The 288,358-nt window shown below is 40.5% G+C and overlaps 1 protein-coding gene and 1 long non-coding RNA gene across 3 annotated transcripts; one reads left to right on the plus strand and one right to left on the minus strand.

The window, feature by feature from the left end:
• Positions 1–26,479: 26,479 nt before the first annotated feature.
• On the minus strand, positions 26,480–209,042 carry plppr5 (phospholipid phosphatase related 5). 2 transcript variants are annotated; one of them, XM_062977987.1, is made up of 8 exons: positions 208,676–209,042; positions 207,715–207,789; positions 160,442–160,630; positions 89,378–89,510; positions 86,214–86,464; positions 45,593–45,769; positions 43,933–44,052; positions 26,480–31,849 (listed from the first exon to the last, which is right to left on the minus strand). In XM_062977987.1, the coding sequence occupies exons 2-8, from the start codon at positions 207,781–207,783 to the stop codon at positions 31,817–31,819; spliced, it is 972 nt and encodes a 323-aa protein (XP_062834057.1). In that variant the 5' UTR covers positions 207,784–207,789; positions 208,676–209,042; the 3' UTR covers positions 26,480–31,816. The 2 variants fall into 2 exon arrangements, with proteins under 2 accessions (XP_062834057.1, XP_008107435.1); XM_008109228.3 differs by lacking the exons at positions 207,715–207,789; positions 208,676–209,042 and having other exon boundaries at positions 160,442–161,350.
• LOC134298312 (uncharacterized) lies at positions 65,946–73,058 on the plus strand. Its single transcript, XR_010005324.1, has 2 exons — positions 65,946–66,502; positions 67,356–73,058. It is a non-coding gene; the product is annotated as an uncharacterized LOC134298312 (long non-coding RNA).
• Positions 209,043–288,358: the final 79,316 nt, after the last annotated feature.

Raw genomic sequence — 288,358 nt, forward strand, 5'->3', positions numbered from 1 at the left:
AAGACAGATAACCCAGCATTTACAGATTAGAAGAGATAATGTGAAACAGAGACAAATCCGCTGTTCCCAGAGACTGAAAGATAAACAAAGGGAACCCAGTTGTGAGAAAGAGTGATATCATGGGCAAGAGGGAGTCTTCTTACAGAATTGGAGTCAATATTCAGTGGAGAGATCAATGTTGTATTTTCATATGTCAACTTGCCTGTCTTGAGAGCTCCGAGTTAGGAGTTCTGTTCTGTTTCCCTGTTTAAGTTCCATGCCTCCTGTTTGGATTACAAATCTTGTTTCAAGTTTCAAGTCAAGTTCAAGTATCAAGCTTGGGATTATGGTCATATTCATGCCTTCAAGTTTTTGGATAAATTTTAGTTTAAGTGCAACAAACCTCGGATTACAGTTTCTTGCTTTTGCCTTAAGTTATTTTCGGAATTCCTGTTCAGAGTTGGACATTGCTTTTATTAAACTTCTGGAAATATTACTCATGGATATATTTTAAAACTGTTTTTATATTATATATTATTTTCTTCATAAACTTACTATTACTGTTCATATGTGTGGTGTTTGGGTGAAAAAGGGATCAAGTAGGCAGCTGGGCTGCAACACCAACAGTAGATGCTGATGGCATTAGTCCAACATATGCATATTTTGAAAATGCAATCCCTAGGAATTAAGTGGAGTACACTAAACCAAAATAACTGGTGCAACTTGCCAGGTCCTGAAACAAACACTCCAGAAAGTGGCTGAAGCATTTGCTTTTGGTGCTTTGATTAGATATTGCCATGCCTCTTACTGGACCTGTATTCCCCCACCCTTTGGCTTAACTAGGGCTTTACCTCTTCTTTCCTTGAGCAAAGAAAGAACAAGCATTTAGTGTTCAGTTTATACTGTCCACATTTCAATTATTTTCATTCTCTGGAAAAAAAATGAAAATGTTGTTTTTATTGCAAATAAAAGTACTGAAATCATTTAATAAAGGTTAATTCCATATAGAACTAGGATTTGACACAGTGGCTTACTTTGTTTTCATGAACCAGGAATATCAAGATTATTTGTGGTTAGTCCCCACAATATCTATCTGAATGTGCTCATACATGCCCTTTGCTTCCTCTTTGACAATATTATGCTTTTTCTCCCACCTTTGAGGGAAAAAAAAACAAGAGTTTGATGTTATATCAGTGTTTGCATACTACAGCTTGAGGATATCACAAATTGGCCCATTAATCAGGACTGTATATCAAGTCAAAGATGTCAAGCTTCTATACTTTTCCATATAGATTAGGCTACAATACCCATTACTAGAAAGCATAACCTTTAGATGATTTGATTGAGGATAAGTGTCATAATACAACCCATTTGTGTCATACCAGATTTTGGTTCCCTGACATGAACTTTAGCTGTCTTGATTCCAGTATGATAGAAAACTGCACAGTATGAGAAGAGAACCAATGAAAGGAAATATTACATAATCCTAGGATTCAACAGAGTTTGGAATGGTTAGATTTTGTGTCGTGGTAGGTTTTTCTAGTTTGTAGGATAAAAACATGTCTTATAAGCATCTTCATTTTATCCCAGCTTAAGCCACACTATCTTCAGGATTCTTTGTGCACATATCTTGTCAAATTCCTAATTTACAACACAATTATGAGAAGAAATAATGCTGCAAGAAACTTCACAAATACATTTTTAAAAGGGAAAAATCCTCAATCTATAAATTATTCATTTCAAATTAGATGCACTCAGTTCTATTAAAAAGTTCCTCAATTGTATTACTGCTGATACAGAACTTCATTTCATCTCCCCAATACAAAGAGTTTATTTGTTCTATTAATAAGCAAGATTGCCACAGGGATTTTGGCAGCAATAATATATTGTCTCTGTTTTCCTCTATACGTTCCCCCTGCACTTACCATATAACAGTGCATTTATTTCCAAGGCAAAACACTCCAATTGCCCATCACTTGAAGTAACAGGTGAGCATCATAATGAAGCAATATTTTAAGACTGACACATTTGTTGAACAAAGCACATTTGTCAAAAGGCAAAGCAACACTCTGGATAGAGAAGAGCTAGGAAAAGAACAGCAATGGGAATGATAAAGAACCTCCGAAAGTGACTCATCCCAACTGGAATAAAGCCATTGGATCAACTGTTTGATCAGTCAAGATGAGTAACACTATTAATATAATTAATTAATGGGGTTACTTTAGCTGGGATTAGCAATAGTAATCAGCTGGAAGACTTGCTTTATTAGAGAGCCATATTTGACCAAGTTCCAGATTTAAGCTACAAAAGAAAACATGTCACTTAGCGATAACTATTTATAGGGAGGTCCATTCTGCCAGCTATTGGAGCATTGCCAGGAAGAGGGGCATGTGGACAAAAAATGATATAGCCAATGTATAATGTATAAGAACATGTATGTATACATACAACAAATAATGCAACTGGACAGCAGGGCAATACCAGAAACATAACATGGGATGACAGATTAAGACATTTGACACACCCAGTACAATTATTAGAGTAAAATAAGATGATGAAGTAACATTGCTGGAAAATACATTTGGTTAAGAACTTTGTTGGAGTTACATTGCTGGAAAACATGAAGCTGGAAGTTGTTGCCAAGGATGAGTTCAGAACCCGGCATGGACCAACCTGCATGCTGATTGATGAGCCTGATGGTTGGATGCAAATGGAATGATGAAGAAGGGGGAAGTGACTGCCTGGCATAGTGGCCTGGGGAGCCAACCCATCACTGAGGGGAGGGGGAAGCAGTAACTGGAAATGGAAGTAATCAAAGATGCTTCCACCCCTCAAAGAGCTTAATGCTCTGAATCCTGGATTGAGGACCAAACTGTGACAAAAGTACAGCCTGGCCTGTCCTGTCCTGGTCTGCAGTGCCTACCACCAATCTAATGTAGCTGAAGCCAAGCCTGTTAGCTTATATTCTCTGTTTCACCACATCTCTGGTTCACCACATCTCCACTGTATTCTGCCACAAGCTGATGGACTACATTGCATTGCTATCCTCCATTTCAATAGTAGGGCCTTCTTTGGCGCCCCATGCACAACCAAGATGGGTCACATATTAGACTCTACCATGTAACTTGGTGCATTGCCTTACAGATGCCTCTGGGCAGTCACAGTAACTGTCTAACCCTAACTGTTGCCCTGAAATCAGCCAGAGTGATGGGACACCAAGGAAGGGAAGAGAGGAGGAAACCTCTCCTCATCTCCCACCTCCCTTCCCAGCACTCCCTGTTGCCCCAGAAAATATCAAGGCAAGCTATATGATATTTTCTGGCCAGAGATATATTGTGGCCTGAGATAGCGGTGATATGGGATGCAAAGGAGGGAGGGAAAGTTAAGTTGACTGCTCAGAGGTGCCCATATGACAGTGTTGTAAGTTACATGGTAGAAACTTCCATGACATGGCGAGGACAGGACTATCATCTCTTTTCCATGGGTCACCTGAGCCTTAGGAACATGGAGTAGCAGTAAGGATTGTTGTGGCCAATTTTGTTTGGGAACTGGCAAAACTGGCCCTATGTCAGGGAAAGCATGGATTCTGGAATAGAACCTGGACTTTGTCCCAACTTTCAGAAATGTGGGACAAGACCGCATTATAGTGGCCTTGTCCTGCATTACCATGGCTCAGCCCCATGCAGTGTTTGGCTGCCATGGGCCGATCCTAACCCACACTGTCTTAAGTGGTCAATAGGGCTATGTGATCAATGGAAAAATGTTTCAAAACACATTAAAAAATTAGGGGGCATCGGTGTTTTTTTCTAAAGTGCTTCTAAAGTATGTTCATGAAAATTTCATTACTATAATGAGAGTAACAAAATTTTGTTACTTTTCTGAGTAATTGCACAAGTGGGAAAACTTCAAGGGCTCCTTTCTTCCTTACGTTTACCACTATTGGGGTGAAACTACATTGGGAGAACGTATTTATCACTGTTAGCCCTTCAAGTTGCAGAATGTTTCACTTATTCATGGATTTTCAGGGAATTTTCAAAGTTTTTATAAACAACTTTAAATAAACTACTGGCGCTAGCTCCTTGAATTTTCTATACAATGACACAAGATAACAGGGTATCATTCCCCCAGCTTTTAGAAATCTTCATACATCTACTGATTTTAGGGAAGTTTTGACAGAAACGTTTTTTAAAAAGCCACAACAGATATCACATTGAATGTTTCTCATATTAACCAATGGAACTTTCATTTAGGGATTTCTTCCCAGCCCAGCACAGAGATTTACTTACTAGAAGTATCAGTCAGTCCTACTCTCTTTGAAGAATCACAGTTTATTGGAACTTTAGTTGACTGCTGCTATGGAGGGACAAATCTCTCCCCTATCCTGATTGGGGCTTTCTGATGCTGAGCAGAATTCTAGGAAATGTAGTTTAGGGCCTGGCCTTTTGAATCCTCTGACATAGGGCTCCTCATCTTCCCAAACTACATTTCCCAGAATTTTGTGTTTTTTCAGTCTTTTCCCCCAGAGAACTGTGCTTTCTCCCTGCTGCTTCCTTCTTTTAATGGCGAGACATCATTAATTTAAAGAGGAATGACAGCATTTTTTATTTGTTTTACTTGTTTGTGCTAAAAATGAACCTGCTTTGGGAAGCATCTTAGGTTTACAAATTTCAAATGAAAAAGTATTGGGTAAGTTTCAATTCTTAAGTTTTTGGTGCAGGCCATGCTCATGTGTCGGAAAGTTCAAATGTAATGAATTTAATCAGACTTACGAGGACTAACAATTATTTTACACAACCTTAGTGGTCAGTGTAGTTGGGGTCATTACTCTACTTTTGATATAGATGTCCCTGAGCTGAATTCTTTTTCTTCCCTTTTCTTGTTGTGCAGTGTCATGATATTACATATTTCCCTTTACAATATTGATTCATCATTGCAGGGGAAAAGAAAAGTTCTCATGCTGTTATACTATAGTGAGATAAGTGATATTTCACATTATAGAGAGGGAGGGAAGAATTCATCTTAGTGTGCTGCTTCCAATGACAGACTCACGTCATTTATACTTTTGAATAATTTTTTCTCATGTTAGTCATGATTTAATTTCCATTTATTCTACGGAGTGAATTCAAACAAATTACTGTAAGAATGAGTCTGGATCCAACCTTAAGTATATAAAAAACGATTTGGAACAAAAGCATCCCTGATTTTTCTTCATTTTCTTTGCTGATGAACTAGATTTTGCAGCTGCCTGTGTAGTAAACAGCTGCAAGAAGAATATGCTCCTCGTCTAACACAGACACTTGTTCAGAAAGAACTCTAAACTTCTGCAAGAAACTTACACTTTCAGTTATTATATAAAGGCCCATTTAATATGTAATGCATAACACCTTTTATTTCCCATGAGCTACAGGAAGTCTTTCATAGTGAACAGAAAATTTTTACTTTAACAGTCACATTCCTGCCAGAGAGCCAAAAGGCATACATTGTTAATGCATAGCCCTACAATATCTCCTTAAAGGGGATACAATACAAAAAAATCAAGGTCATACTTTCCTGAATTCTATTATTTTGAAATTGATCATTGCTGCGAATTCTATTGTCCCCTGATTTCATGAAAGGGGAATTAACATAACTAATCTTGCTTGTTTCAAGGAGCAAGACAAGCACCAAGTACAAGAAAAGTATTTCAGATTTGGTACACTGATCTTCCTGAGGATCATACTGGAATTCCAGAACACCATCCCATGTGCTGAAAGTTTAAAACTGTTGCCTCTCAGTATTGTGGGATTCATTTTTGTCTCTACTATGTTTTATAAAATAATAATTGAATGAAACTTAAAGGAACCCTTCAGCCACTTGTTCTAGGCCAGTGGTTCTCAACCTGGGGTCCCTAGATCTCTTTGACCTACAACTCTCAGAAATCCCAGCCAGTTTACCAGTTTTTAGGATTTCTGGGAGTTGAAGACCAAAAACATCTGGGACCCCATGTTGGGAACCACTGTTCTAAGTGTTTATAGGTATAGATAATATCTTCATACAAAATGGTAGACTTGTAGGCTTAACTTGACACGGAAAGAATTGTAGCAATTATTGCACTCCTTATGATAAAAACAAGAAACTTACAGGGATTGAGCAGTCTGCAGTACTAAGTAATTAGGAGTTAACATTTTCTTGAACAGAGGGCTAGTCTAGATGGTCCACAAACCTCAAATTTGACCAGAGCATCCTGAGCATCCACATGATGCACAGGAACTTCCAGTCTCTTAACAAAGAATAAAAATGGTTAATGCATTTATGTAAAATCAGGGAATGTGTTGGAGTTTTTCTTAAGCAGTTCTGCACTTCCCGGGGGGTAACAGTAAGTAGGACCAGTAAGACCAGAAAATATAGTCACAGAAAACAGAATAGTCAGCATTTAATATTGTTGGGAGTACCATAAATGTACATTATGAAACAACAAATGAATATATACAGCAATCTTTCTGTTGGAAATTTCATTGCAATGAGATCTTGATTGGTGGAAACCAAAATCATGATTATCACTTACAGATGAACTAGTGTGAACAGATGGCTTGAGTTCCCAGTAGCAATGTACAGCAGCCTTCAGATCGCAGTTGGACCCCAGGCTAGCCCTTTGGAACATGACCTGCATCTGCTTGGAACAATCCTCAGGTCAATCTAGAATGGTGGATCACAACCTTTGGGCCTCCAGGTGTTTTGGACTTCAGCTCCCACAGTTCCTAACAGCTGGTAAGCTGGGAGTTGAAGTCCAAAACATCTGGAGAACCACTGATCTAGAACTATCATGGCAACATAAAAACTATTGTAAGTTTTCTTCCTTTTGTCAGAATAGGTCAAAATTGGCAAGTCTGGGAGCCCAATAGCAGAGGATTATATGCATCAAATTGTAAACACATAATTTTAGAAGTGTAGTGCTATTCATTTTGGCTTTTTTTAAAAAAAAAATTAAAAATGTAATTTTAAGAAAGTGTGCATGTGTATATGTTGGCAGAACTGAAAGAAATCAACAGATAACAGTGCATCTTTTAAGGGTGTTTAACACCACTCTCAATTTTCCATTTCATTAATCAATGATCCAGAACTACATGAAGCTGTCTCATAGGGTGAATGGTGAACTGTAAGTTGCAGCATCTCTGCAAAGAGCCTGCCTCACCTGAACTGACTTAAACCACCTGGGCTGCTAATTGAATCTTTGTGAACAGGAAGAAATGTAAAGGTTTCCTATCACAGCAAGACCTTGCTTTAGCAGACACCATATCAACATTATTGTATTCCAGTTTTGCGGTTCAGCTCACCTTTCTGGTTTTCTCTTGGCTCTGACCTTGGCTCCTTCCACACAGATGAATAAAACCCCACATTATCTGCTTTGAACTGGGATATATGGCAGTGTGGACTCTGATATTCCAGTAAGATATTGTGGGTTATCCTGCCTTGATATTCTGGGTTATATGGCTGTGTGGAAGAGCCCCTTGACTGCTTTTTGTTTCTAATTCCTGGTGGGGTATTGACTCCTGACTTGCTTCAAACTGCCTTTGACAGCTTTAACATTAGTGTACTCTGAGCTGTGTAAACATACATTATGCTGTCCAAACTTTCCTCTAGCTTACACAGCACAATGGCTAATGTAGGGAAATTCCTCCTACAAATTAATACATTCATTTCATAGTATAGACTCTTTCTGAGAAAAAAAAAATTCAGAGGAAAATGAAATAGTAAAATATATCCCCTGCAGCATCATAAATGTGAAAATAAAACTCTTGAGAACTGGAACAATGTATTCAGCTCTACAACTTGCTTCAATATGCTAATCTCTGGAATATAAATCCTGGGAGAAAAGGTTTTAAACCCCAGATGCCTTCCCATGGAACTCACAGTATAGTAAATGACAAGTGTGGGTTGAATTCTGAACTCAGAGATCAAAAGACTCCATAATTCCATCAAGAATTGCAGTTTGAATCTTTATGACGAGATTCAACAGCAGCAACCATTAGAAGGTTTAATAAGCTCTGCAGAGGCTCTGGCATCTGCCAAGAGAGCTCATTCTGAAATTGTCAACAGCGCTCTTCGAAGTTCAGAGAACTTGTCACTTTTGAAACCCATTTCCTCCAGCACATCTGTGCAAGTCTGTTCTTGGAAATAATCTCACCACTGAAAATTCAACAATTATGACAGGGCTCCTTTCTGAATTTGGAAATGCACATGCATGCCTGAAATTTAGCTGTTATCAGAAGAATCTGCCTCACATTGAGTTAGATTTTCAGTCCAACTAGTTTTGGATCAGAATGCAGAATAAGTTGCATTTTAGGACAACTCCTCAACTTCCCAGTTATCATGTGATCATATTCTTGGAGTTGTAGTTTTAAAGTGGACCATTTCTGAATCCTCTCAATAGTGACTGACAGTGGCTTCCTGGCATTTTAGGCAGGACTCATTTCACCTTAATGATGGAAATGAAATCTGTGCAATTTGCATTTTTCAAAAGGACTACCAATGGAACTAAACACATTTTGCCTCAGAAGTTTATGCATCTGTGATGCTTATAATGCATTTTGGAAGAAAAAATTACAAAACTCATGCATGCATTTTTAAAATGTGTGCAACTAGGAATGTTTTCACCTGAAGAATGTAGACATATGTGGTTTACTCAATGTAGTAGCAGCCTATTAATGCTTAGACTACAGGCCACTTGGCCGACAGGAAGTTCTGGCATGGGCTGGTCCATGAAGTCACAAAGAGTCGGAAGTGACTGAACGAATAAACAACAACATAGGCCACTTACATACAAAGTACATAACTATAATAAAAACTTACAAAATAGTATAAATAGCATATAAATCTAGAATGCTTTTAAAATATGATTTAAACACATTGAATATAAATGATAATGATGTCATTAGAGAAGACCATCCTCTAAACAAACCACTTCAATATCAGTGATAAATCTTGCCTGAATGTTCAATCTGCATGGGCAAATAAACCACCCACTCCTCCCAAAAACCCAACAACCTTGGAAGTTGTTGATCCAATATGAGGCAGCAGGTAGAAACTCTTTTCTGGAATGGTATTAGAATGTAGGAAAGACAGAATGCATCCCAAAAATTTGGTTTTTGGTTCATAATCTAAAGAACAAAATAAAAAACATCCTGAAGCAAATCCTGTTTCTAGAGCCCCATAAACATAAAAAGGTTAGAATAATATCTGCCATCAATCACATTTGTAGCTATAGTTTGAAAACTATGAAAGCCTGCCTAAGTTATGGAAATGTTCTTGACCAAGTAAATAGCCCTTTGATTGTCAAATTGATAGAGCCTAACCATTTTTAAAAAGGAGTTATTTATAGACTGCTATTCAGATGAATGCTACAACCAAAAATGTATTCACAAAACTTCTCCCCCACTGACATTTTCATTCTGATTTAATAAGACAGTCAACACTACAGTGAGAAGAAAAAAGGAGGAAGATACCAATAGTGAAAGAAAGAATAACAAAGAACAAATACAACCCCAATTGAGATAGTTACCACGCTACCCTTTCCCTCTTGAATTCAGGGTGGAAAAATTCTCAAAGATTCAGCTGAAGCCAATTGTGATAGCTTGACTCCAGAATAATTGTTCACGATAATTAAAATGTAACAAAGCATACAGAAAACATACATTAATGGTGGTATGCAAAAACAAATAAATATTAAGTTAAGATCAAGGTGCTACAATGGCACTATGTGGATGCATTCCTGGTGATAGGACAATGACATGTAGCATCCCTGAGAGCAGATAGTTCAAGAAGTACAATGGGAAAAGAGATCCCACTAAATTTGCCACCTGAGTTGATTGCCTGTAATTTCAGAAACCTTGTGAGCTCCTTTTGCTAATTTTTTATAGGTATGGGTGCTCTGGAATAGCCGAAGTGCAAGACCATCTAGATTGGATTTTGACCCTCCCTTCAGTACAGCCTGTTTCTTCATGTTATCAGCACCTGGCCTGTCTTTTTCCACTCATAGAATCATAGAATAACCCAATCCATTTTAATGCCTTAGGTGGCTGTTTTTTCTCCCACCCCTCTCCAACTAATTCAATTTCTTTCTCTCTCATTTTTCAAAATTATCAAATATATTAGCAAAATGGGAAGCAGTATAGATTTTAGCCAAGTCTACAGAAAGTGGCCTACAAATATGCAAGTAGTATCTTGCATTATTAATAGTGTTTGCATTCAGAGACTCTTTCACTAGGGATCTCTTTCCTGATGTTGTTGCATTCCCCCCGCCAATGCTATAGAATAATTGAGGCTATTCTTTCCCTCATGCTGATTTTAATTATTAACATTTCCTTCCATTAATTTAATATGTATAATACTAACTGCTGCACGATCTTTTTCCCAGCCATTGTTTCCTGACCCTTATTCTCTTTTGTTTACCTTGGTAACATATTCACCCCTGAGTGGTGATAACACAACTACTTGTACACTATTTGGCTAGTCTGGATAGAACCTTAGGACCTCATCAGATGGACTAAAAGTTCTGTTTCCATGCATTGCATAGAGTTCAATGAAGGCCATTTTATGGTGAAAGGGCACTTTTGATGGGACACATTGAAATGGAGCCCTAAAGCAAGGGAAAATTGGGGAAAAACAGGTAGAAGATGCGAAAAGGATGGACTGGCCATCCCAGAACATGGGGAAAGACGGTAGAGAATGAATATTTTCCCCCACCCATCTGATGAGGTCCTTCGTCGTGCTTGAGGCAGACCAACTCAGATTTATTGGGACAAGTTAGTTATGATTGAATTAAGTTTTACTTCTCTGCCTGTCCAAGCTGATAGAAACCACAAATTAGGAGAAATGTGTTATGTATACTTCCATGATATTTAACAATGCTAAACAGAAAGAGGTTTTTATTCCCATTTGAAGACCTTCAAAGATATTATGTCAAACAGCTAAATCTCATCACAGAAAAGCAGATTGGAAACCATGTAATTGTTATTGCCAGCATAAATGTATTTTTTAAAAAACACTTGTAATCAGCATTCATTGTACTCCATTTAATCAAAAGCTTGCAAGCCTTGTTTTTAGCCCCAAGGTGAAGGATTTTTAGATCTTGTCTTTACAAAAAGAGATTATTATTTCCTGCCCAAGAATGAAGGAACAGGGGGAAAAAAGGAATGATGCCGATAAATTACTACCCATTCTCATTCACTGAATATTTTATAAACTTGAAATATCAGAAGAAAGTTTGACACTGGTTCTTCTTGACTGATGACTATTACAAAAAGCTAATATTACATTCTGGCTTGCCATATACTTTTTTTTTTTAATCTTAGTTGGAATTCTCTGTTAGGGACTTAGGGCCCTTCCACACAGTCATATCACCTAGAATATCAAGGCAGATAATCCACAATATCTGCTTTGAACTGGGTTATCTGAGTCTGCTAGTTCAAAGCAGATAATGTGGGTTTTTATACAGCTGTGTGGAAGGGGTCTTAGCAACATGACCACAGTAGCTATGTAGTTGTGTAATGACTCCCAATCAGATCTCTCCAATCCCCAGTTACCAAGCAATGGCCACTACAATCAATGAAAATGTATTCCCCTGTTTACTGGAAAGCAGCTGCCTGATGTTCCCACAACTTCCCATGAGTAATCTTTATTGCAACGGGCAGAAACAAGTCACTTGCATAAAGGGAGTCGGGTCACACAGCTACCTCCCAATTGACAAGGGAACCAATTGCCCATCAATTACAGAAGGTAAGAACAATAAAAATGCTAACAGGTCACAACAAAAAGGCAGAACTACTTAATATCTATTTCACTTCAGTTTTCTCTCCAAAAGAGAACTGTGCACTTCTAAGTAGCAGGCAAGGGATCTGGACTGCAAATCAGGACTGATAGGGACCTAGTCAGGAATCACCCAAATAACCTAAATGAGTTCAAATCTGCACGGCCAGATGAACTGTATCCCAGGGCCTTTCACACAGCCCTATAACCCAAAATATCAAGGTAGAAAATCCCACAATATCTGCTTTGAACTTATCTGAGTCCACACTCAGATAATGTGGGATAATGCCTTGATATTCTGGAATATAGGGCTGTGTGGATGGGCCTCCAGAGTACTGAAGGAGTTTGCTGATGTACTTTCTCAACAGTTTGCCATTATTTCAAAGAAATCTTGGAGAGTAGGTGAGGTGTCACAGAAAAGCAAACATTGTGTGTCCCTTCAAAAAGGACAAAAAAGAATATTCAGGAAATTACAGTCCAGTCAACCTAACCCCAGTACAAGGAGAAATATTAGAATAGATTATACTGGAGTCTTTCTGTCTGCAAGCCTTTTTATGACAATGCATGATCAGTAGGAGCCAGCTTAGGCTTGTCAATATATCCTGTCAAATAAAGCATTTTAAACATAAGTTTAGTAGATGGTGGAAATTCTGTGAATGTCAAATATTGGGATTATAGCAAAAGCATTTGCCTGAGTCCTCCATAATATTTTGATTAGCAAACTGATTAAATGTGGAATAAATAGGAACATTGTCAGATGGAGCCGTAATTGGTTTGAGAACTGCTCTGATAGTTGTCATCAATGACTGTGCTTCAGAATGAAAGGAGGTCTCAAGTCAAGTGCCTCAGAGTTCTGTCCTAGGGCCGTACTCTTCAGCATTTTCATCACTGTCCTAGATGGAGAGAACACTTATCAAGTTTGCAAATGGCACAAGACTGAGGTGTGTGAATATGGCTAACACATTGGAAGATTGGAGTAGTATTTAAAAAGGACATAGATGAACTAGAAGTTTGGGCAGAAACTAATAAAATGAAATTCAATAAAGACAAATAAAAAATTCTACATTTAGACCACAAAATGGGGATGATTTAGCTGGAGATCCTGCATTGAGCAGGGTTTGTGTGTGATGACCCATGAGGTCCCTTCCCCCTCTGTGATTCATGCTCCTAAGTGTGGCTTGGGGAATGTTATGGTCCCTATATATATACAGGGGACCACAGTGATGCAGCGTGTTAAACCATTGAGCTGCTGAACATGCTGACCAATGGCTGGCGGTTCAAATTTGCGGAGCGTGGTGAGCTCCTGTCATAAGCCCCAGCTTCTGACAACCTAGCAGTTTGAAAAAAATGCAAATGTGAATAGATCAGTAGGTACCGCTTCGGTGGAAAGGTAACAGAACTCCATGCAGTCATGTCAGCCACATGACCTAGGAGGTGTCTATGCACAACACTGGCTCTTTGGCTTAGAAATGGAGATGAACACCACCTCCAGAGTCAGACTCAACTAGACTTAGTGTCAAGGGGAAACCTTTACCCATATAGTCCCCAAAGCAGCAAATATAGAGGTATTTCAAATATGAATCAGATTAACTCTGGACATTCCAGCCAATGACTTAAATGTATTTTGTCTTCCAGTGGATACTTCAGAGACATATTGTGGCCTGTTGTACGATAAAATATTTGATGTTTCTATGATAACAATAGCATAATATTTCGTGTATCTCAGTTATAGATATCTGTGTTCCAAATATATTGCTATCACTTCCATCAGACGTACACTGAATAGCTGATGATGAGGGACAGGCCTGTAGCAAGGGGGGGGGTCACCCCCCCCCGATATTTTTCAGGTTAAAAAAAAAACCTGGATTACTTATGAATTTTAACTGATTAACCAAATCCCCATGCTAAGTCTATGAGACGCAAAAAATTAAAAGTCCCTCCAGGCACTATCTCAAGCAGATATTGATAGGCATGTAGCCGGGGAGGGGGGGGGGGGTAAGCGGTTCAACCCCCCCTGAAATTTGCAGGCCCCCCCCAAAATTTATTTCTGGGTACAGCCCTGACGATGGTGCCTGTAGTCTAACAACAGCATAAAGACATTCATTGCACACATCTTTTATCAAGTGCTTGCATGAACAAAAGTATCAGAATGGCATGACATTAGAACAAGCCTATGAGGAAAAAGATAACTGAAATCAGAAATCAACAGGTTGACATTTACATAAATTTATACATTATTGAATGGTTATAGAATCATGGATACAAAGTCTTGTTTGGAGGCTCTTTTGCTGAATAAACTATGCTCTGTTCCAAATAGTTGGTATTTTATTCCATATGATCTTCTTTTAAAAGCAGGAACAATCTGAGCTTTTATAGATCACACATTTTTAGGCTTTACTGCTTGCAGGTGTACAGAACACATTTGAACACAATTTTCATCCCAATGGATACTGAGGGAGAGAGATTATTTCAGAGCACAATTTCTGAAGCGAGTAGGAACAATGAAAGTTTCATAAAAGAATAAGATTGTTAGTCAGGGCCAACCATAGATATTTTGCAGCCTAATGAGAGCAGTAATTGTGCTTTCCTCATGACAAAATAGCCAAGGCCTACTAAATGATTCAGGTATATATGGCAGAAAATTCCACCGCTCCCCTTTCCTATGAACAAAAAGAACAACAAAGAGAAGAACTTTTCTCTGCTCTTTCATAAGAAACTAAATGTGCCAAGAGTAGCCTTCACCTTACTATGGCCTTACATGATAGAACTGCCCTTATTATGCGAAAATTTCAGCACTCAGAGAAGTCCCTTTTTTGTACAATACCTCCTAGATATACTGCCATTGGCTGAAAGATTCTGGGATAAATGAACTTTTTCCAAGCTCTGAATAAAACAATAAGAGATTTCTGGGCAGAGAAATGTGGTGTTATAGTAATTTCTCATTAGTACTCTGCAATGTGGGGAGCATTCATGGCACAAGAACACCAGGGTAAATTTGTCCCTGGATTAAGGTAAAACAGGGGGATTGCCCATGAACATCTGTAATTCTTATCACCTTCATCATGAGAAAATGCAAAGGAATTGAGAAAGGACTCAGGGAACCTGAAGGACACTAAAACCATGAGATTATAATAATGAAGAATTCTTCCAATTAAAGCTATTTTTTGTAAATAATTTTTATTGCAAGGTTTGTAAGCAACAATGTTACATTTTCTTAACAACTAGTTATCATTTTTGATATAGTAAAAATAGATAAACAACAAAGGGAGAAAAAAGGGGGAGGAGGGAAAGGTTGGGTCAGGCGGGTAGCAAGAAAGGAAGGGAATGAAATGGAAGGAGAGAGAAAGACAAAAAAGAAAGAAACAAAAAAAGAAAACAAAAAACAAAAAGGTGTAAACACAGTTGCTATAATTTCCTACTACTTCCAGAGCCCATACCATGGCACTTTTTATTTTATCCCTTTATTTTATCCTCTGTAATTGCATAAATACCTATACATTCACCCTAGGCTTCTCAATATTCCAATTTTATTTACATATTTATTTTTTCTTTTTGTAGATAATCTATTAGTGGTTTCCAATCCGTTTTATTATTTGTTGAACTATCCTGGGCCAGTTTTGTGTAAGGAGGTCCATGTTCATAATGTCCAATACTTTAGAAATCCATTTTTCGGTACTGGGAATTTCTTCAGTTTTCCATCTCTGTGCCAATATACGGTAATTCTAGCTGCTGTCATAAGATATAATATAATTTTATCAGTGTTTTTGTCTACAATTAAAGCTATTAACTATGTAATGGAATGGAGTTTATCAAGGATAAAACATACCATAAGAAACAAAAGACATTTCTGAAGCTGATGAGACTAACTGGATCCAGATGGTGATGGTAGATCTGTTGAGACTCTGGATTTAACTGTATGATTGATTGATTGATTGATTGAAGACTGATAGAGTTTTTCCAGCATTTTCTACATGAGCTGCTGATTTATTCATTTATTATGTATTCCGCCCTTCTCATCCCAAAGGGGGCTCAGGGCGGATCACAACACACACACATACATGGCAAGCATTCTATGCTGTTAGACATACAGGACAGACAAACAGATAGAGCTATATTGGCATTTTTTCCAACTTCAGTGCTTGGAGGTACCTCCCCGCTTAAACGGTACCTAATTTCTCTACTCACAGCTCAGCTGTTTTCGAACTGCTTAGGTGGATAGTCAGCTGGGCTGATGGTCAGGTGCTCACTTTGACTCAGGCTTCGAACTTCCAACCTTATGATTGGCAATGATCTATTGCTGCTGGTGGTTAATCAGCTGTGCTAGAGCCCAGCCTTATAGATCCCCTTATTTGGAGTCTAAAAAATTACAAATGTGATGCAAATACTGGGGGCTCATCTGCACTGACACCTAAATCTGGGGACTGAAGCATTGCAGCTCCAAATTGTGCATGTACTTTAATATTCTTTTTCTGAACTGTGGGAGTAGCAGGAGCAGAGTCCAGACCATGCAGTCTGGCTGAAGCTGTTCATGCCACTCCCAATTGTAGGACCAATGTTTTAGAGAAGTTCTAAAGTCTTTCTTGACTTCTGCTAATATGGAGTAAAATTGTTTTTTTTTAAATTGACAGGAAGACCCTGAATGTCATGTGGACATCCAAGAGCAACTTCTGGCCCTATTTGACCCAAGTAGACATGCTCTCAGACATTATGTGAGACAGGATTTTAGAGAAGATCTGAATGATAGAATCATAGAATAGTAGAGTTGGAAGAGACCTCATGGGCCATCCAGTCCAACCTCCTGCCAAGAAGCAGGAAATCGCATTCAAAGCACCCCCGACAGATGGCCATCCAGCCTCTGCTTAAAAGCCTCCAAGGAAGGAGCCTCCACCACAGTCGGGGGAGAGAGTTCCACTGCCGAACAGCCCTCACTGTGAGGAAGTTCTTCCTGATGTTCAGGTGGAATCTCCTTTCCTGTAGCTTGAAGCCATTGTTCCGCGTCCTGGTCTGCAGGGCAGCAGAAATCAAGCTTACTCCCTCCTCCCTATGACTTCCCCTCATGTATTTGTACATGGCTATCATGTCTCCTCTCAGCCTTCTCTTCTGCAGGCTAAACATGCCCAGTTCTTTAAGCCGCTCCTCATAGGGCTTGTTCTCCAGACCTTTGATCATTTTAGTTGCCTCCTCTGGACATATTCCAGCTTGTCAACATCTCCCTTCAACTGTGGTGCCCAGAATTGGACACAGTATTCCAGGTGTGGTCTGACCAAGGCAGAATAGAGGGGGAGCATGACTTCCCTGGATCTAGACGCTATACCCCTATTGATGCAGGCCAAAATCCCGTTGGCTTTTTTAGCAGCCGTGTCACATTGTTGGCTCATGTTTAACTTGTTGTCCACAAGGACTCCAAGATCTTTTTCACACGTACTGCTGTCCAGCCAGGCGTCCCCCATTCTGTATCTTTGCATTCCATTTTTTCTGCCGAAGTGAAGTATCTTGCATTTGAGATAAATCGTCAATATTAAAAACGTGAAGACAGAATTGTTGGAGGCTGAAATACAAGGGTTTGGGGAAGAAAGAGGAGTTGATTAATAGAGGAATCTGTACAGAAGAACAACCCCAAGTTGATCAATTGGAAAGATTCATTTGTAAATCCAAGAAGAACCATGAAGATGGTTTTGGATTTCAAAATAGGCATCACAGAGCAAAGAGAGAGGAAGGAGAGGCTCATCTCAAGATGATGTGCATGGAATCTAGTCATATGAAAAGTATATCCAAGAGAATGTAATGGAAGGATTAGCCTGTAAAATAGAGGACTGAAGCATATTGACTCAAGATAATTATCTTTGAAAGGGGGATTGGAAGGGGTTGGCTATAGCATTAAAGTGGGAAAAAGGGCGACTGAGAAGACTGCGGGGTGGGAGGTGTGCAAGGCTATGGAGAAATGTAAGAATTAAATTTGAAATGAAATGGAAGGAATAAAGTTTGACTGAAGCCAGTTTATGACACTTGATCACAGGATTTATGACACTGGAAAATTGGATGTAGATACGACTTTTAAAATGATTTTATAAAGTGGAATAGGATTGAAATATTGGAGTTAAGCAATGAATACAGAATTGTTTTATAACATGTAATAGATTTACAAGATTAGTATTATGTAACCATATTAGTAAGATGATGTTAGTATTAAGGACATGAACACTGAATATTATTTAAGGCAATGTAAGAGAAGCTAATGATTTAAATTGCTTGTCAGGTCCATAAAATTAATGAGTGATACTTTAATTTTAGATATGTTAAGTTTGGAAAAGGGGAGATGTTTTTGCTTGTTGAAAGGTAATGAGAGATAAGGGATAAAAATAAGAGAATTGTCGGATTTTTAGAAAGGAGATTGAAATAATTATAGTGTTATATAACTACTGTTAGTAAGAATGGGAATCGTTCTTTAGCTAATTCTTTAATCATTAATCTTTATTTTTATTCTGTCTCCTCTCTTTTCTTTTCTTTGTTTTTCTTTGTTTCCCCCCTTTTCTTTATACAGTATATACTTGTTGACATTTAGCATATTTAGAAACTTTTAAGACATTTGTAAAAACAAGAGATAGAATAGGCAAATTGATAGTTGAACAAGGATTTCAACTTGGGTATTCCCCACTCTGATCACAGCCTTCCAATCATTATATCACATTCACTTTTCTTTTCTTGGCTCACACCCACATCACCAATACATAATATTTAATGCAATTTAGTGTTACTCCTATTTGTTGTTGTTGCTGTCATAGTTGTAGTTGTGTTTTTTCAAGTTATTGTCAACTTAGGCCATTGGTGTCCACATGAGTTTACTATTGCCTTTTCTTGGGACTGAGTGGGTGTTCCTTGTCCTAGGTCTTTCAATGGGCTTCCACAATTATGTGGCATTTGAACCCCGATCTCAGGAAGTTCTAGTTCAACATTCAAACCCCTATATCACCTTGATCTGAAAATCTAGTTTTGTCTTTTAGCACCTATATAAAACCCATTAGGTGGTCTTAAGCAGTGGTTCTCAACCTGTGGGTCCCCAGATGTTTTAGCCTTCAACTCCCAGAAATCCTAACAGCTGGCAAACTGGCTGGGATTTCTGGGAGTTGTAGGCCAAAACACCTGAGCCCCACAGGTTGAGAACCACTGGTCTTGAGCATGCAGCAATTTGATGTACCATCTCTACCAGCTGTTATGAAAATAAAACCAGGATCATCTAATATGGTATCTTGACCTCCTTAGGTAAAGGAGGGATATACATAAAATGACTGATCACCAGTAATCTGATAAGCAAACAGTGCCAGTCATGAAGATCCATTTCAACAAGCACAAGGCCCATTATCCCCTCTTCTCTCAGGCTACAAAGAAATGTGTATTTGTTGCAGTTTGTTCCATAGGTGTTAACTGACAATATCTGTAAAGATTTGATCAGTGTTATAGATTGTGTCTTGTCATAATTGCATTTAATTAATCTAGAGTCACCACACTGCTGTTTACATTAATTGCTCAGATAGTCATCAGTTTTCTCTTGTTAAGATTCATTCTTTTTTCCTTAATGCATCAAAAGAGATTAGCAAATTGGAGGGAGATCATTTTGTTTTCATCCCCTCCCCCAGGGGAATTAAAATCAACCCTTCCATCTCAAAGATGATTCATGGGATTTGCTTTTTTATTTTTGTTTGACTCAAACTGCATTCTTTGTTCCACTGGGCCTATTTTTAAAACCTTTGGCTCTAGAATCATTAAGTTGTCAGATGATATTATCTGGGTTTAAGAACAGGGCATCTGTCTCTAAGCAAGCAGACAAAACAAGCAATCTCAAAACAGAAATGTCACATTTCCAGTGGAAGTTCTATAGGGATCAGGGCAGTTCCTGACTTGATTCACTGTGAATAGTTTCAAGATGGATTATATTGAGCTTTTCTGAGGAACAGGTATTTATTTACAGTGGTAGCAGAAACATTGCTGAATGCCAGAGGTTTTTGAAAAAAATGTAGCCTTCCTATATAAGTCATCTGAATTTTGAGATCTTTGGGGAAGGCTCTTTTTCAGTCCTATCATCATCACAAGCCCATCTAGTGAGGACACAGGAGAAAGCCTGTTCTAGTGAAATTCACTTCTACAGGAGGCTGGACTGGTATCCTCTCTCTACCTAGATTTTCCTGGGAGGCAATGGTTTTTTCTTTATTCCAATGGGCTCTTAATGATTGATTCGTTGCAGGGATCTTTTTATGGGATGTGTGTGCCATTGTTTTTTTAATTAATATTTTGTGAAAGTTCATAGTTGTTAAATGTAGAGATGTTTTGATGTGATGATTGTTAAATTAATTATTTACCTTTTTATCTTCAGGTTTTTGTTTTTAGCCTTCATTAGACATTTTGGTTTCACTGCAAGGGCCTAGTATGGTCCCTTCATATTGCTGATGATTGTGATTTGAAAATATGTTTCATTGTGAAGGAGCCATTCTAGGCCCTTGCAGTGAAGCCAAAACTGCTGGTGAATGTTAAATTAACAATCAGCAATTGCTCAGGCCAAAAATGATGGAAGGAAGGATTACCTTTCTTTCTCTGATTTGGACAAGAGTGTGGCAATGGACTGGCAGGTCCTCTTCTCTGCCTCTTGTCACTTCACTCTGTATCCCAATTCCAGCATTGGCTCATGTAGAAGTTGATCTAGGTTACTAAGGGTGATCCTTGTAAAAATTAAAAAGAATCCAACATATACACGATCTTACACATAAATCTAGACATGGTTTTCATGTGGATACATGAAGAAACAAACTTTCAAATCAAGTTATTTTCAAGCTATTTGTGAAATCAGTCTCCGTGTCTCTAGAATTATGGTTACCTACCTGTAACATAAGTAGAAGACCAAAAACACATGAAACCAGATGGAGTTGACTAGAATTGCTGCTAATAGAGGTCTGAAGAAATGCAAGATTGTAATCCGAGAAACCAGCTTGAAAGCATCTGGATAAGAATCAAGGGAACCGGGACTCAAAAAGACCTTGTCGTGGGTGTCTACTACAGACCTCCGAGTCAGGATGAAGGACTTGATGAAGCTTTCTGTCAACAGCTGACCAAACAGGCACAAAGAAGAGATATAGTAGTCATGGGCGATTTCAATTATCCCGATATCTGCTGGAAAACAAACTCGGCCAAGAGTACAAAGTTCAACAAATTCCTCACTTGCCTTGCAGACAATTTTATGGTCCAGAAGGTAGAAGAGGCAACAAGGGGATCAGCAACTCTTGATCTAATCTTAACAAATGTGGAAGACCTGATCAATACAGTTGAAGTGGTTGGATCCTTAGGGGCAAGTGACCATGTGCTCCTGCAGTTTGCAATACAAAGGAATGCTGAAACTAAGACAAGTCAAACACGCATTCTGGACTTTAAGAGAGCTGACTTCCAAAAAATGAAGGAATTACTGAGCGGCATTCCATGGACGCCAATATTAAACAACAAGGGAGTTAAGGATGGATGGGAGTTTTTCAAAAGTGAAATACTCAAGGCGCAAATGCAAACAGTGCCAACAAAGAAGAAAAATAAGACAAATGCAAAGAAGCCAGAATGGATGTCCAAAGAACTTCTAACTGAGCTAAAGCTCAAAAGTGACATGCACAAGAAGTGGAAAAGGGGAGAAATCACCAAAGAAGAATTCAAACGTATAGCCAACACCTGTAGGGAAAAGGTTCGCAAGGCTAAAGCGCAAAATGAGCTCAGGCTTGCCAGGGACATAAAAAACAACAAAAAAGATTTTTTTGCTTACGTTGGTAGAAAAAGGAAGAAAAAGGAGGCGATAGGGCCACTGCAAGGAGAAGATGGGGTGATGGAGACAGGGGATAGGGAAAAGGCAGAACTGCTCAATGCTTTCTTTGCCTCGGTCTTCTCACAAAAAGAAAGCCATCTTCAACCTCAGCAACCTGGAATGGACGAAGGATTGGGGGAAATCCAACCCCAAATAGGGAAACAAGTTGTCCAGGAACACCTGGCCACTCTAAACGAATTCAAGTCCCCAGGGCCAGATCAGCTACATCCAAGAGTATTGAAGGAACTAACGGAAGTTATTTCAGAACCTCTGGCAATCATCTTCGAGAGTTCTTGGAGAACAGGAGAAGTCCCAGCAGATTGGAGGAGGGTGAATATGGTCCCTATCTTCAAGAATGGAAAAAAGAACGACCCAAACAATTACCGTCCAGTCAGCCTCACATCAATACCAGGCAAGATTCTGGAAAAGATCATTAAGGAAGTGGTCTGCAAACACTTAGAAACAAATGCGGTCATTGCTAATAGTCAACACGGATTTACCAAAAACAAGTCATGCCAGACTAATCTGATCTCTTTTTTCGATAGAGTTACGAGTTGGGTCGATACAGGGAATGCTGTGGATGTAGCGTACCTGGATTTCAGTAAGGCCTTCGACAAAGTCCCCCACGACCTTCTGGCAAACAAACTAGTTAAATGTGGGCTAGACAAAACTACGGTTAGGTGGATCTGTAATTGGCTAAGCGAACGAACCCAAAGGGTGCTCACCAATGCGTCGTCTTCATCATGGAAAGAAGTGACAAGTGGAGTGCCGCAGGGTTCCGTCCTGGGCCCGGTTCTGTTCAACATCTTTATTAACGACTTAGACGAAGGGTTAGAAGGCACGATCATCAAGTTTGCAGACGACACCAAACTGGGAGGGATAGCTAACACTCCAGAAGACAGAAGCAGAATTCAAAACGATCTTGACAGACTAGAGAGATGGGCCGAAACTAACAAAATGAAGTTCAACAGGGACAAATGCAAGATACTTCACTTTGGCAGAAAAAAAATGGAAATCAAAGATACAGAATGGGGGACGCCTGGCTTGACAGCAGTGTGTGCGAAAAAGACCTTGGAGTCCTCGTGGACAACAAGTTAAACATGAGCCTACAATGTGATGCGGCAGCTAAAATAGCCAATGGGATTTTGGCCTGCATCAATAGGGGAATAGCGTCTAGATCCAGGGAAGTCATGCTCCCCCTCTATTCTGCCTTGGTCAGACCACACCTGGAATACTGTGTCCAATTTTGGGCACCGCAGATGAAGGGAGATGTTGACAAGCTGGAAAGCATCCAGAGGAGGGCGACTAAAATGATTAAGGGTCTGGAGAACAAGCCCTATGAGGAGAGGCTTAAAGAGCTGGGCATGTTTAGCCTGCAGAAGAGAAGGCTGAGAGGAGACATGATAACCATGTACAAATATGTGAGGGGAAGTCATAGGGAGGAGGGAGCAAGCTTGTTTTCTGCTGCCCTGCAGACTAGGACACGGAACAATGGCTTCAAACTACAGGAAAGGAGATTCCACCTGAACATCAGGAAGAACTTCCTCACTGTGAGAGCTGTTCGACAGTGGAACTCTCTCCCCCAGACTGTGGTGGAGGCTCCTTCTTTGGAAGCTTTTAAGCAGAGGCTGGATGGCCATCTGTCGGGGGTGCTTTGAATGCGATTTCCTGCTTCTTAGCGGGGGGTTGGACTAGATGGCCCATGAGGTCTCTTCCAACTCTACTATTCTATGATTCTATGATTAGAAGTCTGGGAACTCCCTCAAACTGTACCAGCAGAAAAAGGGCTCTGCAGGATCAACACTTCTCCTTATCTTGGACTTCAGAAAAACAGTAGGGGAAACATGGAGAAGAAACATGAAACACAAGATAGCTATCTAGGAGCCAATGAAAAATAAGACATGCATCATCCCCAAAAGGGTCAAATTTATACAAAATATTTATAGAATGGTTTATATGCATAGACGTGTATTCAGAAATTATTACTGTAATTTAAACAGAAATGCACTCTCATCTGAGTGAAAAAGACTTGGACCAGATGAGCTGTGGTCCTGTTCAGTTTGCTCTCTGGGTGTTAAATATGGATGGTCAACTTCAAGGCCTTCCCTGGCCCTCTTTACAGTACTTTCTTTTAAAGTAGACTGGGCAGTTCTTCAAAGAGACCCAGGTTTAAATAGAAGACTGACCTTTGACCAACCTTCAAACAGGTTTGTACTCTGAGAACATACAGCTACTCTATTGGGATCATCAGCATTTGAACTGTTACACCCCAACATTTTGGAATCAAATGCTCAGGTCCTTCAGATGATCTTTTGAAAAATGAAGGTACATCATACTGCTTTTTCAGTAGCTGGTAATTCATGCCATTCACATTTTCTGCAAGCTGAATTGCATCACATTCTATTTTTTTTTAACGAATACATGCCAAGAAAGGGGGGGAAAGTGGCAATGATATTTCATCTATAAGTTTATTTTCATGTTAAAGTAACAGTGCTCCCGAATCTTTTCTAAGAGGCTTTGATTTTTATCTTCCTCTTTTTGGTGCCTCTTTCACTATGAAAAAATGCTCATCGTTCACCTTGTTTGACTGTGTACGTATGTTAAGTTAATTCATGGGACACAAAACATTATACTTGCATCTGGTGTAGCATTGAGGTGTGGGAGGGGGTAGGGAGGGAAATAATGCTGTAAATGAATATGCAATATTCCCTAATTGCAGAAGCGTGAAAAATGGAAAAGTAGCCTTGAGCCATTTCAGTGAAGTCCATCAGGATTTTAAAAAAGAAACTACAAAAGACTCGTAATTTCCAGTTGAAAAATAGTGATATTGTCCTCATCTTTTAATATATATTGCTCAAATGAACATTTGTAAATGCCAAAGACGTGTAAGCACAGCTGTTGGCTCTCTATGCTTTCTGCGTTTCATAATTGCAAATATGTCAGAGAATACATATAAGGACATCAGTATTGCTACACATACAGCTGGTATTCCCGTATGCTTTATCACAATTTCCCATTTCAAAGTCAAGAGATGGAGGGGAACATCTCAACTGTAATTGGAGCATCTAACAAATGGTGGATTTCAAATTTTGTTTATAGGCCTCAAGGGTTTCTTAAAAATGTATCCAACAGGTCTTGATGAGAAACCAAAAGCAGTTACTGTTTTCCTAGAATAGATTTGTGGAATACATCTGATATTCCTTTATTAATTCATATTATTTCCAAGAGTGCCAGACCATCCTTTGGAAAAATTATCTAGTAGCATACCATAAAGATAGTAAAACTTTTTGAGTTGAGGGATTGTAGAGTATGTTACACTTATTTATTTGGTAAGGTTGCCATTTGAGTACGGATCTAGACACTTTCCATTGTTTTTGAATGTATATTTTCTTACTGTATATTGGATTGTTTGTCAAATAATTAATAAAATAATTTCAAAAAAGATAGTAAAACAAAAGTACAATATAACCTACATATACACAAAGACTGGTATTTGTGGTTTTATTTATCCAAGTCCAACACAATATGCCATATCTAGGCATTTCCAAAATGGTTTTATGGTATTCTTGGGCCAGAAGTTCATCATTTCAATAAAGTTCACTATTATCCTTCATTGTGCATGTGAAGTCCAGGGATGTATCCCCTTTGGATATGGGGTTCAGTCCGGAAAAAATAAAGGCACATACAAACTGACAAAACAGCAATCCAGTAAAATAAGGTAAACATTCAGAGTTTAATATCAATCACACAGTAGATTGATATTAAATGGTGGAATAGCTGAGGCAAAGTAAATGTTTTCATGTTGTACTGAAATAATATCAGATTGGTGTCAGTCAGGTTTCTACTGAGGACATTCTATCCAAGGAATTCCATGACTGAAATATTAGATCTATCACCTCAGATGTTCAGGAAAATCTCCATAATTACTTATTATTGGCCATATCATGCAAACCTTATGAAATACAGATCTGGAGGACACCAAATTCCTTTCTCTTGCTCAAGTTTAACATGGAGGCAATATCTGATGAGCTTTGAGTGATCAACTATGTGCAGGAAGGCTTCTATGGTAGAAGCTGTTATTTTAAGAAGCCAGGTCTCAAACTCTCACTCAGTTATAGATAACCATCAGCAGGCCATTGACTGTAGTTTTGCAATATCCCCTTTAAAAATAAATGGAAAATGGAATGTTTTTGATGACATTCCATGGTATAACCTCCACTGCTGAACAGGTCTCACAGTTAGGAAGTTCTTCCTAATGTTCAGGTGAAAACTCCTTTTCTGTCATTTGAAGCCATTGTTCCACGTCCTAGTCTTCAGGGCAGCAGAAAACAAGCTTGCTCCCTCTTCCCTATGACTTCTCCTCACATATTTATACATGGCCATCATGTCTCCTCTCAGCCTTCTCTTCTGCAGGCTAAACATACCCAGCTCTTTAAGCCGCTCCTCATAGGGCTTGTTCTCCAGACCCTTGATCATTTTAGTCACCCTCCTCTGGACGCATTCCAGCTTGTCAACATCTCTCTTAAATTGTGGTGCCCAGAATTGGACACAGTATTCTAGGTGTTGTATGACCAAGGCAGAATAGAAGGGGAAAACTATTGTCTTCATCTATGTATGTATCATAGGTTTATTATGCAAGTCTCATTGCGAAGGCACATCTTTCTGAGGAAAATCTAATTGTTGAGAAACAAATGAACTAATCGCAAGGAACACATGTTTTCTTTCACATTTTATATAGCAATCCACTTTTTCTCCTTTGCCATAATAAGCCATGTATTTGCTTTCCAAACATAAATGCCAGCAAACTTCTATTTAATACAGGTTTGTCTTAATGTATGTGTAACCTGACAAGGGTTTCTCTCGAAGAAAAAGATCTGTAACAAATGCTTGAAAAAGAAATTATTTTATTCTCTTTAAAAATACAGTACACAGCAGCATGTCTCTTCCCCACCCTGTTACTGCTGATTCACAAAGAGATAACATGATCAGTTAAACCCAAATACTAGGCTGTTATAAATCCTGAGAGACAGACTCAGTTACATGCTGTTTTTATGTAAGACAATATGTTGAAAAAGAATAGTCTTTCTTTTAACATAAAAGAGTCTCTTCCTGAATTTATGAATCAGATATAAAACCTGCAGAATTGCTGTACTGCAATAACCAATTGAGGATTTCTCTGAAATCCTCATTGTGAACAATTTCACATAAGGTGGATCCTAAATAGCTAGACCAAGAAACGCAAACATACCACACATGGTGAGCATATGGGATATGCTATGATTTATCAGACATGATTGATTGTTTAACAAATGATAGATGTAACACACATTACACTACCATAGTTAAGGGCTCGATTCTTTCCTTTCCATGAACACTGTGTTCTTTTTAAAATCTATTTTCATTTTTAAACAATACACAATATATTTTAATTTTTGAGTAACATCTGTTGCCCGATTCCAAAGGAGCACAAACAGTGGTGGCTGAGAGTGACCTGCTACTCCAAGTTTTGGTTACCTTTCAAGGCACTCTCCAAGGTGCTGAACCTGTTTTGAAGACTATAGTTGAGAACCATGAACAAGTCCTTTAAAATCAGAAATAAATATTGAATTATTTATTATCATGGGAGTCCCCAACTGCTGTTGGACAAAGGAGGGGACAACTGGAAGTACAGAATTTATATTATCCTGAGAGACAAGAGAAATGATCCCTTTCAGACTCCTGCTAATAAATTATATTCAGACTGCTGAGTCCTTCCCATCCATGGTGTGAAACAGATCCAAAGGTGCATCTAATCCCTGAAAGAACCATTATATAGAAATTGACTTGGGAATCAAGCTGTATGATCAACAAAATTTCAATGCATAACATGGGATTTTTGCTGGACTTTATCCACACTGCAATTAGGCCAATGCCATAAGTGATTGATCATTACAAGAAACATTTTTTCCCACATGTAGGAAGCTAACAAATCATAAATTGTGACTACTATTTTTGGCCACAGACTAATATGTTATCTGCACTGAGATTTTATTTTTCTAAAGGGGAGTAGGAAAGGCAGCCCTACAGCCAATATCTATATTGCATAAAATCTCAAAGGGCCTGTGCCATGTAATTGAGATGACTGTGTAAATTCTGTCTTCTGTTGATTAAGGCAGGATTTAAATCAGGAAACATTTGACCCCCCAACTCTTGAGTTTCCTAGCCAGCATGCACAACATAGGGTATTACAAAGACACTTGTCCAGACTATTTAGGGTCCAAAGACTCCCCTTTGATTTCATGGATTATGCTATTTTGATAACAATAAAAAGTCCATGGCATACTTTAGCTGAAGCAAGACATCATATTCATTGTATTTTTAAAGAACTGGCAAATGGGCATAAACTATAATAGAATGTATTTTATACTTTTCTGTCTTGCTGCAAAACACAGTGAAGTACAGCCCCCCTGGGCAGATCTTGGTCAGCTGATTATCAAACATATGACAATCTTTCTTGGCTTTTACCATCTCTATCTGTACAAAAATTGTAGAAATTGTACTAGTATAAAAAGCTGGCTTGTGCCAAAATCAATGTATTTGTTCAAAGTGATTAATGGAAAGAAAATCCAATCTGACACATCGGGGGGGGGGGGGGGGAGGAATGGCATTAGCTGAGATTATACATTGCCACCAACGATGTGTAATTTTATATATCTGTAACAAAGTAGTAGAGGTCCAATGAAACTATGTGAGTCAATTGTAAAGATGTATGACAGGGCAACAGCCAAAGAGCCCTGGTATGCAATGGATGTCAGTTTGGTTCCAGGTGCAATGCACATCCATCAGTCTTGCAGGTATTGTTGTGCAGCCGCCACTATCACATGGCAAACTTACAGCAGTCCCTTGGTGAACAGCTCAATTCTCTTTCCCTCATACACAAGAGCGCTTATTTTGACATAAGTCTCCAACAGAATGCTAAACGTCATATGAAAATATCTATCTCCAGTTCTGGACTATCATGGCTAATCAGGTCACAGACTGTTGATTTATAGATTTGTTCTAGTCACACAGTGTGAAGAAGTCATTAATTTTTTATCCCTTTGTGATTAGAGGGGGGAAAATATGTACAAAATTGTCCACTATATGTCTTTTCTTACCATTTCTTGTTTATCTTCTTATTCTACCCATATACTTTCCTAGCATATTCAAAATAATTCCTGAGATATAGAATATATAACTGGAAGGATGACAATACTTTGGTTAAGTCTCTTAGCATTTTAAAGATCACTTCTCGTGAGTCCTTTGAAAATTACATGCACCACCACTATCACCACTCTCTTTCTCTAGCACTTCATATTGAAGAAATTTGTGGAGACACGGTTTATATTTTGCCTGCAGCTGCAGTTGACAGATAATGTGATATGGCCTTTATTTACAAACCAAAGTCCCATTTTGAAGAATGGTTTCACTTATCTAGAACAACGATCCTCACACTGTAGGTCAGAGACAACAATACAGGAAGTTTGGCTAGAGAACAAGTTCCATTAGTGGAAGAGTAATGAGCCACGTCACCAAAATTAGAGGTTACAACTGATGATGCCCCCAACCCCAGCAGTGCCCCAACCAAAGCATTTCTGAGGCACTGGAAATTGAGATGCTGGGAAATAAGAAACACAGCAACTCTGGGTTGAAAGGTGCCTTGGGAATACGTAGCTTAGAGACCACTTGAGGTCCTGCAACAACTGCTTGTCTGAAGGAACCCTGAAGTTTGTAGTATGCTGTGGACCATTTCCTTGCATTGTGATCTCCATTGCCTTGGAAACTTTTAGATCAGATGACTGCCAGGCTGAGAAATTAGGTTTTCAGAGATTTTTCAGTTGTTCATTATTCCAAATATGAATCCTCATTAGTTAGGGCATTGTAAGCTTAGTTTACAACATTATGCTGACCAGGACATCAGCCACTATTTCAAATTTTGCATTATCACTTCCATCTGGGTCACAACCTGTCCCTGGCAGTGGCTTCTCCTTTTCTGAGGTAGAGAAAAACGGTGGGAGGATGTCAGGCTGACAGAGAAAGAGAGGTGTCTGGAGGGAAGAGAGGCCACTACCATAGAGTAGTCTTCCATTAGATATAAATACAACACTTTATTCTTACAAATCATAAGCCACCCTCTCACCTAAAGCCACATCCCCATGCTCTGGAAAACTCTGGTATTATAGTAATGCAGAGTCTAGAGGTGTGGAGACATATGGAGCATCTACACTGTAGAATTAATGCAATTCGATACTGCTAACACTGCCATTACTCATGCTATGGAATCACAAGAATTCAAATGTTTACAAGGCCTTTAACTTTTTCTACCAAAGGATATTGTTGCCACATCAAACTACAAATCCTGGGATTCGAAAGAATTAAGTCATGGCAGTTAAAATAGCCGCCTTGAGTCCCCTCCAGGGTGAGAAAGGCGGGGTATAAATGGGGCAAATAAATAAATATCTGCACTCTGATAGCTAGAGCTGTCTCCAGACAGCCCATACTTTCTTGGTATATGGTCTTATCAGATTGCATTTTAGATCCTAGGAGCCCCCAGTGGTGCAATGGGTTCAACCTTGTGCTGGCAGGACTGCTGACCGAAAGCAGTTGGAGGTTCAAATCGGAGAGCAGATGAGCTCCCTCTGTCAGCTCCAGCTTCTCGTGTGGGGAAATGAGAGAAGCCTCCCATAGGATTGTCTTCTGGGCAACGTCCTTGCAGATGGCCAATTTTCTCACAGCAGAAGCAAGCTGCAGTTTCTCAAGTCACTCCTGACACACACACACACAATGAGATCCTTGTTCTCTGCAGCGTAGATCCACTTTTACTCGTGTCACACTACCATGACATTAGATTTAGATACCTCACCATTAAGTTCTCCATAGCTTTACTCCTGATCCTATACCTAACTGCAGTTGTTGCAGAGTGGACACTTTCGCAGCATCCTATACGAGGCACAGTAAACAGAGCAGGGCTATTCTAGTTCACCTGCTGATCAAATGAAACACTATCAAACGAAACCCCAACCCACCACACAACAGGCCAATGGCCAACTTCAGGTGCCTTATTGAGAAACTTTGATAACTAATCCTTTCATTTCCCTGAAGAGCTTTATTTTCCTAAGCTGAAGAAAGATTCTTAATGATAACCATTTCAATGCAAGGAATGGGGACAATGCTAAAAAAAGGAGGGTGGGGGAGAGGGAGGGTGGGAGGGAGAAAAAAAGAGGGAGGTCACTTATGCTGGGAGTCCAGCCCATTCTGAGCACTACTTCCAATACATGAGACAATCCAGGGCCTTAGGGTCATTTTTGGAAATGGGTCTTTGGCTATGCCAGATTAATGTTCAAGTACCATCAATGGACAGCAATCATTTTACTTTTATGTCACAAAGTAGTAGGGGGAACAATTCCACCCTAGATGAATATGCCAGGACTAAGAATAGAGCCATTAACCTTCAATGAGAGAGTGTTAATCATTAAAATAATAGGATATCCCAATGCCTAAGTGTTCTCATTTCTAATCTTAACTACAGGCTACACTGAAGACATCCAAAAACTACAAAATCAACTATTCAATCACATGAAGTCAGGAAAATTTCCAAATAAATAATCTGTTTCAAAATTATGATACAATACTCATTACAGTATAAATTGGCATGTTTTTCTCCAAAAGCAGAAGCACCAGTCTTAAGATATAAATGTGGTATGTGAAATGCATCTAATATGAAGTGCAAACAGCATTTTAATACTGGGTGTCATTTTTTATATAAAAAAGGTGTGTACACTGAAATCTGTTTGAATGGGAACAATTGACATGCTGAATTTTTAAAAAATTCTATAAAGAAAAGTCCAGCATAATTAGATTTAATGGTATACTGTCAGATACTAATATGGCTAAGTAAAAAACAAAACAATAAATATCCCCAGAGAAGGGAAACCATATATTTATGTGACGTGCCCAGGTACACTCCTTCCCAATAATTTCCCCCACCCTGGATCCCTAAATGGTGCAATGCTTTTTGTTGGAAAATACTCTTTGATATTTCAGGCATATTCTTCATAGGCTGCTGTAAATTTTAATGCTGCTAAATCTGGCCCTCAAACCAGATGAAGTTTCTTTCTGGTTTATATTCAAAACATTATCAGTTATTATGAGTGAACTGTGAAAAGAGATGATGTCCAATGGAGCGAATAGACCTCAGTTTCGACATCATGTGACTTCTGCAAAGGCCGTGATGTGGTTCTAAAAAAAAAGGGAAAACACAAAGACGAAAACAGTTAGAAGTCTGTAACTGCAAAAACAATATCTTTCTCTCATTTGATTCCCATTAACAACAACATGCTCGCCATCATGTAGATTGGAGAGGATGCTCCCATACTTTTCCAGAATATTGTTGCATTATAATAGTACGATCATCCATACCTGTAGTAAGTCTCATACACTTTATAAAAGTCTTCATACATTTTAGAGCCTAAATACATTTGCTGGGGTAATGCAAATGTGTGGGAAGGAAAAGGGAGTAGGAAAGGAATGTTTTTGAGATGGACGGAAATAAAGGAAAGGATACTTATCCCTCTCACAGTTACCAGACCTACAGTTGTTTCCCTTATGTCCAGAATGACATCCAGTTTTTGATTAGTCAGAATAGTTTATTGTAACAATCAAACTTGAATTGTTTTCATGGCCGAATCATCAGGAAAGCAAGGGATTAGGTAGCTTTCCATCCTCCAATACCTTGCTTCCCTCTGCCCTCCCCCCACCCCAGGCAATACATTTAGTCAGCCCTATGTGCTATTATATGCATTTCCTGAACATGAAATTCTAAGCAGGTAACTTGGATGCAATTCAGCAAGCATTTTAAGAGCTAACCATCTTCCAAGAACCAAATGCCACAGATTTTCATGGTATATCATACTGTATTTCTCTCCTAATTCTGTTTTAATTCTGCATTTCCTTACTCTTTGAATGAAAAAACATTTTTCAATATTGTAACTTTTTAATGCATTTTGGGATGCTGAATTAAAAAAAATGTTGTATTACACACAGTTCTTTCACAAAATTCATTACTAATTACATTCAGTCACATAAACGTCCAAACTGTACATGGAGCAAATCTGATATTAATTTTGGATTTAGATTACCAAATTCTTATAAAAATCATCTAAAATTAAAAACATGTTTATGACTTGCAGTTTTGCAAGTCTGTGCCACATCATACAGAATGAAAGATCAAAATGTCAAATATGGCAGTACATACAAAAACATTCCAAAAAAAAATAAGTCCTCTATATTGTGCTACTCTTTCTTCTGATTCAAAAGAGGTTTCACCTCTTTTCTTAATGCATATTTCCACAAAAAATGTCAGGGTTAATACAAAATTGAAACCCTCAAATTTCAAAAACACTGTGACTGTCAAATTAGTAGAAGCTCAGAAACAATTGACAAGACAGTGCTCAGTGGTAAACATGTTAACTACTTTCTTAATCTAGAAGAACATAAGATCACTTTCTCAAGGTACTGAACACCTGCAGAAATATAGAATATTTCCCAAATATCTGAATCTCGCTGACATGGTTAAGATAAGGTAGCTGTAACTAATTTATGTCCCATTAATTTAAATGGAGATGTTGCATGATTGACTATTTTTGGTTTGGATCAGGGTGTCTTGGAGTCTTCTAAACTGTGTTGGCAGTATTCATAGAAAGAAAAGGGTGGAGAGCTTTGCCTTTATCTCAAATCATAGAATCAAATATATAAGCAAGTCTATTTGTGTGTACAACTGTATAAACAAAACTGCACAGGGACTGATTGACTGTGAACACAACCCTAGCTGTATAACCACGTGTTTCTGTTCAAGGGATGATGTGCTGTGATTTTCAACACTCTCCATGTATTAAAGTAAGTATGGACCTCATCACATTGCTGATTCACCATTCTCCGTGGTGAATTGGCAGGGCAATCCTGGAGCCCTGCCCAGTTGGCTGCAGCACTTCCCCATCACACATGGGGAAGTACCGTGCTGTAGCCCCGTTGTTCCAAATGGAACACGGGAAGGCTCACTTATTGGCAGCACAGCGTCCTACCACACTGCTGCCCTAGTTGAGCCATGGAGCCCCACTGGAAGTGAGGCTATGTCATGTGATGAGCGGTGTGGGTTAGGCTTGCTCAAATAATTCGATTTCCCCGTTACCCGTTATTAATTCGTTATTTTCGTTTGTTTTGAAGCAATATAGAACCTTGGTTGTCCACACGTCTGGATATCGCGGTTTCGAATCGCGAGAGGCCGTTTTTTCTTATTTCTTCGTTTTTTTCGTTAGGAAAAAAAAGCTTTTGCAAATCACCCAAACTCCTTTCCTTTTGCCCCTCAGCAAAAGGGGCGTCACGGGCTCAGCCAATGGGAGGGGGCGAGGGGGAAGGAGGCCGAGGAGGAGGAAGACGGAGGGGGGAAATGGCCGCCGCCGCCTCAGCTCAGGCCTGGAGAGACAGAGAGGGGCCCGGCGGTGAGGAGGAAGAGGCCCAGGATGCGAGGGGGTGTGGGCCAGGCCCGTCCTCGGCTGCTCCCGGGGAGGGAGGGAGGGAGGACTACGACTCCCAGGGGCCCAGATTCGCACCCTCCCTCCCCCCAATACAGGTCTCCATACCACGCTACATGAACTTGAATGGATACTGTGGTTGTGTTGTCGAAAGCTTTCATGGCCGGGATCACACTGTTGTGGTATGTATTCCGGGCTCTATGGCCATGTGCCAGAAGCATTCTCTCCTGACGTTTCACTCACATCTGTGGCAGACATAGAGGTTTTGACGTCTGTGCGAAGCTAGGCAAGTGGGGTTTATATATCTGTGGAAGGTCCAGGGTGGGAGAAAGAACTCTTGTCTGTGGGAGGCAAGTGTGAATGTTGCAATTGGTCACCTTGATTAGCATTGAATAGCCTTGCAGCTTCAAAGCCTGGCTGCTTCCTACCTGGGGGAATCCTTTGTTGGGAGGTATTAGCTGGCCCTGATTGTTTCTTGTCTGGAATTCCCATTTTCTGGGTGTTTCTGGGAAGGTAATGGCACTCCATGTAGTCATGCCGGCCACATGACCTTGGAGGTGTCTATGGACAACACTGGCTCTTGGGCTTAGAAATGGAGATGAGCACCAACCCCCAGAGTCAGACATGACTGAACTTAACGTCAAGGGATACCTTTACCTTTACCTATACACACACACACACACACACACACACATAAGCAGGGTCTACACAATATATATCACACACACACCAATTTAACAAAGTTTCAGCCACAAAAACAAAGTTTCTGAAGTAGAACAATGACTTTCACAGTAAAGACAACCCAATTTAACAGGAAATAAGACTTTCAAACCAGGAACAGATTTCTGCAATTATTAAAAAATGGTTTATTATAAAAGCTATGAAAATTCTCCAAAAATCAGAGGATAAGGGAAACGTTCCAAATTTTGGTGAGCTATCAGTGTTAAATGTGTTCTACCACTGTACCAAGTTTGAAGAAGATCACTCAAAAAATGAGGGTGGGAGAGTCCTGTAAAGTCCTCTCCCTCTGTGCTGTTTTTGGGAATTGCGCATGCGCGTCCGCCATTAAAGTATTAATTTAGAAAATAACGAATTTTCGTTAATTTCGAAATTTTTTGGGGGCCAAATTCGGAAATACCATCAGAAACGAAAAGCTGCCCCCCTCTAGTTTTGAAACGAGTTTAGAATCAAATTTTTCATGGATCGATCAAGCCTAGTGTGGGGCTCCATCGCTCAATTGAGGCAGCAGTATCCCAGGATGCTAAAATTTGTCAAAAAACTTACAACAGAGATGGAAACCTGTAGCTCTTACGTTCTTAGTCTTTAACTCTCATAATCTCTCAGGACTGGTTATGATTATTACACCTGATGGAAGTGTATATTAAAAAAGGTTTTTTTGCAAGATGTTTCTTTATCATTTCTTCTTCTTCTTTTTCTTATTCTTCTTATTATTATTTCTATACAAATTTTCTCCCAAGTCGGGACTAAAAGCAGCAAGTTTGGGAGAGTATGACTTACCCAAGGTGTCCCAATGTGTTTGCATGGCTGAGCAGGGATTTGCATCCTGGTCTCCAGAGTTGTGCTCCAACATTCAGATCACTATGCTGCTCTTAGCCTTCTTAGCCATTATGAACTATATATGCATATTCCTCAGGGCTTTTAGATACAACGGCTTCCTCAAATGTATTATTTTCACATGCACTGGTATGCAATTTTTACCACCCAGTCAACCTGAGCAATAGTCAGGGATGATGGCAGTGGTAGGCTCAAACATCTAGGGCAACTTCAGTTGGAAATTCTGAGCTATTAAAAAAAAAGTTATTCACATATAACATTGGACACTGATTGACAAGGAATATGAAGGCCAAGGATTGCCCAGACATGTGCTGAATTGTATCCAACTTGCTTCCTTTTGCTGCATCAGTAGCTAAATGCAATTTGCTTGCTGGCCTTCAAGCTCAGCTCCTCTAGTTTTGAACTAGGCTACTGACCCTGAATTGGAAAAGTTTACACTTTCCTCTTTTAACTTTGCTCTTACTGCCCTTTACTTCAGCTTGGCCTAACAATTGCTATGGGTAGCTTATGTATGACTTTGATAATACATATTGCAAATATTCCTCAATTCCCATGAAGATAAGAGCCATTTTGGCCTTCTTTTTAGGCTTATTTCAGAAAATAGTCAACCATACAACCATCCCACATTTTATGATCATGATTCCCAGCAACTACTTCGTACTGGCACCAGTAGAACTTTCTCAACGTTCCAAAGGAATGAAAAACTCTGGGTAGCAAACCCTTAAACTGGGGTAATGCTGAGACAAGGATACAAGTCATCTGTCTTTAAGCTAACAGGAGAGGAAATTTCAGCTAGTTGAATAATAAGCAACACCAAAAATAAGGTGTTTTTATGTTTTAACTTGTTTATACTTTGTTCTTCTTTTGGGCTCAACCCCATGTTAGCCGCCATGAGTCCCTTCGGGGAGATGGTGGCGGGATATAAAATTAAAGTATTATAATTATAAAGTATTATTATTATTATTATTATTATTATTATCTGAAATTTCCTCTCCTATTAAAGGTACAGGTGCCCCCTTCGGTTTTCACTCTCACAATGTGAGAGAAATGTAAGGATTTATGTGTCTTATGCCTGGGTTGCAAAGTGGAAAACCCTTGTTTTGCAAATTTCTTTTATTGCAAATTTCTGCCCATGAAATCTTTATCAGCTGTTTTATATTCTATCATCTAGACACACCAGACAAACCAAAACATCATGCAGAGGGGGAAAGCATATATTCTCAAACTCTAAAATACATGTTTGCTTTGTAGCTTTCAAAGCTCGCAATTAGTTCACCTCAGCATTTCTTTTTGGCTTGGTACAGAGCAACAAATAAGGTTGTTGTTCTCAATGTCACAGTCACTTACTGGGAAGAGAAAGAAAAAACAGCATGCACACTACTACGGTCAAACTAGTCTCTCAGTGGAAGTGATCCAGTGACACAGGTGTAACACAAAGGTTCAAAAGTGAATAAAACAAGTAGCAACACATTCCCATCTGGAAATAATAGGCAGAACCTTAAGTGCAGGTTTATTTTGTTCAATAGAAATAGAATTAAACACCATTATTATGAGCACTTTAAATAAGATTATATTGTAATCATATGCACTGTGAGAAAAATAAGGAATCCTTATTAAATATTTACAGATTGCATGCAAATTATGGATATGAGCTCCTTATTTATGTCTTATATTCTAAATTCCCCCCTGAGAGTATGATATGATCCCGTAGTAGCTTATTAAACCTCTCATCACTGATTGGCACAATTTGAAAATCCTCCTTCCAAATTTCTTCTTCCTTTCCATTTTCTTTTTTCAATTTTCTTCTATTATATGACAAGTCTAGAATACAAACGTATCTTCACAGAAGTCTATTTCTTAAAATGCCCTTTGCCTGCACTGAAGGCTATGACTTCTGCCTTTGAAAGCCACACTTCAACACAGCAGTGTGCGCTTTTTTGCGCACATACGTTTATTGCCTTATATGAAGATGTTCAAAGTGATCCATTCCTGTTATCCAGGAGAAAACTCTAAAGAGACGTGCTTTGAAAGAGCTTGGCTGCAGCGGCTCATCTTGATCAAGAACAATACTTTGATTCTGCAATATTTACAATGGTTATAGTCACAAATTGTGTTAGGCATAGTTTCATGTTTCTTTCATCCAGCCAGCAAAACAAGTCAAACACCTAATGTAAAGGTCATTCCCTTGAATGAAGAAAACCAGAGCAAGTGGGGTTTCTATATCTGTGAAAGGTCCAGGGTGGGAGAAAGAACTCTTTTCTGTTTGAGGCAAATGTGAATGTTGCAATTGGCTACCTTGATTAGCACTGAATGGCCTTTCAACTTCAAGGTCTGGCTGCTTCCTGCCTGGGGAATCCTTTGTTGGGATTTGTTAGCTGGCCCTGATTGATTAATGTATGGAAGTCCTCTCTTTTCTGTGTAGTGTTCTTAATTTACTGTCCTGATTTTTCAACCAGAGAAGTCAGCCAAAGCAGAGCACTTGATGAACCAACCTGGACACAGCATATTATTTGAGAATGCAGGAATGCTGGACCACTCTAACAATAATCATGGCAGACTACACAGAGAAGCCACTGAAATCGACAAACATGTGGACAATTTCAATAGAAAGTAAGAATCCATGAAAATGAACAAAATCTGGCTACCAGTATTAAAGAACTCTAAAATCAGGACAGTAAATAAAGAACAACACTCAGTAGACAAGTGAATTCCAGACATGAAACAATGAGGGCCAGCTAATACCTCCGAAAAAGGATTCCCCCAGGAGTAAGCAGCCAGACCTTGAAGCTGCAAGGCTATTCAATGCTAATCAAGGTGGCCAATTGCAACAGTCACACTTGCCTCCAACAGAAGAGTTCTTTAGCCCACCCTGGACCTTCCACAGATATATAAACCCCACTGGCATAGTTGCCAACAGACTTCACAACCTCTGAGGATGCCTGACATGGAGGTTGTCCAATGATTTCACTTATCCAACATTTTCACTTATCCAACAATTTTATTTTTCAGTGATTGGTTTGGGGTGGGGGGGGAATTCTGTTCGCTTACACTTGAAAATTACCTAGGGCCGGCCCTGTGTATACAAGGGGAGCAATCAGGGTGGAAATCTCCACCTTCTGCAGATCTCTGTCTTTCTGTCCTGCCGAGTCCTGGCTGCTTCCTGTCTGGGGGAATGTTGTGAGGTGTTAGCTGACCCTGACAGTAAATAAAGAACAACACTCAGAAGACAGGGGAATTCCAGAGAGTAAACAACCAGGGCCAGCTAACCTCCCAACAAAGGATTCCCCCAGGCAGGAAGCAGCCAGACTTTGAAGCTGCAATGCTATTCAGTGCTAATCAAAGTGGCTAATGGGTTGCCATTCACACTTGCCTCAAACAGACAAGAGTTCTTTCTCCCACCCTGGACATTCCATAGATATATTAAACTCACTTGCCTAATTTCCAACAGACCTCACAACCTCAGAGGATGCCTGCCATAAATGTGGGTAAAACGTCAGGAGAGAATGCTTTTGGAACATGGCCATACTGCGCAGAAAACTCACAGAAAACCACACTCTGAAATTGTTTTGTCAGTTCCTTCCTTTGTAACACTAGTGACATTGGGGATAAGGGAAAAAAAGAAGGAAAATAATGATATGGATCTGGTGGAAGATGTTCTGAGAAATAACAGAATTCTTCCATGTTGAGAAAAGGAAAGACACAGAACCAAGAATCACAAAAGTCATGCCATTTTTTCTGACATTTTTTCTAATTAAAGGGGCAGCAGTCCCACTACCAATGTTATACTGCTTTTTTTACATATAACTCAAGCTATCTTATTGAAAACTAACCTAGTGCTTGCAGTGCTTAAATCTGTGAAGGCACCTGAATAATTTAGAAACTAGAGGTGCAAATCTTCTCTTAGGTCATCCTCATAAATGAGAATGTTTTCTTTAAAAAAAATCTGCCATGGTGTGAAATAATAAGAATTTTTGTGAATTTAGCATCTTTTTACAGTACTTTCATTTGTCCTTTTTGGTTTGGTGCAATACCCAATGTTTTGCACAAAAAGAATGTGCTAGCATTGTGTTGGGAATTTATTCTTCAGCTTAGAATTGCTGAATAGGGAAATGCTATCGTAGCAGCACCATGAAGAATGCAGTGAGTGGCATGGCCATTGAGCAACAATCATGATGAACACTATAGCACTTTGCCCTTAAGCAATGACAGCTCAAAAAGACAGCAGCAACACTCCCCAAGAGAGCCATAGGATACTGCTAATTCAGAGCAAAGGGTGGTAGAAGGTCATGGGGGCCTGCATCAAGCTAGGAAAATACTCCACTTTCACAATGCTCTGCTGTGTTCAATGCCCCATTTTGTAGTGGGAGTTCCCAGTGTGCAGCAATATGCAATCAGACTACTGTGTCAGATTCTGCATCCACAGATTCAATTATCCAAAGCTTACAAATACCGCCCCCTCTACAAATAAATCCAAGAAGCCAACCATGATTTTACTACACTGTAACAGGACCTCATTTTTTGGCTCAATCCCTCTTTACCCAAAATATTTTTAAAAAGCTGGGGGAGGGGAGTCAGAAAAGCACAGTTTAAATATTCATAGTACCTATTACCTAAATCTTCATAATTAATATTCCAAAGCATTTAAGAAGCCTCCATATATGCAAAAAGATCCCTGCCTCAGCTACTCTGTTTCCCCAAAAATAAGACATCCCCTGAAAATAGGACCTAGTAGAGGTTTTGCTGAATTGCTAAATAGAAGGCCTCCCCCGAAAGTAAGAACTACCAAAGTTTTAGTTTGGAAGCATGCCCGCCAAACAGAACACTAGAGCATGCAGGATTGGTACCATAGATTGTTGTACATGGAAATAATTGTAGTAACAAGAAATTCTTGATAGGATTCAGTTATGCTGCTTTGTGATGACAACTACTGTACAGTATATAATAAATGTTCATTTTTAGTTCAACAATAAATGTGAATTCTTCTTCATGGAAAAATAAGACATCCCCTGAAAATAAGACCTAGAGCATCTTTAGAAGCAAAAAATTAATGTATGACACTGTCTTATTTTCGGGAAAACACAGTATTATGTTGAATGTAACCACATTAAGAGCTCAAGTGGAGAGCTGTCTAAATAGGCAGTTTACTATTTAAATCAGGAAATAAGGCAAATGACTTCTATTTACTTCCTGAATTGAATTCTGCCCTGGACATGAATAAGAGGCAACTAAGAGACTGGCTATTTTGGATTGATTCAAGAAGGACTTTGCAATCAACCAGGAATTCAAAATTCTCCCCGTGGTTCCCTATTTTAAAAACTGAACATTTCAGAGCCAGATATCTGATTAAGCTCAAGCCACCATCCTTAAGAATTGCCTTTACTGAGCTGCAATTCCAAGTAATGCCTACCGCAGTGTTGGATGGTCATAATGTGCCATGGGAAAATAGACTATGTATCTGTGGCCAAAGTCAGGTAGAAGACATTGTGCATTACATGTTAGTTTGTCCATTGTATAGTGCCCCAAGAGAAAGACACCTGGAACCCCTGCTGACTCATGGTAAAGGGAATTGCTTAGCAGAAACTGTGCATTTTCTGCTGAGTGACACAAACAACTATGTAACTCACAAAGTAGCCCTGTTTGCTCTATCTGCAAAAAAGATCAGAAAGAGAGAATTAGATAAAATTGCCATCAACTGCCGAGGAGATTCAAAGGATTAAGTGGACTCACAATATGCATCTATATGTGAACTCTTTCGCAATTTTTTTAAATTACTGTTAAATGGCATTGTTTTAACTCCTTGCGGGAGCACGATTATGGCTTCTGCTCAGTATCATTGGAGTCTATTGCTCCGAGGGTACTATTGTGTGCATGCGTTAATTTTTTTTTTATTTACACAAATGTATGAGATTGACTTCCTACTCTTCCCTTTTAGAAGCAGTCCTAATATATCCTAGGAAGCTCCCCCTTCAGAAATTTGAGGGTTTTAGCCATCATCTTGAACATGTGAAGGCAAATTACATGGATTGTTAGGGGAAATGAAAGATATATAATTTTAACCAATCACAGCTGGTTGGTTAAGCAGATAAAGAAGATGGTTCTGGGCAGATAACCATTCAATTATGAATACAGGAGGGGGTGCCTTTTTAAACATTTAAAAGTGTAAAAGATGAGAAAAACTAAATCTCACTCTCGCATATACTTCTTATGTCCCTATCTCCTTAGCACTTTTCTCCCAGCACATCTTTGCTCTTGATCTTGGAAGCGAATCAGATGTGGAGGCAAGTACCTGAAGTGAAGGAGAACAAGAAAAAGCAGCACTGGTTTCAGATACCCTCATAACTACCCCCTATCTTTTTTGATTATAGGTTGCCCCTATCTTGGTTTGCACCAGGACAAAGCCTTTCCCAGGCAGTCAATATCTTGCTTCATTCTGGCATCTCACCACGAGCTAAAGGCATGGATGTTACTGAAGAAACACGCTCATCAACCAAATGCTTGCTTGAGCAAATGAGATGGTGACCTCTTTATGACAAAGTGTCAGAAAGGCTTACAGACACATCCATTGAGCACTGTGGAGAATGCCAAAAAGAAATCTGTTTGTTCTACTCTGGAACTGAACAGAACACATAAAAGCTTTTACAACTGTCCATGCTCAATTGTAACACCCAATGATGTCAATTAAATCAGTGCTTTTATCCCAAAGAAAACAAAAAAACAAAATCCTTTTTCTTTCCACCCTAGTCTTGTAACTTTGTGGCCTGCAAGTAGCCTCCCATATGCTCTGGCAATCAGTCAAACAGTTCATATATCTATCTATCTATCTATCTATCTATCTATCTATCTATCTATCTATCTATCTATCTTAAAGCCGCAGTGGGTTAAACGGCTGAGTTGTTGAACTTGCTGACTGAAAGGTTGGCAGTTCAAATCCTGAGAGTGGGGTGAGCTTCTGCTGTTAGTCCTAGCTTCTGCCAACCTAGCAGTTCAAAAACATGCAAATGTGAGTAAAACAATAGGTACCGCTCCAGTGGGAAGGTAATGGTGCCCCATGCAGTCATGCCGGCCACATGACCCTGGAGGCATCAACGGACAATGTCGGCTCTTTGGCTTAGAAATGGAGATGAGCACTAACCCTCACAGTCGAACACAACTAGACTTAACATCAGGGGAAAACCTTTACCTTTATCTATCTAGCTATTAAATACAAGCATGCATCCTGATGCAAATCTCCCTTGACACTTCATTGCTAATCTACACTTTACTTGGCTGATGGTATGCATTTTGTGATAAAAGCAGGAAAATCAGAACAGCCACTTGTGTGATGTGACTAGTTCCCTAAGACTGCTGCTGGAGTGACACCTCTTGTGATGCACAAGTAACATGTTTTAAGTACACACCTATACCTGTTCAGCATAACATGCAAACAATGGCTGGAATCTTAAAACTTGAAACTCACAATCTACCCTCCATATCCATGGATATTATATTCATGGATTCGGCCATCTACAACTTCAAAATATTTTTTAAATATCCAAAACGCAGACCTTGATTTTGCCATATGCTATTGCATGTAATGGATCTTGAACAGTACATATGTTGGCAACCCCAGGCAGAGGTGAGGGGTCCTTGAACCAAAACCCAGTGGATACAAAGGATCTACTGTATGTGCAATTCTAGAATGTATGTGTGAATATGCAATTATTTTGTACTCTCCAATTTTTGGCAGGGAATTCTCTAATCTAAAAAGATTTATATCTCCAAAAATATTGCATTTAAAAATGTGTTTCTTCTGGGATTGGGGTGACTTCTTGGGTCAGGCAAATGAACTCAAGTCAGAAGCCTGAGAGCTTTGCTGAGAAACCAGAAGCCTTGGAGCTCAGACCTTCTTCCAATCTTGGGGCTCCAGAACCAGATGGACCACTCTCTGGGTACAGAGGGAGCAATGGATTACTAACAACACTCTCTAAAAACATTCTAGCACTTCCAGAATCACCAGATTCTGGCATAAAGAGATACAGAGAGAAGAAAAACTATTGCCATTTTCCCTAAAAAGGATATGTTGGAGAGCCTTACATGCAAAATCATTCATGTGAGATAAAATTGCTGACAAAATACAAGTACATATTTAAATGAACCTTTTTATTTAAAAATTGACATACAACCATTATATCTCAGATTACACACATACACACACAAACTAGTGCAAAAGGATATTACCTTTTCTAAAGGGCTTTCTACCCGAGGAATGCTGATCATAGGCATTTGAGCCAGATTGTCCATGTGTGAATGTTCATGTTCAGGTTGTCTACCTCTAAAATTATTTACCACACACACAACCTAGAAAAAAGGACAAAAATAGATAATATGAAAAGATTTCATAAAATCAGATATAAATACTTATAATCAAATCACCATGCCAAAATGAATGAGACTGCAAAATTATTCAGGCCAACACAAAACTGTAATGTAATGGAGTTCCCCTCAATCTAATTATAAATTTGGGATGGTTTTCAAATACAGATCAAGATAAGCTGTCAGGTGGAACAGCATTTAAAACACCGCACTATATCTGAATTTCACCAAGCACCAGCACATTTTTATGTGTGCATTCATGACAGTGAACAAAGAAATCAAAAAATACTCTGGACAAGAGATTTTGGAAGCAGGATGAGCTGAATACTGTGACCACCATCATTCATTGGTTTACCTTCTTTAATATTCCAAAAGAATATTTGGACTGGCAATATAATCAAATAGGAGCCCGCAATGGATTAAAATCCTTGTGTCAGCAGGACTGCTGACTGAAAAGTCTGTGGTTCAAATCCAGGGAGTGTGGTAAGCTTCCATTTGTCAGTTCCAGCTTCCTATGCGAGACGCCTCCCACAGGATGGTAACACATCCAGGTGTCTCCTGGGCAACGTCCTTGCAGACGGCCAGTTCTCTTACACCAGAAGTGATTTGTACTTTCTCAAGTCGCTCCTGACACACACAAAAATCAAATAAATTATGCCACAGGCATCCAGTATAGCAGAAGTAGAAATCATGTGGCATTTTAGACACTGTTGTTTTACAAATCCTGTCATCTAAACATGGAATAAGCAGACTTCAAAGTACATTTTTGACTACAACTCTCAGAATTTCCCCAGCCAGAATGAAACATAATGATTAGGAGGATTCAGGAAGTAGTTTTTCTACATTCTGAATATAACAGCATTGTATTTTTCATTGCCTGGTAACATGTACTGGAGAAACACATGGTTCTAGCTAAACAATAGGTTGTAACAAAAACTATCATGCTTAATAATTGTATATAGGTTTGTGCTTCTGAGAAAAAAGAATAATCTAGTGGACCTACAAGTAGGCCTACAGGCAAACATGATGTTTCCTCCATTTACAGTGGCCTGATTAGCCAATCTGTGCTGGAATTTACCAATAATTTAATGATGCGATTAAACAGTTCTTTAATAATTACTGATGATTTGAAATAAGAAATTTTGCATAAACAGCATCCCTGGGAAGTGCAGGTGTTTACCCAGAATTATTTTTTCAAACAGTTTTATCATTCAGTTCTACGCACAAGAGAGAATCAGGTAGCAGTAACTACAAAGATGCATATATGAAACTAGTTCTCCCAAGGGAATCAATGAGCCATTTGTCATAGAAAAAAGGGTGGTCTGTGATGGTGTTCACTGAAATCCATGCTGGGCTTGGATTAGCATATCTTTAGGAAATTCATTTGCTCAGTAATTCGTAAGTATAGCCAAAATATATGCAAATTTTGAGGCAAAGTGCCTCTGATGTAATACATGGTCCACAAGGGACCCCTTTGCAAGCAAACCCAAATGCAACAGAAATAGTCATATGCAAGTGTACTTACCAAAAAGACTGCTATAGAAATGCCAACTACAAATCCCGCTATGACATCCGACCAGTGATTTCGATATTCTGCTACTCTGTTGATACCAGTGAGGAATGCCAAACACATTAAGCTAAAGCAAAGGACTGGTTTTGCCAGTCTTGTTCCTCTGGCTTTTACCGTGTTGGTGATATACATCTAAGATAAAAAACAAAAAACAAAAAACAGCAGGGTATATCATTAAAAATAATATGAATTTTCACATATTTTTAAATATATTTTTTCTTTTATCAAAAGAAATAATAATAATATCTAGAAAATTAACACTTAAACTGTTGTACAAAATCGTCCTTTATCAAGTAGATTCATATACCAGTTTTGAATCTCAGTTCAAAGGTTAAACCTGTGTATAAAATGCAATGTAAATATTAAGACATGATGCTATTGAAAACAAACAAAACTGAAAAACCAGTATCATGTTTGGTGCTGTTTTAATCTGAGAAACAGACAAACACTTTTTTTTAACAAAGAGAAACATATGGCTCATTCACTCTACACAATCCCATTTTAACTGCCATGCAACTGCCTATGGAATCCTGGGCCTTGTTTGGTGAGACACTAAAGTTCTGGGCTGAGAATCCCAAATAATTCATTAAACATAAAAAATGAAGCATTAAACATAATACATAAAGATATGCATGGCCAAGAAACCAGGAATTGGCCTGACCAAAGCATACTATCACATATCCCTATTTTAAGAAAATGTTATCTTCTGCAAACAGTACAAACAAGAAACTTAATCAAGAAACAACTTCCTAAGATCTACAGAAATACTTGCAGGAACACCTCAGCAAGCAAGAGTCCAAAAGTGGCAGGTTAAAACAAGAAACTTAAAAGCTCTGGATACCCTAGGACTGAACTAAAGCTAAAGTGGAATAATAGCACTATAAGTATATAGTATGAATGGGACATTGGGGTACATTTACAATGACCACAATGCAACGAGCACCCAAATCAGCTCTGTGGTGGCCAAACTGTGCACAAAGCTGGTTCACAGTAATATGGATCAAGGCAGGTCAGTGTAGATCCACTGGCATATGTTTTTACCAGTTTCCTTTTCTATCCTGGAATCTTTCTTAATGGATCATTGATGGTAGATAGATGGTTTTCCTGTAGAGCAGTGGTTCTCAACCTGTGGATCCTCAGATGTTTCAGCCTTCTACTCCTAGAAATCCTAACAGCTGGCTGGAATTCTTGGAAGCTGTAGGCCAAAACACCTGGGGACCCACAGGTTGAGAATCACTGCTGTAGAGTAAGAAACTGTCCAACTACAGCAGAAGCAAATATGGTTACCAAGTACCATAGTATAATAAAGCCCATCTAACTACAGCAGCAGGAAACTTGCTTGCTCAACTCTTTTCTCATTTATGCATACACAATACATACCATCAGAGTTTTTTTAATGAATAAATGTAACAACAGCCTGGATAACATCAGAGAAAATAGTAGCAGCGGTTTCCAGGCTCTCGGTCTCACTTTCAGCAATAATGAACAGACAGCCAATGCATCTTTTCATGCATTGGCCCATCCGCTAAGAGAAATTAATATTTATCACCCCCATTATGCGTAGAGAATAAAAAATGAAACCCTTCCACAGTTAATCAAAATGCACCTTTCTGTCTAAATTTCCAAGAAGTGGCAGCCTACCAAGTAATTTTGTTGCAGTCTGGGCTTTGGACCAAACCTGGCACACTTTTACGTGAAAGTGATGGCCTAAGTGTGCAGAACTCTATATTAAGCGGAGACACAGGCCATTCTTCACTGCCCAGTAAAATGTATCTTTGGATAAAAGAATTACAAGGAAATAGCAGATTCTAGTCATTAGGAAAAAGATGCTGACAAACATTCCATGACAGTACTCAAAATCTCGTCTTCTGGACATTGATAGATGAATGAGAATTTTAGAGTTCAAAGTCAAATTTCCTGATAGGTCAACAACAGTACAGTTTTACATATGATCATGACTGTCCTAGGAATTTGGAATGTGATATAATACTTGCCTATAGGAAATGAGGTTTTCCATGTGGGGCTGAAAAGCTTGCAAAACTTTTTTGATGTGAATGGTACAAAAACAAATGTGAATATACAGCATCAGAGATACCTCTATGGCACTATTTCAGACACTTTTAAAAACTACGATCTAACTCCAATCCACTCAAGGCAAGGTTGAGGCAGTATTAAAACTCAGGACTATAATGAACACAGCTCACAATATGCTGCTTAAAATCGCACATATATGTTTGGTTACATCAGGCAACTTTTTGGTACGTAGCATTGCAATCCTATATTTATCTACTGGAAGATGAATTCAATTTAATTTAATTTATTTACTCTTAAGTAAGTGTATGCACACAACTCTACTACTCTTTTCTACCCCACTCCAAAGAAGCTCCCCGAATCTGGCAGCTGTGATGGATTGGATGAGGGCCAACAAGTTGAGGCTTAATCCAGACGAAACAGAGGTCCTCCTGGTCAAGGCTAATCAGGGTATAAGGTGGCAACCTGTGCTCAATGGGGTTACACTCCCAAGGACACAGTTCTGCAGTCTGGAGGTCCTCCTGGACTCAGCGCTGACACTTGAACCCAGATGTCAGCAGTGGCTGGAGGGCCTACACACAGTTCAAGCTCATGCGCCAGCTGTGACCGTATCTCAAAAAGCCTGCCTTGGCCCAGGTGGTCCACGTCTTAGTTACATCTAGAACTGATTACTGTAATGCACTCTACATGGGGCTGCCTTTGAAGATGGCTCAGAAATTGCAATTGGTACAAAGATCAGCAGCCAGATTACTAACTGGAGCCAATTATAGGGCCATACCACGCCCCTACTAAAGCAGCTCCACTGGCAGCCGATAAGTTTCTGGTCCCAAATCAAAGTGCAAGTTATCACCTATAAAGCTCTACACACTTTGGGTCCAGTCTATCTTTGTGACCGCATCTCCCCCTATGAGCTCGCGTGGGCTCTAGGATTTGCCGGGGAGCCCCTCCTCTTAGTACAGTTGGTGGGGACGAGGGAGAGGGCCTTCTCGGTGGTGGCACTCTGGAACACCCTCCCCAGAGAACTTAGGCAAGCCCCTAGACTGCAACACTTTAGGAAAGAATTAAAAACTTGGTTTTTCCAGTAGGCATTTGATAACATTTAGACAGTAATCAGAACTGATTGCCAATCACTTAGCACTTTATATATACATTCTGTGCATTCAGCTGGGCTGCAATATTAATTACATGGTTCTTTTAACTGATTCTTCAGTTAAAAGGAGTTAAGGAGCCCCGGTGGCAAAGTGCGTTAAAGCACTGAGCTGCAGACCGAAAGGTCCCAGGTTCAAGCCCCGGGAGCGGCGTGAGCGGCTGCTGTTAGCTCCAGCTCCTGCCAACCTAGTAGTTCGAAAACATGCCAACGTGAGTAGATTAATAGGTACCGCTCCGGTGGGAAGGTAACGGTGCTCCATGCAGTCATGCCGGCCACATGACCTTGGAGGTGTCTATGGACAACGCCGGCTCTTCAACTTAGAAATGGAGATGAGCACCAACCCCCAGAGTCAGGCATGACTGGACTTAACGTCAGGGGAAACCTTTATCTTTACTTTATCTTAACAGAGGGTTTTTTTAATCCAATTTATATACCTGGTTTATGTTATGTTATAATTTTTATGTTGATATCTTATTTTATGTATTATGTATTTTACGTATGCCATCTTTGTGTGCTATTTTGTAAGCCACCTCAAGTCCCTATGGGAGATGGTGGCGGGGTATAAATAAAGTTTTGTTATTATTTTATTATATACTACAGCAGCATACACGTCTCATCCTGCTTGTGTTTCCAATCCATATGAGCTTTCTTCTCCTTCTCCTCCTTCTCCTTCTCCTCCTCCTTCTTCATTTTCATAGCCAGTGTGGTGTACTGATTCAAATTCCTACAAAGCCATAGAAATTCATTACATGACCTTGCGAAAGTTATACTCTCTCACACTTGGAAGAAGAAAACAACAATCCTCTTCTGAATAAAATTGTCCAAGAAAACCCTAGAATAGAATTATAGAATCATAGAGCTGGAAGAGTCCTCAAGGGCCATCCATTCCAGCTCCCTGCCATGCAGGAACACACAATCAAAGCACCCTTAACAGATGGCCATCCAGCATCTGCTTAAAAAGAAGGAGACTCCATCACACTCCAAGGCAGTATAGCATATCCCACTGCTGAACAGCTCTATTAGGAAGTTCTTCCTAATATTCAGGTGGATTTTTTCCCCTGCAATTTGCATCCATTACTCTGTGTCCTAGTTTCTAGAGCAGCAGAAAAAAAGCTTGCTCCCTCTTCAACATGACATCCTTTCAAATATTTAAACTTGGCTCTCATGTCCCCTTTTAACTTTCTCTTCTCCAAACCAAATATCCCCAAGTTCATAAACCATTCCTTATAGGGCTTGGTTTCCAAATCTTTGATAATTTTGGTTGTCCTTCTCTGAACATGTTCTAGTTTATCATCATCAACAACATTTTATTATGGTCCAAAGACCCTTATTGCTCCATAAGTGTACAAAATATGCAAGGTTAATAAGATTAACAACATCTGACTGATTTAACACACAGTTGGATGAAATTAGCAACAGTTAAGACTGATTAAAATATGGGATTAATACTGATTGAAGCCATACAAGATGGCTATGAACATAGGTAAAAGACTACCTTCTTGAATTGTGGGTTGCCTTTAGTCAGATTCAACTGGGAGGCATATAGTGACAACCTGACAAATGTTATTGGCAGCCACTTCAGAAGATCTAAAATAATTGTGACAGTCCTTAGTAGTATTCACACTTCAGTCTTATAGTAGTTTGATACCACTTCAACTGATATGGCTCTGCCCTTTGGAGTCCCAGAAATTGTAGGTTAATGAGGTATTTTAACTTCTCATGAACTCTTTTTTAAACAAATAGTTATGTTAAAGAGCTCAGCATACAATAATATCCAAAATTCCATAAGATGGAATCAAAGCGTTGTATTGTGAATTCACAATTAAAGGTAAAGTGACATTGTTTACCATGTGGGACAGTTGCCAGCTGATGACTTTAGATTATTTAGTTTTGCAAGGCCTTTTCGTTCTCTCTCTCGAGTACATGAATTGGACAATAATACGTACCCCAATTTCTTTTGAATATTAAAATTCCACTCACTTGTAAAACATTGCACTTTACATAATTTCGCAGGAAAACTATGGGGTTTTTTTAAATAGCAAAAAGCTAAACCTCCTCACCTGCCTGTGAAATAACCTCTTTCATGAATGGCAAAATAACCCAAATAACTGTGCCTATAAGAAACTGAATAAATCAGTGGTTAAAACAAAAGGCGGAGGGGGAGGAGAAGACCACATTTCTAAATTGCACCCTTCTTTCATTCTCCCCTCATTTTGGAAGCAACATGATTTTCTCTTCACAGCTTGCCTTTTATCTGCACTTCTTAAATTGCAGCAGGTTCTTTTTCCTTATTTTTTGCACAAGTCGACATATTAGGATAGAATTCTGATGAGCTAAGAAGGAATCCAACCATCTACCTGTTTTGCTCCCACATAACATTCATCTTGAGGGACTAATAAAACACTCAGTGACTTTGGGGATGAATTCCCTAAGGCTTGCAATTTAAGGTTGGCTCCATACAGTATGTGGCCATGAGGAAGGCTGGGATGCAAAAGTGTTTCCTGAAGCAAACTGGAGAGTGTGAAAATAAGATGTTTGTCCTTAAACTCTTGTACCCTGAAGCCCTGGCTGTACCATTGCTTCCTGATGTTTGTTCTCAGAAGCTTAAGGTTGGCTGTTCATACCTTGTGGTATTCCTGCGGCAAACACTCCTGCCACATAAATTAGTAATTTTAGATTTCAGTGACCCCTTCCAGTCATAGGTTATTGCCAGCAAAACAAAACTAGATAGAACAATCATATTTGGCATATGTATGTAATGCTCACTGTCCAAAGACAAATGGATGTTTCACTGCAGCTCAGAACTGATGTCCACAGCACTCAGTGAGACTCATTCCAAGATAATAGGAGAAAATAGGTAATATGGGATGCGCAGAATTATACTCCCAAAAAATCAAGGTCTAGTCTTTGGGGCAGTTTTGACTGGAGGTAGTTACAGCATTAGGTTACATAATAAATTTTATATCTAAGCATATATTTAGGTCTTCCTGATCCAAGTATTAGTCTACAATGATGTCCTCAGTTGTAACTATTAAAAAACAACCAAACTTATATTAAGGTTGAAACACAGTGGAAGAAAAATGTAACAATAAATGTTCTGACTTGACATAACTGGAATGGAAATTCATGTAATTTGCACAATTAGGACAATTTGCATAATATGCAGATTACTTGTCTGAATCTGAGAAAGTAGAATATGGCACTGCTATAATTGTGTAGTGTGGATACTCCTTTGGATTGCCCACTCATATTTTCTCTGCATATGACGGCCTCTAATTGTTAGTACCAACTAGAACAGATGTATTGAATAGGAAAATACCTAAATTCCACTGAAACTAGTCTGCTTTAGTGGTGATTAACAATTGGATTTCGGCCTGAGAAAGAAGGAAACACCTAACTACTGATCCAGAACATGACTGCTCATTAGCTCATTGGGAAAGGGACCTAGGACCTTATCACATTTGGAAAATTCCCTCTCATAGAACACTTCACCGATGCAGCCAGCATGGAGCCTGCCTGATCTTATGATATGATGCACAGCTTCCTCCAGCAGAGCTCCATGATGAATGTATTGGTGAAGTGTTTGATGGGAATTCTGAACATGGGAAACTACCCGTGTTCAGATTAAAAATCAGGGGGACAGTGTGGGAGCATGCCAGAAAGTTATGCTTTCTTCCATGTGATGGGCAAGCGGGTGATGCAGGCAATGCAGGGTACTGGCTGACAGATTCACCCCGCTGCCCCACGATTTGCTCTGCTTCCCCATGGATCTCCCCACTGTCCCTGCATCAAGGACCTCCATGTGATGAGGTTCCTAATGAAGTGTTATTTGGATATAATATAAAGAAGCTCTGTTTGTGGTGTTCCAGAGTAATGTCACCTGCTAGGATTTTTTTGTGGTGGAACTTGACTATGAAACTTCCTGTTTTAGACATTCCATGGGAGTGATTGCACCTTGCACTCTTGTTTTTCAAAAGCAAATTAAAAAGAACGCTGAGTAGAAAATAGTTTAATATTTAATATCTCCTTTTCCATGCTGCTTCATTTACATTGATTTTATTGTATTCTAAGTAGACAGCTTTAATGTTATCATTTTAAATATTTGTAATCTGGTGGCACATTTTAAATATTTGTAATCTGGTGGCACAGTGTGTTAAAAGCACTGAGCTGCTGAACTTGTGGACCAAAAGGTCCCAGGTTCAAATCCCGGGAGCGGAATGAGCGCCCGCTGCTAGCCCCAGCTCCTGCCAACCTAGCAGTTTTAAAACATGCAAATGTGAGTAGATCAATAGGTACCGCTCCAGCGGGAAGGTAATGGCGCTCCATGCAGTCATGCCGGCCACATGACAGAGTGATTATTGGTTTGATTATGGCTCTGGAGACTAGGGCTCAGATTCCACCTTAACTACAGAAACCCACTGGGTGACCCTGAGAAAGTCATATTGTCTTAGCCTCAGAGCAAGGCAAAAGCAAACTCTCCTATGAACAAATCTTGCCTAGAAAACCTCATGATAGATTTGCTTTAGGGTTGCCATAAGCTGGAAATGATTTGAAGATATACAACAACAACCTGTACTTTTAATTGTGACTTTTGAAGAAGATTACTAGTAGCCCTGGGTTTCTATGAAAAAGGACAGCTACAAATAAAATAACTAATTTAGCAGCAGGAAGCAGTTAACCTGAGAAAGATATCCCACCAGAGGACTTTGGGATGAAAACAATTCCATCAAGAATTTTGTGTCAATGATGCCTGATGATGTTGGCTTTGTTTCCTGCTTGCCTTCCATAAGAAGGAACCTCAAGAAGGGAGACAGCCCTACTCTTGCACCTCAGTTACTTGGATGAGGAGGTTTGGTAGGCCGAATTCATTGGTTAGTGAGTTATCACCATTGCTTTGTTAGTTGCCATATATAACTGTTTAACTATGGTTAATCAGTTATATATGGCAACTTGCATATTGGACTACAACTATGGAGAACAGAGTTCAAATCCCTGCTTGGCCATGAAACATATTGGGTGACATTGGGCAAGTCACACTTTCTTAGGCTGCATCTATATTGGTATTTCATCCAGTGTAGTCCTTGCATTACCCCAGGGCATCCAAACAATGCACCCCAGCTAATGAGTTTTAACTCAGGGTTAACCTTTTAATCCAGTTTGATCCTGGGTTTAAAAAAACAGGAATCTGAACCTTTGCAAGTGCTCTGGCAGTATAGATGTCAATTTTGGATAATTATGTATGGTCCCAAATGGCATCCCCACAGTCATTCTGCACTCCCAGGCTCAGATAGCCTAGGTAGGTGGGCTGGCAGTGTCTTCCAGCCTCTCTGCACCCCATGACATAACAGCACAGATTGCCATTGCTACATGGTCTCTACTTCCTGATACATTAGGAAGTGATGGATTTTTGGAGGAGGGGCTTTCTCCCTTCAAAGATCCAACATGTTCTGAGATAGTCAGCACCAGGAATTACAGAACCTACTGCTATGGCGAGGAGACTTTCCAGTTGTTTGGGAGGAGAAACAGGGAGCACAGAGGCTCAGGAGGTACTGCCTATCCCCATCTCTGCTGAACTCGTATCAGCTCGGCTGGGTCATGTGGTCAGACCCCTGTCATTAAGGTTGCATAAAGCAACCACATATAGACAAAATGCTGCTTGGAACTGGCATTTTTATGCCACTTCAAGTCACATTTTGTGGCTATGTGGAAAGACTCTTAGTGTCAAGCAATGGCAAGCCTCTTTTGAACACATTTTGGCAAGAAAATACCATGTTAGCGTCATTATGGGTTAGAAAGCCTTGAAGACACATAAGTGCAAAATTTTATTTATATATGAATGGTGGGAAAATTACACATGTAGGCATAGTAAGATTCTAAAAGTCATTGCTGCAAGGGGGGGAAGCAGTTTCAGCGCAGCCACCTGGGAATGCAATGATGTATCTATACAATTAATCCTTTTTTCAGAACGTGACCCACCTAAAGATCCCCCACCCACAACAGAGATCGAGCAACAGGTGTATCCTCACAATTTGGGAATGTTATTGAACACTTTGTTCTACTCTGAGAGCAGCATTTAGAAGGATCTGAAGCAAGAAGCTAACTTTTGTGGTCAGATGCTACCAATAAATTCAATCCAAGAAAGATGAACGGTCTGTGCCTCCAGCCATCATTGTGCAAAACAGCCTATTCTCAATTAAACTGCTCTTAGCTTTAACTTAAACCAATTACCTTCCATCTCTGTCACTACACCTCTTCCTAGAGAACACATGAAAAAGATAAATGATTTCTCCAGAGTTCAAAATGGATGTAAGAACAGAACTTTGATCATTTATTTTAAGGCCTCTATTATTTCTAATCTGGTGTAATTTATTGCTAGATTAGAACCTAATTGAATTGCTGTTCCAATAAATCAATCAATGTGCATCAGTTTGGTTGGTGATTACGGTTAAAGGACAACAGAAGTGTCTCTTATTTTGGCTTGTCTTTCTGAAACACATGTGTGTCTGTGTGCACCTTCAAGTCCCTATTGATTTATGGCAACCCCATGCATTTTACAGGGTTTTCTTAGGCAAAGAATGCTCAGAGGAGGCACAGTTGACAGCAAATAACCTCTGCAGGAGCACACTGTGGAAACAGGTTGATGCCTTTAAAAAGTCTTGCTTTTGTGGTCCTTACAGTTCAGGAAAGATTTTGACAAATTGGAAATGATACCTAGAGGACAATGATTCTCAAGGATTTTGAAAGCAAGATCCTTGAGGAAAGAATAAAAAAGACTGAGATTGAGCAGATACTGACAGTTTTCAAATATTTAAAAGGATTCTGAAAGAGATTCATAATATACCCTCTTTGATGAGACAGGTCAAGAAGAAAGGATTTTGATGATAGAGAGGGAGATCATGTATTTGTTTCTTTAAAAAAAAAACCCAAAAAAATTTGTTCAAGTATTTCACCAGCCAGCCATGCCATTATATAATATATTATATTCAAACCCTCCCACTGTTTTTAATTTTGTTCTCATCCAAGAGAAGTCTTCACATTTTGTGCTGACCAAGCTGGCTCAAATGGGTGGCGTTGTTGGTTTCTTGACCACAAGTGTTCCCTTTCTAATTTCTCTGCTCCTGACGAACTCTGTGTGACAAAATGAAAAACATGAGTTGTTCATGCTTGACCAGTCCACAAACTGTCTTGCCAGAGAAAAGATATGCCACGCAGATGGACAGTAAATAACAGGAACTTTTGCTCTTTGGAATGCAGAGCAAGATATTCCACAATCATGTGAACAGTTGCATTTTCTCACACAATATCCTTTTAAGAGAGAATTCAAATAGTCCTTTAGATGTCCATACAAAATGTCTTCTTCCAGCAGTCTTGGAATGAAATCTCTCTTGCTAAGCTCCTTTTCCAAAACTGACCTCCCCCAGAAACTGCGACTATAGCCAAAAATCCCAGGCTCAGTTGGCTCCCTGGGTGTGGCCCAGCCAATCAGCTTGATGCATTGCAATTTTCCTCTGTGGGCACATCTACACTGACATTTATTTTTGGCTCATTCTGGCATGCCTGATGCTGGATCATCCCAGATAAGTGTTCCCATGGGGAATCTGCAAACTGTTGCGGAGAAGAGAGAGAGTCACTACCATCCAGTGGTACTTAATGTGATTAGGTGCTGTTGGGCCAGGGGATGTTGAGCTAGAGATTTGTTTTCTCTTGTTTCTCAGAGTCAGCCGCAAATGTCTGGAATACAGAGGCACCCGCAAGTAATAAAAATATCTGCTTGTCATAATACACAAAGTTCCTCACCTAGGCATTTGCCATCTAACATGTTTTGTTTTGTGATTGATCATAAGAAGGTAAACACCAGTTTAATTTGCAAATATGATGCTGAGACATTTAAGTCTAAGAAAAATCCCAATGCAGGAAGGAAATTGAAGCACTCGCAAGAAATCCATTAATGTCTAGTTTGACCCTCAGCAACCCGCTATAACAATACAGCCACTGCAACTGCTTCATTTTCTATATCTTGATCACCAGTTAGGCATTTAACTATATACAGCAGAGTCTCACTTATCCAAGCCTCACTTATCCAAGCTTCTGGATTATCCAAGCCATTTTTGTAGTCAATGTTTTCAATATATCATGATATTTTGGTGCTAAATTTGTAAATACAGTAATTACAACATAACATTACTATGAATTGAACTACTTTTTCTGTCAAATTTGTTGTATAACATGATCTTTTGGTGCTTAATTTGTAAAATGATAACCTAATTTGATGTTTAATAGGCTTTTCCTTAATCCCTCCTTATTATCCAAGATATTTGCTTATCCAAGCTTCTGCCAGCCCGTTTAGCTTGGATAAGTGAGACTCTACTGTATATATTCAAGGAGAACCCCCGGCGGCGCAGTGTGTTAAAGCGCTGAGCTGCTGAACTAGCAGGTTTGAATCTGGGGAGTGGAGTGAACTTGCTGACCAAACGATCGGTGGGTCATATCTGGGGAGCAGGGTGAGCTACCACTGTTAGACCCAGCTTCTGCCAACCTAGTAGTTTGAAATCATGCAAATGTGAGTAGATCAATAGGTACCGCTCCAGCGGAAAGGTAACGGCACTCCATGCAGTCATGCCGGCCACATGATCTTGGAGGTGTCTGCAGACAACGCCGGCTCTTGGGCTTAGAAATGGAGATGAGCACCAACCCCCAGAGTCAGTCACAACTGGACTTAACCTCAGGAGAAACCTTTACCTTTACTTATATTCAATGAATCAAGTAAACGATTTCCTATTTTCACATCAATTTTATTGAGTTTTTAAAAAGTGAATAGATATTTTTGTATTTATCTAAATGTATGCATTTTCCTGAAATATATTACCTTTTCCAACAATTTCATTTTACTATATATCTTTTGGTTTCCCTAATATTTGTTTATAATTAGAGGGTGCACGGCTTACTATAATGAATTCAGGTATGGAATAAAATGTTGGAAAACTATTTATGACTTCTACGCCTAAAGGTTTTCAAATCTATGTTGCACCATCACATGGTAGTGTTTTGTTAGGAAGAAATTATCTTTCTCTGTTGGACTATAACAGCTGTTATTAAAGTATTGACTTTAGGGTAGTTCTATAAAACTACAGGAACAATGATAAGAATAAAATACTGAATATCTGGGGATGTGGAATAAAGCTTCCACTCTGGAAATGTAACAGTTGTCCTCTCTTGAGAAAACCAGTGAATACGAGAGGGCATGGGCTGATGGAAAGTTATGGAATTGTTTATTTTTTAATTCTCTCTCTCAGAATCACTAAAACCATGGATCTTCTGTTGATACTGAATGGTGAGACATTTGGGATAAACAAAAGAAAGTAATTGTTCAGAACACGGTTGAACTGTGGAATTCACTTCCTTAGAATGTAGACATATTGCAAAAAATTAGTTTAATGGATGAATAGGTTAACAATATCAAACTGCTATATTTTACCTCTCAGATTATAGGCACTTCATTGGGAACGGCAATGAAAGAGAGCTGCATTCTCATACTGGACACTTCCCATAAGTCTCCAAGAAAGATAATTTCATATCTCTGATCCAGCAAGACTGGATCTTTCAGATGGTTCTTTCAGATTTTCTAACCCTGAATGCCCATAATCTCATCTGATTTTAGAAGCAAGGCAAGGCTCATTTAGTGCTTGGAATGAAGATCACATGGAAAAAACTGGGATTTCCTGGTAGGACTATTTAAGAATTCCACTTGGAACTCAAAACATTTCTCCCACTTACAGTTGATAGTATCGAGCTACATGAACCAGCAGTTTCTTTTGGTTCTGCATTGTAAAAACTTCAAAGCTGGGTGATCCACTGCCTTCATTCCAACTCTATAGCTGGGGCACACATAGCTAAAATGTTTTGTGAGTTTTAATAGCTAACTAGAGACCCTTCTGCTTCAGAAATGTTTTTTAAGCAAGCATGATGAAAGGGAGTACTAAACAGCCTCAGTATGACCCTGCATTATTGTCTTATGCTGCCTATTCCACTAAAATAAACTACACAGTAGATAGAAAACTAAATTAGTCAAGGGCCCATTCACACTATATAGTTATAATGTGATATCCCATCTTAACTACTCTGACTGGACCCAATGGAATCCTTGAATCTGTGGTTTGTTGAGGTACTAGAACACTCCTGCTGAGAATTCTAACTCTTCCCCAACTGTAAATCCCAGAATTCTCTAAAATGGAACCATACTAGTTAAAGTGGAATGATAACTGGGTAGTGTGATAGGGTCGAGATCTGGCTATTTGTCCATCTAGCCCTGCATTGCTCACTATGAGAGGCAGTAATTCTCCTGAGTCTTGGACAGAAGCTATGCTACTTGATCATTTGAACATGTTGCAAGTCGCTTCTGGTTGTGAGAGAATCAGCAATCTACAAAGACGTTGCCCAGGGGATGCCCGGATTTGTTATGATCCTGCGGGGAGGCTTCTCTCAGGGAGCCTGTAATCAAAGGACCAAGACATTGAAATCACCCGGCCATATGCTGTTCGACATCAGCCAGCACGCCAATGCCTTAAATCAATAAATAGTTTTCTAAGATCTACAGAGATACTCGCAGGAACACCCCAGTAAGCAAGAGTCCAAAAGTGGCAGGCTAAAACCCAGAACTTCAAGCCATGGCTGATACCGAATGAGAGACTCCCTCCTGGGCACACAGAAGACTTGGCGACTTGGAAGGCACTGAACAGACTGCATTCTGGCACCGCAAGATGCAGAGACAACCTTAAGAAATGGGGCCACAAAGTCAAGTCCACGAGATGTGAGTGTGGAGAAGAGCAAACCACAGACCACCTACTACAATGCATCCTGAGCCCTGCCACATGCACAATGGAGGACCTTCTTGTAGCAACACCAGAGGCACTCCAAGTGGCCAGGTATTAACCAAAGGACATTTAGTATAATGTCATGTTTTTAACTTTATGCTTTTTAAATACTCAGTTTGCTTCTGACATGATAAATAAATATCCCTTTAACACATATTAAGATAGGGATTTTCTGCATATAAAGCATGTAGTCTACCACTGGTCAAGATACCTAAAGATCCCCATCTTTATCACTATATAACTATGGTATCTAAACCAATTAATAATCAACTCCTGATGATTCCAGTAGACTTATACAGTTCTGCTATTTTTGCTCTTGAATCAACATGTAATAAAAGAAGCGGAAGAAACGGAAGGCGAAAGGACAAATATTTGGAAAATGCTGTGATACAGAAATATCTTTCTCAAAAATGCAGTGTTTTCAGCAGAGGTTAAACAAGTTAAAACTGTAATTTTACCAGTCATACTCAAAAATTTTACCAGATAATGAATTGTAGTTCACTGAACTAATCAACATGCGTGCACACACATAAATTAATGTCTGTCTATCTCCAGGATTATAAATATGGAAGTTTGGGGTAATAGCATGAAAGGAGGTTCAAACCTCTGAATGATTGTTGTGTAGGAATTACAAATCAAGGTAATGGGGTTTTACTTGTATCTGTAAATGTTCATGCTGTATTCCAATACTATATTGACTCCTACATAATAGTGTTTTTGTTATTATCCTGTCCTCTAGTATTGTTGCCATTCTAAATCTTCCTGTTTTTTGGACTTGAATTTGATTGTATTGACAGCTGGCAGTGGCAGGAACCACAATGTGGTTTTATAAATCTGAAAGCTTGAAGGGAAATATAGAACACTAGCTGTGCCCAGCCACATGTTGCTGTGGCGTATGGGAATCCTTTGTTGACCAGGTTGAATAGCAGTGAATAGCCTTGCAGCCTCAAAGCCTGGCCGCTTTCTCCCTTGCAGAATCCTTGGTAGGCCAGTTTGAGTAGCAATTAATAGTCTCGGTGTGGCAGGTATGAATGCTGCAATTAGGCACTTTGATTAGCATGTCATGGCCTTGCAGCTTCAGAGCCTGGCTGCTTCCTGCCTGGGGGAATCCTTTGTTGGGAGGTGTTAGCTGGCCCTGATTGTTTCCTTTCTGGAATTCCCAATTTCCCTGCTTTCAGAATGTTTCTCTTTATTTGCCGTCCTGGTTTTAGAGATTCTATTGTTCTGTATTATTCTACCACAGTAATTATTTCATATTATATTTATAACCTTATATGATCTGCTTAGAAGTGGATTATATGAGGCCCCTTCTACACCTGTATAAAATCCACACTGAAGTGGATGATCTGGCAGTGTAGACTCAAGATAATCCAGTTCAAAGCAGATAAGATTATAAATGGGTTATATAGCTGTGTGGAAGGGCCTTGAGTCTACACTGCCATATAATCCAGTTCAAATCTGATAATCTGTATTTTATAGGAAGTGTGGAAGAGGCCTAAGTGAGGCCTAACTCTGCCTGTCCCCTGGGCTGAGCGGGTTGCTAGGAGACCAAGTGGGCGAAGCTTAGCCTTCTAACTGGCAGTCATCGGATAAAAACAATTACTCCTCTCCCTCTAATTTGGACTTTATTTTTCTTTTCTTGTTGTTGTATGAACGTAGAGGCATGGATGAGGGGTTGTGCTGCCAAGTTTAGTGTTTCTGGGATGTGTAGTTTTGTTGTTTTGTCCTAGGCCGAAATTTCATTACCCTTTTATATATATAGATTGAAAAGAATATGAAGTAATATTAATGGTGAAACTCAGTTTCATGATTTCTAGAAAATCTAAACATCATTTCACTTGGTGCAGTGATACATTTCCAAGCAAAATGGTGCAAATGAATCACTGCTCATTTAAATGAATTTTTTTCCTTAAATAAAATTATCTTTCACTCCCCAAATTGTTAGCATTACAGATAGCAAGGCATAAAAAGTCATTCACATCTTATATTTTCTGAGTCCCGATTCCCTTTCTAAATGTTCAGGTCAAGTTTTAAGTTATTGCAATGCTAGAAATTTAAGAACTGAAAGAAAATTTTACTGGCAAGCAGAATTTTCACAATGCCTTTATTTTGCCCTCCTCCATAAGCCAAACTTGTAATTGAAGGTATAGAATCAGTTTTGGTTCACTTAAATAAAACTCAAGCTGCATAGCTAGTAAGGGTGGGGAATCATTTTCCCCATCTTTCATCTATGTTCACCAGCCCTCTTGTAATGTCTCCACAGCAAATCAGGCATTTGTTCTTACATTTGCTTTGAAAGTGCCAGAAATGCACTGAGCGTTGATGTAATAAAATTGACAGAACCCATTGTATTTTTCCCCAGGCACAATTCCAATTATATCAAATTATTTTTCCTCCTTTGATTTCTCTGTTGCACAGCCATAGATATTACCCTTTCCCTCCTGCCAGTAATATACTATCATTACTCTTTGGTCTTCATCCTTTATTCTTTTGTTTCCCTCTGAGAAAGTTAACTTAAAACTCTATTGGATATATGAGTATGGTTTGTGACAAAGGGAGAAAGAAGAATACTACTGAAATTGTATGGGAAACCTTAATATGTAAATCAAAGAGGGGTTTTAAAGTGTAGAAGTGATACTGGTCAAGGTCCAATGAGATACATCTGTAGATATAATTTCTTCTATAAGTGGAAACAAGAGGCAGTGATCACTTCCCATTGTAAACCTGCCCTGGGGTTCTGGAATCCATATCCACCACTTTTTTGTCATTGGAGATTGTAGAATAAGATTTAGGATGTAGGGCATTAACTTAATTCGTTTAAAAGCTCTTGAGTTTGAAAACAAAATGTAAAAATATAATTTAATACAATTTGGACAAGATCCTGCATCTCATTTGTAGCCAGGAATGGCCTAAAGATTCAGCTCCACAAACTCACCTTAAGTTCCTGGATGCTCTACTAAGCAACAAAGGTATGTGGTACAGTTGCTTGGGCCACTTTAATGTGGTTAGGCCAGCCCCTTGCTATTCGAAGCCACCGTGTGATGAGAAGACTGTTAAAGCTTGGGGTTGGAAATGGCTGGCTTCATTATCCTAAGCCCCCACACTCTACCATACTGAAATTTCCATTGCTCAGAGTGGCTCCCTGGAGTTTAAGGTAGGTTTAGGTAAAAGCAAAGGTTTTTCCCTGACATTAAGTCTAGTTGTGTCCAACTTTGAGGGTTGGTGCTCATTTCCATTTCTAAGCCGAAGAGCCGGCATTGTCCGTAGACACCTCCAAGGTCTTGTAGCCGGCATGACTGCATGGAGCACCATTACCTTCCCACAGAAGCAGTACCTATTGTTCTACTCACATTTGCATGTTTTCGAACTGCTAGTTTGGCAGAAGCTGGGGTTAACAGCAGGAGCTCAGCCCACTCCCCAGATACGAACCACCGATCTTTTGGTCAGCAAGTTCAGCAGCTCGGCTGCGCCACCATGGGCTCCATAAGGTAGGTTTAGGAGAACATTTATGATTGTGGCGAGAATGTCACAATCATGAACGTGTAACTCTAGGTTATGAATCCCTGATTTCATTGCAGGATGCCAGCTATTATCTGATATATCAGGCAACATAAGGAAAGAGCCAGTCGTGCTTTGAATATTGCATTAGAACTCTGAGAGACTAGGATTAAAATCCTTGTTCAGTCATAGAAATACACTGGGTGATACTGGACAAGACACATACTCTCAGCTTCTGAGGAAGGTAATAGGCAATCTCCTGTTAATAAATCTTGCCAAGAAAATCCTATGCTATGGTAACCATAAGTCAGAGTCAATTTGATTGCACACAGCAACAGATGGAAGGAAATCCTCAGCTTTTATCATGTCAATGTCTACCTCACCATGTTATTATAGCAACTTCTTCATCCAATAGCATATTAACAAATAAATGCATTCATGTTTTTTTTTCAAAAATGTTTTGAAATGTTTCTGTAAAGTCAGTCAAAAAGGTAATAACATAGTAATTTGTGGTAAGATCCACTAGAGGTCAGAAAAAATCTTCATATATCGGAAGATGATAAGCAACCTAATTTGCTGGAGAGATAATAATGAGAAAAATTAATTTGAAATGTTGATAGGAAGGATAGCTTCATTATGCAGTAGGTCCATGTTAATCAAACTAATTTAAGTAAACAGGAAAAAAATCAAGAAAGAAAAAAATAAAATGAACATTAGATTGAACCAAGTTTCCACTATATTCCCTGCGCAGTGGTCTGAATGTTGGAATACCACTAGGAAATCTAGGGGTCACTCAACTAGGAGGCTGACTGAATGACCAATGGGCCTAATCTACTTTGCCAGACTGTTGCAAGACTAAAACTGTAAGGGAGATTCATGTTCACTCCCTTGAGTTCTATGAAATGGAAATACAGTGGACCATGGATATCCACTGGGGTTTGGTTTCAGGACATCCTGTAGTTACCAAAATCTGTGAATATTTAAGTCCCACTATGTATTTTACAATGGTGTAGCAAAATGGTGCCCCTTATATCAAATGGGGAAAAGTCAAGGTTTGCTTTTTGGATTTTTTTGTTAATGTGGGGATATTTTCAAGCTGTAGATGGTTTAATCCAGGGGTCCCCAAACTAAGGCCCGGGGGCCGGATGCGGCCCTCCAAGGTCATTTACCTGGCCCCCGCCCTCAGTTTTATAATATAATATTTTATATCAGTTTTAATAATGTAATATATTGTATAGACATATAATATTGATAATAATCTTATGTTATACAATATAATACTAATAGTAATACCATATAATAATATTAATTATATGTTATATATTACATATTATATAATAGTATAGTGGTATAGTTCAATATAGTAATATATAATGCTAATATTGTGTTATGCTAATAATATAATATATTGTGTGTACATACAGCTGCTCTGAGTCCCCTTCGGGGTGAGAAGGGTGGGATATAAATGTAGTAAATAAATGCAGTAAATAAATAATTAATTTTAGACTTAGGCTCGGCCAAAGTCTGAAATGACTTGAAGGCACACAACAACTTGATTATCTCATTGGCCAGTAGCAGGCCCACACTTTCCATTGAAATCCTAATAGGTTTATGTTGGTTAAAATTGTTTTCATTTTTAAATATTGTATTGTTCTTTCGTTGTTGTTGTTGTTGCACTACAAATAAGACATGTGCAGTATGCATAGAAATTTGTTTGTATTTTTTTTTCAAATGATAATTCGGCCCCTCAACAGTCTGAAGGATTGTGGACCGGCCCTCTGCTTAAAAAGTTTGGGGACCCCTGGTTTAATCTATAGATGCAGAATTTGTGGGTAGAGTGGGCTGACTGTATATAAATGTAAACCATGAAGCTTACAGAAAACTTTAAAAGTGTCGATTCCTTGATGAATCCAAATACAAAGGCATGTTTGTAATGTGACAACTGACTAGAGGCTTAGCACTATCTAGGAATGTACTTTACATAACTTCATTTCAAAATCTCACTGAGCAGAATTTTTCACCATAATATGAAAATGTAGTATCTTTGTTTACAAAGAGTAAATTTTCATAATCTGATCATTAATTAAACTCAAATATTAATTGCAAACAAAAGAATACAGTATCTCCAAAATATACTCTGATCATGGTCATGCTAAATGTGTAATCAATCCTCAGTATGACATGTGATAATTTGAACTTCTGGAATCATAGACATAGAGTTTGTAGGGGGGCACAAAGACCACGTAGTCCAACACCCTGCTATGCAAGAATATACTTTCTCTTCGACATAACTTCCCTGCAGATACTGTGTTTTAGCATTTTATTGTTAATTTGATGTAATTATCAATAATTAATAATTAATAAATTATTATTTATTATAGAATGTACTGAGAAGGACCCAAGGTGTATTACTGTCATGCCTTAACTCAAATAATATTTTTCGTAGTAGGCAAGTCAAGATGACCACCCTCAGCAGGAAAAATTTGAAAAAGAGATGACACTCCAACAGGCAGTCCTCTTCTGGGACCAGTGGAGACTGAGATCATGTTTGACCCTCAAAAAAGGATCTGTCTCCCCCTCTACAGCAGAAGGAAGAAACAAATGTGAAGGCAGGCAACACTGTGCTATGCTCCCTTAGGAAAGGATAGCACCCAAAGAAGCAAGCTGTGATATAATACAAGGGTTTAGCAAAGCATAGGATTGTCAACTGTAAGTGGAAGAAATGTTTCAAGTTTTAGATAGAATTCTTACCTAGTGCTACCAGGATATTCCAATTATCTCCAGGTGATCTTCCACCCAGCAAAGTCTGATTTGGCAGAAGCTGTACTAATCATCATCAGCTGCATATTTTCCTAGTCAGCACCCGTACTAGCTGCATCAAGTGCTGGAGTCAACAATCCCATTTTAGCCTGTTTTGTTGCTTTGTTTTTTAATCACTTCTCTTTCTTGGACTTTCCTTTTTTCTTTTTACTCTTGATGTGTTTCCCAGACTTCTCTTTGGCTTCTTTTCTGTTGGTCCTAAATGGGTAAGATGTCACTCCATGTGCTGACCTTGGACTTGCTTATTGACAATTCTCTTTACCACCAAACTCACCAAATCCTTGATATTCCCCATGAATTTAAGTACCTTCTTTTCATATCTCTTCTTGTTCTCCTAGAATGAGCTCCATGGACTTTTCAACTCTGTTGGGGCGCTTAGAAGCAAAAAGCAGAACAAGTACATGCCTGGCGCATTACAGCCTTTGTCTTTAAACAGCTACAAGAAATACTGAAGTGGCTCCAGAATTGGATTATCACTCATGACCGGGTGCACAGGTGGGTACATACATCAATCCGTCTCTTTGGAGGTTGGCACTTACACTTCTATTTGGGGCATTGAAGTGTTCTTACATTTAATTAGCTGAGCTGGTGTTAACAACAGAATGTTCATGAACCTTTCTAAACAAACAAAAGATGATATACAGTAGAACAGTGGTGCTTCTGTCGTTGAAAGATGAAGGGGGACCCTGTCACTGCTATAGTATCTCTCATGACCTCGAAATCCTGCTCCAAAATGGTGGGGTAACCTCTCAAAGCAAATGCTCAGTGCTATTGAACACAAGCTAGAGAATCCTGGAACGATATGTTGCATTTAAACTACATTTTCCCTTTTTGTGATGGAAATTAAAGTTTTCAGTATGGTTGGAATTAAAGTATCATAGAAGATCCAGAGATAGTGGTCACTTCACAAAATAGGCTGAAGACCCCAAGAGCAGAGATGTAATTCAAGATCAAAACCCCAAGAGCAGAGATGTAATTCTTGACTAATTTTCATTTTGAACAAAGCAATAAGTAATTTTAGCCATATTGTTCTTGTTGTAGAAAAGTCTCAGAAAGTCAAGCTGTTTTCAAAAACTGTTTGCAATTTGGGACTTATTCTGTCCCACGTTTTCATGAGGTTGTTTTTGGGAGAAAACATATATTTGTACAGAAAACACATGACCCCACAGGATTGCACTATGGCAATTCAATTGCTGTAAAACTGCATTTACAGTAGATACACACCAAGCATTGATCTTTTTCTCTTCTTCTTCTTCTTCTTCTTCTTCTTCTTCTTCTTCTTCTTCTTCTTCTTCTTCTTCTTCCTCCTCCTCTTCCTCTTCTTCTTCTTCTTTTTTTTTTTTTGCAGAAAAAAAGTGTTGGGGAGGATTCCAGAGGAAGACAGTACTGCATGAAATTAAGCACCAATGTACTCTCATGCTATGTCTTCCCTCCAAATTGTTCCCAATCTTTACTGCTTTACAGAAGTTTAGTGGAGTTCCAAAGTCTCAGACCTAGATTGTCATTTAATAATACAAAGTTTTGTAAAGTTAAATTTTTAGCTAAAAACTCCAACCAGCAAGATTATTAGTCATGTTGGCTGAGATCTGTAATCTACCAATCTCTGCTTAAAGCCTCATTTGGCTCTCATCATGAATAAGCCTTCATTCTCACTCTTATTGGGACTATAGTCAATAAGACTGCACCCAAGCACTTCATGAAAATTCAGAACATCTAAAAATCCTTCTAAACAAAACTTGCACTGACATGCAAAAGATGATGTTCTGTACTTATCTTGGTCAGACCACACCTGGAATACTGTGTCCAATTTTGGGCACCGCAGTTGAAGGGAGATGTTGATAAGCTGGAAAGCGTCCAGAGGAGGGCAACTAAAATGATTAAGGGTTTGGAGAACAAGCCCTATGAGGAGCGGCTTAAAGAGCTGGACACGTGTAGCCTGCAGAAGAGAAGGCTGAGAGGAGACATGATAGCCATGTACGTGAGGGGAAGTCATAGGGAGGAGGGAGCAAGCTTGTTTTCTGCTGCCCTGCAGACTAGGACACGGAACAATGGCTTCAAACTACAGGAAAGGAGATTCCACCTGAACATCAGGAAGAACTTCCTCACTGTGAGAGCTGTTCAACAGTGGAACTCTCTCCCCCAGGCTGTGGTGGAGGCTCCTTCTTTGGAGGCTTTTAAGCAGAGGCTGGATGGCCATCTGTCGAGGGTGCTTTGAATGCGATTTCCTGCCTCTTAGCGGGGGGGTTGGACTGGATGGTCCATGAGGTCTCTTCCAACTCTACTATTCTATGATTCTATGATTCTGTGAAACCAAGTCAAGTTATATTTGTTTATTACATGAAATATCAGGTGACAGTTCAGGTGACTGAACTGAACATTAATATGTAAACCACATTATGACTCAAGGTAAGTAAACAATTACTGATGATTAATTATGAATTTTGCTGCATTTTTATATCTCAATATTTACTTGTATGTCCAGGGCTCAAATTACTCATTATCAATTTAATCTTTCATTTAATAACGTAATCGTGAAATGAGTATACCATAGTTTAACGATACGTGCCAGAACTGCAGTGGGCTTCTGGTTCACAGGATTCAAACAATTTGTTTCTCTTTTTAAGCTAACCACGGTTATTCATTATGGAATGGATCCCAACTGAGGAGCTACTGGAATCGACATATATCCCTTTATTCCTGGATAAGATAATTGCCACTGATCTGAATGGGTCTTGATGGAGATTAAGTATTTCCATGTCTAGATAAAACCTTCTATCTCGACCAGGATAGATGATAGTGATAAATGATAACTATAGGGCGGCAAAACAAATTCACATCAAAGTCTAGTTAATGATCTTAGCTAACAACACTGATTAAACTAGTCCCCTCCAGGCATTTTGGACTCCTATCAGCCCCAATGTGTATGTCTAATCATCAGAAAAGAGAGAAGGATATGGAGTCAAGCAGACTTCCCTAAACTGCAGCTAACACTAAACATAATTTTCAGTTGAGTACCTGTGGCTAGCTGTAAATGCAAGCTAAAATAGGATTTGCTTGCAGGCACATGAGAGGACATTCATGCACATAATAAAACTTTCAGCATTGTCTGATGACCAGACCAATGGGTAAAGGAGTTCAGCACTTCAAGGAGAGCCTCACAATTTCTCCAAAATTCCAAGTACATACAATGATCTGGGGGTGTGAGTGTTGAATAGTTATTAAAACCCTCACTTTTCTCATCACACTAGAGCATGGATCCACTTTAAATTCAGTTTCTGCCTCCTGCAGAATTCTAGGGGTTGTAGTTTAGTGAAGACCTGTCTGACTGAGCAGTTCAAAGGCCTCCCTCCAAGCAGCTGGATTTAAAGTGATCCATGCTCTAATATGAAGAGGTTCCAAATGTAGTAGAAAAGTTTTGTAGTCTACATTAGTAAACTGCAAAACTGAGATGTGCATACTCTAGAGCGGTGGTTCTCAACCTGGGGTCCCCAGATGTTTTTGGCCTACAACTACCAGAAATCCCAGCCAGTTTCCCAGCTGTTAGGATTTCTGGGAGTTGAACCCAAAAACATCTGGAGACTCCAGGTTGAGAACCACTGCTCTAGACAGAAGACTAAATAGCCCACAGATCATACCCAGTTCTTTCAACACTAGAAAAGAGGAGAATCCCATAGCCGATCCTTAGGCATCCATCCCTCCAGCTATGCCATTTCTCCACTGTTCAGTAAAAAAAAACATGCCAGTAGGAAAGATGGGCCGAGTTTGTACTGTCAGCTGATCAACAAAGAACAGCTGGCACTCTGCCCTTTTCCCCCCAACCATTCTTTTGTTTCAACCTGTCATTGGAGCACCACTGAAGAGCAATGAAGGATGGATTGTAAGTGCAGGAACATTAAAGCCATTGCTCTCCTAAAGAAAATTGCTGCATCACACTACTCTCATGCTGCTGCTAGATACAGAAATGTAGCAGGCTAGAAAAGGAAGAATGGGCAACTTTGTCCTGCAATTTGCATAGGTTATAAAGGGGGGCTCATATGCCTCTGGCAAGGGAGCACCTACCACAAGAATGTATAGGCACTAGCATTACCATAAATTTAACACCTTTCCTCAGGCAAGAAACTGTGTGTGCACAGATGGTGTGCCATGCCATTTGGAAGAGTAGGGTCTGACAAATAAGAGTGGGAGGAGAGGAAAATACTTGATGCTCCTAATGCTCCTCTTTTGAGACTTGAACTGGATTGATACTATGTGGCCTGATTTTGTACTTGAAAGGCCTTTCAGGCCTTATCAGCAAAACTGATTAATGCTTTTTGTCCTTCTTGACATGCTCTTGTGCCCCCCCCCCCCAAATATCCTCATGTATATCAGCTTGGAAGGAGGATAGGCTCCTCATTAATTTCCCCTAACCACTGCAGGTACATGGACTCAAATTACATCCAACTGAGGCACAGTCCTAATTTTAAAAACAGTGGTTCAGCCCACATCAGAAGAATGTTGTTTTCCTTTTCAATCTTTATATATATACTAGCTTGGAGACCCGGCGGTGCCCGGGTTATTAGAAGAAAGCATTGTTTGTTTTGGGATGTTAGGTAATATCAGTCAAGTTTGGTCCAGATCCGTCATCAGCTGGGTTCAGGGCTCTCTGGATAAGGGTGAACTACAACTCAGATCTGTGGTAAATCACCCCCAAATCAGGCCTATATGCACAGTTGGCCATGTTGGGTCTGTGCGCCATGTTTGGTCCAGATAGGATGTCAGCTGGGTTCAGTGCTTTCTGGATGCAGGTGAACTATAACTCCCAAAATCAAGGTCCATTCCCACTAACCCCTGAAGTATGTTCAATTGGCCGTGTGACTTTTCTGTGCCAAGTTTGGTCCCAGTCCATTGTTGGTGGGGGGTCACAGTATCAGTGAAGGTACTGCAAGTCCCATTATCCGTGGCAAGTTTGATCCAGATCCATTATTGGTTGGTTTAACAGTTTTCTCTGGATGTAGGTAAATCATGTTTACTCTTGTAAATCATGGTGAATTCTCCCCAAACCTCTTGTTCAGTTGCTGACCAATTCCTCTGTGAACTGTATGCTATAGGAAAGGGTTAAGGTATGGGCATGGGTGGGGTCATGCAAATTAAGGAACCCTGGATGTCCATTCTGGAGGAAAAACAGAACATCTAGAATGAAATAGTCCCCGCATGAAAGCCTTCATTGGGCGGGGGGCCGAATGGTGTTTGTGGAGGACACTGGCAGAGTTTGGGCTATATATTCATGGTGCTCACTATAACCTGCATGTCAATGGAGGGAGAGCCATTGGTGTCTCCTGCTCAGTGAGAACTATAGCTGTTTGTGGAGGCGGGAGGCTGTCTGTAAGTGGACACTTCTTCCACATACACACATACACATTTTTCACTTTTATTATGTGTATAGATATATATAGATATTGCTATGTAGAGCATCAGCACAGTTGTAATTTAAGCTTTCCAGAAATGGAGCTGACCTGTGATGATGGTGAAATGTCTTCCGCAGAGTTCACAGAACAGAAGGAAAACCTGTTTTGGCATTATGAGTAAGATGGGAAAAGCACAGACATTTTCAATACAACTTAGCTTAAATGGAAAAAGCAACGAACTTTTTAAAAAATTAGCTACTACCAATAGGATATGTCCATGCATCATTTCTAAACTTAAAGTCCTATTGTCAGGAATACCCATGATGGTATTTCCTCTAAATGGCTCCTATGACACCCCCTCCTCTTGTTTGCATTGAGGCTTTGCCAAAAAGCTATTTATCAACCAGTGAGAGTAGTTGGAAAGCACAAGGAGAGTATGGGGGTGGGTGGGAGGGTGAGCAGAAGAACTGAACCATCTGGGACTGAGGAAGAAGAAAGTGTCATCATTGTATTGATCTGACTGCAGTGTTGATTGCCCTGCAGTGTCCCAGCCTACGAGAGACAAGAGAGAAGGGATTGCAGAAGAGTCTTGCACAACTGGACTCATGGGGCAGAAGAGCGATTACTCAACGCTGGGAGACAATTAGTGTTATGCCTCCTGCTCTTGTCCAGAATCACAACCAGGGCAATATTTCATAGTCAGTGATGCAGCTAATAAGCCAAGGACCTCTGCTCTTTTTGCCAGGGAGTCTAAGCAATAAGCAAAACTGTCAGGGAAGGCAAAGTGGTATACGTGTGTGTCCTATTTCATTTTCCTTTTTGATTAAACTACAGAAGTTTACAAATAGAAAAATTAGCCTTCAACCTTCCTGCCTGTCCTTCATTCACCCATTCCATACCAGCAGTGAGGAGGATTTTTGAGGAGAGCTTGGTAAAGATAATGTTACTCATTATGACATTTAAAAATCAGTACGTTACTTTTAGCAATTTAAAGCCAACAATGTTAAGTGTTAACATTATCACAACATATTGTGGTGGCTTCTCAGCTCCAGGGATTCCTTGAAGAAACTGACCATTTAGATCAATTGCAGTCTGGTTTCAGGCCTGGCCATGTCACGGAGATGGCTTCGCTCGTCGGGGAGGCCCTCCTCTCGCTTTCACCACCTTCGCAATCGCGGTTGGTGGGGACGAGAGAGAGGGCCTTCTCCGTCGTGGCCCCCCGGCTTTGGAACTCGCTCCCTAGGGAGATCAGGCAGGCCCCTACCCTACTCTCCTTCCGGAAGAGCCTAAAAACCTAGCTCTTCCAAAAGGCCTTCGAGGATTAATCATTGTAGGTTGATTTATCTGCCCACTCAACAATAGGATGCCTGGCAATTATTACTTTGCACTTTATTGACTATTTTAGCTATGAATCTACCTCTCCTATGTGAAGTTTTCTGCACTTTGGCCCAGATCTGTGTTTTAGCCTCCTGTTTTTAGCATTTTATGCAGTATGCTGACTTTTATGACTGTTTTACTGATGTTGATGTCTTATTGATGTGGAATTGTTTTACTGTTTTATCGCTGTTATTGTACTTTTATGTCTGGCATGGCCCCATGTAAGCCGCTCCGGGTCCCTCCGGGGAGATGGGGCGGGGTATAAAAATAAAGTTATTATTATATTATTATTATTATTTGATCACCTTGGTCAATAACCTCCAAAGAAAACTAGACAGGAGGAGTGTGTCCCTGTTGGTTCTCTTAGACATCTCAATGGCTTTCGATGCCATCAACCATGGTATCCTTCTGGGGCAGCTTTCCAGAATGGGTCTTGGGGACACAGCTCTGCTGTGGCTCCGCTCCTTCTTGGAGGGTCACACTCAGTTGGTGAAACTGGGAGACACTTGCTCGGGACCCCTGGCATTTGACCTGTGGGGTCCTGCAAGGTTCTATTCTTTCTCCCATGCTTTTCAACATCTACATGAAACTGCTGGGTGAGGTCATCCAGAGTTTTGGAGTTCAGTGCCATCTCTATGCAGATGACACTCAACTCTATCACTCTTCACCTAATTCCAAGAAAGCTCCCCGTGTCTTGGACCAGTGCCTGACTGCTGTGGTGGACTGGATGAGGGCTAACATCTGAAGCTTAATCCAGATAAGACAGAGGTTCTCCTGGTCAGTCGTGGGACCGATCGGGATATAGGGTGGCTGCCTGTGCTTGATTGGGTTACACTCCCCCTGAGGACAGAGGTCTGCAGTCTGGGAGTCCGCCTGGACTCATCGTTGACACTTGATGGCTTGGAGGGCCTTTGCACAGTTAAAACTTGTGCACCAACTGCGACCGTACCTTGAGGTCTGATATGGCCAGGGTGGTCCACGCCTTGGTTATATCTAGACTGGATTATTGAAATGCGCTCTACGTGGGGCTGCCTTTGAAGACGGCCCGGAAACTGCAATTGATGCAAAGATTGGTGGCCAGGCTGCTAACAGGAGCTAGCTACAGGGAGCGTGTAACACCTCTCCTGAAGAAGCTCCACTGGCAGCCGATAACTTACCAGTCCCAATTCAAAATGCAAGTTATAACCTATAAAGCCCTAAATGGCTCGGGTCCTGCTCACTTGCATGACCATATCCTCCCCATGAACCAGCGCAAGCTCTTAGATCCACCGGGGAGGTGGGGACGAGGGAGGGGGCCTTCTTGGCGTGACCCCCCCCCCCCCCGGCTCTGAAACTCTCTCCCTAGGGAGATTAGATTAGCACCTACCCTGGCCACATTCCACAAAAATGTGAAGACTTGGATGTTTCAACATGCTTTCGAACAGTAGGTCCATTTTCAACACCATCCAGTCTCAACTATTTACTGCTCTAACCCTCAGCACTTTACACTATTCCTGAATCTCATTGCCTTGCGTTTTTGCACATGCTTGCCTTCCCTGTAATTTTTTAGTCCTTCTTGACATGCTCTTGTGCCCCCCCCCCATTTAGTCATGATGCTCGTGATGTATTTTATGAATGTTATTTTACTGTTATTGTTTTAATTATATATGCTGTCATCATATTGTTTTATCTATTGATCGGGTTTGGTCTCCATGTGAACTGCTCCGAGTCCACTCAGGAAGATGGAAGCAGGTTATAAATAACGTTTTATTATTATATTGTACACATTTCCCTCTATCCTCTCTTTCAATACACACACACACACACACACACACACACACATACATATAGTCAGCCCGCACATTTGAGGGTTTGACCTTAGTGGATTTTATAAATTTATGGACTGTCAGTACAATTATTTCAGGAGGCTACACAATTTACCAAAAATAACAACAAAACCCATCCACGAAAAAAAACAAGTCCAAATAATAAAGAAACAACATTATTCAAATGCAGTATTGTTGGATTGGATCACCTATCTTAAATTGTGACACAGAAGAGATTAAAATTCAATGTTGCATGTGTCTGTGAGTAAAGAATACTAATACAATCCAGATGTTGATGGCTTTATCCTTCATATTGTGAAAACAATTCTTTAATATGTCACCTTTGAAAAAACCACATTCAACAATCTTCTGTAAGTGGGACAGGATATACAACTTCGACAATTTCCCCGAGGAATGCAAGTTGTGGTATTTTTTTAAAGCAACAGTATAAAATAGTCACAACAGATTTATAAATAGGCCATACAAAAGCTGTTACCAGAAGTCTGCATATCCAGGAGAGAAAGTCAAAGTTACCATAGCAGCAAACACCCACACTAAGCAGTGGCAAGAGAGTGACAGAGAAAGGGAGAGGTTATTGTTAATAAGACAATATGCCAGAATATTTACAATTTAGAGACAATTAACAGGAACACAACTGTGTGAAACATAACCTTTGTTTTCCCTTTCATTTTAGAGAGGCATTTTACACATTCACAGAGGGGGAGGTATTCAAACTACTACCTCACCCATAGTTCAAGAAGGTCAGGAAGGACCACCTGACAATAATTAGCAAGTAAATGGGGACAAGATCTCTTAAGTCCAAGTTCACTACCCTACCTATTAAGGACATACTTTTGACTCATACAGTTCAACACTCTGAAAGGCCATGCCTAGATATCCTTAGAAATGTGAAAGCCTTGGAAAGTGAGGGGAGTCGCAAAATTCAGGAAAAAACATTCCAAAAGGGGGAAAATTGAAATGTCTCTAAAGGTCCTTCCACACAGCTATATAACCCAGAATATAAATGCAGATAACCCTCTACCGGTGTTATTTCTCCCAAGAACTACTACCCAGAGATTTTCCTTTTGGTGTTTTTCTGCTGCTCTCAGCACTAGAACTGGTGGTGTAATGTGACTCTTCTGCTAATATGGCTCTTACTTCCTGAAAAAAAACAAACATAGGATGGATCTACCATATAATGCAGTTTGAAGCCAGCTCGAGGGGAAGGTATCCAAAAATGCAGTCCCAGTGCACACTGCAGCATGCATTGAGCCTGAAACAGCACATGTAAAAAAAAAACTTACCAAAAAGTCCAAAATAAGCCACAAAATTTGCTGAAGCTAATCAGAAAGTATTACATGCAAGGTTCAAAACTAGGAAGGGGAAATGCAGGGTGCTTCTTGCTGAAGCACTTTAAGAAACTCCAAAACAAAGTTGGTCAGAAAATAAACAATTAGTCCCCTGGGAGGAAAATCATTGTACCCCTAGGCTACAGAGGCTAGGCTACCCCTAGGCTACCCCTAGGCTACCTCAAAACCACGCTGGAGCCCCAGACTATAAGCAAAGCAAGTTGTTTATTGAAGAATATAGGTAAGCAATATCAAATCAAAGTCAATTAAAGAAGATTTTAATCCACCAGATACAAGATACTTAAGAGTCTTGAAGCAAGGGTCCAAAAAAATCAAACACAGAAATAACTTCAACAAGGTATTAGTCCAAGAAACAGGAACAAAACTGGAACAGATAACAAGATTTTTGACTGGAAAAAAGAATCCAAACTGCAAAACTTCCAGGAACAATGACTGGATCATCCAAAATTCCCCAAGGGCAAGAACAAAGACTGAAACAAAACTCAAGGCTACATGAATTTGGCATGAAAATCCACAGGAACGTGAAACAGGATTCTATGAGTCCATGAACAAGAACCATGCTCGATGAGCAAAGTTACCATCTCTGAAAATCTCTCTCAGAAGCAGTTCCTCTTAAGGCTGAAATCAAGACCGCTTTCTGTGGGAACTTTGTTCAAAACCTTTTCTCATTAATAGCCTTTTGCTGGGTCTCAAAACCTCCCTTTCTTGTATTTGTTGATATGTAGCTTTCTTTTTGTCAACCTCATTAGACTTATCACAACTTATCCCATTTGGCAAGGGAAAGTTTGACCTTGACTCTCCCAAGGAATGCGGTTCAAGCTGCCTGCTTGAAACCATTGTGTGCCTGTTCCCAGAATCGTCAGGGGCAGCAACCTCCTCTAACTCTGAAAGAAACAGCAGGCTCATCTGGCAGCATGGGAATGCTTGGCTCCAACCCAGAGTCTTCTGACAAGTCAGGTGCAGGTATAATCACAAGCTGAACAGGCCCAACCCAAGGCTCCCCTGACAACTCAGGTGCAGGCTGGGCTACAACAATCACATCATTCTCATGGGGACGCTACTTTTGTTCTCCTTTCCTGTGTCCTGCTATGCTCTAGCACTGATCCTGAACAGACATGGTGATGCACATCAGTGCAACTCAGAGCACTGGGTAAGAAAAAAAAAATTACTTGGTTCGGTTCCAATCTTCTATCAGAGGATATTGTGGCCACCATCCCAGCTGCAAACTGATTCTTTTTAATCCACTTCCTAACTCAGATTTAGTGCCTGTATGGAACTGCCTTGAGTATTCCTCTATGGGTGATTAAGGGCTCATCCAGACTGGTCCATATCTCGGGACCTGTCTTGGTTTTACCGGAGGCATCCAAATGACACCTCCAGTAAAACCAAATTAATTTTCCCAGGATTAATTAAACAACTGGTAAGATCAGAGTCTTACCATGTGTGGACCCTGTGTGGATTGGGCCCGGGGACCACATCACGTGATCCCTGGGCCCAATCCACACAGCCAACTTGGATTTTTAGGCTCCAGGAGTCCGAAAAACTGAAAGGGCACCCACCCCTCCCCCCAAACCCCAAATGTAAACCCTAAAACTTACCAGAAAGTGGCTGCCAGGCACGCAGCCCGCTTGCAAATTCTCATGGTGCACCAAAATGTTTCTTGAGAAGAGGGGGGAAAATCCCTCATCCCACTTCCATCTTCTCACACGCCATTTTGGTGTGCCATAAGAACTTTGCAAGCAGTCCCCAAGATAGCATCTAGCCACCTGGGAGGGAAAATCCGGGCTTTTGGGAGGGGTGGGTGGGACTCCAATGGGGATAAAAAAGGAGTTATTTTAACCCGTTTTCACTCACATTTATCTGCTGTCTGGAAGCAACCTAAGATAGTGTTTGCAGGAGTCAAGCAGGACTGTTAAATAATGGGGTCTTTTAGAGGTCTCTCATTCATATGGTCACCATAAATCCAAGCTGATTTGACAGCACCCGACAACACCTTGATGCTTGTTGTCTTATGAGCTATAATACATTGCAATCCTTTTCCAAATTCAGGCCAGCATGGGGGGTTGCATGTGGCCCATGGAACACATTTTGCTCGCTCACTCCCTAAACCAGTCTAATTTGTCCCCAATATTATCATTACCACCATGATAGCTTCCCATCATTTTTAAGTATAGTACACATACCTTTACTTTGTTGTGTGTCCTGGTCACTCATGAAGCCAAAGAAACACCCACCAGTTAAGTTGACTGGGTCCTTAATACCATGAACTAGGAAGTTCAACAGGCCTTTTCTAAACCATTTCAGCAAGACCTTTGATGTTAGAGAAATTATTTTAGGTATGGAGAAAACTCCAACAGACCCCACAACTATTCCAAGAACTAGTGTGGTGTAGTGGTTTGAGCATTGTCTTATGACTCTGGAGACCAGACTTCAAATCCCATTTCAGCCATAGAAGCCCACTTAGTTACTTTGGGCAAGTCACATTCTCTCGGCCTCATAGGGAGGCAAAGAAAAACCTCCTCTGAACAAATCTTGTTTAAAAAACCAGTGAAAGGTTTGGCATACATTGGGAACAGCTTGAAGGCACACAGCAACAACAGCTACTCTTCCATTTTATTACTTCCAGTTGGCATACATTTGAGAATCTGTGAAAAGGTTTGGGGTATAAAAGGATGTGTCACAATGCCCACTTTGTTACATCTGACTCATTTTTTAAAGAAAAATCTTAATTGCACCTAATATTGGATAAAGGAAAATGTTTCCACTGTAGAATTTTTATTTCAATAAGCCAAACCCAAAGGCTGTTTAATTTGAGAATAATGGTTTGACAAGAGTTCTGTAGACAAATGCTGAGAAAAATAAATGCTGTTGATTCATTCTTCAATCATAGCAAATTTCTTCAGGCTGCAGTGATTCCCATGTGCTTCTTCCATTGCCCATAAAAGGAATGGATGATGACTGTATCATTCAAGACCACTCTATTCTCTTTGTTTGGGGCAATCAAATATCTTCTATCAAAATTAGCACAGGTTCTCATAGCATATGTAGAATGAATTGTTTGGGGGGCAGAGGAAGGAACATTGTTCCCACTGCAGACCTCAAAGGTGAAATTGAGAGGCTACCCTGTTCTTATCAAGAATTCAAATGAGATGGTCATAGAATAAAATATGTAAATAAAATACAGTACATCCATTATATCCATGGGACCACTATCTGTGGTTGAATTTATCCATGTTTGACAAACTATGATATCACTAGGCATTTTCTCATCCTCCAGTGCACCTCTGTGGTATTCTTGGGCCAGAAGTCCTTCATTTCAATAATTTGCTGCTGTTGTTGTTTATTTATACCTTGCTTTTTATTTATACCCTGCCAACTTACCTGTCCAACTGTATCTTCCTTTATGAGCCAACTAGAGCTTTAAGATCTGCTGGAGAGGCCCTGCTCTTGGTCTTCACAAGTGCAACTCGTGGGGACGAGAGACAGGGCCTTCTCAGTGGTGGCCCCTCAGCTGTGGAACTCCCTCCCCAGTGACATCATACTGGCCCCATCCCTCTAGTCTTCAGGAAAAAGTTAAAGACCTGGCTTTGTACACAAGCGTTCAGGGAGTAGGGTATTATGGAATTCAACCTCAAACTAGCACTTTGAATAACGAACATAGGAAAACCAAGAAGTATGGAAATCAAGACCCTGAATTATGTATGCTTTTAACATGTTTTATTGTTTTTTATATGTTTATAAAAATGTTTAACTGTTTATATGTTTCAACTGTTTTGTAATTTAATATGGTATGTTTATTGTTGTGTCTATGATGCGGCATTGAATTTTTGCTTTAGTTTGTAAGCTGCTCTTCCCAGGCTGCTTCTACAGGAAGAATATGATGACCTAGGAATCTCGTCTCCACAATCATTGATTGGATACTATGGCACTTCAGCAAACTGAAGTAAACAGTTAGTAGTGTTGCAAACTTGTCAATCACCATAGCAAATTGCAACTGGAGACATGTCTTTAAATTGTCTTGCAATGCATACAGGAATTCATAACCTTAGCTATTTTTTTCACTGAAAGCACTTTATATGACTGGCTGATTGTTATTCGTTTTATGTCTATAATTACCATAACATTTTATCAATGTGTATTTTAAGGTTGATCGATTTTACTGTGGTATTGTTTCATGTATTGATGATTATGTTTTCCTTTGATATTGATGTGTCTGTATTTATCACACATGGATTGTTACATTATGAGTGCTTTGTAAGCTGCCCTGAGTCCCTTTTGGGAGATGGTGGCAGGATAGAAATAATAATAATAATAATAATAATAATAATAATAATAATAATTATTATTATTATTATTATTAATATTATTATTATTATTATTATTATCTGGGTCCACACAGCAAAATAATTCTCTTAGCATTGCAGCTGTCGCTTCCTCACAACCATAATTAGAAAGCTTGAACTGATCAAACCTTGCTCATATGTAATGAATTCAAAAAGTTGATTGGTTCCAACTGTGTCACCCTACTAACAGAACTATTTCTGTTAGAGTGAAAGAAAAGCGATGCCCTCAGGAACCTTTCAAAGGAAATTTCTGAGGCTGTGAGAGGCAAGAGAGAAGTCCCATTGTTCTTGTGTAGTCCTATTATAGAGTGATGCCAGATTCTTTGTTGTGCGGTTAGCCATTCATTTCAATTAATTTCAATGGGACATTAGGCAATCGTTTTAATTTTGTTTCCTATTCTAAGCTATCAAGGGAAAGGCTATCAATCTGAATATATATGTCAAAAGAAGATTGACACAGCATATAGATAATTGTGGGTATAATTACAAATATAGCTCAAACTCGACATGCCTACACATAGTGACATATATACAGTTGAATGAATATGCTGAAAACAGAATTTCTTTTACCAGCTTTGCATCAATTGTCTTCTAGCTGATTCAGATGTAAGGCTTTCAACCTACAAACCTAAATGAAGTGTACATTGGAATCCTGACAGATGATTATATTGCCCTGATGCCCTGACAGTGCAGAAGACCTACTGATGTCAACTTCAGTGTTGTCAAGTCACCTTTTCACGGCCCTATTTTCACCCATGTGGAAGATTTAGATTATGGCTGGTACTCGACATAAAATCAGGCCAGCAGAAACAAGGCAAAGCTGCATGTAATCAGTTATATGCAGCTTCTCTGTAGAACAGAATAGTCATTAAGGAGGCAGCTGGAGGAAAATTCCCTGTGATGGGATAAAACATGCTCGTGCTTAATTTGAGGACAAATGCAGCCTGACACCAGGCGAATCCCTTACATCTTTCCTTGGAGTGGAGTTCTACAGACACGCACATGTACATACAAAGTAACTTCCATTAGATTCAGTGTGGTTTACTTCTAACAAATCAGGTACAGAATCACAGTCCATTTTTGTCCATGTGAAGGACTAATCTACAAACAAATGTAGATGAGATACTAAGCTATCAAAACATGATTCATGGATTGTTACTGTTCAAACCAACTCGTTTGAACTATAAATTCATGTAATCTCAGAGGACATCTGAAGCAAGTGGTTGAAGGGACCATGAGAGAAGCATGATAGCTCTCTTTGGATGAATCTACAAATGTAACTCTTGGGCAACAAAACAAGTCGTGATGGTATAAACCAGAGGTTTAGATTACAGGTGTCTGCCCCAAGAGTCTTGAAGCTAGTTTAGGGGAAAGTACAATAATTAACACATAATTTTTGTTGTATGGCATGTTATCCCTTAGGCACAGAGAAATGGCTGAAATTTCCATTGATTCTTAAAGTTAAAAGGGCCCCTTCTACACTGCCAAATAAAATCCAAATTATCTGCTTTGAACTGGATTATATGGCAATAAAGACTCATATAATCCAGTTCAAAGCAGAAAATGTGGATGGTCTGTGTTGATAATCTGGATTATATGGCAATGTAGAAGTGGCCTAGCTCTAAACTATTTAAGATGCTTCTTATACATTAAGAGTGACAAACAGAGGGAAAGGGGGCATTGAAGGACCTTACATAAATGCCTTGCACATAATCTCAAATTTTCCCTTTATCTTACTCATTCCTATGCAGATTGAGGTCAGAGAGACATTGATAAAGAGCTCATACTTTCCCAAGAAATTGATCACATTCTCTTTATTTATTTATTTAGTGATTGAGAAATCTTTAAAGTTCACATTTACTTAGTTTTAATTTCCCCAGCCCTCACAATTGTTTCATTCTGTTTTTGCCATTGGTTTGCTATTTTAAAAAAATCTGCATAACATTCATACACTCATTCACATGCATTTATCTAAATAACACTTCTAATATATACCACTTTCCAAATGATTCCCTTTTAAAAATAAAATTAAACAAACATTTCACCCATGTCTAATGACTGGTCTCTGCAACTGTTTCTCTCTCAAGGAATCATTGTGTATCTAACATTCCAAAATTGTATCACATTCTGGCACTGACCTGACTGGAGTAGAGGACTGAATCCAAATAGCACAAATCTGATACCACATGCTTTGCCTGCCATGGCTCTATACTACAGAATAATCAAGTTTCAAGTCTGATTAGCTACTGATACATTTCTAATGTAACCCCTTAAACTGTAATATAAAACCTCTCTTATAAAAAGTATCACTACTGTATGGAATTTTAAAGCCAGGATTCCATAGGATAGAATTATGGGAGCATGAAACTATGGTAATGGTATTATGCATCATGGTCTTTCAGTTTTGTGAGATACCTAGACTGAACATCCCATTAACCAATACAATGCTTCTTATAGTTCATCAAGTAAAAGAGATGTCACTGAAGCATCAGAACATCCTTGGATGAATTGTGCCCCTTTTCCTAGAATGTGTAATCTACAACATATTTAATAATTATCTTGTTGACCCTCAGCCTGTTGAATCTCTTCATTCAAATCTCCTGTTCAAACCCAGCATGAAAACAAAACTTGAAAAAACTACTTCTTTTGACTACAGTTCCTATAATTCCTCCACCCATTATGGCTATCTGATGAAAATGTTCTTCATCTGAATATCTGGCATCCAGCATAAAGGAAGAAAAGAACCAGATGACCTTCAAAATCCTTTCCAAGCCTGTGATCCAAGGTAGCACTTAGTAAGGCTATGCCTGTGCAGGAGGATATGGGAGGGGAACCAATTATAAGAATTCCTTCAAATCTTATAGTCCCCTGAAAAGCCTGTGCTTGGGAATTGATGTTGCTCTTGAAACCAGCATAAGAGAGGATACATTGACAAAGGGTAATGGGTAAGAAGGCTTTCTCCAGGAGCAAGCTTCAGTTGGCTTTCAGTGCCTTCCATAAATGGAACAAATCTTTTTTCTGAGCAAAATGTTGAATCCAGATGTAATCTCCTAATTCTGATCTATCCTTATATAGCGTTGTTGTGAAGATTATTGTAATAATTGAGAGGATTACTGAAACAGTCCTATGAGATGATATAAACTCTCTGATGATGTATAAAATGCTTGGTATTGCTATTACAAAAGGCAAGTAGATAAATCATTTTGTCACAAAAGTTGCAAAATACCTATGTGGATGCTCCAAGGTACTGAAGGGAAAAACCAGACTGCATGCATTCCCATCTACAAGGTGAAGTGCACTGGAATGTCTCATGATGAAGGAAATTCTCTCAGTCAGAACAAATCTGTTACTCTCAGATTTAATAATAATAATAATAATAATAATAATAATAATAATAATAATAATAAAGAACTGGTGGGATCACAAACCTGCAAAAGTAAAGTATTGGAAAATGAGCATGCAAAGATACTGTGGGACTTCCGAATCCAGACTGACAAAGTTCTGGAACACAACACACCAGACATCATAGTTGTGGAAAAGAAAAAGTTTGAATCATTGATGTCGCCATCCCAGGTGACAGTCGCATTGACGAAAAACAACAGGAAAAACTCAGCCGCTATCAGGACCTCAAGATTGAACTTCAAAGACTCTGGCAGAAACCAGTGCAGGTGGTCCCGGTGGTGATCGGCACATTGGGTGCCGTGCCAAAAGATCTCAGCCGGCATTTGGAAACAAGACATTGACAAAATCACGATCTGCCAACTGCAAAAGGCCACCCTACTGGGATCTGCGCGCATCATCCGAAAATACATCACACAGTCCTAGACACCTGGGAAGTGTTCGACTTGAGATTTTGTGATACGAAATCCAGCATATCTATCTTGTTTGCTGTGTCATAATAAAATAATAATAATAATAATAATAATAATAATAATAATAATAATAATAATAACTTTATTTATATTTCTCAGAGGGACTCAGAGCGGATTCCAAACATAAAAGGCAAACATTCAATGCCGAAACACAGCAATAAAACACCCATAATAACGAAAATTAACAACTTAACATATAAAAACAAATTATTTTTTAACAATTAAAATTAAATTAAAAACACAACCTGTTATATTGGACAAATAGCAAAACATCAAAACACTGAACTATTTGCCTTCCCAGTTCCTTGGGGGCAAATAGATTGATCATTGCTCAAGATGTCTATTGAGCTGGTGGGGCAAACAGAGCACGGATACAGATGGTAGCTATTAGGTTGTTTGATTGACTGTATTTTATCTTACAAATCAGCCAATGCTTTGAAATTTGCTGAGGAGTCCCTTCTCCCAGTCCATTTCATAGGAACACTGGAGAAGGCCTTCCCAATGGCTGCCCCTAGGCTCTGAAACTCCTTTTCCAGAGAGGTTAGACTGGAACTGGCCCTACTTTCTTTTTGAAAAAAAAGTATAGACTTTTGTATTTAGGAAAGTGTTTATGACTATATAAGGACAGTCTCAAAAATAATCTTGCTAAGTGCATGCTGGTATATATGTTTGTTTTAATGATCTATGTTTTAGTCTGGTTTCAACCTTTTGATTGTTTAACCTCATTTAGTATTTTGTGAGTTTTCAACAATATGCTTTTTAATTTTCTGTAAGCTGCATTGAGTCCTGTATAAAAAGATGGGATAGAAATAAATATAACATATGAATATAATATTAGTAACAATCAGGCATGTAGCCTGGGGGGTGGTGGCTTGAGGGGCTTCAGCCCCCCCTCCTAAATTCTCAGGGTGGCCCGCAAGAAGGCCTTATATTTATTATTTAAACTGTTATGTTTATTCATATCATGATCTGATCACCATGCTCAATATATCCCAAATGCATGGGGGTATTGGGATAATGATACAAAAGGTTTGCTAGGGTAGATCCTCTCCCACTCATACTCAGCCTCCCACCCGAATCAAAATCCCAGCCCCCCCCCCCTCCCCGAATCAAAATCTTGGCTACGGGCCTGGTAACAATAATAGTAATAGTGATTATGATGACCATGATGATGAATGACGACTGCATGAATCCCTAAAGCCTCATGCTATAGAGACTGAATCCAATAAACAGTCCCAATTTAAACTCTATTTAGACATCTTTCTGCTTACTTCAATATCTTAGTCCCAGCTCTTGGCAATAAAAAATTATGTATCTTAATTTGACATGCACTCCAAGTCAACTGATAGAAGATCAAGGTAAAGAGATTCATCCTCTACTGAATAGGATTATACCTCCCCTAAAGATGCAGCTGTGTAGTTTGGAAGCACTTCTGGACCCAATCCTTAGCTTGGAAGTCCATGTTTCAGCTAGAGCAGAAGTACTTTTGACCAATTAAAATTACAAACTGCACCAGTTTCTAGAAATGTCTGATCTGGACTTGGTAATATGTGTCTTAGATACACCCCATTTGTATTACCGCAATGCATTCCATGCGGGAATGACTTTGAAAACTCTTCAAAAAAGTCCCATAACTATTCATGATTCTAACCGCATCACCTTCCCCAACTTATTTATTTATTTATTTATTTATTTATTTATTTACAGCATTTATATTCTGCCCTTCTCACCCTGAAGGGGACTCAGGGCGGATCACATTACACATATAGGCAAACATTCAATGCCTTGACATAGAACAAAGACAAGACAAATACAGTCTCCGAGCTGGCCTCGAACTCATGACCTCTTGGTCAGAGTGATTGGTCTCAGCTGGCTGCTCACTAGCTTGCGCCACAAACACAAGATGGAAAATTCAATTATGAAACTAATAAATGCAAAACTTTTTTGTGCCAATAAATCAATCACAATGTAACCAACCAGTTCTAATAAACTGGGAAAAAGATAAAAGACCTGTTGCCAGAAATATCACAGAACAAGTTCATCTGATTTACTTACGGCCAGATACGTTGCTGCATATAAACTCAGTGCTGCTTCTTTGGATGGAAATGTTTTTCTGGCTTTCATGATGAGATCTGGATTTCCAGAGCAAGCCTCTGCACCAGTGATGAACTGTGTAAACTGCTGGCATCCAAGAGCAGTGTAGTTGGGTTTGCAAAGTGCAAGGAAATGTGGTGCAAGGTTCCCAGTTACAACTTGTCCAGCATTTACAAAGATATCCGTTGCAAAAAGTCCAAATGCATAAATGCCTAGTGAAAAGAAAAACGAAAGTAACAGTTAATATCTTGCATCAAACATTACACACGTGAGCAATGGCAATTTCTCCATGTGAATTCTATGCTGCCTAGAAAAAACAAGCAATAATGACACCAGCACAGAATACTAGAATTGGTAGAAGTTCTGAATTGTATTGACTAGTTCATGACTCAACCATGAAGAGTTCATGGTGTGAAAATCAGAAGCCTGGAAGTTAATATTTGAGTTAAATGTTGAAGAGGACACTGTTTGTTATCATTTTGTTACATTATTGTTTTACTTTGATGTAAAATGTTTAAAAATCTAAATTTTAAAACATGTAGGGACAGACATCGATAAATCCTCTGCTATCAATTCTGATACAAATGCAGCTGTAATTCAAGGTGCTATCCAAGGTGCTGAATCTATTTAGGAAAAAGTGTTCAACACTTTGCATAAAGCTTTACACTGATTAGCACAATCCACAAAACACTTAATTTGGAATGATATTTCTTGCTTCTTATATCTCATGCTACAATCATCTATATATATAAAAATGTAATGTGTGTTTTATTATGGAGTAAACAACAAAACCACTGAACCCAATCACATCTAATTTGGCCGCAAAAGACATAGCCATCCAATCTATGTTTTTCAATAAAAAGCTAGAAAAATAAAGTCCAAATTAGAGAAAGAGGAAGAACAGTTTTCCCCTTGCTGCCAGTTAGAAGGGTATGCACCACCCACTTCGTCTCCTAGCAACCCACCCAACCACAATGGAGCTCAGAGCTTCTTCACTCAGGCCTCTTCCACACTGCCTATAAAATACAGATTAACTGATTTGAACTGGATTATATGGCAGTGTAGACTCAAGGCCCTTCCACACACCTATATAACCCAGAATGCCAAGGTAGCATAATCCACAGTATCTGCTTTGAACTGGATAATCTTGAGTCCACACTGCCATATAATCCAGTTCCAAGCAGATAATGTAAGATTATAAATATAATATCTAAAATTACTGTGGTATAATAATACAGAACAAAATAATATCTAAAATCAGGACAATAAATAAAGAGCAACACCCTGAAAACGGGAATTCCAGAAAGGAAACAACCAGGGCCAGCTAACACCTCCCATCAAAGGATTCTCCCAGGCAGGAAGCAGCCAGGCTTTGAAGCTGCAAGGCAATCAAAAGCTAATCAAGGTGACTAATTGCAGCATTCATACTTGCTGCACTGAGACTATTTAGTGCTGTTCAACCTGGCCAACCAAGATTTCCCCTAGATAGAAAACCCACAGGTTTTGAAGCCGCAAGGCTACTCTGACCCATTCAACCTGCCCAATGGGTCTATATGCCCCTATATAGAAAGCAGCCAGGCTTTGAAGCAGCAAGGCTATTCAGTGCAATTCAAATTGGCCAAAAAACCATTGCCCCAAAATGCAAGTACCCAGCCTTCCAAGCAGCAAGCCTATTCCATTGTATTCCAGCTCACCAAACAACGATTCACATAAGAAGAAAATGGCCAGGCTTTGAGGCTCCAAGGCTATTCACTGCTATTCCATCTGGTCAACAATTGATTCCCATAAGCCACAGCAATGCATGGCCGGGCACAGCTAGTATTCTTATAAACAATAACCTATAAATATTCTACAATCATATTCCTACAATGACAGTTGTTCTGAATTGAAATAGCCAACAGATCTTGTCTATAACAGCATTTTCCATACTCTGTTACTCAAGTCACAGAAAATAGGAACAGGCACTATTTTTCATCTCAGAACTAAGACAAAGCAATGAGAAACTGAAGTAATGAAATCCCTATTGCAGTTGTTGTCAGCTTGGGTCCCCAGATGTTTTAGACCTACTCCCAGAAATTCCAGCCAGTTTACCAGATTTTAGGATTTCTGGGAGTTGAAGGCAAAAAAAAAAAATCTGGGGACCCCTGGTTGAGAACCACTGCCTTATTGGAATAGCAACAAGAATATGACCAAAATAGAATATTTTTCCACTGAAGTTATTATGAGGACTGTTGTCTGATTTTATTTCTTTTGAGAACAGACAAATCCATGTATTTTTTATCTGCAGTATGATTCACTATCTGTGGTTTTGCTTAACCACACTCCAAAAAATATTGTTGCCTTAAAGTGCTCTCTCTAGGTTCTCCAGTGCTGTTGGTGTGCTTCCAATCCAAGTATAGTCAAAATATAAGGTTTCCTATTATTTGTGGTTTCAGGTATCCATGGGAGGGGGACCTGGAACATATCCTTCTGTATATATACAACAGTATTTATATAAGTATTAGTAGAATGATATTCAACCTACAAGTTACACTCTCTTCCAGGAAACTATATAACATTTCATTCAACTGGAAGGAGAGAAGATGGAAAGAAAAGAAACTTGTGAATGATGCCCTGGTTATGCTGCATAATTGAAAATAGAAATTTAAGGATATAGCTCTGGTATTTTTTTTTTAAAAAAGTTTATATTTTTTTAACATTTCCAAAAATCAGTAGATGAAAGAAATACTCTGAATATTGTGGGAGGGGGCTAACAGTGGTAAATGTATTCTACCATTGTAGCAAATTTCATCCCGATAGCTCTAAAAATGAGGGAGAAAGAAGCCCTGGAAGCTCTTCCCCTTGCTCAATTATTTAATGAAAGAGTAATGAAAAAATTCATTATATCGTTATAGTTACAGGCTGTGTGTGTTTGTGTGTAGTGCTGCTATTATTGGACCCATTTTTGCTTTAATCCTGCTAGTACTCAGTACCTAAGTCCATTATTAGTGAGTGTGATTGAAAATTTTGCCATTATATGGGACCCCAAGGAGACCACAGGAAATTCAATTGAGCAGCATGTTGAGATATGTGATTTACACTGTGTAATGCATAAACATTTGAAAGTTAACACACAATATTCTTACCAAGGAATCTGACAGTCCTGCGCACCAGTGGATTTATATAGCAACAGTCTCCGGTTAATAGTGTTTTTTCTTGATTTTCAAAATCCCGTGTGGCCATCTGTAAGCAAAACACTGCCGTTTCTCCAACAATTATCTTGAAAGGAGAAAGAAGAAGAAGGAAAGGGAATGTCAGATTCCAATAAATACAAGAAAGCCTAATAATAAGGAGACACTTAAGTTTGCTTGTGAGGCAAAGACACCATATGGCTCATTTTAGTTTGTTTGCATAAAAAGGGGGAATACATTTCACAGCATTTTCCCAGAGAAGTCTGAAAGCAAATGTTACACATCATCTTTGAAATGTATACAGTTCTTATTTCCATGACTGGATCCTCTTCTTCAGTTGTTAGAACAATGGGGAGGAATCATACAACAAGAGTGCTACGTTAACACATGATGTTTTATTTGATATCATACTTTGTCGTACAAGGGTGATATCACTTAATGATATCACCCTTGTAGCATCATCAATGTTCTGTGAAATCATAAGGAATCATTCCTGGGATTTGTCAGTAATATTTCAGTTCAGTTATATCATCACAGCACAAGATGTAGCATTCTGTAATAGTTTGGTTTTATTGAAATTCTAAGTGCATCATGATTATAAAGCCTGCATCTGCAATTTTAAGGCACCAGATCACATCTTATCTTAGAAGATAAACAGAGTCAAGACTGATTCATATTTGGATAACAAACCACCAAGGAATACTAGAAACTGTAGATTATATTTCAGAGGAAAGCAATGACAAGTGACTTCTATGTGTTCCATGCTTAAGAAACCTCTGTTAAATTCATGGGATCATCCTAAATTGACAAGTGACTTGAAGTAAATACACAATATGATGTAATTATGAAATTATGGGAAGAATGGTCTTACAGGATTAGATGTAGCCTCTGCTATTCTTAATTGACTTGACTGTCATGTATGGTCAGAGACAGACATACACAGGAAATGATTGCTAAATGGAAAACAAAGCCTTGCTACACTCCTTCCTGGATATCCAAAATTACTCTCTAACACAGCAATGTAGAAGAGATACCTGTTCTTTTTACATATGCATCCACAAGGCTTTAAAATATCAATAGATAAGAAAGTCTAGAGCCCTACTCATAAGTACATGAATATATTCTACTTTACTATGGCAACATCCTGTTGTTCCAAAAGTTTAAAATTTGGTGAACCATTAGAGGTCTCTGTCTGAGAAGTCTAAATGCTACTCCCTAATAATCCTAATTTTCCATGAGATGTTGCCATGGTTGTTGAAGTAGAATAGAGCACTACAACAATGTACCGGTAGTAAAAATGAGCACCTAGTTCAGGAATGTAAGGTTATTAGTGAAGCCTATAGCTGAATTTTGGGTACTGTTCCATTATCCGGGAGGAGACCAACAGGGGGCACTAGAGAAAGAAGGATTGTTGCATTTATAGGGATGGAGGGTGGATTGAAAGAGGAAAACCATTACCCCCTGTTTTCCTTTTGTTCCCCCTCCCCCCATGTCCTTGTCGTGGAAACAACTATCATTTATGATATAAGAAAGGGGGGGAGGGAACGATCAGCAAAAATGGGGGAAATGGTTTTCCTCCTTCAACTCCCCACCCATAAATGGAACAGTCTTTCTTTCTCTAGCTCCCCCTGGTGGCGATAGATAATGGAACAATGTCGAATTTTGTTATTGGTTGGCTAGTGCTCACTCATAGTGTGATCCTATGAGTCTGTCTATCCTACAAAGTTAGAGCAGTTTGATGGCAGTTTAATTGCCATGGATCCACCATATGAAATCCTGGGATATATAATTTGGTGAGATATTTAAAATTCTCAGTTAAAAAACTTTAGTTTACTTACCCAAACTACATGGCTACAACGCTCTGACAGAAAATTATTTGTATCCCCATCAAACTATAAATCTCGGGATTCAGGAATTTTAAAAGGTATCAAATTCACATGAGTATATAGCTTAAAGACACTTGTTTGATAGTATACTGCATGGATGAAAAATATTGGCTAAGATTCTAGATCAGCTACTTGTAGCTGCTGTCCAATAAAGCAGGGCAGGAGTAGGGAGTCAAGCCAAGAGCAAAAGATCAGTGTTGCTTGCATTGGCTGATGCCTAATAAGGCAAAAGCGAGTGATTTTCATCATCCTTATATGTTTTCTATACTATTGGCATGATTGTTAGTACATACTGATCATGAATGTGAATCAGCTACAAACGGGCAACTTTAGCATATGCATTCACCAATTGTGAATTTCAGTTACCTTTCTTTAAAAAAAATCCCCCCACTCCTTGGAATATTTTCACAATGTTGGTACTTAGGGTTTAGGAAGTTTACAATACATGGGTCTAAGGAAATAACATAATACAGAAGTTAATAAAGCATACAGCAGGAATACTTAACACATGGTTATGGATAGGTATTAAAATGAAGAAAATGCACACTAGGGTTATTACTAGAAAATAAAAGTTTTAAAAAACAACAAATTATAGAGATTTATAATGGAAGTTATCCTTGGAGGGAAATTACACTTTGCAGAGTATCACAGATTTATAAGGAACCCCCAGTGGCACAATGCATTAAACCCTTGTGCCAGCAGGACTGCAAAAGGAGTGGGTGAGCTCCCATCTGTCAGCTCCAGCTTCTCACAGGATGGTAAAACATCCAGATGTCCCTGGGCAATGTCCTTGCAGATGGCCAATTATCTTACACCAGAAGAAACTTGCAGTTTCTCAAGTTGCTCCTGACATGAGACAGATTTATATGATACCACAAGCAAATTATACGACACCACAAGCATATGTAGCATTCTGACACTTCTGATTGCACGTACTTTCTGCCATGTGGAATATTTATAGATAGCTTTTTTAAAACTTTTTAGCCATTCCTTTCTGTGACTGAATCTCTCTTACACTTCATTCTTAAATGTACAGCACAAAGACCACAAGAATCAGACATCCTGTTAAAGTGGCCAAATATGTCACATACCTATAAAGCTATCCATTTCAAATGATCCAGCCATGTGAACAGTTGACAAATGATTACATGGATATTTTCTGGGGAAAGAGAATGTCTATGTGATCAACTCTCCCTATATTCCTGAGACTCATTCCTGGATAAGTCACTTTATAGGACAGCATTTGAAGGTCACCTTGTACCTTGTACCAGTAACACACATGTTTCATTTGAGTCTTGGAAATGTGATATTTTCACAACAGAAGAGGAGATACAGTCATTGACTCACACTACAACCAATGATAAGAAACTGTACATGGATTACAGAGTGCAATACACTATGTGGAAGAACACCACAAAGATAAAAAGATTTCTCATGTGTGGACCTTTCAGACCAAAGATTTTAAGCTTGGCAATTTTCAGCTAGGCTAGAAAGAAGGATAAAAGGGAGATCAAAAAGAGGGGGATAATGCAAAATGTCTTGATTGTTGATGTTTCAGCACAAAGTTATAGAAGCCTTGAAGCAAAATACCTTTGAATTCTCAGCAGAACAAACACACTCACCACAGTGCAATGTAAACACACACAATATAGTGATGAGTAATGGAATTTGTCTCCTGTCTACAATGCTTGTTGCTGCAACCTCTCTGCCTACAACCTCTTTATTTAAATATGAATCAAGGAAAGTACATGAATAAAACTGACCTTAACCTTGGATGCAAGTTAATTAGAATGATAATGGTAACAAGAGCTTTGTATACCCATCCCTACAGTTTTTATCAAAGCCAATTTAAGCATTGTTCATTAACTGAAGCCTTAAGTAAAGTCTTGTCAGTATTTCAGGGAAAAACCCTTCATCCCTCACCCACCCCCCAAAAGATGTAGGAAACAACACTGATAAGTATTGTGAAAAACAATATAGACAAGGCAGTGAGGGAAACAAATGAAATGTGGAGGCGTCCATTCTGCAGCTTGAGGAGGACTCAAACTTGGTTCCTACAAGAGAGCAAACAGTGTTTCAGTGAACTCATGGTACCATTGCTTTGGAGAAATGAATCTCCACTGAGTTGTACAGGTGCTGATTTAGGCTTTAAAGGAGTCTTCCATGGTGTTGAATGCTGTTCTCAAAAACAAATTCAGCACATTGGATGGGTCCTATAAAACTGGGAGTGCCCCCTATGAAACCCAACATGGAATCGCCACCCCAAAGCAAGACAGAAAGCAACCACTTATGCCTTCAGCAAGAGTAGACCTTTAAAATGTAATTGGAAACAAATCTGGAAGCCAGTTCAAGTCTTTCAGTACAAGTAAGGTTTATTATCTTTCCCCTGTACTAGTTACCAGCAAAACAGCCTGTTGAAAAGTACATTGTTGTAATCTATATGCTTTAAAACAGTATATAACTTTTCAATATGAGAAAAAAAGAGTCCTGTTCTATCAGAAGAGGCTGACCTGCTTATTTTTTGTATTTTTTGTAAAAATTAGGAAAGTCATTAATGAATGTGGAGGAACACACCCATGTTTCAGGAATTCATAATTTAGCGCAGGTACACAGGACCATAAAGATTATGCAATTTTAGAACTAGACAAAGCAAAACAAAGGGACATATATTATTAATTCATTATAACAAATCTAAAAATCTTGGGAATTACTCAACATGATTTCAAGCACACATTCAAAAGCAGTTTCTATCTTGAAAACAGTCCAATGCACATGACACACTTTACATAAAAGCTTTATAACTGAAGTGTTTGATCAGATCAAGGTCAATCTGAACCAGCATCCCAATTCAACAGCAAAAATACTATAACATATGTATTTCGTATTTCTGACTTCATCTTTGTTCTGTTGCCTTGCCCTCTCTTACCTGGAACAATGGCCTTAACTGAAACGCTGATTCAAACTAAAGGTGACCCACTGATTCAATGAAACTTACATAAGCGTCGATTTATCAGCATGTCAGTTCTAGTAGAGACTAACAATGGGTTATAAGACAACGAGTCTCATTTCTTGCAACCAAGTCTTTCAGTCTTGCAACCCAGTCTTTAAGTTGCCCTGGAACGTCTTGATGCCTTTTTATATTGCAGAGAATATAAAATATATTCTGCAATATAAAAAGGCATCAAGACGTTCCAGGGCAACTTAAAGACTGGGTTGCAAGACTGAAAGACTTGGTTGCAAGAAATGAGACTCGTTGTCTTATAACCCATTGTTAGTCTCTACTAGACTACCAGAGATGAATCAAGAATTGACCCTTTCGTGCAGTGGTTCTCAACCTTCCTAATGATGTGACCCCTTGATACACTTCCTCATATTGTGGTGACCCCCAAGCATAAAATTATTTTTGTTGTTACTTACAATCAAAGAGCATTCTGAACTCCACCAACAATGGAATTGAACCAAACTTGGCACACAAATCTTCCACGACCAATAGAAAATACTGGAAGGATTGATGGACACTGACCTTGAGTTTTGGAGTTGTAGTTCACCTACATCCAGAGAGCACTGTGGATTCAAACAATGATGGATCTGGACCACACTTGGCATGAATACTCAATATGACCAAATGTGAACACTGGTGGAGTACGGGGAAAACAGAGTTGTAGTTCATTAACACTTTGAATACTGGTGGGATTTTGAGGGGACTTACCTCAGGGTAAGGAATAGGTGCAATGGGAGGAGAGAGAAATAATGTATCAAAATGATCAGAAAAACAAATTTCAGCCAAGCACCATCTACATTTCTTGAAAAATAAACCAAATGTTGATTGTTTTTTTACAACAAGTACAGCTTCAGTGTGACTTCTACACACAAATGATGGTCTCATCAAATATCCAGGAATTGGCCTTATATTCTTGTCCTATAATGAATATTTTCTGAAGCTTAAAAGCAAACCCTCAGCTGGCACTGTCATGATCTAGGATTGCCTCCAATAATTGCTATGGGAGCTGCACAGATATAGTGAGGGTATATATTGCTCAATGTAGCTATTCTGCTTTATTTCACATTTTGAAAGACATTTATTTTTAGCAAAGCGATAATTCCTGGTTTGAAGATGGCAAGTAATAGGCAATTCACTAACTAGTTCATAGTGTGTTTTAACTATCGTGCTGATGTTCTCACCCATGGACCGACATTGTGCTATATTTTGAAGTTGTTTGGATGGATTTTGCACATAGTATATTCCATTGAAGGTTCTTATCCAGTAAAGCAGAGGTGGATGACCTTCTTTGCCTCCAGCGGCCACAATACACCTTAAGGGATGTGCTGGGGGGGGGGGGGTGACATGCTTGTGTGTACATTCATGAACCCACATATATTTTCATCCTGCCTTGTTGCACAGATAAAGAAAGAGCAAAACTGCTCTGTATGCAGAAATTACTTGCTGCCTGCCCAGTGGTGTAGTTATGTATGAGGGAAAATGATACAATTGCTTCTCAAAATAGGAATTCTGCATACCTCATGTCTCCAAATTTCTAGCACACGAGACATTTAAAATCCTTCATACCTAGAATTCTTTTATTTATTTGTTGTTTACTTTCCTATGATCAGTTTGCCTGCCTCCTTTTTTTCTTCCTATACTGTTGCCAATATTTTACATTAACTATTTAAACATGTAAACAAGTCAAGTGTCCTGGCCCACCTTTCTCCCCAGCCCACCAAAACACTCATCATTCACATTGCATAAAGGTCTGTTCAGCTGCTGATGGGAAGAAACATCCATCTTTGTCCCATTGGCAAGTGAGAATGCAATGAGGAATTATGAAGGTCTCCTGCTTCTGATTTCCACAGCCTCATATCCGAGCAGGAAGGGGCTGAAAACTTTGTGCTCTTTGTGCCTGGATCAGCAACTGAGCAGATCTTCTTTGCTTGATGTGGCTTCTGGGTGTTAAGGTGGCGGCAGCAGATGCTTACAGTTTTAAGTAAGACTACACAGTATTACTGAATACGGAAAAAGCTATAATTTCTAAATGTTTAACTGAAGTTAAATTACTGTAATGCTAGAAATTTTGAGTTCTGTTAGATGTTTTAAAATGTGCTTTTAGGATGTTTTAAGATGTTTTTTAAAGATGTTTTAAAGATGTTTTAAGATGTTTTTAAATTGTTGATTTTAGCCGGTTCTTGTAAGCCGCCCCGAGCCCTGGGGGAGTGGCGGCATATAAGTTTGAAAAATAAATAAATAAATGTGGACAGTGAAGAAGAATTTCATATGGGGAAGGAGGATTTTTATTTGTAGATGCAATGCCACCAAATTAGACCCACTTATATCTCTTTTCATGCACCTACATACAGGAGTAGTCCTAGCCTCATTACACTAGAGCAGGGATCCCCAAACTTTTTAAACAGAGAGCCAGTTCACGGTCCCTCTGACTGTTGGAAAGCCGGACTATAGTTTTTAAAAAAACTATGAACAAATTCCCATGCACACTGCACATATCTTATTTTGAAGTAAAAAAAAAAAAAAAACGGGAACAAATAAAGTCTCAATGTTAATAATAATCATAATCACAATAAAAATAATAAAGAGAATTGGAAGAGACCCCTTGGACCATTTAGTCCAACCCCCTTCTACCTTTGTGCACCAAAAGCACAAGCAAAGCACCCCTGACAGATGGCCACCCAGACTCAATGTTGTTAATAATAATAATAATAATAATAATAATAATAATAACTTCCCAAGTGTTTACCATCCGAAAATACATCACACAGTCCTAAACGCTTGAGAAGTGTTCGACTTGTGATTTTGTGGTACGAAATCCAGCATATCTAACTTGTTTGCTGTGTCAGACTATGTCGTTGTGTCAATAATAATAATAATAATAATAATAATAATAATAATAATAAATCACACAGGCCTAAATGCTTGGGAAGTGTTCGACTTGTGATTTTGTGATACGAAATCCAGCATATACATCTCATTTGCTGTGTTATACTGTGTCCTTCTGTCAATAATAATAATAATAATAATAATAATAATAATAATAATGAGGGTTGGAAGAGACTCCTTGGGCCATTTAGTCCAACCTTCTTCTGCCTTTGTGCACCAAAAGCACTAGTAAAGCACCCCTTAATAATTAATTATTAATTAAATAATAATTAAAATACTATTATAAACAAGCAAAGTTTTGGAAAGCACGCACCAGGCGAGGGAGGAGGTGGGAAAGGCATGTGGAGGAGGAGGGAGCCGCCACTGTGGGGGCCAGATAAATGGCTTCGATGGGCCGCATGTGGCCCCCGGGCCTTAGTTTGGGGACCCCTGCACTAGAGCATGGGTCCACTTTAAAACCGGTTTCTGCCTCCAGTGGAATTCTGGGATTTGTAGTTTAGTGAGGCCCAGGATCTGTCTGGCTGAGCAGTTTCAAGGCCCCTCCCCTAAACTATGAACCCCAGAATTCTGCAGGAGGCAGAAACTGGATTTAAAGTGGATCCATGCTCTAGTGCAGTGGTTCTCAACCTGTGGGTCCCCAGATGTTTTGGCCTTCAACTCCCAGAAATCTTAACAGCTAGTAAACTGGCTGGAAATTCTGGAAGCTGTAGGCCAAAACACCTGGGGACCCACATGTTGAGAACTCCACTGCTCTAATGCAATGAAATCCTTGGTGTCATCTTCTCAATTTCTGACAGACCACCAAACAGCTGTTTGATGGGGTTTGTGAAGCATGATTCCCCAGAATAGGTACATGGGAATAACTCTCCTTGTATGCCCTGTTTTCTTACATGTTTGTTCTTCTCATTGCCCACTAAAGAGAGTCATTCTAATGCAGCCACTTTCTGCAAAACAGTCAAAGCAGTTGTAACAGTCCAGGGAAACTGGGGAAGGTGGGAATGCGGCAGAAGAAATGCAGATGTTTGTGATAGGATAGATAGCAGGCCTGCATGGGTCATGTATGAACCTGCAGGCCACAATAATCATCCAGGTATTTCCTATAATCAGGCCAGTCCTTCACTCCACCACCTGTTCATTATATAACTTGAAAAAACATCTGTTGGGAACTACTATTCTCAACATTTCTCAGCAACATGGCTTGCATATTAACAAGGAGTTATGGGAGTTACACTGCAATACAAGTATTTTTTTCACACTATGTATTGTATACAGTTGCAATTACAGCTTTTCTATCATAGCACAAAGGATAAAACTCAGCAAACCATACAGGTCATGGGAAGATGTCAGTTACTGTCAAGATAGAATTAATCAGGCTCACTAAAACGGATCAGCATACATCTAAATTGTTACTTCTTATCTTACACCAACATTTTGATGTGTGGAAATACTGTCATGTGTCTCCATGGACATTTCAAGGTCATATACTAGAGATATGCAACTATGGCAGTCCCTGCGGGTCAATTATTTGTCTCTGGAACCCTCTGGGGCCTGTATAGACTGCCAAAGAAACAAAAGCAACCACTCACTAGATAACAAACAAAGATGGTTGCAACTTATTTGGGCATTAAATTAATATTTGGAGAGATTACAACATGCAAGTTACCTCTTCAACCTATTTAAAAGTTTTATGACCAGTTGTATATCTCCTAATATGGTAGCTTATTCTTTTAATTATGCATTGATGAATGCACAGTGGTTTTCTCCATCTATCCAGCAAATCAAGTGCTACATGGAAGGTCCAGACAAATAGTTATGGAGCATCAAGAATAAACAACTGCATGTGCAATGGCTGCATTTGGAAACTCTCCTTATGCAATTAATTTGGTTCTACTTCAATGGTCAAAAAAAGATATAGGCATATGTTCAAGAGAACTGTACAATTCAACCACTGCCTGCCACACTGCCCACTTCTCACATAATGCATTTGCTGATGTTCTCAGGGCAAGATACTTTTTTTTCTGTCCAGCTTTACTAACACTATTTACTGATTGATTTTCTATCTGACCAGCTCTTAGATCTACAGTTCGTTTACCCAGATCCCCCTCTCTTTTTTTATTATTGGATATTATGCTGACTACCTGAAACTCTTCTGATTTTAGTGACAAATGCCATGTTTTGCTAAGAATCAACAATTTCACACATGAGTGCTTCAAGACTGTCACATATACACATCCAGTGACTTGTTAATTTTTAATCTGCCAGTAAGGTTTAGAACTTCATATTCTGTCACCTCCATTTGACTTAGATCTTCAAATAACCTTTCAGTAAAAAGTTATTTTGATGCTGACATCTTAGGCAAACATCTTAGGCAGACTGATGGAAAAAGTTATTTATCCCTGCAATGTTCATGCTCTCCTACAAATGACCCCATACATCTCTGTTGTCTAAATGTCTAGCCACCTTGTAGTTTTTCTCCATCTGAGACGGGGAAAGATATTGTGTTTTGATTTAATGTTTTCCCCAAAATGTTCCTTAGATTCTTTTTTAGTTTTTCTTCTTTGTTGCTGGTCTTTTCAATTTTTCCAACCAGCAAGGGTTAATGCTAATTAAGAGAAGGCTTCTTGTTTTTTCATAACTTCCTTGGCTTTGCTTGTCAACCAAGCTGGCATCATCTTGGATTTTCTCCTTCACCTGTTAATCTGTAGCCTTGTATTCTAGCTAAGAATCTGTTATTGTAGGTTTAATAACTATAAATGTTACAGACCACTACACCTTCCTAATTCTCTCTTATGAAGTTATTGTTGTTTTAAAATATGTGCTTCTTCTTTTTATTTTTTTGGAATAGTTGTCCCTTCTTCTAGGAGTCCTTCCAGACAGAGCCCAAAATGCGGGCCCTGTTGGACTTTTACTTGAGGCATTCAAAAGATGCCTCAGGTAAAAGAGGATTAATTCAGGACAAAACAGGAAACCCCTGCTTTGTCCCAAATAAATTAGATACCCCATTAGACCTGGGCCTTCCTAAAAGGCCAGAGTCTAATGGGGTATGGGTCCTGTGGGGACTGACCCATCCATATTCCCAGGGGTTAGTCTCCACACCCATTTCTCACACATTTTGGGCTCCTGGAGTCCAAGGATGCGATATGGTGCCCCCCTTCCAACCCTCCCCGAAGCTTTAAAATAAAAAAAAGCCTTACCTGGTCACCCTGAAGCTGCCCCTGCAGCCCTCCTGGCACATAAAAATGATATGCCAGGAGGCATGGGACAAATTTGGGAGGAATTGGAATGGCCCCTTCCAGTGCAGTAGTTACAGCATGGGAATGGGACACACCCCCCCCCCCCCGAAAAGCCCAGATTTTTTTCTTTGGATGCAGGGACTTAAATCCATGATGAAGTGGGTTTAAGCCCTGTGTGGAAGCGCCCTAGATCTTTATTATCTTATTCTAGGAACCTCTCCTCTAATGAACAAAAACACTCATATATCATCATGACATTGGAGGTGTCTACAGACAATTCGGGCTCTTCAGCTTAGAAATGGAGATGAGCACCAATCCCCAGAGTCGGACACGACTAGACATAATGTCAGGGGAAAACCTTTACCTTTACTTATCATCATTCTTAAAGCAGGATGAGCCACCCAAACCAAATGTACCCTTTTGCTTTTGGCTGTAGAAAATAGCAATCTGAACCTTTCAAAGTTCTTCATTAAGGTTGGGAAAAAATTACTAATCTCAACTGAGGGCAATAAAAGGTTGAATGATACAGAGTATCATGTATCAAGAACATACATAGTTATGTTCTTCAAAAAAAGGGGGGCTCTAAAGTACACACAGCAATGGTGGTCTCATCTACACTTCCATATAATGAAGTTTTAAACTGTTCTGTGTAGCTTAACTGCAAATAATTCAATTTTGTGGCAGTATAGATGGGGCCCTGAGCGCTGGATGCTTCCATGTGAACAGGGCAGCTAGTTTGTTTCTGGTTTTAGTTCAGTTTTTAAAGGTCACCAAAGGTGAGGCTGAAACTGAACCAAAAGTGAGGCTGAAACTGAACAGATCCATTATTTAATGATACAGTAGCCATCATTTTCCATGGCCCTTGGCCTGTTGATTCCTATCTCTGTTAACACCAGAAGGATGTCCATAGATGTTTTGAAGGCAGCATAGATATCTAGTAGGTAGGAGCATGTTTAAGACTTGCCTGAGGCTAACCAAAGCAGGCTTGGGAGAAGGCAGCGTATCCTTAGCAACTGTCACCACCTCGGAGAAATCCACTTCATATGCTGACAGCTTATTGATTGAAAGAAAAAACTCACCAGCACAAGCCATGGCTCTCTGAGATTTTGTAAATGAGTACTATCATTTTCTGCAAACAAATGGCTGGTGAGGTGAAAGCTCTGACAGGAAGAGCAGTAACAAAACTATCAGCAGCAATTTCTAGTTCATTATGCCGAGCCTTCCCTTGAGGCCATTTTTGTTGTGTTTTCTTGTTCTCATTACTTTTTCTTTGTTTGAATAGACACAGAATGCCCTGCTTAATTCCCTCAAAAACAGTTTTCCCCCCACTGGGAAAAATAACAAGCCATTTTGAGGAAAAAGGAAAACAATTTTCTCGCCTGTGAATTCAACTAGATAGGTAGCTGATGAGAATAAATAATGGGATTAGATCTAGAATGCGACCTATAGAAATAAATAGATGCCATACATAAATGAAATATTGCTTCTGTTATTGTGCTTTTTTAAATTATTGCAATTTCTCTGTTTTACTAAATCTTGTTCAATGGTTTGATTTATTCATATCTTGTAAACTGGACTAAATCTGTTTACATACTGTCTTAGTTTAAAATTATATATGTTGATTTATAATTTTTTGTGTTTGTGATACTGATTGTTAAAAAATTTAGAAGTGTTCACGTCATACATTCAACTCTGGGGCAACTTGCATACACACAAACAAAGATTTTCATCTGTAAACTGGTTGTTTTCACATATAAAAATGCAACACACATACACTGCACCCAGGTGTCTGATCAATATCCTAGTACGGTTACTCAAAGGTGTATGTATTATTTATTTTATTATTTATTTATTTACAGTATTTATATTCCACCCTTCTCACCCCAAAGGGGACTCACATTGCACACATATAAGGCAAACATTCAATGCCTTAACATAGAACAGAGACAGAAACAAACGCAGGTTCTGAGCTGGCCTCGAACTCATGACCTCTTGGTCAGAGTGATTTGTTGCATCTAGCAGCTGGCTGCTCACCAGCCTGCGCCACAGGTGGTTCTGGATTCTTACTTTTCCGTCATCTAGATTTAAGAAGTTTTTTGTATTTGGATACTAATCAGACATGTGACTGGCTAATACTTATAGTAGTTTGAGTGCTGGACCTTGAGAGAAAGGGTTTATCTCTTGTCTCAGTCATAAAAAAACCCACTGGGTCTTCCATATTTAGAGGAAGACAACAGCAAGGTTCCTTTAGAGGAATCCTGCCAAGAAGCTCCTACTGAAAGCTTGATCATTATCTAGAGTAGACTTGAAGGAACATAACAGTAACTATTCTTAAGTGAACGCAGCTAAGGAGATTCTAACAATCATTCAAACACATATGAGTATATCACTGTATGAACACATGTGCATGTGAACATCTCTTTTTGCTCTGAAATGGGCTATATTCTTATTGTTCACCCATTTAAAAAGAAGTCCAATAATTGGATGGAAACTTCTTCCTCCCTGCAGCTCCCATCTTCCTATAGATCAAAGGTTCTCAACCTGTGGGTCCCCAGATGTTTTGGCCTTCAACTCCCAGAAATCCTAACAGCTGGTAAACTGACTGGGATTTCTGGAAGTTGTAGGACAAAACACCTATGGACTCACAGGTTGAGAACCACTGCTATAGAAGCAGTAAAGGGGTAGAGTGGGGGTGTGGTATTTCTGTTGGTTGAGTGGAAGACTTTCAACAAAAATATGAATTCCACAACATATTTCTGTACATAACATAATTAATCCACTTTTCCGACCTTATTAATGCTTGGTTAACGGGCCGGTTTTCTTTATCAAATCTCCTATAACACACACACACACACACACACACACACATATATATATACACATACATACACAGGGTATTTGAAAAAGAACTCCCAATTCACCATTTAAATTAAATAGTGAATAGGGAGTTCTTTTTCAAACACCCTGTAATTCTGGTACATTTTTAAAGATCTCAATATGACTTGCAGATCAGCTAAATTTGCTCCAATATTATTATCACTAGTAATAAAATAACCTGGACTTCCCTTTATGGATGGCTATTAGGAAACAGATAGTAAAAGCTGCTCCCATTACAAACCATTATGCCTTCCTGATAATAATTATGGGGTGGCTAGCTAGTTTCTGTTCTAATCAGCTTTACCTGTCCTGTTGCATTAATATTTTTATTGCTGTAGCATACATTCTTGACAGCTTGTTTCAGACATTTGTTATGTAAAGGGAGATCTATAACCTCCAACTGTCCCAAGTTGGTAGGGACAGTCACAATTAATCCTCTGTTTTCCCAAGTGTTCAACTGCTTTAACACTGTCCCGGTTTTCTTTCCTCCTCCTATTTTTCCCTTCAACTGCAGCTTCCTTCTGTTTTTGTAAACTAAAATCTTGCCTGTGCCATTGCTTTAATACGAAGTGGACTAGAATTTAAACATGGATGTTCAGACTACATCTAGAGTTCTTAAGGTAGGGCAAACCAGGCTAAGTTAGTTTAACTCCATATTAAGCATGGTCAATGAATGCTTCCGAGTTTCACCAAAACTCTGATGAGTGTGGACAAACAGATCAACACCATAGCAAACCAGTCTGCTGTCCACAAGGGCCAACTTCACATTTTCTTTTCATTGCACTCGGTCCCCCTAGTTATCCTTGGCTGTAGAAACCTTTGATGACATTAGCAAAAGCATGCAGAGATAACTAGGAGCTCCAGCTTCAACTGGCTACTATAATGATGGGGATGATAGAACAGGTAAGGGTGGCAATCCTGTGGAGTTGAACCAGTTTCAGTCTGACTGAACTATCTGGACTCTGTGCCCCCCCCCCTAAAGAAAACCCAAAAATAAGTTTACCTTAAGGTTGCCATAAATCAGAAATGACTTGAAAGTATACAACAATGGAAGGTTAGGAAGTACAGGTGTGCCCTCCCTAAACTGCTAGTTCTATGATTCCACAGATTGGGACCACAGCAGTTAAAATGGAGCCATACTGCTATATTTGTTCAGTATAAAAGAAGCCCAAAAGCAGAAGAAAACCTTTCCAGTTGTCATCATGTTCCCAATATCAGCAGTGCATGATAGTTCAGGAAATCACAACTAACCTCAGGAAACATCAGTTGGCCACTTGTTTTTAGTGGCACATACATTTACGGTTATTTCATCTTCCCACTTTTCTTTTCATCTTGAAGAACTACTGAAGCAGAAAGAACACCTCAGAGGAAGATACAGAATTATGTCCTTCTTTGGATGGAGCTTATTCTTCTTGTCACTCTGCATATACGCACAGGAATACATACTTGTAACCATTAACTGGGACAGAATTGTGTCCTATCCTGAGTGGTGTGCATGGTTCCTTCTCTGAGTGTTTTCTCATAAGGACACAAACTCCTGGTTGCTACAGGCTGCTTTTCACTGAACAGCGGGCTCACCTGTTTTTTGTTTGTTTGTTTGTTTGTTTTTGCTATTGCAGTTTTAAATATTTTATTTTGACTTAATTAACTGTCACTTATATTTCAATGCTCTAACTTCTTATTCTGTAAATTATTGATGAAGTTTTGCCTCAACAGGCAATAGAGAAATATTTCAGTAAATAAACAGATCTCCATCTATGTTTATATGCTTTGTCTGCTGTGCAAAAAGGCGGCATAAAACACATTACAATCTTCAAACCACACAGGCATGGGTACATAGTTCTGAGCGCTTGCATCAACAATATTCTCCAAGGACTATGAGGCTCTGTGTTCCCTACACAGACTTGTGAATTTAAAGCCAAGCTGTCGATATCCTTGGGTCGCAGAGCTAATCCTGAAATCTCCTTATAAGCTACAGGTGAATAAGCAATCGATCTGAGAATTCAGTTATGCAACACTTTTAACACTTTTTCAAACAGTTTAACAATCAAAGTCCTATGCAGCTGTTTGCCTGAAATACATAAGGGATACAACTGAGAAATGGGCTAGATGTGCATGAACAACATCCTGAACACCTCTTGGATGCTGTCATAAACCCTCGTAAATTTCTCCCTGTGAACACTAAGGTACTCAAAGCAAGTCCTGGCTTTTAGCTGGTAAGGCACTTGAAAAAAAAAAAACAAGTTGCTGTTTTGACTGCTGCCCTTTGTGACTCTCCCTTCTTCTCCTGCTAGAGGAAATTGCCTTTATCACAGTCTCTCCACTTAATCCTTGTTTTGTGATTGCTGCCAACTTAGGTGCTGCCCTGCTGATCTTCCTAGATGAGCAAACCCATTTTTCAGGTTCGCAAAAAACAACAGTTGTTGACTTCCATGTCAGTAAGGTGATAAATCTAAATTGAGTTTTAATCTGAAATTTAATTGCGGAATCCATTATGCTGAACCCTTTCCCGCAAATATATTAAGTACCCTGGATAATCTTGACAGTTCAGACTATAGCCCAAAGTCAAATCACTGCCTCGCTGTAATGGAAACCAAGAATGACCACTTCATGCAACATACCATTTTCATGGAATTATGAGCCAATGCTACAGTCATTCCCATACTAAAATGGGAACCACCAACTCCCAGTGTCCCAAAGGCAAGACAAGAAATACCTAGTTATATTTGCTTTAAAATCTCAGTGAACTAGAGGCAACTTTTTAATGAATAATTCCCTGTTTACTATATTGTTGACATTTCAGTCAACTCTCTCGAACATTTGAGAGGAAATCTCAGGACGTGTCAGACCAAGCACGGGCTAAAGCCGCTATTAAGGCTTACTCCGTGGCTTTGCGAGCAGCCAGGAAAGCTTTCACGACTGCTCGCATAGCGTCTGCGGCCAATAGGCCAACTGAGCTGTTCCGAGTTGTGGGAGAGTTTCTGCGGCCTCCTGAGGCCCAGGGGCTCCCCGATGACTTGGCAGCCAGGTGCAGCGATTTCGCGCACCATTTTGCAGGCAAAGTTGCTCAGATACGCCGTGACTTGGACTCCAGTTTAATTGTAGTTCCAGCGGAGGTAACCGAGGTACCTGTCTGTTCGATCTTGTGGGATTCTTTCCGGCTTGTTCTTCCTGATGACGTGGAGGGGATTCTTGGGTCTGTGAGGGCGACCACTTGCGCTCTGGATCCTTGTCCCTCTTGGCTGGTTAAGCTGGCCAAAGAGGGGCTGTTGGATTGGTTTGTGGCTATAATTAATGCCTCTTTGTGCCAGGGGTCAGTTCCATCCTGCTTTAAGCAGGCGGTAGTAAAACCGCTACTTAAAAAGTCCTCGTTAGACCCATCCGTATGTAACAACTACAGACCAATTTCCAACCTCCCATTTTTGGGCAAGGTTCTGGAGCGGGTGGTTGCCACGCAGCTCCAGGGGTTCCTCGGTGACACTGATTTTCTGGACCGCTCGCAGTCTGGCTTCAGGCCTGGGCACAGTACCGAGACGGCTTTGGTCGCCTTGGTGGATGACCTCCGCAGGGAACTGGATGGGGGGAGTGTGACCCTGCTGGTTCTCCTGGACATCTCAGCGGCTTTCGATACCATCGACCATGGTATCCTTCTGGGACGGCTGTCTGGGATGGGGCTTGGTGGCACTGTTTTGCAGTGGCTCCGGTCCTTCCTGGAGGGCCGTTCCCAGATGGTGAAGCTGGGGGACACCTGCTCGGACCCCTGGCCTTTGACCTGTGGGGTCCCGCAAGGGTCTATTCTTTCCCCCATGCTTTTCAACATCTACATGAAACCGCTGGGAGAGGTCATCCGGAGTTTTGGAGGGCGTTGCCATCTCTACGCAGATGACACGCAAATCCACTACTCGTTCCCATCTGACTCCAAGGAAGCCCCTCGGATGCTGAACCAGTGCCTGGCCGCTGTGGCGGACTGGATGAGGAGGAACAAGCTGAGGATCAATCCCGACAAGACAGAGGCCCTCCTGGTCAGTCGTTCGTCGGATCGGGGTATTGGGTGGCAACCTGTGCTGGACGGGGTTGCACTCCCCCTGAAATCACAGGTCCGCAGTTTGGGGGTCCTCCTGGATTCAGCGTTGACGCTTGAGGCTCAGGTGTCGGCGGTGGCCGGGAGGGCTTTTGCACAACTCAAACTTGTGCGCCAACTGCGACCATACCTCGTGAAGTCTGACTTGACCACGGTGGTGCACGCCTTAGTTACCTCTAGACTGGACTACTGTAATGCACTCTACGTGGGGCTTCCCTTGAAGACGGCCCGGAAATTACAACTAGTCCAACGCTCGGCGGCCAGATTAATAACGGGAGCGAGTTTCAGGGAGAGATCCACTCCCTTGTTTAAGGAGCTCCACTGGCTGCCGTTCATTTTCCGGTCCCAATTCAAGGTGCAGACCATCATTTATAAAGCCCTAAACGGTTTGGGACCCGCCTACCTTCGTGACCGCATCTCCTACTATAAACCTGCCCGAGCCCTTCGTTCATCTGGGGAGGCCCTTCTGTCTCCACTGCCTTTATCACAGGCCCGCCTTGTGGGAACAAGGGAGAGGGCCTTTTCTGCTGTGGCCCCCCGTTTGTGGAACTCACTGCCCATTGAGATCAGGCTAGCCCCCACTCTTTTAGCCTTTAGGAAAGTTTTAAAAACATGGCTCTTCCGGTGTGCTTTCGGAGAGTAATTGTATATACCTCCTGTGTTTCTCTCCCCAACATGTATTCTGTAGACCCTGTTCCCCATGGTTTTATTCTTATCTCTTCTTACCCCGAGTTTTTAACCTTGTGTCCATGCGGCCCGCCCTTGTTATGTTATGCTACGTTCTGCTTTTTTGTTCTGTATTGTGTAGTGTAATTGTTGCATTGTTTAATTGCATTCTGATATGTTGTTTTTATATTTTGTCTATTGTATTGTCTTGGGCATGGCCCCATGTGAGCCGCCCCGAGTCCCCGTTGGGGAGATGGTGGCGGGGTATAAATAAAGTTTTATTATTATTATTATTTGATATATGCCATAAATTTAAGAGATGTCTTTCAGCAAGCCATTCTTTTTCTTCATCATCACTCACCCATATCCCCATAACACAACAAAGAGATTACAGGCTTTTTAAATAATTGTTTTAACCAGATCATACACTCGGAGTACTTTGAACACTTGAATGCATGTGGTGAGTCAATTTTTTAAAAATAGCAAAAACAAGTGATGTGTTCCAATAGGGTTGGGGTGAAAATGGGACAACTGAAAAACAATAAGTGAGATCAGCATTTATGGCGTTAGAATTGCTGCATTCCACTTTAACTGTCATAGCAACATCCTATGGAATCTTGCATTTTAGGCAGAAGCATTTAGAATTCCCAGCCAGAGGTGTCTTGGACTTCACGAAACTATACATCCCAAACTCCCACTGATGTTGCCAAGGCAGTTAAAGTAGAATGTAGCACTTATAACAGCGTAGGAAGTTAAAATCTTAAGAGATGGAATTAAACAGCTCAATGAAGACCCAGGCTGCTCAACAGACAGAGAATGTTGAAAAAGAAAAGCAAAAAACTTGAAGGGCCTGTTAGGAGTGAAACACTTTGGGATAGATCCCATGAATTTAACATTATAACCAGGACTGGAGACAGCTGTTCTGACATTTGTGATCCCTGTCTTCCGTCATATAGTCCAACAGTGCATTCTATCAAGCTGTCAGTGTTGTCATGACTTCTGCTTCTTGCTTTGTAATGTAATATTCAGGGTGAGCCATACCAAAAATATTTCTGTCATTTGTTTTATTTTTCATAATATTGCTGTACAGGTATTATCTTTTAGTTCTATGGAAGTTTTTTCCTACCATGTCAACCTCTCATATATACTTTTAAAACTAGTAACCTTTATTCCATAGTTAAACTGTTCCAATCTGGTTGAACATATATGAGTATATATGAAATTAATAGTGCTGAAAAGTGAGAAAATTATATTGAGAATGTTAAAATATACCCATTATCCATACCTATACCCATACCATATCCATACATCATAAAAGTGAAAGTATGTATATATGTGGCTGAGGCTCCCATTTCCACAGATAGGCTCCCACTTCTACAAACAACTTGACTCCCACTCATGAGAAGTCACCAAAGGCTCTCCCTCCAGTGACATTGAAGGTTACAGAGAGCACCGTGAACATGTACAAGAGCCGCCAACCCCTGCCAATGTCCTCCACAAACACAATACTGCCCACCACCCAAGTGAATGCTTTCATACGGGGACAATTTCAACCTAGATTTTATGTGTTTCCAACACCACAGACATCTCTTACTTTCTCCATTAGTGTGTAATTTGCATGAACTGCCTCTCCTACAACCCTTTCCTACTCTTTTCTATGACACACAACAAACAGAGTAGAATTGATCAGCAATTGAACATACTAAAGGGGTTTGGGGGACTGGCTCAACATGATGGAAGTTGTATCTCACTCTGCATCAAGACAGAGGACTGTGACCCCCAACAGCAGTGAACCTGGACCAAATTTGGCACACAAAGCCCCCTTGACCAACAAAAAATTGGGGGAATTGACCTTGATTTTTAAGAGTTGTGGTTCACCCACATCCAAAGAGCACTGTGAAACCAAATGATGATAGATCTGGACCGAACTTGGCACGCATACCCAATATGCCCAAATTTGAATACTGATGGGGTTTGGGGGCGCTAAACTTGACATTTGGGAGTTGTAGGTACTTGGATTTATAGTTCACCTGCAATGAAAGAGCATTCTGAACCCCATCAACGATCGACCTGGCCCTAACTTGGCACATAGAACCCCCATAAGCAACAATAAAACACTGGATGGCTTTGGGGAGATTTCACCTTGATTTGTAGGAGTTACAGTTCTCCTACATCTAGAGAACACTGTGAATCCAAACGATGATGGATATGGACCAAACATAGCATGCAAATGTGAATACTGAAGTTTAGGAGGGATTAATCTTGATTTTGGGAATTGCAGGTCACTTACACCCAGAGAAACTGTGACCCTCACTGACAATGGATGTGCATCATACTTGGCACACAGAACCCACATTACCAACTGAACATACTGATGGGGTTTGAGGGGAACTAAATTTCAGGGAGTTGCAGTTCACCTACATCCAGAGAAACTATGACCCCAACTGACAATGAACCTGGACCACAGTTGGCACACAGAACCCCCATGATCAACTCAACCTACTGGAGAGGTTTGAGGGACTGACCGACCATGGTGGGAGTTGTAGTTCACCCAGCAGCAAGAGCACACTGACCCTCACCAATGACACATCTGGAGCAAACTTGTCACACATGCCCAACATAAATTTGAATGGAATTTTTATCATATATCAACAGTGGTGATAGGAGACCATTGTCCATATCAGCTGAGTGACCGCAGGCCAAGTACAGCAAGAACCAACCAAGAAGGATATTGATGTCTCCTCCATATCAACCACATCACTCTACCTCAGGGGTCTCCAAACTTTTTAAACAGGGGGCCAGTTCGCAGTCCCTCAGACCGTTGGAGGGCCAGACTATAGGTTTAAAAAAACTATGAACACTCCACGTATCTTATTTTGAAGTAAAAAAAAGAAAAAGAAAACAGGAACAAATACAGCCTCAATGTTAATAATAAAGAGGGTTGGAAGAGACCCCTTGGGCCATTTAGTCCAACCCCTCTGCTGTTGTGCACCAAAAGCACAAGCAAAGCACCCTGACAGATAGGCACCCAGCCTCAATGTTGTCAATAATAATAATAATAATAATAATAATAATAATAATAATAATAATAATATACATCAGACAGTCCTAAATGCTTGGGAAATATTTGACTTGTGATTTTGTGATACAAAATCCAGCATATACATCTCATTTGCTGTGTCATACTATGTCTTTGTGTCAATAATAATAACAACAACAACAACAACAACAACAACAATAAAGCAGGTTGGAAGAGACCCCTTGGGTCATTTAGTCCTGCCCTCTTCTGCCTTTGTGCACCAAAAGCACTAGCAAAGCACCCCTTAATAATTAATAATTAATTAAATGATAATTAAAATGCCATTATAAACAAGCAAAGTTTTGGAATGAGTGCACCGGGCGAGGGAGGAGGTGGGAAAGGCACACACCTTTCCCTTCTCCCTCGAGCCGCAAGTGCCTTCCTCAGTGGAGGAGGAGGGAGCCGCCGCTGCGGGGGCCGAACAAATGGCTTCGATGGGCCACATGTGGGCCCCGGGCACATAGTTTGGGGACCCCTGCTCTACCTAATAGCTTGGCCATCCTATCACAGTGCTTATGTCTGAACCTCTCCTCTCAAGTATCACTATCTTCTTTTTATATCCATATTCGTTTTACAGGTAATGTAGTTGCATTTTATTTCATCGAATATCAGTGAATTCAGATCCTTCACTGACTTTCCAGATGATGCAACAGTTGCATTTGACATTTCAATACAGTGTTAACATATCAGGCTTCATGCCACCATTTTTGTCACAGAGCTCTTTGTCTTTATTCCCTTTGAACAAGTCTTGGGAATGTTTAAAGAAAAACCACAAGAGAAATAAGTAAAACTTAAAGCTGCAATGATGCACAAAAAATTGCTTTTGTGGCCTTGATTAATAAGAAAATAGCATAGCACACAAAACAAATTAGCACCCATCATACAAAATCCTCTGGAAAAAATATAGCCACAATTGATGTCTCTTTTTGACTCTGATGAAATGTAACCTACCATGGTCTTATTATAACCTCCTCAATTTAGTCTCCTGGAATTATATGATAAATGATAACAAGGCACCTTTGGTGCTACTTTATCCCAGACAAATTTATCTAGAGTGCAAAAAGACAGTGACTCTTTGTTCCTGTTTCCACTTGTAAATTAGTATTTCAGTCATAAAGGGGTTTAATTAGCTGAAGTCAACGCTACTTTGCAAGACTTGTTACCTTTGGAACAATGTCATTGCTTCTTTTAGAGCACACATTCAACATCCTTTTAATTATAAACCATCTCTAGGCATTGCTTTCACTGTGATGTATTTTAAACCATGGTATAACAAACAGATTATAGACTGAGTTGTAAAGCTGTTTGAAGTAATGTCCAACCTTCTAATGTACAGCAGGCCAATCAATTTCACAAACACTGTGCTTTATAACAAAATACTAATTAAGTGAGCATGGAAAGATTAGTAATTAATTTCAAGAGAATACACTAACAATGAACTAATTCTTATGAGAAATGTTTCCCACTGAATTTGGCCTTGTATATTTCTAGGAATTATTATTGCAAATAAATCCTTGCAGATTTCAAAATTTGAAGTGGAAGAAACACACAACCAAAGGATATGATTCAGAAATCCCCACATGTTCAACCAGTGAATTTGTAGACTCCATATCTATCTATCTATCTATCTATCTATCTATCTATCTATCTATCTATCTATCTATCTATCTATCTATTTATTTATGGCTCTTTTATCCCGCTTTTCTCAATCCCAGAGGGGACTCAAGGCAGCTTCACAACATAGGCAATGCCTTTAAAAACATAGTACAATAAAAACAACCGCACTATTAAAACAATTAAAAGCATTTGAATCGGTACAACAAGTTAAATCTCATGATCCATAAATGTGATCAGGGGCCATTCCATAAGTCAATTACACATCTTTCGTATCTATTATTGCACTAGATTTTCGAAGGCTTGGTCAAAGAGCCACATTTTCACTTCTTTGCGGAAGGTCAGGAAGAAGAGAGCTGATCTAAGCTCTCTGGGGAAGGGGATCCATAGCCAAAGGGCCACCACCGAGAAGACTCTGTCTCTCGTCTCCACCAATCGCACCTGCGAAGAAGGCGGAGTCGAGAGCAGGGACTCTCCAGATGATCTTAAACTCCGAGATGGTTCATAGAGGGAGATATTTTTGGACAAGTAAGCTGGGTCAGAACTGTTTAGGGCTTTATAGGCTAAAGCCAACCCTTTGAATTGTGCTCGGTAGCAAATTGGCAGCCAGTGGAGCTGGCACAACAGATGGGTTGTATGCTTCCTGTACGCAGCTCCAATGATCAATCTGGCTGCCACTCACTGGACCAGCTGCAGCTTCCGAACAGTCTTCAAAGGTAAGCACACAGAGCGTGTTGCAGTAATTTATTCAAGATGTAACCAGAGTGTGGACTACCGTGGCCAAGTCAGACTTCTCCAGGTACGAGCAGAACTGGTGCACAAATTTTTATTGTGCAAAAGCTCCCCTGGCCATCTCCAAAACCTAGGGTTCCAGGCTCAGCAATGAGTTCAAGAGAACTCCCAAGCTACGAACCTGCATTTTCAGGGCGAGTGTAACCCCGTCCAACACAGGCTCTAACCCTATGATTTGTTCGGCCTTGCAACTGACCAGGAATATCTCTGTCTTGTTTGGATTCAGTTTCAATTTGTTCACTCTCATCCAGACCGTCACAGTGGCCAAGCAGCCTCCTTAGTAGAAGGTGGAAAGCAGGTGGACCTGAACAGCCTCCTTAGTAGCAGGTGGAAAGGAGTGATAGAGTTTAACGTCATCTGCATACAGATGACATCAAACTCCAGATGATCTCATCCAACGGCTTCATGTAGATGTTAAACAACATGGAAGACATAATGTCCATAATGTCCAGCAAGTATGCAATTCACTTTTGTTGTTTTTTTTCAGTTGCTTTGGACTCTTTGTGACCTCATGGAGGAGCCCAAGCCAGAGCTCCCTGTTGGCCACTGCCATCCCCAGCCAGTCACTTCAAGGACGCAATTCCGACCACTTCCCTAATCTGCAGGAGATGCATCCCTGTATCTGAAACTGTGGATAGTAACACACCTTATATTTTGACTATACCTAGCCTGGAGACATATAATAAAATCACACTAGAAAACCTAGAGAGGTCCAAAAAATACCTCCAGGAAAGATAGTGTTTTTGGAGCATGGGTAAGTGAAACCATGAATATTAAATTAGGTTGTCATATAGTACTTACACATTTTGGGGTTTTTATGTACAGTAGAGTCTCACTTATCAAAGCCTCACTTATCCAAGCCTCTGGATAATCCAAGCCATTTTTGTAGTCAGTGTTTTCAATATATCATGATATTTTGGTGCTAAATTTGTAAATACAGTAATTACAACATAACATTACTGCGTATTGAACTACTTTTTCTGTCAAATTTGTTGTATAACATGAAGTTTTGGTGCTTAATTTGTAAAATCATAACCTAATTTGATGTTTAATAGGCTTTTCCTTGATCAGTCCTTATAATCCAAGATATTCGCTTATCCAAGCTTCTGCCGGCCCGTTTAGCTTGGATAAGTGAGACTCTACTGTATTTCATTTTAAACTGACCTGATTGGCAGCCCTCAGACTAACATACAGTTTGATATGCAATAATTCATCAGATTGAACACTTCTCCAACTTGCACAAAATAGAATACATTTACAAATGTATACTTAGATAATATTTTTTATGAATTGAATCTTGTAAGACAGTATGTTCACAACATATGTGTATGTATTTGTATCTACATTCATATCTGGGATGTCATGTGTTTTCCGAGCTGGATGACTGTGTTCTAGCAGCATTTTCTCTTGGCGTTTTGTTTACATCTGTGGCAGGCATCTTCAGAGGACCTAGATGCCAGCCACAGATGCAGGCGAAAGAAACATCAGGAGAAAATGCTGCTAGAACATGACCATACAGCCCAGAAACCACACAACACCCCAGTGATTCAGGCCATGAAAACCGTCGACAATATATCTTTACATATGACTATGTGGATTCTTTTAAAATCACAGTTTAATGCTGACATGGGGTAGAACACATTTTTACACATGCAAAATTCATTAATTTTAAATTCTGCATTATCTGTATTAATATACCTAAAGAAAAATAATGAAAGGCAACAAAATTTCAAAAATACAGAAATAGGAAGAACGCTGGATTATATTGCAAAACGATATTTATCCAACGATAGTACAGATTTAGGTAGAATACTGATAAAAGCAACGGGCCACGATTTCAACAAAATACTGATTTGAATATAGTGATGACTGTTAGCTTTGGAATCAGTGGAAAATGAATCCAATTCAGACTTTAGTCCAAATATTAAAGGAGCTAACAAAGGTGCCTCAAATACAGTTTAGTACTTTGTGTACCTTTTAAATTCAGACTAAAATTTGGAGCAGATTCACCATCCTGCTAGCAGAGCCTCCAGTGGCACAATGGGCTAAACCCTTGTGCTGGCAGGACTGCTGACTTGAAGGTTGCCAGTTTGAATCCGGGGAGAGCGTGGATAAGCTCCCTCTGTCAACTCCAGCTCCCCATGCGAGGACATGAGAGAAGCCTCTCACAAGGATGGTAAAAACATCAAACATGTAGATGTCCCCTAGGCAATGTCCATGAAAATGACCAATTCTCTCACACCAGAAGTGACTTGCAATTTCTCAAGACACTCCTGACATAAAAAAACAAAACAATATCCTGCTGATTTGGAAGTCATAAATGTCTATGTAAATTCAGATATGGGGGAAATTGTAGTATTTTTAATGATCCACAGAATCACTCCCACTTTCTTCTTTCAGAGATTCATGTCCCCACTATAACCTTTGATTATTCCAAAGGTAAAAAAAACCCTGTAAAACAAGGAAAGTATCAGGACTTGATAGCCTATGACTCGATGTAGTAATTGTTAATCTGGAGTGCTCAAATTAACTCATGGCAGGATTCTGCATAACTATTTACAACTGAAGATGAATTTGAGTAAGCTACGCTAATGCTATAATAATTCCTATATACAAGAAAGGAGATCGAAATGGACATAACAACCACAGGGCTGCTCATTCATTTTAGAAATCTATAATGTGTGTATACTCTCTGTATCTATCTGTAAATAAAAAGATCACTTTGAAGATTCAAATATTTTGGCTCTTACAGAAGCTAATTTCAGAAATTGATCTTCCATTTTCATTCACTGTCTTGTTTCATACAACTTGGTTAGAAATGTTCTACAATCCTCAAAGGCATGATTTAAAAGCTTAGTTAATTTAGAAGTCACAATTGGATTTAGTTCCAAGTCAGTATAAACCTAAAGGAACATCAATGGGCAAACTTGTATTTGATCAGAAATACACCAGGAAAAATGCATAAGAAATAAACTTGAATTGGTTGAGCAACAGAACCCAAAGAGTGCTTACCAATAATTCCTCTTCATCCTGAACAGAAGTGACAAACTGGATGCCACAGAGTTCTGTCCTAAGCCCAATACTATTCAACATCTTTTAACATGTCATAGAGCAGAACAATTTAGCATCAAAATGCTAGTTTATGCCACATTTAGCATCAAAATGCTAGTTTGTGTGTGGGGGGGGGGGGGGGGCTGCCTCATTGGCAGTTGTGCTAATGTGGACTCAGTATCGGCAGGCATGACCAGTGCCACCCTCCTCTCCCTTCCCTTCATTTTGTCCCTAAAAGAAAAGAAAAGCCTGCTTCCTGTTCCTAGAGGCTTCCCTGTAGTTCCATTGTGCTCAGAGGTGACACAATAGAAGGGTGAAGAGGGAAGTCTCCCTCACCTCTTCAAAGCTCCATTGCATCATTATTGAGCCCAATGGGACTCCAGGGAAGGCTCCAGGAACAGTAAGAAGGCTTTCCTTTTCTTTTAGGGAAAAAACATGGGCAGGGAGGGGAGGGTGGTACTGCCATATCACCTCTCCTGGCTACCTGAGCACAAGGAGCATGGGATGGCTGTAAAGACAAACACCTAGGATCGCATATGGTGATCCCAGATGTCATTTTCCATAGACAAAATACCTGAAAATATCAATATCTTCAAGAAAGATCTAGATTTTTACAGATACGTTTTACAATGAGAATTTTTCCAGTCGTAGAACATAAAGGGACTGCGGTACCACAGTGGGTTAAGCCATTAAGCAGCAGAAATTGTTGACTAGAAGGTCGGCTGTTCGAATCCACGGGATGGGGTGAGCTCCCATTGTTAGCCCCAGCTTCTGCCAACCTAGCAGTTCGAAAACATACAAATGTGAGTAGATCAATAGGTACCACTTCAGCAGGAAGGTAACGGTGCTCCAAGCAGTCATGCCAGCCACATGACCTTGGAGGCATCTACGGACAATGCCGGCTCTTCAGCTTAGAAATGGAGATGAGCACCAACCCGCAGAGTCAGACATGACTAGACTTCATGTCAGAGGAAAATCTTTACCTTCTAGAAAAAGCTGAAACTTTTATTAAGTCTTCCATTCCATAAGTAAAGCCTAAGAAAAACAATGCTTACAGACGATGTTTGTCACTGTGAGCAGACTTGCACATCCATCAGCTCCCTTTAAACAGGCAAAATTATCATTACATTCCACAAAACTATATGCCAAGTAGAACAGATGGAAGCTCATTACTTTTCCCTTAGCATTTGCTTACCCATCATTCCACTTCATAAAAATAATACACATGTGGCACATCATTTTCAAGGAACATAGCCTTTTATATTTCACCTATAAAAATATATTTGACTGGGTATGTCAAATGGCCCACTGAAAAATCTCAATTATTGAGTTAGAGATTATAATAAAGATACCCCACAGAGCAAGAATGCTAGGATCTGAAACAGTCTGAATTTCTGGTGAAAGATTTTGCTGTAAATTTTATTACAGCTATCTTGTTTTCTGTTTAAGACAACAGCAGTCACTTGTGAGTATGCCTCTACTTTATAATAAGAGTAATCTATATAAAGGCCATATTACTTATAGATATAAAGCTCTGCTACCTACGCATGTATAAATGAAATTTAAGATCACAGACTTTACTGTTCAGTTTTCAAATATTTATTTCTAATCTCATCAGCCTTAAAGTTTGAATTTAAATATCACACACGATCAGTGTCAAATTTCAGGGTGCCTAGATTTCCTGCTGCTGCTGAAATTCATAAAAATGAAGAAAAAGAAATGATGCCATGAAATTGCTGATGCAATCAATGTTTCAGCATTGACCCATGCATATGTCACCCTAATGTTCTTGGGGCATATTTTTGTCTGAAGTTTTCAAAAAGGATATATGGTACTTGACTTACATGAACAAAACACCATTTGCTGCACAGGAATTAATATTTCTTTGCTGAAATATTATTTTGCACACAGAAAATGATTTTTCTATGCAAAACTATCATGTGTGAATTTTGAGCAGAATAAGTCCAGAATTGCAAATAACCATTGCAAATTATGCAAATTATGATTTTCAAAGACTTTCTTGCAGCAAGAAGAAAAATGCTGAAAATATTCACTACTACCTTGAGGAAGAAAATTAGTAAAGAATTACACTTCCAAGTTTAACCCATCCTTCAGAGGACTTACCAATAGAGGTTGGATATCCCAAATCTGAAAACTGAAAAACCATCTAATACCTAAGCTTTTGCCAGCAGCCACCAGCTTCTACATTCCATCCCTCTCCTCCATCTTCACCTGTCTCTGTCATGAGCATGGAGAGAAGGTGGAAGGAAGGAAGAAAGGAAGATGGGTAGATAGGAGCACATCACCTCTCCTTGTTTATGTGACCAAAACTATGCCCTCCTTTCTTGGCATTGTTGGTGGTGATGTCCACATTATGTCAACACACCAACAGCAGCAGTAGTAGTGAGTGGATTCTCACTTGCCTTGTACCCATGACAACAATGCCCCACCAAAATGACCATAGCAGTAATGGTGGTGGTACAAAACTTGCTTTCCTATCAACTCTTCCTCCTTCACCTTCTCCTTCTCTCCAGCATGAGATATGACACTTCAAGGGCTGGCCCTAGGTAATTTTCAAGTCTAAGCAAGCAGTATTTTTGGCACCCCCTCCCCACCCAAAAACCAATCACTGAAAAATAAAAGGTAGAAGGTAGAGGTGAATAGAACACACACACACACACACACACACACATATATAGCACATATGGTGCCTGCATATGTGTATGTGTGTGTGTATATACATATATCTTATATATACATACAGATACACACAATGTGGAGAATATGTGGCAAGGTAGATAGATAGGTAGGGAGCCACGACAGAAGAACCTTCCCTGTAAGCAAGGCCCAATAATAAGAATAAGAATACTAAATCATCCCAACAAAGAATTCCCCCAGGCAGAAAGCAGCCAAGCTACTGAAAGGCTATTCAATGCTAATCAAGGTGGGCAACTGAAATATTTATACCTGCCTCCAACAGACAAGAGTTCTTACTTTCTCACACCCTGGACTTTCCACTTGATTAGTTTCCAACCTCTAAGGATGCCTGCCATAGATGCAGGTGAAATGTCAGGAAAGAATGCTTTTGGAACATGGCCATACAGCCCAGAAAGCTCACAGCAACCCACTTGTCTTTACCGTATTACACAAATGTAATGTGCACCTCAATTTTGGCATAGTCATTTAGGCAAAAAAGGTGTGGCTGAGATTGATGTAATTGTAGTTTTAGCCTTCTTACTCAGAAGCTTGAATAGGGCTACAGTAACTAGGCTTTGAGGAGCCCTGTTGGCGAAGTGCGTTAAAGCACTGAGCTGGAGACCAAAAGGTCCCAGGTTCAAACCCCGGGAGCGGCGGGAGCGGCTGCTGTTAGCTCCAGCTCCTGCCAACCTAGCAGTTCGAAAACATGCCAATGTGAGTAGATCAATAGGTACCGCTCCGACGGGAAGGTAACGGCACTCCATGCAGTCATGCCGGCCACATGACCTTGGACGTGTCTACGGACAACGCCGACTCTTCGGCTTAGAAATGGAGATGAGCACCAACCCCCAGAGTCAGACATGACTGGACTTAATGTCAGGGGAAACCTTTACCTTAACTAGGCTTTGGCATTTTGGAGAATATACTCAGCATGATAACTATGGTCCTTGCCCTCTGCTGAGCATGAGAATGATGAGCAGGCCTTCTTCTCAATCTCTGACAACTCTGATGGCAAGGCTGGGGTGACTTACTTGAAGTGGGGACAAAGTTAGTAGATGTGGGCGAAACATCAGTATTTTAAAAACTCTAAAATCAGGACAGTAAATAAAGAACACCACTCAGAAAATAGAGGAATTCCAGACAGGAAACAATCAGGGCCAGCTAACACCTTCCAACAAAGCATTACCCCAGGCAGAAAGCAGCCAGACTTTGAAGCTGCAAGGCTATTTAAGGCTAATCAAGGTGCCTCAGACAATTCTTTTTCCCACCCTGAACATTCCACATATATATAAACTTGCCTAGTTTCCAAGAGACCTCACAACCTCTGAGGATGCCTGACATAGATGCAGGCAAAACGTCAGGAGAGAATGCTTCTGGAATATAGCCATAAACTCACCACAGAGGTTGGGAAAATGGCCAATGAATGTCGGTGCAGTAGAAAGGAGATGAGGAAGGAAAGGGGGAGGGAGGGAGAGAGGGAGAAAAGAAGGAGGAAAGAAAGAAACAAGGGACGAAGGAAGGAAGGAAGGAAGGAAGGAAGGAGTGAAGGATGGGAGGGAAAGAGCCAGAAGGGCAGAAAGTGAGAGGAGGGAGAAGGAGGAGGGAGGGAGAAGAGGGAGGGCGCCAGGGGATGCTCAATCAGGGCCAGCTAACACCTCCCAACAGGCTTTGAAGCTGCAAGGCTATTTAATGGTAATCAAGGTGGCCAATTGCAACATTCACACCTGCCTCAGACAAGAGTTCTTTTTCCCACCCTGAATATTCCACAGATATATAAACCCCACTTGCCTTGTTTCCAACAGACCTCGCAAACACTCAGAGTACCTGCCATAGATGCAGGCGAAAGGTCAGGAGAGAATGCTTCTGGAACATGGCCAGACAGCCCATGAGAACCGCCATTTTGATCGAGCCATGCGTGGGCTGCCATGGGGGCGTGGCCTAAGTGCATGGAGGACACGCCCCTCCCAGGAGACCACGCCCCCTGCTTCCGAAGGAGTGCCTTGGAAGACTGCGTTGGAAGTTCAGGGAAGGAGGGGGGAAAAGGCGGGAGGGAGAAGGAGAAAAAAGAGATGAAAGCAGGCAAAGGGGGGGAAGAAAGAGAAGAGAGAAAAAGAAGGATTGGGTTGATGTGGTGAATTGGGAGTTCTTTTTCAAACACCCTGTATAATAGAAGCAAAGAAAGGGGGGAGGAATGGAGGAGGGGGAGGAGGGTAAAGGGGGAAGAGAACACAGGGATGGGTAGATTTAGGGTAAAAGTACTTCCAGTCTTATTCCAATGTCGTTATTTATTTTTCTTCATTTATTAATATGTTTCTCTTGTCTTGTCTTATTTTCTTTCTTAAGTCTTCTCACATTGATAATATAAGTACCTTTATATTCTCTTGTCTTAAATAATTCTTAAAACTTGTCCAGTCTGTACGTTTCTTGGTTTTCTTTGGTGGTGGGTCAGTAATTGAATCAGTCCATATCCATAATTTCCATTATTTTCATAAGCCATTCTTCTGTATTCAGAGTCTCTTTTTGCCACCATTTTCTAGAATATACTATTCTTGCCGCCGTGGTGAAGTAGTTTAGGAGAGTTTCTTTATACGATTCTAATTCTGTGTCCGGTGGGATACTCTACTTGTACTATTTATATGTTTGGAGAGCTAGTTAAGGTATAATTAAGTCAACTACTTATTGTCCAATGAATTCATAAAGGCAAATGAAACCTAAATGGATATTTTGGGCTGTTTGGTATCAATAGAGTCTTTATTCCTCCAACAAGCAACAAGCAAGGGTCTTGGCTAATTTTAACAGAGATCTAGCTTTTAAAATGAATTTTATGGGCCTTAATATTCATTGCACATAAGACTGTGTTCTTAGTGTGTCTCTAGTATTCAGTGTGAATTACAGCACACCTTCACTGTTTTATATCTGCTGACAACCTCTGAGTTTGCCAAAACTGTGCTTCATTTTCATGATGGTGGTAAACCCATGACAGTGCTACACCAATCTAAATTATAGATGGCCCAAAGACAAAAAAAACACCTCCCTATAATTTTTATACATATTCTTCTCATAAAATCTGGCATGAAGTCAGGCTAAAATCCCTTTATGTGGATAAATGGAAGAGGTGTGGAATAATACTCAGTTATTTCAATATCTCTCAGTTTCAGAGTGATTTTTACAGCCCATATATCTCTTTAACACCTCAGCAAAGACTGGATATGAGAAACAGTACTTTACTCAAAATAACTGATGAACGCCATGATGTTGGATATCAACTTGACAGGAATATTGACCTTTCTGATGCCATTTTTTTACTGATTTAAAGACAAATTCAAAATTTATCTATACACTGAATACACAGAAAAAAAAAATCACTGCTTAATTATTTCCATGACTGGGAAAGGAAACATCAGCAGGCCAAACAGCTATTTATTTTAACACATTTTAAAAATCAGAAACAAATTCCCAGTTAGACTGAAAGGTGTCTATTAGGGGTGTGCACAAATCTCACGACCCCCATTTTGATTCTAAAGTGTTTTGGAAAAGTCATAAGGGGTCAGTGTCAAAATTTTTACTGAATTCTAAAAAGGTCTTTAGCTTTTTGTTAAGTTATTCGCCCATTTGAGCCAACGGAGACTCCTCTCTCCCTCAGTTTTAGGGCTATTGGGATGAAACTTGCTACAGCTGTAGCACACATTTACCACTCTAAGCCTCCCTAGTTTCAGAACATCGACTGATTTTGGGAATTTTAAAAAGTTTTTATGAACAACATTACAACATAACCAGGGAATCATTCAGAAATAGTTACACATCCACTAATTTTTAGGGAGCCTTAACCAATGTAAACTTAAGGGGCCATCCAGTCCAACTCCCTTCTGCCAGGCAGGAAAAGCACAGTCAAAGCACCCCCAGCAGATGCCCATCTAGCCTATGAAATAATAACAATAATAATAGTAGTAGTAATTATAATACTAATAATAGGATTTCATAACTGTGCGGTTTTCTGGCATTGTATATTTCTGCCGCTTCTGTGACTGTTCATTTGTATTTTGATTCTGTAGCCCACTTGTTGATGGATGTCCAGAATCAGCAGCATTCACAACAGTCCTTTTTATCATGGGCAACAACCAAGCCAGTATATACTTCGTTTTGGTTTGTTTCTCCATAATGCTAATGGGTTAGGTGCTCTTAGTTCACTCCTCAACTGAGACCTCTCTGGCTTGGTTGGACCTGCCGGTAGTTACACTACCACCAGCACAGCTCTCAGCATCCTTGGAGCAGTTAACCCCCCCCCCCCCCGCCACCACCACCACCACAACAAGGTGGCACAGAATGTATATCTCGTTTGCTGTGTCATACTATGTCTTTGTGTCAATAATAGTAATAATAGGAAACCTATTAGGTCAGTGGTTCCCAAACTTATTTGGCCTACCACCCCCTTTCCAGAAAAAAATATTACTCAGTGCCCCCTGGAAAGGGGGCGTGGTTTAGAGAGGTGGCGTGGTTCCTGCTCAAGAGGGCAGGGCTGAGCCTCTCTCCAATCCAAGATGCAGGGCTGGGAGGGGGAGGTGAGCGGGGCCACAAATGGGAGGCCAGGACTGGGATGGGCGGAGTTACGAGCTCTGAGGCAGGGCTGAGCTTCTATCCCTGTTTTGCAGTGCCTGCCAGGACACAAGTGCCTGATGGGGCTGGACCTCTATACCCCGCCCCCGTGTTCTAACAAGCGCCTCAGGGGAGGTATACAGAGGCTCTTGGGAAGAGGCCCCGCCCCCACCCCTAGCCCTGCCCTTTAGTCTTAAAAGGCCTCTCAGGAGAGGTATAGAGGCTCAGCCCTGTCTCACGCTCTTGGAAGGAGGCCCCACCCCCTTCCCTAGCTCCACCCTCTGTATCCCAACAAGTGCTTCAGGAGAGGTATAGAATTCTCAGCCCTGTCTCGGGCTCTTGGGAAGAAGCCACTCCCACTCCTCTAGCTCCGCCCCCTATGTGTCCTAACAGACGCCTCAGATGCTCAGCCCTGTCTCCAGCACTTGGGAAGAGGCCACGCCCCTCCTCTGGCCCCGCCCCCATGTCCTAATAAGTGCCATCACCGCCCCTCTGGATCGCTCCAGCGCCCACCGGGGGGCGGCAGCACCCACTTTGGCAATCACTGTACTAGGTAAACTTTGGAGTTACTGCCTCTCAACTTTGCCAACCTCACAGGTCCGATTGTTACAAACAAAAGACCCCCCCCCCCATAAAAGAATTGTAGTATAGTCCACTCGTAGCAGCATAACCCAGCAGCAGCAGCCAAAAGGTGACCAAAAGAACAAAAACAAACAGACAAGTCTCACTTCCTCTGGTGCCTTTTTCTTGTAACAAAAATAATACTATTGCAGTATTTACAAAACAAGGTTTCTTCTAACACAAATAAAGTTCATCAGACTTAATTAGGCATAAATGTAATGCCTTATCATCGCCTAATTAATTCAAGGCTTTATCTTCTATCTTCTATCTTCTTTCATTGATGTTTCCAACTACAAACAATCCATACATCACCAGCTTATACTGAACACAGCAACTCCTTCATTCTTTGCTCTTGACTCTTGGTGTCTCTCACCCGCAGGCCCCAACTTCTCTCACATCGCAAGCTCGACTCTTCTTACACAAGGGCCAACAACTCCACAGGCATACCTGCTTATAACAACCTATTGGTTTTGCTGTGTCATTGCACCATTTGAACTCTTTCAGTGCCTGTACATCATTTTTTGTAATTAAAATATCACTGTTAATTTTCAATATCTCTGACAGATTCAATTCCCAACAATCCCCTTTTATCTCAAAATCCCTTTAGAGAAGGAACACAGTTTTTTTCCCCACCAAAACTTTCTAAACCCGATCTACTGACCTATCAATTTCCCACCCGGGGGAGGGGGGGAGGTATTTGACTAGAACACAGTTGAATCCCAACAAACAGCATTATAGAAATACAGCTCTGTCCATTCTCTTGCTTCTACTTCTTCTAATTTCAACAATAACATACCATGATAGTAGTATGTTTCGTTTTCCAATGGTTTATTCACCCTCTTTCTTGGATGTTTGGAGGTGGCAGCAAAGGCCTTTGCTCTCCCACCCTGGGCAGCAGCTTAATTCTGGTCCCCAGGTGGGAGAGCAAAGACCTGGAGTTGCAGTTCATGTGCAAGGAGGAGGAGAAGGAGGAGGAGACACAAGGTGGTAAACAGAGAAAGAGAGAAAGAGAGCAGGAAAGCTGCATCCTATGTTGCCCTCCTCACCTTTCCTCCCTTCTTCCCTCTCGGTCTCTGCCTGTCTCTGGGCTGGTCATGTGCCAGAGGAGCTTCTTCCTTGTCCAGCCATCCAGCCACCTCCTCCTGCCTGCCCACCCCAGGCCTTCCTGGCTAGCCCCTTTGGGGAAAGTGTGTGGCTTCTCCATTGATGCTGGCCCTCCCCATCCTCCTTGGGTATCTTAGGGGGAACCAAATCCATCCCTTCTGGGGGAGAAGTGGCAACTGCAACAGAGACCTAGAGCCACTTACAAGACTTAAATAACTCTTCCAAAAACTCATAGGTGAGTGTTTGGAATCTTAAGTTTTTTGCATTGGCGCTGCTCACAGTTCGAAAATCATGTGTATGTATGGATCTTACGAAATAGATCCGACGTACAATGCAGAAGTGACTTTTTGCACAGCCCTAATGTCTATTCCACTGCCACCACAAATTAGAGATGTACATTCTTGAATAATTTCCCCTCACATGCAAAAAGAAATAATTACTGAATAATTCTAGCAGCTGTGAATACAAACAAATATGTTTGCACAGTATTCCCATATTCAAGTGCCCTGAAGAAATTTCCAGAGATTATTTTCTATACACTGCTTCTTAAACAAAAATGCTACATGGTTTTCTGCTCAGAGAAATTCTCTAGAGTATTTTGGGACTTATAAACACAGTATGACCTCCCTATATCTACAGAGGGTACATTTCCAGATTTCACTTGGACATCGGAAACCATGTACAATAGTGAATCCTATCAAAATGACGGACTCTGGTCCAAAGATACCATAGAGTCACTTTAGAGAACTTAGAAAATACCTAGAGATGAGCTTTTTTTGCCAGATAAGGAGAAATAAAACTGTGAATCCCGATCCTGTGGATTCTGGCATCATACTGTACTGAGAAAAAATTGTACAAAAACCCAGGTGCTCTATTATTCTTTCTGAAGAGGCACCCTAACTTCCAGAAAACCTGCCTCTTCAACCAGTAACTGAATGAAAAAGTTTGTGTCATGCTGAAATAAAAAAATCATTGGTGCTAGAGGCTTTCAGGAGCAGAAAATCATTTTGCTTTCTGCATGATCCCCTTCCAAGGGCACAGGAAGTACAAAACTGCTTTGGCAGCTGCATTTAAGCAATGGAATACATTTCATACTTTTCCTGCCCATACTAAAGGTGAAACCATGTATAATGTTGCACTTAGCATACAGATTTCAACCATGAAACAGCTGGGGTGGGGTCACAAAGAATCAGGATTACAGCAGATGTGGAAGGAAAATTTAATCATTTCCTTCAAATCCCTGAGAAATCTCTTCTGAAATAGATATTTGCATTCAAAGAAAAAACCAGTTTGAAGACATTGCAACTAATCTGTGCCCCCTTCCACACAGCCCTATATCCCAGAATACCAAGGCAGAAAATCCCACATTTTCTGCTTTGAACTGGAATATGTGGCAGTGTGGACTCAGATAACCCAGTTCAAAGCAGATATTGTGGGATGTTCTGCCTTGATATTCTGGGTTATAGGGCTGTGTGGAAGGACCCTAAAATATCAGTTTCAAGAAATGCATTTTCTTTAGAGTTGCAGCAGATCAAAAACCAGTTTTATTCTCCCACTAAATGTGCTGTAATTTAATAATTAGAACCTAGACAAGCCGTCATACTCATTAGCACAGTTTTGCATGACATTTTCCCCACCTCTTCTTAGCACTAGATCATGGCCTCTTGACCACATAGTATTCATTGAAGATCCAGGACAGAGACTGCTATTTTTCCCCCTCGTCTGCATGTCCATCAAGTACACCCAGGGCCCACTCACACTATAGATTCATAGTGTGAATTCATAGTGTAAAGTTTCACTTTAACTACCATGGTCCCATCCTACGAAATCCTGGGGTTTGCTGTTAAGGGAAGGAGATTTAGGCCCCTTCCACACAGCTGTATAAAACCCACATTGAACCAGAATACATGGCAGTGTGGACTCAGATAATCCAGTTCAAAATAGATATTGTGAATTATCTAACTTGATATCCTGAGGATATGAATAAAAATGGCCATGGAGTCACATTCTGACCATCAGAAGTATTTTGTCTATTCCTGTGCTCATCTTTACCTCCAATATTCTGCTCTGGATTCAAAATCAGAATGCAGAGTAGTGGTTTGAGACAGTGTTAAGGACTTTATGCTAAGTATATCTTTAGATGTACATAAGCTCCTTTTACATGTTCAGTAATGTGTGGTGGGCACAATCTCATTGCCTTTTCACATGTTCATTATATGCATGGTAGAATGTTTTCTCAGTCATTTCTAAAAATATACCAATATAATTTAGTTCTGTAGGGGAAAAATTATGCTGATCTGAACATTGCATAATTTTTTTCCTCCTGACAGCTGGCTATACACAGTGATTCACCAAACATATGCAGTGATGGGAGAAACACATTCAGTTCTTGGAACGTAAAATAACTTTTTCAAAATCAAAATAACACTCTTACAATTTTACACTCCATAAAAGCCATCTAAAAATCAAGTTACATTTACAGTATCTTAATTTATTTTAAGTAGACCTGTACTACTTTTATTTTTTAAAAGAGAGAAAACACAAATACTATAAAATAATAATATATTTCAAAAGGGACCGATATAAGAATAAAGTGTCACAATGTAGTAGATATAGGAATGAATACTGTAAAATAATAATATATTTCAAAAGGGACCGATATAAGAATAAAGTGTCACAATGTAGTAGATATAGGAATGAATACTGTAAAATAATAATATATTTCAAAAGGGACCGACATAAGAACAAAGTGTCACAATGTAGTAGATATAGGAATGGTGCCACAAATAGAAAAGAATGGAAAAGTTGATAGCAGTGATGGATTTGAGTGATGTTTGCCTTGTGTGTGTGTACTGCCTTGTCTCATTTAATGTACAAACCAAGTTACAAGGAGCAGTGATAGGAAAAGGGGATTTTCAAATAACTCAAGACAAAGGGGTGATCCATGCCACAAGCAGCAAAACACCTTTAGGTTTCTGTACTTCCAGCTATATTTTACAAAAAAAAAAGCACCAAAGATTAATGTGAACCAGGAATGGAATCTGAGCTACAAACATCAGTCACTACCGCTCCCAGTTTATTGTGAATTAATTCGTCTTCCATACAGGACAAATTGAGTTACAGATAGGAAAGTTTATCCAAGGAATTGATTCCATACCTGAGAAGCAATGGAAATGGCTTACTTCAAATAGTGTTACAAATCTTCACGGCACCACACAAGATAACTTTGGCCTCTAACTTGTTTGAGTGCTGCACTTAGATCCCTCTATCAGACACTTCACTGAGAGGAGATAAACTATTTTTTTTTTTTTTGCTTTAAAATGTACCGAATTTAATTCTTAATTCCCAAGAACCAATAGAATAGTGTGAGCTGATTCCTATTTAGTGTCAGCATGTCTATGACATGTAAGAAAAAGGACAAAAATACAAAGGAACCTTTAGCAAACTCATTTTAAGGTTTAGTTACATATCCAGAAGGAGCCCCCGATGGTGCAGCAGATTAAACTGCTGAGCTGCTGAACTTGCTGATCAAAAGGTCAATTGCTTGAATCCAGGGAGCAGGGTGACCTCCCACTGTTAGCCCCAGCTTCTGCAAACCTAGCAGTTCAAAAACATGCAAATGTGAGTAGATCAATAGGTAACGCTCTAGTGGGAAAGTAACATCACTCCATGCAGTCATGCTAGCCACACAACCTTGGAGGTGTTTATGGACAATGCCGGCTCTTCAGCTTAGAAATGGAGATGAGCACCAACCCCCAGAGTCAGACATGACTAGACTTAACATCAGGGAAAAACCTTTACCTCTTACCTATATATTCAGAAGACGCAGTGGATGTGTTCAAATCCATGTTCAGTCACAAAAACCCACTGAGTGCCTTTGAGACAAGGCAAATTTTCTCATCCTCCTCCCTTCGGAACAAATCTTGTCAAGAAAACTCCATAATATGTTCACTTTATAGTTGTCATAAGTCAGAAATAACTTGAAAGATATATTGTTGTATAACAATATATTCAAAACTCAACAATTTGGTTGTACCTTTACATTCTCAAACAAAAACAAAAAACAAATTCTGAAATTTTTGTAATGGAATACATATTGAAATGCAGACCCATAACACACACTGAGAATACCTAAATCTATTTAGTGATGCTATACAAATCTTTGATATGCTCTGTCTCATTAAGATCTAATTTCACGGAAAACATGCTGCATGCTCTGGCATGAAACCAGAGGGAAGAACCATAACTCAATTGTAGAGAGCATATTGAATGAAAAGATACTGCATATGTTCACGTATAAACCTGGAAATTTTAGTAAAAAAAAATCAGCTAAAAAAAACAGGTAAAAAATATCCGCTTTCAGGTAGATACAAGTACTATTCTTTAACTCTTATAAACATAAGGAACCACCCCTAAGTAGCGTGGCAAAAGGCAAGAGCTTACTCTATCCTCAGAGAATCTAAAAGAAGCACCGATCCCTTCTACTAACTCTGCTATAGTGCCACTTCTGGGTTTGTTTTTTTTTGTTTTGTTTTGGGGGTTTTTTATGCCAGGGAAATAAAAAGTTGGCAACAGTAAGGGCATCTGACTCCAAGGTTGCACTGGCACTTTCTCCTCTCCATTAAATGTCTCTCAACTTATCCATGGGTCATATCAGAATCTATAATTTTGGCTCTGAAACCAGCTCTCAACTTAAACATGTGGTCAACTTTTACACAAGGATCTAAAATGCTAGGTTCAATTTCCAGCATCTCCACATGGTGCTGGAAGCTATGAATACCTTCTCTACAGAATGACTGCCAATCAGTGAGGATAACCTAGAACTAGTTGGAACAGAAATTGAACTCAGTATAAGGCAGCTATCTTCCAGTCCTTTCATCTGTTCTGATAGACACTGTCCCAATTAATACTCTGTTCTTCAATTTTCTTGAGCTGCTTTTAAATATTCCATTCTCTCTTTTCTTCTCTCACTTCCCTCTTTTATCCCTGGTTTACCTCCAGTGCAACAAACCAAGTCTAGAGTGCAAGAGTAGTTGGAACTAAAGTGACTCAGATGTGGGAGGAAAAGAAGATAAATGGGCAGTACCCAATTGCCCTTCCTAATAGGCTCAGGCAAAAGTAAAGCGCTGCATCCTTTTTTGCTTGTGAGTTCTTCCTCAATAATAACTTTTGTCATATCGACCACACTCTGCTGTAGCTTGAATACAAGGGTATGTTTTATCTGCAAAATGTTGGAGGGTATGATCTTCCAGTATTTGAGGCGAGCAGTAAATGTATGTGTCTCACGATAGATTGAAAACTAAGAAAAAACCTGGGTTCTCTAGGATCCTAGAGTATGATCTGTATAAATAACCTTTCTTCCCATTCCACTGATTGAAGCTCTCTTAGATCTAAGAGCTTTCTTTCAACATAGGGACACAACTAGATATGAGCAGAAGGACATTTATTTCAGTTCATGACTGCATAGTAGACATGTGATTTATTGAGCTCCATTCTGCCCCAGGTCTATATTTTTGGAATTATCTGTATTGTTATTTTTCCACTTTTCACTTAGAATCATAGAATCATAGATTTGGAAGAGACCTCATGGGCCATCCCCCCATCCAATCCAACTCTCTGCCAAGAAGCAGGAAAATCGCATTCAAAGCACCCCTGACAGATGGCCATCCAGTTTTTGCTTAAAAGCCTCCAAAAAAAGAGCCTCCACCACAGTCTGGGCAGAGAATTCCACTGCCAAACAGTTCTCACAGTTAGGAAGTTCTTCCTAATGTTCAGATGGAATCTCCTTTCCTGTAATTTGAAGCCATTGTTCTGTGTCCTATTAAATAAATTCCTATCAGCCACTTCACTACTCTTTTAATTATACTTTCAAAAGTTAGTAACTTTTGGTAGGTAGATGAAATAAAAATACAATATAAAGAATCAAAATAGTTTCATGTGTAATTGTTAAAATACATCAAATATATTTTCCAGGAAATGAAATTCTGTATGAGGACAGTGGTAGCATATCTCTATGTAGAGTAGCAGCAGAGCTTTTATGAATAATTGAACCAAATTAAAGTAAGTAAATCATTTCACAAAGATCCCAAAATTCATTATTTCTACTGTTTATAAAACAAAAGTTTTGAATACTTTTGTATTGGACAGCAGTGTAAACCCAGAAACGTATGAATGAAGACACATATTTCATTCTGTGTGAATAACTGCAGCAGTACATCCTGCAGCTCCTCCACGATTACATGATGGCAACAGTCTTGGACAGCAATGGTTCCCAAAGTGACCCATTTAGGATGGAATCAGGTGTCAAACAGGGATGAGATATTACCCCAACCGTATTTTCCATCTACATCGCTATGATACTTCATCTTGTTGATGGGAAACTTCACCAGAGTGGAAATCATCTATCAGACATATAGCAAGCTATTTAACCTCAGAAGACTGAAAGCCAAAACTGAGGTCACAACAGCATCTGTTATAGAACTCCAATATGCAGATGATAACTCAGTCTGTGCACACCTCCAAGCCACTCTAAACACAACAACTCTGTGCTCTGTGAGTGCAGCGTTTCTCTGAATGTAGCAAAGAGTGTTTGAGGATCAGGATATTCGTAGGGATACCAAGGTGCTTGTTTATAAAGCAATTGTCCTCCCAATCCTGCTATGTGCCTGCAAAACATGGACTGTCTATAGATGTCACACTCAATTCCTAGAACGATTTCATCAGCGTTGCCTCCGAAAAATCCTGCAAATCTCTTGGGAAGACAGGCAGACAAATGTCATCATGTTGGAAGAAGCAAAGACCACCAGCATTGAAGCAATGTCCCTACGCCATCAACTCTGCTGAACTGGCCATGTTGGCTAAGTGCCCAATCACCATCTCCCAAAGCACTTGTTTTACTCCCAACTCAAAAACGGGAAACTTAATGTTGGCAGACAGGAAAAGAGATTTAAAGATGGTCATAAAGCCAACCTTAAAAACTGTGGCATAGACATTGAGAACTGGGAAGCCCTGGCCTTTGAACGCTCTAACTGGAAGTCAGCTGTGACCAGCAGTGCTGCAGAATTCAAAGAGGCGTGAATGGAGGGCTTAAGGGAGAAATGTGCGTCAAGCTAACCCTGACTGGGACCATCTTCCACCTGGAAACCAATGTCTTCACTGTGGAAGAACATGCAGATCAAGAATAGGTCTCCACAGTCACCTACATATTCACCACCAAGACACTAAACTTAGAGAGCCATCATCCTCGGGCTACGAGGGATCACCTAAGTAAGTAAGTAAGTACAATATAATTCTAGTAATCCCAATGAAAATGTCTTTCAGTCCTCAGATTTCTTGCATTGCTGTAATTTAAAACATAAGGTAAGTATCTGGAAATAGAGTTTGGGCATCCATAAAAAAGAAACAGGTGACATGATCAAGGGAATGTGAACACAGCAAATTGATGTCTAGGTGTGACTTATATTCTACAGTGCTAGAAACTTGGGGACTAAAGGAAAATGTCAATGGAAGGGCAGAATTCATTAGGGGTATGGTCCTCATTTTGCTCTCTGTCCCATAGCCACAACCTCTATATGTAGATTTGAATGCTGCAAGTGAAAACTATTATGTCTAGATCAACCATAGGTGTCCACATTTAATCAGCTCACCTTAAATTTCAGGTGTTGCATTTCATGGAATCAAAATCAGTCATGACACAAACAATGATACTATCCATACATTTGAAAGATAAGTGTGTCAGTAATCACCTTACAAAATCTGAAATAGTCAGAATCAGACAGTATTTCTATTTACAATATTTAAAATTATATTGCTCCTTGAAGACTATCTGGTTTATTGTGACATAAACTTTCATATGCTCTTGCCTAAAAAAACTCATGCCACAATAAATAATTTAAGCTGAGACTCAGAAGGCTACAAGCAGAAGAAAACATACTGCTTGTGCAGTTCCACAAGTTCATGCACAGTCAAGTGCATTGCTCAGGTCATGAGGGGGGCACAGTTCAATATGAAAAACAATGTCTCTAAGTACAGCTGGACCTTTCTCCCACATAATTCCTGGCTTAAGAGGAACTGGAGTCATGTTATTAAAAAATCAGTTGCAGTTGTTATTTGCTCTCAAGTCAGGTCCAACTTATGGTGACCCTATGAATGAGAGATCCCCGCTCAAATCCTGCAAACTCAGGACTTTGACTTCCTGATTGAGGCTTTTTTCTGTAATGTACAGTCCCAATTTACCAAGCATTATCATATTTTCTAATTAGCCATGTCATCCCATAAGAAGGTCAATGTATGGCAGCCTCAGTTTAGTCATTTTGGCACTTAGAGAGAGTTCAAAGCTTGATTTCCTCTTGGACCTATTTGTTAGTCAATTGGTAGTTTATGATACCTTCAGAGGTTTCCTCTAGCACTCCATTTCAAATAAACAGATTCCCTTCTTGTCAGCTTTCTTCATTGAATAGCTTTCACAACCATGCATAGAAACCTGTCAAAGTGGGTCTCTAAATCCCAACCATGGCACTATTTCACATCTCCCAAAGAAATACATATCAACTAGAGAGGGAAAGAATATGTGTTTGTATTGTTTTGAGGATTGGAAATCAAACCACCCATGAAGATATTTATATCTCTCCACTAGGCAAAATCTGGAAACAGTCCTGGCTGGTGACTTCCATATTCGTGGGATAGTAGATCTCCAATGGGTGTTAGTGTGAACTATAAAAGTGTTGAATGTGTTCTGGAAATAGAGACTTGCACCTTATATAGCAGGCCCCCAGTGGTGCAGTGGGTTAAACCTCTGAGCTGTTGAACTAGCTAATGGAAAGGTTGGCGGTTTGAATCAGGGGAGTGGGCTGAGCACCCGCTGTTAGCCCCTGCTTATGTCAATCTAGCAGTTCAAAAATATACAAATGTGAGTAGATCAATAGGTACCACTCCGGCTGGAAGGTAACAGTGCTCCATGCAGTCATGCTGGCCACATGACCTTGGAGACATCTACGGACAACACCGGCTCTTCGGTTTAGAAATGGAGATGAGCACCAACCGCCAGAGTCAGACATGACTAGAGTTAATATCAGGGGAAAAACCTTTACCTTTACCTATCTTATATAGTTCTTTTAAAGTGTGGTCCAAAACCAGAATAGAGTTACCACCACACTGAAATGGAAGCCACCAGTTGCCAATGCCTATAAGGATGGGGAGCAAAAGTACATATCCCGCATGTTCATCTCTAACTACATCTGTTGAAAACATGGCATGGTGAACTTTGGCCAGTACAGCTATTTTTGAGTGGTATATATATATAAAAGCAACATAATGTTTTATCAGCTTCCCAGGAAGAGGATTCAGATCTATTTACAAATTCCAAAAGCCCTATGCAAAAAGCACAATTCTACATCAACTGTAATAGTATTTACATATAAGCACAGGCCCACAAATCCTCAGCCATGTATGTGTGTGTTAAATAAAAGCCTTTGGTGTTTTAAGTAGTTTTCATTTTTAATGTCAGATTAAAACAATATATTCATGGGATTTGGGAATTTATACATCAATTTAGTTGGATTTTAACAATCTCTTTTAACAAAAAATGCAGCATTTTAAGGATAAAGGGCAGTCAGCTGTTGCAAAGGGCGAGTCCATTTCTCATCCACATTTGCTTTTCAAAACCTTATCTTTGTAGCCCACAGGGTAAAGGATGAGGCAGATATGTTTTGGCCCAGAAACACAATGAAAATCACAAATAGGATAACTCAAGGAGTATATAGACCTGTATATGTCTGCCTGAGAACTAAGGTCTGATGTTAAGTTCCTCCTTTGTCTTCCCCAGTGACCACAATACAGCACAGCCTCCTTGTCTATGGGACCAGGACCCCCAGGTTTATTTATCCACACCAACAAAAATATCCTCTCTAAACAATTTCTAGGTCCTTCAGTCTATTCTATGCTTGGGTCCAGAAGCCAAAGGTAGAATAGAATCGTAGAATCGTAGAGTTGGAAGAGACCTCACGGGCCATCCAGTCCAACCCCCTGCAAGAAGCAGGAAATCTCATTCAAAGCACCCCTGACAGATGGCCATCCAGCCTCTGCTTAAAAGCCTCCAAAGAAGGAGCCTCCACCACAGTCCGGGGTAGAGAGTTCCACTGCCGAACAGCTCTCACAGTGAGGAAGTTCTTCCTGATGTTCAGGTGGAATCTCCTTTCCTGTAGTTTGAAGCCATTGTTCCGCGTCCTAGTCTGCAGGGCAGCAGAAAACAAGCTTGCTCCCTCCTCCCTATGACTTCACCTCACATATTTGTATATGGCTATCATGTCTCCTCTCAGCCTTCTCTTCTGCAGGCTAAGCATACCCAGCTCACTAAGCCGCTCCTCATAGGGTTTGTTCTCCATACCCTTGATCATTTTAGTTACCCTCCTCTGGATGCTTTCCAGCTTGTCAACATCTCCCTTCAACGGCGGTGCCCAGAATTGGACACAGTATTCCTGGTGTGGCCTGACCAAGGCAGAATAGAGGGGTAGCATGACATCCCTTGATCTAGATGCTATGCCCCTATTTATGCAGGCCAGAATCCTGTTGGCTTTTTTCGCTGCCGCATCACATTGTAGGCTCATGTTTAACTTGTTGTCCAGAAGGACTCCAAGATCTTTTTCACACGTACTGCTGTCTAGCCAGGCGTCCCCCATTCTGTATCTTTGCATTCCATTTTTTCTGCCAAAGTGAAAAAATGGAATGCAAAGATACATGTATGCTGGCACTAAATTTCTTAATTTGCGCACAATTTCCTCAATCCATCATAGCAGTGATAGTCAATGTGAAGTATACAATAAAATAAAAAAGGAAGCTGAAAAAACACCAGTTAATAGTTAAATTCCAGAAACATATATGTTCCAAGTTCATTTTCTTGCTACAAGTAGATGATAGAGGAGAGTATAGGGGAAAACAAAAGTGATACAGATGGATTAGCTTTCCCCACAAAGGGTTGAAATAATGATACATCTGCACTGGAGTAACCAACATATTATTTATTTATTTATACCCCACTTTATCTCTCAAAGGGGACTCAGAGTAGCTTGACATAAAAGCATTAATATACTATTTAAAATATACAACTGTACAAACATTAAAACAGAATTAAACACAAACAGCACTAAACTATTCACAGTTTAAATCCATCAATTAAAATCATATTCAAAGTTAAAAACCACAGCACCCCTGACTAGATCTTAAACACCTTCATCTTTAAAAGCCTGTATAAATAAAAAGTTCCAGTCGAGGGGCAGCCACCAAGAAGGCCTGCTGTCTTGTTCCCACCAACCAAGCTTGAGATGGAGGTGGGACCGAGAGAAGGGCCTCTCCTGAAAATCTCAGGGCCCAGGCAGGTTTGTACAAGGAGATGCGGTTGGCCAAATAGCCTGGGCCTGTACCATTTAGGGCAGTGGTTCTCAACCTGTGGATCCCCAGGTGTTTTGGCCTACAACTCCCAAAAATCCCAGCCAGTTTACCAGCTGTTAGGATTTCTGGGAGTTGAAGGCCAAAACATTTGGTGACCCACAGGTTGAGAACCACTGGTCTATGGCTTTAAAGGTCATAGTTCGCACTTTGAATTGTGCCCGGAAACAGAGTGGCTTCTGAGACCCTGAGTTACATTACTCCTTCTTCCCTATTAACTGTACCTAGTCACATACATTTCTCTGAAGTTAGAGGGTTTTTTCATGTCCCCATCTTTTGCTCAAGCTCTAAATAATTGACAGTAACACTTTTAGTCTATCTGAGAGATCAAGAAGTACTCTCTACTCTCTAGATACCCAGCAAAATGATTTTCCTGGTTGTTTTACAGCAGGGTTTCTCAAACTCTGGTCTTCTCAGAGTTTTGGATCAGATCTCAGAATCTCTGATCACTGGACAACAGTTTGGGAATATCTGTTTTACAGAGTTAGGTTGTAGAACAGGGATTCATGTGGCTACAGCTGCTGAGAGCTGAAGTCCAACATCTGGAGACTAATATAGCCCTCTATCTCTTGTGGACAATACCAGGACTACATTGAACAAATACAGAAGAATTTGGATATTCCCTCCTTCTAGAGGAGGAATCAGGAATCTACAACTTCGCACATGTTGCTGGAATACAATCTCCATCAGATCTAACTAGCATGGCCAATCATCAGGAATCATGGCAACCGTAGCCCAACTTCTGGAAGGCCACAGGTTCCTCATCCTTATTGTGATACAGCAGCTTCTTCGCTGAGCTTGGGCAGTCACTCAAGCCAACATTCTTTAGGGCCTACAAAAATGGCCCTTTACAGAGTGTATTAAACAACAGTTTTTTAATATATGCATAATAAGTAGGGTCACCAAATTCCAGAAACACCATATTCATGAAAGTCATTTCATGTTTCAGGGTGAGCAAGAAGAATTGGAGAAGATCTAGCTATAACCCATCCCTAATGTGACACACCATGATGACATAAGTACTGAGATCTATGGGTCAGAGTACGTCTATAATCATTGTGTGTCTGGTATTGAAGGGTTGCCAGGTTCTCCCAGTGAAGCACAGAATGGCCATAGAAGTTAACTTTGGGGTTCTATAGGAAGTCGGTAGGGACATTTTTGCTGTGTGGAGAGGAAAGGAATATCAACCTTCACAATGCCCCAAAAAATCCACATCTGTACACATAAAAGATACCCCTAACTGAACTCCCATCAATATAGGTTATGCAATTAATTTGTGTTGTGAATCAGTTATGACAACCATGGACACTGAATATGTATTTCTCATTTTTACTATAGTCTGATAGCTAGATCCTAGATATCACAAGTAATCTATGCAACCATGACACCAATTTAATACCACCATTAACAAACTATACAGAAGCATATAGGCCAGCAGGGGGAAAATACCTTAAAATGCACTATTTTTTAAAAAAAGATTCTAATTGCCTGTAATTATAATCTATGGTGCTCATTTGGCATAATATTGAACCTATGTACAATTGGTAAAATATGAATCCAATTGAAATCTGATATTATATAGAAACAGCATACTGCACTGTATTAAATGATTAAAATAAAGGGTGATTGACACATGCTAATACTTTACTGCACAACATATCCGTCAGTTTTCAAATGAAGGTACAAACTGTCTTGACTGAAAAGTATTATCAGTGATGTAGTAGAGAAAACTCCATCTGTAATGTTTGCCCTATGATCACTTTTTCCTATATATAAGTTTAGATAACTCTGAAACGTTAAGCATGATCATTTAGATTTACACATGCACCAACATTAAATATGGTTAATTGTTATGGTTGAGCCTTATGGCTCCGATACTGGGAGACGTGGTCGTAAGACTCCTCGGGAGTCAGACTCTCTTGAGGAGCGAGAAAGGAAACGGCTGCGGGACTTATTTGCAGAACCAACTGACGAAGACTCCTTTGAGGGTTTTACCGAAGGAATGGAGGAAGAGATGGTTAGCTCTGAGGAGGATGATATGGAATGGACTCGTGTGAGAGAGGATCTGGGTGCCACTGGCAATGATAGTGTGGCAGGCGACTGGCAGGTTGCAGGATTAGACCCGTGGACAAGCTGGAGGGATGGAACGGGATCCACAGCTGGGGATGCTGTGGGGTGTAGTCAAAGGTGTTTTAGCTCTGATGAGGATGATGATGATGAGGCACCTGGAATTAGGGTAACAGCTGACAGCGATGAGGAGTTGTAACTGGCATAAAATGGGGTTTAGAATCCAGGGCTAATTGCGTTGGGCAAGGTAATCTGGACGAACGCTTGGGCTCTTGTTGGGAACTTCCTGAAGACGGGTGTGATTCGTTTGCTGAATACGTAAGTTACCAAGGACACTGGGCATAGACGGCGGGAGGAACTGTGTGGGCTTTTCCTGTGCAACTTGTGTTTAATCTTAATAGCTTGGACCTCCGTCGTCTTTTTGACGGACACTAATTGCCTACTCTGGACTGACTGACTGACTGACTGACTACGACCTCGGACTATCCTTTCTGTGGCTATCGGTGGAACTGGTGAACTGAAGACATCTGTACCTGGCTTTCGACCTCGGACCGGATTGAGACCCCGCTGACCGCTGCTGCCCTGATTGATGTGTTTGATCCCGGAGTTCGCTCGCTGCTCAGAGGAGTAACATCTTAGTTACTCAATCACAGCTTTTGGGTAGCAGAGAGGAATCTGCTGCCAGTTATTTGTGTTTCTTTGAATCTTGTTTACCAGCTTTTGTTTGTTTAAAGTGCCAGGCTGAATTAAGCATTTTTGGTTTAACCCGGATTAAACTCCAGTTTAATCCGGTTTATCTTTTGAAACGTTTTTTAGTTTCTTTTTCTCTGAAGGCAAGTGTTTGCCTAGCCCTTTGTCTTTTACGGGCGTTTTTGGTTCTGTAACTTTAATAAACTGTGTTGAATCTTATTTTGGTGGCGTTCTGTCTCTGACATTAATTCTAACAGATTCCCTCATGAACTAGGATCTGAAAAACCAGTTCAAACCACAGTTACAAGCAAAACTAGTTCAAAGTCTGACATCTGGAGCAAGATTAACCATGATTTATGTTCTTTTTAAAAAATTCTTTTTGTATCTAGATTTTGAAGACATGATTTGACCCAGTGTTTTAGAGCATGGATTACAAAGGAACCTAGTTACCATTTGTCACTGTGATGGTACATCTGTAGCGCTTTTTCAACCCTATCTATATATATAAAAGAGTGATGGCATCAGGGCAGCGGACAAAACAACAAAAGTACAGGCCCCCCAACCTCAAAATTTGACAACACAACCCATCATCCACACCTCAAGGTTGATACAACAAAAAGAAAAGAAAAATAAAGTCCTAATTAGAGAGAGAGCAATAATTTTTTTATCCAATTGCTGCCAGTTTAGAGGGCTAATCTCTGCCCACTTGGTTGCCTAGCAACCAAGGGACAGCCAGGTTTCAGTTAGGGGACAGGCAGATTTAGGCCTCACTTAGACTTCTTCCACAGATTATCTAATTTGCACTGGATTATATGGCAGTGTAGACTCAAGGCCCTTCCACACAGCTATATAACCCATTTATAATCTTATATTATCTGCTTTGCACTGGATTATCTTGACTCCACACTGCCATATAATCCACTTCAGTGTGCATTTTATACAGCTGTGAAGAAGGGGCCTCAGATAATCCAGTTCTGAGCAGATAATATAAGATTAGAAATATACAGTAGAGTCTCACTTATCCAACGTAAACAGGCTGGCAAGATAAGTGAATATTTTGGATAATAAGAAGGGATTCAGGAAAAGCCAATTAAACATCAAATTAGGTAATCGTTATACAAATTAAGCACCAAAACATCATATTATACAACAAATTTGACAGAAAAAGTTGTTCCATGCGCAGTAATGCTATGTAGTATTTACAGTAGAGTCTCACTTATCCAACACTCGCTTATCCAACGTTCTGGATTATCCAACGCATTTTTGTAGTCAATGCTTTCAATATATCGTGATATTTTGGTGCTAAATTCATAAATACAGTAATTACTACATAGCATTACTGTGTACTGAACTACTTTTTCTGACAAATTTGTTGTCTAACATGATGTTTTGGTGCTTAATTTGTAAAATCATAACTTAATTTGATGTTTAATAGGGTTATCCTTAATTCCTCATTATCCAACATATTCACTTATCCAACGTTCTGCCGGCCCGTTTATGTTGGATAAGTGAGACTCTACTGTACTGTATTTACAAATTTACCACTAAAATATCACTAAAATATGAATTTAAAACACTGACTACAAAAACATTGATTATGAAAAGGCAGACTGCGTTGGATAATCCAGAACATTGTATAAGCGAATGTTGGATAAGTGAGATTCTTCTTTAATATGAAATAATTACTGGGATAGAATAATGCAGAACAATATAATCTCTAAAACCAGGACAGTAAATAAACAGGGGAATTCCACACAGGAAACAATCAGGGCCAGTTAACACCTCCCAACAAAGTATTCCCATCATTAAAGTCTGGCAAATCCTGTTTTCTTAGGGCCACAGACAGTAGAAGCACATAAAATATCGCAAACAACACCACTCTGAAAACAAGTGAATTCCAGACAGGAAACAATCAGGGCCAGCTAACACCTCCCAACAAAGTATTCCCATCATTAAAGTCTGGCAAATCCTGTTTTCTCAGGGCCACAGACAGTAGAAGCACATAAAATATCGCAAACAACACCACTCTGAAAACAAGGGATTTCCAGACAGGAAACAATCAGAGCCAGCTAACACCTCCCAACAAAAAATTCACTCAGGGAGGAAACAGCCAGGCTTTAAAGCTGCAAGGCCATTACATCCTAATCATTTTTCCTAATTGCAGCATTCATACTTGCCTCCAACAAACAAAAAAAACCAATCAGAAATATTGTATATTCACAACCTTTAGGAAATAATATCCCCTGATGGCGCAGCGTGTTAAAGCACTGAGCTGCTGAACTTCTGGACCGAAAGGCCACAGGTTTGAATTGGGGGAGCGGAGAGAGCCCCCACTGTTAGCCCCAGCTTCTGCCAACTCAGAAGTTCGAAAACATGCAAATGTGAGTGCATCAATAGGTACTGCTCCGGCGGGAAGGTAACGCCGCTCCATGTAGTCATCCCACATGACCTTGGAGGAGTCTACGGACAACGCCGGCTCTTCGGCTTAGAAATGGAGATGAGCACCAACCTCCAGAGTCAGACACGACTGGACTTAATCTCTGGGGAAAACCTTTACCCTTGACCTTAACTACCACCAATTCCTCAATACTTTATTTCCCATACCACCAGACTTCGCCACAGCAACGCGTGGCCGGGCACAGCTAGTAGTCTCTAAATGTATTGGACTAGATCCTATACATGTACAACTCTAGAAATTTTAGTCAAAAACCATCCTTTTGAAACACAAGAGTTCATCCCAGAAGAACCTAAAAGAAGCACCAACAACCCCTGCTCTCTGCTGTGGTGACACGTCTTGTCTTTTTGAACATCTAAGGTGGGGAAATGGCAGTGACAGCCAGGGATAGTTGACCCCCTGAGTTGGAATAGGTGCTTTCCCCTCTCCATAGAATGACCAACTTACCCTAAGTCTTACCAAAACCCACAATTTTGGCCCCAAAACCTGCCCTCAGTTTATACATGAGGTGATCTTATACATATGAGCTGCAGTGGCACAATGGGTTAAACCCTTGTGCCAGTTGAACTGCTGACCTGAAGGTTAGGTTGCTGACCTGAAGGTTGCCGGTTTGAATCCATGAGACGGGTGGGCTCCCATCTGTCAGCTCTAGTTTGTGGAGACATGAGAGAAGCCTCTCAGCAGGATGGTAACACATCTGGGAGTCCCCTGGGCAACGTCTCTGTAGATGGCCAATTCTCTCACACCAGAAGTGACTTGCAGTATGTTCTCAAGTCGCTTCTGACACGATAAAAAAAATCTTATACATGAATACATACAGTCCATAGTTCTTTAGCACTGACTCTGCTGGCTGAAGCTGATTACAGCTAAAATTTCAAACATCAGGAAGACAACTGGTAGAACAGACTACTTTGAATCATGATTAACAGAAGGAAAGGAATGGATGGAATAATTCTCTAAATAAAAAAGGAGACGATGCATAGAGTCCAGGGAAAGGTGTGTGATTTAGAAAAATGTGTATAGATAACAGGTTTCAGACATTATATCTCCACTAGGGATGTAAATGTCTAATTGTTTTGTTCTCACAAATGAGGATAAATAGGTTTCACGGGTCCTGCTTTCCCCCCACCCCACTCTAGGAGAAGAAATTGAATATTTCTGAGCAGTTTCTACCTGGTGTGAACACATCCTGAAATGTTTCATGAAATTATTTTGTGCGCAAGTACACAATTTGTTACACAGAAAAATCATGGGCTTTTATGCATAAACCAGTGTTTCAAGGAAAATCTTTCTGTTTTTCCTCTGCAAGATCAGTGATTTCTACACACACACAAATTTTGCACAACAAAAAATGTGGCTATATTTTTGACAAACTTGCTGCTTTTTGTACCAGGTTGTTCTTGTGCAAGATTCTTGTGCAAGACCACTTGGCCATGGTGGTCCATCTAGACTGGATTACTGCACACTCTATGTGGGGCTGCCTTTGAAGATGGCTCGGAAACTGCAACTGGTACAGAGAGCAGCAGCCCCTGGGTTTGGAATGCCCTTCCCAGGGAGATTAGGCAAGTCCCCACACTGTCCACCTTCCGTAAGGACCTGAAGACCTGGATGTTCAAACAAGCTTTTGAGAACGCCTAGCCCCTAGTTGTTCTACACAATTGTTATGCAGTCTTGCACTACATCCCATCATATCCTTGTCCCATGGTTACACCTGCACACTTATCCCATTCCCATACCCATTGTTTACAGCCTGGCCATGGTGGCTACAGTAGTTTGCTGACATTTTAATTGAGTTTTAAGTTGTTGTTTTATATGTCTATTTGTTTTGTTTAATTGCATTTTATTGTGTTTTATTTTATGCTCTGTTTTATGCACTTTTGTGCCGTTGTGTAAGCCGCCTCGATTCCCTTCGAGGAGATGTTGGTGGGATATAAGAATAAAGTTGTTGAGGATAGGAAAGAATACAAGGAAACTTATCAAATTCCTGTTGAAATTCTGCTTAAAAATAATTCCAAATATATGAATACAGGCTTCAGAACACAAAGAACGTGTGGGCAGTCCATCTGAATGGATCCTTCCTTATAAATGGATAAGGAAAAGATTGCTGATTTCAGAGGAAATGCACCCACTCCTTAAGCATCCTTATGTTATTCAATGCTTTTTGAAAGCCACGCCATTGCTATTAACCAACAACATAATGTTCCAATCAGATGCAAACCATCAGTTTTCCCCACTAGCATATGTCCACCTCCAAAACAGTTATAAAAGCACTAAGTAAATGGTCTGCTGGGTGAGACCGAAGGTCACCATTCTGTCACCACAAGGCCATGCCTCTGGAAAGCCTACAAGCAGACTATCAGTGAAACAACAACCTTTGGTTAATCTTCCCAATAAATTGCTGATGCTGAGCATAATATTTAGCCACCAGGACTAGTGATAGCATCATCATCCAAAATGTTGTCTCTAACCCCACCTAAAGTGATTATCAAACAGCTTTCACCTATTCATCCACATCATGGGTGCTCAAGCTTGGGTTATTACATTGTACATTATGTTCACATGGTCTCAAACTGAAGCTAGCATGGGAAGCTTCAGCTTTGCTTCTGAAGGGGGCAACTTACCAGCAGTGGGACACTGTTACTGAAGAAATTGCATTGCTTGCCTGTTTGCTATGGAGGCCAAGATTAAGATGTCCTGTCCATTCCCTCAACCAGAAATCCATAAATAATCCAAGAAACAGCTTTCTTCCTTACTGGGGTCATCTGTACAGGTCCTTTGTGGTGTCACATGCTTATGAGTTCTCCTCTGTTGTCATTTCCAAGTAAGGCATTAAATGTAATGGCATTGTGCCCTCCATCTGTCCCAATTAGCCAAGGACAGTTCTGATTAATCCTCTCCTATCTCAGCTGTCTTTTTCAAAGCCCCAGTTTCTCTCTCTTCCTCCCACTTTCCCTCTTTGTCCTCCTTTTCATGTATTGTTCAAAGTGCTAAAGTACAATCAACACTCCACATTTGCAGGTTTAACTTTTGCCAATTTAATTAATATATTATCTCTAGTAATGTCTAGATTCTCCAGGGAATTGCAAGCGCAAGTTAAATATAGAATCACTCCAGAGGACTGAGAAATTCCTACAGGAGTATTCTATTAGGTTTTAAAAGAGTTTAAATCATCTATTAAGTTTAATTCATGGTTTTTGAATTTTCATACAAGTCCTGTGCCCCCAACCCCCACAACAACTGAAGTGTTTACTATAATTTGCACTCAGTTCACTCAGTGGGAAGTGGGGGTGGGAAGAGGAGTGGAAACCTCTGCTTTTCTGTGCAAAAGCAAACTACTGTCATAGGCAGAAAAAATGGGGGAGGGGGGGTGAAACATTTTTTTTAGTGAATCATGAAGAGTAGTTCCATAACGCAAAATAATATAGAAATCCGGCTCCATCGATAAACATCAGTGGGCACTCAAGACAAATAAACTTCAGTGGACACTCATAGAGATTTGGTTAACCAGTTAAAATTAATAAATAAACCAGGTTTTAACCCTGAAAATGGGGGGGGGGGGTTGAACCAATAACCCCCCCCCCCACCACCACCACCACCACTGGCTACAACTCTGACTATCACATCCCATAGCTTCTGTGTTAACAGCTTTTGCCATAAAGGTGGCACGCCTAAACTTGTACATGCCTATCTATATTTTATAAATGCATTTTATGAATGTTATATGTAAGTTAATTTTTTAACTGATTTATAGTGTATTGTACTGTTTTTATATGTCTGTTTTATTGTAAGCCGCCCTGAGTCCCCTGTTGGGTGAGAAGGGCGGGATATAAATATTGTAATAAATAAAATAAATAAATAATATCTACATTCTGGTGTTGCTTGGCCACACGTTTCATCTTTCAGCTTAGAAAAGTTGGAGAGTATGATGCACCATCATGTGCAGGAGCCCCCAGTGGCGCAATGGGTTAAACTAAAAAGGACGGGGGTTCAAATCCGGGGAGCACAGGGTGAGCTCCCATCCATCAGCTCTAGCTCCCCATGCAAGGACATGAGAGAAACCTCCCATAGGATGGTGAAACATCAAACATCCATGCATCCATTGGGCAATATCTTTGCAGATGGCCAATTCTCTCACGCCAGAAACAACCTGCAGTTTCTCGAGTTGCTCCAAAATTGGCACGTGGTTGTTAGTGCATTAAGTACAGTACTCATGTTGCACAGAATGGAACTAAAAATAGCATTTGATAACTGCAGTTTTTGAAGCCTTTCTCACAGTGAGCAGAAAATTGCTAAAATTACTTGTTGCTTTCGTTGAGAATAAAATTAGCAAGAAATCACAGTCCTACTTCCTTGTGCAGTTCTACCTACCTTGTATTTTATAGATAATACAGTCACTATGTATTGATTTTACGCATGTTTCTAATGTATGTTTTATTATTGTTATGGGTGGTTATGGTTTTAAATCTTTAGTGGTAAGTGGCTTATAAATATTTGTAAATAAATAGAGTAGGAAAAGACAGGACAGGTCTTGAGAGATTGGAAAGTACCATGTAGATGAACAACAGATTTATAGAATACCTTTCCCAACTGGCAACCTGCCCGGTGCCACTTTATTAATGCAGACTATAACTGCATGTTCATTGCCTCAAGAGGAATAACATAGTCATAACGTCTTCTTAAACAATGTTGACAGAATTTGTCACAACAATGCATTTTCATCGTCTCAAGGCACATGATGCAGCAACCTTGATTAAGCTAAGAGCTGTTCGGCTGTGGAATTCTCTGCCCTGGACTGTGGTGGAGGCTCCTTCTTTGGAGGCTTTTAAGCAGAGGCTGGATCTGTCAGGGGTGCTTTGAATGTGATTTCCTGCTTCTTGGCAGAAGGTTGGACTGGATGGCCCATAAGGTCTTTTCCAACTTTATTATTCTATGATTCTATGATTCTAAGCAGATCTGTAGGCAACCACTGCTGGGATGGGAGATAGCCATGGAACCATGCACAGTGTGAGCATCCCATATCCTGAATTCCAAAATCCAAAGTTGTCCATATGGGTGACTGAGATACTAACACTTTTATTTTCTGGCTCAGTCTACACATACTTGGTTTCATGTATAAACTTATTTAAAATATTGCATAAAATTACCTCTAGGCTATGTGTATAAGGTAAATATGACACATAAATGAATTTTGTGTTTACATTTGGATTGTTGGAACCTGCCTCGAGCTGTGAGGAGAAGCAGGTAAGAAACAAAATTACTATTACTATTATTATCCTGGTGGTACAGTGGATTAAACCGCTGAGCTTGCTAACCGAAAGGTTGGCATTTCGAATCCAGGGAGTGGGGTGAGCTCCTGCTGCTTCTGCCAACCTAGCAGTTTGAAAACATGAAAATGTGAGTAAATCAATAGGTACCTCTTAGGCGGCAAGGTAACAGAATTCCATGCAGTCATGCCAGCCACATAACTGTAGAGGTGTCTATGGACAACACCAGCTCTTCAGCTTAGAAATGGGAGATGAGCACCAACTCCCAGAGTCGGACACGACTAGACTTAATGTCAGGGGAAAATCTTTACCTTTACCTTATCCCATATCTAAGACATCTCATTATATATGCAAATACCAGTATTCCAAAATCCCCCCCCCCCAACAAAAAATGCAAAAACACTTTGGATAACAAATATTCAACCTGTATACAAAGCTTGGATTTCTACTATAGTAAGGCAAGATATATGTAGAAAATAAAGGAAGTAGTTTGAATTAGTTAAAAAAAATCATGGTTCCATGTCCTGTTCTTTGAAATTAGCAGCTGTGTGTGCACTTGTTCTTATTGTTCCCTCTAAGATCCTGTAAATAATATGTAGGTGGGATTGCACTATTGCAGCCATGCAGTCTTTCAGAAAGCGTCATTCATTTCCTTCCTTCCAACAAATTTCCCACACAGATAATGATGAGTTCGGGTTCTGTGGCCACTGAGAACATATACTCTTCTTTATATGACTTTTTAGGGATTCCTCTTCCCTTGAGGTTTTTCGTCTTGAGATTTTTTTTTCTATTGATCAAACCTTCTAGTTACCCACAATCTTCAAGGCTGTCAATACTTCCCTCTTTCGGGGACATTGTTGCTCGAGTTTCATACGCAGCTGTAATCACAAATAGAGGGCAGGATGCTGGATGTTTCTATTATTTCTAATGAACCCATACAGATAATACAGGTTGAAACTGTGGCAATGGCACTTTATCTTGTTTCTCTCGATCATTTTTTTCTATCTAAACTGCCTACTATAAAAACAAATATTACTTTTTATCTCTGGGGGACCCTTGGAGTAATAAAAACAACCCCTGGAGCCCACATGCAACCTGCTCCTTTGCCTACACGTTGCCTTAAAAGTTAGGAGAAGCTGAGAGCCACACAGCTTGTCCTTGGGTGCAGCTACACTGTAGAATTAATGCAAGTTGATACCATTTTGTCTGCCAGGGCTCAAGGCTATGGAATCCTGAGAGTTGTCAATTGATGAGGTACTAGTTCTTTTTGGCAGAGAAACCTTGTAAAACTACAACTTCCATGATTCTATAGCCTTGAGCCATGGAAGTTAAAGTGGTGTCAAACTGCATTAATTCTACAGTAAATATACACCCTATATCAGATTACACATTATTTCTGAGAAGTAGGTAACAAATTAGAAGGTGAAATAGTACATTCTAAAAGGACATAACACTAAATGCACTAAAACAATCAATTATATCAGAAAGTACACATAATATCAGTACAAAAAAGGATTCCCTGTCCCTGTGTCAGTCTTTCTATACTTCCATATAAAATCCAGATTATTTGCTTTGAACTGGATTATATGGTAGTGTAGACTCATATAATCCAGTTCAAATCAGATAATGTAGAGTATCTGCTTTGATAATCTGGATTATATGGCAGTGTAGAAGGGGCCTCAGAGTTGTTGTTGTTGTTGTTGTTGTTGTTAGTCTTCAATTTAGTTCTAATTTATTGAGACACTGAAGTGAACCTATGATGAGCAACATTTGTTTAGATGGCAGTTGCCTTTACCTTCTTCCGACGCTGAGAGAGTGTTATTTGCCCAAGGTGAATTTCCACTGACAAGTGGAGATTTGAACCTTGGTCTCCAATACCATAGTCCAATTATTAGTAGCCTTTACAGAAGAGAAGAGTAATTATTAGAGGCTAGGGAGCTGTACTAGCCTACAGGAGATCTTGGAGAGCTGGACCCCTCCACACACATAAAGATACACAAACCCATATGATTCCCCCCCTCCCTACCATCATGCCCATAACAGCAATAAAAAACCTGCAGAGACAACAACTTGGTTCAAATAAAATATATATAAATAAAAAGGGCTCTTGCAGGGTCAAAACAAAGGGCTATTTCAATTCACGAGGTTAATGATACTATCCCATTGTTATTCTTCCAACAACTGACACTGATGAATATCTGCTAGCTATTAGTAGCCTCCTTCTACATTAATTTGTATGAACACTTTTAAAAGTTCTCTCAGTTTGTAAATATCACTGAACATTGGGCTTGCAAAATTTGGATTTTAAATTTCCTAGTTTAACTATGCACTGTGTGATAAAATAGAGTATTCCATCGGTACCTGCTGGGATTTGGTTCTGGATTTCCATTATATAGAATGGCAAACTCCATGGATGTTCCCATTATATACAATGTCATGATAAAATGGTGTCTCTTATATAGGTAAAGGTAAAGGTTTCCCCTGACGTTAAGTCCAGTTGTGTCCGACTCTGGGGGTTGGTGCTCATCTCCATTTCTAAGCCGAAGAGCCGGTGTTGTCCGTAGACACCTCCAAGGTCATGTGGCCGGCATGACTGCATGGCACACCATTACCTTCCTGCCGGAGCGGTACCTATTGATCTACTCACATTTGCATGTTTTCGAACTGCTAGGCTGGCAGAAGCTGGAGCTAACAGAGGGCGCTCACTCTGCTCTGCTGTTTGAACCTGGGACCTTTTGGTCTGCAAGTTCAGCAGCTCAGCACTTTTACACACTGAGCCACTGGAGGCTTATATAGAATAAGAAAAATCAAGGTTCACTTTCCAGATTTTTAACAAATATTTTTAAACTGTGAGTGGTAGAATCTATAGATACAGAATCCATGGATATGGAGGGCCAACTATAATCACCTGCAAATTATTTCAAACAGAGACAAAAAGATTAGGTTGATGTGTACTTTTTAACTGTCAAAAACGAGACCTACTGGGAGTGAAGAAGACACAAAGGAAAAGGTTGTAGGGAGCTCTCAACGGAAATGTGCCATTTCTGTCGCACGGTTCCCATTAAAGGAACACACACACACCAAGGGAGTCAAGCGAGAGTGTACTTCTTTTCACTCTTAAATAGATTCCAAGACATAATAGAGTCACTAAAAATATCTTGACACAACGATGACCTCTGGATATTAAATACTTCATTCAGGAGAGAAAAGGAAAATCTCAGTTGCTTAATCCACTCAGTCTGAACTAGCTCCTAACTGGTTTCTGGGTGTAAGTCAAGGTACACATTTTTCATCCTGAGACAGCATTGCAAGGTTTGAAGCTCAGCTATCTAAGAAACTGCCTTCTCACTCGCATCTTCTCACCAACTTCAAAATTGGCTGAGAGTGTTTTTTTTATGCTGCTGCCAACATACAGAAGTACAAGCAAGGAGGGAGCTTAGAGAGCCATTCTCAGTGGCAGCTCAATAAATGAATGCCTGTGTCCTTTTGTTTTTATTTTCAAGTATAGAATTGCTGAGGTTGAATTTTAAACCAAACTAAGCTTCGTGTTAAAATAGATCTCATGCCATCTCCCTCTCTCGTGCAAATACAGATACAGACAAATAACCCAGTAATCCAATTGTGGCTGATGAATTCAATGACAGTGGAGGTGACGAATTTGCTCCAGGCTTTAGTCATAATTTTAAAGCAGCTATTTAAGGTCCTGAACATCATTTTTAAAGCAGGTCTCATACCTCTCTTAAAGTTCAGAATAAAACCTGGAGTGATTCAGCAGTCCAACCTACAGTTTAGATCAGAAATAAGCTATTGAGATGAGGAGAGGAAATGCAGGGTTAGTTCTAAGTGTTTTTTTGGAGGGACTAGGACAGGGCTTTCCAAACATTTAATGTTGGTGACACACTTCTTAGAAATATGTCATTTTTGGAGCCCCCGATGGTGCAGTGGGTTAAACTGTTGAGCATGCTAACTGAAAGGTTGGCATTTCGAATCCTGGGAGCGATGTGATCTCCCACTGTTAGCCCCAGCTTCTGCCAACCTAGCACTTCAAAAACATGCATATGTGAGTAGATCAATGGATACCGCTCCAGCGGGAAGGTAACAGCGTTCCATACAGTCATGCCAGCCACATGACCTTGGAGGTGTCTATGGACAACACCGGCTTTTGGGCTTAAAAATGCAGGTGAGCACCAACCCCCAGCATTGGACATGACCAGACTTAATGTCAGGGGAAAACCTTTACTTTTACCTTAATTCAGTTTTAGTAGCAAACTGGAAGTTAAACCAACTCCTTATAAGAGATACGGGTGCATACATAAATTGAAATATAATATAATAATAATAAATAATAATAATTTTATTTTTATACCCAGCCCCATCTCCCCGAGGGGACTTGGGGCGGCTTACATGGGGCAAAGCCCAGGCAATTAGCAATATAAAACTCAACAATAAAAACAAATCATAAACAAATAAAATCACATATACCAATAAACAATAAACACACTTTGATAAAAAAAAAACCTGGGTTGGCTCCTTAAAGGGGTAGTGGGCCAGAAAAGTGCAAATAGTTTTGTAAAGTACAGATTAGGAAAGAAGTAGGTACCAGGGACTGTTATCACATTAAAGTGCTGGAGGAGGCATACACCTAAGACTATATACGGCTAAGGAGTAAAAATACTATAAAAATAGAATGGATAAAGAGGGCAATCCCAAACTAAGGAAATCAGTTGCCAAAAGCCTGTTGGTAGAGCCAAGTTTTCAGGCTCTTCTGAAAAATAAGGAGGATAATATCAAAATATATGGGGATGCAACATATCTCACGAAACCTCTTCATTTTCATTTTTAAAATATATGATTTGTAAGATCATAACATACATTTCCAATATTTTTTCATTTATTACATTCAGACAACACATGTATACACTGCAGCCAACACACTAATATGTCATGACACACATTCTGGAAAGCCCTGGACTAGGGCTCCCAGAATCCCCAATCATTACAATCACAATCTCCTTTGAACTGGTCCAAAAAGGTGATTTTTTTTTCCAAGCTGCAGCATTCATGAATAGCTTTAGACAATGTTATGTTTTCTGCTATGGGAATCAGGGCAATGGGAGAGCAGGTGAGGTAGAGTCAGCTGGCTTTAGGAGAAAGGCAGGAATTCTCAATTGCTCTGTACTCCTACTTTCTAATCAAACCTTCTAAGTTTTTAGCTAGTAAATATATAATATTCAGCTGGCACTGAAAGTGAATGCAATGAGACATAGCATGCCAAATTAGGTAATCCATTGTGTCCCTAAGCTCCTTTGAGCAGTTGACCGTATTAATGATAGAAGTTCTACCAGAAATGAACTAATTGTATTCATAACATTCTTCATACTGCACATAGCAATATGTTCTAATATATACCAAGAATAAATAATAAAAGATTCCTCCTGGGGAGCATAAATAAAGGAAGAAAATGTATTTTAATAGCCATCTTTCAACAATATTGCCAAACAGAATTGTGCCATTAATATTTAATATGGCCACAACGCTCCTTCAAAATTCATATGCTTTCTATATTAAGAAATAGCCTACCAGACAATGTGTTTGGGATGCAATGATTTAGTCACGTGGCATGCCTAACAGAAAAGTAGGTCTTTCCCCACATGCATTCTTTCTTCCTTATTGTCTGTTCTCTTTGGGCAGAAGAAGCCACAGCAATAGGAAGAACAGCAGTAGGGCTGAGAAAGTGGAACATCCATTTTAAAAAGTGTCAAAGGGCCAAATATGGAAACATCCAGCTATGGAATAAAGTGGATATTCCAATAATGTGGAGTGCAGTTTAAAAGACACCACTTTCTCTGGCTAAGGCAAAGCTTCTCAAGTGTTCTTAAGTCATTCTCTCCTTTTAAGTGTTTGCTACTCTTCTTGATCACCTGCCATTGGTCCTGTAATATAATCCTCCACTGGCATTAAACCTGAAATAAAATAATAAAGCACTGCCCCCTTCTACAGGCAATATAAAGAAATAGGAATAGTTCTTCAAAATACAACTCACATATATCAAGTGCCAACGGGCAGGGGGAGATCCACCACAGCAGCTTTTTGATATATTGGGAGGGCAGCAATTGAGCATAAACATATAATCCTACATTACCCATCTACAGAAACAAGACATAAGAGAAATGTTTCGTTCTTATTTCAAAGAGAAAACTGAGTCAAATGAGGTTATACAGATTGAGCATCCCTTACCCAGAATTCCAAAATCTGAAAAATTCTAAAATCTGAAATTGCCCATGTGGGTGGCTGAGACAGTGACATCTTTGCTTCCTAAACAAAGAACTTCTTTTCATGCACAAAAGTATTGCATAGAATTACTTTCAGGCTTTGTGTATAAGGTGTAAATGAATGTTGTGCTAAATTCATTTACACCTTAGACTTGGATCTCATTTTAAAGATGGAACCCCCCGGTGGCGCAATGGGTTAAACCCTTGTGCTGGCAGGACTGCTGACCGACAGGTTGATGGTTCAAATCCAGGGAGAGGGTGAGCTCCCTCTGCCAGCTCCAGCTCCCCATGTGGGGGCATGAGAGAAGCTTCCCACAAGGATTGTAAAACATCAAACATCTGGGCATCCCATGGGCAACATCCTTGCAGATGGCCAATTCTCTCACACCGGAAGCAACTTGCAGTTTCTCAAGTCACTCTTGACACGAATTTAAAAAAATTCAATGATGGGCGAACACAGGCATTCCAAACTATTACAAAAATCCAAAACACTTCTGGCCCCAAGCATTATGGAGAAGGTATACTCAACCTGTATAAGGCATATACTATAAAGTCTATAGGTTTGTATATGAGTTCTACAAGTATCATCTACATAAATGAATATAATCCCTGATAAACTTCTCTCTGTGTGTATGTGTGTAAAAGCAACTTGTCCTGCTATAGTTTTGTTAAGACCCAAATGTATTAGAGGAAATCAAATTCAATATGTAAAGTATTTGTTTTCTAATGATATTGTTATTAGGGATGTCCACTGCCTCTTGCTGAATGCCTGTCATTAATTCCATGTCATATTTCTAATGAAGCAAGAAAACCGTAAGTCTGACAGTTAATGACAGGAGCTTTTGGATATTTCTCATTCACAGTCATCATAACTCAGAGCTGACTTGATGTCAAATAACAGCACAAAAAGTTGTAATCTAAATCCAATCCTTTTTTTAAAGTACTAAAATCTTCCATGGTGTTCCTGCAATATTTTTCTCTTCCTCTTCCCCCACCTGTACATCTCAAGTGGAGTTCTAAGCATGCTTTTTCAGAAGTAAATCCCTCAGTGTTCAATGAGGCTTACCCCAACTAAATGTCCACTGTATCATTTCTTCAGGATGGCAAGTGTCAGCAGGAAACATGTTTATGGTCCGATCACACCTTTTTCTTTATATGACGATACAAATTCAAGCCATCTGTGATTTACTAAATGAAAAATCTTGCTATAATGTAAGACTATGCCAGAGGGGTTTGTTTGTTTCCAAGATAGCATATTTATTATTTTTATTTATTAATTTACTATATTTCTTACCTGCCTTTCTCTACCCCAAAGGGGACTCAAGACGGCTTCCATATGGCTACATAAATCTATAAAATATAATATTTTCAAAAAATATTGCCTGAAGCAAGCAATAAACCTTAGGGTCAACGGTTTAACATTTACAAAGTTGGAGGAAAGTATACCTGCCTTCTGTTCTATGATGATGATGATGATGATGATGATAACAACTTAATTTTTGTACCCTGCCTCCATCTCCCCAAAGGGACTCAGGGCGGCCCACATATGGCACAAAGTGCCTAAAACAACACATAAAATAAACACACAGTACAATGCAAAATAAAACCAGTAGTATTAAAACAACAATTTGAACTCAGAACAGTGCCGATGACCTATAGTGTCAACTGTCATAAAAACATGGACAACTGTAAACAAGAAGGGAAAGAGATAGTGCAAGTTGTAGCTAAGGAATAAGGACATGGGATGAAAGTGTTGTGCTGTATATGATTACAGACCATTGGGTTAGACATTTTCAAAGGCTTGTTTAAACATCCAAGGGGCTAAACTGGCTCCATGTTTTTTGTATCACACTGGGTTGCATGCAACATCAGTTGATAATGAAAGAGACTACTAGGTGAATCATACTGATAAAAAAATATGAATTGTATTTTTCAAAATTCAAAATCCCACCCACATTGCCCATATATTTCATTGCCTTAATACTGATGAAGAGAGAGAAAACCCACCAGAAGGGTTAGAAACATAATTCTATGCAGTGTCTTGCCTTCATATGTATGAGTATGTTTTCCTGGCTATACATAATCCAATGCTAATGGTCCCTGTCCCCTTTCTCTCCTCATCTGTTCAATATGGTCAGGGATTATTAAATGATGCTAATGCTTTTGTCAGCTGACACTACAACTTTGCACACTGAGCTGTTGAAAGGCAGATGCTTCCTTCTTTCCGCTCAGAAACAAACCAAACTGCACGGCCACACAGCCTACTGAAACATGTGAGCATAATATAGGCATGGTTTTTTTTCCACCAAAAAAAATCGCAGAAAGACCCTACCAAATGCAGAGGTTTATAGGATTTGCTTTGCATATCATCTCAAGTGTTTATGCCATCCTCCTTGATCAGCAGAAATAAAAAAACGCCTGCTTCATTTTAAACAGCACATATATACAGAAATGCTAGGGTCTGTTATTTTTGCTGGTTAAAATATTTGCATGCGGCTATTATCGGCCATCCGGCTCCTCCACAATGCTGCCCACCAGTCTGTGACTAACACATGCTTTCAGCTCTGATAAATAAATAAAGAATGGAACCATCATGTCGGGCACGGAGCTTTCATAATAATTTTAAAGAAATGCAAAGCATGCTCATTCCCTCACACAGGCAGACGAGGAGCAGTTTCTGGTTATTTAAACAGGGAAAAAATGAGGAGCCTTTCAACCAGCAGCCTTTATACAACAAGCCTTTAGGCTGAAGTAAACGTGGGGAAGCCCACGCCTCCAACTCTCCTCTCCTCCCCATCTTTAATGGGTCCAGCCCATGACCTAATGAATAAATCTGAAATCCGGATGAAAATGAAAGAGAAGGACAGCCTTCGTTTCACACAAAAATATCCAGTGAAGTCGCTAGAAATGGTGGATGTTAATATTGTGAGGAAATAAGGAAGGAAGGGGAAGAGGTGGGTGTTCAAGCAGATATTTCAGGGCTTGTTTTTTTTTAGGTTGGGGGATTCAACACTGGCAGGCAGGGGATTAAATCTGGCTTGCAGAGGGAGAGCAAATTCCTTTGCCTGCCCTTTATCGCTGAAGCATCCTGAAATATGAAGACTAATAAGCAAGAAGCCTGCTTAAAAGCTCCCTCCATGTGTTCAGCACAGCTGACTCTCACATAAGTCTGCACTGACTAGATTGCTGGCATCTTTCATGAGTCCTGGAAAGGCTCCATCTTTCTTAATATTGCTCAGTATGAAGATTTTCTCGATACGTCTTCACCCTAGTATTTCTCAGCGCTGGGTCATTTCATACATATATATCCCTATATAGAAAGGTGAGGTACCAAGAAAGAGAAATACATTTCTGACTGACAACACATGCAGGGGTTCAACTACACAGGAACCTTGGGGGTCCCATTTTACCCCACCAGCCTAATTTTAAGGAGGGCTTGAAACCCCCACTCCCACTTCTAGGGTCCATGTACTAAATATCTCCAAAAATCCATTGTTTCTTTCCTGAATTGATCCAATATTTATTCTCCTTGGCATTTCTCAGCGCTGGGTCATTCCATATAATTCTGACTCCTAACACATGAGGAAGCTCAACCACAGACTCAAAACACACGAGGAAGCTCAGCCTTGGTGGCCCAATTATTGCCCCTCCAGCCTAGTTTTAGGGAAGACTTAAGCCCCCCACTCCCAGTTCTAGGGTTTATACCAGGCATGGACAAACTTGGGCCCTCCAGGTGTGTTAGGAATTGTGGGAGTTGAAGTCCAAAATACTTGGAGGGCTCAAGTTTGCCCATGCCTGGTCTATACTAAGTATTAAAAAAATTGATCATTTATTTCCCCAGTTGGTCAAATACTTTCTCAATATTTCTTTTCCATGAGGGGTCTCAATCATACAGGGACCATTTTTCTCCTTCCAACCTAGTTTTATACCTCGCCTTTCTCCCTTTAGCACTGCCCCCCTCCACTCCCGGTTCTAGGTTCCATGTATCAGGTACCTTTGAAAAAACCGGTCATTTCTTTCCCCATTTGGTGCAATACTTTATCAGTAGTCCTTCTCCTTGAGTATTTCTTGGAGTTGGATCATTCCATACACTTGTGACTGACAACACATGAGAGAACGCAACCACATATGTCTTGGTGGCCCATTTTTTACCTCCAGCCTAGTTTGAAGGAATGCTTAAGCTGCTCACTCCCAGTTCAAGGCTCCATGTACTAAATAACTTTAAAAAAAACCCTTCATTTCTTTACCTAAATGGTCCAGTACTTTCTCCATATTTCTTCTCAGCGTGGGGTCCTTCCATACACTTCTGACTGGCCACATAGGGAGTCTTGGGGGTCCCATTTTGCCCCTTTAATCTAATGTTAATGCAAGCTTGAACCTCACTCCCAGTTCTAGGTTCCACATATCAAATACCTCAAAAAATCCCACTGTTTATTTTCCCAGTTGGTGCAATACTTCTTCAATATTCCTTTTCCTTAGTACTTCTCAGCACTGGGTCCTTTCACACACTTATGGCTGACAACACTGGAGGGGACTCAACAACACTGGTGTTTTGGTGGTCCAAGTTTATCTCTCTGGCCCAGTTTTAGGAAAGGGTTAAACCCCACACGCCCAGTTCTAGGTCCATGTACTAAGTATCGCCAAAATAAATTCCATCATTTCTTTCCTCAGCTGGTTCCACACTTTCTTAACATTCCTTCTCAGTATTTCTCACTGCAGGGTCATTCCATACACTTCTGACTGATAACACCTGAGGAAACTCAACCACAGAGGAGTCTTGAGGCCCTTCCACACAGCCATATAACCCAGAATATCAAGGCAGATAATCCACTATATCTGCTTTGAACTGGGTTATCTGAGTCCACACTGCCATATAATCCAGTTCAATGTGGATTTTATACAGCTGTTGGGGGGGGGGGGGCTTGATGGCCAAGTTTTGCCTTTCCAACCTAGTTTTGGGGAAGGCTTAATTAACCCCCCCCCCCACACACACACACACACACACGAACACACGCTTCCAGTTCTAGGGTCCATGAATTAAGTACCTCCATAAAATCCTTCTTTTTTCCCCTTATTGGTCCAATACTTTCTCAACATTCCTTCTCAGCACTGGGTCATTCCATACAGTTCTGACTGGCCATAAAGGAGAGGGACCCAGCCACAGAGGAGTCTTGGGGGTCCCATTTTGCCCCTCTAGTCTAGTTTTAGGGAAGGATTGACCCCTTCAAATCCCAGTTCTAGATTCCATGTATCAAGTACCTAAAAAAAACAAACCTGTCATTTCTTTTCAATATTCCTTCTCCTTAGTATGGGGTCATTCCAAACACTTGTGACTGTCAACACAGAGGGAACTCAATCATATGGATCTTGGTGGCCCATTTTTCACACCCAGCCAAGTTTGAGGGAAGGCTTAACCTCCACATGCCTAGTTCTAGGGTTCGTGTACTCTTGTATGTTCGAGGAAGGTATGGATGTTTCAATTGGCCACGTTGATTAGCATTGAATAGCCTTTCAATTTCAAGTTCTGACTGTTTACTGCCTGGGAGGAATCCTTTGTTGAGAGGTGTTAGCTGGCCCTCTGTTTTCTGAGTGGTGTAATCTGAGTGTGTGAGAGAAGCCAGTGAAATCTGCAAGCATGTGGACAATTTCAACAGAAAGGAGGAAACCATGAAAATGAACAAAATCTGGCTACCAGTATTAAAAAAACTCCAAAATCAGGACAGTAAATAAAGAACAACACTCAAAAACAGGGAAATTCAAGGCATGAATGAATCAGGGCCAAAAAAAGGATTCTCCCAGGCAGTAAGCAGCCAGACCTTGAAGCTTAAAGGCTATTCAATGTCAATCAAGGTGGCCAATTGAAGCATTCACACTTGCCTCAAAGGAGAGCCCCTGGTAGCTAGCAGGACTGAGGACTTGAAGGTTGGGTTGCTGACCTGATGGTTGCCAATTCGAACCCAACCCGAGGAGAGTGCTGGTGAGCTCCCTCTATCAGCTCCAGCTCCATGCGGGGACATAAGAGAAGCCTCCCACATGGATGGTAAAAACATCAAAACATTCGGGTATCCCCTGGGCAACATCCTTGGAGACAGTCAATTCTCTCACACCAGAAGCAACTTGCAGTTTCTCAAGTTGTTCCTGACATGGGGGGAAAAAAACACCTGTCTCAAACAGACAAGAGTTCTTTCTCCCATCCTGGACACTCCACAGATATATAAACCTCCTTGTCTAGTTTCCAACAGACCTCACAACCTCTGGGGATGCCTGCCATAGATGCAGGTGAAACGTCAGGAGAGAATGCTTCAATATTTTATCTCAGTGCTGGGTCCTACCAACCAGACATGAGTCATGGGCATACTTGGGCCCTCCAGGTGTTTTGGACTTCAACTCCCACAATTGTGGGAGTTGAAGTCCAAAACACCTGGAGGGCCCAAGTATGTCCCTGCCTGCTCTAGTCTAACGTTAGTGAAGGCTTGAGTCCCCCACTTGCAGTGGTTGTAACTTGGTCCATGCTGTTTTGGCCCCAATTGGTCCAGCCCTCCTCCCTCCGGCTTCCATGGCCTCTTCCCTTCAACAAGTTGGACCAACTTGGGAGGCGAGAGGAGCGTCTGCTTTAGGCAGGGAGGCGCCTTTCCGGGGCTCGCTTACCACCAAGACGGGGACGCCGGCGGCGAGCGAGTAGAGCAGGACCGGCGGCACGGCGCTTCTCTCCTCGGGCCCCGGGTAAGGCTTGCGGTAGGCGCTCTCGTAGCAGAAGAAGCCCTGCACGTTGACGGCGAAGGTGTCGGTGTACTCGAAGTAATAGGCCAGCATCACGGTCCCGGCCATGATCACCATCTGGAAGTAAAGCATCCTGGTGAGGAGGAGGAGGAAGAGGAAGAGGAGCGGAGGAAGAAGAGGCAGAAGAGGAGAGGGCACTGGCATGTAGCAGGAGTCCGGCGGCCGCGGCAGCCCCCCGCCTCGGCTGCGCGCTCCGCCCGCTCCCCGGCCGCATCCACGGCGGAAAGAAGGGGCGGTTAGTCCCGGGAGGCAGGAGCCGGATTAGGAGGAGGAAGAGGAGGGGAAGCCGAGGAGGAGACCCGCGAGTCCATGGGTGCGAGGAGAGGCAGGACCACCATCCACCCGTGGAGCAGATCCGCCCTCGTCCCCCGATTCCACGGACAGAGCCTTTCAACGAGCCATCCGCTCTTCCAGTCGCCTCCCGAGGAAGGGGGTTCCTGGGGAGCCCCTTTTGCCCGCTGTTGGAGCACCTCTTGGTCGCCCAGAGAGAAAGGGAGCCCTTCTTCTTCTCCTCGATCGCGGAGGCGACGCAAATGCCGTTTCCAAGGCTGCCGGGGAGCCGAGGGGGTGGGCAGAGCCAGGTGGGTGGGGGCCTCCGAGGAAGCGCTCTCCCTCTTCGCTCTCGCTCTCTAGCCCTCGCCGCTCCGCCCTTGCCTCGCTCTCTCCCCTAGAAGGATTTTTGGGGACTCGCTTAAAACACACACACACACACAGCGGAAGCGTTCACTCCCCCAGGCTCCCCAATCGGAGCCTCCCATGTGTCTTATCTGTGTCTCTCTGAGCCTCCTCCTCCTCCTGATGCTCTTCTGCTGGCAACTGACTGCTTCGCGTCACCAAAGAAACCCAAGGAAAGCCTAGCCAGGTTGAGCATCCTTATCCGAAAGGCTTGGCATGTCCAAAATGCTTGAAATAGTTGACATCTCATGGTACAGATATCTCAGTATCCACAACGCTTGGGATAACTGATATCTCGTAATACAGATATCTCAATATCCAAAATGCCTGGGATAGCTGACATCTTGTCACAGATATCCCAGTATCCACAACGCTTGGGATAGGTGACATTTCATAGTACAGATATCCCAGTATCCACAATGCTTGAGATATCTGACATCTCATGGTACAAATATCCCAGTAGCCACAACGCTTGGAATATCTGACATCTCGTCATACAGATATCGCAATTTATACTACAATTTATTTATTTATTTATTTACAGCATTTATATTCCGCCCTTCTCATCCCGAAGGGGAGTCAGGGTGGATCAAATTACACATATAGGCAAACATTCAATGCCTTTTAACATAGAACAAAGACAAGACAAACATAGGCTCCGAGCGGGCCTCGAACTCATGACCTCCTGGTCAGAGTGATTCATTGCAGCTGGTTGCAGCTGGCTTGCTCTCCAGCCTGCGCCACAGCCCGAGCCCTTGGGATAACTGGTTGCAGCTGGCTTGCTCTCCAGTCTGCGCCACAGCCCGAGCCCTTGGGATAACGCTTGGGATAACTGACATCTCATGGTACAGACATTCCAGTATCCACAAAGCTTGGGATATCCCAGTAGCCACAATTTTTGGGATATTGGGCATCTCATGATACAGATATCCCAGTGTCCGAAATCACAATCGCATTATACAACTAGATAGCCCAATATCTGAAATGCTTGGGAATCATAGAGTCATAGAGTTGGAAGAGACCTCGTGAGCCATCCAGTCCAACCCCCTGCCAAGAAGCAGGAAAATCTCATTCAAAGCACCTCTGACAGATGGCCACCCCGCCTCTCCTTAAAAGCCTCAAAAGAAGGAAATCTCACGAGAATACCAAGTACTTCCATGTTCTGCGGCGAGCAACTCAATGGTCGCCGCCGGCGCCGGCGATAAGTTTGGGGTGGGGTGGGCGTAATTTCGGGGGGGGGGGCGGCCCTAGGTTTGCTTACATACTGAGAAAATCTAGGGCCGCTCCTGCTTCTAACCCTTCATCTAAGTCATTAATAAAGATGTTGAAGAGAACCAGGCCCAGGACAGAACCCTGCGGCACTCCACTCATCACTTATTAATGTATGAGGGATTTCGAATCCTGGGATATCTGTATCATGAGATGTCTCTGAGATGGGACCCAAGCCTAATCACAAACTTCAATGATATTTCCTATGCTTCTTAGACAGGCAGCTGGAAGGGAATTGTATACACAATATTTTTGTGCATGAAACAAAGGTTGTGTAATGTTTCTTTTTAAAACTTTAAGTCGTTTTGGTTGTTTGTTTTTTTTTTTTTAGAGAAAAGGCGAGGTATAAATAATATTAATAATAATAATACATTGAACCATCTGGGAGCCAGGGTATCAACGTGTTAGTGACCCGCATAGAAAAGTTTGGATTTGGAAAAATTTCAGATTTCTGGAGAAGTAATGCTCAACCTATACAAATCCAAGAGCCATGTGCATATATGTGTGTGTGGGTGGGTGGGTGTGTATGTGTTGATTTGTGGTGACCCTATGCATCCCATAGAGTTTTTCAAACAAAAGATACTCAAGGGTGGTCTTAAAATTTCTTCCTCTGAAGTATGGTCTAATAATATGGTACAAAGGAGAAGGGGTGTCCTTTGAATGTAGGTGATCCACCAATGCTCCAAATAAGAAAAGCTGCTACCTGGTTTACATGTCTGTAATGGAATAATAATAATAATAATAATAATAATAATAATAATAATAATAATAATAATAGCCAACTGCAAAAGGCCACCCTACTGGGATCTGCACGCATCATCCAAAAATAAATCACACAGTCCTAGACACTTGGGAAGTGTTCAACTTGTGATTTTGTGATACGAAATTCAGCATATCTATCTTGTTTGCTATGTCAGACTAAAATAATAATAATAATAATAATAATAATAATAATAATAATAATAATAATAAATTGTTTATAACCCACCCTATCTCCCCAGGGGGACTCAGGGCAGTTTCCAACAAAAAATGGCAAAGATTCAATGCCATAATAAACAATAGAAACAATACAAACCAATTTTTTTTTGTGTGTCAGGAGCAACCTGAGTCGCTTCTGGTGTGAGAGAATTGGCCGTCTGCAAGGACGTTACCCAGGGGACGTCCGGATGTTTTGATGTTTTTACCATCCTTGTGGGAGGCTTCTCTCATGTCCCCTGGTGGAGTAGTGAGTTAAAGCCTTGTGACTTGAAGGTTGGGCAGCTGATCTGCAAGCTGCCAGGTTCAAATCCCACCCGGGGAGAGCGCGGATGAGCTCCCTCTATCAGCTCCAGCTCCATGCGGGGACATGAGAGAAACCTCCCACAAGGATGGTAAAACATCAAAACATCCGGGCGTCCCCTAGGCAACGTCCTTGCAGACGACCAATTCTCTCACTCCAGAAGCGACTTGCAGTTTCTCAAGTTGCTCCTGACATGAAAAAAAAAAATACATGTTCTCTCATGTATTTTCGGATGAACAAACCAAATCAAAACAGTAAACAAACACATCAATACAAACTTACAGTAACTAGCCAAAAAAGGTAAATAATTAAATAGATGTAGTAAATCTAAATCAATCACACTTACAGATCTGAATTAATCAATCACATTGTAGATCTTTTTTAAAAAAGGGGGGAGAGATATTTTACAACTTCTTGGGAAATAAGCAGCCCAGGATGGGTATTCCCTGCACGCTGAGGAATCTAGGTGCTTCAGAGCTAAGGAAAGCTACAATTCCTTGAGCCCTTTTGTCAGCATGACCCTTTTCCCGGTTCTGCTTCTGTTGATTTCCTCTGGAAACAGAGAAATGCATATCAGCAGTAACTTGCCTACAAATACATTTACACTTGTTGCTGTTGTGTGCCTTCCAATTGTTTCAAATTCATGGTGACCTTAAGACAAACATATCATAGAGTTTGGAAATGTATGTCCTCACTGAGAAAGGCCATGCAGATCCAGAATAGTAGGGTTGTCCAAATATTCGTTATGTTTCTCGTTTCGTAATTATTTCGGATTGTTCTCGTTTTTTGAAACGAGTATTGAAACGTTTTCCCTGGGCGCAACTGGCAATGTAATTCGAACCATCGTTGGCCCATTCTCTAATTGTTTCTTAAAATTTTCGTTAATTTTTTTCCTTCCAAATTTTTTTTTAATATTTTTTAAAAATTATTTTTTTGTTTCTGCAACCTAACATGAATGGGAGCCTAGCGCAGCCTAACATGGCAGCTCCCTGGCCAATCAGAGTCTTCCACGATGGCTTCCAAAGGTGGGGGCTAGCGTCCTCCGTGTCCACGTGGAGGATCTCTATAAAAATCCCCAACCGCAGCCGACCCAAGCCATTCTGGGTTGGGATACCGAGGAGAGAGGGTGTTTGGCGCGCGCTGGGAAGCTGCTGCTTGCTTGTTTGGGGGGAGAGAGGGCTAACTGGGGGTAGAGTGTTTCTGTTGTTGCTGGTTTGATATTGTGTTTTTTTGGGGGGAAATTGGCTGGGGGCTTGGGGCAGAGTCCTTGCTGTGGCTGGCTTTAGGGAACTTTTTTTTTCCAAAGGACGTCTGCGTCCCTGCTAGTGCTGAGCTTGGGGTGCTTTCCATCTACTCCTGTGGGAGACCTTTTGCCTTTCTGTTTTCTTTTTTTGGAATTTAGCAATCACCACATCAGCCCTTCTTTGCAATCCTGAAAAGGGGGGGGACTTGAAAATAATAGTTTCCAAAGGATGTCTGCATTCCTGCAAGTGCATTGCTTCCCTCCCACTCCATTTGTAATCCCAAGCCCCCGGGCTGAGTGTTATCGCAGCAATCACAAAGACACACATTGTTTTCAAACCTAAAGGGTACATTGGAAGAAATAGTTTCCAAAGGACGTGGGGCACCCGCCAAGGCATTGCTTCCCTCATGCTCCATTTCTATTCCCAAGCCTTGGGCTGAGTTTTATTTCTGCAATCACAAAGTCAGACATTGATTTGATTCAATAGAGGGTCCACAGCAATTTATAGTTTCCAAAGGACGTTGCCAATCCTGTCAAGGCATTGCTTGGCGTGTGCTGCATTTCTAATCCAAAGTTTACACAAGTAGAAGAGGGACTTTTACAGTGATAACAACCCAATTGAACAGGAAATAAGACTTTCAAACCAGGAACAGGTTTCTTCAAATATTGAAAAATAGTGTATTATAAAAAGTTATGAAAATTCGCCAAAAATCATAGGAGACAGGAAACATTCTGCAATTTGTTGAGCAAAGAGTGTGGAATGTGTTCTCCCACTGTACCAAATTTGATGAGAATAGCTCAAGAAATGAGGGTGGGAGACCCCCAGAAAAGTCCCCCCCGGTTTCCTGTTTTTTGGCGATTGCGCATGCGCGTCCGCCATTTTAGAAACATTTTAGAAACATTACGAATTTTCGGAAATATCCGAAAATTTTGGGTGAAAAATTAAGAAATAATTTCTATATCGAAGAGCCGGCACCCCCTACTTTAGAAACGGGAATTGAAACATTTTTTCCATTGATCGGACAAGCCTACAGAATAGGTCTCTACAGTCATTTATTTATTTATTTATTTATTTATTTATTTATTTATTTGCAGTATTGATATTCTGCCCTTTTCACCCCAAAGGGGACTCAGGGTGGATCACAATGTACATATACATGGCAAACATTCAATGCCATTAGACATATGACATACAGACATAGACACAGAGGCAATTTAACATTTTCCAGTTTCCGGCTTCATAAGGGTATGCTCGATTCCAGCCACAGGAGGAGCTGCTCTTCATCATCTACTCTGACACCGAGTCCTTGATGGAGTACTCCCTCATTCTTCTGCATGCTGCTGGGCATTATTAGGGTGTCATAAATTAGTTAAATTAGCCTCCCTGCATAAAGCGGTACCTAAATTTCCTACTCGACAGATGCAACTGTCTTTTGGGTTACTTAGGTCAAGAACGTGCTAGGCTATTCAATGGTTGGGTGCACAATTTGACCCAGGCTCACTTCGAACTCATGACCTCTGGTCAGTAGGAATTTATTGCAGCTGGCTACTAACCAGCTGCGCCACAGCCCGGCCCCACCACCAAGACTCTACCCTTGGAAGATGATCATACTTGGCCACAAGTGATAGCCTATGACATATGCATATGTGTGTGTATGTATGAGATAATATCCTGCCTATTCAAATTGTATGTTTTTATCTAGCATTCCCATTGCATAATATGTATATATTTCAGCTGCATGCAAAATAGCTCTGGCCTTTGACCATAACAAATTTTCCTTTTGTATCATATAAATGCACTATCCAGTTACACATATGTGCATTCATTGCACTTAACAAAGGACACATGAGATGCAAGTTTCCTACACAAGTCACTGCTCTGAAAGGCTGACCCTAACAGGATGTGAATAATAACTGCGTCCTGTTGAAGTTTATTCTTTGCAATACCTGGGATTGTTATTCATGCTGAAAATGGAGGAGCTGCTATATTTCTAGGCTTTACTTTGATCACTTTTCTCTTGCTTTATTCTCATATACAGAAGGATCATTCAAGCTTGCCATACATTTCCAAATGAAACATTTCCAACAGACTGCACTTTTAAGGCAGGTACATATAGGAAGAGGTTCCAAGCTGTTTGGGTTGTAAATGTTACTGCCAGCACCTTGGATTCAGACTCAAAGCATATTGGCAGCCAGAGCAATCCCTTTAAAACCAGTGAAATGTAATAAGCGGGGTAGATTAGTGTTTGGATTGGAAGCCACCAACAGATAGCCGTTGTTATAACTTTTATTTCAAAGGACAAAAGATGCAAAACTACCTCTGAGTATGCCTTGGGTAAGAAAAGCATGTGATATTTGTGGGTCACCATAAGTTGACAGGCAACATGAAGGGTCATACACACACTTGGTATTCCTGTCACTACTCTAGCAACTGCATTTTGTACTAGCTGCAGCGACAAAGTCTTCTTCAAGGGCAACTCACAATGCATTCAAAGAAGTCCTTTTTCAGGGACTGCTGAAGAATTCTGGATTCACTGTGATCTAATCCTTTTCTGATGATCTTCTATGGGAGGCAAAGATTAGCCTAATATTCAGACTGTTACAGCCACTGTAAATGCTCAAGCTGTTTATGTTGGAAATGACAACCTTCTTCAAACCTTCTATAGTAATGTTTATCTACGATCCTGTTGCTTACTATTTCCTGTATGTTCTGATATGCAGCTTTCTTTTACTCTAACCTGGGAAGTTATAAAAGGGGCTGTAAACCACATGCTCTCTCTCCCTCTCTCCCTCTCCCTCCTCTCTCTCCTTCTGACTATGTGACCGGTTGATAGCTGTTTTGTTATAAGAGAGGTGCCCTGGCCGGATGGCATAGAGAATTATCTCAAACATATCTGAAACTGGACTGATAAGTTCTGTACCTGTCTATGCTGAACACATGAAGATTGTGAGTAAACCTTCATGTGTTTTTATCCAAGTCTACTTCATTTTTTTGCCACTTGAGTGCATGATATAAAACAAGTCATTTTATGAGATAATATATATATATATGTGGGCACTGAAAAACACTTCTAAAGCTCTGCTGTGTTTTTATGCTCTGGCAAATCTGTTTTCCTAACAGATCAGAGATAACAGTTTATTCAGTCTAACAACCGAAACCATTGCCTAGCATTAAATCTGGTTGTATACCACAAGAAAAGATTCTACTTTAAAAGGTTTTTAGCCCTTCTCTGAAATGTCAAGCTTTTCTGATCTTCAAAAGGTGTTTTTTCAAAAAGTTAAATTTTCTATTTTCCAAACGTTTAGCTATTATTTGTATCATTTCCCCCAATGTAATTGATATTTTCTACATCTTGCTTGTTTATGCTTGTTTGTTTTGTGTGTTTACTTAGTGCTTCCCCATTTTTAGCTACATTTCAGTATTATTTGGCAGAAAGGCAAGATCAACATATAAATAAAATGAGCTTCGACTTAATCCTCATCTGAATATAAGCCAGTTTTCACTAGGTCCATCTAACCTAGCATTTTTTAAGATGACTACTACAGACCATTCAGGTCTCAAGAGCCTAGATAATTACTACCGTGTTTCCCCGAAAATAAGACAGTGTCATATATTAATTTTTGTTCCCAAAGATGTGCTAGGTCTTATTTTCAGGGGATGTCTTATTTTTTCTTGATTCCTTTCTCGTACTTGACGGCTCCCTCCTCCTCCACCGAGGAAGGCACATGCAGTACGAAGGAGAAGGAGGGAAAGGCACACACCTTTCCCTCCTTCTCCTTTCGTCCCACACGCACCTTCCTTGGCAGCAGCGGCTACCTCTTCCTAGGTCTTACTTTGGGAGATGTCTTATATTTGACAATACAGCAAAACCTCTACTAGGTCTTATTTTCAGGGGATGTCTTATTTTCAGGAAAATGCGGTATCTGTTCTTTGGGGGGGAAACCTTCAGTCTGAGAGATTTTGTTTATTCTTGGGATCAAGGAATAGACAGAAGATGGAAGGACTAGCAAGCCCAGAACTCAGTTACTTTCTCCCCTTGAAACCTAAACAGGGTCAGCCCTAGTTAGAACCTGGATGTCAATGAATACCAGGAATGGTTGGTTATACTGTATTTGAGGAAGGAACGGCAATTCCATCTCTGAGTATTCCCTACCTAATAAAACCCTGTGAAATTCACAGTTTGCCATAAGTCATCAGGCAAAACACACACTGTCATGCAGGGGAAATAAGCTGTAATAAACTGCTTTGAAATCTCTCTAGCTCCCTTCTAGAGAAACAGAGGAAAGGAAGCATTTTACCAGCACTCTCAAAATAACTTCTCAAATGAGAAAAATAAGCCTTGATCTGTGTGGTGTAATGGTTTGACTACAACTCTGAGGACCAAAGTTTGAATCTCTGCTCAGCCATGAAAACCCATTGGGTGATCCTAAGTAAGTCACACTCTTAACCCAGACAATCCTATGATAGAGCTGCCATCAAGCTGGAAAGAATTTAAAGGCACATGACAACAACAGCAATGAACTGATTGCTTATAAATAAGGTGAAGTGGAGCATTAACACTTTTCCTTCACGGCATTTTACCATTGAATTTATTTCACCCTAAATGTATTTTTCTTCAAAATGAGCTTAATTCATCAGTATAATATCCCTTCCCTTTGGAAACAGAGCATCCACAGCAGCTGGCTGGCATTCTTAGTACTGAAACTTTAACAACAACGTATCTGTGCTTCTACATTGAATGGAGCTTTCCACTACAGAGTTGGACTTTAAAGGACATACCCAAATATATTCAGGTCACTTAGGTGAATGTTCAATTTTGCTTAATCACAATATGGAGGAACCAGATGTTGACAAGCAGCTGCTGTGCACCTTGCATAAGTCAAACAGCATGCTGAAGAAGCAATAAAAGTTTTCATGGACAGGGAATGCAAGTAGACAGGTGCTGCAGAACATTTTCAGACATACAACTGTCCTCAGTTCACTTGCATAACCTTATATAAAAATATTGTTTGTGCCCTTGAAGATTTATGGGAACAGCCAATTCACTTCAGACCTGTTTAGCTTGTTTTTGGTATAATTTCAGAAGAAATATTATTGCTCCTTGGAGCCAAATATATTAACAAGGATATCAGGCCAGACCTCCTAACACTGAGATGAAGTAGAGACTGAAAGACTTTAGGAAACCAACATGGCCAATAGGTATGCTGGCTTGAAAACTGTATGAATTGTAGTCCCATAAAATGTAATTTCTCAGAGCTTTGAATTGTGTCAGCCATATGTTCACTGAATATCTCAGTTTTCTGCAGTCGGGTTCAGTATGGATACATACACATATGCACCTTCCACATTTGTAAAAGCCATTTCAAATATTCAGAACCTGAAATTACTTTCCTTGGTGGCGCAGCAGGTTAAACCACTGAGCTGCTGAACTTGCTGACTGAAAGATCAGCAATTCGAATCTTGGGAGCAGGGTGAGCTCCCGCTGTTAGCCCCAGCTTCTACAAAACTAGCAGTTCGAAAACATGAAAATGTGAATAGATCAATTGGTACCGCTACAGCAGGATGGTAATGATGCTCCATGGAAGTCATGCTGGCCACATGAACTTGGAAGTGTCTACGGAGAACGCCAGCTCTTTGGCTTAGAAATGGAGATGAGCACCAACACCCAGACACAACTAGACTTAATGTCAGGAGGAAACCTTTACCTTTACCTATGTCTCTGATATGCCAAATGTTCCTCATGGTAATATATAGAGAATATTATGATCATGAAGATTTCCTTTGTTTACTCATTTCAAGTATGGGCAAGAGGTGGCCCCCCCAAGGCTGTTTTTGTGGCCTTTAGCCTCCATTATTGAAGTGTGGCCTCACAAAATGGTGGAAATCAATATCACACTGCAGGTGCTGCCTTGTATTGATCACAATGAGTGTGGAGAGAGATTTTGTTCCACAGGTCAATTTGTAATAATCAGATTTGTAAAGTAACAAAAAGTAATTGTTTCAGTTACATGTGTGAAGAAGACAAAGAGTTAGGGGAGTTTTGTGTGGTTTCTGGGCTGTATGGCCATGCTCTAGCAGTATTTTCACCTGACATTTTGCCTGAAGATGATCCTCTGAAGATGCCAGCCATAGATGCAGGTTAAACATCAGGAGAAAATGCTGCTAGAATTCTGCCATACAGTCCGGAAACCACACAATACTCCAGTGATTCTAGCCATGAAAGCCTTCAACAATGCAAAGAGTTAAGAGTCTAAGAATTCTAACTGCAACTTTGAGTATTAAATTATAACTAATTGGTTTGTAAGATTGTTTTGCCAAGCTATGGTTCCTCAAGGAAACTTCAGTAGAAAATCTCAAGATATGAGGCAATCTGATAAAAGGTGACTGAGAAAATTAATATATGAAGTAAATCAGTATATGCATCTTTAACGTTTGCCTGTTGCTTCATCCATGAGCCACACATAAATGTGGATTACTTATTTAGTACATTAAGCCAAAGATTAAAAAACACATCACTATAAACATTTTAGTAAATGAAGGCCACAAAGCAGATGGGGTATTTATAGGCAGAAAATCTGCTACAACTATACGATGCAAGGGAATTTTGAATTTTGATCAGATGAAATATAGTTCTGAGGATGATTCAAGACTTGCATTATTATTGTACTCTGGATACTTCCTTTCAATTTTGGTTCTTTTAATAACCCCAACTTCAAATGAAAACGAAAGCTCTATTTTCAGTTGCAGCTGGGCAGGCCAATCATCCAGAATCAAAGATATGAACTTATTTATTTCCCTTTTTAATGGTATTTAGCTGGCAGGCATGTTATGCTGCATCTTCAGTGCCATTTGTGCTGTTTTTAAAGTGAGACGAGAAGTGGCAGCTTTTAGGATCTCTGAAGCTGATCACCGGTTAATTGAGATGTGAAGTGACACTTGCTAAGGTCTAGTAAGGAAGAAATGTCAGCTTACAAGCCTGCATACCCACAAAGACAAAAAAAAAGCACATTTCGTTCCTTTTTATGTTCGAATTTTAAGCTAATTGCTCCTTGGGGGATTTCTTTTCACAGTCATAAAAACTTATGAGACAAAGATTGAGTCCATCAGGATGAATGAGAAAGCAGACATTTTCATCTTGTCAGTTGAATGGTCCTCATCCACTCAGAAATAAAATCTCAAAAAAGATGAGAAGTAATGTATTCCTTGGGTAGAGGAAGCATTTACACATGAGGTAGATGAAGTAGTAAAGGTAAAGGTTTTCCCTTGACATTAAGTCTAGTCGTGACTGACTCTGGGGGTTCATGCTCATCTCATCTATCTAAGCTGAAGAGCCAGCGTTGTTCGTAGACACCTCCAAGGTCATGTGGCTGGCATGACTGCATGGAGTGCAGTTGCCTTCCCACCGAAGAAGTACCTATTGATCTACTCACATTTACATGTTTTCAAACTGCTAGGTTGGCAGGAGTTGGGGCTAACAACAGGAACTCACATCATCCTGCTGATTCAAACCACCGACCTTCCAATCAGCAAGTTCTGCACTTTAGCAGTTTGTCCTGCTTCACCACCATGGCCCCTAAGGAAGCAGGGAGAAAAGCTATGAAGGAGAAACAGGATGTATGAGCCTTCTTAGCCACTGGCCAAACCTATGTGTTAGCACTGAATATTCTAAGAGAGAAGTCCCCTCATGATATTTAAGGACTCGGAGATAATGGTTGCAATAAGGATGGTTGGTGAAAAGAGAAAAATAACTATATGGGCTAACTCCAGTGTCAGCCTTACTTAGACCTGCCCAGATGAATAAGAAGTGTTAGGGTTTTTTAAAATCTGAGATCAGACAATGTATAAATTCTTAAATAAATAATTATATATTTGGAACAACTATGTCATGTTGATTTCAATGGGTTTACACGTATTTAGCCCCATGCCACATGTTTCCTCAGTTTTCTTGCAGTATTACCATCTATTTCTGGGTAGGAAAGATCATTAAGTGAAACCAAAGCAGTGTTCAAGCTGTGGAAGCAGTTTTCCTCCAAAGGCAGCCTGTGGCTTCCATCTCAGGGTGCTTTCACAGCAACTATAGAATTAATGCAGTTTGACACCATTTTAGCATGTTGCTATGGCTAAAAACTACGGCATCATGGGAGTTATAGTTTTACAAGGTCTTTAGCCTTCTCTGCCAAAGATTGCTGGTGCCTCACCAAACTATAACCCCTACGATTCCATAGCATTGAGCCCTGACAACTAAAGTGGCGTCAAACAGCATTAATTCTACAGTGTAGATGCAACCTTAGTTGTATAGTAACGAGTCCCTGGTGGCTGCTGACCAAAAAAGACTGCTGACACAAGGTCGGCAGTTTGAATCCACAGAGCAGGGTGAGCTCTCATCTGTCAACTCCAGCTTCCCATGAGGGGACATGAGAGAAGCTTCTCACAGGATGGTAAAACATCAAACGTCCGGGTGTCCCCTGGGCACCGTCCTTGCAGATGGCCAATTCTCTCACACCAGAAACGACTTGACATGAAAAAATTGTATCGTGAATTCAGCCTAGGTTTTACACAGAGCTATCGAATGTGCTGAACCTGTTGTGCAAACAATATCCAGTGTGGCTAATATATAGTTTGGATGAAAGCTTGGAGAGGAAGCCATTCACATAGAAGCCACCAGTCACCACTGTTCTCAACTGCATTTCTATGCTATTGTTGGGCACCACGGTAGTCAGTGTTTACTGCACCACTTAGGGAAAACTTTCTGCAGGTCTGAGTTTGTTTGTTTGTAACTTCTGTCTTTGGTTTTCTCATCATGATTTTGTGAGAGGGATGCAGGGGGATTAATGGGGAGGGATTTTAGACCCTACCTTCTGTCCTAAAAGAGCTACAGAAGTCTGTATACGTTTGAACATAAGATGAGAAACATGTGATTAGAGAAAACAGAAAAAGGCAAGAACATGCAAGCAGTAAATTAAGGTTGCCATATTAGGTTGCAATTGGTTGTGTAGCACTTGATTAAATGACTAAAGTAATTAATGCTATCAAGGCTCCCAGAGCTACTAAGATGAATAAGTAACAAAGAGCAATGTTGTATATGAGTGCTGAACAGGAAAACATATTTCCTAGAGCACAACTGGTGAACTAGGGAGTTGAAACTGTCACCCCTTTCGGGAAAAAATAGAGGAATGTAAATGTTTCTATTGGAATGAGAAATAATCTTGCATACTGCTTTTGAAGTATGAGAAGAAGAAAAAACTTAGCATCAGTTAAGAAACTATGTTGTTCCTTTGGGAAGATTTTTATTTATTTTTTATCATGTCAGAAGTGATTTGAGAACATATTGCAAGTCGCTTCTGGTATGAGAGAATTGACCGTCTACAGAGATGTTGCTCAGTGGACGCTCAGATGTGTTACCATCCTGCTGGGGGGCTTTTTTCATGTCCCTACACGCTAGAGCTGACAGATGGGAGCTCACCACATCTCGTGGATTTGAACCGGCAACCTTCAGGTCAGCAGTTCAGCTAGCACAAGGGTTTAACCCATTGCTCCACCATAGCTCCTCTTTGGGAAGATGGGATTTTTTTTATAGTTCTTACATAATATAGCTGAGATTTCAAGAATTGGTACCTCATGTAAAAAGTATTTCACATCACAGTCACAATGTTTTGCATGAATTGATGGTGCTGTGTGCACCAGATTGACAAAAAGGTCTGTGGTGCAGGATTGAAAACAAAAAGGTATCTAACTACATATTGTTACTGCTAATCTTATTATTATTTCAACTTCATCCTTTCACATAGATTCTTGGAACATCTGGTCACAGAAAGAGTGTTCTGCTCACAGCTTTCTTCTCATACAATTTTTCCTTCATTGCATGGAAATGCCTTCAATGCACACAGCAAAAACCTTATTTTCAATTTTAGAATTTCCTTATCTTTCCATCTGGGATGATTGTTTCTCGTACTCATTGACTTTGCCCCCTCAAATCCATCTAATTTGCCAAGACCTGATAATATTTGCAAGCCACTGTGAGATGAAATCACATATTTCACTTCCTACAAGTCTCTTTTTAACTCTCAAATAGAAAACCCGACAGCCGTGCAAACTAGGCACCTACAAAGCTTTCTAGCAAGCCAACTCTTCTACTTCCTCACCAAAAATATCCTCCTTTTAGAAAGAATTCTAACTCAACTGTACGTCACATGATTTCCATACAGAAACCTGGATCCTTAGTATCTCCAAGTAAGACAGTAGAAATTCCTGCCTGAATACTTAGTGCAAATGAGACAATACTAGGATAAGTCAACCAACAGTCTAATTTAATATAAGGCAGTTACGTATGTCACTAAGTGGTTGATGTTGATAGTAGGTGGGGAGAATTCTTTTTCTTTTTTATTTATTTGTATTTATTTATTTTGCTCCAGCTTACTTTAAAAAAAATAATTTACCAATCATTTTTGCTTGGGAATAAAAGGAAGTTGACATTTTCATATATGAAATGTGGCAGAACTGACAGATGCATCCATTTAGACTCAAGGCCCAACACATAAACATCTGGGGTTTCATAGGTTAACAACATCTCATCAGGACTGAACTTGTGGATTTGAATCCTTGGGACCATTCACACTACTATTCAACTTCAATTGCCTTGGTTCCATCCTATGAAATGATAGGTAAAGGTAAAGGTTTCCCCTGATGTTAAGTCCAGTCATGTCTGACTCTGGGGGTTGGTGCTTATCTCCATTTCTAAGCCAAAGAGCTGGCGTTGTCCGTAGACACCTCCAAGGTCATGTGGCCGGCATGACTGCATGGAACGCCGTTACCTTACTGCCGGAGCAATACCTATTGATCTACTCACATTGGCATTGGCTAGGTTGGCAGAAGCTGGAGCTAACAGCGGCCGCTCAATCCGCTCCCGGGGTTTGAAGCTCTGTCTGTCAGCTCCAGCTCCCCATGCGGGGACATGAGAGAAGCCTCCCACAAGGATAGTAAAACAGCAAACATCTGGGCATCCCCTGGGCAACATCCTTGCAGTTGGCCAATTCTCTCACACCAGAAGTGACTTGCAGTTTCTCAAGTCGCTCCTGACCTGACCAAAAAAAAAAAAAAACTTGTGGAAGAAGTTTCTTTCATTTTGGTTTTGCCAAAATTCACACACATTGAGAAAAGTTTTGTCCCTTGAAGGGGTTTTAAAAAAACCCAAAAAAACCAAAATAAAACAGAATTGAGGAAAAAGCAAAATTGGCCAATTTTTCCATCCCTGATAGAGGGTGCTAGAGCAAAAAGTTAGCAACCAAAAGCATTAGACCTCCATTTATTTTTGGCCCACCTTTTCCTCTAGTCACTGTTCCACCTGATATAAAATATATAACTTAGAAAATAGAATATTATTACAAGTGCTATCAATTTATTACAAATATGGATGGGTATAACATTGTCAGATTCAGAAATTGGGATTGCATTTGCAATCATAAATTGTATGGCATTCATCAAAGCTTGGCTTGCTTTCTGGCATTGCTAGCTAGATAAGAATCAGATTTACTGTTGGTATAATTAAGAAGAAATGACCCAGTCCCATCAGCTCTGAATAAACGTATAAGTAATTTCCCTTAAATAATGTTTCCCTGGGGACACAAGAACCTGCCTCAGGATAGTTTCTATTATCCTGGGCTGATGAGGCAGCATGCCGGCACATAAGCTGACATTAGCAGATTTTTTTCCCTTATTCGGTTAGAAAAGTATAACAAAAAGGATTTGGACCCATCCTTTGCCCACAGAGGCACTGTATCTGCATTGGCTTTATCTCCTATAAACAGCCTTATTGCTGTTCAAAAGTTCTTAGCATCAACATGATGATAGAGTTAGGACAACAATAGTTTGTCTTAGCTGATAGAGAGCAAAAATGTAACCCCTAGATTTGTCTTTGGTTTTTCCTCCCTCCACCAAGTAGTGAAGAGAACCTTGGCAATCCTTTGCTTCCCTAAATTACATGAAGTGTTGGTATATGATAAGATTCTCCTCTCAGCAGGGCAAGACAATATATGTACATCAAGGACCTCTCTTCAGGCATGTAGATCGACGTCATGTGATGGGATCCAGTGGGCTCTGTGCCTGAAGAGAGGTCCAAGTGTCATAGGACAGGCTATTTTCCCCATCTGATGAAGTCATTAGTGTTTTTCCTACATGGTTCCCTGGGTTAGGTGGGCTTTACTAGCATTTTACTACTTTCTCCTAGGCCAAGTTTTGTTTAGGAGAAAGAAAGTTCCTTCGATCTCTCTATTTAATTAGTTGGTTTTTTTAGGAGTTCCTTTTAAACTTGTGCATCAATTCGTTATGGACAATTGCCTTCGGCTTGTTTGGTTAGTTCAGAAACCCGTAATAGAATGAGCTCCACCACCATTTTTTAACTGGACGCAACAGAACAGTGGCTGTCAAAAATCAGCTGCTTTCAGTTACACGTGGAGTGTGGGGAGGGAGGCAGCCGCCAAAGAGAGGGCTTTAAAAAACTGCCTCCTGTAAGGAGAGAGCGCAATCGCCTGCAGCTCCTGTTTCCTCTAGAGTAGAAACAGTGTTAATGAAGTATTAAACTGGGGGCGGGAGAGGCACACCAGTTCTCCTTTCTGCTCCAGTGCCTCCAAGAAAAGAGCACTTTTAAAAGGAAGCCCAGCGTAGATACCTCCAGACTGATCCCTCTTCCTTTCTTGGGAAATGGGAAGCCTCCTTTAAAAGCCTTGGAAAACCGCCTCCTGCAGGGAAAGAGATAATATACGCATGCACGTCTTGTTTCCTCTAGAGTAAAAACAGTTTTAACAAAGTATTGAATTTGTCTCCTCTACAGACAGAAGGGTAAGGATCACAGAAAGAGTGATATATTAACTTTGATGCTTTTAATCCAGGTCTTAATGAAGGATATAAGGACAAACAATGCTTAAAATGAAAGGAGAGCCTGGGAAGCCCCCCCCCCCCCAATTGTCTCCAATCGGCCAGATAGAAAATTGATCTTTCGGCTTTGAATCATAGAATCAGAGTTGGAAGAGACCTCGTGGGCCATAGAATCCAACCTCCTGCCAAAAAGCAGAAAAATCACATTCAAACCAAGAAGCAGGAAAATTGCATTGATCTGGCTTCCCAGATTGAAAACGGATTTTTGTCCTCCTAAATTCAAGATGTTCCCGAAAAATGGATTGGGACCCCAACCAGAATTTAGGGCACCAGAACGGATCGCAGTTTACCTGGATTGCACAAGTATAGTTCCTCTGGGAAGATGGCTGTTTGATTCCTACTGAGATAACATTGGAAAAATCTGACCAACATTTTTGTGCTTCTTCCCAATATCTCCGTTTGTCTCATTGACTGGTTCTTACCTACTTTTCATACTGCAGGAGTTCCAATTTAGCAAATATTTCTATATCATGGTAATTCTCAGATCTTTGAAGAGTCAAGACACATCCCCCCTGCCCCCACCCCCTTATTTTTTAAAAAAGCATCATGGTTCTATGTGTATGTGTAAATCTTGCATGAATGCTTTGGAGGCCACTATGCATTTCTTTCTTTGGTCACTTTGTGAAGAATGTGTGCCCCAGCATCAACAGCCCCTTAAGTTCCTCACTGTGAAAGAACTTTTCCCTGTTGGAGATTTATGTTCTTTCTGAGTCTTTTGCCATCAGTGCATACACATTAACTTTCAATTCCCAGTACCTCTGTAAAAGCCTCTTGCCCTTTGCCTGAAAATAGATACCAAGGTCTAGCCAATTATGAGAAAAAAATGAAGAAAAATGTCTCAGTCAATGCTAACTGTTTCTAAGGAGACTGGTTTCATTATTTCTGGGAAGATGTGCAAACACCATTTTCCATCACTTCTCACAATGTTTAATGCTACAAGCCTATCGCTCCATACTGATTCCTTCTACTCCACACAGTAGGTATTTGAACTCTTCCACCTTGCCATGCTTTTATAAAGGCTAAGAAGAAGCACAAGGTCCAGAAATTATGCCACCCTTACAATCAGACACCTGATTTAATTTGCTGGAGTATTAAAAATTCCATTTATTTTACAATTCAAAATATTTTACCCATTGTATCTGCAAAGATTTTTGGAAAAAAATACATTCCCCTGCAATCTTACAGAAGTTCCTACAGAAGCAATGAATCATTCGGCTATACAATGTTCTCAAATTTCTAACAAACTGTACACCTCTTCTGCAAGGTTAAATAGTCAGACTGGTTTGGAGAGTGTATGGGTTCTGAGCTCTTTCTCAGAATATGGGAGGACACATAAGATAAAGCATGGCTTTAATACAAATTCATGACAGACAAGACTCCTATTTTGCAATATGTTAGCCACCCCTTCTATCTTTCCCATCTTTATTCAATGTGTTAATCAAAATATTTTGAGGGAACTTATCGTATGCTTTTCTGAAATCCAGATAAATAACATCCACTAGCATTCCTCCCATCTATTAAACTAGTACCTAGATATAGATAATATGACATAGGTACAAATGATACAGATATAGTAGAAGGCCTCTGTCATTCTTTCTTTGTGATAGCTTGATTTTAATATTATTATTATGACTTCATTAGCTGACTCTCCCTAAATTTTTCTTTGTTTTTAAATCAGACTTAAATGGGAGAAGATGCTTTCAAATGGAGGATTTCTGTTTCAGAATCATCATATATTTATTTATTGGAATCAATAGTCAGTAGAAAAAAAGAAAGATGAAATAGAATAAATGAAATATAATGCAATGCTTTAGAATAAAATATAAAATTAAAAATATGTTAAATATATCATGTTTGAACTACAGTGATAAAACAATAATAGCAAAAACAACAGCAACATATGATTTTAATATCTTCAAAAGTGTTAACAGTGTTATCAAAAACCTAGCCAATTGAGCCCATATCAGGGTCTGAATGGTGGCCAGGGGACCACTGGAAAGGTCTTCTGACCACCACTCCAAAATTTCAAGAAAGAAACAGAGCCATTTTTACCAGGCCCTGCTTCACCATTTCATACAGTATGCACAAGTACCACTATCTCTATTGAAACGTGAAACCTAGTTACAAAAATTGTAAATAGTCATCTACAGTGAGTTATGGTATGTCAAGGTTTGCATTGTTATGAATTTCTAACTCATAATAATAATAATAATAATAATAATAATAATAATAATAATAATAATAATAATTTTAAAAAGCCACTATCTCCCATTGCACTCCTCACAATAAACATGGATCAGTCATCAGCCAATCTCCCTATGTCACAATAGACTCATGCCCAACAACACCCTTAAAATCATCAAGCCTTTTGTCTGTATTTCTGAGATCAATCAAGGAATCTTGGCACTCATTGTCTCTAATCTGACACCAGCATAAGGCCCTTATTCCCAGGCATAGATCCATCAAGCACCCATTGTCCCAGTGACCCAACCTGCATTCTATCTCAGTCTTTCTACCCTCAGAGTAGGCAGACACACCAGATAGCAAATGGTTGCCAAGTTAATCAATGACAGTTTATTGAAATTCCTGCCAGATCTCTCCACCAATTAACAACTGAGACAAACAGACCTTTAAACTTCCAGGCAATAAGTAGCCAAGAATGGGAAGCCCCTTTAACCAATGGGACAGTGGATTCTGAAGCTGCATCAATCATAACAGTTTCTCATTAATGTCTGTAAAATGTCTATAAAATATCCAACCTTGTAACCGTGAGGTATGTCAGATTTCGGATCACCTTGACCCCTGGCATCTGTTTTGGCCATCTGCAAATAATGATCTATGTTCCTGCGTTCATCCTTGCATGCCTTCACTGGAAATCAATCAGACAGTGCACACCGGGAGAATCTCGAGATTTCAGACAACAACAGCATCCTATGGTGGCAAGCTTTTGCTGCCACACAAGAACTAGCTAATTTGACTGTAATCTCAAGGAACTGGAGAGTCCAAAGTTAATCAATCAGTTTAAAACACTTTGGATCTCTCTGGTATATTTTGTACAACTGGATTAATAAAGTGGCATCAAAGGTTACAGGAAAAAGAACAATAAAGTAAAACATGCCCCACCGTTTCTACTATCACCGCCTCATAAGGATACAAGTGTTCACAACAAGGTACATTATTATATCTTCCTTTCAACACTACAGAAGGAAGCACATTGATTTTAGACAGGGTAAATGCTTTCCTGTATTTTGGAATAGTTAGATTAATGAGATAATTAGCAAGAAGAAGATAGTTCTGAAATTTGCTTTAACATTAATTCTTCCAGAATGGATTTACCCTTGAGTTTTGGGCTCTTTGCAAGAGATGACTAGGCTAAACTCTTCTTTGTGATCATTATCATAATTTCAGAGAGACAATCTTAGTATCTGAGAGCTGCTGTTTCTCAGACACCACCTCACATTTCTTATTTGTATAGAAGTGCGCAATATCTGCTTGTGTCTTTGCTTCCTTTAGAGAAGCATTCATAACAGATGGGATAGGAATGCAATAACTACAGCACAGTCTCCAAATCTGCAGGACTTGTATCCACAGCTCTTGCAAACGATCGTTACCTTTTTGTGTTGCTGGAGCTTGGGCACCTCAGTGATGCCATGAGCAAAACTGTGAAGGGACACCCAAGACAGGAAGCTCATGGCAGAGAGGTCAGACCAAATACGATCCCTGGGGGGGGGGGGGGGGAATTAAAAGAAAAAGGAAGAGGGGCCGACCAAGAGCAAAATGGATGTATGGAATCCTTGAAGTGACTAGCTTGACCTTGAAGGAGATGGGGGTGGCGACAGCTGACAGGGAGCTCTGGAGTGGGTCCTAAAGAGTCGGAAGCGACTGAATGAATAAACAACAAGTATCCACAGATTAATTTATCCACGTCTGACAAAATACATCTTTGGTAGACATTTTTCTAGGTCCTCCAGCACAACTCCATGGTATTCTTGAGTTAGAATAGCCCCTCATTTCAATAGGGTTTACTATTGTCCATAATTTTACCTTTCCACATGAAACCCACATAGGGATTGTACTGTATTGTCATCACAATGATCTTGTTTCCTTATTATGTTTTTAAATTATAAGCTTATAAATAGCAATCAGCATATACAGTTTCATCTAAACATAGCTTGCAGAATCCTCTACTTCTCACTTACAGTTCTTTTCACTTACAGTTCTTTGGTATATTTTACATCTTTGGAATCCTTATAATTAGAAAATCCACTTGCTCCACTTACCAATCGCCAAAACCTGCTTGTAAGTAGTGACATATATGCTGCCCATAGGGTTACAAGACCAGGACTGTCCCGGTATCAAGCCAAAACATGATACAAGGAATGGCTGTGATGTGACGGAGAGGTGGGCTTTCATGATGTTACTAAGGCAGTCCTTGCACACACACATTTTAAGATAGCACTCTCACTCTGAGATTTCTCTGGAAACTGAAGAAGGGGGGCCAGGCCCTGCAATCCAGGAACCTCAGCATCTCACGCATTTTATATCAGACTAAGGAGGAGGAAAATACATTTTGAATTATTTACCCATCCAACCCACTCCCACTGTTAAATTAAATAAACTATTAAATTAAGTGAAAAGCATAGCACTTGCTGTTTTTCATTATGAATGTTTCGAGGGTACATACTGCATTAACACTAATGTCAACAAGGGCAGTGTCAGAAACCTATGAATTGCTTGGTTTTTCTAATTCTAATATTTAGCCAAAGTTACGTAAATGTAATGCAGTGAGTCCAAGGCCATGATTTTAATTAGATCCACTCCCACCCCCTCTGCCACCATTAGGTAATTATTTTCCATCTTAAAGAAAGAAAAGCTTATTTCACCTTTACCAGCCCACAGAGGTCTCAAAACAATTGCTAAACAACCCATACTGCCAAGCTTTGGAACAAGGGAAAAATCCTTTTATGTAACAACTATTGTTCCTTCAGCTCCCATGGGTTTATGTTTTCAATTCATTGCAATGTTTTTAATTGGAAAAAAATTAAGCAAGTTCATTATCAATTCTCAGGATGGTTTTATGGATAGCTACCAATATAAAACTGCTTCAAACATCATTTCATGCTTCTGAAATTATATGTACTATTTTTTAAAAAAAATCTATAGATATTTCAATTACATTTAAAATAATTTTTCATACATTGTTATCTATATGATTTATTTTAATTTTTATAAAGTGCCTTCTGCTCTGGGCAGAAAAAAAAAGATGGCTCATAAACAATAACAACATCTTTTCCTTCCAAAAATTATATTGCATCAAGGACTTCAAAAATCCACATTCAGTCCTCTGATTTCTCCTTTTCAACTGCAACCCATGTTTGATTCCACTAGCAAATAGCATCGCGATATCCAAAAATTGAAATGTATTATGTTTTATATATACAGTAGAGTCTCACTTATCCAACATAAACGGGCCGGCAGAATGTTGGATAAGCAAATATGTTGGATAATAAGGAGGGATTAAGGAAAAACCTATTAAACATCAAATTAGGTTATGATTTTACAAATTAAGCACCAAGACATCATGTTATACAACAAATTTGACAGAAAAAGTAGTTCAATACACAGTAATGCTATGAAGTAATTACTGTATTTACGAATTTAGCACCAAAATATCACGATGTATTGGAAATATTGACTACAAAAATGCGTTGGATAATCCAGAATGTTGGATAAGCGAGTGTTGGATAAGTGAGACTATACTGTACTATATTTTATATATTATATTATTCTGTGTGTCTTTCTGATTTTTACTTTTGATATTTCTATTTGTTTTCAAATGCCCTCTAATGAAGGCCATTGCATTTTATACAGAGGCCAAAGCACATTAGGCTTGTTCCATGACAACTTCATCATCATCAATCCCGAGCATTTAGAAATTTCCCCCTTTCCCCCAGGAACTTATAACTGTCACCAACACATAAAACCCCTAATTCTGTACAATGCAGCCATGGTAGTTAATGTGGAATCATAGCGCTGTAATTGTGCCAATTCTACCCACAGGAGGTGTGGTTGGACTTTTTTTTTTTACAAGATATGGGGGCTTTAGAGGGATGACAGGGAGTATAGTGGAGAACTGGGAGTATATTTTATCTATGGGAATCATTTTGCTTGCTCCTGCCCTTCATAATACTTACTTCTAGTTGCCATTACAATATTATAGGAAATATTATAGGAAAAGATCTGAAGGTATTTACCAGTATCATTTGTTTCTTGATAAGCAGAAAAAAAATATTGCTGCTGGGGGTTGGGGACAGACACCATGCTTTGCTAATGTATCCTTTTCCTTCCACAGATCTGCTTTAGTTCTCATGATGTTTGAAATGTTTGTTTAAAAAGAGTCATTTTCAGTTTATGTGAGAAGTTTTTTCACAGAATGTCTAAAAGTTTTCCTGGATCAAAATAGTGGTATAATGAACATGCATAGAGATTACTTCTATCTCCAGACAAACAGTTGCACTAGAAAATGCATTAAACAAACACATCTCTTGGTTCTGAAATAAAATAAAATCAAAGATAGGAATAAGGAGAAAACTATTATTCCTAGTGAGAACAGGCGCAGCTGGCTAGTAACCAGCTGCAATAAATCACTACTGACCGAGAGGTCATGAGTTCGAAGCCCGAGTCGGGTTAAGCCCCCGACCATTAAATAGCCTGGCTTGCTGTTGACCTATGCAGCCCCGAAAGACAGTTGCATCTGTCAAGTAGGGAAATGTAGGTACGCTTTATGCGGGAGGCTAATTTAACTAATTTACAACATCATAAAACTGCCAGCAAAACACGAGGAAAGGAATGAGGAAGTACAGTCACTAGTGGACAGTGAAGCAACAGCTCCCCCTGTGGCCGGAATCGTGAAGCTGGAAATAAATGTTAAATGCCTCTGTGTCTGTCTATATATGTTGTTTGTCTGTTGGCATTGAATGTTTGCCATATATGTGTTCATTGTAATCCGCCCTGAGTCCCCTTCAGAGTGAGAAGGGCGGAATATAAATACTGTAAATAAATAAATAAATAAATGTCTATATAGCAAAAGCCTTAGATGATAGAAATTAGCAAAAACCTAGAGGCATTTCATGGACCTTGGGTTATCTGTATCTATGAGAATCTTATGTACATAGGATTAATAAATAACTTTTGTCAACAAAGGAGAATTTGAATGCTTCCAATGGTTTGATTCATAATGCTCATTAATGCTTTAAAGAGTGCGTTCTCTAAATTAACTTCTCCAAATAACTAATGACACACTTGGAAGTTTCTTTCATTCCACCAGTCTGATATTCTGTAAAGTTTAATTAATAAACTAAGCACCTGTATCCATGGAGACCCCCATCCACACACTATAAATTAAAGAATAGGAGACAGCTTTAAAGGAACTAGCCATAGTGCTGAATTGCACCACTCCCAAATACTTCACTTTGGATAGCTTCACTAAAATAAAAGCTGATGCCATGCCACTGGCAAAGAAAACTCATAGTTCCTGCAAGAAATTGATCTTGACATAGCCATGGCAGGCCAAGTGTTAAAGTCAGGCCTCTCTGCTGTTGCTACCCCTGTTGTGTTTTACTTATGAGTTATTGTCATATTAGCATCAAATTTAGTCTTCATTAAGAATAAATGAATTACTGGGAAATCATCTTGCACTGTGTTCACAGTCTTCTAGCAGACATAACATTGAACTCTACGGGTGAAGCCAGACTGTGTTTATAAGAACCAGACAACCTACACTGAAGATAAGTTGTCTGGTTCTTATAAAACTGGCCTGATGCTGCTTTGCGGCTATGATTTCCTACCTGTCAGCATGTTTTCCTGCTTCTCATTCAAACTATGCATTTTTAAAGGAAAGTGTGTCTAAAAGCAGCACAGGTTTCTGCAAAATTGTACCTGAGATCTTGTACTGGAAGATGATATATAAGCTGCACTCGGTCTCCCATTTCTACTGGTGTCTGTTTGATGAGAGCAAGGTGTCGGACAAAAGCATTTGGCTATGTCTGCAAACAGGATCACACAAACAACAACACCATATGAATATAGACAGGTGTTCTCCCATTACCCTCCACTCTCCTACTATCAGTCAGTGGTGTTGGAAGGGCCCAGTGGAAGAAGGTGAGTGCAACATAGGGGAGATGTTGAATTCCTCCCAATTTAGTACCCTCCAAAAATATATTTTCCAGTGCAATGCCACCAACCCAATGCCAGTTTACATTTCAAGACTAGCCAATGAGGTTAAGGGCAAAATGGTGCACCTTAAAATTCTTCAAAATAGCAGAGGTTGCTAAATGAACCTCTTGAGTCATATTTCAAAATTGGCTTTATCCATCATATCTGTGGACACTAGGTTTCTTTAAAGAGGACAGAGCAGGCTGTAACACGCACAACTCTGTCAGGTCAATAGCTTGTTCCATACATCCTTCCTCCTTAGAAGACCACCACAGTCTGCCTACTATTAGAACCAACACTCATTCTTTTCTCTTCATAAAGAAAGTGATGCTGATTTTGCTGCTTCAATAGGGATGCCCATGTCTTACTTTAGAGATGTCAAAGAACAATGCTCTGTTTCAAGGAATCTTCCCTTGGGAATCCAAATCAAAGACAAAAAAAACCCTACGAAGAGTAGGATCACCTCCCCCTCCCCCTCTTCTTCTTGCTATGTACTGTGTTTTTATTTATGGCAGTTATTTTCAAATTTCTATCTATATATGTTACATGTTGGTGATCTGTTTCATGTTATTTTGGGAATTGATTAATGAGTATTATGGTACAATATTCTGGGATTATAACTCCCAGAATTCTGTATCATTGCTTAGCAGTTTAACCAAATATGGAAGGGAACATGATTCCCATTTTGATGTAGCCCAAAGCTTCTTTGTGGTCTTGTAATTAAATCCGGAGATCGCAACAAGCATGGCAAATTGGAATTGGACTGGATGGCCTTTGGGAATCTCCTCCAATTCTAGGTTTCTGTGATTCAGAGATTGGATGGTCACCTGCTGGAAGGGCTTCGACTGGATATTCCTGCATGGCAGAAATGAGGTTGGATTGGCCTTTGGAGTTTCTTCCAGCTATAGGATTCTATGATTCTATGAGACCCCTATGGGAAAAAGAGAAAGGTGGGTATGGGTCCCTCAGGCACATGGTCCACTCTGCAACCTGGACCTTTTAAGTTGAACACATGGACCCCCAGAACACTCCATTGTGGTCCCCCAATTTAGGAGAAAAAAGCAGAGTATATTCTGCCATTCACGCTGCAAACCAAGCATTCCATCACGGCTTAAAAAATGCTGTGCACCCTGAACTATCAAATATTTAGTCAACATTTAATTCTTTATGTAAAAAATAAATAAGCACATTCCTCTCATTAGTAAGCAAACTGGTTTTCATCTTTAATAAATGGTAAAATTGTAAGTTTATCAAAGAACCAGTTTAAAATATATCTCTAAATGCTTGATTTGTATACTTATTTTATATATCTCCCCTGTTTCCCCCAAAATAAGACCTACCCTTAAAATAAGACCTATTATAATTTCTTATAATTTCTGGGGATGCTTGAAATATAAGCTCTATTTCAAAAATAAGCCCTAGATATTGTTTATTTAAAAAGTCAATTTGTAAAAATAATACTGCCCCTGAAAACAAACCCTAATGCATCTTTTGGAGCAAAAATTAATATAAGAATCTGTCTTATTCTGGGGAAAACAGGGTATATACAAAAAATCTCTCCATCAAGGTTGGGTCACAAGAAGGAAAAGGTTTAAGAAGCCCTGATATATCCCATATCATCTCCTGACTATCACATTATTTTCCAAGCACACCGAAGTCTGCTGGCCATCTAAGCAGACTGAGGTGATTCTGTTATAGCTTGGGCAGTTATTCGCAGAATCCACAAGTCAACATTGGCAATGGCCATGATGCTTGAGAAATTCTGGAAGTTATAGTCCAAAAATTTAACTTGTTCGTGTTTTGCCATGTGCTTCAATTAATCGCCTCAACTATCAGACTCCACCAGTTAATAAGAGCGAGGCTGAATGACTCTCGGCAGATGGTGTCACTTTATTTTCTTTCTCCATTTGGAAAAAGGTAGCCTTCTCTTTGAAAAAGTATTATTAGGTCAACTCATTCCTTCAGTCAGCTTCCCCACTCCAGCCTTTACAGATAGCTCTCTGTAAACAATCAGCACTGATATCGTCCTTTGAAATATTTATGGTCGTATTATGTTCACATCAAAGCTTAATTTTTCAGTTCAGTGCCAATACTAACTTGCCATCATTCTTAAACTTAAAGCATTGGGCCAAGTTTGATTAGAGCCTCACATATCCTAACCAGGTTTTGCGCCATCTAACAACAGCTGACAAGAATAGCTGCTGCTATGTACAACTTAAAACATGTAAACGGCATTAAAATAAATGTGAAGTCAGAAGTGACTCATCCAGAAGATTTCTCCTTCCTTAAGCCCATCCATCCGTAAGTTCAAATGACACAGCCCACTAGGCAGTTGGGATAATTAGTGCAACATCAGCACATGGCTGAACTGTAGAAAAAAGCCCGGGGTCCTGATAAAAGCAGGAGGGAGGAGAGAAAAAGAGAGAGGGAGATAGTCACAAAGAGGAACATATCAAAATATGCTCTTTCCTGATTTCTCCTTTACAAAATGCATGAGATAATGATGGCCAAGTCTAAGGTCTGGGCTATATGTTTTCCTTTTTAAATTAATGATATTGTTACCGCATGAAGGCTAAAAGTTTAATGGATTAATAGCTCACATCCAGCTCCAAGCATTCCCCCTTTCTTTTGGCCACCTAAGTTCTCCAAGAACGCCAGTATGATATAATGTTTTAACATGTGACTAAGACACTGGAGACCAGGGATTGAATCCCTGCTTAGCCATGGAAACCCTTGGGATCACCTTGGGCAAGTCATATTCTTTCAGCCTCAAAGAAAGGCAAAGGCAAACCACTTCTGAACAAATCTTACCGAAAGCCCCAGTGATAAGTTTGCCTTAGGGCTGTTGTAAATTGGAAATGACATGATGTCACACAAAGTCAAGTTCTCCAAGCATTCCAAGTCCCTAGATTCACCCTCAAAATTATTTTTTCCACATGAAAATAACACCCTAAAGCAAAACAAAAACAAAAATTAAGTTAACAATCTTCTTAAATACAGTGGCTTGCCTTTAAACTCCCTTTCTTCTTCTTCTATTTATTTATACTTTGCTTTATCTTTCCTGGAGGAAACTCAAAGCGGCTTAGCATAAAAGCATCAGCATGCAATTTAAAATATACAAATATGCAAATGACAGGATCAAATATAAACAGTATTTTAAAATTCCCAGTTAAAATCATTAAAATATATTCAAAGCTAAAAGTTAAAAAAAAAAAAAACAGAATCACATAAATTGGTGGGATTATGGGGTTTGTAGTTTGATGAGCCACCAAAGTGCTCAGACTGAGACTTCTAAAATGCCAATCCCAGATTTTCAGATTTTGTAACTATGGAAGTTAAAGTGGAATCATAGCACCATAACTGTGAAATATGAAATAACCCTTATCATTTCCAGATTTTATTTTTAACAGTTTTTCAGATTAAAAATTGTATGGTATATTTCATGGGGCGAATTTGGCTTCTGACCATCTACAGTTATACATTCCTGATCTGATATAATCATCTAATCAATTCACGGCATATTGTTTGACAAAGATGATAGCTTGAATTTAATTGTTAAACCACACTAGGGCTGTGCAAAAAAGTCATTTGTGTCTCGTATGTATGAATGAAAGAGAGGCTGGATCTATAATGCTATATAATCCAGATTATAAAAACAGATAATTGACTTTATACTACTACTACTACTACTACCAACAACAACAACAACAACAACAAATTTTATATACTGCCCTATCTCCCCAAAGAGACTCAGGGCGGTTTCCAACATGCAAGTTAAACATTCAATTGCCGGAAAGAAACCATAGAAACAATAAATGAAATAGACACATTCAACAATATAACAACATAATTACCTTGTTAAAACACACTAAAAGTAAAAATAAAATATTTTAAAACCCCATCTCATTGTAGCTCCATCAGTAAAAGATACAACAACCAATGGCCAAGATTACAAGATTATCTGCTTTGAACTTGATGATATGAGTCTACACTGCCATGTAAACCAGTTCAAAGCAGATAATCTGGATTTTATGTTACAGCGTAGAAGGGGCCAGAGATGGATGGATGAATATTAAAAACCAGTTCTAGTTCTAGTTTGAAAACAAAAGACAGTATAGAAGATAGTAAACCCAGCAACCTTTGGCAATCCAGAATGGGATGTTCTGTAACACAAATCAATTTTTTATCCATGGGCCGGGCTGTGGCGCAGGCTGGTAAACAGCTGCTGCAATAAATCACTCTGACCATGAGGTCATGAGTTCGAGGCCAGCCTGTGGCGGGGTGAGCACCCGTTAATTAAAAATAAAATATAGCCCCCGCTCGTTGCTGACCTAGCAACCTGAAAGATAGTTGCATCTATCAAGTAGGAAATAAGGTACCACTTATAAAAAAAGTGGGGAGGCAAGTTTAACTAATTTACAGCGTTGGAATGAGGAAGTGAGGAAGTGCCATCAGAATGGATGATGAAGCAGCTGCTCCCCCCTGTGGCCAGAATCGAACATCCCCTCAGGAGAAGGTTAAATTGCCTCTGCGTCTGTCTGTCTGTTGTCTCTGTCTCGATGTGTTTATGGGCATTGAATGTTTGCCCTACATGTACATAATGTGATCCACCCTGAGTCCCCTTCGGGGTGAGAAAGGCGGAATATAAATACTGTAAATAAATAAATAAATAAAATACCTTCCCCAAGTAGGAAACACCAGCAAACCACAAAATTAAATCAAGGACAGCATTACCTTGGCTTTTCAGATAAAGACACTATATGGGACAAAATATTAAAGACAAATACGAAACTAGTCACAAAAATATATAAAATCCTGTTGCAATGGTCGACAGAAACCGAGCAAGTAAAAGATTATATGGTCAAATGGGCCGCCAACACTGGACATAATATAAAAATGGAAGAATGGGAAAAACGTTGGAATAAGAAATTATGCTACACATACTCCTATGATTTAAAGGAAAATTGGTATAAGATGCAGTACCGGTGGTATATGACACCAGACAAATTAGCAAAATGTTACAAAAATGTATAACCGAATTGTTGGAAATGCAAAAATCATATAGGCACTTTTTATCATATGTGGTGGACTTGCAATGAAGCAAATAAGTTTTGGAGAAATATACATGAAATAATCCAAAAAATATTAAAATTAAAGTTTCCAATGAAACCAGGATATTTTCTATTAGGTATAACAGGTTCAACTTGTAATAACAATCAAGATAGACTATTTACATACTTTACTACAGCAGCCAGATTAGAATATGCAAAAAAATGGAAAATTAAAGAGACACCAAACATGGTAGATTGGATTACAAAAGTTACAGATTTTATGAATATGGATATTTTAACATTCCACCTAAAAATTATTAAGTTCACCCAATCAACAAAACGGACTGGACATATTTTAAAGACTATATAAATTCAGAGAATAATAAATCAGTCATTTGATAATCACAAACTGTGAAGAGAGATTAGGTAAAGAAGGAGAACATCAAGGATACATCCCAGGAAGAAGAGATCCGAAGTGAACAAATACACTTGTTTGTGTTATTCCTCATGTTTTCTTTATTTTTGTTTTTCTTTTGTCTTCCCTCCCCTCTTTCCCCTTTTTCTTTTCTTTATGCTTTTATTCCTACTATCCTGAAACTGAATTGTTCCACCACTTTCGATGTAAAAGAAAAACCAGCACTTATTAATATTTTTTGTGTCTTTTTTCTCCTTTTCTTTTATTTTATTCCCAATAAAAATGATTTTTTTTTAAAAAAAAGGACAGCATTACCTTCATACTGTTGAATCGGCTACACGTCATTTGAGTTAATTTGGTTCTTGGCAGTGTGTGTGGGGGGGGGCAAGATTCAGTGAGAAATGGTAACATGAAAATGTTTGCACATTGTATAAGTGAATTTCAGATCCATGTCTTGTCAACTTTTGCTCAAGAGCATTTAAAAAATCCTTCTTCTTGATTCCACATTTGGCATGGACACAGTATTTATACTGCAGGAATGCTGTGATGGTGCAGAACCTGCTGCTTCTTGGAAATAAGGGTAGACACTACATCTTTGCTTTCTACACTAGGAAAAAAGTCAACAAAGAAGTTCCATGCAGATTTGGTAAATAAAGATCTCATATGTTCAAAGCACTATATGCTGCCATATAGTTCAGATATCCATCCTCCAAGATCTTCTGCTCCATCTTAGGACAGAGATACAGATGTGTGCCCAAGTTAAATTACTATGCTCTACAGGACATACTCAGTATCCTTTTGCATAACAGTATCTCTAATGACTTCCACTGGAATATAGACTACAGCATCCGGCATTCATTGGCGGTCTCACATTCAAGTACTAACCAAGATAGACCCTGCTTAGCTTCCAAGATCAGAGGAAATCTGATGTCTTTAGGATATGATTTAGATCAGCATTTCTCAACCTGGGGGTTGGGACCCCTGGGGGGTTCACAATGGGGGTTTCAGAGGGGTCGCCAAAGACCATCAGAAAAGACATACAGTAGAGTCTCACTTATCCAACATTCACTTATCCAACATTCTGATTATCCAACATTCTGATTGCCTTTTAGTAGTCAATGTTTTTGTAGTCAATGTTTTCAATACATCATGATATTTTGGTGCTAATTTCGTAAATACAGTAATTACTACATAGCATTATTGCATATTGAACTACTTTTTCTGTCACATTTGTTGTATGACATGATGTTTTGGTGCTTAATTTGTAAAATCAAACCTAATTTGCTTTTCCTTATAGGCTTTTCCTTAATTCTTCCTTATTATCCAACATATTTGCTTATCCAACATTCTGCCGGCCCGTTTATGTTGGATAAGTGAGATTCTACTGTATTTAGAAACCCAAATCTCTCCAGTATTTTCTGTTGGTCATGGGGGTTCTGTGTGGGAAGTTTGGCCCAATTCTATCATTGGTGGGATTCAAGGGGCTCTTTGATTGTAGGTGAACTATAAATCCCAGCAATTACAACTCCTAAATGTCAAAGTCCACCAGTGTTCACATTTGGGCATATTGAGTATTTGTGGCAAGTTTGGTCTAGATCCATTTTTGTTTGCGTCCACTCTCTGGATGTAGGTGTACTACAACTCCAAAACTCAAGGTCAATACTCACTAAACCCTTCCAGTATTTTTGTTGTTCATGGGGATTCTATGTGCTAAGTTTGGTTCAATTCCATCGTTGGTGGAGTGCAGCAACTACAACTACCAAATGACCAAATCAATCCTCCTGCCCAACCCCACCAGTATTCAAATTTGGATGTATTGGGTACTTGTGCCAAATTTGGACCAGTGAATGAAAATACATCCTGCATATCAGATATTTACATTACGGTTCATAACAGTAGAAAAATGACAGTTATAATGTAGCAACAAAAATAATTTTATTGTTTGGGGTCACCACAACATGAGTAACTGTATTAAGGGTTCGTGGCATTAGGAAGGTTGAGAACAACTGATTTAGATGAAAGATCTGGCAAAACCACCTCTGGGTGTTCCTTGCCTAAGTAAACTCTATGACATTCATTGAGTCACCATAAGTTGGCAAGTGACATGAAGACACACACACATCACTAATTCCAGGAGAAGAATATTATGTATTATTTTTAAAATGAGCCTAGTTATTTGAGCAAAGGCATTTGAAAAGATAGTTTTCTGAAAAGCCCAGAAACATTCTTTTGACTCAGATAATTAAAACAATTACATCAGAAGCCCTGGGCTCTAGATCCAACATGTCACTTAGAAGAATCAATATGGAAAAGTGCACATATATTTCAAAAGTTGTCAGCAGTGAGCTGCAAGCATTCAAACCACATATGGGTTTATTAAATGTCTTACTTCAAAATCCAGTAAAACAAAATGAAATGTGTTTAGTTATGTTTTGCAGACTACATTCAAGAATTATGTAGGGATATATCAATACCAAATACCCTTTAAAAGAAGATATATTAGGGATCACAGCAACTTAGCAGTCATGTCTTATGATCTGGAATCACTTCTTTTTTTCTCCCAGATATATGGTAACTGTAGCTCCGAGAAGACTACAGTTCACTCTAGATGGTATTTGTTTCATCTTTTCCATTTGTCTGTTTAGTATTGTCCATCTGGATGCACGAAATGAAAGATGCCATTTTCGGACAAAACAATAGGCGACACGAAAGAGAAAGGTAATGTGCTTGCTTTCATTTTCCTTTCGTTTCAGGCCACGTAGCAGAGGGCTGCTTTGCTTTCCCATAACAGCAGATGTGTATCAATGGGTGTTAATAATAATATTAATATTAATAACAATAGTTACTCTGGGACCCTAAGTTGAGTCTCAGAGAGGTCTGCTTCCCCATGACAGCTGATGTGTGCCAATGGGAGTTAATAACATTAATATTAATAACAATAATTACTCTGGGACCCTAAGCTGGGTCTGAGAGAGGTCTGCTTCCCCATGACAGCTAATGCGTGCCAATAGGTGTTAATAATAATAATATTATTAATAACAATAGTATTCTGGGGAAGACCCAAACTTCTTAAAAGTTGGTGGGCTAAAAGGGGTCGAAATGTCTTCCCTGTGTGGTGACTTTCACCCCTCTAGCCCAAAAACTGAGCAGAGAGGGTGAGCCTCTGAAGCCCTCCCATTGCTGGAAATGGTCCGAAAATTTTCATTTTTTTCATAAGTCGAAAATTCTATTCATATAGGCATCTCATTTTCGGAAATGGGGACAAATACAAAACTGATACAAAACTAATGAAACTAAACAAAACAAACAGCGATTCCATACAAATGTTCACCACTACTTGTGATGTCTCATGGGCCTTGTAGTCCCGTTCCTAGTACTAGGAGGAGGAAAACATGGGTTTTCCACCGGTTCAGCTTGAATCGGAGCCTCTCCACCTGGAGGATGTTTGTCCTCAGGAAGTTAACCAAACAAGCCTTGGGCAGAATTCTCCCCCGTTTTCCCGAAAGGACAATTATAATAGAGATAGAGGAGTCAGGGAGGCTAATCGCCGGAGTCTCAGAATCGCTGCCAAACAACTAGCTGATTAGGTCTGCTTCCCTTGGGAAATTCTAAGGAGTCATGCATCTGGACAGAGTTGGGTTTCGCTTCTTGTTCTCCAGGGAAAGTGTTCTGTTGGCGGGAAAACAAGACCCTATATAGGGGTTTTGCCGCAAGGGGAACCTTGCGGAGTCAATTGTTCAGCTTGAGGAGAGAGATCGTGTGTGGACTTCATAACCCCAGTTCCTTGTTTCCCGGATCAAGTTTCCAACCTTGCCTTGTTTCACGGACTTCCTTGGACTTTATTCATGCTTCGTGTTTGCCTCGTTCAAGTCTTTGATCTAGCCAAGAATCAAGTTTATTTTCCAGCCTTGTTGTCAAGCTACATTGGACTTTAAAGACTCTGTCATTTCCCTACACTTTGCTTGGCAAAGTGTGTGTTTCGGTCAAATGGATTAAAACTTTGAACTCTAATATCTTATATTGGACAATACATTTCTGTACTATATTTGACCTCATCTGAAAGGTCTGCTTCTGAACTATATTCTTCACTTGTTTTTATTGACTTTATATATTTCTATAATAAAGATATTAGATAGATTCTGGCCTCTGTGTAAGGTTATTAGTGCTCTGCAGCATGGGTCCTGACAGTTTGACTCCGCCACCTTAAGCACCAAACAACCTAAGGCCAGAATGTCTACAGGAACCGGAGCGGAGGCTCAACCGGCCAGTTACACCATTTCCCAAGAAGAATTCAATAGAATCCGTGATACTCTCTGAACGCAGGAGGGTGAAATAATGGGCTTGAAGGAACGCGGAGTGCGTCTTCCTGCCCTAGCGCTACCAACCAAGTTTTCCGGAGAAGCTTCCAAATTTCATGTTTTCCGTCGCCAGTGTCAGGCGTACTTAGAAGCCCGCCAAGCCGAATTTGCCCAAGAGGATGTCAAAGTGGCGTGGATCTACAGTCTCCTAGATGGGCCTGCGGCCAATTGGGCGACGGCGCTGTTTGATGCGGGTTCCACGCACCTAAGCTCTGCGCAAAGTTTCCTGAACCACCTTAGAAAGACCTGGGGGATCGAAGACGACGAGGAGGCGGCCGGCCATAAACTCCGGCGTCTCTTCCAAGGGGACAGGCCGTTGTCCCGGTACATAGCCGAGTTCCGGGTGCTGGCTCAGAACACCGGCTGGAACGATATAGCCCTTAGAGGACAGTTTCGCGAGGGCCTCAACTTCGAGATGCAGGAAGAGATCTCTAAGGTGGATCCTCCAGGGACTCTTGAGAGACTCATCAGCCAGTGTCTACGTGCTGAAGCCCTGATAGCCAACAAAAAACAGTGGCTCCGAGGCCAGAGTGGGAGAGCCGGAGTGAAACCCCCCGCTTCTGCCAGTGTTCAGCCAGGTCCAGCATGGAGAGTTGCACCGCCAGCCCCAAACCCCATGGGTAGCGAGGAGGAGCCGATGCAGTTGGGCAATGTCCGCCCCAGACTGGATGTTGCCGAAAAGGCCCGCCGCCAATGTTTGAATTTGTGTTGGTACTGCGGGAATGGGGGCCACTTCGCCAGAGAATGTCCAGCCAAAAGGAAGCCCGCCGCCCGCCTGGCGGCGGCGTCCTCCGTGGAGCCGGAAACGGCCGAGGCGGCTGGAGCCAAGCCGGCGGGGGAAGCCAGCGACCGGGCGTAGAGAGGCTCGCCAACCCGGTCAAAAACCCCACTCAAGAGCCGCAAACCGGGGTCCTATTTCTCCTGGTGGTCACGCTGTGGTCAGTGAAAAAAGGACCTGTCATGATCCATGCCATGATAGATTCAGGGGCAACAAACAACTTCATCGATAGAGAGTATGCCGACTCTCTGGGATTACAATATCATGATTTCAAGAATGCCCGGGTGGTGCAAGCCATAGATGGCCGTCCCCTAAAGACAGGTCCAGTAAGCCAATGGACTGAACCCACCAGGATGTGGATAAGGGAACACATGGAAGAAATTTCCTTCTTCGTTACCGAGGTTCCCCACTTCCCTGTGATTTTGGGGATTCCATGGCTGACACTCCACGACCCAAACATCTCCTGGTCCAACAGAGAACTGCAGTTTGCCTCAAGATATTGCCAAAACCATTGTCTAGTAGCCAAGGTCTGTCATGCCACGGACGCTGAGCCCATCATCACCTTGCCCAAGAAATATTCGGACTTTTGGGATGTTTTCAATGAAAAAGAAGCCGAGAAACTACCCCCACATAGACCCTACGACTGTGCCATTGACTTGGTGGAGGGGCCCCCGATTCCGCGAGGACACCTCTACTCCCTGACTGAACCAGAGCAAGAAGCTCTCAGGGAGTTTATAGAGTCAAACCTTCGCAAGGGGTTCATCAGACCCTCTCAATCCTCAGCTGCTTCCCCAGTGATGTTTGTGAAGAAGAAGTCAGGGGACCTACGCTTGGTTGTGGACTATAGAGCATTGAACAATATCACGAAGCGGAATCGCTACCCCCTGCCTTTGATCTCAGACCTATTAGACCGGCTCCGAGGGGCCAAGGTTTACACCAAGCTGGATCTCCGGGGGGCTTACAATCTAGTTTGCATCAGAGAAGGGGACGAATGGAAAACCGCTTTCCAGACCAAATTCGGATTATTTGAGTCCCTAGTCATGAATTACGGATTATCCGGAGCTCCCGCAACATTACAGCATTTTGTCAACGATATCTTCCAGGATTATCTAGATCGGTTCTTGATCATATATTTGGATGATTTTTTGGTGTTTTCTAGATCACAATCGGAACACGAGCAACACGTCAGAATGGTGCTACAACGATTGCGGGATCATGGACTATATGCCAAGTTAGAAAAATGCGCCTTTGATCTGCAAGAAGTAGACTTCCTGGGATACCGCGTCTCGCCACTAGGGCTCTCCATGGACCCGGCAAAGGTTTCAGCAGTATAGGAATGGCGGGCGCCAACCAACAAGAAGAAAGTGCAGCGCTTCTTGGGGTTTGCAAACTACTACCGCAAATTCATCCCAGACTGTGCTCGCTGGTCGGACCCAATCACCAGCTGCATCCGTGGGAAACAGCCTTTCCGCTGGACGGAACAAGCAGAGAAAGGGTTCCACCAGCTAAAGCAGTTATTCACGACCCAGCCAATTCTACAGCACCCTGATCCTAAAACCCCTTTTGTTGTGCAAGCTGACGCCTCTGATGTGGCAATTGGGGCTATACTCATGCAACCAGTGGGAGAACATCTTCATCCTTGTGCCTATTACTCCCGTCAACTAACAGCCCCAGAGAGAAATTACACTATTTGGGAGAAAGAACTTTTGGCCATAAAGGCAGCTTTTGAAAATTGGAGACATTGGTTAGAAGGGGCCAAATTTCCCATTGAGGTTCATACTGATCATCGAAATTTGGAACACCTAAGGACCGCACAAAAGCTAAATCAAAGGCAGCAGCGCTGGGCTTTATTCCTTAAAAGTTTTGACTTCCAGATCCATTATGTGACCCCGGCTCAGACCAAGCAAGCAGATGCTCTATCACGGAAACCAGAGTATGCTGCAGGGCGCAGAGAGACCTCCGAATCTCGTTTGCTGCAGCCCAAAAACTTTGCCACGCTCACAGTGGGAAACACCAAATCCACTTCAATTGAACCAACTCCCTCTAACCCAGAACCCCTTTGCGCCCAAGAAATTAGAGCCAGTCAGCAGGCAGATGCCTGGGCTCAAGAACAGATTCGCCAAGGACTACGTTTCCCTTTCTCACTTAAGGATGGGCTACTATGCTACAGGAATCATGTTTACATCCCTCCAGGTCCAGGCAGAGAAAAGGCACTTCATCTGTGTCATGACTGCAAGCCAGCAAGGCATTTTGGACTTTTTAAAACCATGCACTTGATCCTACGAGATTTCTGGTGGCCCAAGATCCGCAAGGATGTGGAGAAATATGTCAATACCTGCCCGGTATGTCAGCGCTCCAAAACAAGAAGGGAGAAGCCGTCAGGGCTACTGCATCCCCTTCCTACTCCATCTCACCCATGGGAGATAATTTCCGCGGATTTTATCACTGACCTACCACCCTCCCTTGGATTTACCACGATACTAGTGGTGGTGGACCTTTTTACCAAGTTGGCCCATTTCATTCCCTGCGATGGTCTCCCCACGGCAAAAGAGACTGCAGATTTATTCCTCCAACATGTTTTCCGACTACACGGATTGCCCAAGAGTTTAGTCACTGACCGTGGATCTCAATTCACCTCTCGTATCTGGAAAGCACTACAAAAACTATTGGGCATAGACTCTCGTTTATCTTCAGCTCACCATCCCCAAACGGATGGGCAAACTGAGCGCACCAATGCCACTTTGGAACAATACCTTCGCTGTTATGTAAACTATCAACAGGACAATTGGGCTTCCCTATTACCTCTATCGGAGTTTGCTTACAACAATGGTGTCCAGGCTTCAACTAAAGAAACCCCGTTCTTTGCAAACTACGGCTTCCATCCGCGTTTCTTCCCTTCTGTCATTGAATCCTCAGAAGTCCCTGCAGCGGAGGACTGGCTGCAAGAATTCACAGCGGTACAACAACTCTTGCACCAACAACTGGATCAAGCCAAGGAGGACTATAAACGCCACGCTGACAGCCATCGCTAGCCGGGCCCTGAGATCAAGGTAGGAGATCGGGTTCTGTTGTCCACTCGCTTTTTGCCCTCCCACCGTCCTTGCCGGAAGTTAGATGCCCGTTTCATTGGTCCCTACCCAGTGGTGGCGCAACTTAACCCCGTGACTTTCAAACTCCAACTTCCACGCTCCATGCGCATTCATCCGGTGTTCCATCGTTCCCTGCTCCTTCCGGCGGATGGTGTACGCCCTGATGCGAGCCGGCCGGCCCCCGCTCCTGTTTTGGTGGACGGGGAGGAGGAATTCGAGGTTCAGGACATTTTGGATTCTCGCTTTCATCGCCGCCGCCTTCAGTATCTCATTGACTGGGTGGATTTTGGCCCCGAAGAACGCTCTTGGGAAGACGCTTCCACGGTCCATGCCCCCGATTTAGTTCGCCGCTTCCATCAGGCCTACCCTGCCAAGCCGCGGCCCCGCGACTCGAGGAGAGGGGCCATGTTGGAGAGGGGCCTTGAGGGGGGGATAGTGTGATGTCTCATGGGCCTTGTAGTCCCGTTCCTAGTACTATTGTGACAGACGAGGAGGAAAACATGGGTTTTCCACCGGTTCAGCTTGAATCGGAGCCTCTCCATCTGGAGGATGTTTGTCCTCAGGAAGTTAACCAAACAAGCCTTGGGCAGAATTCTCCCCCGTTTTCCCGAAAGGACAATTATAATAGAGATAGAGGAGTCAGGGAGGCTAATCGCCGGAGTCTCAGAATCGCTGCCAAACAACTAGCTGATTAGGTCTGCTTCCCTTGGGAAATTCTAAGGAGTCATGCATCTGGACAGAGTTGGGTTTCGCTTCTTGTTCTCCAGGGAAAGTGTTCTGTTGGCGGGAAAACAAGACCCTATATAGGGGTTTTGCCGCAAGGGGAACCTTGCGGAGTCAATTGTTCAGCTTGAGGAGAGAGATCGTGTGTGGACTTCGTAACCCCAGTTCCTTGTTTCCCGGATCAAGTTTCCAACCTTGCCTTGTTTCACGGACTTCCTTGGACTTTATTCATGCTTCGTGTTTGCCTCGTTCAAGTCTTTGATCTAGCCAAGAATCAAGTTTATTTTCCAGCCTTGCTGTCAAGCTACATTGGACTCTGTCATTTCCCCACACTTTGCTTGGCAAAGTGTGTGTTTCGGTCAAATGGATTAAAACTTTAAACTCTAATATCTTATATTGGACAATACATTTCTGGACTATATTTGACCTCATCTGAAAGGTCTGCTTCTGAACTATATTCTTCACTTGTTTTTATTGACTTTATATATTTCTATAATAAAGATATTAGATAGATTCTGGCCTCTGTGTAAGGTTATTGGTGCTCTGCAGCCTGGGTCCTGACACTACTCTAGATCAGTGGTTCTCAACCTGAGGTCCCCAGATGTTTTTGGCCTACAACTTCCAGAAATCCCAGCCAATTTTCCAGCTGTTAAGATTCCTGGAAGTTGAAGGCCAAAAACATCTGGGGACCCCAGGTTGAGAACACAGACGTGTGCTTTTCACCTTAAGAACGGACAAGCATCTCAAGTTCTAAGGATTACCTGGGAAGGAATCCCACCAGAGCATTGCAGCACATCAAAATACTTGGGAGTTACCCTGGATTGTGCTCTGACTTAGAAGAAGCACTGTTTGACTATCAAGCAAAAAGTGGGTGCTAGAAATAATATCATATGAAAGTTGACTGGCATAAGCTGGGAATCACAACCTGACACAGTGAAGACTTTGCTACTCTACTGCTGAATGTGCATGCCGAGTGTGAAACACATCTCACCACGTTAAAATAGTGGATGTGGCTCTTAATGAGACATGCCACATTTTCACAGGATGTCTATACCCCACACCACTGGAGAAATTATACTGTTAGCCGGTATTGCGTCACCTGACATCTGCCAGGAAGTAGCAGCCAATAATGAAAGGACCAAGGCAGTGACATCTCCAGCCCATTCCCTGTTCAGATAGCAGCCAGCATGCCAACACCTTAAATCAAGAAATACTTTCCTAAGATCTACAGAAATACTCACAGGAACACCTCAGCAAGTGAAAGTCCAAAAGTAGCCGGCTAAAACCCACAACCTCAAGCTGATATCAAATGAGAGACTCCCTCCTGGGCACAAAGAAGACTAGGGACTTGGAAGGCACTGAATAGACTGCGCTCTGACACCCCAAGATGCAGAACCAATCTGCAGTCCACAACGTGCAAGTGTGGAAAAGAGCAAAGACCACTTACTACAGTGCAATCTGAACCCTGCCACATGCACAATGGAGGATCTTCTTATAGCAAAACCAGAGGCACTCCAAGTGACCAGCTACTGGTCAAAAGACATTTAGTATTATGCCAAGTTTTTAAATACATTTCAACTGTACCCTCGCTTCACTTCTGACATGATAAATTAATCTTGGTTGCTTCATTTTCTGACCTAATAGTTCTATCCTGATTCCCATTCATTCTGTTTATAATACATTATCCAAAATGATCACAAACATTTTCTTTTCCAAGTAACAATATTTGCCCCTTCAAAAGCCAAATCCACCTTCGGAACGTCTTTTGTTCAGCTGCTCCCCTGATTTTCCTAAAATTTTTAAAAATTTGAATGTGAAGTGACTTCACTGTCTAGAGGTATTGAAGTCAGATCACTCCAACTCGTTTTGCAACTTGGCAATTTTCATTCTTTCCTCTTCGGGTGATGTTCCTTCCTTTTTGTGACACATATCATCATATATTCATTAGCTTTTTAGAGTTACATGTTGCTTGATGACAACTGGAGATTTTACATGTCTAGTTCATGGCTGAGATATTATTATAAGGAAAAGGAGAGAGAGACGACAACAGAAAGTTAGAGAAAAAGGTAAGAAGAGGAAGATGAGGCCAACATGGGATTAATTCTACGGATTAATGACAACTGCTTTGATGTTTTAAATTATCTCCAGTTGTTAGGTTAACTAATTTAATTTGCATTACATTATACACATAATATTCTGTTTCAGTGTACATTTTAAAGATTTATTGAAGCCACGTTCCTTGCCAACCCTGCTAAAAAAGATGAGATATACGTGAAATAAATACAATTAATTTGATGAAAGCTTCCACCTTTGGAGATATCCTAGTGGGCTTAGAAGACACAAAACAGAGTTGAGTCCACATGCAACAATACTGCACTTTATTGACTCCAACACTAGAGATGTTATTCCTCACTATGTTTCTTTGTGGAGGACGCAATTTTCCAATTCATAATTCTTCCTACTGAAATAACGTCTTCGACAAGTCATCTACAGTTATGACCATTAAGTGGTTTCGATAACATTTAGTAATTCTATTTTGGTATTTTTTTTTATAAATGTAAGAAAATGAAAGTGTTTAAGATGTCTTTTAAGAAGCATGAAGGATGCATGAGTTTGGGGATGAGGTCTTATTTTGTGTGGAATAGGACTTTTGGGTGCGTGTATGATCTGTCCTGTGTAATACATCATGTGTTGTTGTTTGAATGTTATGGTGAAAAATTTAATGAGTAGAAAGCTTAGACTAAAAATAGTGGATAATATGTAGAAATAGCAAGACTATATGTTTTAAGATAAGTTACTGACAATAATAATTCAATGTCAGAATGAACTGGTTGATTGACTAACGTAGATATGCATGTATACATCAAAATTATTGCTACCTGATTATATCTACTATGATTTATTGTTCTTTTATGTACCTTAACTATAATATACTGTTTACCCCCCCCCCCCCCAAAATAAGAAGCATGCAGCAGATTAACTTTTTGTATATCTGCAAATAACTCAAATGTTGTTTTTTATGCCAAAAATGTGCAACTTAATACACCAAGAAGCTACTTTGAGATAATTACATAGAAAATAAATAGCAGGATAGATTATTAGAAACAGTTTGTGATCTTCAATATGGGTCGAGGCAAATCATTCTTCTTCTAGAATTAGATGGTACTGGAAATGAGATACCATTTCCACTTGTCTTTGATTAAAACAGAAAACAATATGGTGCTGGAAATTTTATGATGCGTGATGAGGAAAAACTACAGCAAGCTAGTGGTAAAAGATACAGGTAAGATTCAGATATAAAATCATGATCTATAATGAAAATATAGATGGATATAACATTTTATGTATGCATAATAATAATAATAATAAAACTTTATTTATACCCCGCCACCATCTCCCCAATGGGGACTCGGGGCGGCTAACATGGGGCCATGCCCAGAGCAATACAACATAATAAAATATAAGAACAACATATCATAACACCATTTAAAATACAATAAATAATAATAAACAGAACATCAAGAAATCAAAAAAAAAACAAAAAAACAATAAATCAAGGGCAGGCCGCTTGAACACAAAGATAAAACCCGGAGTGAGAGGGACAGAGAAGTACTCCACTATGGGCAGGGACATTTGGAAGGGGTAATCTAGAGGATAGAAGTTCGGAGGGGAGTAATACGGGGATATATGACAGACATTACTCACCGAAAGCACAATGGAAGAGCCATGTTTTTAATTCTCTCCTAAAAGCTAACAGAGTGGGAGCTTGCCTTATTTCAGTGGGAAGTGAGTTCCACAATCGGGGGGCCACAGCAGAGAAGGCCCTCTCCCTTGTACTTACAAGGCGAGCCTGGGATATAGGCAATGGTGATAACAGGGCCTCTCCGGATGATCGCAAGGAACGGGCAGGTTTATGGAAGGAGATACGATCACGGAGGTAGGTGGGTCCCAAACCGTTCAGTGCTTTATAGATGATGGTCTGCACCTTGAATTGGGACCGGAAGATGCATAAACTGATATCTTTACTGTATGTAACTATCTGTGGAAAGTTTTCTAAAAGGAAAAATAAAAGCATATTTTGTAGCATAATTCAAAGACCAGGAGAAAAGATTTATGTTATAATCCTACGCTTGAGGTATACCACGTGGATAAGTATCACATTGGAAAAATATGGCTGCAACGCTAAATTACAGTGCAGTAGTGATATCTCAATGGCATAGTAATGTTGTTATACCAGTGTGTCACTTTAAATCAGTGTAAGTGGGGGGAGGAAGGGGTGAAGATGAGGTCAAAATAGGGGAATATTAGAGAAATGGCCAGCTTAATTCAGATCCTAAGCTCCCTCAGGCCTTCTCCTCCCTTAGAGTTACAAAATTTATGTCATATAATTAAATACATTTTATAGAAGCCACACTCAGCCTTCCTCTGTCTATTCCTGCTTTATTTTTAGCTAGTTCTTTCTTTTTAAGAAAAATTGAGGGAGTACATTTGTGGAAATATGTTTGTTATAATTATCATACAAGAATGATAACATAGAATATCAGTTCTATCAAGAATCCCCCTCCCCCATGTTTCCCCCATATTTTAGTGGGACTGGTTTCTTCATGTTACCATTGTGATTGATGAATGCAATAAAAGTATACCAAAACTATCCACTTTGATTTGACTTTCATCCAGTCCTACTTGATGGGTCAATTTTTCCTAAAGTGCTATGTCTCATAACATTCTTAAAGTTATGCTTTTGTGTTAGTTGTTAAAGCACATGCAATGGGATCATACAACAACACTATATTTTAACTTTGGCATGATGCAATAAAAGCCTTTATGCAGTTCTTGGCTAATGTGTCAGATGCCACCGTTGTCAGAAGCAAGTAATCCTTGAGTAGTGGCCATAGGATTCCACTTGAGTTCCACAAAAGCAAAAGGATGTGATTTCTACTTATTTCACACTATAATGATGACAACACGGTTCTGGCCCAGCTTACCTGTCTGAACATATCTTCCCCTATGAACCACTTCAAAGATTAAGTTCATCTGGGGAGGCCCTGCTCTCAATTCGGCCTGTTTCAGAAGCGCGGCTGGCGGAGACGAGAAACAGTGCCTCTCGGTGGTGACCCCTCAGCTGTGGAACTCCCTCCCTAGCGATATAAGATCGGCCCCCTCCCTCCTAGCCTTCAGAAGGAAAGTGAAGTCCTGGCTTTGGGATCAAGCCTTTGGCTAAGAATGTAATGCAATAAGAAATGTACAACTCATGCAATGACCATGGAATGACTTCAGACTATGACCTGTGGATGGCGTAATTTTTAATTAATTGTCAGAATTTTAATGCTATTGTATGAATTTTTTATTATTGTTTTATTTTATATGTATGCCCGATATGTGTATCTGTAAGTCACCTTGAGTCCCCTCTGGGGTGAGAAAGGCAGGGTACAAATGGGGGGTAAATAAATAAATAAATAAACACTGCAATTGATTAGGATGGAAGGCTAAGGGCATTCCACACCCAGATTCGTGACAGAGTGACTTTTGAGAAGCTCTCTGAAAGACAATATAAAAGCAATAGAGAGACAGAAACCAAAGTGCACCTCTGTTAACCGCATTTAGTGGTTCTCAACCTGTGGGTCTCCAGATGTTTTGGCCTTCAACTCCCAGAAATCTTAACAGCTGGTAAACAGGTTGGGATTTCTGGGAGTTGTAAGCCAAAACATTTGGGGACCCACAGGTTGAGACCCACTGAGCAAGATAAATATCCTTTCCATGACTGAATTAAATAGAAAAAAATTGTTCTCCCTCGAAGTATTAGGTAAAGCTTCCCATGCAGGCTGTCCCAAAGTTACAAACATCTGACTTATAAATGACTCATGTTTAAGAATAGGGTGAGACAACAGGAAGTGAAATAAATCTACCCCTTGGGAGGGAAATTCACTCCTGGGAATGTTATGATGGGGAAAAGGTGGCTCAACAGAAACTTTATCCCCAATCCTTGTTTCCACAATGAGCCAAATTTTTCAAATCCAATTACCACAGGAACAGAAAGTGAGGTGAAATCTTCTAAACTGGGGCACAGGCAGAAAAACATCACAGGGGTCCCTATGCAAATAGGGGCCCCTGGTGGCACAGTGTGTTAAAGTGCTGAGCTGCTGAACCTGTGGACCAAAAGGTCCCAGGTTCAAATCCCAGGAGCGGAATGAGTGCCTGCTGTTAGCCCCAGCTCCTGCCAACCTAGCAGTTCGAAAACATGCAAATGTGAGTAGATCAATAGGTACTGCTCCGGCGGGAAGGTAACGGCACTCCATGCAGTCATGCTGGCCACATGACCTTCGAGGTATCTATGGACAATGCCGGCTCTTTGGCTTAGAAATGGAGATGAGCACCAACCCCCAGAGTCGATCACAAAAATATGCAGAAAATATGCATAAAATGAACCAGTTTCCATTTCACATACTTGCTGTGCCATTATTAACCTCTACAAGCAATTTTGATCCCATGAAACTTAATCTATCACTGTGGAAACTGTAAAGCCAAGGATTATGGCCCATAAAGTTCTACCAGAATGCTATGCTGTGGTGAGCTTGGACAAATTGCACACTCTTGGTATCAGAAAACCCTGTGATAGGTTTGCCTTTAGAATCACCATAAGTGGAAAATGACTTGAAGGCAAGCAACAAGAGGGCGAAGGGAGACAGTGGTGGCATTTCTAGGAGATAAAGCTGTGCTTTGAATCCTTCCAACTAGTATTTCACATCTGGTCAAAACACTGCACAAAGAGGTTCTGGATGCCCTTTTTGCAATGTATGAAAACTAATATAAAACCACAAGAGAATTACAGCCAAACACACACATACACACACTTGTTAGTGGGCAGGATCAAGGGGCAGAGGTCCATTATTTCCCATTGCCTCAAAGAAACATCAATAATGCTGGAAAATGTTTTTTTCTGTTTGGAAAGAGGTTACTAGAAAATTGATAGTAGTCTAAAGTGGCACCAGAATGGCTCCATGTGCCTACAAAAAACGCACTGATAGATAAGATTGTTTCTTTCATAAGAGGTTTTTCCCCTTGCTTCTACAAACATAAGTGGGTCAACCCACCAGTACACATCAAGGGTTTTCTTACCTCAACTGAAACAAAACACGGCAAAAGTGTGTTATTCCTACGAGGCTGTGGTTTAGCATAGGATAGCATGTTCACCTGTGGGGAGGAAAAAAAAGGAAAATGCGTGATGTAAAATAGGCATTGAAAATGTTGATATTGCTTAAGCATTTAAAAATATACTCAATGAAGTAAATTTCCAAAGCCTTGTGCAAGACTAGGCAGGCAAATAAATTCAGACTTGTGCATAGCATTCACACCATCATAATGACTTCATGAATAAATGAAATCCATCTTTGTACATTTCTAGATTTCCCTTTCTAGCTGGCTACTTCAGGGTCCCTCTGCATAACAGAGCAAATGAGATATGGGATACAGCAGCTACTATCTATTTTTTTCCAGCAGCTACTACCTATATTTTTTTTTCAGCAGGGAATGAGGGGGGAAAGACCAAGGTAGAAGAGTTTAATCAAAATATTTGATTTCCCAGATGCATCAATTGAAATTTGCTTTTACTTTTGTTTTATCAAAATCTAGTGACAACCAAAAGATGTGTGGAACCTCACATAGGGTGAATTTACACTGTAGAATTAGTATAGTTTGATACCACTTTAACTGCCATAGTATTACTCAGAATAGCAGTTTTGCAGTATAAGACCAGAGATTTATAATCATATTCAATATAGATGTTAAAAATGCAAATCAATTATGGATCAAAATTGGGCATTTCTTTTCCATTCCAACTCTAAATCTTCTATTTCACACTTTTTTATGGATCATAAGGTAAAGGTAAAGGTTTTCTCTTGACAACAGCGAACAGCATACGCCTCCAAACGAAGCATTCCCCCAGGAAGGAAGAAGCCAGGACATGAAGTCTGCAAGGCCATTAATGCTAATCAAGGTGATTAACAACATTCACACCTGCCTCCAACAGACAAGAATTCTTTCTCCCACTCTGAAACTTCCACAGATGTTTAATACAAACCTTCCTTGCTTAGTTTTTTCCAGTATACCTCACAACCTCTGAGGATGCCTGCCATAGATGTGGGTGAAACGTCAGGAGAAAATACTTCTGGATTCTGGTCCTGCAGGCTGGGAAACACACAGCAACTCTCAATCAGAGAAGAGTCAGTAAGAATCTAACCCAGAGTCAGGTTGTCCTAAAGGTGGCTTGGATGTTTGCTTCTAGTTGCTCTGCAAGGCTAGGGCTGCCTGCTTTGAACCACAGTGTTCCCACAGTGGCAGATGCAACAGTGTTTGAGTAGCACATCTCACAGGTGTGGGTAGGTGGCCTGTGATTGTGTCTGAGGGTGTGTTCTCTGGAGTCTGGCTGAAATGGAGGGGAATTCAGCTGTGTCTCCTGGCAAAGGGCCAGAGAAGGGCTCTGGGCAAGTCTTCTGCTCCTTCAGGGAAGGCAGGCTCTGCAGGGTGGGCAGCGGAGTATCGAATGCATGAGAAGCTGAAGGTCAGTAGTAGGCACTTGAAATGCAGAGTCATGACTCGTGGAAAGTAGTTCTGCAAACATACCAGCAAAGAGAGAACCTATTACCCTGGTTGGAAAGGAAGTGGTTTTGGCAAATTGGAACTCTTGATTTAATTCAGTGTACTGGCAAAGTGCAGCAAGGTGCACAGCTAACCGGAGGGTTCATTGCATGAGCAAGGCTGCAGCTACACTGTAGAAGTAATACAGTTTGGCCCCGTTTGTAACTGGTATGGATTCATGGGAGTTGCAGTCTTGCAAGGTCTGTAGCCTTCTCTGCCCAAAAAAGGTGCTGGTGCAGCATCGAACTGCAGTTGCCATGATTCCATAGGATTGAAGCATGGCAGATAAATTGGGATAGTCTGCCATCCAAGTACTAAGGAGAGCTGACCCTGCCTAGGGTGCTTGTAGGGTATTTGGAAGTAATTCCTAAACAAACAGGGAACTTTGTTTGGGGAACCTAGCCAGCGGGGAGACCCTGACACATGTGCATGACTACTAAAGAATATGTAGCTTTCATTCCCAGATAGATGCGTGCCAACAGAGACGGAGTATAGCGGAAATGTTGGATAATAAGGAGGGATTAAGGAGAAGCCTATTAAACATCAAATTAAATTAAAATTGCCCCTGGTGGCAAAGTATGTTAAAGCGCTGAGCTGCTAAACTTGCGGAGCAAAAGGTGCCAGGTTCAAATCCCGGGACTGGAATGAGCGCCCGCTGTTAGCCCCAGCTCGTGCCAACCTAGCAGTTCGAAAACATGCAAATGTGAGTAGATCAATAGGTACCACTCCAGTGGGAAGGTAATGGAGCTCTATGCAGTCATGCCAGCCACATGACCTTGGAGGTGCCTACGGACAATGCCGGCTCTTCGGCTTAGAAATGGAGATGAGCACCAACCCCCAGAGTCGGTCACGACTGGACTTAACGTCAGGGGAAAACCTTTACCTTTAACCTTTTTACCTTTACAAATTAAGCACCAAAGCATCATGTTTTACAGTAAATCAACAGAAAAAGCAATTCAATACATGCTAATGTTATGTAGGAATTGCTATATTTGCAAATTTAGCACCAAACATCAAATTGGGATATAGGGCAGTGTGGACTCAAATAACCCAGTTCAAAGCAGATATTGTGGGTTATTCGGCTTTGATATTCTGGGTGATATGGCTGTGTGGAAGAGCCGTGACACACAGCCATATAACCCAGACAACACTCTGAAAACAGGGGAAATCCAGACAGGAAACAATCAGGGCCAGCTAATCAAGGCCATTAAATGCTAATCAAGCTGGCCAATTGCAACATTCACACTAGCCTCAAACAGACAAGAGCTCTTTCTCCCACCCTGGACTTTCCACAGATATATAAACCCCACTTACCTAGCTTCCACTAGACCTCACAACCTCTGAGGATGCCTGCCATAGGTGTGGGTTTACCGTCAGGAGAGAAAGCTTCGGGAACATGGCCATTCAGCCTGGAGACGTGGCCTCGAGGGCGAAGGCCAGGCTGCAGAGGCAGGAAGGACACACCTGGGCAGAGGTGCCTCAATAGCACCTCCTAGGCGCCCCCTAGAGGATGGTGCCTTCAGCAACCGCTTACTTCGCCTAATGGTTGAACCGCCCCTGAGTCTCACCGTCCTTTTGGGGAAGGCAAAGTTGGTCTTTTGCGCTTCTCTGTGTAATAGTCGCACTCTTTATTCACTCTCCTGCATTTGGGCAAGTGAATGAAGGGTCCAACTCGGCAGGTGAGGGTTTTTTTAGGAAGAAAAATACTACAAAAATTGCAGATAGATTGGTGATGTGTGAGCAGCTGTTAAATAGATGCATACAGATTTTAATGCAGGAAGGGGAAAAACCAATTTTGCATGCAGCCATATATTTAAAAAGGACTGGAAAACTGTGCATGGGAATCGGAGAAATGCATTGAAAGTAAGTGTGAGACCTGTTCACATCCTTAATAAAAACATGAAGTGGCTGCGTTGTTACTCTGAACGAGTAGCTGAAAGATTTGATTCATGGCTGGCTTCTCTCTTTCCTTTGGGTCATTTTCTTTCATTTGCAACATCAGCAAAAATGTGCCACACAGAGACCAGGCTTCAAAATTTTGCAGGAACTGGAAACTGGGCATGCTTGATGTATGTTGCCCTTGGCATTGACAGATTGGAATGCAGACAACTAATCAAGAGCAAGGGCCAATGGAGAGGCCTGAGGAAAATTCTCCAGATGTCTCATACCATAGCTAACTGCTGGGAGCATGCCTGTGCATTACAGTCTTTTTCCTTATCCCATCTATACAGACATTATAAAAGAAGTGGCAGTTGAAAATGAGCAGTTATCAAGTGGTGTTATTGTGATCTTCAAGCCATTTTTACCTGTGGCACTCCCACTGCAAACCTATCACAAGATTTCTTGCCGAGATTAGTTCAGGGGAAGGTTGCCCTTGCCTTCCTCTGAGGGCAACAGAATGTAACTTGTTCTAGCCCACCCAATAGGTTTCCATGGCTGAGTAGGGATTTAAACCCTGGGATTTAAATCTCTATAGTCATAGTCCAATGAGCAAACCATTACACCAGAGGGCATGTATACAGACACAAAATTCCCTGGCTCTTCCTCTTAGATTTCTCACAGTCCAAATTGTGGGGCTAACAATGGGAGCTCACCCCATCCACGGATTCAAACCACTGACCTTCTGATCAGCAAGTTCTGCAGCTTAGTAGTTTAACCCGCTACGCTACCACATTCTCTTATTGCAATACACGCTAGTACATGCTAGCATGGTAATCTGGGATCCTGTACTTTGGAGACCATTCAGTACTGCTCTAAATTTACTTTAATTTTTATTTTACTTTATTTTATTTGTATTCCATCTTTCTCCCCATAGGGACTCAAAGTGGCTACCTTTTTTAATGTCAGGAGTGACTTCAGAAACTGCAAGTCTCTTCTGGTGTGAGAGAATTGGTCATCTGTAAGGATGTTGCCCAAGGGATGCCTGGATGTTTTGATGTTTTTATCATCCTTGTGGGAGATTTCTCTCATGTCCCCACATGGAACTGGAACTGATAGAGGGAGCTCATTCACGCTCTGCCCAGGTTGGATTCAAACCAGCAACCTTCAGGTCAGCAACCCAACCTTCAAGTTATCAGTCCTGCCAGCACAAGGGTTTAACCCACTATACTACCAGGGCTTCAGTACCAATACAAGCAGTACAATAGAATTTAGAAACTTGGCATATGCTCATATACCATACAAATATAAAAATGTTAAAAAACAAATATTTGTGTAATGATTGTAAAATTTAGAATACCTTAAAATGTAATTACAAAAATAGTAATAGAAGATAGAGTAGCTAAGATCATAAAAAAGGTCTTGCATTCACTTTCCCTTTCCCTGCTGCCACTGGCCATTCTGCTCCTCTATAGTTAGGTCATTTATTATTTAAATGTTGAACCTGGTGGTGTCTATTGGCATGCTGCTCATGTTCTTAAGAAGAGCAGTGAAGAAGAAAACACCTCATAAAACTATGGCTAAGTCAGGTTTTTGAAACTGTCTGCAGATTCCTAATGTTCCAGACACATAAAGCAACTGCATAAATGGCAGCTCACTGGTGGGCTCAATTTTTCCTTGCCCAAATTTCACACTCACCCTCTTTTTTATGTGGCCCTAGTCACAATATTACGCAATGTCAGCTATTAATATTGCATACAGCAACATGAACACACTGCCATATTAAAGTGAAGGGCACAGTTCATTGAATAGAGACATTTGCCATCGTTATAATTTATTATTCATTGGGGTCTGACAAAACACGAAGAAAAGAAAGAAAGAAAGAAAGAAAGAAAGAAAGAAAGAAAGAAAGAAAGAAAGAAGACAATATGGAAAGGAGGTAGGTTCTAGGTTGAGTTTTTAGTGGTTTTCCTAAGACCACTCAGTACATCTCAGGTAAGTTTTTTATGACTCCAATATGACAAAGGGTCAAAGGCCTGTCTGAAGAGCCATGTTTTAAGCTCTCCCAAAAGGCTTGATGAGAGGGGGCTAATCTAATTTCTCTAGAGAGGGTATTCCAGAGCCAGGGAGCCACTACCGAGAAGGCCCTCTCTCTCTCGTCCCCACTAACCGTACTTGAGATGGTGGTGGGACTGAGAGAAGGGCCTCCCCAGCAGATCTCAATGACTTAACTGTTGACTCAGCATTAAATAATTGGTCTAAGGGGTTTATTATGGTTGAGAGTAACCAAAAGGATTCAAGCTATGGCCCTAACATCCTATTGTGTAAGCCAAATGAAATGGGAACTGGCATCACTATTCAACACAATCCTATTTCCCACTTCTCTATTTTTCTCTCTCTATTGCATTACTTTGTAACCTCTTTGGAAAACACCAAAACAAGCCTTTTGTCCTCAAAGTCACACCTTCAAATGTAAACTAGCATTTAGCTGAGAGGCATATTAAATTACAATCTTTTGCCACTGCATTTGTCTTGATACAATTTCTGGCTGAGATGCATTTCAGCCTATGGGCAAAATAGCTGTCGATAATTAATTGAATCTGAAGATAAATACTGTCATCTAATCAAATATTATCCAAATATTATCCATCTAATAAATATTATCCAAACTTATGATGATCTTCTGTTGCTTTTTATGCTTCCAAGAGAAGGGTAAATGTAAGATCTCGTCTGAAGGTAGGTAAAGAACTATAACTAGGGAATCTTAAGTTTATTTTCAAATTAGAAAGTAAAAGCAAAGAATCCTCTGTGTGTGTGTGTTTGTGTGTGTTGTGAAGCTGAATAGAAATGTATCTTTGACTATCTAAATTCTCTTGCAGCAATTTTGGGTGTTAGCATGAAGAAAAAGAAGTTATACATTAAAATATTCTTCAGATACTTCTTTCATAGTAAGTATAATAACAGCATGAGATTGATTCATTTAAAGCCTACATTAAGCACCTTGTTTTGAGCAGATGTACACTAATGGATAAAAACCACAGCCTTAAAGCAAAACAGGGAACAAGGTCAAGCCCCCACAGGTAGTTAGTTACTAGATGTTTATTGAACATTATGAACTGCTATATTTTAGCACTTGAGTCAAGGAAACATTCCGTCAGTGAATGAGTAGTCTCAGAATGAAACAAATGGAGAAAGCAAAGGTTTATGTGAGTGAATGAGAAAACATGATGTTTGTAAAAGAACAACAGCAAACCCCAGCTATTGAATACTGAATTAGGAAGCTGCGATGTTCAGTTACAAAACACTTGTGAAAAATTTGAAATGCATTCTAGATAGTTAGAAAATCCTGCCATCTATGTATGCTTGCTTACCCAACTATTGAGATCTACTGGAAGGGATCTCTGCTTTGCCCTACCAATTGAGGTATTATACTACGTAAAGATGTGAGAGAGGGATTCATTTGATGTGCCGCTGTGGCCCTGGAATACCTCTTCTTCACCCATACACCTGATTAGTATAGATTCTAGTTTGATTCCAATGCTATAAAGGAAGGTATAAATATATGAAAGAGCTAGCTAGCCCAGTATTACCTACATCTTTAAATACATTGTTCAAGCTGAGGTGAAGATTCTACACCCCATTGGGTTTGTGCATCCCTCAAAACCCAATTTCAGGTCCTTTGTAATCCCATGAGCAGAACAATTTTGATGCAATTTTGGGCAACTCTGAATGAGCAACGAACACTCCATAACATTAGACTTTCCTCCATCCTCTAGATCAGTGTTTCTCAAACTGTGGACCTCCATGTGTTTTGGACTTTTGCTCCCAGAAATCCCAGCCAGCTTACCAGCTGTTAGGAATTGTGGGAGCTGAAGACCAAAACAACCGAAGAAGTACTGTTTGAAAAACACTGCTCTAGACAGAACCTGTCTCTCTGAAATTTCACCCTTTTTAGACTGGCTTCTGATTGAAAATGTCAACTGGAAATGATGTGCATTCAGGTATAGTAGAAACCACTGGAAAATGGGCTCGCACCCTTAATGATTTAAACAGAGGCTGATTGACCATCTGTCAAATATGTGACATTTGCATCCTGAATTCAAGATTTGGCACTGAGCAGGGCCTTTTATTTGACAACTTCAAATATCCCCTTCAGGTCTGTACTTCTATGAAAGAGGGAGACGACAGGAGGAATAGTCTGAGGACACATAATAGATCTTCTCAGTGGAGACCACGTTGGGAAGTCTATGTAGGCCACCATGAATTCTATGGGGAAGAAGGAAAGCAAATTAAATATTCACTCAATGAATAAAGATAGGCCACACAAGCCTTGCTGTGGATTTGTTTGTCCCATAACTAAACTTCATGTAGAGATTAATTGGTTGAATTAGATTTCAATGTGAATTTTAATCCAGGCTGGAATGCTTTCCATTTGTTTTATTTTAGATCAACACTTGAGGCAGAAAAAAAGTGTCTCTTTATAGGGGAAGACAGTGATCTAAATGAAACCAAATTTTATTAAATGGAAAATTGTGGATGAAAAAGAGCAAAAAAGGACCGCTTGGGAGAGAGCAAATACTGAACTTGAAGCAGCTGGGAAGCCACATGTCCCATCTGACAGACCAGATTATAAACAGATAAATCCAGCTCCAACTTATATCCACGTGAGTAGTCCCTTGAGGCTTTAGGTTTGCTTTAGTACTGCACAAGAAATATCATCCTTATTTTTCTGTCAGTCCTCATAATCATCTCATACCATGACCTCAACAAAATCAGGGCCAGACTCTTTCATCCTTTATAATTTCCTTATCTACAAACAAAGGATATTAACTTATTTATTGACTGTTAACTGTTGTACACATTTGTATCTTTTGGCAGCTTTAAAGGGATATAGTCAGTTTTGCATTAACATTAAGGAAAATATTAATCAAAAGGTTTGTTTTTAGTAGAAGGTTGCAATTCTGGAAAACCCCATGCCATTTTCAGTGACCGGTTTTTGGTCCCCCCCCCCCCCAAATTCTGTTTTTAGGTAATTTCCCAAATTTGGAAGGGGTTTCTGTTTTCATGCCCAAAGGATTTGGTCCATTGGCACCAATGGGGAAACTTTAGAAGCTCATTTCTCTGTCACTTGTAAGCCTATCAGCATAAAACCTGCCTCACATGTAGGTCACTATATATATATCACAAGAAGGAGTCCTTTGGCTGAAAAAGAAAGTGAGAAACACACAGAGAGAAAAACCTCAACTCCCATCATGCCCCAGGAGGGAACACAGGCTCCTTTAATGCCCATGCCACACAAAGTGAGGCTGGGAAAGCGAGTTCCTATTTGCCTCAAGCAAAGGGAAGGGATGGGAAGGGATGGAGGAGGCTGCCAGGGAAGAAAGAAAGAAATGAAAGAAAAGGAGGAGCTGCAACTTGCAACAAGCCACCTCCACCTCAGGCAGAGTGCCACTCAGTCCCATTAGTCAAAAAGATCTGGCTGCTGTGATCGTATCAGTTAAAGCCAGACTCATTTTCATGCATTCGGCAGCCAAGTCCCTCGAATTGTGGAAATCCGGGACACCAAAATGATATTGTGCACACCTCTAATATTGAGGCCCACATTTGGACCTGATTACACTATGTTAAGAATGTCTCTATCAATCAAACTACCATATTTTTACACCAGCAGTTCAGTTAACCACTGTCAGAAGTGTCACAATACCTCAAGTGTGTCAATAACAAGGGTTAGCATCCTATGTATTTGTGGATGCACAGATGTAATTTTTTCTATACATGAAGGATGATTTTGTAGGGCGATGAGCTTTGCACATTGTGCATTGCAATTTCAAAATGGTTTGGGTTGATAGCCACACACATTGGTCATTCATCCATATAAATTGTGCTATTTTAGTATTCAGGATAATAATCATTATCATAACTACTCCAGCAAATATTTGTATTACGCTGTAGGATATCGGACATGTCATCCAAGAAATCCTTATTAGTTTACCAGGAATATAGAACATTTAAACATATGACTCTTAAAATGGGACATTACATGTAGCCTAAGCTAATTCAGAGAACTGCCTTTGCAACAGATAAAGATGCCTGATATAAACTTAAATAGATATAGGAAACACAGGATGACTTTCAAAGTGAACAAAGTTTGTAAGATAAGTGTGGAAAGTTACAAATGCATATTTTTTTAGTCTCCTTGTAGTACCACATTGCATTGATTTAAACCTGTGAGTGGTCTTTTCAGCATTTTTCCTGAGTTAGGGTGGCATTGCTCTTTGACATAGTTATTCATCGTTGCTATTAGGATTGCTAGCACTGGGTTGAGATGCTGAAGCAAGGAGCATCAGGGAGGTGATAGATGACAGAGGTTTGTGTAACTTGTGGAGTATTTTTACTCTTCGTCTTACTTGCTGTCCGTCACCAGTTTTGAGCTAATATGCAATCACCAATTTGGTTGGTTTCTGTACATGGAATTGCATCAAAATGCCTTAGATGGGCTTTCCTTTTATGAATAGTGAAGAAAATCAGCCATAGGGAAGATCACAAAGTTGATCGGACAAGTGCATTTCCAGAACTGCAATGACACCTCATCTCACACCTTACAACACTTTAGTAAACCCCTGGTGGCACAGTGGATTAAACCCTTATGCCGGCAGGACTGATGACTTGAAGATTGGGTTGTTGATCTGAAGGTTGCCAATTCGAATCCAACCCGGGGAGAGTGTGGATGAGTTCCTTCTATCAGCTCCAGCTCCATGCAGGGACACAAGAGAAGCCTCCCACAAGGACGGTAAAAACAAAAAAACAAAATCTGGGTGTCTCCTGGGCAACGTCCTTGCAGACAGCCAATTCTCTCACACCAGAAGCAGTTCCTCAAATTGCTCCTGACATGAAAAAAATCACTTTAGTGAATAATATTCTAAATAGTAATATAGTGCCTATAAGTAGATGAGTGTTCAATGCACATGGCTAACAACATATTGCTATGCACAATGTGCAAAAGCAATGCATAGTAGTAATGTGCATTCACATTCTACTCCATGTACCTAAATGTTCTACTGCGTGTGCAATGGTCAAGCATGACAATAAGTTCTGTCATCATAAGATGGATGCAACCATTGTCATCATCCATCCCCCTCACCCCTGCACAATTGCTCAAAATGCAGAACATAGCTTACATCTATATATGTCATTAACAGGTTGCTACCCATGGTCAACATATACTAAAAATACAGATCAGCATATACTTTAAAAGGCCCACACAATATGAATGCATTCCAGAGCTTGGTGTCATACTGGCTTTTTGTTCCTCTTATATAAGAGATCAATGGAGTGTTATAATGTACAAAATACTTCCCTTCAAAGCCTTCCCCTCCAGATAAGTCACTTATATCATGAATAGCAAACAGTACATAAAAGCAGATCAGCCATAGAAATTTACACATCAGAAGTAAGTCTTGATCTGTAGACATACTATTCTTCTGAACAGATAAGGTGTTTTTTTTTTTAAAAAAGCCATGCCCTCAAATATTTGTCTGATTAAATAAGTGTGTTTTTAAAGTAGATTTTTCATAAGAACATAGACAGCTATCACTGAAGATAAGTTACTTCTTCCAGGTACTGCTTCTGTCATCACAAAGTAGATGCTTGAAATAACTGTGATACAAGATTTTATCTGCCCATCAAAATGAAAGGTTGCATATTTTCCTTTATATTATTGCATTTACATATGGTATGCAACTGCATGGAAAGACTACCAGTACAAGACACATATTTGCTGTTATCATATTCAAAATATTAATAAATAAATTTTACACTGAAGTGTTTTATTTCTAGGAATTGGAAATATTTGAATCATGAACATCACCATAATGGTCTGTAGTCTGCTATCAAAGAATTCTAGAAGTCCTTATTTTATTTATATCTATTTTACCTCAACTGTAGCATAAAACACATATAATAAATAAATATAAATAATAAAACTTTATTTATATCCCTCCACCATCTCCCAGAGGGACTCCGGGAGGCTCACAGAACACTCAAGGTGTGACATACAAAATAGAACAAGCGCAAAACAAAACATAGACAATAAACAGTCAAACGTAACATCATAAATTCACAGTACCCCTGGTAAAAACAATAAAATACAACAGTTGCTGTAGATAAAATAGCAGTATTTGATCTCAGAATTGTAAAGTTCAAATAAAGAATCTAAAGGTCCTCATATGTATTATTAGAGAGTCTAAACATGATCGAAGGCTTGTCGGAAAGGCCTGGTCTTTAATTGTGTGTGGAAGGTTTGGAGAGTGTGATCTAGCCTGATCTCCCTTGGGAGAGCATTCCAAAGCTGTGGGGCCACCACCAAGAAGGCCCTCTCTCTCATCCCCACCAGCCATACTTGAGGCCCTCCTCTCATGGGACCAAGAGAAGAATCTCCCCGGTAGATCTTAAAGTCCATGCTGGTTCATAGAAGGAGATGTGGTCTCGAAGATAGGTTGGACCTGAAGCGTATAGGGCTTTATAGATAATAACCTGCACTTTGAAATGGGTCTGGAAACTCTTCGGCAGCCAGTGGAGCTGCTTTAATAGGGGCATGGTGTGATCCCTATAGCTCCCTATATTGCGGAAAAGAGTGTATGAAAAATATGTATTGTGAGAAAAATTACCAGTATCTAGGAAACTTATATGTAATCTCTGTCTCTCAGTCACTACAGAAAGAGCAGAGAGAGGGGAACCAATGTATAATTACCCAACAGAAAAACCATATAAAGACTTAACTCAGTTTCGCTCACTGTCTCTTAAAAAGAATACTACTTTATTAATTATTCCTTAAGATGAACAGTAAAATTTGCAGATATTAAAAATAAGGCACAAAGAGTTGCAGTTAAAGCAGGTTAACACACATACTCAGAAAGAAAAGCTTAGATATCATTAAATCAAATAGTCCCAAAGAGTAAATAATGCTGAATTGAATTCTGGACTTTCTTGTTCCAGTAAAAAGACACAATTTTTCTATAAATTGGCTTTTCCCTAGCCATCTATCTCTTGCTCTTATTACATTAATTAATATTTTACAGCGACGACTACATCTCAGACCTTTGCATAAAATTCATTAATAGTAGGGGAATGAAGCCCCTTCTACATATCACTAATTGCCATCTGTGCAGTCATTACTAAAGAAATAGTAATTTCCCCTTTCTCCACTGCAATTATATCTTTAAAATATCTAGAAAAGAATATTAATGAAAACCAGGAAAGCTGTACATCCAAGAGTTTTCTTATTTACTGTTACCATATTTAGTTGTGAGCCAACCTTAAGAAATGGGGCCACAAGGTGGAGTCCATGACATGTGAGTATGGGGAGGAGCAAACCACAGACCACCTATTAACAATGCAGTCTGAGCCCTGCCACGTGCACAATGGAGGACCTTCTTATAGTAACACCAGAGGCACTCTAAGTGGCCAGCTACTGGCCAAAGGACATTTAGTATAATGCCAAGTTTTTAAATTAGTGCTTTTAAATATATTACAATTGTACCCTCGGTTTGCTCTGACACAATAAATAAATAAGTTGTGATTTTGACTTCACTGCAATTATTGTAATCTATTCCACCCCAACCTATTTGACTGGCCATCATGGGGAGAAAAAGTTCTTCTGCTGGTGACTGGGGCATAGATGAATGATGTCTCTATAAGTCTTGCCAAGCCAGGTTGATTAAGTAAACAAGTGGATTCTCAGTGGGGTGGGCAGTTAAATAAGTAGGTGATATAGAACACTGACCCAGTCTTTCATAACCCTAGTTGAACATTCAAACCACTACACTATACGTTTGCACATGCATTCAAAATGTCTTTGACTTACGGTGAGTGTGTGAATTTCATAGAGTCATCTTAGGCAATGAAAATCAAGAAGCAATTTTCAAGTTTCTTTCCCTGAAATGTAGCCTACAGCATCAGGTACTAATTGACAGTCTCTCATGCAAATATTAACTAGGGCTGACCCTCCTTAGCTTCCAAGATCAGATAGAAACTGGCAGGAAAAAAATCAAGGAAAGTACCATTGCATTAAGAACAGAATGAAAAATCTCCCATGCCAACTTGAAGCTATGTAATAACATTCTATAAAACAGACAACTATCCAAGATGGTGTCTTCTGGCGGCCAAAGACATACAGTAAATCTCTACAGCTGGAACTAAATACCGCAATAAATGTGTAGCTGCCACTAAAAAGAGCATCTGTTCACTTAATTCACTGCTCTGTCTCCAAAAAATTAATAAGTGAAACTCATTCTATTCTTAGTGCCATGGTGTTTCCTTGAGTTTTCTGCCAGCAACCATAATCAATAATGATCCAAGGTGTTGAACCTATATGGCACTTAAGGGTCAGCACCTTGGACAGTGTCTTTAAAATGCAAATTCAACCAAAGAATTGATTCAACATGTTCCTGATGTGAAGCCCACTAGGTACCACTGATTCAACCATGTTAGTGCTGAAATAAGGCTGCAATTTCTCTTTTTAATAGGAATGACAGATCTCTAAAGACTTATTCTATATGACAGACAGCTATAACACAGTCCTCTTAGTGGTTGGAATAGGTAGACTTATTAAACTTGAGAAGTTCAGATGACTGGGAATTTAATAGGCTTGAGAACGAAAATTATTTGTAATATTCAGTGGTCCATTTTATATAATCTCCAAAAACAGAACGGGCAGGAGGGAGCCACAAAGCCCGGCAAAACAGATTAAGGGAGCCAGATTTTATCAGTTCCTGGAAAGGAAGGAGTTAAGTCTGCAATATACCTGAAGCAGGGATCTGCTGCATCTTTTTTCCCCTTCCAAGCAGCAAAGTTTCTTAGGCTCCTCTTCCAGAGAGGGCCCTTCTGGGAACTTAAAATGACTGAGGATTGAGCCTTTAAATTTTCCCATTGTAGCCAATGGGCCGAATCTTTGCAGAATGAAAGCGTCAACATCCCTCCCCATTTGAGTAACTTCCCAGTAAACAGAATGAGGGGTCAGCCAACAATGGACCTTGAAATGGCATGACTTTTGGCCAAATTGCACACCTCTAGAATTTCAGTTCATTCTTGTTAAAGATTTAATCCAAATTTGTAATGTTCAATTAAAGATGGAAGGGACCTGCATATGGGGCAGAATGAAAACTGACAGATTCTTCCATCCCTAGTCATACTTTAATGTACCACACCAATCTGATTTATTTTTAAGACACCACCAGACTTAATATTTTTAAATCAAAAAGCAAGCCATCCATGTTTCCAAATGATGATCTACAGAAACACTCAGCAACTGTTATCTTTCTTCATGTGCAGGCAAATACCGAATATTTAAATTGGATCACATGAATATAACTTCCACTTCACATATTTTGAATAATTTATGGAATCCTATTTATTAATTTTTTTCATTTGAAAGAGCAGACTGTGGCTTATAGAGTTGCACAGAAAGCCTGTTAAAATGCTGAATCAAAATCCCTCTTCAATTCTTTACTGTAAAATAAGTGTTATCATTAAGGAAAGGAATCACAGGATTACATTTAGCAACCAGGATTAAGATTTATCCAATGTGCTACATTACAGAAATGAAGGAGGAGGACATTTCCTCATGTTAAAGAAATGAGGAAAGAGATGTGTGATTTACAACCATGCAGGCAAATTAATAAAAGGATTAACCAGAAAAATAATTTCATTTCTCAAGTTAGAGCTTCCTTTATGAAGTCAGATTATTCATGTAGCTGTGAGTCTCAAAACTGTAAAAGTATAAATACATCTTAATTTTCTAGTTGCATCATTAATACCTAATCTAGATTCCTGTTTCCAACAACAATTAGCTAACAACTTCCAAGGGTCCTCGAATGTTGTGGCGATCACCCTTGAATTGTCCCCAGTGGCCTTTGCATTATATATTTGGAAACAGGTTCCACCGAGACTTGCAATGAAGTTGTTTATTCTCTCTTTGTTTTATTCCTTGGAGGGTAGTTATATTTATCTTCTGTTCCAGAGCAATCTCGCTTCTTGCCTGAACTACACATGAATAAACACAATTTGGAAATACATCGCTAATAAACTCTTAATTTTATGAACAGATGTTGAATTAGTCCTGCTGGGCTTCAGGTCATACCTAAGCTTCTGAGCATCATGGAAATGTTCTCTGAATTTATTATGGGACTATTATTTAAAAGTCCCTAAAGAAACAAATGTAGGGTATTTTTGTTTTTACAAAGATTGTTTATCCAATTAGAGAACAGAAAGGTTTCTTCATGACTCTAATATTTTATTATAATGTTTAAAGATCCAGACTAAAACTAAGTGTGTTAGTCTGGATCAGTATGTAAAGGAACCTAGTAGCACCTTTAAAAGTAAGTGAGAGAAAGAAGTTGGTAGCACAAGCTTTCATAGACTTAAGTCTGCTCCATCAGCTGCATGAAGTGAAATACCTAGGAACTTAACTTCATAGCTATGAATGAGCAGGTGTAGTGAACCTTACCTATTAGGCCTGGAATGAAGCCTGGGTAACAGTGAGTGGGGCCAGCCTCCATTTTGTAGAGGAATGCCAGGCAGCCATCTTGAGTGTGGTTAGAAAGGGGAAGGAGCTTAGAGAGAGATTCCTAGGATTGGCCAGCCAGAGCAGATGGGAGGAGCCAAGTCCTGGAGTGCAGAGAGAAAAAAGAGCTCCAGGGAGTTCTGTTTTAGGGTTTGAAGAGAGCAGTTCAGTTTTGGAGTTTGGAGGGTGTGTGTGAGAGAGAACTGAAAACTGTGAAAACTGACAGGCTAGGTCAAGCAGTTTGAATCTCTTGAGGGGAAGATAACTCAAGGGGTTGACTCTCACTACTGGGCTGGTTAATAGAAGGACTCTAAGTTAGAATTAATTAGCAACCCAGGGGAACTCGTGACTATTCTCAGCAAATAGAGCAAGGGTTTTTGTGACCAATAGATAGATTGGTTGGTTGGAAATGTTTGAAACTAAGTGAAGTAACCTGAAACATACAACTAAGTTAAGCTGAAGAACATCTGTAACCAATTACGCTTATGTACCTCTCTGAAGTAATCATTTGCCTGTTTTTAAGAAAATAATTTTTATTCTATTTTCAACTTTCAAGAGCCTCCACAGTGTATATTTTCCATCAAGAAGCCTTAATAAAAGTTCCAGCAATACAATAAAACACCACAGAAAAGCCTCATAGTGAACATCAGTTTGGGAGTCAGGGATAGAAACAGTGTGGGCAGGGAATGGGAGAAACTTGCCTCAGACACATTTAACAACAAAAATCCTAAAGACATTTTAGGTTGGTGGCAGCTACCATTTTAAAAGAAAATCTAAAATCAAACGGTATATCCTCGCCTCTCACATACGTGTGCTTGCGTGTGCGTGAGTAGAGTGGAGAGGTGCCCAATATATTTGGTATCTTCTCCGCTCTCCTTTATATTGGTGGCAGTGGTGGGATATAAAAAATTCCCCCCTGCCTGAAGGAGTAACCTCTCCAGCCTCTCCCCCCCCCCCCCGGCAAAGCAATAGAATTAGGTTTCCCCTCCCTACCAATTAGGGCTGGGCTAGCACAGCAGTTAAATCACCAGCTATAGAAGATCCTGCTGACTGGAAGGTTGGCAGTTAAAGCTTGGGTGGGGGTGAGCTCCTGCCATCAGCCCAGCTTCTGCTCGCCTAGCAGTTCAAAAACAACAATGTAAGTACATAAATAGATACCACTCTGGCTGGGAGCTTAAAGGCACCCTGAAAAAACATGCCAGAAAAAAATCCAACCAGGAAAGGCATCCATGGATGACAGGCTCCTTGGCATGGAAAATGAAACAACACCACCTCCCAATGGTCGGGCCGAGCATAGCCGGATGCTAGAAATAAAAAGAGGGATGCTTTGCCTCTGTTTATGTAGTGTCTGTCCCTGTCAATTGTATAAAGACATTGATTTTTTGCCATATATATACCTCTAATCCACTCTGAGTTCCCTCAGGGAGATAGAGTGGAATATAAATAAAGTTAATAATAATAATAATAATAATAATAATAATAATAATAATAAAACTTTATTTATACCCCGCCACCATCTCCCCAACGGGGACTCGGGGCGGCTTACATGGGGCCATGCCCAGAACAATACAATATAACAGGATATAAAAAGAACAACAAATCATAACACATTGAACAATTGTTCAATTGTTCGGCGCAGCCCCCGAAGGCCTGGTTCTCTTTGTGAAGGCCGAGCAGAAGGCTCCTCCTCATCATCATCATCATCAGCATCTACTAGATCCAATGAAGGGAGACTCAGTTTAAGTTAATCCTGGCTGGGACTATTTTTTTGTGGAGTGGGGCCAGCCTAAGGCTGAATAGTCCCTGAAGCTCCACATTAGGATTTGAAACTTGTGGGTAGGATGATGAGTGACAAGTTCAGTTTTAATCATGGTGGTTGGGAGACAAAAACATGAGAATAGATATGCTACCTAAAGCCAAGGAATGGTCTAAGAAAGGAAGAAGGAAATGGGAGTAGAACTGCATCTACAGAAATCCACAAAAGCTCATGTGAAAATAAAAACTAGTTAGTCTTAAAGCCAGTTTGTTCTTCTTCTTTCTCCCCTCCTTCCTACTTCCTTTTTATGTTGCAAGAGACTAAAATGAAATGAGATACTTTGAAAACTACCACATATGAATGGAGGGGGAAATCAATGGAATGTAGTGTGATGTTGGCTGGGGAGAAGAAAGGAGATGTGATAAACTGGCCAAGAAAGCCCTATCATAATGCTGTCACTGATGATGATGTTGTTGTTGATGATGATGATGATGATGACTGATTTTGTACTTAGGAAAGTGTCATTATTCCTACAAAACCTCACGAGATAGGTTAAGCTGAAAGAAAAAGATTGGTTCAAGTTCATTCAGTTACCTTCATGGTCCAGACAAGAATTTGAACCTAGGTCTTCCTAACTGAAGTTTCAGTTGCTTACATGCACCACATATCAATACATTGATGGTATATTAAATGTACAGAACCATAACCTTGCAAACAATCCAGAGGGCTGTTCTGGTGTGTAGTTTAAATCTGTTTAATTTACAGTGTTACTTCCAGAAAAGAAATGTTAAAGGCTAAACCAATAGCAAGTTTTAAATAATGAGGTAAGGTAGCTATCCTTCTAAATGATGAACCTGCTTCAATAGAAATCTCACCTTTCACAAACACAGGAAAACAAATGTTCTGAATGGCATTTAATGACACTGTCATTCTGTTTCAAGTGATTGTTTTTACAGTACCTAGGAAGACTTGCTTTATTTGGGTCATTTTTCTCTGTGTGTGCTAAGCACTTAAGAGTGTTGATGAGCAATAGAGATTAGAGCAACCAAATGTTCAAAAGTGCCCCTTGTCATCAGGTGGATGCATTAATTTCAAACTCTTTTCTTCTACAAAATGAATGTCACTGAATAAAAGAAACTGTAGTGAAGAAATATCACTTAACCAGACAGCTTTAAGAGAGATTTTAGGCTAGGCTGGACTAAACTACAATAAAGACTTAATTAATAAAGAGGTTTTGATAAGTATTTCCAGCAGCAGCAGCATCTCCGCCACTTTCCTGATAATTTTTCAAAAGCTACATTGAAAGAGGGTAGCAATGTTCACGCATGCAGAGAAGGGGGAAAGGTTGATGCAATTGGCTGTGTTCATTTATCTGAGTGATATAGGAAACATTACTCTCGCTCTCCATTATTTTTATTTACTCTGATGAATTGCTATGCATCCAGGTATGATTAGTCTCCATTGTTTGTGGAAAGGAAATGAATCCCTAACAAAACAAAAAATGGCTCATGAAAGAGCAGCAGAGTGACAGCAGCACAGCAATGAATGCCTATGGTGTCTTTTTCTTCCAAAATTTTATTTAGTCATATCCAACTTTGCCTTTTGATTGCAGAATTAAAAATAGGTGGACATTTAGCACAATTTTCAGCAGCTCAAATTACAAAGCAAACCAGTACTGAAGGGAAAAAAAGAACAAAATTCACCTGGATCTCAATAAATGCAGGCTGCTCCCCATATCACTGGGGAATATACCTTGCAGCAGAAAGCAACACAGAGGTGCTATTCCTGGGCCCAAAAAGAGCAAATGATTTTGTTAACTGAAATGAGTACCTCATTTCCTCTACGGCCCCTTCCATACAACTGAATAAAATCCCACATTATCTGCTTTGAACTGGAATAAATGGCAGTGTGGACTCCAATAACCCAGTTCAAAGCAGATATTGTGGGATTTTCTACCTTGATATTCTGGGATATATGGCTGTGTGGAAGGGAACTTCCGACAGCATAACAAGTCACCTGGCCATTCAGCTCTAAGGACTATCAGCAGGTTCTAATGACAATACGGCTTCACACCTGCTGGGTCCTGTCTGTCCATTGAAGATTTGAGATGTAGATGTAATGAAGACATGGGGGAATGCTTACTTTGAAGGGAATCATTCCTCTGGTGAAGATGTTACAAGCTGTTGCATGAGAAATATGGTTCTTGGAATAAGGGCCAGAAAAAAACCCCTTGTCATTGGGAATCCAGTAACTAGTGGTGGATGTTTTACCTGCATAGTATAAAGGATGAAGACTCATTATGGATGGTCACCTAGATTATGTCAACAGGGAAGTCAGCAGCCATTGTGAAATATAAAATCTTGGAAACTTAAGGTTTTTTAGAAGAGTATTGAACAGATAAAGTAAAATGTAATCAAGATTATGTAAATTGGAATTTTATCAAAAGAGTAGATGAGTCTAAATGTTTTCCCTTTCATAACACTAGAATCATAGAATCATAGAATCATAGAATAGTAGAGTTGGAAGAGACCACATGGGCCATCCAGTCCAACCCCCTGCTAAGAAGCAGGAAATCGCATTCAAAGCACCCCCGACAGATGGCCATCCAGCCTCTGCTTAAAAGCCTCCAAAGAAGGAGCCTCCACCACGGCCCGGGGGAGAGAGTTCCACTGTCGAACAGCTCTCACAGTGAGGAAGTTCTTCCTGATGTTCAGGTGGAATCTCCTTTCCTGTAGTTTGAAGCCATTGTTCCGTGTCCTAGTCTGCAGGACAGCAGAAAACAAGCTTGCTCCCTCCTCCCTATGACTTCCCTTCACGTATTTGTACATGGCTATCATGTCTCCTCTCAGCCTTCTCTTCTGCAGGCTAAACATGCCCAGCTCTTTAAGCCGCTCCTCATAGGGCTTGTTCTCCAGACCCTTCATCATTTTAGTCGCCCTCCTCTGGACGCTTTCCAGCTTGTCAACATCTCCCTTCAACTGCGGTGCCCAAAATTGGACACAGTACTCCAGGTGTGGTCTGACCAAGGCAGAATAGAGGGGGAGCATGACTTCCCTGGATCTAGACGCTATTCCCCTATTGATGCAGGCCAGAATCCCATTGGCTTTTTTAGCAGCCGCATCACATTGTTGGCTCATGTTTAACTTGTTGTCCACAAGGACTCCTAGAGGACACAAGGACACAAGGACACAAGGACTCCTAGAACGTAAAGGGAGGTCACCCAGTGATGTTGGTTGGCAAGAGGATCAGAAGAAGATCTGGATTTTAGTTTTTCAAAGTCAGCTCAAAACACACAAACAAAATAAGTGTTATACCATGGCTACTTAACTCAAAGAATTCATTGTTGTAGAATGTGAATTTAGCTAGTCTAGATAGTTTTTTAAAGTGCTATGTAAATTAATGGGCCCCTGGTGGTGGCACAGTGTGTTACAGCTCTTTCTCTTAGGCGATCCCTCGACGTTCGAGGACGATGGTCTTCCAACCTTGGTATCTTGGGCGTGTGTTCTTAGGTGACTGAAGAGACCGATTCTTGACCCGCATATTCTCCCGCAGTGAGGACATCGGTTTCCAGGTGGAAGGCGGTCCCGGTCGGGGTTAGCTTGACGCTCCTTCCTCTTGGCACGTTTCTCCCTTAAGCCCTCCGTTCGTGCCTCTTCAAACTCCGCAGCACTGCTGGTCACAGCTGACCTCCAATTAGAGCGCTCAAGGGCCAGGGCTTCCCAGTTCTCAGTGTCTATGCCACAGTTTTTAAGGTTGGCTTTGAGCCCATCTTTAAATCTCTTTTCCTGCCCTCCAACATTCCGTTTCCCATTCTTGAGTTCAGAGTAGAGGAGCTGCTTTGGGAGACGGTGATCGGGCATTCGGACAACGTGGCCAGTCCAACGGAGTTGATGGCGTAAGAGCATCGCTTCAATGCTGGTGGTCTTTGCTTCCTCAAGCACGCTGACATTTGTCCGCCTGTCTTCCCAAGAGATTTGCAGGATTTTCCTGAGACAACGCTGATGGAAACGCTCCAGGAGTTTGGTGTGACGTCTGTACACAGTCCACGTTTCGCAGGCATAGAGCAGGGTTGGGAGGACAATGGCTTTATAAACAAGCACCTTGGTCTCTCTACGGATGTCCCGGTCATCGAACACTCTCTGCTTCATACGGAAAAATGCTGCACTCGCAGAGCTCAGGCGGTGTTGTATTTCAGTGTCGATGTTGACTTTTGTGGAGAGGTGGCTACCAAGGTAGCGGAAATGGTCAACATTTTCTAATGTTGCACCGTTAAGCTGTATTCCTGGCTTTGCAGAGGGATTAGCTGGTGCCTGTTGGAAGAGCACTTTGGTTTTCTCGATGTTCAGTGAGAGGCCGAGCTTCTCGTATGCTTCTGCGAAGGTGTTTAGAGTGGCTTGTAGGTCTTCTTCTGAACGCGCACAGACTACGTTGTCATCAGCATATTGGAGTTCTATAACAGATGTTGTGGTGACCTTGGTTTTGGCTCTCAGTCTGCTGAGGTTAAATAGCTTGCCATCTGTCCGATAGATGATTTCCACTCCGGTGGGAAGCTTCCCATCAACAAGGTGAAGTATCATAGCGATGAAGATGGAAAATAAGGTGGGGGCAATAACACATCCCTGCTTGACACCTGATTCAACCTTAAATGGGTCACTTTGGGAGCCGTTGCTGTCCAAGACTGTTGCCATCATGTCATCATGGAGGAGCCGCAGGATGTTCACAAATTTGTCAGGGCACCCGATTTTTTGGAGGATGGTCCAGAGAGCGCTGCGATTCACTGTGTCGAATGCCTTTGCAAGGTCAATGAATGCCATGTACAGAGGTTGGTTTTGTTCCCTGCATTTTTCTTGGAGCTGTCGAGCAGTGAAGATCATGTCCACTGTTCCTCTGGAGGGGCGGAAGCCATTCTGGGATTCTGGGAGGGTGTCTTCTGAGACAGGGAGAAGGCGGTTTGCAAGGATTCTTGCGAGGATTTTCCCGGCGGAGGTTAGAAGGGAGATACCACGATAGTTCCCGCAGTCTGTTCTGTCCCCTTTCTTGAAAAGGGTGATGATGGTGGCATCCTTGAAGTCTGCTGGGATTTTCTCGGTCATCCACACCTTTTCAATAAGCTGGTGGAGTTGTTGCATCAGCTCAGGTCCACCCTCTTTGAAGATTTCAGCGGGAATCCCATCAGGTCCGCTAGCTTTGTTGTTTTTTTGTTGGCTGATGGCATTGCTGACTTCTTCCAAACTAGGCAGTGCTGCAAGCTCATCCCTGGTTTGTTGTTGCGGGATTTGTGAGAGGGTCTCTTCGGCCACATTGGAGCTGCGATTCAGCAGGTTCTGGTAGTGCTCTTTCCAACGTAGTGCAATTGATGTTTTGTCCTTCAGAATTTTGGTTCCATCTGATGAGCGTAGGGGCTGTATGCCATGGTTTCTTGGTCCATAAATGATCTTTGTGGCTTTGAAAAATCCCTGAGCGTCATGGGTATCTGCAAGGTGTTGGATTTCTTCAGCCTTCTTTGTCCACCAGATGTTCTTGAGTTCTCTGGTCCTTCTTTGGACCTCGGCTTTTGCACTGGCATAGATCTTTTTCTTGGCAGCACAGTTGGTGTCTCTCTGCCATGTTTGGAAGGCTTTCCTTTTGTTATCAATCAGCTGTTGGATCTCTTTGTCGTTATCATCAAACCAGTCTTGATGTTTCTTAGTTAGGTATCCAATGCTTTCTTCGCAGGCTGTGATGATGGAGGTCTTCAGTTTGTTCCAATGTTCCTCAACATTTTCGGGGTGTTCTGTGGGTAGATGATCTTTGAGTGTTGTTTGGAGAAGGGCTCGTTTGGAGGGCACCTGAAGGGCTTGGGTGTTCATTTTTCGCCTTGTTTTCCTTCCTTGGAGTCTGCGTTTGGGGACGATCTTGATAGCCATCGTGGATCGGATTAGCCTGTGGTCTGTCCAGCAGTCATCAGTACCTGTCATGGCTCTTGTGAGAAGCACATCGCGGCGGTCTCTGGCACGTGTGATAACATAGTCCAGGAGGTGCCAATGCTTTGACCGAGGGTGCTTCCATGATGTCTTGAGCTTGTTTTTCTGGCGGAAGAGCGTGTTGGTGATGACAAGGTTGTGCTCTCCGCATTTGGTGAGAAGCAAGATGCCATTCGAGTTGCTGTTTCCGACCCCGTCTTTTCCTATGATCCCTGGCCACAGGTCAGAGTCCCTTCCGACTCTTGCGTTAAAGTCCCCCAGGAGGATGATTTTGTCCTCCTTAGGTATCTCCGATAGGATGGTATCCAGCTGACAGTAAAATTTTTCCTTGATGTCTTCGTCAGCATCTAGAGTTGGTGCATAGGCGCATATGATGGTTGCCTGTTGGTTTTTGGCAAGGTTAATTCGGAGGGTTGAAAGTCGTTCGTTGATGCCAGTGGGTGCTTCAGTCAGGTGCTTCACCAGGTCGTTTCTGATAGCAAAGCCAACTCCGTGTATTCTTCTTCGCTCTTCTTCAGGTAGTCCCTTCCAGAAGAAGGTGTAGCCTCCCTTTTCTTCCTTCAGCTGCCCCTCTCCTGCTCTCCGGGTCTCCTGAAGGGCTGCTATGTCGATCTTGAAGCGTCCCAGCTCTCTTGCAATGAGAGCAGTCCTGCGTTCGGGGCGCTCGCTGTCAGTGTTATCTAACAATGTCCGTACGTTCCATGTTCCAAAGTTCATTTTTCTTTTTTGGCCGCAGAGTGGTGACCCCTCTGGACGCGGCAGTCCAGTCAGGGTAGGAGAGGCAGACTATGTTTAGGGCACCTTTTCTAGCCCCTTCCCCGTGTGGGGTGAGCAGAGCGGATCCTAAAAAGGGCTGCTCAGTCATGGATACAGCTGCCGGACTACTCAACTGCCTCGGTCCTTGAGGTAGAACGACTGAGTCCATATCCACCGCCCATGTGCCAGTCTGTGACTAGGGGCTTCCAGATTTCACAGTCCTGCCCCCGTCGCCACTCGCTGATCGCCATGGGACTTTTGTAGGTTTGTTTTTATTTTTGTTGGAAGACGCCTGTGCGTGATTTTTTTTAATGTGTGGAGGTCGGTGCACGGCCGGTCAACACACAGTCTTCACAGAGTGAGGTTCCAGCAGTGGTGTGGTTAACACAACGACAGTGGCTTCTCAGTCTGTTGCAGCCTTCTTCCGCCTTCACAGCCGTTGTAACATGTACCATGTTATCCTCCGCCTGCTCCGCCGTTGAGGTCTTTGGGTCTTCGGATTGTGCTTGGTCTGGAACCTCCCCTGCGGCCACTCCTGGGAGTGCATCACTCCAGTGCCCACAGGTTCATCGGAACACGCAAGCCCCCTCACCACGGCAAGGTGACAATCCATCGAGCTGCTGAACTTGCAGACCAAAAGGCTCAAATCCTGGGAGCGGAATGAGCGCCCGCTGTTAGCCCCAGCTCCTGCCAACCTAGCAGTTCGAAAACATGCAAATGTTAGTAGATCAATAGGTACCGCTCCGGCGGGAAGGTAACAGCGCTCCATACAGTCATGCCAGCCACATGACCTTGGAGGTGTCTAAGGACAACGCCGGCTTTTCGGCTTAGAAATGGAGATGAGCACCAACCCCCAGAGTCGGTCACGACTGGACTTAACGTCAGGGAAAAACCTTTACCTTACCTTTTTATGTAAATTAATGGAAGATAAGCAAGCCCATCTGTGGCTATGGTAGCTAAATGGTTATTCTATGTTCAGAGGCAGAATATTTTTAAATATTTGACTAGATGAAGTTTCAGGATGCTCCAGCTGAGTTCTTCTTCTTAGGGCATTAATATAGCTCAGACCTGCTCCCTAGAAACCTAGACTTAAATCCAATTGCTTTTCTCAACTAGAATAGACTCACTGAATCAATGGCATTTATATAACCATTTACATTGAGCAATCCATTCTAGGACTCTACTCAGGGCTAGCCATTCAATTAAATCTGTAATGTTGAGTTCTGTAAAGCTTTTCACCAACATTTGTTAATATTTCCTCAGGCAGCTGATTCTGTTTATTCCCATTTAGGTATGCATATTTAGCACCTGGATTGGAACTACATTTTCTAAAAGAAAAACAATGGAGGGGTATTTGTAACATGCAGTCTACCTCTTTGTCTTTCAGAAATAGCCAGTTTTTCAACTACCACAACTGTCTCATAATCTTAAAACAGATCAAATGATATTATTAATAACATACTGTCAAAACACCTGCCTCCAGTTTTCTTTTAAGATCTGTGAAGTGTCCTCAGAATGAAGAAATTCTAGGTGACGGGATCAGACAGCTCTTTCATCTGACCAAAATCTTATCCTTTATAAATTTAAGACCCCAATCCTTTGATTTTGCCACTGGAAACACTTAAACAATGTTGAAATGTGCTTTAAAAATATTTTAAAAATAGCTTCTATTCCCTTTGATAGTAATGAGATCTGCTATGAAAGGTTGTGGTTTCATACTGTGGTCTGGTTCATAATAGCCAGCAATGATGCTAGAATTGTACTGTGTAAGCAGGATCGTGATTGTCTTTAGGCAGAAAATGGCAGGTGTTTTAAGCAGCAGACTATGGGGATCATAAAAGGGCACCAAGTTATTCCTTAATTTGTTCTCATTGTTTCTTTTCCTGGCAGGCTGGAAGAGAGCTGATTGTTGGACCTTTGACTTCACAAGGCTTTGGAATGGATACTATGCAACATTACTTTGGTGAGTAGTGCTTTTTTCTACTCTGTCTAAGGGCTTTTTTTTTTTTTTTGGTTGTTATTTATTAGAGCTCCCTGTCGGCCGTCGCCACCCCCAACTTCTTCAAGATCAAGCCAGTCACTTCAAGGATACCATCCATCCATCTTGCCTTTGATAGGCCTCTCTTCCTTTTTCCTTCCATTTTCCCCAGCATCATTCTCTTATCCAAGCTTTCCTATCTTCTCATTATATGGCCAAATATTTTATATATTGTATTTTACTATGTTATTTAACTATTTTAACTGTTTTATTCTTATTTTATTGTATTATGATGTACTGGCAGTGATCCTGCCAGTTGTGTAGGCCGCCCTGAGTCCCCTTGGGGAGAAGGATGGGGTAGAAATATTGGAAATAAATAAATAACAAAGTACTTCTTTACCTCCAATATCCTTCCCTCCAGTGAGCAGTCAGGCATTATTTCCTGGAGTATGGAATGGTTAGATCTTCTTGTGGTCCAAGGCACTCTTAGAATTTTCCTCCAGCACCACAGTTCAAATGCATCTATCTTCCTTCACTCAGCCTTCCTTATGGTCCAGCTCTCGCATCCATAGGTTACTACAGGGAATACCATTGCTTTAACTATGTGGTCCTTCATTGCCAGTGTGATGTCTCTACTCTTCACTAGTTTATCGATATTGGTCATTGCTCTTCTCCCAAGAAGTAAACATCTTCTAATTTCCTGGCTGCAGTCTGCATCTGCAGTAATTTGTGCCTAGAAATACAAAGGCTGTTATTTCCTCCATATTTTCTCCCTCTATTTGCCAGTTATCAATCAGTCCGCTTGCCATAATCTTGGTTTTTTGATGTTTAACTGCAACCCAGCTTTTGCACTTTCTTCTTTCACCTTGGTGATAAGGCTCCTCAGCTCCTCCTCACTTTCAGCCATCAAAGTGGTATCATTTACATATCTGTGGTAGCTAATATTTCTTCAAGCAGTTTTAACTTCTGCTATCCACAGAAGTCAGTACCACCATCCCATTTGCCCTGCATTCTTTGTTTTTCTTATAATGATCACTAGTAGGATGTTAAAATAGATGACTGAATTTTAATGCATTCATTTCTGGGATGTTTATGTTTATGAATTAAATAGTTTAAAGAATAGAATTACAGAATCATACAATTAGAAGGAATCAAAAGTGCCATCTAGTGTAGTCCAACTGCTTGCTATGCAGGAATGCACAACTAAAGCACTCATGAAAAATGCTCATCCAACCAACAAAGAAGGAAAGTCCACAACCCTCCAACTCAGGCTATTCCATGGCCAGGCTTTACAGCTAATACATTCTTCCTAATATTTAAAAGGATTTTTTTTTTTTTTTTGTAATTTGAACCGATTGGTTCATGTTCTAATCTCTGGAACAGCAGAAAACAAGTTTGCTCCATCTTGTACTCAACATTCCTTCATTTAAACATTAAACATGGCTATCATATCACCTCTCAGTCTTCTCCAAGCTAAACCCATTGGGTTTGGTTTCCAGACATTTTTAAAATAATCAATGCTTTAGAAAAATGGGGGAAGGGAATTGTCTTAATCCTGACTGTTTAATGAACTTGGGATAATTAGCTCTCACTTCAAAGAAGAGAGAATCTTTATAATGCCCAGAATGCTTTTCTCACTTTGATAACAATTTGAGTGAGAGGAAAATGACAAGTTTCTCTATTTCCTTTACTGAATGCTATGGAATGAGTGGAGATGATGATGATGGTGGTTGTTGTATTTATTTCTATTCCACTTTTCTCCCAGAGTGGTATTCAAAGTGGTGTACAACATAACAACAGACAGATTACATAAAATATTACATTAAATAAGGGAAAATTCAGCCTCCTGAGGAGCAATCTATATATATAAAAGAGTGATGGCATCAGGGCAGTGGACAAAACAACAAAAGTACAGGCCCCGCAACCTCGAAATTTGACAACACAACCCATCATCCATGCCTCCAGGTTGATACAACAAAAAGAAAAGAAAAATAAAGTCCTAATTAGAGGGAGAGCAATAATTTTTTTTATCCAATTGCTGCCAGTTTAGAGGGCTAATCTCTGCCCACTTGGTTGCCTAGCAACCAGCCAAGGGACAGCCAGGCTTCAGTTAGGGGACAGGCTGATTTAGGCCTCACTTAGGCTTCTTCCACAGATTATCTGATTTTAACTGGATTATATGGCAGTGTAGACTCAAGGCCCTTCTACACAGCTCTATAACCCATTTATAATCTTACATTATCTGCTTTGCACTGGATTATCTTGACTCCACACTGCCATATAATCCACTTCAGTGTGCATTTTATACAGCTGTGAAGAAGGGGCCTCATATAATCCAGTTCTGAGCAGATAATATAAGATTAGAAATATACAGTAGAGTCTCACTTATCCAACATAAACAGGCCGGCAGGATAAGTGAATATGTTGGATAATAAGAAGGGATTCAGGAAAAGCCGATTAAACATCAAATTAGGTAATCGTTTTACAAATTAAGCACCAAAACATCATGTTATACAACAAATTTGACAGAAAAAGTAGTTCCATGTGCAGTAATGCTATGTAGTAATTACAGTAGAGTCTCACTTATCCAACACTCGCTTATCCAATGTTCTGGATTATCCAATGCATTTTTGTAGTCAATGTTTTCAATATATTGTGATATTTTGGTGCTAAATTCATAAATACAGTAATTACTACATAGCATTACTGTGTATTGAACTACTTTTTCTGCCAAATTTGTTGTCTAACATGATATTTTGGTGCTTCATTTGTAAAATCATAACCTAATTTGATGTTTAATAGGCTTATCCTTAATGCCTCCTTATTATCCAACATATTCGCTTATCCAATATTCTGCCAGCCTGTTTATGTTGGATAAGTGAGACTCTACTGTACTGTATTTACAAATTTACCACTAAAATATCACAATGAATTTAAAACACTGACTACAAAAACATTGATTATGAAAAGGCAGACTGCGTTGGATAATCCAGAACATTATATACGTGAATTTTGGATAAGTGAGATTCTACTTTAATATGAAATAATTACTGGGATAGAATAATGCAGAACAATATAATCTCTAAAACCAGGACAGTAAATAAACAGGGGAATTCCACACAGGAAACAATCAGGGCCAGCTAACACCTCCCAACAAAGTATTCCCATCATCAAAGTCTGGAAAATCCTCTGTTTTCTCAGGGCCACAGACAGTAGAAGCACATAAAATATCACAAACAACACCACTCAGAACAAGGGAATTCCAGACAGGAAAGAATCAGGGCCAGCTAACACCTCCCAACAAAAAATTCACTCAGGGAGGAAGCAGCCAGGCTTTAAAGCTGCAAGGCCATTACATCCTAATCATTTTTCCTAATTGCAGCATTCATACTTGCCTCCAACAGACAAAAAAAAAATCAGAAATATTGTATATTCACAACCTTTAGGAAATAATATCCCCTGATGGCGCAGCGTGTTAAAGCGCTGAGCTGCTGAACTTCTGGACCAAAAGGTTGCAGGTTTGAATTGGGGGAGCGGAGAGCCCCCATTGTTAGCCCCAGCTTCTGCCAACCCAGAAGTTCAAAAACATGCAAATGTGAGTGCATCAATAGGTACTGCTCTGGCAGGAAGGTAACACCGCTCTATGCAGTCATCCCACATGACCTTGGAGGAGTCTATGGACAACGCTGGCTCTTCGGCTTAGAAATGGAGATGAGCACCAACACTCTGAGTCAGACATGACTGGACTTAATGTCAGGGGAAAACGTTTACCCTTTACCTTAACTACCACCAGTTCCTCAATACTTTATTTCCCATACCACCATATTTTGCCACAGCAACGCGTGGCCGGGCACAGCTAGTATATGTATAAGAGTGCTATAAGTGGTCTTGCTCTCCTCAAGTTTAGCCCTAAGGCTATTTATGTCATGGGTCCTGATCTGAACATGGGATATCGATGACCCATTCATTAGATTGTACCCCTATAGCTGCTTCTGGGGCCTGTCTCTATGATAGAGGGATAAGGATAGTGTTTCTTGTGCTATACCACCACCTCCAGATTAGTGAATGCTCATATGTGCATACCAACTGCTGAACATGGAAAATATACCTGGAGTCACACAAGAAGCACTTGGAACATGCTTCAGACTAAATAGCATTGTTTTGTTTTGGGGAGGGGAGGGGAGGAAAATGCAATAGTGAAAAGCAATCAAGTTATAAAATGGCTATTTTTGTTCTTTCAAACAATAACTAATAATTCCAAAGTTCTCTTCCTGCTGGTTTGGAATATGAAACAGTATTTTTGATGGTTATTTTCATTTCATAATGTTTCTCATAAATATTCTGTTTTTCACAAAAATGGAAGAAATAACACTTTGTAGAAAATGCATTGCTTACTTCACTCTGTTAAGGGATGTTAGAAGATAGCCTTTGCTTTAAGACATCATTTTTTGGAAGGACTATACAGTTGACATCCAATTTAAAAGACAGAGAACCATTGAGAAAGGACAAGAGGGGCCTTGGAGTTCCCCTTTAATAATGAACATTCGGGCAACAAAATAGGCAGGCAGACAAATCAAGGGACTGTATTTCTTGTTTTGTTGAAGGCTTCCATGTCAGAATCACTGGGTTGCTGTGAGTTTTCTGGACTGTCTGGCCATGTTATAGAAGCATTCTCTCCACATTAATGGCAGGCATCCTCGGAGGTTGTGAGGTCTGTTGGAAATTAGGCAAGTGGGGTTTATATATCTGTGGAATGTCCAGGGTGGGAGAAAAAACTCTAGTCTGTTTGAGGCAAGTGTGAATGTTGCAATTTTTTTAATTTTTTTTTAAAAAGGTCAGAAAGCTGCAAATTACCACTTACCTATGTAACAAAACACATTACTTTGTTAGTCATATCATTCGTGTGCCAATAAAAGAGCATGAGACAGAAGTAGGAAGCATAACAGGCCCCTTCCACACAGCTGAATAAAATCCCACATTTTCTGCTTTGAACTGGAACATATGGCAGTGTGGACTCAGATGACCCAGTTCAAAGCAGATATTGTGGGATTTTCTGCCTTGATATTCTGGGTCATATGGCTGTGTGGAAGGGCCCTCAGTTGCACTGCGATAATGTTCCACCACCATTTCATGAGATCCCAGTCCCATGCGCCCCATTAAAATGTTACAGTTACCATTTTTTCATAATTATACTGCAATTAGAAGTAGAAGTTTTGTTATTTAAAACTGAATTAGTTGCAAGTAACTTGATATTTTGAGCCAATTACTTCAAAACTTTCTTCTACATGTATTTTATTCTCTTCTACTAACATAGAATTTCTCTTTTCCCAACATGAAGCAAGGAGAATACTTTGCCAAAATACATGATTAGTGTGCTTCAAAGCAACCTATTTCTACCTTAGGGCTGTTGAATGTCAACTGTAGTTCTACTAGAGTAAAGGCAATTGCAGCAGTATGAATCCCAAAGACAAAAGGCTTTGCATTGTGGAGAATAATGAGAGAATGATCTTCATTTAATCCTTTGCATGAGGTTCAGGTATAGATAAGTGACCCGCAGGGCCTTTACTGTTGTAATGAGAACTGTTAAAGCATCTAAGCTAATTCAGTTTGACAGACTTGTCTACTTAAAGAGCAATAGAATCTACTCCACACAGTCTATCCATTTAGGATTAGTTGCTTGTTAGCATTACAGAGCTGTTATTAGTAAATTACGCCACTGAGGCAGAAATGTAAGTGCCCATTAACTTGGAAAATATGGTTGTTTAAATACTTGCTGTTTTCAAATATGGGTCACATCAGATATTACGAGCTGGACCCAGATTTAGATGTATCAAATAAAGCTGAAAGAAGGAGTTTGCTTTTCCCTTCCTTCCAGTAACAGGTTCCCATAACTAGATCCTTCTGCTTTTTCAAAACAAGAATGTCCTATGCTGAAAAGAATATTGTTGTAATGTTCTTCAAATAATAGAATGGATCTAGAAAAGCGTTCACTACTTTTGGTACAAGTAGATTCTTCCAATTCATGTTCAACTGCAGACTGTTTTTAGATCAGGCATTTGTAAATTGTACAGTCATTCTATGACTGGCTGCTGCTATTTTGCAAATTTGATGACAAATCGAGGATTTTCATCATATAGAACAGACTTTTCCAAAATGTGTATCACAACCCCTTAGTGTGTTGGCTGCCGTGTGTAGCTGTGCCATAAATACGTAATGAGAAATAACAAACATCCTGGAAATGTATGTTGTTATCTTACAAATCATATAAATATAAATGAAAGGTTTTCATGAGAAATATTGTATCCACATAAGTTTCATTATTACAATGTAGGTATGTGTCCGTATTTCTTATAAGGGGTTAGATTGACCTCCAGTTTGCTAGTAAAACTGAATTACTGTGTTGTGAAATAATGCATGTCTAAAAAGTGTGTGAATAACATGAAATGTCTGGAAAGCTCTACTATAGGGAGTGAAATGGATTGGTATGGTATCTATCTGAACCCTGGGCTTTTCATAAGATCTAGAGTAAGAAATACAGTAGAGTCTCACTTATCCAACATTCGCTTATCCAACGTTCTGGATTATCCAACACATTTTTGTAGTCAATGTTTTCAATATATCATGATATTTTGGTGCGAAATTTGTAAATATAGTAATTACTACATAGCATTACTGCATATTGAACTACTTTTTCTGTCAAATTTGTTGTATAACATGATGTTTTGGTGCTTAATTTGTAAAATCATAACCCAATTTGATGTTTAATAGGCTTCTCCTTAATCTCTCATTATCCAACATATTCACTTATCCAACATTCTGCTGGCCTGTTTATGTTAGATAAGTGAGACTCTACTGTACTTACTTGGAGATATTGAAATCAATTGGACTTCCTTCATCTATGCCTAACTTATGACTTACTGATTTCAAAAAGTCTATTGCAAATATAATTATGGCCTTGTTTGTGGATTTGGCTTAAGACATTTTGTTGTCTGAGGCAGAACAGTAACTTAAACCTTCCCCTCTCCAAAATGCCAAGGAACATGATACTAAGGCCAATAAATTTATCTTGACAGCTGATACAGAAAATTCATGCACACTACTCTTTCTCCACTTGGACTTTCATGATAATCAAAACTGTTGCCTAAAGCAGCTGCTGCACATTGTCTAATGGTAGGGCCAACCTATTTATTTGGCTTAGTATTCCTACACTGAGAAGTTATCAAGACTAAGACCTATGAGATGACAGAGGGGTCTTCTTCATAAATCAAGGAGATCAGAGGGATATTATAGCAAGCTATGGAAATCACAGATGAAAAGTCAATAAAATTAAATATAAATCTTTGTTTCTGTAGTTATGCTGATCCTGTTCACTGATGGGAAGTCAGTAATACCAACTTTCTCTGAATGTTAAATTCAAAGTTATTGTGCCTTTTCCCTGAATTCAATTTACCCTGAATCTTAAACAGTTTGTGCAGGCCATGTTGACTTTGATGATAAAGCACTCAAAGATCTGAGGTAGTGCATAGTCCAGAAGAAATAATGTGAAGCGGAAGACAACTTATTTACCATATTTATATCATTACTTAAGGCGTAATGCAAAGATGTGCCACATTATGCCTTGAATTCTTGAAGAATTGCCTCAGCACTTAATCTTTACTGCAGTTTCATGCAAAGCAACTCCTTCTTGTGTAGAAAGGGGTATCTGTGAAGTTCAGAGCCCAAATTATGTTAAAAGTGATCCTTTCCAAACTTTTTCTAAAGAGGCCAAGTGGCAAGTAAATCAAATATATGAAGGATCTGTCATGAATTTTGGATGTGCAGGTTGCATCTTCCTTACAAGGTTTAAGAGGTGCCTAAGTGCCGTGGCACAGAGAGGATATGGGACAATGCAGTGCATGTTTGTTTATGCATACAGTATTGCCAATCCCTCCACACATATAATGTGTGTATATGTGTTCTGTGATCCACCCAGAGTCTCCTTGGGGGTGAGAAATGTGAAATATAAATACTGTAGATAAATAAATAAATAGTCTAAAAGGGGCAAAAAAATGCATCATGGAGAAGAAGAATGAATCTGTTTTTGTCTGCTGCAGTGTGTGTGTAATATTTATCCTCCACAACTACAGATGCCAAAAATCCTCCACAATTACAGATGCAGCAAATGCATGCCAATGGCTCTCTTAGAAAAGAACATCAATACATGACAATTACACGTTGAGACCCTTCAAAGCATCAGAACACAAAGATTTTCTGGACAAAAGAGGCAAAATAGATCTTACCAAATAATATAAAGAGTGGTCAGTACTGATGAGGCGGGAGGTTAAAGAACCCCAGGAAATACCATATATGGGCAGAGATGGCGACGGCTAGCGACCCGGGTGCATAAACTCACAGAAACATGTGATTTCTGGGAAATCATGTGTTTCTGAAGAAATGAAAGCTAAAGATAAACAAACAGCGCATGCGCACGCAGGCGCTCTGAATGATTGTGAGCACGGCACAGAAAGAGTGCGGCCGGACCGCTGGTCAGCGCTGATTGGGTCCAAGTCAAGCAGCGTCACAACTCTAAGCCAATGAATTTGCTTGTGGGCGGGCATAACCCGAACCCTGTAGTGTGTATAAATATTTACTCAGCCCGCCGCTGGGGGTTCTCCCTGGGAAAAGCACTTATTTTGTGCGAGGGGGAACCCTAGTGGCCACTAGCCAAATAAAACTGCTTTCTTGGAATTATTCCAGTTGTCTGTCTCCAATCCCTCCACTGCGCTCAACAAGGACCGTAGCACAAAGGTTCCGCTACACTGATACCCAGAATGTCCCTTCCAACTTTATTGAACATGCTGCCCTCCTTCATGCACAACTCAGGAGTTCCACAAACTCCCAAGGAGGAGGCGAGGAAGAAGCAACGTTATATATACACCACATATATGCTGACAAAATGTCTCCAGAAACCCGAGAAGCCATTTTGTGCACAAATGCAGATCCCATCTGAAATGGGTCAATCCATTTTGCTGCCTGAGACCAAAGTTCACTTGTCTTCTCCCTCTCAAGATGGTAATGGAATAGTGACTTCCACCGTACCATAGGATAGCAGGCTGACTTAAATAGGCATGTGACACACACAGCTCTGTCCATGAAACTCTGAAAGCTGCCCAACAGTAGGGATTCACCTGCTTAACCTCAAAAATGAGAGGGTCACACATGTGCCTATGTTTTGTAAAACTTGTTCCTAATGTTTATATACTGGCTCCTGCTCCTTGTTTTAATCTGATAGGTATTGAACAGTTTCCCTTGCTATGCTGACGTAATCTCCAAAGCTTGCAGTGTTGCCATATCTGACAGCTGCTTCAGTTCAGCTTATTCCTACTTGCATAGACTTGGTCTATTATCTTCTGGCATATTTCTCCACGAGAGGGCTCTTTGAAAGAAGCAGAGGGATGCTTTTCTGAGTGTGTATGTGATCACCATCTGCATACATCTGTTTGGGGGGGAAATCAGGGGAGGGGAATGGAACTCTGTGCTAAAAATGTGCTGCCAATAGCAGCCCATTAAGCCTGCCGTTGAATATGGATTTATTTGATTTTGCTCTGTCAGGGTGCTTCCTAGAGCTTTTTTCATTTCTAAATGTGTTACCATTGCCAGGGAAAAATAGATTCTTTGTTATTACAAAGCTTAACTTAAAATTATATTATAAAGACAGCTTCTCAAAATTCAGAGGCCTGACAGCATAAGAGTAGAATTGGGGAGAAAAGGCTGTTTATTCAAAAATTGTTTATTGGCATGTATACAAAGTATGCAAAGAATCCTGACAGTTGATGTATTACTGCTACGGTGATGCTCATGCTTGAAAAAAATACTCACCATTTCTTCACATGTGGAGTGGTGTATTGACACGGAGAAAAGCTTTTCTCAAGGCAGCATGCGTCAAACCATATTTCACAAAAGATTATGGAATAGTCCTAAATTAAAGATTCACTGGTTCATGAAGGGTAGTATTCTTGTATCAGAGTGGAAGATGAGACTTGGAATAAATGGCAAAGGCTATTTTAAGTAAAAGATAATGTTATAATTATAGGAACTGGGGTGTGTGAGAGAGCATGTATGCCATTACAAAGAAAGAATGGAAAAGAAGAAAGAAGGGATCAATGCATGCAATACAAACATGAGATAAGCTCATTCATTAATACAAACTGGTCATTTTTCCACAAGCTCATTTTACTGATAATGATATATTCCAGAGTAACTAAAGTGGTAATATTTTCTGACCATTGAAAAACATGGGGAAAATATGTGTCATTCAAGGTTTAGAGTATAATGTTTTTGGTTTTGTGTGTGTGTGTGTTGGGAGCGAGGGGTGGCAATGATGCTGAGGTTTATAGGTTTTCCACTCACATTAAGTCTAGTCTTGTTCGACTCTGGGGGTTGGCACTCATCTCCATTTCTAAGTCGAAGAGCTGGTGTTGTCCATAGACTCTCCAAAGGTCATGTGGCCAGCATGACTGCATAGAGCACTGTTACCTTCCCACTGGAGCGGTACCTATTGATCTACTCACATTTGCATGTTTTCAAACTGCTAGGTTGGCAGAAGCTGGGGCTAATAGGGGGAGCGCACTCAGCTCCCTGGATTCGAACCACTGACTTTTCAGTCAGCGAGTTCAGCAGCTCAACGGTTTAACCCGCTATACCATTGAGGGCTCCAATGATGCTGAACATTATTAAAATTCTATGTCTCAGGGATATAATGTAAAAGAATCCTTTTTTGCCCCTGATTCATTTTGGCCATTGAATTCCCCTGTTTTTGAGTGGTGTTCTTTATTTACTGTCCTGATTTTAGAGGGTTTTTTTTATTCTGGTAGCCAGATTTTGTTCATTTTCATGGTTTCCTCCTTTCTGATGAAATTATCCACATGCTTGTAGGTTTCAGTGGCTTCTCTGTATACACCACTCACCACATTGAATGGCCTTTCAGCTTCAAAGCCCTACATGTATGTTTTATCTACACATGGCCTTATACACATGGCCTGAAGTTGGTTTTACAGACAATAATTTTGTGCATGAAACAAATTTGTGTACACTGAACCATCAGACAGCAAAAGTCCCTGCCACTTTCAGATTTTTGAGTTTTTCAGATTTTGGAATTCCAGATAAGGGATGTTCAACATTATATCATAAACATTTAGTTGAAATTTATTACTAGACATAAGGTTAGGAGTCTATCGTAAATTGCATGCCTTGAAAAGAAAGAAAATTCAGACAGAGAGAAGCAGGGAGCAAAGCCATCCCAAAGATATCAGAACTCCTGACTCTGAAAACAAATAGTGTCTGCGGTATCTTTGTAAAACATACAGCATCCTCAGCAGACTGGACAATTGATCCCAAACAATGCACTCAGTGCCAATACTTTTGTAATGAGGCAACTGTTGCCACATTTTCAAATCTTGCTGATTTTAAAGAAGTGTATTACAAATGGTCAGGAGAATAATGCAAATTTTATCAGAAGAAAAAACCACCATAACAATATCAAAGAGAGGGTTTTTTTAACTGTTTCATTTATTGCATTGAAGGGGTCACTTAGCCAACGTGACTCCATTTTAGAATTGCCTGTCTGCTGTGAAATTAAAAGGATCAGTCTCCCCTCTGAATTATGAAGATTTGCAACTTGCTGTTTTCTCAGCATGTGTTCTATGTTTAAGCAAGAATTCAGTTGTGGTCAAGCTTGTGGTGGGCCGATTCCAAGAAATGTATGCAATATATATATGTTACATATTTTCTGCTTGCACCTGTTGAAATGTTGTGGTTAGAACATCCTGGACTTGTTGACAACGCAGGAAACTCTAGCTCACCACAAACTGAACTAGGGGGGTTTCCAGTAAATTCCAGTTCAGAAAGAGGAACTAAAATGTGATAAACAACTGCCCTATAAATTGGCCGAGATGGAAACATTCTTGGCCGACAGCTTTTGCAGCCTCACACTGCTGTGTGGCTCTGTCAGCCGGTAGCTACCTAATAAAGGTGTGTTTGTCCTCAACTAATTTTGGGCTCTTTATTGGTCTCATAGCGGCTTGGCGAACTCGGGTAATTTCAGTGATTGGGGTAGTTCCCAAAATCACCCCTTTCATTTCTGGGGGCTCGTCCGGGATTTTTGAAATTTTGGGATTTCTAGTACTTCGCCAAGGTTCCGTTGTAGACCACTTAAGAGCTGCTCTTGGGAGCAAGGGCGTGTCCACTCTCCCCTTCCGGGGTGCCGCGTACGGTCCGCGCTGAGACGTGCACGGCCTCTCGAGGTAAAATACCAGCGGTTCCCTGAGTGGCACCCGAGGCGAGGGAAGGTGAGCTCTCCTCCAAAAACAACCTGTTGGGAGACAACCATCGCTCGTGGGAAGGCGGCCGCCGCGGGACAGAACGCCAGATAGGCAAGTATATCTCTTAAACCGCTGTTGTTTAGCATTGCGGGGAGGGAGAGTTTTAATTGTAGAATTGTTCTGGGTCCCGTTAGAAGCCCTGGGGAAAACGTGAGAAACCCAAAGGGAAGAGCTCTAGGTGAGACCTGGAAGGGAGATCCAACCGGGTCTAGGAGGCAAGCCCTATTAACTGGACGTGCACGGGAGATCCAACCACAGTCTGGGGGACATACTCCATTGAAAAATTTATTTCTGTGCGTTCTTTTCGCATCCTGTGGGAGGGCGGAGAAGACCTTGCGTTCCCGGTTACTGGCCATTGATCGTCTGGGGGTGCCGGCCAGGGTCGACTCCACATACCACAATGGGTGGGAAAGAATCAAAGAGATCCAAAGGAGCAGAAGGGTCGATGACCCCTCTCCAATGCATGTTAGATAATTTTGATAAGTTTTCCAAATACACATATGAGAAAGGAATGAAGCCAAATAAGTTGCGCTCGCTGTGTGAGGTGGAATGGCCCTCATTCCCCCTCACTCCCCAGTGGCCTCCTGAAGGGTCACTCGATCTTGCTTTGACTGCGAATGTCTATAGATTTGTTGGTGAGGTACACCCTGATCAGGCCAAATACATCTCAGCTTGGTATGATATTGTACGGAAGCCACCAGACTGGTTGAGAGAGTGTAAATGCATGGTGGTTGGAGAGGTGATGCCTGAGGGGAATAGAGGAATGGTCTTAGGGGATCCCCAGAAGGGAATTGGCACCCCGATGGGAAAGAAAGGAGGGAGGCAAATTGCCAAACCTCCCCCCTACCAAGATTCAGGGAATCCGGCTGACGAACCCATGCCGGCTCCCCCGTATATACCTACCCTCTATACTCCACTGACATCACACGTAAGGGGAGGTGCGGTGGGGGGACTTGACCTCACGGCAGCGGCAAGCGCCCCCAAGCAGGAGCAGCCTGCGGTGAGTTCTAGCCCCCAGCCGCTCTACCCCTCAGAAGAGATAAAGCGAACGGAGAGGCAGGCAAAAATAGATGCCCGCCAGAAGCTGGTAGAATTGAAGCAAGCCCATTGTTATAGTGAATCAAGTGATGATGAGGCAACATTGTGCCCCATAAGGGAGGTGCCGCAACTTGTGCCATTGTCCCTAGATGATCAGGGGCGCCCTAGATTTGAGACTAGGACTTTGTTTCAACACGTTCCTTTTACTTCTTCGGACATTCTCAACTGGCGGACGAACCGTCCCGCCTGGTCAGAAGATCCGAGAGGCATGGCGAACCTGGTTGAAGGTATCATTCAGACACACAATCCTAGCTGGGTGGATTTGAAACAGTTGTTAGAGGCTTTGTTGACGGCAGAAGAACGAGTATTGTTGACGCAAGTGGGTAGACAGGAGGCTGCAAAGGAGCATGCAACCTCTCGTAGTATAGATGCTGTGGATGTGTACCAGGAAAGGGTATTCCCAGTGAGGGAAGACCCACATTGGGATTTGAATGAAGAAGGTGGTCACGGTAAGGAGGCACTGAGGTTGTATCAGAATTTGGTTGTGCGTGCTTTGAGAAAAGGAGTTCCTAGGGTCCCAAATTTGAAAAAGATTTACCAGATGGAGCAGGAGAAGAATGAGAGTCCGGTAGCATTTCTAGAAAGACTCAGAGAAGCGTTTGAGAAGTTTTCTCCATATGACATGGAGGACCAGAGGGATCAAGCTGCAGGAAAGATAGTGTTGAAGAGTGTTTTCTCTAGCCAGTGTAGTCCAGACATACGGAGAAAGTTACAGAAGGATGCTGGTTTGGCTCATTTGACTTTGGAAAGGATTTTGGAAATTGCAAATCAGGTTTACTTGTCTCGGGAGGTTGTGCAGGCAAAGAAAGAAGAAACAGCGGTGGCCCGCAGGGCCAAGGTCATAGCTGCGGTGTTCCAAGGGGAACAGCCGCAAAGACCCAGAGGAGCAGGCTGGAAAGGGAAGGATCAAGGAAAGCAAGGACCAGGGGGCAAACCACTGGGAAAGAATGAATGTGCAAGGTGTCACAAGCATGGGCATTGGGCAGCCGATTGCAAAGTGGATCTTGGGAAAGGACAGAATAGGAAAGTGCAGAATGGAAATTGGAAAGGGAGAAGGCCGAACCGTGGAGCTGCCGGCCAGCCCAGATGGGCTCCGGTTGCAGCTGGATTGGTGGACCCTGCGTTAGATGTGCATGGATTGGCCTCCGTGAGGGAGGAGGATGAGTATGAGCAATAGGACAGACCGGCTCCCGGATCCCCGGGTAGCCATGGAGTGGTTAGGATTGAACCAGGGGAGCCAATGGTCGATATGAAAGTTGGAAATCAATCCGTTGAGTTTATGCTTGATTCCGGGGCTTCTAAGTCGGTGGTGAACACGGCTGTGTCTCACCCAACTGGAGAAGATGTAAATATTGTAGCAGCTACAGGAAGGCGAAAAGCTTGTCCTTTGTTGGCAGAGAGAGAATGTTTGCTAGGAAGGCACCTGGTCAGGCATAGATTCATTTATATGCCTGAATGTCCTGTGCCCCTGATGGGAAGAGATCTTTTGTGCAAAATGAGAGCTGCTTTGCTTTTTGAGGAAGATGGTTCAATGTTGGCAGGATTCAGGACAGGTCCGGATAGACAGTTGGTAGAACAGCAGTTAAAAATGGCTTTGGAACTACCTATGGAGGAAGAGTGGAGATTATATTCTGTATTGGAAGAAAGAACTGACTGGGAAGCATTCAATGTCCCAGAGGTATGGGCGGAAGATAACCCTCCGGGGTTGGCAAAGGATGTTCCACCAGTCATAATTGAATTAAAGCCCTTCGCAAATCCGGTGGCAATCCGACAGTATCGGCTCCCTCGGGAGGCGATCGTTGGAATTGCGGCCTATTTGGAGAGGTTGGAAAGATATGGGATACTGGTTCCTTGCCAGTCTCCATGGAACACACCCTTGTTGCCAATCAGAAAACCGGATGGGTCCTACCGCCCTGTGCAGGATTTGAGAGCTGTAAATAAATTAGTAGTCCCTCTCCACCCAGTAGTTCCAAACCCATACACACTGCTTAGCCTTATTCCACCCCATCACCAATGGTTTACTGTCCTGGACCTCAAAGATGCTTTCTTTTGCATCAGACTGGCCGAAGAGAGCCAGAAGATTTTTGCCTTTCAAAAGGAGGACCCTGGGACAGGGGCCAAAGGTCAACTCGTTTGGTCAAGATTGCCACAGGGATTCTGTAATTCCCCGACCATTTTTGGACAAGCCCTGGCGCAGGACTTGCTGCCAATGGTCAAAAATGACAAAGGATGGACCATTCTCCAATATGTAGACGACATTCTCCTCTGTGCAGATAGTCGAGAAGAATGTCTAGAAGGAACTCAGACCTTGTTGCAGTTTTTGGCAGATAAGGGTTACAAAGTTTCAAAGAAAAAGGCTCAGCTGGTTCAGCAGGAAGTGAAGTATTTGGGTTTTCGTTTGGCCAAAGGTGTTCGGAGGCTAGAGGTGGAGCGCAAGGAAGCCATCTGCTCCATCCCTACCCCCCAAACTCGGAAACAGGTTAGAGAATTCCTAGGAGCGGCAGGGTTTTGTCGCATATGGATTCCGAACTTCGGACTATATGCCAAACCCCTCCATGAGGCCACAAAAGGAAAGTCAGGAGACCCCTTGGTGTGGGGAACAGAACAGCAGGATGCATTTGAGCAATTGAAGAAAGCCTTGATGTCTGCCCCAGCTTTGGGGTTGCCTGATTTGGACAAAACTTTCTACTTGTATGTAGGAGAACGGAAAGGAGTGGCTGTAGGAGTATTGACACAGTTGGTGGGCGATTGGCCCCGGCCAGTGGCTTATCTGTCTAAACAACTGGACAATGTGGCCTGTGGATGGCCCCCATGCTTGAGAGCTGTAGCGGCTGCTGCAGTTCTTGTAGAAGAAGCAAACAAGCTGACCTTAGGGCAGCCTGTGATTTTAAAGTGTCCCCATGCTGTAGTAACTCTAATGGAACATAGGGGGCACCATTGGCTCACCAATAGCCGGATGCTTAAGTACGAGAGCATGTTGGTGGACAATCCACAGGTTAAATTGTCAGTGTGTGCCACTTTAAATCCAGCTACCTTGTTGCCGGTGGAAGAAGGAGAATTGATGCAGCATGATTGTTTAGAAGTGATGGATGAAGTGTATTCAAGTAGGCCAGATCTCAAAGATCTGCCACTACAGACTCCAGAATGGGTGCTTTTCACAGATGGTTCAAGTCGGGTGGTTGGTTCCGAAAGAAAAGCGGGGTATGCAGTGGTGAATAGCAATGGGGAGACCCTAGAGGCAAAAGGGTTGCCTCCAGGGACTTCCGCACAACGGGCCGAGTTGATTGCTCTGATAAGGGCCCTCCAATTGGCTAAAGGAAAAAGGGTCAATATTTATACTGACTCAAAATATGCCTTCACCACTCTGCATGCCCACGGTGCCATTTATAAAGAAAGAGGACTGCTGACCTCTGCTGGACAACAGATCAAAAATGCAACAGAAATTTTGCAACTCTTAGATGCAGTTTGGGAACCAAAGGAGGTAGCAGTCATGCATTGCAAGGGACATCAGTATGGTGAGGATCAGGTAACACAGGGAAATCGCCTGGCAGATCAACAGGCTAGGAAAGCAGCAGATGAGAGCACATCAGAGGAATCAGTTTTGCAATTGGATGTCACACCCACAGTAGAGTCCATGACTTACTCTGCACAAGAGAAGGAGTGGGCCCTAGCAGAAGGGGCAAAGTGGAAGGGTAATATTCTCATATTACCCAATGGGAAAATCTTCGTCCCAAAAGCTTTGGGATGGGAATTGGTGAAGGAGGTCCATAGACAAACCCATTTAGGTGCAACAGGAATGGCTTCACTCTTGGAACGGCAAATCTGGGTGGACGGCCTGCATGCCTTGGCCAGAACCGCTGCTCTAAGATGTGAAATTTGTGCTAAGAACAATCCCAGGATGGGGCCATTGCTCCCACCTGGAGTTCAGTATTTGGGAACGACACCCTTTGAGTCTCTAGTGGTTGATTTCACTGAAATGCCAAAGGTCCAAAGATTTCATTACATGTTGGTAATGGTATGCACATTCTCAGGGTGGGTGGAAGCATATCCTACCACCTCTGAGAAAGCTGTAGAGGTCAGCCGTGCCATGATGAGGGACATAATCCCTAGGTACGGAATACCTTTACACATTGGAAGTGACAATGGCCCGGCCTTTGTTCACCAGGTCTTAGGGTGCCTAGCCCAGTTGTTAGGGACCGCTTGGAAATTGCATTGTGCTTACCGGCCCCAATCTTCGGGGAAAGTGGAAAGGATGAACAGGACTTTGAAAGGAACCATCTCAAAGATGTGTCAAGAGACTGGAATGACATGGGTTCAAATATTGCCAATGGCATTACTGAAGGTTAGATGCACCCCCACAAGGGTTTTGGGTTTGTCACCTTATGAATTGTTGTATGGAAGACCCCCTCTGAAAATTAGACCTCTGCAAGGAGACATACATGAATTAGGAAAACAAGAATTGATAAAAGAGGTCCAAGCTTTGGGTACAGTGTTAAACAAACTGTATAAATATACTGGCATGCTGCGTTACCCTTTTCCCGTTACTGCGTTACATTCTTTCTCACCAGGAGACTTTGTTTGGCTGAAAGATTGGAAGTGCGATCCCCTCGGCCCAAGGTGGAAGGGACCACTGGAGGTGTTACTTACAACCCCTACTGCTGTGAAGTTAAAGGGTATAAAGCCGTGGGTACATTACACTCGTATCAAGAAGGACTACACCACCAAAGATCCTGACTACTGGAAGGTAAACCTACACAAGGACAATCCACTCAAATTCACACTCACACGCCCTAAGGGTCAAGCTACCAAGAGCTGCCCTGAAGAGGAGGGGCCCGAAGCTACCTAGAGCTAGCCCCAGAGGTCAGGTTACCAAGAACCGCCTTGAAGAAGGAAGGAGGGTACACTTCCGAGAGTGTCCCAAAAGACCGAATGGACACTTGGTTTTGGGTGTGGGGAATTGGGGGTTCCTGTGTGGGTTGTATTCTGTTTTTCTGTTGGCTGAAATTTTGTGATATTGAGGACAAACACCAGTGTAAAAATGAGGAAATTTCCCAATGGAATACCAAATTCCTGGAAGGCCAAGGCCCGGTATACTGCTTGATAACCATGCAATGGGAGGATTGCCTCCAGGGTATTTTTGGATTTGTGGGAAGTGGGGAGGTAAAGTCTTACCCCCACTATGGGTTGGAACCTGCACCATTGGTACCCTAGTCCCCACTAATATTGGGATACACCCGCGAGAGCAGCCCCTGCATGCATTGGAAGCAGCTGACCGGTGGAACAGGCCTAAAAGATCATATGATGAAAAACGTGGCTATGATCCTGATAATACGTATCTTTCAGAGGGAGAAAGATTTGCAACAATCTTGTTCCCTAGTCTGGGAGTTGCCCTAAATGTCAAACAACTGAGGAGACTCTCTGCCCAACTGGAAATCTTGGCTAATCAGACTGTCATAGGCATGAAAGCACTCCAGACTGAAATTGACTCACTGGCAGGAGTTCTTATGCAACACAAGATGGCATTAGATTACCTTCTGGCAGCAGAAGGTGGCTTATGCATATGGTTGAACACAACTTGCTGCCATTATGTCAATGAGTCTGGACTTATTGAATCTGATGTGGCCAAAATCAACACTGTTGTCTCCACAATAAGGGCTACTTACACCCCCAAGGGAACTGGTTGGTTTGATTGGCTTTTTAGCTGGCTCCCGAATCTTAATTGGTTACGAGACCTCGTTAAAGTATTGTTTATAATTTTGCTAATTATACTTCTGGCTTTGCTCTTTTTGCCTTGTATTATGTCCTGCTTAAGAAACATGATGGCGAGACTGATCACTGCTACTTTCAGTCAGCACAGGGAAGTTCAGCGTGTCATGTACATGCAGTTAAACACCATGGAGCAAGAAACCACCCCACTGTAATTGGTTGGTTTGTGTAACCAAGAAAATGTCTTCCTTGGTTACAAGAAAAAACGGGGGAATGAAGGGGTCACTTAGCCAACGTGACTCCATTTTAGAATTGCCTGTCTGCTGTGAAATTAAAAGGATCAGTCTCCCCTCTGAATTATGAAGATTTGCAACTTGCTGTTTTCTCAGCATGTGTTCTATGTTTAAGCAAGAATTCAGTTGTGGTCAAGCTTGTGGTGGGCCGATTCCAAGAAATGTATGCAATATATATATGTTACATATTTTCTGCTTGCACCTGTTGAAATGTTGTGGTTAGAACATCCTGGACTTGTTGACAACGCAGGAAACTCTAGCTCACCACAAACTGAACTAGGGGGGTTTCCAGTAAATTCCAGTTCAGAAAGAGGAACTAAAATGTGATAAACAACTGCCCTATAAATTGGCCGAGATGGAAACATTCTTGGCCGACAGCTTTTGCAGCCTCACACTGCTGTGTGGCTCTGTCAGCCGGTAGCTACCTAATAAAGGTGTGTTTGTCCTCAACTAATTTTGGGCTCTTTATTGGTCTCATAGCGGCTTGGCGAACTCGGGTAATTTCAGTGATTGGGGTAGTTCCCAAAATCACCCCTTTCAGCATGAGGATGAAAATTAATATTCTATCCATAGCTATCTGTTGAGTTTGACTGATTCAGATGGATATGGTTAGCATCTGTTCACTTTTTAAAAAAAGGAATTAAAATAACTTAGCAAATGTATGCTTTTCATAAACAAGATGGAAAGAAAATGAGATTTTTTAAAAAAACAAATGTAAGTGAAAACAGAAATGGCCCTCTTAATGCCTAGCTTGTCCCTGCAGAAGCAGTTTTGCCTCGAGACTGCAATATATTAGTATAATAATATTGCCATTTGTTGTTGTGAGTTCACAGCAGCACAAGGAGGGGAAAGAGTGCTGACAACTTGCTGATGGAAAGCAGAAAAGTGGATTGAAGATGAAACCCTTCTTGCTCACACTTCCTTTGTGGGACCACCGGGTGGCAACATTTAGCAAACTATCCACCAGCAGGGATTGAAAGGGAATGCATGTTTAAAGGGAATGGAAGTGCTGATGCCATCGTTGGATGCTAGTGAACTTGAGAGTGTAAAGCAAATTTGAAAAGATGATCTGACTAGCAGTGAGAATACCTTTTTTCCTTTTCTTTCCCTCTTCTACCATCTTTCCTTCCAATCCCATTTCTCTCACATATGCTCACAGGCACTCAAAAAGGGGGGAAGGCTGATGCAAAGATAAAGGAGCAAAATTAATATTTGAGTTTTGCATGAAATAAAATCTTGCAAGCTGCTGTGCGAACAAGCCAAGCTTAGAATAAGGCTAAGTAGGCAAGCTCATCATTACAATCCACCCCATCCCTATCCACAATCTCCATGACAACATGTCCACTTGCACAGAGATTCAGCAGAGCTGGAATTAAAGGACCTCTTTTGAAGTAAAAAAGAAACCACACACATACAACTCAATGCTAGTGGCTTGTTGTCATGGTTTTTTTTTTTTTATTCGTGGGTTTAAAATACAGCTGGCAGTTGGACCCAATTTTATCTAGGTGAAGCAGAATGATTAGAGAGACTCATTTCTAATGCAGTCTGGTTTTCCTCTCTTCCCCCTTAAAAGGGTTCATGACTAGAGATCAAACATGTTGAATCTTGAGTTTCAGTGGCCACATCTACACTGCCATGTGATGCAGTTTGAAACTGCATTATATGGCAGTGAAGTCTCATGTAATGCAGTCAGATGCAGTTAAACTGCATTATATGAGTCTACAGTAGCTCATTATATGAGTCTACAGTTTCAAACTGCATTATGTGGCAGTGTAGATGGAACCAGAGTGATGTATGAGGTCATGTATCTGGATACTGATTTTTTGTGTGTGTCAGAAGTGACTTGAGAAACTGCAAGTCGCTTCTGGTGTGAGAGAATTGTCTGTCTGCATGGACATAGCTTAGGGAACTCCCGGATGTTTGATGTTTTACCATCTTTTTGGGAGGCTTCTCTCAAGGATAAGTAAAAATTATCTGCCAGTAGAAGATACAATGTTGTGTAGCAATCAGAGGGTTGCATTAGAATTAGGGATGCACAGATACAGGAAACACTGGGTGACTTTGAGTTAGCCAGTTATTGCTGACTAACCTTCCTCACTCAACTGTTGTGTGTTGTGATAATAAAAATGGAGAAGACAATCTACACTACTAGGAGAAAGACAAGATAGAAGTATTAAGTAACAAGTAATACAGGTTGAGTATTCCTTATTCAAAATGCTTGGGACCAGAAGTATTTTAGATTTTAAAAAAATATTTTATATGTTGCATATAAGTACAGAATTATACATCTTAGAGATGGGAATCAAGTCTAAACACTAGGCATGTGTGATCCATGAAAAAATGGTTCAATACTCGCTTCAAAAGTAGGGGGCGCTGGCGCTTCGTTTCTAAAGTCATTTCCAAATTTTGAAGCAAAAAATTCAAAACTTTCCAAAACTTCCGAAGCTTCGTATGTACTTCGTTAATGGCGGATACACATGCACATGAAGGAAAACATTATCATCAATGGGGAAAATTGAGGGGCCTCTCTCTCCCTCATTTTTTAGCTATCCTATTGAAATTTGCTACAGTGGTAGAACACAAAAACCACTGTTAGCTCACCAAATCTAAGAACGTTTGACTTATCCTCAGATTTTTGGCAAAGTTTCAAAGTTTTTATTAAAAACATTTTTTAATAATAACAGAAATCTGTTCCTGGTTTGAAAGTTTTATTTCCTGTTTCATTGGATTGTCTTTATTTTGAAAGTCATTGTTCTACTACAGAAACTTTGTTGTTGTGGCTGAAACTTTGTTAAATTGGTGGACAGTGTCCCAGCAAACTATAACATACTATCATAGCACCATGTCCCTTGCGCAAAGACAAAGTTTTGGCAGTGTTACATGTTTTGCCATGTTTCTATGACAGAACCAATTAGAAAATGACATTTATCACCCAGGAACAGAAATCATAGTACACCATCAAATCACTCCTGATGGATGGCCATCAGCCTCTGAATAAGGAAATCTGTTCCTGGTTTGAAACTGTTTCATTGGGTTTTCTGGGGCTGAGAGTGTGTGACCTGTCCAAGATCATTCAGTGGGTTTCCATGGCTGAGTGGGGAATTAAGCCACAATCGTAGTCCAACTCTCAAACCTCTACACTACACCATGCTGTCCCAAAAAGGGGCCCGCTGTTTCTTTCTATGAGGCTTAGCCCACTTCCGATGTTATACTATGTCTTAGGAAAAATACTCAGTTTTTTGTTTTTTATGAATGCTCCCATGAGAAAATGTATAAGGATGTGGGTGAACTACAATTCCCAAAGGTCTTGGGTCAACCCTCCCAAAACTCCCCCAGGATTCACTGCTGGCCATATTGGGACTGTGTGCCTAGCTTGGTCCAGATCCGTCACTTTTATTTTTATCCCAGATTATATGGCAGTAGGGACTCTTATAATCCAGTTTAAATCTGATAATCTGGGATCAGATCCTGGGATATAGGGCAGTGTAGATCCAGCCTGATTAGTGATTACTCTTCCACACTCTATCCCAGGATCTGATCCCAGATTATCTGTTTTGAACTGGATTATACGAGTCCACACTGCCAGGTAATCTGGGATAAGAAGATAATCTAGGAATGGGTTTCTTCCAATGGGGCTTAGCCAGCTTCTAACCAAGAGTGGATGGGGCTTACACATGTCACACACACACAAATATAGAGTGAATTTTAAAAGGGATACTACTAAAACATAGATTTAAAATGCAACCTTTTCCCTTCCCAGAATGATACTATTATATATATTTTAATGTGACTCCCATCTCAAATCTAGAGAGAAAAGTGTGGAGAAAACAACAACAACAACAATAATAATAAATCAGGGTAATTTAAAATAATAGGGGAGAGTTGTGGAAAATCCTTAGCAGGGTGATAGTTTGCTTTCCCTGCCCATTTCCAATTTTCTTCTCCCCCTGAAGTGGAAAGTTAGTCACACACCAACCTGGGTGGAGAGTTCTAGTTTGGGGTTTTGCCAGCACATTGCAAGGGAGATCCTGCACAGGTTGCAAATGCCGGTTCCCTCTGCAAGCTGGTTTAAAGAGCCCCATAGCAACCAACCACTCCAGGACGGGAGCAAACGAGCACTTGCAACCCTTTGCAAGCCACTTGCTCCACTTCTGCAAGCTGGTTTAAAGCGCCCCATAGTAACCAACCACTCCAGGACAGTAAAGGGGAGAATAGCAACAGCAGCCAGCCAGCCACTCATGCTCTTTGCAAACGAGCACTTGCAACCCTTTGCAAGCCACTTGCTCTGCTTCTGCAAGCCAGTTTAAAGAGCCCCATAGCATCCATCCACTCCAGGTCGGGAGCAAACGAGTGCTTGCAACCCTTTGCAAGCCACTTGCTCTGCTTCTGCAAGCCAGTTTAAAGAGCCCCATAGCATCCATCCACTCCAGGTCGGGAGCAAACGAGTGCTTGCAACCCTTTGCAAGCCGCTTGCTCTGCTTCTGCAAGCTGGTTTAAAGCGCCCCATAGCAACCAGGTCGGGAAAGGGAATTTATCTCCTGAATAGCAACAGTGCGAGGCTCCCTCCCTCTGCTTGCAACCCTTTGCAAAGGACCGAGTCTCCCTCTGCTTTCTCCGCTTCTGCAAGCCGGTTTAAGAGCCCCATAGAAACCAACCACTCCAGGACGGGAAGGGGATTTCTTTCCTGAATAGCAACGGTTGGTTGAATTAAAACACTTTCTCATATATCCAAAGGTTATCCGAAGGTATTTCGAGGCATGGGCACCAACGCTTCGAATTGGAAGGTTAATTCCGAAGCGCCAAACCACCTCAGAACCCAGTTCAATATTAATATGATTAATGAATTTATTACGATTAATGACTTTTATGATTTTTTCAATCATGCCTACTAAACACAATGATTCATATATACCCTTATACACATTGCTTTTAATCATGAAACAAAGTTTCACTGAACTGTTGAAAGCAAAGAGGTCACTTTCTCAGCTGCCCGTGTGGACAATTTTGGATTTGGGAGTATTTTGTATTTTCGGATTCTAGATAAGGGATCATAGTAACAAGAACAAGTGAAATGCCAGTTTTTGTGACAGTCACCAAATTCAAGCCAATTCTTCATGCATGTTCAGTGGGATAGTTAAGAAATAAATGTGCATTCATACAGCTATGCACAAGCATATCAGTGGGAGGTGTGCATCGCTATGCACTTATATACAAATGTCTATTAATATGCATGAGGGCATGTGGCACTTAAATAGCTTGCAGTGTGTGTACATAATCAGATGTTCAGTGAGCCAGAGTCATGAACTTGAGATTGCAATGATGGGATGAACAGCAGAATTGATGCAGGTGCACTGTTTAACAACAGAGAAAGGCTATTAAAAATAACTTGCAAACAAATCTGAATGAAAGATTGCTGTGGGAGGGGGTAAGTTCTTTACTGATGAAGCCCGCACACATACACACACATTGTTGTCATGTGGCATTTCTTTCCAATGGTTCATACTAACAGTTAAACTTAAGACATGTGTCTTGTGCACTGTGGTCAAACTCTTGCTATTTCCCATGATACACAATTGTTCCAGGTCAGGCAGATCACTTAGGGACACCTGGTATAGTTACTTGGTACTAATTCATTGTAAGCAAGCAGTATTCTTAACATTAGAGTTTTGTTTGGTTTCTCGCCCTAAATCATTCAATGAGAGAATGAAACATGGTATTACTGAGCTAGAAAAAATAACCAAACTGAGTGATTTTTTTATTGCTATTCTACTCAGAGCTTGGAAGAGTTACTTTTCTGAGCTACAACTCCCCGTGTCTAATAGCCCATGCAAATTGGTGGATTATGAGAGCTATAATCCCAAATAGTCGACCCTCTGTTTTCACAGATTCTGCATCCCACCCTCCATAGCTGAATATATATATACATGTATGAATTAAATCTCAAAAGCAAACTTTGATTTTGCCATATTTTATAAGAGCAACTATTTTACTATGCCATTGTATACACCAGGACATGAGCATCCAAAGATTTTGGAATCTACAGGAGGTCCTAGAAACCAACCCTAGTGGACTCCAAAGGCCCAGAGTATGTAATTTTGCCAAAGGATGACCCTACATTTCTTTCAATGGGGTCATGGCTCTCTTCAGGAATTGTATCTATACAAAAACTTAGGCGGAGAGTGAATGATTGGGTGAAATCATTCAGTGAGTTGTAAGATTTTAATCCTGGATTACCTGATTGAGCATTCTAATGGCTGCATTCCACTGGCTGTGTCCACCAACAGATCATTCATTCATCTAGCTCCAGCATAGGCAGCTGGGGAAGGCTACAGGGCCACTCATTAGCCACCCATAACCTTGTAGATCTTCATTTGCCCACCACAGACACTCCTAAAATTTACTCCCAAATGCCCCCCTTTGTTCTCAAATGTCCCCTCAATACTGTCTGGGGACATTTGTATCATGTTATCATGACAGACCAAATAAGGTCCAAGATAATCCTTTTTCAACAAAAGGAAGGGAATATTTCCTGTTTTTTGTTGTTGTTTTTTTTAAAAAAAATAGTATTTACTAGACCAGTGGTTCTCAACCTGTGGGTCCCCAGATGTTTTGGCCTTCAACTCCCAAAAATCCTAACAGCTGGTAAACTGGCTGGGATTTTTGGGAGTTGTAGGCCAAAACACCTGGGGATCCACAGGCTGATAACAGGCAGGATTTTAAAGGAAGGAACTAGCAAAACCACCTCTGAGAATTCCTTGCTTTAAAATCCTATTGAGATCCATGAGGCCACCAGAAGTTAAAAGTCAATTTGAAGGCACACCCCACTGTCAGTACATTCTCAGATTCTGTCTGACAAAATATCCAGTGTCTTCTTGTGTTGTGTTTCCCCTTGGTCGCACAACAGCAGCTGGGTAGTGGCTATTAGAGTTCTGGATACTGTATTGACCCTGGGAGTGTATCTAGGTTCACTGGGTCACCACTGAATAGCTCAGGGGAAAGTGCAGCTTTCATTTCTCCAGAACTGCAGTGTAAGTAAGCTGAAAGAGCACATATTACAGGAAAAGAGGGAAAGGGGCAGTGGGAAGAAAGAGAAAGCGGGAAAGAAAGAAAGAAAGAAAGAAAGAAAGAAAGAAAGAAAGAAAGAAAGAAAGAAAGAAAGAGAGTGCAAGTATAGAAATACTAATAATAATATATTGTTTTGGAGATTGTTACAGAAAGCTAATGACATCAGATTGTTATAATGTTTGGGAATGTATGTCTCTTTAAATAAATAAAAGCACTTCCCTTCCCATTCTAAATTTAAATTCTAGAACCAATTAGAAGAAATAAGTGCTCCAAAGTGATGCAAGACAACACAATAGTATGAAGTTGAAGTTCAAAACCATGTTTGTTGATTAATCACGAATTAATAATTGCTGCAGTAATAGTATCTAATGCATTGCTTACACTTTATTTTATTTTTAATGTTAGGGAGGAACCTTACCCTATTAACAGACTAGCTGAAGGAGAAGGAATGTTTCAACTGGTGACCTTTTAAATCCAGTGGACTAGATCTGCTGTTACACAGAGACAGGCAGTCAGTTTGGGCAGCACATGCTTGGAGTGTGGCAGCAACCAACTCCTAGCGTAATCTAAAGAACACTCTGTTAGTAGACAAAGCCATGCATGCCCCACAAGCTGTGCCTGTTGTCTCAGGTGTGGTGGACAACACTTTTCCTGTCACAATACTGCAGTAAAATTCAATTTAGCAAAATGGATAAAATTACCTTTTGCTTCCTTTGAGAATGAAACAAGTGCCTCCCTGCCAAAAAGGGATGGATCACAAGAGATCTTGGGTCTACTGTGAACAAAGCCCTCTCAGTCCTTTGAAATTCTCCTTTAAAAAGATAGGGACTGAGGTACCCTAGAAATGGATGAAATTATGTTTCACTTCACTGGAAGCAATGAAGAAAAAAATGTTAAGAGGTCAGCCATGGCTGCCAAAAAGATGCCACCTTTGCCTTGCCTGACAGAGCTTTGGATCTTACTGTTTTGATCTGGGAGTTCTTCCACTAACATGTTTCTGTTCCTCAACCCACAAGATTGTTCTGCCAGTCTGTTTAGGCTTGAAAAGTGATTCTGTTTTTCTACAGACTTCATTGTTCTTCTTTCAAACCGTTTCCCTCCCTGTTCTTCTTTCCCCCACAGTCTACTTTTCCATTCCAACTTGAGATAAAATACATTTGCCAAAAAAATTGCATTGCATTTACTATTCTCTAACCATTCTCTCAAAATGTCAGTAAATTGCTCACATCATCTGTGAGAATGCATTCCTTGTCCCCCAAGCTGCCAGTTTGTTGTGACTGGAGTTTTAATAGTATTCTGGAGCCCAAATGACACTTTATACTGAAGATTCATGATGGACAGAAAAGACTACTCCAAACTAAGGCCCTTTTACTTCTTTTTCTCTGTGCTCCATGGGCACAGGATAGAAGGTTAAAGCCTTAATTCTATTAGTAGTTATGAACAAAACCCCGTAGAATCAATGGGATTTCAATAAATGTTGACTCATAATTCAACAATAGTTGAGTCAATTGGGCTACTGTAGTTGGAATAAAATACAGTTTGGCCTCTGTATTGGTGGAGTATAAGTTTTTGGACTTTGTGCAGATATGCAAAACCTTAGATAATTGGAAATCCTATTAAAATGAAGGATTTCTGACCAAAGAATACCTTAATTACACTAGAGTGGAAAGTGAGTAGAAAGGACATAATATATCAAAGATGGGTAAATTGAACCGTGGATGCTGTTCCAGTGGATTTTAAGGCAAGTGGGTGGTTGTTACCTAACAACAATTCCCATAATGTTGCAAGGGCAACTTCTAGTGTTATTATAAAGCACACTAATTTAAGCATTAACCACAGTTGAACATAGTGCGTCATCTAAAGAAGATCTAGTTCACTGAATGAGACATGTAGAATAATCACCGGAAGTCTTAAACCTACACCTGTTGATAGACTCTATAAGCTAGCTTGCCCCCACCCCCCAACCCGATGTGCAATGGAAAGTTGCTGCCAACTGGGAGAGAAATAAGGTTGAGTGCTGTAAAAGCTACCCACTGTTCACTACCAGCCTCCTCCCAGTAGATTTAAATCAAGGAAAATGTTAATGTTCCTTAATGTTCCTCCAGCAATAGCAATAATACCCCTGTGGGCAGCAGAATCAGGCAATTCCAGCTGAATGGCCCCCTACAGGGGCAAACCAAGAATGGGCAACTTGGAAGTCCCTGAACAGACTCAGAAGTGGAGTGGGCAGATCAAAAGACAACCTGGCAAAATGGCACTACCTAAGAATCTTCCACCTTGTGCAACTGTGGAGAAAAACAAACAACTCAGCATCTGTATGCTTGCCCACAATGCCCAGACTCAGGCACAGATGAAGAACTGTTTAAAGCTACAGACAACGCAGTCGCTGTTGCCCGTTTATGAATTAAATCTGTTTAGCAGATTGTGATCCCTTTACTTTATGATTTAAACTTATTTATTATGCAATGCTTTTCACACAAAATAAACAAACTACAGAAACTAAATGATGTCTAACGAATGAGGAAAACATATGATGACCGTGGCGCCAGCTTTCAAATTGATTTGAACCCGCAGCGGAGAGTTCCGCAGATCCATCACCAAAAGGAACAGAGCGGGACCGCAGCAGACTATTATTAAAAGATCTTTTTATTCTTCACTTTCCCCTTCCCTGAACTATGTAACAAATCCCCCCAATAAAAGTAGCATTCATTTTTAACAGTAACTCTATCTGGTTATTTTGTGTCTTTCCCTGACTCCTTCTTTTGCACGCAATCCCCCCCCCCCTCTCTCTCTCTAACCCGTCCGACCTTTAAACTCTGGCGGAGGCTCCCCCGCCATAGGTTAATACGGCGGACGATACAAATTGGCTCATATCTTTATCAAAATTACCCCTAGCACGCTCTTCTTTTAGTCCTAACCCTTCCTAAGGCTCCTGACCCAAGGACCACCAGCGGAACCAAAATCGGTCCAGTTCTCGGCACCTCATCAGCTGACTGTCAAACGGAACCAACTGCTCTTTTCAAGCCAGACTGCTCTTTTCCAGCCTTATCCCGGACTTTCCTCTCTCTGCGACCCGCGGGATGGTTTTAAGAGATCACTGGTCCTTTTCTGTGAACTGTGGATGGGGGATCGCTCTCCCGCTGGGGAGACATAGTTCTCCAAGGACCTTCACCCTCTCTACAGCTGCCAGGAGGGTGCCTGGACGGGCGCCCTCCACGTTTCATTCACACCTTCATAATTTTATGAATGAGAAGAACACTCTTCCCCAGACCTACCCCTGAACTTATGAAATCCTATACTTCCAAAGACTGCAACTCACATGTACCTCTTCCCCATGCTATTTCTATGAATTCCTTCCACCACAGATGAACTCTTTTCCCAATGTATCCGTGAATTTTCATATTCTATGTACCTGGACACCCTCATGAATCACTGTTATATGAATTTCTAATCGTTGGGCTAACTTCATGAATTGTAAAATCATGCTGCTAAAACTCCACTTTTATGAATTTCCATATTGGGTTCTCCAGGTGTTATGAACTTCTTCTTATCAAATATTTTCAATTGTTTATATCATTCATGATTCCCCTTTATGCAATGTAACTCACTTTTATGGATTCTCCCTTATTTCCATGAAATCTATCTATCTGCCTATATGTATTTGTACTCTTTGGGATCCCCGGAAAATATGTATTTTTCCCAGCAGGGTTTATATTCCAACTTTATTTTATTTTTCATTTTATTTCATATAATTGTCAAGTCATGAAATCAAATAGGAAATATTTTGAACTCAACCTGAACCCCAGAAGTTATCCCATTTCCTATGACCCAGGCTTCCCTTCCCAAAAACAAAAGGATAATCTGCCCCCGCTAAAACCCAATCAAATTCAGATTGCATGGACAATATAGGGCTTGAGTTGCCGAATTCGGAGTATTGACCTAAAGGTGATTCGCCCCAAGGCAAACATTGTCATATCTCATCCAAAGGAAAAACCAGGACACCTCAGGAAGGCGCCCTGCAGAGCCTGTCAATATGGCTCATCTCCACCCATCTTTGCTTCCACCTCTGACACCCCAAGGCATATCTAAAATCTGTATATGTGACAGAAACCCGGACATCCTTGATTGCTGCCATTAATCCCTTTAGAAATCGGTCTAGCAGGAATTAATCTGATAGTTCCTGCTCTGTCACCTCATTGTTTCAATAACTCCCGCCTTCTCTTTCCTGATTGGCCCGAGTAGAGACAAAAGGCAGCTTCCTATTGGGCCAACGGAGCAAGGCGGGAAACGAAAGCCCGCCTCGTTCAACCTTCTAGCCTATCAACGATCAGATGGGCGGGGGAGCAGGGCGGGAAATTCAAAGCGCTGTCAGACTGAAATTTTGTATAAATATGGCTTTATTTTGATTATATGGTACCCTAGTAGACCGAATGATCGCTACTAGAGTCCTCTTCAGCTGAATTGCTCAATAAAGACTCATTGGCGGATTTTCCTTCAACTTTGGCGGACCTTCTTCATTTCGGCTTCAGGTTGTATTGCGGCTCATAATTCTCCTTTTGGCTTCGCCAAGGTCCGTTCTCTCAGGACCGGATCGGGTCCCTCCTTAAGGGCCCGATCCCCTAAAACGCAGTTGACAACACATATGCAGCACACTTTTCAAGGCAGCAGTCTCCCCCTGATATTTCTTTCTCCCTCCCTAAAAACTGAACAGAAGGATTCTGAGATCTGGGGACCCTATTGCAGGAACACACAATTTCTCCTATCAAAATGGTTTGTATTATCGGCATTGAATTTTGCCAGTTTGTAAGCCGCCTTGAGTCCCCTTGGGTAAGAAAGGCGGGGTGGAAATGTTGTAAATAAAACAAATAAATAAATAAAATCCTTACTACCCATGCTGCTGGCCTGGAGTGGCAAAACGGTGGTGGCTGCCATTTTATTCTTTAAAATTGCATTGGGGGAAAATAATAACCCTTCTGGACCCACTCTCTAATGCCACAGCTCTGACCAGATTGACAGCTCTTGAAATTACATTTCAAGGCAAGGGTTGTTTTCAATAGTGTCCCCCCAAATGCATCCATCAGCAGAGAGGGGAAAATCAAACACTGTTCCAAAAGAAAGCAACTGAAAGACTGGATTAGCCACAGGCCTGTGTTGTTCCACTGGAGCTTTCTTCTAAGAAGACCAGGACAGATGGAGAGGGTTTGCAGTTAACAAGCTCCACACTATTGTCCAACAACACACTACAACAACAAGGTACGTTTCAAAATGCAGCCATCAGGGACATCACCAAGGGGAAAGAGACACCATGGGACAGCAAGATCCCCACAAACACTGCAGAACTTAAAAAACTTCAGGGAAAAGAAGGGAAAAGGGGAGGGAGACAACACCATACTACACACACAAACAAAAACACTGCCATCAGACAGAGGGGAAAAGGGGGAAGCCCCATACTAAAAATACAACACTACAACCATTACACTTACAAAATACCTCAAATACACATCCGGACATATCAGACAGGAAACAATCACAACCAGCTAACACCTCTCAGTAAAGGATTCTTCCATGTACTAACCAGGCAGACCTTGAAACTGCATGCCTATTCAATGCTAATCAAGGACATCCATGGCAACATCTACACCTCCTTCAACCAGACAACAGTTATTTCTACCACACTGGACGTTATTCCCTTTGTGACTCACCTTGACTAACACTAAAAAGCCTTGCAGCTTCAAAGCCAGGCTGCCTCCTAGGCCACAGCAAAAAAACAAAACAAAAACAAAAACAAAAAAAACACCACTTCAGTGTGGATTTTAAATTATTGTGTAGAAGGGGCCTCATATAATCCTGTTCCAGGCAAATCATATAACATTATCAATATAATGTGTAATAATTACTGTGCTCTAATAAGAATACACAACAGTATAATCTCTAAAATCAGGACACTAAATAAACAACAACACTCAGAACACAGGGGAATTCCAGACAGGAAACAACCAGGCCCAGCTAACACCTCCCAACAAAGGATTCCCTCAGGCAGGAAGCAGCCAGGCTTGGAAGCTACAAGACCATTCAATGCTAAACAACTTAAATAATCACACCCAGCTAACACATCCCAGTAAAGGATTTTTCCAGGTACTAACCAGCAGACCTTGAAGCTGCATGCCTATTCAATGCTAATCAAGGAGATCCATGGCAACACCTGCCTCAACCAGACAACAGTTCTTTCTACCACACTGGACGTTATTCCACACATAGATCAATCCCTTTCTGCCCACCTTGATTAACACTGAACAGCCTTGCAGCTTCAAAGCCAGGCTTTGGAAACCACGAGGCTACTCCATCTCATTCAACCTGGCTTAGCAAGGATACCCTATGTAGAAAACGGCCAGGCTTTGAAGCAGCGAGGCTATTCACTGCAATTCCAATTGGCCACAGCAACGCGTGACAGGGCACAGCTAGTGTATTATAAGGTGCTTTGGGGCGAAGAGGACAAAGTGCGAGCATTTCTCCACAATTGGAGTGAGGAAGGATGTCCAGTTAAATCTAGGGGAGGGTGGTGTTCTAAATCAGCACAGAGTCACTATTTGGGGATATTGAGAGTTATAGGTCCACATATCAGAAAGGCACCAAGTTAGGCTAGTCTACATCAACTGGTTTCTTCAACAATTGTATAGGTTCCCAGATATTTTGGACAACAGTTCCCATAAGCTTTTGCTGTTGCCCATATTAGTTGGGATTTCTGAGAAGTAAAGGGTTTTTTTTTAAGCAAGCAAACAACAGGAAGCCTAGGTTCCAATTTCTGGATTATGTGCAAGTTACACATGAATTAGCTTTTCATATAAAAATAAAAGAAGAATTACAAGATAACTTCTAGAAATTGTAACAGCAGGTATCAATTTCCTGGGAAAGAAAAACTCCACATTAAAGCTCTATTGACATCCATTCTGTATTTATCTTTCATTGGGATTTCAATTGAGGTAACACAAGATGTTTATCCACCCCTCCCCTCGCCCCTACTTTTCTACTGCTTAATAGAGAGTGGTTCTTGCAGAGGTTACATGAGGCATGGTCTCAAATAAGCAGTAAGTAGTCTGAAATCTACCTGGGAATTACGTCTTAATCATTTTAAAATTTCATTTAGAAGCACAGTTCATCAATGCAATTTCTCCCCAAGTTTTACAGATTTAGGTCTTCCAAACCTCTTTGTCTATCACCTTTTTAGGACTGTGCAGGACTTTTGTTCAAACTAGGAAATCTCTGGACATCCTGTTCTAATCATTTTGTAATATGTGAGGGCCAAAGCGTCCAATAACATAGCAAAGTGGATAATAACATACAAACACTGAGGCTTGAGGCACAATTGGTCATTTTGATGCAAACCTGCCCCATTCTATATTAGGATTAGGCAAGTGGAATCTTTTGGAAGCCACAAAAGCAGTTTTGAGAACACATGTAGACCATATACTGCATGTTGCTGTAATGTTGTGGACTTTTATAAAAAAAACTAAAAAACAAAACCCTGAGCAAGTGCAGTTACAGTGATATCAAACTGCATTATAGATGTATATTATGATAGGAATGTGAGTGAGAGCTCTTACAAGTGTTAGTCTGGATCACAGATACAGATTAATTACCCTCAGGTCAGTTAGGGTTAGAAATGAGAGAGTATGTCAAAATTAAAATATTATTTTAACTTCCATTTAATAAGAGCTTTTTGGTGCTATACATTTGTATCTCTGAAACTCGCTGTCTGTGGTGGCATTAGATGCACAAAGCCTCACTCAGGAACCACAAGGGCATCTAGGTCAGTGGTTCTCAACCTGGGGTCCCCAGATGTTTTGGCCTACAACTCCCAGAAATCACAGCCAATTTACCAGCTGTTAGGATTTCTGGGAGTTGAAGGCCAAAAACATCTGTGACCCCAGGTTGAGAACCACTGATCTAGATGGTCCCTACATTTGATGTCTTAGCTATAAGACGGGAGGCCCAAACATTTGACTCACAGCTATGACAGTGTTGGTGCTGGTCGACAATGCTCACAGTTGTCCATCCTTGCTATAGACAAATCCATACACACTTGTTACTACAATTCAAAGACATATAGGAATTAATCTAGTTAATCTATGCAAATGGGTCTTGTAGCATCTTGAAGACCACTGAGAGAATGACATTGGTAAAGATAGTTTATAAAATATTATGCTACCAACTCCATTCTCTCAAACTCTAAAGAATCATAGAATCATAGAATAGTAGAGTTGGAAGAGACCTCATGGGCCATCCAGTCCAACCCCCTGCCAAGAAGCAGGAAATCTCATTCAAAGCACCCCCGACAGATGGCCATCCAGCCTCTGCTTAAAAGCCTCCAAGGAAGGAGCCTCCACCACAGCCCGGGGGAGAGAGTTCCACTGTCGAACAGCCCTCACAGTGAGGAAGTTCTTCCTGATGTTCAGGTGGAATCTCCTTTCCTGTAGTTTGAAGCCATTGTTCCGTGTCCTAGTCTGCAGGGCAGCAGAAAACAAGCTTGCTCCCTCCTCCCTATGACTTCCCTTCACGTATTTGTACATGGCTATCATGTCTCCTCTCAGCCTTCTCTTCTGCAGGCTAAACATGCCAAGCTCTTTAAGCCGCTCCTCATAGGGCTTGTTCTCCAGACCCTTAATCATTTTAGTCGCCCTCCTCTGGACGCTTTCCAGCTTGTCAACATCTCCCTTCAACTGTGGTGCCCAAAATTGGACACAGTATTCCAGGTGTGGTCTGACCAAGGCAGAATAGAGGGGGAGCATGACTTCCCTGGATCTAGACGCTATTCCCCTATTGATGCAGGCCAGAATCCCGTTGGCTTTTTTAGCTGCTGCATCACATTGTTGGCTCATGTTTAACTTGTTGTCCACGAGGACTCCAAGGTCTTTTTCACACACACTGCTGTCAAGCCAGGCGTCCCCCATTCTGTATCTTTGATTTCCATTTTTTCTGCCGAAATGAAGTATCTTGCATTTGTCCCTGTTGAACTTCATTTTGTTAGTTTCGGCCCATCTCTCTAGTCTGTCAAGATCGTTTTGAATTCTGCTTCTGTCTCAAAACCATCTTGACACACTAGAGAGATGGGCCGAAACTAACAAAATGTCTTTTGCATGCTATTAATTTTACAATGTCTGGATATTAGGCTTGATCGATCCATGAAAAATTTGATTCTAAACTCGTTTCAAAACTAGAGGGGGGCAGCTTTTCGTTTCTGATGGTATTTCCGAATTTGGCCCCCAAAAAATTTCGAAATTAACGAAAATTCGTTATTTTCTAAATTAATACGTTAATGGCGGACGCGCATGCGCAATTCCCAAAAACAGCACAGAGGGAGAGGACTTTACAGGACTCTCCCACCCTCATTTTTTGAGTGATCTTCTTCAAACTTGGTACAGTGGTAGAACACATTTAACACTGATAGCTCACCAAAATTTGGAACGTTTCCCTTATCCTCTGATTTTTGGAGAATTTTCATAGCTTTTATAATAAACCATTTTTTAATAATTGCAGAAATCTGTTCCTGGTTTGAAAGTCTTATTTCCTGTTAAATTGGGTTGTCTTTACTGTGAAAGTCATTGTTCTACTTCAGAAACTTTGTTTTTGTGGCTGAAACTTTGTTAAATTGGTGTGTGTGTGTGATATATATTGTGTGTATATATATATATATATATATATATATATATATATATATATATATATAGTCCCTGCTTATGTGTGTGTGTGTGTGTGTGTGTGTGTGTATAGGTAAAGGTAAAGGTATCCCTTGACGTTAAGTTCAGTCATGTCTGACTCTGGGGGTTGGTGCTCATCTCCATTTCTAAGCCCAAGAGCCAGTGTTGTCCATAGACACCTCCAAGGTCATGTGGCCGGCATGACTACATGGAGTGCCATTACCTTCCCAGAAACACCCAGAAAATGGGAATTCCAGACAGGAAACAATCAGGGCCAACTAATACCTCCCAACAAAGGATTCCCCCAGGTAGGAAGCAGCCAGGCTTTGAAGCTGCAAGGCTATTCAATGCTAATCAAGGTGACCAATTGCAACATTCACACTTGCCTCCCACAGACAAGAGTTCTTTCTCCCACCCTGGACCTTCCACAGATATATAAACCCCACTTGCCTAGCTTCGCACAGACGTCAAAACCTCTATGTCTGCCACAGATGTGGGTGAAATGTCAGGAGAGAATGCTTCTGGCACATGGCCATAGAGCCCGGAATACATACCACAACAGTGTGATCCCGGCCATGAAAGCTTTCGACAACACAACCACATTATCCATTCAAGTTCATGTAGCGTGGTATGGAGACCTGTATTGGGGGGAGGGAGGGTGCGAATCTGGGCCCCTGGGAGTCGTAGTCCTCCCTCCCTCCCTCCCTCCCTCCCTCCCCGGGAGCAGCCGGGGACGGGCCTGGCCCACACCCCCTCGCATCCCGGGCCTCTTCCTCCTCACCGCCGGGCCCCTCTCTGTCTCTCCAGGCCTGAGCTGAGGCGGCGGCGGCCATTTCCCCCCTCCGTCTTCCTCCTCCTCCTCCTCCTCCTCGGCCTCCTTCCCCCTCGCCCCCTCCCATTGGCTGAGCCCGTGACGCCCCTTTTGCTGAGGGGCAAAAGGAAAGGAGTCTGGGTGATTTGCAAAAGCTTTTTTTTCCTAACGAAAAAAACGAAGAAATAAGAAAAAACGGCCTCTCGCGATTCGAAACCGCGATATCCAGACGTGTGTACAACCAAGGTTCTATATTGCTTCAAAACAAACGAAAATAACGAATTAATAACGGGTAACGGGGAAATCGAATTATTTGAGCAAGCCTACTGGATATATCCACATATAACCTACCCTTTCTCCAATGATTTGATACCATTTGTAACTCAGAATAGATGTGCCCACATATGGAGACAAAATTACACACAAAAACCCACTAATGTAAATAAGGAGAAATGCTTACAAAAAAGTACACACTAGAAAAGGGGGATACACACCTATGTACGAGTTAGTCAAAGGATGCACAGACATTTGTATTAATTTTTATGTTGAATTTTTCAGGAGGGCAAATACTGCTCTGTTCACCAATTGAAGTGAGCATGGGATGAAATGAACTCCCACTCCAACAAATGAGAAATTCAATGAAATGAAAATTCATAGATTGGACCATTCCAATGACAATAATTCCCTTGTCTGTCTATTTTTCAGACATACTTTCCATTAGTAGAGAGCCATTCTTCAAGGGCAACATATCAAGGATGCTGTGTTGAATATTAAAGCAAATGAGGAAGAGCAGATGAGCGTTGTTGATGAAATGCTATTAGAATAGCAGCTGCAGATGGACTGAATGTATGCAGCAGGGATTTGTTAACTTCACCTGCCATTGTCACTGCAAATATTCTACCAAGGACATCAGGAGTTTCATTAGAGAACTCACCCTTCTCAGACTTTCTGCTGTGAGTCTTTGTTACAAGTCCAGCTTCAATTGGTTCCCTTGGTTCATGAAAAGCAGTGTTGGCTTCGGAAGATTTCAGACCTCCTTTCTTTTTTCTTTTTTTTTCTTTTTGCAGTAGTAGCCATAGTTGTAAAATGACTGCTTTAAATCATAGCTGCTTTGAGTCTTGTTTACGAGAAGTGGAATATAAACAAACAAACAAACAAACAAACTCCTTGAATCTTCCAGCAAGCATGGCCAGGCAACATGCTGCTTGGGGAATTCTGGAAGGCATTCAAAAATTTACTTTGCTTCTGACTCACACATTATGAATAAAAGACATATAATTTGAAGGGCAGGGAAAGGGAGTAAAATACTAGGAAAAGATACGAACACATGAAGAGATGTTTCTCAAATATACAGACACACAAAGAGAGAGAGAGAGAGTTGGGAAAGGTCTTTTCCTTTTGCTTCTCACATTTGATTTTCACCTTCTGTTGATGGATTCAACCCCCCAGATCTATCACATTTATCAAGGGAGATGATAACAACCTTACTATATCTTTTCAGTCTTTCACCATCTTTGGTTACCATAGACCAGGGGTCCCCAAACTTTTTAAACAGGGGGCCAGTTCACAGTCCCTCAGACTGTTGGAGGGCCGGACTATAGTTTTTAAAAAAACTATGAACACTGCGCATATTTTGAAGTAAAAAACAAAATGGGAACAAATACAGCCTCAATGTTAATAATCATAATAAAAATAATAAAGAGGGTTGGAAGAGACCCCTTGGGCTGGAAGAGACCCTTTGGCTCAGGCTGTGGCACAGGCTGGTGAGCAGCCAGCTGCAGCCAGCTGCAACAAATCACTCTGATCAAGAGGTCATGAGTTCGAGGCCAGCTCGGAGCCTGTGTTTGTCTCTGTCTTTGTTCTATGTTAAGGCATTGAATGTTTGCCTTATATGTGTAATGTGATCCGCCCTGAGTCCGCTTCGGGGTGAGAAGGGCAGAATATAAATACTGTAAATAAATAAATAAATTTACTCCAACCCCTTCTGCCTTTGTGCACCAAAAGCACAAGCAAAGCACCCCTGCAGATGGCCACTCAGCCTCAATGTTGTTAATAATAATAATAATAATAATAATAATAATAATAATAATAATGTACATCACACAATCCTAAATGCTTGAGAAGTGTTTGACTTCTGATTTTGTGATACGAAAACCAGCATATATATTTCATTTGCTGTGCCATACTGTGTCTTTGTGCCAATAACAACAACAACAATATAGAGGGTTGGAAGAGACCCCTTGGGCCATTTAGTCCAGCCCTCTTCTGCATTTGTGCACCCAAAGCACTAGCAAAGCACCCCTTAATAATTAATTATTAATTAAATGATAATTAAAATACCATCATAAACAAGCAAAGCTATGGAATGAGTGCACCGGGCAAGGGAGGAGGTGGGAAAGGAGCATGCCTTTCCCTCCTCCCTCGCGCGGCATACGCCTTCCTCAGTGGAGGATAAATTGCTTCGATGGGCCACATGTGGCCCCTGAGCCGTAGTTTGGGGACCCCTGCCCTAGACCATAGTGTTCTCCTGTAACATCTGTGCAAAGTTTAGAGCTGAAGGCACTGTGCTTTAGAAGCTCCATCATACCAGAACAAGTCAACAATAAAGAACATTTGGCAACTAGGCCCTTCCAGTCAGGCCCTATATCCCAGGATGTGATCCTAGGTTTTCTGCTTGAAATTGGATTATATGAGTCCACAGTGCCAGATAATCTGGGATAAACAGAAAACCTGGGATCACATCCTGGGATATAGGGCCTGTCTAGGAAAGGCACTCAGTTGCAGGGTTCTGCAAGATACCATCCTCTGCTTAACATTATTTAACATCTGCATGAAGTTAGAGTGGGTGGCTATGAGGTCATTTGGAAGATCTGGTGATATTTCTATCCATAACCTCTGAACCAGGGGTGGCTCTACAAATGGCTGTTCAGTGCCTGGACTCTAATAGACTGGCTGATTACCAATGATTTGAAGCTGAAACCTAACAAGATTGAAAAATGCAAGCAGGTGGTTTCCAAGTACAGAAGAGTTGAACTTAACCAAGAGACATGCACATTCCCTGTTTGGTTCCTCTAAAAGAGCAGGTTCTGCATTTCTGCTAGATCCATTTATGTTCCTAATGGATCACAAGACATGGACAGTGTTCACTAATATGAATCGGCGAGGTTTTCTTACTGCCAGTACTAAACTCCTGTTGATTTCAATAGCTTTGTTTGAAATATAGCCCTACCTGGATACAACACAATAAATACAGCCTAGGTTGCTAAAATTGATTCCACAATCCCATCTAATTAAAGTAAAGGTTTTCCCTTGACATTGTCTAGTCGGCTTAGAATCTCCATTTCTAAGCCGAAGAGCCAGTGTTGTCCGTAGATGCCTCCAAGGTCATGTGGTCATGTGGAGCACCATTACCTTCCTACAAAAGCGGTACTTATTGATCTACTCACATTTGCATGTTTTCAAACTGCTAGGTTGGCAGAAAATGGAGCTAACAGCGGGAGCTCACTCCGATCCCCGGATTCAAACAGCCAACCTTTCAGTCAGCAAGTTCAGCAGCTCAGCAGTTTCATCCGCTGCACCAGCTATATCTACATGTAAGCAAAAGTCCTTTCATGCAAGAGTAGTCTCCCCTTCTCTTCCCCTAGCATTCTGTTTCCTTGAAGTTTGCTCCAAACACACACACACAAACACATACATATATACTAAAGAAGATTTTAAAAGCATGCAAGCAAAATGAGAATTGCTCCTTTCCTGGTCCTTCTGAGGGAAACTGATTCATTCGCCATCAAGAAAACAAATCCTGCATTGACTTTCACCAAGAAAAATGGAGAGGAGAAAAAAGCAATTCTGCACTAAAATAGGAATACAGTTTCTTAACCCACTCTAAAAAGCTTGAGAAAGTCAAAGGTCTTAGCCATTTGCTTGAATTTTAAAAGAGAGGGAGAGAGTGAAATCCAAATGAATAGACATCTGGGAAAAGAGGAAACATATAACTCAGTGTGTTGTCGAAGGCTTTCATGGCCGGGATCACAGGGTTGTTGTATGTCTTTCGGGCTGTGTGGCCATGTTCCAGAAGCATTCTGGAATGCTTCTGGAACATGGCCACACAGCCCGAAAGACATACAACAACCATATAACTCAGCTTTATGCAAAACGGATGACAAGTAAATGTATTAGAGGCCCATGAGACTCTACTGCAAGACTACCTTACACAGAGCTACAGTAAATCTGCCCACTATTGCAATAGATCTGCCCCCATGACACAAGTTACAATTACTGATGCCATTACAGCATTTCGATGATTCTACAATTATGGATAACAGAGAGAATGGCTTGCATCTTTCTTTACTAACTATACAGAAAAAATAGTTTATAGGGGCACACCCTTATATGTGAAGTAATATGATTCACTCAGTATGCATTCGATTCAGAGAATATTTTAACAGCTCTAAATCACTTGCCTCTAATCATTGGTTGAAAATTTGAATATATTTTCCTGTTTAGCTGGGAATAAAACCTCCTCATCCTGCTTTACTGTACCCACTACTCCCTATCTGAATAGCTAGAGCCCCAGTCTTCACCATCACCACCACACACAGACCAGTTTATTACATAGGCTGCAGAGAAAAATGGGTATGAGCAGTACAACCTGTAGCTGACATATATGGATGGCTTACAGGTTGCACATCCTTGGTTTAACTCTAAGCAAACATTTGAAAAAGACTCCCTGAGAGGCTGATTAAAGCAGTGCTCATTTGCTTATTTATAGCATTCATCTATCAACTCTCAACCCATCAGGGGCCCCAGGACAATGTGCAAGGGGAAACAACAATTGAAAACAAGATAAAACAACATCTTAAAATTGATTTAGAAACTACAAATTGTTTTGTAGAACAGCAATCATTTGTTTTAAAGACTGGAAGCCTTATGAGTCTAGAAGGTCTTAGTTGCCTGCCAGCAATGAAAGTACCAAAGCAGTGACATCTCTGGCCTATCTCCTGTTCGGATATCCGCCAGCATGCCAATGCCATAAGTCAAGAAATAGTTTTCTAAGATCTACAGAGATACTTGCAGGAACACCTCAGCAAGTGAGAGTCCAAAAGTGGCAGGCTAAAACCCAGAACTTCAACCCATGGCTGATACCGAATGAGAGACTCCTTCCTGGGCACAAAGAAGACTGGGCAACTTGGAAGGTGCTGAACAGACTGTGCTATGGCACCACAAGATGCAAAGCCAACCTTAAGAAACGGGGCTAAAAGGTGGAGTCCACAGGTGGACGTGTGGAAAAGAGCAAATCATAGATCACCTATTACAATGCACAATGGAGGACCTTGTTGTAACAACACCAGAGGCACTCCAAGTGGCTAGCTACTGGTCAAAAGACATTTAGTATAATGCCAAGTTTTTAACTTTGTGTTTTCAAATACATTGCAACTGCACCCTCAGTTCGCTTCTGACACAATAAATACATAAATAATAGTTGTCTCCCAGAAACTACAAAAGGAAGAAACAACCTAATTTTTGGGGGAGACAGTTCCACGCTTATTAAGGATGTTTCTACAGAAAAAGCCCTGTTATTATCTCCATCAACACAGCCTCACAAGAACGTGGGTACATGCAAGAGGGTCTCTGCTGAGGACTTCAAATTTCAGGCAGGCTCTTATAGAAAGAGGTTATCTTTCATGTAATCTAGCCCCGAATAATTCAAGATTTTATAGGTTGAAGTCAGCACCTTAAATTCAACTTGGAATTTAGTGCAGTGGTTGTAAGGCCTGTGATATATGGCTTCTGAACCAGCAACACTTTGGTTACTATTTTTTGCTTTTCAAGGGTATCCGCATGTAGACTGTGATACAGAATTTAATGGCACAGTTTTCTTGATCCATTCGTGAAGCCTTGATTTGGGGGAAAAGTTTAGATTGAACTTTGACCAGGAGAAACTAGTTATCCTGTGTTATGGAAGATGTTGAGACTGCTGCTATTGTGAGCCCTCAAGTCATTTCTGAGTTATGAAGACCCTACATCAAGCCTCTTCCAGGTGGGTTTGGGCAAGATTTCTTCAGATGGCATTTGCCTTTGCCTTCATTTGAAGATAAGAGAGAGTATGTCGGCCAAGAATTAGTAATAATTTATAATTGTTTAGAATTTAGCTCCTGTTGTTACATGTCCGGTGACTAAAATATGTACCACTGAAAATTAATGTTAAGATGCTTTTTGAAATAGTAGCAAAGGAAGAATTACTCTGAACACCAAGTGAAAAATGCTGCATAACCACAAAATGAACCATTTACTTTTGGACTAATCTGATCAGTGACAAATATTAAGCTCTATATTCAGTAGAAATCCATCACTCCACTTTAGCAGTTATATTACAGGCTCCAAAATCAAGCACATTCCACTTCTGGAGGCGTTGTGAACTAACACTGAAATCTTTATCAAGAGACTAGCACAATGTAATAATGTTATCATCAAAGCATAATCATTTTGTGGACAATTGAGTGGAGAGAAGTAATTTGCACTCTCTGTTTTTTTTCCCCTCTTGGATTTTGCTCAGATCAAAAGCATTTGTACCTGACAAAGAATACCATCGATTTGTTTGATTATTATCTTTTGCTATTTCCATTCAAACAGGAACTCATTTCTTCCCTCCTGCCAACCCTTCAAAATCATGTGCAGCATTCCCAGCCTTTATAAATCTCAAATGCTGTGAATTATCATTAGGCAAAGCATTCGCATCTCAGCTCTTCCTATGATAACATCCCCAACCTTATTAATTTATTTCAACACTGATGTGACAATAAGAAAGCATGTGCTGGAAAGTAGATGGGAAATGGTACATGTTTGGTAGAGAAAAGATAAGTAACATGTGGATGTCAGACTAAATAATCCATCCCAATGGTCTCTGCTGGTGAGGGTGGATGGGTGCTGCAACATCTCAAAGGCCACACACTCCCTATCCTCGTGGAAAAGGGTGATATCTATAACATATTGAAACTAATGCCAGATTTTCCAAGGATATTAATGTATTTTCACCAGACCTGGGAAGTTACTTTTCTGAACTCCCCAAATTGCTATCAGTTATTAGACATGGGCCCGGTATTTGTATCATCCGTCTGATTCATGCTTCCATTTCGTACCATCCATTCGGATGGCACGGAATGGGAAGGGCCCCCGGAAAGAAAATAAATTTGATCCAAAAGGCAGGCGGGAGCATGTACCTGCTGCAAAACTGCTTTTTTGATCAACAGCCATGTGTATAGGCCCAAAGCGCCCAGGCCTGCAAGACCCTGCACCCAACTGCCGAGTAAGGAGCGCTCCTTACTCAGCAGGCGGGTGCAGGGTCTTGCAGGCCTGGGCGCTTTGAGTCTACACTTTGGGTTGTAAAGTAAGTATGCGAAGGGGTCTTTAGCCCCAGCCAGGGAGCCTTTTGACTCCCCAGAGAGTGAGGTAAACCCCATTCAAAAGTGCATGCTGGGAAGGGGAGCCTGGGTGGGAAGCCCCCCCCAATAATGGGCCAAAAGAAAATGGATCTTTCTGCACAAAAAAAAGAAAACAATTATCTGCCCCCCCCCCCCCCCGATTTCAGGAGGCTCAGTAGAAACAGATCAGGGCCTCCACCAAAAGCTGAGACACAAAACAAATTAAGATTTACCCCAAGTGCACAAGACAATCAATCATGGTTACAGACTCTGGAATTTTTAGAGTTTCAGATAAAAGCTCTGATTCTGACAGCCTCTAATAACCTTTGGCCAGTATTTGTACTACAAACATTAAACTCTTTGCATATGTCACACCTCTTCAGATTTCACATATTATTAGCATCTTCTGCAAGCTTTTGAAGTCTTGTAGGTCCTTGCATTCATGAGTCCTTTCACATTACGCAATTATAGCTCTATGCTACCACTTCAACTGGCATGACTTCGTACTGTGGAACTCTGTGGGATTTGTGCCAGTATAGGTCTCTGCTTGGGAATTCTAAATGTTCCACCCTAAATTGCAAATTGCAGGATTCCATGAGATGCAACCAAGACAACTAAAAGGTAATCAATTTGCTTTGAATTGTGAACAATTCTCAGCTACATTGAAGGACAGAAAAGCTTAGAAACCCATTATTGATGGCATGATCAGAATGAATAGAGAAAAATGTTTTTCTTTTTACCTATTTTGTTATTAATTTATCAGAAGTCAAGGCAACAGGTGCAAGTCATAGAAAGGAAAGCATTCAAGAACACAAGAGAAATGTATTTGTACTGAATCAGAAAAAAAAAATCTAATTAACTATCCTACTTCCACCCTGGCCAGCCAGATACCTTTGGAAAGGCCATAAGCAGAATATAAATGCAATAGCACTCATTGGCATATTTTCTCTATCATCTATATCTCCAAACCTGGACCTTCCACAGATATATAAACCTCCCTTGACTAGTTGCCAATATACCTCACAACCTCTGAGGATGCCTATCATAGATGTGGCTGAAACGTCAGGAAAGAATGCTTCTGGAAAATGGCCATACAGCCTGGAAAACTTACAGCAACCCAGTGATTCCGGCCATGAAAGCTTTCAACAACATTGAACTATATCTATAAACAGATAGATAGTCTCTGGTATTGAAGTCATCATAATGACTTATGCAAGCACCCATTGGGTCAAGAAGCCACTGACATCCATATCCTCCATAAATTTCATAAATCCTTGTTTAAGTTAGTAGCCACCACACTCTCCTGCAGATGCCAATCCAATGGGAATTTCTTTCTTTTATCAGTCCTGATTCTCCCACCATTTAACTTCATTGGATAATTTTTGATTTTTCTGTATTATGATCTATAGAGAAGATGTGTTGTCGAAGGCTTCCATGGCCGGAATTACAGAAGATCTTTTCCCTATCGATATTCATCTCAAGATGTACGTATAATTTTGAATACTTCTGTTACCTTGGCCCCTACTCTGTCAATGAGCTTAACAATGCCAAATATTGTCCTTTCATCCTCAGTGCATTACTCAGGCCTATGATTGGTTATGGTTGACTTCTTTGCAACTGCACCATATCCTCTTCATGGTGAAGTGGCTGGAACTGGACATAGTATTCTAAATGCAATTATACTAAAGACATGTAGAAAACCAATTATAACCCAAACTTACCAAAGATGTGTTTTCTCCTTTTCATAAAAGCTGCACCGTGAGTCTATGAGGTTGAGCCTCTTACCACCACTTCAAGCTCTATTTCTCTTTAGTCATTCTCAGTACAAACCACCTCAGTATACAAGGGAAGAGAGGGTTTTTCTCCCACTGGCCATCACTTTATCCTTGGAGATATGGAACTACACTTGCTTTAATGCTTTAACGCCCACCCCCTTTAATGCTTTTATTTACCCACCCCCATATTATGACTTTCTTCTAAAGCTCTTTACTGCCCATTTTTGTTTTAACTGCTCTGAATATGTGGGTCATTATCATATTTACTCACCCAATTCAGTGGTTAGATTATTTCCATCACAGAAGTAATGCTTGATGTGTTGCTTCAGTTGTGAAAAACATCGTTAATGTTTCTCCTCTTTGCTGAAATATTTTTTTAAAAAAACTAGATGGATAGAAAGGAATAATGGAAGCTATTTTGCATCACAGAGGTTTCATGGGAGCAGTTATTTTTTTAGTGAAGTTTCCAGTACTTAATAGTTTACCGCTTCAGAAATTCTCTGGGGACACAAAACTTGTTTTCAGTTCTCTGTGTGTGGTTAAACAGTTGGAATTTCAAGCTTTCTGCTGGACACTGAATCTCGAATTCCTATGTTTTTCAGGAACTGTGCCAATCCTACGATTTCTGGGGCAACATAGTCATTTAGTGAAATGCCTGTGCCCTCACCTCACACTTCAGCAAGAACTATTTGACCTACCTATTTCTGTCCTGTTAGACTACCTACCCAAATCTAAGATCATTATCATTGATTCCATCAGCAGGTCACAGCTAAACTACTTATGTAAGCAACAGCTGGCCCAAGAAAACTAACAGGAGGAAAGCACTTATCTTACCTTTAGGAATTAAGAAATGGGGAGGGAAAAGAGTCAGAAATTAAATAATAAGCAAGTTTTAGGAATTCCTACCTTGGACAGTTCCTTCAGCAGCACTTCCCTAAAGTGCTCTCTTGCTCTAAAGTGCACAACAGTGTTACAATAGTTGCTGACATTCTTGACATGGTTAATATTTAAAGAGTAAGATGAGCACACTAAGAGGCTGAAGCAGGGAGGGGGGCAGCAAACATGGCTGTGCGATACAATTCCCCCTCTATTCTAAACTGGGTCACCTGGTTTCTCCTTACTATTTCAATTAACAAATGGTTTGAAATGAGAGCATCTGTCGGCAATTGGCAGGGTACATGCATTGGAGGACCAGGGGATGAAGCCAAGGCGGCACAGGAGAGGAATTATGGGGCGAAAAGGACAAAGACCATGTGGGGGAAAGCACAAAGGGAATACTGATGGAAGAGGGGAAGACTGCAAGCCACTGATGTGGAAGGGCATGGGATGGAGGAGGGGAAAGGTAGCCACGTAGGAGGCTTTTTAAAAATAAAAATTAAGTATTGTATTTTGAAAGACATAGAGAAATGTTTTGGAGGAGAAATTGGTAAATATGAACTGAAAAAGAGAAAAGGATTGACAGTGTTTGAACAGTGAAGACAAGCAGTTATAGACCTGGACCTCAGAGCTACACTATTGATTGCCTTTATTTTTAAGTAAAGTCATCCAATTGCTATGTGCTTTTTAACCATTGATTCCTCATGTTTTTAAGTAAAGCACTCAGGTGGGCAGAAGAAACCCTGGCAAAATGTATGCCTTCTCTTCTTAAAGAAACAGCAACAGAGAAAGCATGGGGCCTTGGAGGTAACATACCTAGATTTCAGTAAGGCCTTCAACAAGGTCTCCCGTGACCTTCTGGCAAAAAACTAGTCAAATGTGGGATAGGCAAAACTACAGTTAGGTGGATCTGTAATTGGCTAGGTGGATCTGTAATTAGCTAGCTAATCCTCCAGAAGACAGGAGCAGAATTCAAAATGATCTTAACAGATTAGAGAGATGATTGACCAAAACTAACAAAATAAAGTTCAACAGGGACAAATGCAAGATACTCCACTTAGGCAGAAAAAATGAAATGCAAAGATACAGAATAGGGGATGCCTGGTTTGACAGCAGTATGTGTGAAAAAGATCTTGGAGTCCTTCTGGACGATAGGCATGTGTGATCCATGAAAAAAATGGTTCAATACACGCTTTGAAAGTAGGGGGCGCTGGCACTTCGTTTCTAAAGTCATTTCCAAATTTTGAAGCAAAAAATTCAAAACTTTCCAAAAATTCAGAATCTTTGTATGTACCTTGTTAATGGTGGATGCGCATGCGCATCAAGAAAAACATTATCGTCAATGGGGAAAATTGAGGGGCCTCTCCCTCCCTCATTTTTTAGCTATAATAATGAAATTTGCTACAGTGGTAGAACACAAAAACCACTGTTAGCTCACCAAATCTAAGAACGTTTGACTTATCCTCAGATTTTTGACAAATTTTCAAAGTTTTTATTAAAAACATTTTTAATAATAACAGAAATCTGTTCCTGGTTTGAAAGTGTTATTTCCTGTTTCATTGGGTTGTCTTTATTTTGAAAGTCATTGTTCTACTACAGAAACTTTGTTTTTGTGGCTGAAACTTTGTTAAATTGGTGGAGAGAGACTCAACAAACCATGTGCTATTTTTTATAGAACAATGTCCCTTGCTGTTTTTATGACAGAACCAATTAGGAAATGACATTTATCACCCAGGAACAGAAATCATAATACACCATCAAATCACTCCTGACAGATGGCCATCGGTCTCTGAATAAGGAAATCTGTTCCTGGTTTGAAAATGTTATTTCCTGTTTCATTGGTTTTTCTGGGGCCAAGAGTGTGTGACTTACCCAAGATCACCTAGTGGGTTTCCATGGCTGACAAACTGCTGCTTCCAAAATATAGGCGAAAGTTCTGGCATTCCTTGATGATCCCCTATCCAGATATTAACCAGCTCTGACCCTTTTTAGCCTCCAAGATCAGATGGGATTTGGTGATGTCATAGAATCATAAAGTTGGAAGACCCCATCCATGAATTCTGTGCTTAAATCTGGACTCTATCTCAAAGATATCTTATTATGTATATGATGATGATAATGATGATGATGATAATGATGATAACAACTTTATTCTTATACCCCACCACCATCTCCCGAAGTGTGGAGTGTGAACAAAATGCGCTTAGACACAAATACATAACATTCCATCAAAGCAAAAACACAATTAAAATAAAACATATTTAAATATAACAATCCAGAGAAAAGCACAATTCAGTAAAACATAAGAGTAAAAACAGCAGCGTTAAAACACAATCAAAACAATAATGAATGAAACTAATTGCTGTAATACAATGGGCATGACCAGGCTATAAAAGGGCCGAGCATGAGATAGTGGAAGCAGCATATCATAGGGCCGGTTATTGGATGAAGTGCAGAGAACATAATATTATTATGGAACCTTGGGACGGGGCATTTATAACTAGGGACTAGGCATTCTCAAATGCAAGCTGAAACATCCAAGTTTTCAAATTCCTGCAAAAGGAGGACAATGTAGGGGCTTGTCTAATTTCCCTTGGGAGGGAGTTCCAAAGTCAGGGGGCCACCAAAAAGAAGGGCCTTTCTCTTGTCCCCACCAACTGTGCTTGTGACAGTGGTGGGATCAAGAGGAGGGCCTCCCCGGTAGATCTTAGAGCCCATACTGGTTCACAGGGGAAAATGTGGTCCTGAAGATAAGCAGGACCTGAACCGTTTAAGGCTTTATAGGTCATAACCTGCACTTTGAATTGGGACTGGAAACTTATCAGCCACCAGTGGAGCTGCTTTAATAGGGGCATTGTGCACTCCCTATAATTAGCTCCAGTTAGAAGCCTGGCTGCCGACCTGTGTACCAACCTATGGTTGGGATTTAAAGTTACATACAAAGGTTTAAAAAACACAAATACATATACATAAATACATAAAATAGATATTCAACTAAAACATCATAAGCCAATTAAATATTTCCCCAATTTGACTACACCATATACAACAAATTAATAACTTACAACAAATACCATTAAAAAATTTCCTAACCTCAGGCCACTGAGGTTATTCGTAAAAATAGTTATACAAACTCCTAAGACACCTCATTTTCATAAGGCTGTATCGCAGAGAGGGAAACAGAGAGGGATGGAGGGAGATGTGACCAGAAAACTGATTAAGATATGCTTGAAGTGAATTCAAATGTAATTCGCTGTTATTTTCTTTATTCTTTATCTCCCACTGAGATTTACAGCTGTACAGAACTGACAGCTTGACAGAGCAGAGAAGAAATTGAATATCTTGATAAATGCATTACTGAAACCTTTGCTTCAAGTTGCCATTTTGTTGCTGTTAAGGCCTTTTAAACCCAGTGTGAATACATTTGGCAGAATCAGCAAACTAAAAGAGGCAAAATGCTCCAGAAAGAGATGCAGGAGAGTAGAAAATTAATCTGAAATTAAACTCTAGTAAATATGAGTATTACCTTTATTATCTTTCATAATTTTAAAATTGGGACTGAAAAAAATGTATCCCCTGAAGTGATGATGGACTACAGATCCCATCATCCTGCACTATTGGCTATGCTTCAGTTGAGTGGAACTCTCTGCCCCGGAGTGTGGTGGAGGCTCCTTCTTTGGAGGCTTTTAAACAGAGGCTGCATGGCCATCTGTTGGGGGTGCTTTGAATGTGATTTTCCTCCATCTTGGCAGGGGTTTGGACTGGATAGCCCATGAGGTCTAGGATTCTAGGATTCTATTATTCCAGCAATGATTAGAAGCTCACACATTCCTCATCCTTATTGTATTTACCTGACCATTTTGAAAGGGGAGAAATATGTTTGATATAACCTTCTGGATATGTGAGAGCTTATCTAGCATTCCTTAGTAAATATTCACCACCTTCATCCTTCCTGAGTAATATAAACAGCATAGACATAAGTGAGAAATGTGCTGTGACAAGATGTTTTTAATGGATTTAACTGATGTACCGCCTGGGTCATACAGAGAAATTGATAGAAATTGTGGTGAGAAGTCTTTCCATTTCCAAGCTTATGACTCAGTTCGTGAAAGAAATAAACACATTTAAAGTCATGCACATATTTAAAAATGTGCAAACGGTTCTGACATAAGGATAAGTATGCTTTCATCCATGGGGCTTGCATATCATTAATTTAGCCATTTGAAAAATGTGCATAAAATTGTGTGTGTATGTGTGTACATTTGTCTCTGTGTATACATGTATATATACATGCATACATACAAACACATAACATATATGAAATATTCATAAAACTAGTAGTGAATGGACTTATAGCTGGGGAGAAAAGATGCTTAACAGAAATGGACGTGCCAGATCTTTCCACTTTTACTGGTAGCATGCACTTTTCATATTTTAAAAACTGTTGTCTATTCAGGTTTTTCAACATCTTGCAGAGCAAGCATTCTCAAACTTTGTTCATATCCTGCCTTTTCCACAGGATAGGAAATAATGGCAGCTTACAAAGCAAAATAATTACAACAACATAGTTAAAACATACAAAAAGTCAGGATTGAAATAAATAAATAATGGCCCATATTAATAACAACTGAAACATATTCTTCAAAAGAACTTTTCCTCCACAGAAAATTCTGTATTCTGTGTAAAACAGCCATGTTCAAATTTCATGCAGAATAAGTACTGAATTTCAAATACTGTAGTTTGCAAGGGTTTTCTTACAACAGGAAGAAAATCATTGGAATTACTGCTGCTTTCTTCAAGAATGAAATTGGTAAAGAAACACATTCTTAATTTGGTGCCATTTTTTAGTTTCATTTCATCTACAAATTTTGATGAAAGCATATAACAGTACAGGGGGTGTTTCATTAATTTGAGAGACGATGGTCATGAATCAAGCACCCGTCATCCATAGCATGATAAATTATATGATACCTTTTAATCATAGTACTAAATCTTATCTAAAAATTCTAAGGAGTAGAGGGAAATATAATGCCAAATTTTTCATATGTGCCAAAATTTTGAATGACTCATCAGCATTTTGTATTCGTAAATTCCAATCGTAATAATAATAATAATAATAATAATAATAATAATAATAATAATAATAATAATAATAATACTGCAAGCCATTTAATCATTTTAGGAAATCTTCTATTGTATTGGCATGAATAATATCTCCTCATTTTCATTTTCTTTTTTAATATGTTTTTATTGTAAACACCGGTAGAATAATATCAAAATCCATCACCATTTCAATATACATATCAAATGATATATTCTTAGTAATATTATCCTTGCTAATTCCACCTTTATGTCCCACTTGTGTCTATTGGTTTTTCACCCCTCCCCCCCACCCTCAGGGAACAGCACTTTCTTTCATTCAGATATTATTTCAGTTGATCAAACGTAAAAAGAGAATGATTCAGTTTTTTATATTTTCTTTGTCCTTTGACTTTATCTATCAATCTTCCCCATTTCAGATCCCAGTTCTTTTTGATTCGGCCTGATGTATATTTAGTTCTCCTTTCAAGGATGCAATCCTGAAACATAAAATCAGCTAGGTATCCACACCATTTTTTAACTTCCCACTTTCTTTGCTCTTTCCAACCCAAGGCAACAGTTGCTTGAGTGGCAACTATCATGTTTTTTATAATTTCCCCCCAGTTTTTAGTGTTTTCGTTCTTGTCTAATTTCCGGGTAAAGAATTCTTTATTTTTCAAAACCAATTTATGTCCTGTTAAATCTTCAATTTCCTTCTTTACCTTGTTATAATTTTTTTGTACTTTGTCACATTCCCACCACATATGGATATATGAGCCAATTTTTCCGCATCTGTGCCAACACAATTTTGTGGTTGGTTTAGTTATATGAGCTAAATGGATTGGGGTTCTATACCATTTAGTCAGTATTTTCCTTTGTGTTTCTCTTAGCCTTATCTGTTTGATTTCTTATATTGAATTGATCCAGTGTTCAATGTCTGAGTCATAGATATTCAAGGTCTCTTTCCATATCTCAGCCGATGTTTGTTTTAATTTATATTGTTTTTCAATTAATTTCTTATATATAAAACCCATCAGGCCTTTCTCCTTTTCTAATTTCCACTTTAATATTTGGTCAAAATCTGTTTCTGGACCTTCCTTTTTCTTCCAATTCATAATCCTTTGTTTCAGTCCACTCCAAAGAAGCCAGTTACTTTGACCACAAATATCTTTTATAGTTTCCCAATCTTTAGTTGTCCCATCTGTGTTTAGGAGGTCTCTTGTCAATTTCATTCCATTTTGTTATCGATTTACAAAATATCTGTTCCTTTTTATTGTCTAAAAACCTATTGGGAGTATATTTACTTTATTTATTGGTAATTTACCTTGCCATTTTTTCCAGCACTCCATGGATGAGATAATTGGTCCTCCTTTGATTTCTTTTAGAGTTTTATTATCCACCCATCCTTTTAAACACAGGCAATTATGCCATCCGTTTATTGTGGGTTTTTTTTTCAATTCTGATCCATTTTCTTGAGGCATCAAAATCTAATTCTAACAATCTTGTCAATTAGTAGGCTTCATAATAGTCTTGTAGATTAGGTGCCCCCATCCTCCATTTTGTTCTGAGGAGTAAAATACTGAATTGGCAATTCTATTTTTATTTCCTCCCACTATCCAAGTTTTTATTGAATTGTCCTGTTTCTTAATTATTTTGCTGGGGATACTATATGGAAGGACTTGGAACAGGAACAAAATTTTTGACTATCTTAATTTTGTTTGACATATCCCAGTTTTGATTATTCCAATTACGAATTTGGTTATTTACTTTTTTCCATAAATTGATATAATTTAATTGAATTATATTGTTTAAATTTTTGGGAATATAAACACCGAAATATTTTAACTTCTTCTCACCTAATTTTATCCCAGATATGGTCTGTATTTCTTTTAACTCTTTCAAAGTCAGATTTTTATGTAAAATTTCTGAATTTTGGATGTTAATGGCCAACCCTGATAGATTCTCAAATTTCTTTATGGTGTTAATAACTTCTTTTATAGAGTCCTCTCCTCATTTTCATTATTCACTATTTTCACAAAGTATTTATATTTCATTTTCCCA

Source organism: Anolis carolinensis, chromosome 4, assembly GCF_035594765.1.
Source record: "Anolis carolinensis isolate JA03-04 chromosome 4, rAnoCar3.1.pri, whole genome shotgun sequence".
Lineage (NCBI taxonomy): Eukaryota > Metazoa > Chordata > Lepidosauria > Squamata > Dactyloidae > Anolis > Anolis carolinensis.

What these genes read in the sequence shown, in the direction of transcription:
- plppr5 (XM_008109228.3), bottom strand. Translation starts at nt 160,717, where the DNA reads ATGCCAGTGCCCTCTCCTCTTCTGCCTCTTCTTCCTCCGCTCCTCTTC. An exon ending in CAGGACTGTCAGATTCCTTG is followed by an intron (nt 86,465 to 89,377) that starts GTAAGAATATTG and finishes TCTTTTCACTAG; the next exon opens with GCATTTATGCATTTGGACTT. An exon ending in TAGAAAGCCCTTTAGAAAAG is followed by an intron (nt 31,850 to 43,932) that starts GTAATATCCTTT and finishes CTTTTTTTTTAG; the next exon opens with AACCACATCACGGCCTTTGC.